The sequence below is a fragment of the Chelon labrosus genome, assembly GCF_963514085.1.
Source record: "Chelon labrosus genome assembly, chromosome: 12".
Lineage (NCBI taxonomy): Eukaryota > Metazoa > Chordata > Actinopteri > Mugiliformes > Mugilidae > Chelon > Chelon labrosus.
Genome location: NC_140345.1, coordinates 25,025,592 through 25,313,949, shown reverse-complemented (window position 1 = coordinate 25,313,949; position 288,358 = coordinate 25,025,592). Strand labels below are relative to the sequence as shown.

At 42.7% G+C, this 288,358-nt stretch overlaps 1 protein-coding gene across 2 annotated transcripts; it reads left to right on the top strand.

The window, feature by feature from the left end:
* Window positions 1-45,360: 45,360 nt before the first annotated feature.
* Window positions 45,361-263,725, top strand: grik2 (glutamate receptor, ionotropic, kainate 2; the record flags this gene model as incomplete). Of its 2 annotated transcripts, XM_084557525.1 has the most annotated exons (17): window positions 45,361-45,478; window positions 114,577-114,744; window positions 116,133-116,390; window positions 129,554-129,735; window positions 135,357-135,410; window positions 140,494-140,667; window positions 179,132-179,275; window positions 182,675-182,782; window positions 188,620-188,733; window positions 201,961-202,167; window positions 205,123-205,346; window positions 211,918-212,036; window positions 217,561-217,778; window positions 233,924-234,149; window positions 242,927-243,177; window positions 243,441-243,468; window positions 262,970-263,725. In XM_084557525.1, the coding sequence occupies 17 exons, from the start codon at window positions 45,361-45,363 to the stop codon at window positions 263,221-263,223; spliced, it is 2,847 nt and encodes a 948-aa protein (XP_084413651.1). In that variant the 3' UTR covers window positions 263,224-263,725. The 2 variants fall into 2 exon arrangements, with proteins under 2 accessions (XP_084413651.1, XP_084413652.1); XM_084557526.1 differs by lacking the exon at window positions 243,441-243,468 and having other exon boundaries at window positions 262,970-263,168.
* Between the last annotated feature and the right edge of the window lie 24,633 nt (window positions 263,726-288,358).

Below are 288,358 nucleotides of genomic sequence, written 5' to 3'. Positions count from 1 at the left end.
GGGGGGTATCTGCCGCTTTGCGACGGTAAGACAGGCCCTGCAGCTGCCGGAGTCAGATGGCATGGAGACAACAGGAAGCGTCACTTCATTCCCCGGGCGCAGCGGCTCACCTGCCTGTGCACCCGGGGGCTGCAGCGAAAGAGAAATCTTTAACTGTAGTTTTTTGCGAGGCCCAAGCTGCCCCTGAGCCACGACAAACTGTGCACGCCCACTGTGGCTCGGAGCAATGTCACCTTTTCAACTTCGACGAGCCTCGTAACAGATGCCGATGCCGACCAGCCTGGCCCTGCAGACAACCACTGTAACTATCATATATCAATTGATAATAATAATAAGAATAATGAACATAATCTTGCACTTTTGTGGGCGGCACAACACTGATGCCTCACAGTAAGAAGGTTCTGGGTTCTAATCCATCGGTCGACTGGGGCCTTTCTGTGTGGAGTTTGCATGTTCTCCCTGTGTCTGCGTGGGTTCTCTCCAGGTTCTCCAGCTTCCTCCCACCGTCCAAAGACATGCTGGTTAGGTTCATTGGTGATTCTAAATTGGCTGTAGGTGTGAGTGTGAATGGTTGTCTGTCTCTCTGTGTTAGGCCTGTGATAGACTGGAGACCTGTCCAGGGTGTACCCCGCCTCTCGCCCGATGACAGCTGGGATAGGCTCCAGCCTCCCTTGCGACCCTTCACTGGACAAGCGGTTACAGAAGATGAATGAATGAATGGACGACCCCATGACCTTTCATCCAGCACCACCCTCATACATTTCAGCCACATTTATTTTGCACTCAAGGAACAGTAGAAACAATCAGTATATTGTTTCTACTGTGTTCTATCTCTTTTTTGATATACTGTAATCAACACTTGTATGTAGGTGTTATTAGGGATATATAATATGTAGGGGTAGGGGTATATAATATATATCTACTTCTCTATTTCTTGTACATTTGTTCATATGCAAATTTTGAACATTTCTTGCTTAAACTATTTTATTTTAATTTACTTTATTTTTAATTATATTTTAATTTACAATATTTTTAATTATATATTTATCTTATTATTTTTTATTATGTTTGTATTTTATTTTTGTATTATTATTTTTTATTTTTTTATTATTATTTTATTATTTTTATTTTTTTAACTATCTTCACCTATTTTTTTTTGTTACTTGTGGTTCTCAAGAGCAAGCAATTTCCCCTAGCGGATGAATAAAGTCTGTCTTAAGTCCAAGTCTATTAACAGAGCTCCAATCTTATTTTGTGTTATTGCCGTTTCTTTATTTTCAGCCATCTGAAAATGTCCAACAACAGATGCGACCCCCTGCTACATAACCTCCAGTGCTGTGTCTTTGCCACACAGCGATGTTAAAAGCAGCCTGCCATGTGGATTCAATCAGACAAGCTCGACTGTAATTCATAACTCACCTACTGTAGCTTCAGCCCGTAAAGCAGGTGTCTCATCCACTCATTTCATTTGCTCTGTTCCTCTGTGTGGTTTCTCCTCCTGGCCAGGCCAGACCCTCTCTTCCCCAACTTAACTGTATGCATGAGTGGAGTCCACTGAAATCTGGCTCTGCCTCGGAGAACAGAGAGAGTGAGAGTATGATTCACTCCCGTTTTCTCCCCCTTTCTCTCCCGCTCGCCCATACACAACTACAACACAACCCTGTTCCTGAGAGCACACTGAAGGCCATGGCTTGTAAAACACAATGCATCAGTTTGAGTGTTATTCATGTGAATTTCTCATGTTTTACTTGTCAGCCCTGATGTTGTCGTATCCAGCAAAACCCCGCATTTCTAGTGAATATTCTGCGGATGACATTACCGGAGGCAAAGTCAAAGTAATACAAACCAAACCAAAAAAGAAAACCACCAGATCTGGGTGGCACACAGATTTCATGTATATAGATTTACTGAACAACCTAATACAAAAGCCTACCTCTCGGCCACCATACAGCTGTCATTGGGTGAGAGGCGAGGCACACTCCTGGACGGGTCTGCATTCTATCACAGGGCTAACACAGAGAGACAGACAACCATTCACACTCACACCTACGGCCAATTTAGAAAAACCAATTAACCTTTGGACGGTGGGGGGAAGCCAGAGTACGTGGAGAGAACCCACGCAGACAGAGGGAGAACATGCAAACTCCACACAGAAAGGCCCCAGTCAGCCGATGGATTCGAACCGATGCTATGAGGCATCAGCGCTAATCACTGCACCGCTGCTCCGCCCGTCTCTGGGTTGTTTCAATACACAAACTGTATGTAATTCTTCGTTTGAATGTATTTTTAAAACTCCCTCTGATATGAAAAGATCCATCTAGAAATAACTGCATTTTCTTTTTTTAAATAATACCAAGAGGATGACACCAAGATTCTAACTCAGTGTGTAACAAAGGGCATGAAGCGCTATGAAGAGAGTGTTGGCAGCTGCAAGAAGGTGAACTGCCTCCCTAACAAAAAGCCCCGCATCAACAAAGGGCTGATAATCACTGCAGTCATAAAAAGTTACGCACCAACAAATTAACCATACACATACTCTTCTTGTCTAACTCTTACTACGAGACTGGGTCATGGAAGCCACCGGTCGTCTCCTGTCTCCCCTCTCTCATTCAGCATCCTGTTCAGCACTTTGATCAGCATTCATTGGTTTCAAATGTGATCTATAAACCAAATGGACACTGACATTCTTCAGTCCCTAAAGCACACCACCACCATCACCAATCAATCCTGCCCCTTTATTCCCCCTCCCTTTGTTCCTGCAGCATGAGCACATCCCAGAGCTGTCAACATTTTCACGCCTGTAGCCTTAACATCACATGTTATGGGCTCTGTTCAGACCTGGTACTGTTTCCTGAGTGAGTGCACGTGTGAACGCACCCAAGACGCATTGAAGATGCATTTGAGATCCAATCAGTCAAATCACATTTAGAGGTGGTCTGGGCCACTTGGGACCACTTCCCTTTAGTACTGTGAAGACACCTGTGTCCTAGCCACATTGATAGATTGTCTATTCAGCTGACATCCTTGTGCTTAAGCAAATTGTGGCCTCATTCATTCAGAAAAAAAAACACACACTTAAATTTTAGACACCCTAATTTCAAGATATTCTGTCATTGTATGTTTTAACTGGCTAAACTAATAAATAAAATCAAACATTTATTAACATATAAAATGGCTGTGTGTAATTTTGTCTAATTAATAACTTAATAAATAACTTAAAAAATAATAATAAATAACTTAATGTGTTTGCTTTCAGTTAGTGAATGAGACTTTGCAGCTTGTTCCAAAATTTGAAACACCTCTCCAAATTCCCACGTCCAGATGCACACACAAAAAAATGGAAATCAGTTAGACACAGCAGCTTTCTACTGCACCCTAAATGATATTGACGTCTGTTTGCACACGGGGCACGAAACTGTGATCGGATCTCAAGTACCGGCTCGAGACACATTTTAATGTCGGCTGTGAACACACGTGGTTTGTGCTGGATACTTGAGATCCGATCATTCAGGATGCATGATAATACTGGGCCAGAACAAGGACATCAAGAAACTGGTTTTATAGCCGCTCAAGCCCCTCAGGCACGTTGCTGTCTGAACCCGGTTTGCTTCCAGACACTGATGCGGAGGATTCAGTTCAGTATTATTTATATTGCCCCAACAAAACTGTCTCGAGGTGCTTTTGCAGAAGCCAGACTGCAGTATATCAGGCTCTGAGGCTCCTTGCCAGATGTGGTGACACGCAACATTGGCACACCCCTCAGAAACTGTACTGTACTGTAACCATTTTTGTTCACCCTTTACTCCTCTGACATCTGCTTCAACTTGAGAACGTGTCATTTACAGACGTTGTGAGTTGTTGGTTGCATTGCAAATGACAATTAGGAAAAAGTATCTTATGAAGAGGCTCTTAAGAAAGTGCCACAGCATTTGTCTTCAGTTCAATATTGGATAGACTAAGGACCTGGAGGTGGATTTAGTCCCATCACTGTCATCATAAGATGGTGGACTCCAACAACTTCCAAGGAGTGCAGCCTCATCAGCTTTACAGGAGAGGACAGTCTGTTCTGGACATGGGCCTTCTGAGGGTGTCCTGTGGTGTCTGGAAACAGAATGTTGTCAGTGGGGGGCCTTTGCGTCCTATGGGTTGAGGGGAGGGGCCTCTGTGGATCATCCCACAGATACTTGATCAGTTTTGGATCCAGTGAATTTGGAGGCCAGGTCAACACCTTGTGCTGTTCTTCATGTTTTTTTTTTTTTTAGTTGTTCCTAAAGTGTTTTTATGTGTGTGTCTGTGTCAGGCTGCATCCTGCTGGGGATGGCTGCTGCCATCAAGGAGTGTCATTGCTATGGGGTGGGGGGGCCTGGTCTGGTCTAGGTGGGTGCTACATGCCTAAGTAACATCCACATGAATAAATGCCAGGTCCAAAAGTTTCCCAGGAAGAACATTTAATTGTTACAAGATGGTCAGTATTATTTACTTCTCTTGACTGTGGTCATAATATTGTGGCTGATCACTGTACTATTCTTTGCTGAAGTGGTGTTGGTCCTTAGCAAACTAGGCGAGCTGGTGAGCAAGGCCAGGTATCTTATCCTACTTACTGTAAAAGTCCTAGTATTTTTCTCTATCCCACGGTCACAAAGCATTCCACGCAGGTTTTGTAGGTTAGCTAGGTGGGCACATTAGAGGAGACTCGATTCAACAGAGTCTAACCGAGGAACACTTCTGGCTCTCACCAGAAACGATGAAAAAGCTCCCTGGCATCTCCTGAGGCATACGGGGGCCATTTGTTTTTGTCAGAAGGCTTCTCAACACCCTGCTAATGTGCTTCCAGGATGCTACTACCGGCTTTTCCCTCAAGGCGAAAATCCATCCCAATTATTCACATTTTGAAGTGAGCTCCACGGTGAAGACCTTCTCCCGCGGTGCATCCGCCGTCACATTCATCTTAATAACTCACCTCCCTGAAAGCTGCGGCTAATCTGCTGCACGCTACCGATGGCTCTTTGTGTAGAAAGTACCGCATGTGCGCAGACTATGCGCGTGTGCATACATGCGTCCATGTGATCGTGTCTGGCCTCACAAATATGATGGGTTGCGTGAGTCGTAATTGATTCAGTACCTTCTGCTTCCACTTACTTGTACTATGTGCACCACTTTCATGTGTTTCTACCCTTACTTATTTGAAATGCTGTTTTTCTTTGTGAGCCCAACCCAAATGTTTTACCTAAACCTAAGCTGCAGGATTCTGAAACAGGTGAGTCGGGTGTGACTGGAAAAGTGACTGGAACCAGAAACCACAAATCTGAGGTCATCTGATGGGTAGATAGGTTAAGGCATGGGTGAAAAAGTAAAAGCTGATGTGCACTAACGAGACAAGAAAGTGCTCCAGCCTCTCATCCAAGCATAGCGTTATAAATCAAATCCACATAGCTCCACATTAACCCCGTAGAACATTTCCCTCTCATACTGCAGCCTCCTGGAGATTCCAAAAGCAAGATGGGAGGCGGAGCTTTGAGCTATCAAACGTATCACTTGTGGATTCAGCTCCGAGTTCGGGTTCAGGAGGCAGGCGACCTCTCTACTCTTAAGGTTGGGTTTAATTCGTTCGTTTTTGGTGAAACTTATAGTTGGGGACGGCTCAGCTGACCCCGAACCATCCCTTAGCTATGCTGCTCTACAGGCCCAGGGTGCCGGGGGACCTCCCACAATGCACTGAGCACCCATCCCATTTTCTCTCCCACTCTCCATAAATTCCTATGTTACTATGACATGTAATTAATCTTGCATCTCTCTCTCTCTACCTCTCTCTACCGCTCTCCCCTCCCCTTCCCTCCCCCACATTCATCTGTATGTGTCTATGACTTGGAGCTGGAGATGTTTCTGATCTGTGGCGCTGCATAGTTTGTGCGTTCTGCTTATAATAATTAACATATTCAGCCAACTCACTGTGATATAAATGAATACTAAAACCGAGTGTGTGCTGTTGTTTATTCTCATAACATTAACCTTACAGGCACACTGTATACCCATTAGGCTGTTCTATAATTAGTGCCTCCTTCCATCCAGAGTTTAATACACTGCGATATCATGCTATAATTCTCTTTCCCGTACATATACATGCTACTGCTTCGCCGGAAATTTCAAACTTTGATTAATATCTGTAACTTTCATCCACTGTGAAAGAGTATGTTTGAACTCGTTTCCCTCCTGTGATGTGCTTTAGAGATGCTACTTGCCCTTTGAGATACCACTAGATGACTTTCTTTTGACTGAACTTTCTGACTGGAGTCCTTTTTTTGTTTTTGTTTTTGACAAATTTTGTAGTTTGATGTATTGATCTTCTGCTCGACTCAGGACTCTTCAGGACTCAAGAAACTAAGATCGGGATTGGGCCTTTCTGCTTTGAAGGAATACTATTAAAACTTAATTGTGAATTGGACATGAAGAATGCAACTTTGGGTGTTTCTGGCTTCCATCACTCATCAATGAGGCCACTATAAAGACCCCCCGCCACATTGGAGGTGGGGCGATTCTCAAACTTCTTGGGACTGCGCTCCTTCGGACAGAGGAGCAATCTTATTATCTTATTATCACAAGATGGTCAGTGTTATTGACTTCTCCTGTCATTTGTTTTAATGTTGAGGCTGATCGGTGTATATATTCATTGTTAACACAGGCAGGGACACAAGGAGAGCCATTGCTATGGGATGGGGGGTGTCTGGTCTGGTCTAGGTGGGTGCTACATGTCTAAGTAACATCCACACCAATGAATGTCAGGTCCAAAAGTTTCCCAGCAGAACATTGAATTGTCACAAGATGGTCAATGTCATTTACTTCTCCTGTCAGTGGTCTTAATGTTGTACTCTTCTTTGCTGGAGTGGTGTTGGTCCTTGTGGTCGTAGCAAACTAGGCGAGCTGGTGAGCAAGGCCACTCTTGTTGGTCATGAGACTGGTCATCCATAAGTATTTCCATGAAGGGTTGTGATTTATCACTGCTGACGGTTCACAGCCTGTCTACACAGACATGTAATAAATATCTATTTTGTGTCACTAGCACAGATTTAAAGCTTTGGAGGTGATAAAGGAGGCATCAGGTATTGTTTAGATATTTACATATCTGTTCCATCAGCCTTCTCTTATACACCCTAAATCAGCTGCTTCGTCATCCTTCCCCACACTTCTTCATCTTCTTCATCAGTAACCTTCTCCTACTGGGCACCAGCTGATTCAGCTGAAGTGTAACCAGAGGCAGCTCTGTTAATAGCCGTGCTCATTTAATGTATTTGCAGTCCGGTGCTACATGACAAATAATCAACATATTAAAAATGTCTCCCTAAATACATTTGTCAGCATTTGCTGGATATTTGATCTTACAACGTACACACTGGTTTGCGTTCGTATTCACAATAGCATCAGGCCCAGCCATTTTCCAGTGAGGCAGGAACTAGTTCGGCGTGTTGAGCCAAATATGGAACGATTTGGGTATAATGACTGATCACATTAAATTTGACAATAAATAAAAACGTGTAATGTGTGATACGTAACAATGGTCTCATACCAGAAATTAGTGTGTTTAAATTGAAGCAAAAAGCATGAACATGTCCCTTGCCTCTTTGCAGAGTAGATCCTGCAAGAACTACCACGGTGGTGCTATCGTTGTTGGTGGCAATCATGTTAAAAGGACAATGTACAGAATTGGAATATTCTATAAGCTGTCTGCATGGAATTACATAGCATCATACTGTATGTCGTAATGCATGCAAAATATTAAAAATGTTGACACTAAAAATGTGTATATGTGTGTGTGAGTGACATGTCTGATGGTGGCATGTGAGTCTGAGTGGCCAGTGAGTGTGTGTGAATGCAGGTAGGCTCATTTACTTCTGGACTTCTGGCAATTTGTTGGCAGCTTGTTCAAAATAATGGGCCCTGAATTATTCACTTTTCCTCTGAGGAGGGATGTTATTTCTTTTTACCACTCCTGGCTTTCAGCTTCCAAATGGAATTTTCTGTCAGTGCACTTGCTTCGACTGTAGGATATTTTATAGTACTGAAAAATCCTTTATACTATATATGTGATGCTTAGTACTGCACGATTAAAATGAAGGAAATGCAGTGTGTCAGGGCTTTGTGTGCGAGACAGAAATACAGACTCTCTGTGCTCAGTCCTCATCAAAGACATGCAGGATGATAAAAGCATTCTTAATTTAGCCCAGGCTCAAATGATGGACATTTCAATTAAAAAAAAGATATATACCTCCAGTCTGTCAGGGTAAGTGCAGTGTGCAGAATGAAAATCTCTGCGTTTTGAGACAAAGAATATGTTTGAGACTGCTGGAATGACGTGCATTTCCGTTCAGTCTATTTGTATCCAGATAGAAGTCACCATATCATCACATCAGGACACAAACAAACAGCTGTGGTGGTTAAATACATGGACATGCATGGACAAAAGTATTTGGCCATCCCTAACATTTACACCAACAGGGACTATCCAACAAAGGTTCAAAAAAGGAAACTGGACTTGTAGTAGCTTCTTCAGTGAAACGTCTTCTCAAAAAACTCTACAAGTCCAGTTGCCTTTTTTGAACCTTTGTTGGATATACCATGACCTGGATGACTGAGAACCTTCACAGACACCAACAGGGACTGTAAAGACATACCTAACCCTAACCCTTTGAAATGAAATTTGTCCTCCTTTTGCAGCTACAACTGCTTTCCACTTTTCCTGGAAGGATTCCCACAAGATTTTGGAGTGTTTCTGTGGGAATTTGTGCCCATTCATTCTGTAGAACATAGATGAGAAGGCCTGACACACAATCTTCATTCCAATTCATCCCAAAGGTGCTCAATGGGGCTGAGGTCTGAGATCTGGGCTCTGTGCGGGACAGTCAAGTTCTCCCACACCGAACTCATCCAACTGTGTCCTAACAGTCCTTGCTTTGTGCACTGGGGCACAATCATGTTGGAATAGAATTCTCTTCAAAGTCTTCGAAGTCTTCAAAGGTATGATGAAGCATTAAGATTGTCCATCACTGGAGATAACTGGTCTAGCCCAAATCCTGAAAAACAACGCCATACCATTATCCCTCCTCCACCAAACTTCACAGTTGGCACAGTGCAGTCGGGCAGGTAACATCCGGGATCCGCCAAACCCAGACCTGCCAAACAGAGAAGTGTAATTCATCACTCCGCAGAACATATTTCCACTGCTCCACATTCCAGTGTCAGTGCGCTTTACACCATCCAGATTCAAAGCTTGGCATTGGACTTGATGATGTGAGTCTTGCGTGCAGCTCCTCGGCCATGGAAACCCGTTCCAAGAAGCTCCCGCCACACAGTTTTTGTGCTTACGCAAATGCTTGGGCTTTGTGGCTGAGTTGCTGTTGTTCCCAAATGCTTCCGCTGTCAAATAATACCACTTGGTAATAACAGCTAGATGTGTGGATATAAGTTCCTGCAAAACAGACTAAGATACGGGGAACAACCTAAACACAGTGATCAGATAGGAAGAATACATAATCCTGAGTTTTTTACGCTTGTAAGGGTCAAAACACAGGCCAAAACCATTGGGAATAACTGGACCGCTGACTGTGAGCCATCTAAATTCTTCGACTACACTAATGTGCTTGTGGTTGTATGGAATTTAAAACAATTTAAAACACTGCAGCCAAGTTCAAGACAAAATCAGATGGAAATCCTCAAACTGGAACATACTATAAGTTACGTCCTGGCAGTTAATGGGCGTCTTGCATGAGTGTTCTCATTGTCAAACGCTTTGGGCCAACCTCCACACCATCAAAAAAAAAATGTCCTGCTACTGCTTACACAAAGCCATCACAGCTGCAGCACAACTTCACATCAGCCAGCTTCATTAACTTTGCTACTGGCAAGGTCCGGCCGCAATAAGCTGCGTCTTACTGAGGACGGATGGAGCCTGAAGAATGTCGACACCTCTTTAGTCTGAACTTTGGACCTTGGTTGATGGTGCAGGTGCCCTGATAGCTTTTTAACCCGTTCACTCTCGGCTTTTCAAAGACAACAAGACGGTATTTTAATTCATTGGTACTATATTATGTGCATTCTTGAGAATTGGACACAGAATGTATCAGAAGACAACGTAAGGCAAATCCTTCATATACAAAAGAAATGTAGAGAAATTTATCAATCTTTCCAACACATAAAATGGTTCTTTGGCTATGGCTCAGAGAAGAAATCATTTGTTTTTTATACATGCCGTCGACACAAAGCCAAATTATTGTGGATTCATGTGGAGTTGTTTTTCTGACAACCTGATCCAAAATTAATGTTTTTATCTATTGTTTGGTCTCCACCAACTCCTATGTAAAATATATCTGAGGTGCAAAATGCTCTCCTATGTTCAGTATTTCACTGCTAACTTTGCCTGTCTGCTGATTGGTGATGAAAAAGTGAAGAGTACAGTGAGTTTATTTGATGTTTTTCACTGTAAACTAGACGTAAAGCAACGTTAACATGAGGAAATAGTGTAGTATTAAAGAAATGACTGAGAATTACACAATTTCTTGTACCTCCAAAATCAGTATGAGAATATTGACACTCTCATGTCTGTGTTAATTTAGAGATTAAAACAGAATTGAAAATATGCCAATACTTCTGAATCCACCATCTAGATGTCACAATCTGCAGGGTCCAAACCCAAAACCAAAAACCTCTGCTCAGCGATCATATCCGGCAACGATTGCTGCACAGAAGTAATCCAGAAACATCATGTTGAATACAGCAAAATCTTTCACCTGATAGTGGAGGCACATAAGAGACAAGAGGCTCACAGAATTATTGTAGAATATTCAATTCAATTCAAGCCCTCAATATTCCAATTTTATTGCAGCCTGGACAGAAAATTCTTAAGGTATTACTGAACTTGTGTGAACTTTCAGTGTCTAAACTGGATGCGTTCAAACCTCATTTTCCAAAGAATATTTGTGAAATCCTTATGGATACAACATACTGCCATTTGCAGTGTGTCCCTTGATGCTATTATTGTACTGTGCAGAAGATTGCAGGCCAGCCAAGAAAGTATGCTCCATGTGTACTGCATTATGGTAGCATATCCTGGTACCTTTGGCATACTGCATCAAACACACTATGTATTGGAACATGCTAATTATTTTTCTGGCATGGCAGCTCACATGCATTTACACCACCCTTTGTCTGTTAATCAAATCAGTGTGAATTGTTCTCCACTGGCTCCGCCATCCCTGCGCCACCAGCGGGCCATGCCAAGCCTACTGAACATGTCAGACACATTCAGTGCTAAGATTCAACAATAGTAACAATAGTGTTTTTATTTTATTTTTTATTTTTTCCTGATATTACAAAATGACTCTAGTGTAGATCTTGTTTATTAGCAGAGAAAATGTTGCCCACGTCAAAAAGCTCCATGTGAAACCTGAGGAAATGTCGACAACTAAGTCAATGCGGCCACAATCAGTTAATGTGCGGTATGTTCCACTGAAGACCTTTTACTGGTTTGACAGTAATCAATATTGAGTACTCTCCAGCCTTATTGGCCAGATCTAATCCTTTATCATAAATCCAAGTAATTTGAATCATTACATTTTTAACAGTCATTAAAGGAGAACTACTGTTTTTTACAACCTGGACCTTATTTCTGGCATAAAATACAATCGTTTACTCACCCATATAACTTTTGTGTAATTTTTATTCCTTCTGGAGATCATTACATCAGCGTATATCCATATAGTGGGAGTGACTGGGGCAGGAAACGCAGCCTCTAAATAACGCATTATCTGCCGCGAAACTCGTTCATTCGCTAGTGCTATTCCCAGTTGAGTCCAGAGTTAGCTGTTATCATCATCCGGGGTCTGTAGATTGACCTACAGACCCCGTAGGTCTGTAGGTCACCCCATATTCAGCAACATGGCTGAATATTGTTCCGATTCTGAGGTTGTGGACGAACCACGGCAGTAGCAAATTACAGGTAAACAAGCCGACTGCCGCAGGTGCGTGCGGTGTAGTAGAGATGACATCCTCCAGGTCAGAAGATATCATCCGGGGTCTGAAGGTCAATCTAACCCCAGATAATGCGTTATTTAGAGGCTGCGTTTCGGTGCCCCAGTCACTCCCACTATATGGATATACGCAGATCTAAATATCTCCCGAAGGAATACAAATTACACAGAAGTTATATGGGTGTAGTTCTCCTTTAACTAGTCATTTCTAAGTTGTTTTATTTAAACTATCTTGATTGATAGAGGCCCAAATGTAATCAAAAGATTTTTTTTAAATCACCATATATGTTATTGATTTACAACTATGACAAAAAGCAAACACCTGATGTTTTCTCTGCGCTTATCTTCTTGACAGTTCATCTAACATCTTCTTTACCCAGAATGCCCCCGAAGTAAGACGCAGCACTTAGACATTGCTGTGCTTTTGATTTGATAGTGAGCCACTTTCTCAGGAGAAATCTGTTTGCATTTTCAGATGATCAGTCTGACAGAGATGAAATGAACAGATTGATCTCAGCCAGTGAGCAGTCAGACACCACCTCGCCGATAAACTTCATCCATCAACAAGCACAAATGCTTTCTTTGGCAAGTCGCAGGTGAGACGTACTCCATCACGTTCCACAGAGAGAGCCGTCACACCTCGTACTGCAGACTCCAACATCGCACTGATTCATGCTGGCTGGGATTTGGATCGGGCCTCTTGTCAATAGCAATACCCTAGTTATAATAAACGACATTAGAATTTACGAAGATTAAGATATCGCTGGACAAGGTCTTGCTTTAACCTGTAAGGTATGGTTTGACGTGGGTTAAGCATTACACTTTTTCCTAATTCACTTGAACACATTTGGAGATACTCCGGCTTCCTCCCACCGTCCAAAGACATGCTCGTTAGGTTAACTGGTGATTCTAAATTGGCCGTAGGTGTGAATGTGAGTGTGAATGGTTGTCTGTCTCTCGGTGTTAGTCCTGCGATTGACTCGAGACCTGTCCAGGGTGTACCCCACCTCTCACCCCTTCACAGGATGAGCGTTTAGAGCAGATGAATGAATGAATGAATGCATGAATGAACGAACAGACTCTGTAGATTTTTGCTTCAAAATCACTTGCGACACATTAAAAACGTGCAACAAAAGCGAACATATCCATCAACAACACAACTTTGTGTATTCTTTTAATACAGAAAGGTCAAGACTCCAGAAATACATGTAGCAAATGAAACAACTTTATTAGACCGATGTGTTTCGACTCGTGGCCTTCATTGGCGTCATAGAGAAACACCCTGCAAAGGATAAATATGTGCATGTACATGATTGGTTGTTTTCATTTAAAATGAGACTTTTTTTTTTATTAATAATGTCTGAAGTAACACAAAATTTCATTTTAAATGGAAACAACCAATCATGTACATGCACATATAGGACCAAGCCCACCTGCAAGGTGTGTCATGTGGCATCAGGCCAACCAATTACATGCATCCACATATACCAGCCAGGGAACACCTAAAAATGTACAACGGGCATATAGCTTGGGTTGGGTTAAATTATCACGTGGTTTTCGGCCTATCATTGGACCAGACGACCAACGAGAAGAATGCCCAATATAATGGTAAAGACGAGTTTTGTAAATGCAATAAAAACAGTATGAACAGTATAAACAGAGCACTACTACTGCCAACAAGGCAATATAGTAGATATGAAATTCACAGTAGCATACAGTAACACTGTGACATCAGAAAGGGACCTGTTCTACCTTCTCCTCCTCCATCCTCTGCTTCGCATCCTTCTCACTATCTATATCATTGCACCTTATTTATGTATACAGTGTATATTTACTTCTGCTTCTATTTCTTGCACATTTGTGCATATGCAAATCTTGTATTTTTTTTTTTGCTTATACTATTTTATTTTATTTATTGCATTATTTTATTTTATTCTAGCTAATTTGTACTGTATTTTATTTCATTTTATTTTGAATAATAATTAATTTAAAATAAAATTAATTTTAATTTTAATTTTAATTTTAATTTTAATTTTAATTTTAATTTTTTTAAACTACCTTTCACTAGCTCTTTTTTTATGTGCAACTAAAAACTGTTTAATGCCCTGTGCAAACTTTGGTAATGCCACAATCATACTCATAAATAGACGAGGGCAACATACCTTTGTCTCTTACACGTTTTTCCTCTTTATTCTTTTCTCTTTTTTTCTAAACTTGGCAACTACTACATTCAAAAGAATTGTTTTCTTTCTAAGCAGGTTGTTCAGGAATTGAAGCTGCTGCACCTCTGCATACACATGCTGGAGTGCCCTCTCTTCCTCTTCCCTCCGCCGAGATTTCCTCCTCCGGCAGGTATGGCAGCACAAGCTCAGAGGTGAGCTGGTGAGAGTTTCTGGCTGGTGCCATTTTTTTGTGTCTTCTCGACTGAGCCGGCGGCAGCGATGTCTTATCCTGCTAAACCGAGGAAACACAAAAGACCTTTCCCTCTCAGTCAGTCTGCTTTTGTTACTGCTGAACATTTTATGGGTGTTTCCGTTCTGATACACTCATACACACAGCGGCTGCTCAGTCATGTCCTCACATTTTCATGATCGGTGAGAACATTTCTACCTCAAATGTGTATTAAACCCTTATCACCCATCTACAGGGACAAGTTAGTGGGGGTTCTCCTGTCGCGGCCCAAGTCATGAGCACCACTCACCGGAGACATTGCAATTACACTGGCTGGAAACCATGCCAACAGATGCTCCACGGACATGTGTTCTCCTGCTTCCGCAGCGCTGCTCAATGAGGCGAAGCCATTTATTCATGAACACATAGATGTCAAGATTAATCACAAAGGGTTACACGCTTTAGCTTGCAGGGCCTCGTCACCTCAGACAGAGGTGTCAGCGCCGTCGGCTGGAGGAGCCCTTTCTTCGTTCTGCTGTTTTGCATGCTGTCCATCAGATACGTGTTGGAGTCTGTGCGTTAAGGGGCTCATATCTGTAGACTTGAGATGCAAATGTACATGCAACAGTCATTTCCAGGCACAGAAAATCCCATTTTCAGTTTTCTTCCAAGCAGCACAGTGTCAGTGCAACTGATTAATCCAATGGATGATCTGATCGTTAAGGATACAGAGCTGCACTAAACACAGTGCCACTTCTGCAACTCCCGTCATGCTATATTTTTTTTTGTTTAACCATAATTTGACATGATATTAATTATTAATCTGTCTCAAAGGGAGCAAACTTTTCTCTAGCCCTCATGCATCGCGCTCCGTAACGTGGCTAGGACGCTTTTCGTGGTACAGTTGCTAGGGAATATGTCTGCAAATTATGTGGTTATCTCCCTGGGATTCCTTCACATTGGGGAAAATTCGTAGACGGTTAAATCACCTCCGCGCCGATCCCTTCAGTCAAACTTATCTCATTGGAAGAAAGCCGAAGTTCTCCCTCCGGTGATTGCGCCATCACAGCTAAACAGTGCAATCTCCCACCTCCTTAATGACACAGCAGGTCAATGACTTTGTGCCTGACCCCTGAACGGGAGCGCTCGAAGAATTTAGTTATGTCTGTTGCTGCAGCTCACAGATTTCAAGGGGCATTCTGCGATTCTGCGATGATCTGACAGGCAGGATAGTGGTCGGCTTTTCAGATTCGGTCTTTCTGGTCTCCGTGCTGACTTATCTTCAGACGCTGGCAGATAAGCAGTTAGCTCCATAACTTCTTAAGTTCTGGTTAAGAGGAAAACCTTCATGCCTCAAAAAAAAATGTGTCTTAAAAAAAGCCCTTACTCAAGCTAAGACAGTTGGCGACTCGCTGGTGTCTCGCTATCAGAGAAGACGGGAGCGCAGCTGTCTTACAACTAAATCCCTGTTTTATTCCTAAGAGCACGACTCGCTCTTTCAGGTCAAGCATTATCCGACCGTACGCTTTATTCCCCCTGCCTCATAGCAGTGAAACAGAAGAGACATCTCCTCGGCTCTGCCCTGTTCGCACTTTGTCCCATTAATGTTTTATGCATGGCAGACATCAGATGGATGCAACAGCAGCCGCTTGTCCACTGCAGAAGATGCTCACAAGGCAGGTCCCAGTCCAAACAGCATTTGTCTCACTGGCTGTGTGATGTCATTATACAGGCTTTAAGTGCAGTGGGAGCAGAGTCTCTGCAGGCGGTCTGTGCAGACTCCACAGCAGCGGCGTTGTAAATCATCTGCAGCCCTTCTCAAATAAATGATAGTGGCAGACATCCACACAGCGGTATTCTATCCCATCTCTCATCCTGTTTTAGTGGTCCGTGTAAGGGTGGTGTATTGTTCTACTCTCCTGCAACAACAGGGATGTTGTCTGGGGAGACAGACTGTCAGTTCCGTTCTTCTCTGGTTTAGTGCCTGAGGTTTTTCTGGTGGTATTGCAGTGCACTGTAAGGTAACTTCGGAATTAAAGCCAACAGTTGATTCACTCGGGCCTCGGCATCACATGTCGTGTGCTGGGGGAAGCCAGAAAACATCTCGGGTAATATTCACTAAGAAAGACCACTACTTAATTGATCCAAAGAAGTTTACTGGTAGACAGGAAGTGAGGGAAACGGATGGAGGGATGAAAATGGTTTAAATACTAAAGAAATCAACCCAGTGTAACATATATTTGGATTTTGGAGCTAAATGCCACCACCATTCTCCAAACTCTAATTGAAACGCTGGTCAGTCATAACATTATGACCACAGGAGAAGTGAATAACGTTGACCATCTTTTGACAATCCAAAGTTCTGCATGACATTCATGTCAATGTTACTTAAACATGCACCACCCACCTAGACCAGAGCAGAACGGGCACCCCCACCCCATAGCAATGACACTCCTTGATGGAAGCAGCCATCCCCAGCAGGATGCAGCCTGACACAGGAACACACACAAAAATGCTTTAGGAACAACTAAAAAAAAACCATGAAGAACAGCACAAGGTGTTGACCTGGCCTCCAAATTCACTAGATCCCAAACTGATCAAGTATCTGTGGGATGATCCAGTCATTTCCAGGCACAGAAAATCCCATTTTCGGATGATCTGATCGTTAAGGATACAGAGTTGCACTTAACACAGTGGCACTTCTGCAACTCCCGTCATGCTATATATTTTTTTGTTTAACAATGATTTGACATGATATGAATTATTAATCTGTCTCAAAGGGAGCAAACTTTTCTCTAGCCCTCATGCTAGGTAGATGTGGCACAGTACAGCCCACACCTATTGTGAAGACACCGACTCATGTCCCTGACTGTCTTACTTTCAGAATTTTGTCAGCAAATGTGAATAGAGGTTCAGAGGGCTACTAACACACGAAGGTTTGTTTGAATGTTTACTTTTTTGTCATTGATGTCACAGAAGAAGGACTGTTTTGTGTTTCCTCGGTTTTGAATCAAGCTGAGTTAGATAACTGCAGTGGTATCTCAAGGAGGGATGAAGAGCAGCACCTTCAAAGGATAATCACTGCATCAGGGGCAAAATAACTCTGCATCTTTTCCTTTGTACTCTTTCTTTACTCAGTGGAAACTGTTGCACTGTTATCTTGGCCTAACCATAAAATCAAGCGTGTGTTTGATAATTAAGTCATTGATTAAAAGGATTTGCCCGCCAAGGACCGGGCATCTCACGAAGCTACGTTAAAAGCAAAGCAACAGGGCTGAAGATGGTTGACAAGTAAATTATATGACACTGGATATATTTGCATAATAGGCTGACTTTATCCAGCTTCCAAGCAGACTGGCCAGATTTCATGTCAAATTAGAGTGAGCCATTGTTTTCTTTTCAATTACCAAGACGGGAAAAGAGAAAACTACATCCAGAGAAACAGTCATGACTGTCATTGTTCTTGCAGCGTGGACCGAGCAGATACCAGTGTGAGTTTCATACACAGTCCCTCTAGAAATTTAATAGAAATGCTGGGCTTTTATCAAGCTGTCTGATGAGACTGTGGAGAGTGAGGACTGGGCATTGTAACAGAAAAATGTGGTAAAATAGTTAGAAACAAGCACTCTCCTTAAAGTTTGGCGGCTGGGGAGGAGGGTGAGCAGAGTCCATGTTTGTGGGTGAAGACGGCAAGTCCTCACATGGATGGTACGCCCTGTTTTCCGTCGGGACGTCAGGATTACTGCAAGGCTTCTAGTGCACGTCTTGTTGCTTCGATATAGCCTTTGTTTTGTTATTTGCAAAAGGAATACATGGGGGATGCAGGAATTAAAACTGCTAAACCAATTAATTAACAACTGAAAAAGTCCTCCTTTGAATAGATGACTATGGTCACAAGATAAGCTAAAACTCCTTTTCTGGAGGACTCTTGATAAACACGTCCATGTTCAATAATCAACGGTGTGCTGAGCAAATCAAGAGAGTTTTGTTTCAGAACCATTTCCCTTCATTTCATGACATTGGTGCATTCGGCCACCATGACATGTTTCACAGTTGGATGTGTCAGAGACCGTATCTTAGAGGTGGTAGTGCGTTTTGCGGTCTTGTTCGTGAGCCTTTTATATTTTCGAGCCACCCTAATTCAGAGTTTGAGGCCATAAACTACGTTTTTTTCCCTGAATGCTTTCAAGTCAGGCTACTTTTCTTGCCGCGTCGAGATGAGATGAGAGATGAGGCTGCAGTAGCCTCCCAAATCTCATCCTCCCGTGTTTTAACAAATCATGAACCATCGGAAATGATTTTGGATTTGCACAAAGGGAGTTCCGTGGAGACTTTTACTTATAAATGCATTGCCTGCGAGGCAGCCCTCCTGTTTCTTGTGTTACCCAGGTGGTGTTAATTAGCTTTCTTGACCAGTTCATTAGACATTTATTCATTTTTTTTTTGCTAGTGCACCTGATCCCTGAAACAAGTCGGGAATGCTTTAATAATTTGAAATAAAAACAAAACGCAGTGAATTATTTACATTTTACAGAGCAGGGCAACTTTATTTATGTAAATTGGCTTATACAATCATCTGTCGTGTGAGCACATGCCACCTAACTGCTTTACGCTGCCGTATGTTGCAGCAACTACAACCACAACAGCTGTGGCTCATACACAACAATATGTTTCCTTATAATACTGCAGTCTCCAGCCTTAGTGCATGGATTTTTAATGTCATATAGGTGAACTATCTTTAATGAAGCCATATTGGATTGGCAATAAAGGAAATAGAGCTCCTAGTGACCACAGCTACTACTGTGTGACCTCTATTGCAGAACTCTGTTAGCGTACCTAGCACACGTGGGTTGTTTAATCCAGTCCAGTGTTGGCTTTCTGTACACTTCATGCAACTGTTTCGTGTCAGTCATGAAAGATATCAGTATCAACACACTCTTTCGTCTTCGCAGATGTGTACACTTGTCCTGCGACACATTTGCGGACAATGAGTGGCTGAACACAAGCCCGAAATTTATTTTAGATTAATAATGTTCCGTGTAGCAACTGTCACGCATCGGTTGCCGCAGCAAGCCTCCATCTGCATAAACAAAAAACCAGTGCCAATTAGATAGACTACTGGCTTTTCTCCCTGCAGCTATCAAAGTGAAACCACGCTCCTTTCCAAAACCAGAAAATATATGAATTTTTGCACAATGTGAATATTGTTTTTCATGTATCAGCTTAAAATCTAATCAATTATGAATCTGGAATCAACTTAAACTACTTTCTTGCTGTTTTTATTATTATTATTCTGTATATATTCTACATTAAACACATAAAATTCCAACAGTGTTTATTTGCAGTGCACAGAGCACATCTTCGATTTGAGAGTCATTATTAGAGTCATTATTATTACATTTAATAAACGATTTTCTTTGCTCTGAGTTCTATGAAGACGTACGACACAGGGCTCTATTCAGTGCCCTTAAGTCCGAGCCGAAGTGTTGAAAGATTGAAATGTACACCCGTGGGGCTGTTAGCTTTTACTGGCAGAAAGTATGACTCGCTTTGAAAACAATACTGTTCTCCCGATGACCAATTCTGGCATCATAAATGTTTAAGGGAGTAGAAAATGAACCAATTTATCGTTCTGTTGCCCGTACAGAGCTTATATTTGTAGGTAGGTGGTTGACCAAGGTGCCGGAGAGAGAGAGAGAACAGATGTGGCTGGAATTTTAAGCGACACAAAGGGATACAAAGTGTGCACGGTCACACACAAGGGTTGTAAAACTGCGGCACAAGCTGAAGGCAGGTACCCGCTGCTAAAAAGTGTTCATTAGATTGACGTGGGCCTTTGAAGGTTGATACAGGTGCCTGAATATGGATGACACTCAAGATCAGCGTAGTTAGTGCTAGGGAAAGGCTGCTTGATGCACAACGCTCTGCTATAACACCATAAAAATGACAATAGCCTCCTTCTGGAAACATAAAAAAATAAATAAATAAACTACCTGACTTTGACTTTCAAAATTTTGCCTGTTTTCTGTCAGTCAGCCTTGGTTTCTCCATTCTGCACTAGTGCCTCCGATTGCCATAGCAACCCTTTCTGCTCTAAGATCACCTGCAAGGTCACACAAGATGTGTGTTCGGTGTAATACACCACTGCAAAATTCTGCCGCTTTGGAACACATCAGGCCGATCGAAAACAGACTCAAAATGACCTCATCAAGAGGTGCCAGAAGATGGTCATAACGAAGCGATGATGGCAGTCGTTGAGGGGAAAGTGAGTGAGAAGAACATGAGGATGGGGAAACTAAAGAATGGAGGATGGGGGGGGACCACCTGCAATGTGCTACAGTAGCTCATATAGTGCTGCTCATTGCTGTCAGAAACCTCCATGAGCAGAAAAGGAGCTAAATGTTGACCTGGTATAAGACATGTCCTTGTTGGTCTATTGGTTGTGGTTTGTATCACAAAAGACTCAGGCATCGCGTCATCCTATTCCAATATACCTGGTTAACTATTAAATGATCTTCAGCACAATGTGTACTATTTACACAGATCGGGCATAACATTATGACCACCTTCCTAATATTGTGTAGGTCTCCCTTGTGCCTCCAAAACAGTTGTGACTCATCAGAGAATGGACATGGGCCTTCTGAGGGTGTCCTGTGGTGAGAGGAGGGGCCTCTGTGGATCATCCCACAGTTAGTAGATCAGTTTGGGATCTAGTGAATTTGGAGGCCAGGTCAACACCTTGTGCTGTTCTTCATGGGTTAGGTTTAGGGACAAAGAAGTAATCTTACTCATGAAGAGAAAGGTTACTATGCACAGACACAGGCTGTATCTTGTGTAAGTTAAAGCCAGGTTATTAAATGTGCTAGATTCTCTCACATCTAAAAAAAATAAAGAAGAGAAAGAAAAACAAAGTAAAATTAAAAGAATTTAGACAATATAAATCTGACAAAAAAAAAAAAGAAATCCCAAATCCTATCAAATATAGGGACCCTTGGGAAGAGGTCAAAGTTCAATGACTAAACACACTGAACATGTAATCATTTTAAACAAGTTACAGGATCCAATTTGATTCCAAAAAAGAGGGGAAGGCATCAACAATAAACAAAAAAGATGTAAATTTTGCCTTCCTATTAAAGGGTTACTTCTATCAGTTAAGGTCAAGCATAGGGGTTAGGGTTAGGGTTAGAGTTTTATGAGTTATTTCTAAAGCGTTTTTCCATCAAGGAGTGTCATTGCTATGTGGGTGTCTGGTCTGGTCTAGGTGGGTGCTACATGTCTAAGTAACATCCACACCAATGATGCCAGGTCTACAAGATTCCCATTAGAACGTTGTATTGTCGCAAGATGTTCAATGTCGTTGACGTCTCCTGTCATTGGTTTTAATGTTGTGGCTGATCCTTTTATATTTTCACTGTTAACACAGGCAAGTTGAATTTACTTAAGGAAATGAAGCAAAATAAGTAATGGAACCAGAAGAGTCGCAGTAAATCTCGGTTGTGTAAATAAATTAAGCTCTGAAAACCACACATACCAAACCTGAGCTCAAAGAGAACACCTCGAAATTCAGACGACTGAAAATAGATGCTGCAGCACTAAAAAAAATGAAGGGGCAGAGCCCAATTTTCTGTTTAATTCGCATATAATTTGACGAGAGATTATATTAAATCTGGATCAGATGCAGCAGGAAGTGGGTGTTTACGTGATTCTGTGTACTGACTGCAGCATGTTGTGTACTGTCCGGCTTGACGGCCATTGTTGACTCTGCCTCCTGATGCTGCTGGGTGATCTGGTCCAGTTTCTAGTTGTGTATAATTTTTGCAATGACTGGCACAACTTTAATAAGTGGAACTTTGGGACTGTAGTTTTTTTAAACAGAAGAGGAATTCTAATCATGTTTATGACACCTTGTGCAGCTGCATTAACAGTGGCCTCTAACTTCACCAAGGCTGGCCAGCTGACACAAATTAGTTAATTAATAGCTACAGGCTAGGATGGTGATAAAGGCTACGTGGCCTGTTGTTACCCAGATGCATTGCTATGTAATTGGAGCCGTTGTGTGTGTGTGTGTGTGTGTGTGTTATAATGAAGTTAAGACTATTGAAAGGGTGAGAAAGGCCACAGCAGTGCTGCCACACCACAGTGACAAGGAACTGCACACAAGAAGGGTTCCCCAGCTACTTTACAGTGCATGGCACTGAGCACACTGACTGCAGTCAGTGAAGGGATGACACGGGGAGAAAGACCACAACCTAATGACCACAACCATCCATGCCGAAGTCAGTGCCAGCCAGCCAACTGAAGGAAAATCCAAGGGTACTATGGCGTGACATAAGGACATCGAGCTCCTCACAACTGCACGAGTGACGTCTCTGTGTATAACACTCCAGCATATAGAGGATTGTGTGGGCTGTAGGCGGTCTAGGACCTGCCACTGGCACTTGCTCTGTGTCCCCTGGGTCTCCTCATGCACCAGGCCCCAGATAAGATGAAGGCTGCAGCAAATGCAAAGATGGCTGCTAATGGACACAAATGACGCCAACTGTTGATGTTACAAGTACTTGTTATTTAAAAGATGCTCTTTAAATTTCATTCTTGGCTACCTATAGACCCCCAAACTCTCCAATATAACTTCTTATTCTTTTTAATCCTCACACGCAGCCCTCAGCTTCTAACACTGGCATGCCAAGCATAACAAGCCTTGTGGTGAATGAGTGGACACTGCTCAGATTTCCTTCAAAAAGACAGTTGCTTCCTCTCAAATCCCATTTTTGATCAAACAAAAGTTGGCAATCAACAATTTTCACAACATATTCAGGATCAACAGACGTGGGAACAATGACAGAGAGGCATGGACTGAAATTGCTCCTGTCTATTGGAGATTTATTATCCGCTCATGTTTATGTCATCAAAAAAATGGCTGTAAATTTATTTTGGGCCAATTAAACTGACCTTCCTTCCTTTTGGCACGGCGTATTGTGTGGGAAATTTGGACCTTCTCAAATCCCTGTCAGTGAGTGAGGGCTACTAGGTACAGACCAGTCTACTACTCGATTTGTCGACTTCACTGCTGTGCCATGACGCCTTAAGCATCATGTCGACTGGTCACTGATCAAATGACAATAACAACATGGACGCCTCCGAGAAAACAGGTGAGGAGCCCAGTGGGTCGTTGCAGAAAAACTGGCAGCGGTTCATCAAGTGTGTGGAAACATTTCATTAAGTTGAAGCCCATACTACTGTGACATGTCAGTCCTGAAATACAACAAAACTACTACTGCAATGCATCTGAAAAGGCTAACGCTAACGCTAGCAGAGGAACGGTCCAAATCCTCTGGACAGCAGTCAGTTAACAACTTCACCAAACGTCCTGCGGTAACAGAGGGAAGGAGGCTGCACATCAACTATTTGATAAAGTTATTAGACATTTAGCTGCAGTACACCTAAATGCTATTGATGGTGCTGAGTTGCTGCATGTTTTTATACAGGCTATACATATCTGCAGCTCACAGTATGTAGCACATGAGCTGTCTGTTCTCAGCATATGTATGCAGGTCAAGAATATAGATTCCATTGTTGTGCAACATTGCTTTCTACTGTGTATTTATTAGTGACGGCATCAGTAACTAGTCAGTGTCGACTTTAAAAAAAAACTTAAGTCGTGCAACCCTTAGGGCTGTCTCTGGTGGAGACTTTGGAGAGCAGTTTGACGTCCTGTGTCCTGTGTTCCCACCACATTAAGACAATAAAGGCTGAGACGGTTACAGACCATCTTGACCTTACTGGTTAAATAATCTTTACTCCAACATACAGTTCACGTTGGCTTTCGGGAGTCTCTTGATCACCTGAAAACGTCAAAGTTTCTGATTTTCTCCACATATGTTTGTGATTTACTGATAATGTTGCCGGAGTGTTAACCGTCACTCTATGGCACCACAGCTCAGATCAAGTGCATGCTTTATTATCCCATTTGTTTATGTGACAGCAGCAGTTTACTGCGGTTGCGTGCTGTTTGTGCTGTGCAGCTGGGGCGCTCAAAGGAGGAGGCTGTAATGCGTCTAACCTTCACTTGACTGGAGGATTTTCTGCCCGCCAACGGCCTCATGAAAGGGTATTGTCGCCGACTGGTATTCATCGCCGTCTGGAACTGAGTCCATTGTTACGTCAGTGCAAGGGTATCTGCGAAGGACTGATCTGTGCTCTCACTCCTTCATCAAAGCAACATTTTTTGTGCGCCTTGAGGTTACTGCACAATAAGAAAAAAAAGAAAAGCAGGATACTGTAAGTTTTGTACCAGCAAACCTTCGGAGGGTTCGGGTTAGGCTTATTGTTACAGACGCACTGAGCTGGAGATATTTGTGGAAATTTCAAATAGTGGCTATTTCTAGAAAAAAAAAAACAACATTAAGCCCTGGTGGCCATAATCGTGGAAAGGATAATCACAGGGTGACATGCTGCGCTCTTGTCAGAGGGATTTCTGCAGCAGTATGTGGCTAAATCAGACTCTATTTACAGTAACATGAGAAAAATGAATAGGAAGAAAGGAAGAAAGAGAGAAGGGGGATGAGAGGAGGGGAGGGGGTTGACTTGATACAATATAGCCATCCGTTATTTATCATATTTCCTTGAGCTAAACGAAAATGCTCATAAATGTAATGTGAGTGCGCTACGATCTTGTAAATCATTTTCCCATGTCTTAAAGATGTCACCTACGCATGGAAGTTATTTTGAATATTAAGTACTCACTGAATTTGAAATAACAGTGAAAATGATTATCGCATTACAAGAGTCAAGTGGATGACAAGTCATCAGCTGCTTTATATTCTATTTTCCACTCATTCAATTTTAATATGAATTCTGTTATATCTCAATATACATTTCTTCAACAGAGTTACGTCTTTGACCTTGGGGAGAAGATATTTAAACCGCGTTTAGACTCTGATGTGTGTGTGCAGCTGGGATAGGATGCACATAATGGAAATAAACACTCTGACAATAAAATCAAAACGACCAGAAAATTAAATTCGTTTTTGGGCAGTAGTCCATAATTCCCTGGTGTGAGGTTGCGCCGGAGTACTTTGGTCGTACGGCCTATTTTCTTACAATCTGGCATCATCCCTGAAGGAGATGGGGCATTCTCCGCATCCCTGAGCCATGTCGTAAATGTGTGCAGATACATCTTTGTAGGCCTATTAGTAAATTCTTATGTTCTGGGCCATATATCTACACACACACACACACACATATATATATATTCGCTAGATGTGCAGACTGACCAGGACAATTCTCCCATTATCTTGCACCCCCACACCCGGCTATATCTCATCTCAGCCTGTCTACAGCGTAGGCTGGAATTAAACATGGCTTCATATAATGTAAGAGGCAATTGCACCGCCTGGTCGATAGGCTTTTAATCCCTTTCCTGCCGTCCTCTCATCTCCATTCTACAGTTTTAGTCTTCAGCTAAATACACTGTGGCTTTCATCTCGGTGTCCTTCAAGCCTTCCCTTTCAGGCCGTGCACCACTTGGGCTGGCTGAACACTTTCTTTCTTTCTTTCTTTCTCTCATTCTCCCTGGCTTTAGTCACTCTCTTTGCCACTGCTAGGTGTCATTCTGTTCTTCTTCCCGAGGCAGCTCCGTGGTCACTGTTAATTTGCCTTTGTGTGCGTGCTATCGGGTCCGCGAAGCATGTAGATAAAAGCGTTGGTGTGCTTGCTCTTGACCTGCACTTTGTTGGACTCCCAAACTACCATGTTTACTCACACACAGTTCGCTTCCCGACTGATTGCTTCAGCAAAGCAAACTCCCTTCGGCCTTTCTTTTCATATTAAACTTCGAATGAATACATCATAATTTTTTTTTTTTCTCCAGTTCTGGGAAACGATTGAAGCAACTTCTGTAAACTCCCGTCATAGCAAAGGCTAATAAATTCCTTCTAACAAGTAGGTCACTGAAAATGTCTCTTTCCACCCTTTTGTGACATGAAAATATTCCATGAAGCTGAATTTTTTTTTACACTTGTAAAGCCTGTATTGGCTTCTCACAGATAACCAGCTTGAAACACATACAGTGTCCTCCAAAAGTACATTTACAATACTTTGAATATACTGCTGGAGGCCATTAAAGCCAAAGCAAGTCTAGGCTTTTGTCCTACTGGTGTATTTTGATCTCATATTCCAGTGCCAATACATGGTACTGAATGTGTTCACGGACATACAGCAACTTCTTCTCTAAAACACTGAATCTTTAAGTATTATTTTTTTGACAGCGTCTGCACTGATGTGTTTTATGATGTGGATACTGGCCTCAAAAACAACATCCGTTCACTTGAAGGGGTGAAAACAATTTGCTCCATCAGCACTATGCCGCTGTGGGTTGTTTTGGGGGTGGTGGTAACATAATTGAGCCTCTGCACAGTTGTCATTGCCGTTTGATTCAAATACTGATAAACTCTGATTAGTACATGGAATTTTGTTTTCCCTACAGGGCAAAAAATACAGAAATCTGTCGTGTGAAATCAGCAAACCTGTTCTTACTTGAAGAGGAAATGTTGTGCTCATGTAGAACCCGGAGTCCATGCGGTGTTTCATTTTGTTTGGATGGCTCGTTGTAGACAGTTTCCTAATGAGGCCAGTGATTTGCGTTGGGCACTGTCTCTGATCTGCAGAGCTGCATACTATGGCTTACCACTCCTACCTGAATGTATAATTCTCCAACCTGCTTATACCTCTTTGCATTATAGCAACTGACTCACTTTTAACAGAACTGCTATTGCCACTGACAAGTCTATACAATAGAGTCTTTAGTATAGACTGTATAAAGATGGACTGCGGAACTGCTCCTCAAAAGTGAAGCCAAAGCAAGTAGCGCTCCCCCTGGTGGCTGGCTGCAGTATAGGTCAAAAGCTCCACCCCCTCCATGTTAGTGGGTGGGACTTGGGCCGAACTAAAATATTAAAATACACATCAAATCATTTTCTTTCAAGGATGGTTTCTGTCATTTCAGGTAGTTAATATAATGTTCAATCATGTTCAAGCGTCAAGTTTATTTTAGTTAGATATTTGACGCTATAGAAACAGGATGCGACATAATGGCAACTACTAGTTGCCAAGCCAACCGCTCTGTAAAGCGGTCCCGTACAGTGAACATTTCCTTGTAACTGGTGGAAGTAAAGCAGACCACAGTGTTAATTAAATGAAAACGCAAGTGAGTCTGGTGGAAGCTTGGTCGGGTCATCGATATCTGGCTCCAAACTTGCAAGATGGCGCCGCCCGTATCCCAAAGCCAATACAAGGACATGGTGATACATTGTCCATATTTATATACAGTCTATGTTTTATACCCATACCCATTATGGACATTAGCCACCCACCGAGACCAGACCAGGCACCACCACCCCATAGCAATGACACTCCTTGATGGCGTCAGCAGCCGTCCCCAGCAGGATGCAGGACACGTGCACAAACAGACCGAGTATGGAATGTTTCTCTGAAGGTGTTCCACCTCCAGGGCATATTTTTTATTCTTCAGACGAGTTCACCTGATGGAATTTTGATAAGCAGAGCTGCTCTTTTAAAACAGGCATCACTTATTGGCATGGTGACCACATTAGGTAAAATATTTAGTTCTCACTCGTCAGAATTGGCAGCACACAGAGCTTCTCTAATTAGTGTCGGGGTCAGCTAATTATAAATAAAAAGCCTTTGATTTCTCACAAATGAGAGGGAGGAGAAGGGGACAAATGAAGAGGTAACACTGGTAACAGCATCTGTCTCTTTATTCCTTCTGATTCACTCCATTCAACCTTTCCCCACCCCTCCTCTATTATTCCGTCTCTCTTTCTCTCTCTCTCTCTCCCTGTGTTGCATTTCACGGCATTGCTGCTTGGTATTGTCATTTGTGGACAAAGCGCAGGCTGTGTGGTTGATCTGCTCTGGTATTTAGAAAGCTGACGTCAGATGCGCAGCAGTGGCCCTCTGCCTCATTAAGATGGAACCGGCTGTTCGCCTTGAACCTCCAGTGGAGAGCAGAGCAGTAATTGGTAATCAGAGAGGGATGGGGCAAGGCATCCCTTGCTGACTGCGTGACTTCTCCCCCCGCTCCTTGATGCCAACGTACGTCGACTGCTGCACCTCGCTATGAAACCTGAATGAACATCGTTCTCGACAAGTGTCAGGCTGTGCGACTGAAGCTCCTCCAGTCTAGACAAGGTTTCACCAGTGTGTGCGCTGCGCATAGGCTGTACGTATTATCCGGGGTTGAGGAGAAATCACTCGAAATTCATCTGTTTTCATACCTGACACAATGATCCACCGTTTAATATAGAGTACAGCTATGGATCGTCTGTTTCTGCAGTTAAATTTTATGTTTTGCCGCCTCAGCTTAACTCGAGCTTGTGTTGGATACCGTCAAAATTAATCGTTAGACTACATAATTCCAGGAGGAAGTGCATTTTATTACATTTCAGGGAAAGGCAATAGAAGTTATTGGCTGTTTTTAAAAAAAAAAATAACCTACAGATGTGGCGTGACAGTGTTTTTCTGATTTTCTCTCGTCCCATCACCTCCTGTCTCTTTCAACTACCACCTTTTTAAATTAAAGACTTTTTTTCATAAACCTTTCATGGCAGTTACTGCAACTGCTTTACACAACGCTGATGAAAAAAAGAAGCTTGACATATACTGTAGTTGTATAAATAAAGGGTCAGACAGGAGAAAAGTAAAATCAAAACAGCTGAGTTTGTGACACAAAAATGTATAATTGTTCATATTTTATAGTGAACATTCAGAGGTGGAATTTTCACGCTACGTACACCGACCAGGCATAACATTATGACCACCTTCCTAACATTGTGACTCATCAGAGAATGGACATGGACCTTCTGAGGGTGTCCTGTGGTGTCTGGCAACAGAATGTTGTTAGTGGGGGGCCTTTGAGGGGAGGGGCCTCTGTGGATCATCCCACAGATACTTGATCAGTTTGGGATCTAGTGAATTTGGAGGCCAGGTCAACGCCTTGTGCTGTTCTTCATGTTTTTTTTTAGTTGTTCCTAAAGTGTTTTTGTGTGTGTGTCTGTGTCAGGCTGCATCCTGCTGGGGTTTGCTGCTGCTATCAAAGGAGTGTCATTGCTTTGGGGTGGGGGTGCCTGGTCTGGTCTATGTGGGTGCTACATGTCTAAGTAACATCCACATGAATGAATGCCAGGTCTAAAAGTTTCCCAGCAGAACACTGAACTGTCACAAGATGGTCAATTTTCTCATGTCAGTGGTTTTAATGTTGTGGCTGATCTGTGTACGTCACCTGACAAGTGAATCAGGTACTGGGATATAGATGTGATTCTAGGGTTGACAAATGACATCCTCAACCACCTTCATATATATATTTTTTTAATCTTCACAAAATTCCATTGTCAATTTTTGTTCAATCAGTAACATTCAGTATATTTACATAAAAATAAAATCCCTTGAACATTATCAGAGACCGCCAGGCGCACACCTTTTTAAATGCAGATCTGCGTTCAGTCTGAAACATTAAACAAAAAAATAAAGATTTGACACAGCGGAGAGAACTATTTGTATTCTCAGTGGCGGTGACTCATCAGGTGAAACCCAGCTCCCAAAGCGATGTCTATTTGCCTGTCCCCACTGATTTGCCTTTAATGAGAGTGTTGCGTGGCTGAAATGACATGAACCAATCCCCCCCCTGAAAATATATGTTGTCTGCAATCAACAACAAAAATGTGTGTTTCCACAACCTGCAATTTCACGTAATTATTTTGGCTAACAGGGCCGAGGTGTTGGTGTCACGAGGGTGACGGGCAGGGGGGGGGGCAGGGAAAGTCTTTCAAGCTGATTTTCTCTCGAGAAAATCTCGAGTTATATTTTTCTTTCTTTCTTTCTTTCTTTCTTTCTCGCTCTCTGTGTTCAGGCCCTTGTCTTTTAATCACCAGCGTTCTGGTTCTGGGCTCATTACCAACTATCATAAGAGGGGCGAGACCTACAGACAGCAGACTGTTGATTAAATTCCATTTGAAAACAACATTTAAGTATGATAAAAAACCAACGTATAAGAAAGACGAAGCCTAGGAACAGCCTCTGGACAACCGTCCCATCATTTGTGAATTTATGTGATATTGTGATAACTTTGACATGATGTTGGCATTAAAGGAAATGTCTGGGCATCTTACCAGCATCTCCTTCACGTTTGTAGCTTTGGCAGGATAGCATTGTGTGCCTTTATAATTAGATGTAAGGAATGCTTCGTCGTGACGATGCCTTCTAATAATGATAAAATAAAAGAGAAATTATTTGTTGACCCATTCATCCACCCAAGCTGCTTCCTATTGACGTCACCGTTGAGTTATAACATCTCCAGACGTCCTCCTGTATTCTGTCAGCTCAGTATTTCTGTGCTTGCTCGAGGACTAGAGTCAGCTGCGTGTAGTTTTTGGGGACAGTCCGAGTCAAAAGTCGTATTTTGTGCAACAAAGACTAACGCTCAAAGATACCCACAACTTTTGATGAGGCTAACGCTCTCCCCCCCGGGAGCGCTGCAGAAATCCTCGTATCTCGGCCGGCTGATGGGCCGGAGAGCCACAGCCATGTCTAAAATTCACAGACACTGAACTGGTAAATCAAAGTAAAAACAACTTGGGGCAGCTACAGTCACACAGGCCCGCCTGCATTTAACCTGATGGAACGATCTCTGCCTGACATCATATGCAATTGGTCACAGTGTGGAGACAGAACAGGCAGCAAAGCTTAAAGACAGAACAAGAGAAAGGAAGAGGGCTGAGGTGAGGGGGAGTGCATTAAAGAGAGAACGAAAACCCTGGAGGCTGAAGAAATGCTGTAAAATCACACACACACACACACAAGAGACTTAGTGTTTAAAGAAAAAGAAAATAAATCGTACAGTACCAGTATTGAAGTCATTATGTTGCAGCTGATTTTCCTAAGGTGACTCTACATACAACAAAAAAACAACATACTGCATAGCGTCAACACATGCCATGTATGAAAGCAGGATATATGCATGAAAAGATTTTTTATTTTTTTTTTATTGTTGCACCTCCATATATGTACAAGAGCTTTGTTGCTTTGTCATCAGTGTAAGATCTGTTGCCTTTATCAATCAAAATCAAATCAGAGTTTGCATCGTCCTTTATAAATGTGTGCAGGTTTGTCTGAGATTACATTAGATCCCTGAACTCTGCATTTATCTCTTTACTGAATGCATCAAGAGGGCCGCATGTAGCTCTGTATATGTTCATAATGGCATAATATAGACAACGTAACCTTCAGACTTTGCATTATATCATTAACATCCTTACTTTTCTATGTCTCTTTTCACTAAAGATTTATACCTTTGTGTCTTTTCCTTTGAGTTAATCTATAATTCATTCATCTTATACAGTTCACCTTTATTAATAATAATAATAATAATCGGAACTTATATGTGTGAGAAGAACGTCTGCTCAAATTGGTGTTAATGAATCCTCACAGTAAATATTAACACTTATTTACTATGGTAGGAAAATGGAAAATGATATATTCAGACATGCAGCAGATTTATTTTTGTTCATAGTATAAATATACTTCAGCATTTAAGAGTCATCACAGCTCTGACTCATTTATATTTTTTGACTGCTTTGTATGAATGAGCACATTTGTAGCATTTTGTTCAAAATTACACCAACTTTATTTTTGTATTAAAAAAAACACGTCTATGACTTTTATTAGGAAATCATTAACTGTCGCATCTTCAAATGGCATCCCGTTTGTACCATTGACTGTATAAATATGGACGGCGGAACTGCTCCTCAAAAGTGAAGCCAAAGCAAGTAGAGCTCCACCTGGTGGCTGGCTGCAGTATAGGTCATAAGCTCCACCCCCTCCATGTTAGTGGATGGGACTTGGGCCAAACTATTATCAAAAAATTGACACTTAAACATGCATCAACATTATATTAACTACCTGAAATGACAGAAACCATTATTTGACGTATATTTTAGTGTTTTAGTTCGGCCCAAGTCCCACCCACTAACATGGAGGGGGTGGAGCTTATGGCCTATACTGCAGCCAGACACCAGGGGGAGCTTTACTTGCTTTGAGTCCACTTTAGAGGAGCTGTTGTCATGTCGTCCATCTTTTATACAGTCTATGCTGCAGACTGGATTTTGTGGGAGGAAAACCCAACCAGGTACTGGGAGAACCTGTAAGCTCCACACATACAGGCCCTGGTCAGGAGGTGTGTTCAAACTCGTTCTTGCTGTGACATGACAGCGCTCACCACTGCACCACCCTGCCACTTTGTGCACATTTTTAATCTCGATTCTGTACCAAAAAAATCCCCCATACACTACCGGCAAGCCTCTAAAACCAGCACACTGATCGTTACTGATCATCGTCACTTCAGCTAAACTTTGATATTGCGGCAGGTAACAAATACTGTACTTTCAATGGGACACGTTTACCATTTTATTTTAGTTCCACTGGCAACTGACACACTTTCACACTATCAAACCTGTTTGGGAGGCTCTGAACAGATGATTTGGAGTGACACTGAGACTCCCCGGAGAGAAGGAAGACACAGTTGTTTACTTCAGGATTGAGTATTTATTTTCTTACTCACGCGGCTCCAAAAGCCTTTTGTCGGAGACGAGCGAATACACGAGTGTCATCAGGATTTTGCTACTATATCTGGACGGTCCCCAGGGGCCGAGTCCAAGGACGCGATGTGGATGTTTGTTTCTTTGTCGGATACGCCAGACATGGACATGGACACTTCACACGAGGGACAGGAAGAGGGAGAAGTTTCAGTTTTTGCTGAAATATTCCTTAGGTTCTCAAATTTCAGCAAAACGTGATTTGATGTTGATCTGTGATTGGCATCAGAGTCTCTGAATTGTGAAAAGCTGTTACACCTGTGTGAACACGGAAGGATGTTACAGCAAAAGGCATGACTGATTTACATACGCCCACGGTAAATTAGGTTGCATAGGTCACTGATCATGACTCATTTTGCTTTACTCAAGAAAACCCCAAGGACTTGGACTTGCTGTACATATTCATGTCTATCGTTGGTGGTTCTAAAGATCGGTTTAAGTGATACAATTCGACTGACCGTCTCTACTCACCAGGGAAATAATCGCTTTGCTTGTTTTCATAAGCAGTATCACTAGATGCAATTGTAATTGGAGTGATAGTTTAAGCTTTTGATATTATACTGCTGTTACAGAGCAGAAGATCCCCTGTGAGGTTGTTGCGCTTTTAAACATTACCCGGGATTGTGCTGATTTATGCAGTTTTTTCGCCAACCCTTGAACAGTTTATTGAGACATTATTTTCAAACCCCTGCAAATTCTAGCATAGAAACTACAGTGTTAACAATATACACCGATCAGCCACAACATTAAAACCCCTAACAGGAGAAGTGAATAACATTGACCATCTTGTGACAATTCAACGTGCTGCTGGGTAACTTTTGGACCTGGCATTCATCGGTGTGGATGTTACTTAGACATGTAGCACCCACCTAGACCAGACCAGGCACCCCCACCTCATAGTAATGACACTCCTTGATGGCAGAAGAACAGCACAAGGTGTTGACCTGGCCTCCAAATTCACTAGATCCCAAACTGATCAAGTATCTGTGGGATCTCCCCTCAACCCATAGGACCCCAAGGCCTATAGGCTGACAGAAGGCCCATGTCCATTCTCTGATGAGCTACAACTGTTTTGGAGGCACAAGGGAGACCTGCACAATCTTAAAGCTCCATGCATCCCAACATCTTAAATTTTAAGCTGTCTTAATGTCCTCTGAAATGTCTTAGAGAAAGTTAGAAATCACGAAAGCCATGTCAGAGAAGAAAAGAGTGTAAGAATTCAAGCTCCGATTAGTGGTCTGTTGTCTTCATTAGCTTTTTGGTTTGTTTGGGAAACAGTAAACCACTCAACACGAAGCAATTTGCTAGAATGAACTCTAATTGAACAGGCTTCAAACTAAACAATTCCACGGCATTTCCATATGTGAACATTTTCAAAGCACTTATAGGAGTACTCTGACAGGCCCGCGGAACAAATCCGTGCGCAGCAGAATATATTAAAAATGACCCCTTTTAAGTCTGACACATGGTGATTTTTTTCCGCGTCAGGGTGTCAGCCGGAGAGAGCTGCACTGGTGCTGAGAGCAGTGACATGGCTGGATCAGCGATGGGTGGAAAATGCATGCATTAAGAGCACTTGTCTGGGTGACTCCTCTCCGTAAATGCAACACATACCAGCATAATTTCTTTTTCCACCAGAGTGGGCTACCAGCTGACACAGAAACATAAAAAACTTCTAAAAAAGGACCGTTTGCTGCCGTTACGTGGCAGCTGTCTCGGCATAAGGCACGGAGGTCCATAAGGAACTGTTTTTCGCGAGATCTCAGCCTCACACTGTACCTTTGTGCCGAACCGCCTCATACTCAGACCTAATCATCCTTATCATCAGTGTTGGATCTTGTGAAGTGAGCAGTGCATTGTGCTTACTTTGCAGGGAATGGTGGATTTCTGTACGTTTGTGTGTCGTGCTACTGTTTGACAAAATGCACATGCCACCTCTGTTACTGGTAGACTGTGTGAAGCTTATGGTTTGGGCTGGAGTTAAAAAAAACAAAAAAAAAACAACCTCAACCACATCCCATTCACTCTGCTGCTTGCTTTGTGTGTAAATGTATTGCTGAGAGCTGCGTTTCAGCAGATGTTAGCAGTCTGCGTTGTGTACGAGCCACAGCTGTTGGATCGAACGCCCAACCTTATGGGCCCGCCTGCGCTTGTTCTGTGGCTTGGGGTTGTTCCATGAGAATGGTCTTGGGCGCACCACCCTGGACAAAGGGTTTATCATGGCAACAGCACTTGCCTTCCCAGGGAGGTCAAGGGCCAGAAATTAAAAACCATTGCACCAGTTTATCCCCATGAGATATCCAACAATACTGTATGGGTGTAATACCGTATTTTATTATTAGTTATATGTACACAGCTGTGGCAACAAGTACAAAACAGCACCCCCAACATAGGAACTGATAGTTGAAAGTGTAGAGAGAGGCAGCAAACACAGAGGAAGTGTAAAAGGCTCTTTTAAAGTACAGCGGGACATGGACGACGTAGCCTAGCACGTAGCCAATGGCATTGCGAGCCATTTATACGTCAGTCTGGCTCGACCTGTAACAACGCCACTCACAGTTCTAGTCGGCGCTGTGTCTTTTTTGCCAGTCGGGTTAATTTTTGTTTCCTGCTTCATTTTCAACAATGGCAACTGAAACTTATAAGTCCTACAAATGTTTGCATCTCCGGACCTCCTCAGTTAACCTTTCCTCAACGTCTTCCCTCTTTATTGATCCAAAACAATCAATTCGAAAACTGCAGAGCTGGAGAAGCAGCCGGAAATACGAAAGCGGAAATGCGCTACTAACAAGTGGACCAATCGCAGCTCTTGCAGTCTGCGTGGACGCTGCGCGAAGTGACATTTCTATGGTCTGCGTAAGGTCTGCGCTGTAGCTACGCCATCGGATTGAGGCAGAAGCGTAAACCACCTATAAGTGTACCTTATCTACATCTTCACTGACAGGTTGCTAAGGAGCCTATCTGGGTGCCTTTTAGATATTTAAAACACAATAATATATACGTACTATGCATAAGTCAGCATGCAGACTTTAAAACATTAAATTCTCTGTGTCCTGTGTGTGTACAGTACATAATTCTCCCAAAATGCAGCGTGCAAAGGAAAGGTAGGCGGCAGTCTCTGCAGCAAAACATTAAATCAAATTGCAGATGGTGGTGAAAGAAGCTACGTACCGTGGCTGCTGTGATAAAATTGCTGCAGTGCAGAATGACCTCTGTGGAAAGCATTTATCCTTCTGTCAAAAAAAAAATAAAAAAACACTTGTACATAGATCAGAATGGTAAAGTACAGAATAGTCAACAGAAAAATGTGCATAACGTATTAAAAGTAAAAGTAGTCATAAAGCAGACTGCAGCAATATACAGTAGTAGAAAACATGTCATAATGTTCCATATGTTTAATTTGCTAATTTTCTAGGTAACGTCGTTGTTATCGAGAACACATGACAAACAGATGCTGGCAAGTTATTTATATCTACCTGTGTTTATCTGCATTGTACTTGTCTTACAGTGCATGTACTTTTATACTTTTTTTTTTTTTAATTATTAATTAATTAATTATTAGCATCTGGGAGGCTCTTCTCAACATGACATTATTCAATATAATATGGCATCAGCAAAGTTCTCTTAAATGTTAAGTTCCCTTATGTCCTCATGTTTGTTTTAGAGACTCGTCAGACCGCTGACCTGTGAGTTACCTGAACCAGAAGTCCACAGTGTTATTGCACCTTGGAAAAAACTTATGAGCTGAACGGCTCTCAGCCCATCTGAAAGTGTAAGCCTTTTAAATTAATTATCAAATCACTCCCATCACCTGACAGCTCTCTGTGGAAGTGAACGGGCGTTCTAGACAGATCTTAAAGCTTTCCTTTCACCTCATCACTAATCGTGGAGTACGTGGAACTGTCACATCCCACTGAAGTTCTCCCTGTTTAAACTCAGGTTACAGTTTAATCTGGAGCATTTGCAGGAAAAATGAAATGGTTGCAGTAGATTCTGCTTTATTGTCATTGCAGAAGGAAACGAAAGGCAGTTGGCATCTAGAAGGAGTAAGTGCACATATGTACAGATATACACTGATCAGGCATAACATTATGACCACCTTCCTAATATTGTGTAGGTCTCTCTTGTTCCTCCAAAACAGTTCTGACTCATCAGAGAATGGACATGGGCCTCCTGAGGGTGTCCTGTGGTGTCTGGCAACAGAATATTATTAGTGTGTGTGTGTGGGTGTGTGTGTGTGTGTGTGTGTGTGGGGGGGGGGGGATCATCCCACAGATACTTAATCAGTTTGGGATTTAGTGAATTTGGAGGCCAGGTCCAAAGTTTCCCAGCAGAATATCACAAGATGGTCAATGTATTTATGTCTCCTGTCAGTGGTTTTAATGTTTTGGCTGATCAGTGTACATATAAATTTAAATTAAATTAAAACAGACAGTATTCCAGTGTACACAATGACTATTGACAGCAGGATATACACTATAAAACTATGTTTAATAGAAACTTTCCACAGTATATATACAGGAGGTTATGTGCAGTAGACTATATTAGTGGTAAAATGAACAGTTAGTAGTACTAGTGGTACTACTTGAGTACACATAATACTATCGACTGCTATTACAGTTACATGTTATATGTTAAACATCTCTGAAAACAACATTTTCTGAATAAACTCCAATTCGGTTCATAATATCAGTGATCTCGTGGCATGTATTAAAGCACACTTTGGATTTCTGAGCGTGTGGTACATGAAAATGTGATGCTGTGTAATTCTTCCTTTCAGTCGATTTGAGAATAAAAAAACTAGAATAAAGATCCTGTCAGTTCTGGGGTCAAATATCACTGTACAGTTGCTTACAACCTTTGGCATTAAGCACATGCCAGAGTGTCCTTGAGCAAGTGCTTATATGAATGTGAATGTACTTCCTTTCAATAGATAGAAAAGCACTATATAAATGCATGGCCATTTACCAAGTGTGGATCATGCCATGATTGAAATGGAAAAGTCGTGATGTAACAACTGAGCTTCTAAGGTGTGTTTCTATAGCAGATGCAGAGGACTAGATGAATGCTTTTGAGGATATACAAATACGTTGTCAGATTGCAGTTAGGTACCGGGCTTAACAGCATTTCTGGCAGAAACTCAGAGTCTGATGTCCTGGCTGTCTCTGATTAACTTGGAGGTCAAAATTCTTTGGGCAGATGTGCAGAGTTTTTTTATGCTGCTACCGACAGTGAAAACATGACATGATATGCTTTCTTGATTCTTATCTTAATCTTATTTTATCCTACTCTTATCGTATCTTATCGTATCTTATCTTGTCTTATCTTAATCGTATCATGGGATCATTGTATCGATCGTACCGTATCGTATCTTATATTATCTCTTCTTATCGTATCGTATTGTATCTTGTCATATCTTATCTTTTCTTGTCTTGTCGTATTTTATCTTATCTTATGGTATCTTGTCTTATCGTAACGAATATCGTATCGTATCGTATCGTGTCTTGTCTTGTCTTATTTTATCCTATCATATCATGTCTTATCGTATCTTACTTTATCTTATCTTACGTCATTTTATATTGTCACATCGTATCGTATTTAATTGTATTGTATCTTACCATATCGTATCGTATCATATCATATCGTATCTTACCATATCGTATCGTATCATATCGTATCGTATCTTACCATATCATATCGTATCATATCGTATCGTATCGTGTCTTATTGTATCGTATCATATGTTGTTTTGTCTTATCGTATCTTGTCTTATCGTATCTTGTCTTATTGTATCTTGTCTTGTTGTATCTTGTCACATCTTATCGTATCGTATCTTGTCTTATCGTATCGTATCTTGTCTTGTCGTATCTTATCGTATCGTATCGTGTCTCATCTTATCTTATTGTATCGTATCTTATTGTATCTTGTCTTGTCTTTTTGGATCTTATCTTGTCTCATCGTATCTCATCTTGTCTTATCGTATCATATCGTATCATATAGTATCGTATCTTGTCTCATCTTATCTTATCGTATCTCATCTTGTCTTATCGTATCTCATCGTATCTTATCTTGTCTTTTCGTATCTTATCTTGTCTTATCGTATCTCATCTTGTCTTATCGTATCTCATCTTGTCTTATCGTATCATATCTTGTCTTATCCTGATCTTATCGTATCTTGTTTTATCGTATTGTATCTTATCTTATCTTGCTTGTGGTGTTTCAGTCACCTTTTATGCCTCATGTGTGAGTGTAGTAGAGGCTGTCGGATCACAGGGCCGTCATTGACTATTTATTTGTAGCTACCACAATTCAACTGTTCATGCCGCAGACGGTGGAGGAGGGGCGGGAGGGTTAGGGGAGGGGAGCGGTCAAAGCTCCCTTTCATTTCAACTCCAGACTGCGTCCTCAGATCAGGCCTCCTTCACTGCAGGGATGTGCTCCTTCGCCACTAAATTGTGCATCTCGTCGCAGTTATTTCTCCGTGATGGCCTCACTTTGTTCCCTGTATTTTTGATCCTGCATTTTGATTGGGCCCATCTGAGAGATTGTTGATGTCAAGCAGTGAACTGAAACGAATAAGGACCTTGTTTCCTTACGAGTCCGTTCTTCGGGAATTGAATCTGAGGAAAAAACGACTTTGCAGAGCATTACAGAGAATTTCATGTGCAAAACAAGATGTATAAATAAAAAAGAAAGAAACATTTCTACAGTTTTGTTATTTGATTTTCAATATATGTTGCTTAACATGCATTGACAATGACTGTCCCCTTAATTTCTGTTAAGCAGCCCAAGCGTACATATTTAATGAATTGCATTATCTGAGGAAAGACAACTGAGTAGAAGGTTATCTCTCTGTAGTGGTCATATCTGGCAAAATCTTCTCATTATAGAGGTTAATTATACGTTCTTTGCTTTTTTTGAGGGAAAAAAACAAAAACAAATATGCAAACACACAAAACACACATGCAAGTGCAACAAATATAGTTTTCCAACATGCAAATTCGCGATATGTGGCTCTTATGTCAGCATTTGCCTCTGACACCCAGGGGTGCCTGACCACACTGAAACAAAATCACGTCCTTTCATTTTTTTATGCACATTTTTCCCAAGCCGTTTCAAACATAATTTCTGTCTATTTAACATTTAATTATCAGGTAGGAAATCTATTGGGAAGCGAGGGGCACCTGGCCGAAAAAAAAAAGCCGCAAGCATGCAGCCACGTGAAATTAGTCAGAAAACAAAACCACCGGGGACAGATGGCAGAAGTTTGTGTTTTTGAGACACAAACTGATGCAACAGAACTCCAACTGCAACATCTTAAATTAATGGTTTATTTCTTATTTCTCAATATCAAAAAAAGGGAAAACTGTCACCTTACAGTAATGACCAATGGGCATAAAAAACAAACAATCAAACAACAACAATAAAACATAATAATATGACATTAGTTGATCATTAATCCTGAATGGTATGCAGGTGGTCATGCCACATGACCAGACCCACCTTGCAGGTGCACTATTGGTTTATATATATATATATGCATGTACATGATTGGTTGTTTCCATTTGAATTGTCCTTTGCAGTATGTTCCTTGACGACCCTGATGGTCTAATGAAGTCGCTCCACACAATGCAAGTGCTGCTGGTGTCTTGACCTTTCTACAATTTCTTTTTCCCTCCTCCATGCTCCTTGGTAGCAGGTGAAGCAGGTGAAGTCGTGCCAGAAATACATTTTTTTATTTTCTTTTCCAAACTATGCCGCTTTCAGACGACGTGATACAGTAACATAAAGAAGCGGGACCATGGAGTGTTGCAGGTGGAAACTTTGGGCTGTGTTAATAATCTGTTAATCTGCAGGTTTGTTCATAATAAGACTAAAACAGTGATTGTTATGAGGAAAGGTATGGGTCTGAAAAGGTTTCCCATCAGTGTAACCCTAGGGAGAGAAACCGATTACGCATGTTTCATATAATTTAGTATCAAACCTCTAACCTCTTTTCCTTTTCCCTAATATAGTTTGACCAGGAATAAGGAAACTGCTAAACAAGTTAACTCAGCAAGCTGTGATTGAATTTCCTGTGTCTCACATGCAATAGTAATAGTGATGTCCTGTGTGCAGCTATTCATTCTATGTGAGGATCTTTACCAAAACAGATGATCACATAACCATCTTCGTAATACATGCTGATTCTCCAGCCCTGTTTAATTCATCTCATGACAATGTGTAAAGATATGTATCATTTTAAATACATCCATCTTGCATTGTTTTATTCCTGCAACATGTTTCTGATGTGTAAAATATCATTTTCATGTCCCTCACTGTTGCCACAAACTGAGAGAGGAATTTTTGTTTCTAAAAAATGAAACTTTGGTTAAGATTCTGCACTCACAAAGCACCTCTTGTTTTCTCTGCCTTTTAAAAATCAAGACTCTAAGCATGTGCCTAGCTGTGACCTGTTCATTCATTCATTCATTCATTCAGCAAACTACTGTTTTTCCTTCCAAACACATTTCCTAAACTGTATCTGAGCGTAAATCCACTTTGCCACCAACGCAAATGAAACGTTATCCCATGTAAAGACACTCAGTCGACACAACCAGATGAGGTCCACGCTCTAACAGCCAACTGGTGATCCTTTCTCCCAGTTCCTGACTGTCTGAGCCGCCACATTTGCTCGCAGCGCAGCTCGCTGACAGGGGTGTCGGCGCCGAGCCTCGAGCAGCGCAGGGATCGTAACGTTCTTGAGCCCGACCCGACACGCAGTCCTCTCCGCCGGGGGTAAAGCGCGGATTCGGTTTCGGAGAGCCCCCCCATTCGGTCCGGTGGGTGCCCCCTGTTGCTTTAAGCAGTGCGTCCTGCCGTCCAACAGGAGGCGTGTCTCCCCCTAGGGCCGGAGCGCAGCTTCCAGATGCAAGTGCGGGGGAAGCGGCTCGGCTCGTCCATAGAAGCAAATCAACTTCTTTGTGCTGCTCTGGTGACTCTCCTCTGCTCCAACACCACCTAGGGTAAGTCCATTACTTCAAACTTTACGTTTAGTTGCATGTTTAAGTTGCTGTCATTGGGATTTTCTTTTTTTTTTTTTTTTTGTCACACCTTGCAGGAACCGGTCATACCTTTGCAAAAGGACAAGTAGAAGGTTTTTCATATCATATCCAGCCGCGCACAAAAAAAAAAAAAAAAAAAAAAAAAAAACGCAGCTAAAACGTCTCACCGGTCAGGGTTGAACTTCGTCTGGGCAGTTTATCGGGGTAATTTCGCTTCCAATGCGCCCACAAAACGCAGCGGAACAATTTAAATCTTTCAGAAATAAGCCCTGACTTTCGCTTAAACAGCCTCGGAGAGAGGTGACCTCCCGCGTCTTTGGCCCGACCTCTATCTGGAGACGCTTGTCACCTTTTTCGGGTTCCTCCTCCTCGTCCTTCTCCTCTTCGGCCCGATACCTTTACCGGGGTGCAGTTGAAAGACATTACGGGGGGAGATCGTTAAACGCCTGCCGCGATCATTCGCGAACGATCCGCGCATAACACCCCCGGTTCAGTTCACGGGACTGGATGGAAACTCGCGGAGACGAGTCGCGCATTTAAATCCTACAGCTGACGAGCACATTAGCTTTAAATCAACTTCATCGTTACGCAGCAGCGCCCCGGCGAAAGGGGCTCCTCTCGGCCGATTTAAATCCACTTTTTAAACGAACAAAGAGGTGTTGAGCTGTGGCTCTGTCTATAAAAAAAACAACGAGAATATTATTAATAATAATAATAATAAGAAAAATCCACACGAGTTTATGCACTGGTGCCAGCCCCGGACACTTAATAAGCATCGTCTGTGGCCATTACGCACAAAAAGTGTGGCTTCGTGTTCTCAATATTAGTTCAGGGCTTTCATTTGAAACCTTGATTTAAACTACTCCCACGTCCTCACCGCACAGACAAACAAATACCTCTCCACCTTAGGCTCCTCGTGTCAGAAAACCTCCCAGCATTCTCCCAATTTTTTTTTGGCAAATCTTGAAAAGCAAATTCTAAAAAACAAGAAATCAGTTTGTCACCGCCACTGTGTGCTGGAGTGTGGACTGGACACGTTATGTCCTGACTACTTGAATATTATTTGTGGGGTTGACTTTAATTTTATGTATTATTTTTTGTTTTGTTTTATTGACACTCGTTTGAGATTAAAAGAAAAAGAAATAAGGAAATGCTGGCCTGGCAGTTACCAAACTGTTAGCCACAAAATTTAATTGATGCCAATACGGAAACAGATGGTCTACTGGGGACAGTAAATAACCTTTAGGCTTAAACAGAGTCGTCAGATAAATTCAAAATGTGCACTGCTAATTAAGGATGCAAACAGAAAGCTTTCAAATGAATAATAATAATAAATAAATTTAAAAAAGGAACAGATGTAGAGACACAGGATTTGCTGCTGAATCCTCATGAGTGCGAAGACTTGTTGGGAGGCTCTGTCCATGGTGCTGAAACACGCTCCCGGTCGCTGTCCAGGTGCTGAAAACATCCGCAGTGCAAAGAGTGAAGTGAAGGAGAGTCGCTGTCCGTGGTGCTGAAAAACTCATCAAAGCAGAGGCTGCGAATTCGAGCAGCCGTGGCCTCAATGTTAAGCAGGTTACTGGATTCTTATGTTACACAACAGGTTCTACCGCAACAAGGACGTGTGTTTTATAACTGCTTGATGTTTCCTTTGAATACTGTTCATTTTTATTCATAACGAGACCTCTTGCTACTCTTTATTATTATTATTATTATTATTATTATTATTTGCCCTATGCTTGCATCCACTTTAGTTCTATAGAGCATGCTGTCTGAGTGCTTAGAGAAGAGACTGAATGAATTTAAAGCCTGAGATTCAGATGAACTGATTAAAAACTCACATTGGGAAAGCCAAAAGAAACAAACTGTGCTTATATATGGAAGAAAAAACAACATACTTATAGGTTTTATTTGGAGATTTTATTTGGAAAAGACAGGTTAAAGGCCAAAGCTCTCCCTGTGGGAAAAACCCTGAATATCTTAGATTTACTTTCAGCCAGGTAAGCAGTGGTCAGTGATTCATCGATGCTACGAGGAGAGCACGAGAAGGCACGTCTTTCCAAGTCAGCCGACACACATGAAATTAAAATTTGATGTAGAGGGTTCTTATCTAACGGGATTTGAATTCAGCCTCGGTCTGAAGAAAAGTAGAGAGAGAGAGAGAGAAAAAAGTAATAATTCCAAAGACAGAGCGCGAGTGCTGAGATACGGCAAGGGGTGAGCAGAGGCTATTCATCATATTGAGTGTGCAATGACAGGTTTGCTTCACGGTACCCTCACACGAGTCCAAGGTTGAGTGACTCCGATCAAACCCGATCATTTCAAATTCATAGATCGGGTTTTTTTTTTTTTTCCTTTCCTTTTCTTCCACGGCTGTGCACGGCGGCGCTCCGCTGCCAGCGACGGGCGATTGAACCGAGCGGAGGGAGGAATCTGTGGGAGAGCGCGGCGCCTCGCTGGCCGGGGACACGACATCAGGGGTAGGGGAAGGGAGGGAGGAAGGAAGAGAAAGAGGGAGGGAGGGAGGCGACGAGAGAGAGAGAAAGAGAGAGAGAGGCATGACAGTTTCGGGAGGGCTCGGAGATCAAAGGGCGAAGTGTGACCTGCGGTAGCCGAGAAACGCGCTCCGTCCGTCCGTCCCGTGCGCTCCCACATTACCGGCGCTGGGCTCGACGTCAGATGCTGTGCGGCAGTGCAGCATCAGCAGGAGGAGCTCGGGCTGGAGAGGCTCGCTGAGACCGCCGCTCCGCTCACTCTTAACCCTCGCACGATCACGCTGGATCTCTCCCCCTCCCCTCCCACCACCGCCGCCACCACCGCCACCCCAACTTCTGTCTCCCCCCCTCATCAATTTCTGCCTTTGTCTTTCAGTAAATGGATGTCTTCAAGCCCTGCCCTGCCTAACATGGACGCCCCGCCACCACCACCACCACCACTACTTCCACCACCATCATCTTCCTCAGCTGAGTCCGAGGGTTGTTTCTTCTTGGCGCAGTGAGCTGGACACGCAGCGATATTTGTTTTTTGATTTTTTTTTTTTTTTAAATTTTTGATTTTCTTTTCTTTTTTCTTTTTTTTCTTCCCCTGGCCAAATGGATGTGAGAAAACCTTTGCTCAGCCCGCCAGTGAAGAAGATCATGCCGTGATCTCGCAGCTGCTTAAATTCACGTTAAAGAGAAAGAGATATTCCGGGGAATATACCGATTCAGGGAATAAAAGAATCCTGTGTACCACACAAGCACCATGAAGAGTACCTCCCTGCTGATATGTAAGGCGAGATTCAGGTGGACCGTCAGACTTCTACTGCTGCTACTACACTGTGTGGGATATTCTCATGGGATGCCACACGTCCTGAGATTTGGTGAGCTACTTATATATTTTTTTCCCCCACCCCTCTCCTCTCACGTAAAAGTTTGCCTGGTTTGTTGGCGACTCACTCCCCCCTCCACCCCTCCACCCCTCCCTTCCCACCCTCTCCCCACTTTCCCCACTTGTGGGAAACAGCTGGAGTTGCTGGGGTAATTTGTAGTGCAACAAGACTTCTCTGGAGTGACAGCATGAGGTTTGTGTATCCAGAGAGTTCGGAGGAGAATGGGGAAATAACACACGCCAGACAAGAGTGGGAAGGCAGCAGTAACTTGTTGCTTATCTGGAAAGTTTACAAATTCAAACACAGAGCGTTCAGAGGTGACAGCAGCTCTAACGTAGCACCCCGTGTGTGTGTGTGTGTGTGTGTGTGTGTGTGTGTGTGTGTGTGTATGGAAAATGCCTGCCAGTTGCTTTGCTCCAGTAAAAGATGTGATCATTTCAGGTGTGATGTTTAGGCGGCACACCGTATTTACATGAGGCGGCGTGAGCAGTGTTTGTGAGAAAAACAGAGGCAGCCGAGGGATTTCTATCACGGCGACGTGGTGCTTTGGAGAGAACAAGAGGCATGCGTTTCTATTTTAAGTCCACACAAGTCGTCCACGTTTCAGGGAAAAAAGACAAATGTTTGAAAACTATCTGTAAGTGGAATGTAAGATAAGATTATCCTTTCACTTATCCCACAAATTTGCAAATTCTGAGTCCACTGACTTGCATCACAAATGTGGCTGCCACCAATAGAAAGGAACAACAGAGAGAATGAAACACACTTCACAAAGTAAACCATTAAAATAAAGCTCAGCCGTGTGTCAGCAAGAAAAGCTGTATAGGCAAACAAGTAATAATAAAAAAGGCATTTTATTACAGCCATGAACAGCACACTCAAATATATTAACACAGACAAATTGACTTTTTGCTGAATGAGTACGTTGTTTTTGTATTGGGAAAGAATATATATATGTATATTTATAAAAGAGTACTTCTTTAATTCATTAATGCAAACTGATGAGGTGCAGATGGATTTTTTCTTTCGATGGAGTCGTATTGGATTTGCACGCGTCTGAAAGAAGTGTAGACAGATCGACTAGCGAAAGCCCTGTGAACCCCTTGTCTCTTTGCATCATGGTGACTGAGAGTCATTCAGTCCATTGTGTGAGTGTGTGTGTGTGTGTGTGTGTGTGTGTGGGGTGAACAGTGGGCTCAGGTAAATCACCCTGTGCCTCATTAGATCCCGTAATATATCATCATCGCAGTGCTTTCTTTCTTTCTTTCTTTGCTTAATCATGGCTTGTTTCTGACACGAATCAGAAGAACTGAACAGTTACAGTCTGAATCAAACGGTGCGCGTCGTGACAGATTAGTTCAGCAGACGGTTTTCTTCTTCAGGTATTCGGTGGTTGGGAGGCGACTGAAAGAGTTAAAACCTCAGAGCGAAGTCAGAAAGCTGTTGAGAGAGCTGCGATCAATATAAATAAATATAAACAGTATATGAAGGGGACACTCCATCAATTCAGAATTGCCTTTCTGTGCAGGTGGGGAAAATATTGAAAAACGGGCTAAACAACCATTTCTTTTTCTTTTTTTTAAAGTCAAACAGCAGAAGCATAGGCAACCTGACTTTTAAACGTCTGTATGGGTCAAAGTGGTCTTTCGCTAGACCACCCAGCCCCGGTAAACGTCTTCCCAACTCCACATCTACAGTTAGCCGATCAATCTTCTATTTCATATTTGAATTTTAAAGCAATTCAATTTGTTTTTATATTACAAATCCCGGCCCGAGGCCCCCACAGGAAGCACCAAGGCGACGGTGGGAAGCAAAAACTCCCTTTTAACAGGAAGAAACCTTGAGCAGAACCTTAAGCTCATATGTGGGGGGGGGCACAACTGCTTGAGGCCGACCGGGTAAAGACAGAAACTGAGAGTCTAGGTAGGAGGAACGAGTCAAACATGCGTCTGTCAGTCTGACTAAAGCGTGCATGTAGAATCTGACATCAGCGGGGTTGTTTTCAGGGACATGACAATGTTCCTGTTGAGCCACGGAGGAGGCAGACTGAGTAGTACCCTGATGTGGATATGTTGAAATGTTTATTTACTTGTATCTATGGCTTTCTTAGTGGCTGCAGGTCTGCAAGCTAATGTAAGTGCTGTATGTAGGCACTCACTGCACGTTTTAAATTCATACTAAAACATGGCCTACGTTGCCTTCAAATGTCCACATTTCATCTCTAGGAAGAAACTTGAGGATGCAGGTAGGAGAGGTGCCGGATTTCCATTTAGAAATCCAATTCAACATAAGAGTGCCACAGGTGTTATTATAATCAATCTGACCAGCTCCTGTGATAACAAAAACCTTTTTTTTTTCCCCCACACGAGTTCTTAAAAAGAACTCCAGAGCTCAGCCTCATACGGTTCCGATTATCATTTAACCAGCTGAGCAGGGAATAAGGATATTAAAGCAGGGTAGGAGTTCAGATGATGCGATTGCGCCTGTTGAAGACAGAGGCCGACACGCTGACAGCCGGCGATAATGGGAGCCGCGTAACTGAATTTTCCCGCGGCCCGTCGGAAGATAAAGCTCGATATGGATCGGCTGGTGAGCGGCGGTGGGGCTGAACCGCACTGACATGTGGCCCAGCAGCTCTGGAACTGTGACTTCAGCCTGCTGGGTGTATTGAAATGTCCCGGAGTTTCTGAAGGGTTTCGCTGCAGACAGGTGAGGTTGGGAAAGGGGATTAGTTGTCTGAAGGAGAAGGCATAATTAGGGCCTCTTCACAGGAATACAGTTGTATTTATACAGTACTTCTTGAGCTGGTGGTGGAATGCTCTCTCATTTGGACAAAAAAGTTCAGAGCTAGAAGTTGTCAGATTTAAATGCCGACTTTTTCCATCTGTGCCATAAACCCGAGAGAAAAGAAAGCATCTTATTTATAAATGCAACAGCTCATGCAGCCCGTTTCATGTCTCTGTGATCTCTGCGCAGGCTGGAAATTGAATTAGATGCATTGCTGCCGTCCGCCCTAGTCGGCATTAGTATGAAGGTCAGCGTCTAATGGGGCAGACAAGCTAAATGTTGCAGGTCGAAGCCAGAAAAACTCCCTCTTTAGAGAGAACTCGCTTCCCCGAGAAGCCTGTCTGTCAATAACTGAACCGAAAAGTTGACATTATCCTCCGGGCTCCTGCTCGCGCCTCACTCATGACTTGTAAATAAGGAGACTCGCCGAGGAGCTCCACTCGCTCGGGAACAATGGCCACGTGTGGCGTGGAACGGGAGGATGAACGCAGCGTCTTTCAGCAAACGAGCTAATTTTGCTGGTTTTTTCTAGTTTGGCGTTGGAGCCGTAGGCGGAGTTTGGCAAAGTAAATGTACAACTGAAAAGTTCTTGCCAAAAAATGCATTATTTCCTCCTGTTTGACTAATGCTCGCTCATTCACCAACACTGGATACGGTGCGTGAATGATGCCCAGTGTCAAAGTGGAGGAAAAGAATTACGGCAAGGAGGTAGCTTGTTATAATTTATAGAGACGCCATTGGAGGAGGAGCGTAGGATAACAAATAATTATAAACTGTAGTACCCCTCGTCTGAAAGCGTCCACTGGCAGATTAGAGTTGGAGGGAAATCTGCTGGTTTGCTTTATGGGTGAATGATGCTATTTGCTTCAATAAATAAAAAAATAAAGCTAAATCTGTCAGAGTCTGGCAGTGACAGATGGTAGAAGGAGAGAAAGTCTGATTGAAAAATCACTTCCAACTAGTTTATCCACTTCAGTAGAGACAAATAAAGCAGGAAGGCGAGAGAGAGAGAGAGAGAGAGAGAGAGAGAAAGGGGTCTGGGAAGAACCCGTCACACAGAGAGAGAGAACGCACATGCAGGAGAGTCGGGGGGAGGGAGGGTTGAATATCATTGTCATCGTTTATGCAAAGCGTCTATGCTTGGTTCTTGGTTCGACTCGTCCATCTGGGCCGATTGGGTCCTGTGTGGAGTTTGCATGTTCTCCCTGTGTCTGCGTGGGTTCTCTCCAGGTACTCCAGCTTCCTCCCACCGTCCAAAGACATGCTGGTTAGGTTCAGTGGTGATTCTAAATTGGTCGCAGTTGTGAGTGTGAATGGTTGTCTGTCTCTCTCTGTTAGCACTGCGATAGACTGGAGACTTGTCCAGGGTGTACCCCGCCTCTCGCCCAATGACGTCTGGGATAGGCTCCAGCCCACCCCGCGACCCTTCACAGGAACAAGCGGCTACAGAAAATTTATGAATGTTAAAATACCAAAAGCAACGACAAAACTCCTGCCTGTAGAGTTTAGATTACCTCCTATACTCTTACACAGACTCCCAGCTGATCAGCGAAGATCAAGGCAACATCCTCAGGTCAAATGTGATCTGCAAGGTCAACCCGTAGACTGTATATAAATATGGACAACGTGTCCCCACTTCCTTGCGTTGGCCAAACTGACGACATTTTAACGGGGATACGGGTGGCGCCATCTTGTGAGTTTGAAGCCAGAGTCTGCACAGTACGGTCCGAGAGTGGAGCCACGATATCGATGACCCGACCACACTTCCTCCAGACTCACTCACATTTTCGTTTAATTGATACTACGCTCTGCTCTACCTCCACCAGTTACAGGGAAATGTTGGATTATACGCTGTACCCATTTTTATAAAATAGTTTTTTGGTCCGCTTTACCCAAGTCCCATCCGCTAACATGGAGGGGGTGGAGCTTATGACCTATACTGCAGCCAGCCACCAGGGGGAGCTCTACTTGCTTTGGCTTCACTTTTGAGGAGCAGTTCCGCCGTCCATCTTTATACAATCCATGGGTCCACCTCTGCATGAACCCTGAGCATTAACTGCTTTATTAGATATCACTAAGAAGTGTCCTAATGTGATAATGTGAATGTTGACAAGTGTCTGAATCAGCACTTGTGTTCTAATGGTCTAAATGCATGTTTATATGTGTTAGTACTTAAGGACAAGGAACCATATATGGTAACTTAACTGATCTTGATTCTTCTTATGCCTTACAATAACACTCTACGGTTGAAATTTCTAAGTATTTCACTGAGTGCCCTATAAAGGGTTAATATAGCTTATTTCATCTTTAGCAGTCTAGTTAAAAACTCCATGATCTCTCCGTAACTTCCATTAGTCAGAGGCGCTGCTGTACGGTAGACTGTTCACACACACAGAGAGGGAGAGAGAGAACAGGGGAATAAGTGACAATAATCATTTTCACGTTTAACATTTTGGACTGCCTTGCTGGCTTGCCCGTTAAATTCACCGCCTGCGTTGTCACACTTCCTAAATTTGTGACGCCACACGGGAGGCAACAGCGCCGGGCCGAAAGCGTTGCAGCGTATGCTCCTTTTATGTCTGCGAGGATGATGAAATGAGCTTCCAGTCGGCAGGCCTCACGTGTTAGCCGGCTAGCTCAGAGTAAGTGTCCAACACTGGGAATATACGGCGGGTAGACGGCAGCTGGGTGCAAGCGTGGAGGTCCCGCTGCAGCGTGCGCGTGATATTGTGCTTAGTCTAAATTGTATTCTGGAATGTCTCCCCGGTGTGTGTGTGTGTGTTGAAGAGCAGCGTTTCAAGTCAACCGAAGCTACGGCGCGCTCGCTAGTGAAGTAAGAAATCAAATCTGGAACCCAATCAATAGTCACCATGAGAAGGGGGAAAAAAAAAAAAAAAAGGAGTTCACAGATTATGATTTGCAGCTTGAAGAAGGCTCACATCAAAGGAGATTGGATCATTTATATACAGCGTTTTAGGCTCTGCGGTTTGAGTGTGATTATAATATGAATCGAAGCAGTGTGTTAAAGATTCAGCAGGGGCTGGGATGAAAACACTCAGGGGTTACAAAACATAACCCAGCAGGCACGTACAGAGCTGCAAAAATTGTGCACATTTCACAAGGCAGAGGATGCCGCTGAAAGCTTTGAAATCGGTTGAACGTGTGGTAAAATGTGCCCGTTTGCTTTCTTTCGCATAGTGAAATGAAGGTCAATGAGAATAACGCGTGTCTGTGTGTTCAGCACGCCGCGGCGGGGAGACGTGGTTAGCTGGCTTAGCGTAAAGGCTCGGAGCGGGGGGACAGTTAACGCCGCCTTTCTATTTTTATCAACACATTTATTTGAATAAATCTTTATAAACCCACTGAGAGCTCTTTGTGCGCGCTCAGTGTAAGCACCCTTGTAGCAACACGATGTTGATAGCACCGTGCGAGGTCACGCGTTCTCGTTGTGCAAAGGCAAATTATTTAGTGTGAGCTAATAAGAAGGCGGTCTGCACAAGTCCAAAAAGGATCCGATAAGAAACAGATAAGAAACCACAGCCCAACAGGTATTGATTAGTTATTAGTAGCAGCAAATATGTAAGCCCTTTAAGACCTCTGCTCTGCTGTAGCTTCGGTTGCCAGAAACCCTCGGTGAGCACAGATTTTAGTTTTGGCCTCGGTCCCGGCAACGTGGTAATAACCTGGCAACCTCAAGCATGACAAGACTCCTAAAGATGCACACTGTTACCGCGCTCAGACGACCGGTGGCCGGCAAATATCCCACACCGCTCATTTCCTGTTTTGGCTTCATGTAGCAGTTGAACCAATTAGATGAAGGTTCAGAGGTGGCATGCAGGCTAGCTGTCTCCCTGCTTGCAGCTATATATACGGCTCCGGATACTGGATTCTGCCTTCAACACAAACAAAGAGCAGATGGAAGCTGCAGCTCTGCATGAAAAAAAATAAATAAAAATCCATCAGCAGCAGCAGCAACATGGATGACTATACAGTAAAAGTGGGAGCTGCCGCACTTTTGAAAGAGCCACTTATTGTCTTTGTTCGTGATCTTAAAAATCTCCAGTCACATTCAAGCTACTGAAGCGATTTCCCCGCGCGCCGGCACTCCATTCAGCGCGCGCTCGACGCGGCAGACACAGTCAGATCTGCGCGCTCAAATGGCAGATTTTCCGGTAATTTGTTTACCGGCTCTACATCCTTCCCTGCTTGACTTAGCGAGCTGAATTAGAAGAGCGAGGAGTCAAGGTTATCCGGATCTAGCATCGGAGCTATATCATTTCAATTAGAAGCGCGCCTGCTTGAACCACGTTTGACCTCAATCAGAGGAAAACTAATCCTATTTGATGGAACCGTGTTAAGGAGGATAGTTTTTAGAAAGGAAGATACCTTTAACAGATGAAATCAATTACCTGCCCTTGTCTTTTCTGCACGGGCAGCGGGGGTATTTGATGTGCGTTATCAGCGTTAGACTCAGACACAACAGAAAAAAAATGATAAAACGAAAAAAAAAACCACTCAAATTTAAGACAGAAATTAACAAACGACTGCAGATTGAGACATTTTAGCTTTTATTAAGATGTTGATTGATGTTTTTTTATCTCCAGAATCCCATATTGTTTCATCAAGCGGCCTTGACTGTCTGGCAAAAACAGACATGAGGTGACAGATATGAGGCTGGACAAATATCTGCTCATATCACGCTCTCAGTGCGAGAGGATGTGCACCTTTCCGGAGCCAATAAATGCTGAGCGCAGGGCTTTTGTATATTTAGACTGAAATTCACCGCTGCTCTCCTTCAAGTGTCTTTGTGTTCATTATACATCTCTGCAGCGCAAATGTAGTTTATATCCTCCGCCATCAGCACTTCTTCCGCCAGTAAGTGCTTTGCGGGAGAGGGCTCTCGCTCTCGAACGGAACGCGACCATTTCACGCGTTTTCCCTCTAACCCAATTAACAGCACGCGGCGTCGGACAAAAGGCGAAGGCGCCTTTCTGACATTGAGATGAGGACATCATTTCAGCCTTTATGTGTTGCCAAAACATACGGCTGACATCTTCGGGGGGGATAGACCTCGCCAAAGACAAGAAACATGTGCAGGGAATATTTAATGTGATTAAATCTTTTCCATTCGGAAAGATGTGGGCAGATTATGAGGATCTGTAACACTGTGTCCTTCCTTAAGTACTGCAAGAGTGCCCTTGGGCAAGACTCCACTGCTGTTTGTGCATCATTTCTCAGCAGCAACAAAAGACTGTGGTTATCTGCTCGACGCGATCATGTGAATGTGTTCTGCATCAGAGCAGAGCGGTGCCGCTGCAGGTTTCCTCCATGCACACACATATCAAAATGGAAACAAAATTTGCATTGAGGCTTCCAGATTAGATGCCAATAATTCAAATCTCCTCGAAATGTGTGTGGCCGAGATCTGAAAAGATCTACTTTTGGAGAAATGGGCCGTGAATACACACGTACGAGAATATATGTTTTGTATTTTAGATTCTTCTGTTTTCGTGACTCACTCTTGGCGTTCTCTCCGTCAGCCTCACAAGGCCGTCACCTTTTCCATTGACAGGTCGGCCTTGTCAAGGGTGAATGTGTGGGGTATATTCCTAATGAGTTTTGCGGGGTCAGTCGTATTGTGCAGAGGTGGGGTCGGTTCTTAATGAATAGCCCTGTTCCACTGGTGTTCTAATCCATATTATGGTGAGAACCACTCAAGTAAAGAGAAGCAACGTTTCGTTGTTATGGACTCGCAGGTCAGTGAATCTGGAAAACTTGAAGAATTTTGAATGCATCTAAAAGTGCGGTCCCAAAATAAAGAAAAAACACTGAATTAGAAGGTGTGTCCAAACTTTTGACTGGTACTCTAAAAGTATGACAAGAAGGAAAAAAAAGCGTAAAATAACCCCCAGATCTCATCACACGATCTGCAAGGAACTCTACGAACTAACGTGAAAGTGCATGCGTCTACAAACAAAAAAGAAACAGGGATTATTTAAAGAATGACACTTAACTGGTAAAACATGAGCAAAAGAGTAGTATGGGACAGGGGAGACTGGCTGATACACACTCACAAACAAGGGGGAGTATATGTCCCTTTTTGAAGCTAGAGACACAAGGTATGATCAAAATTATTACGGCAATATCTGGACCAACGGTTGGCTTGTTACCAAGGTGGAACAGACGCTACTCTATATGGAAATTACATAAATGTTTAATGCCTTTGGAGAGACGACAGAGTGAGGGCACATGCGTTAGAAAAACAGCCAAGAAATGGTCATTTTTACGTAGTTTCCAAGAACCCCCAGTTCTCATCACATGATCTGCAAGGAACTCCACGAGCGAACGTGAAAGTGCATGCATCTACAGTCAGAAAAAGATTTCACAAATTTGCTACGCACGGCGGCCGTGCCAAGAAAAGCCTTGCCGTCCAAAAAGTAAATTAGACGTAGAGTTGTTTGGCCGCAGTAACAGCAGACGTGTTTGGCGCAGAGTGAAGACAGCTTATGACGGGGGGAACCTCGCACCAGCTGTGAAGAATAGTGCTGGAAAGGTAACGGTTTGGAGTAGCCGCACAGCCTCAGAGGATGGGAAGCCTGCAGTCAATGATTTAGCAGTGAGCAATGAGATTCCTTGAAGATAATGTAAGGCCATCTGTGCAAAAGCTGGACAGGAAGTGGGAGGTTTAGCTCGATGGCAATTCTAAGCATGCAGGCAAATCTACCAAGAAATAGCTCAAAAAGTTCAGAAGTCTACATTTTCCATCGGATGTACCTGCTTTTTTACATGACTGCATGTACGATGCATGGAAATAGTTTGTTTGAGGTTGTTTTAGAGGATGCATATGGAGTTTGTCTGTTCTGTCAGAAGCACATATGACAGGCCACTGCAAGACTGAATGGCTTAAATTCCTTATATGTAAAAATAGTTTTAGAGTTTGACATTATTTCTCTTAAAATTTGGTTCACCAACTTGTCCAACTACCTACCGAACACAGTACACTCAGACAGGGTAAAGAACCAAAAGGTAAATCCTAGCAAAATAAATAAATAACCCTCTAACTGCGAGTTAAAAAGTAAGGCACAAAAAAACTCAGGAGTCCAATAAACACGTTGAAGCCAACAAAGCGGCAAGAACGAGTTGGGATAAATAGAAAAGGGAAACACAGACGATTCAACAGCTAACAGATAGAAAAACACAGCGACTAAAGATGCTATGCTAGGGAGGAAAGGACAACAGCAGCGGAGGCAGAACGATAATGGAAGAGCAGTCAAATGACAGGACCGGGGAAACACAAAAAGGCAGGAAGTGAAGTGACAGAAGCAAAAAAGAAACCGGAATCGCTTAAAGAATGACACTTAACTGGTGAAACATAAGCGAAAGAGTGGGACGGGACAGGTGAGACTGAATAATACACACTCGCAAACAAGGGGGAGACATATATGTCCCTTTTTGAAGCTAGAGACACAATGTACGGCCATGATTGTGACACCAATACGACCAAACTTATGGCGATATCTGGACCAACGGTTGGCTTTTTACCTAGATGGAAGAGACGCTACTCTGTATGGAAATGACGTAAATGTTTAATGCCTTTGGAGAGACGACAGAGTGAAGGCACATGCATTTCCACAGAGTCCTTGAGAACCTGTTTTCAGCCAGCAGGCATGTTTGTTGAGACGGAAAAAGTTGCCAACACTTATTGTATCATCCTTCATCGAGGGTAACTCGAGCGTATCATGTGTCAGCGACTCTTTTTATGGCAGCTTACCAGCAGAGCACACGTTCTTCCGCGGCGGCACTTCCGCTTCGCTTGTTCTCTCCCGTTTATGATTTCCCACCGAGGAGCGCACTTTTACTGGCCTTATTTAAACACGTGTAAAGAGCGGCGCTCATGTTTTATAAGGTTGAGCGTCCTAATTGCTCATTTCCTGCAAACCATTCGCGACAGGTCAAATACACTGAAGTAGTGATCCTGTGTTTTTAATAAACCTCTAATTTCACATGATCTCGCATAAGGATGTGATGCATTAAAGTTTGTGCAATGCTGTTAACAGGAAAAAAAATAAGCAGCCGGTATGGAAGAAGGAACTCTATCAAAAATCAGCAAGGGATAAAATGCAAGTAAAGTGGTTTCTAGTCTTGTTGGACTGGCACGGGTGCACATGGATGGACAACACAAAATAACTGTGTCCAACAGTAGCAAGGGGACAAAAGGCGCTGCAGGAAAGGCAGGCAAATAGGTAAAGACCAAAACTAAGACAGGAACACAAGGAAACACACAGCAGGATAAACAGCAGTAACATCACAGATGACTTCCTCCCGAACAAAGAGAAAGACAGGGCTATATATACACCTGGGCAGAGAGGCACAGGTGAAACTAATGAGGGCGGAGCAAACAAGGAGAAACCAATCCAACATTCAAAGAGGGGGGAAAACAGGAAGCAAAACAAGACAAGAAAGAACTTTGCAGAATTAAAATAGGAAACACAAGGGAAGCCAAACATCCGTTCATTCGTTTTTTGTAACTGCTTGTCCTCTGGAGGGTCGCAGGGGCGAGAGACGGGGTACACCCTGGACAGATCGCTGGACAACCATTCACACTCACACCTATCTAACGTCTAACTAACCTAACGAGCATGTCTTTGGACGGTGGGGGGAAGCCGGAGTACCCGGAGAGAATGCACGCAGACACAGGGAGAACATGCAAACTCCACACAGAGTGCTAACCACCACGCCACCGTGCCGCCAGAAAACCAAACAGAGTCACGGAAAATACTGAAAAGACCAAGCCGTGACACTGACAGACACAAATGTTGCTATAGTTTGCACAAAGTTTACCAAAGTCCCTACCACATGATCTCCATCAGCAAAACCCTGTGTCATGGTGGAATAACGATGGGTATTCATCTAGATTATCTGATCAAACTGTTGAACTGTTGTCTCACGGGAGAAAAGGACGATAAGGTGACAAACCTACACAGTTTGCGTCAATGAAACCTCAGGCAACAGTTCTCGTTACAACCCCAGTCACGTAACAGCTGACGAAACAGTAATGTCAAGGTACTTTTGAGCTTTTGACTGATAATGATCGTCACCATCCGTTTGGAATATGCACCGTCATCGTATAAATGTGGATATTCAGACTTTTCATTATGCTAAATGCATTTGAATAATAGTGTATTCAATCCAGGGCTGTCGATTAAACTTAGTATTACTCTTAGCAATAGCTTCCTCGGTTCATAACTCTGTGCGCTCAACATTGACAGTAAATGCACATAACTCCTTGTCAAGAGGACCCTCTGGCTCCGATATAAAGTTGAACGTACCTTTTTAAAGTTCCGTTTCTTCATCCATTTCCACTGCTTTGTTTCTGATTTCTTGTTCTTCTGCTGCTTTGGTGAATTTCGTCCGTTTCGTTCGACTCTGTGAGGCGTATTACTACCCTCCGCAGAGTAAAATTATTTCGTATGACTGCACTACAATTTTCGCCTACTTTAAGAATAAGAATAAGAGTAGAATAGAATAAGAAGTTTTATTGGCATTGTCTGGTGAAAAACAATACAGATTGGCAGCTCTTTGGTTCGGGAGCAATAAATATAGAAACTAAAGCAGCAGAAAGACAAAAGAAAAACTATAGCAGCTATACACAATAAAATACAATATATACAATAAACTGGTACAGGGAGGAAAAGCAGCATTTTAAGACAGTAAACATTAAACAATAGTGCAAATGGTATCCATGGTAGATGGCGCAGATGTGCCTATTGAGTGTAGGTGGACTGGGGAATAATTATGGGGGTTATTGCACAATTTAATTAACATCGATCAGCCATAACAATAAAACCACTGACAGGAGAAGTAAACAACATTGACCATCTTGTGACGATTCAGTTCTGCTGGGAAAGGACCTGGCATTCATTGGTGTGGATGTTACTTAGACATGTAGCACCCACCTAGACCAGACCAGACACCCCCACCCCATAGCAATGACACTCCAGCAGGATGCAGCCTGACACAGACACACACACAAAAACACTTTAGGAACAACTAAAAAACAAACATGAAGAACAGCACAAGGTGTTGACCTGGCCTCCAAATTCACTAGATCTCCAAACTGATCAAGTATCTGTGGGATGATCCACAGAGGCCCCTCCCCTCAACCCATAGGACCAACCACAGGACACCCTCAGAAGGCCCAGGTCCATTCTCTGTTGAGTCACAACTGTTTTGGAGGCACAAGGGAGACCCACACAATAATAGGAAGGTGGTCATAATCTTATGCCAGATCGATGTATAATAACAGAACTTGCAGGCATTAAAAAGCCTCAAAAGGAATTTGCGTTGATGGTTGTTGTTGATGGTGTCTCTTGGCAAAATCTATACAGAAGCCTTTAAAAAGGAAAATCCAAATCTGAGTTGTTCCAAATGAGCTTGTTTGTGTCTGCCTTCAGCAAAGACTAGTCCATGCTTCATGACTTTGCACGGAGCTCTGTAAAAATTTGCACTCACAAAACAAGAAATACAAATGGAAATGACTCATCATGGTGGACTAGTCATTTTTGTTTCCCCATCATCTTCTCCGCCGCATCCTCTCCATGTCTTCACGTATCCGTGTTATTCTCCCCGGTGTTTTCACAAAGAACGGGGGAAATGAAATATTTTAGTTAAATGACTTTATTTGCCTTAGCACCGTCAGCCTGAATTATCAGCTTCCTTAAATTGAGTTTAGCGGTGGTGGCTTTGTGAGGCCCTACACTGTGTCCTGGCCCTCAGCCAAGAGACAGCTGGTAAATATATTTAAATCGTTGCTAAGCTGCTTAAAATATTCATATTTCATTCGTAGCTACTTTATAGAAATTTGAAACTATCTCAAGCTCACAAAATCAGTTTACATGGATAAAGTATATATATCATTTCACATTTTGGAGGGACAAAGAATTTGGTGAGCGGAGGCAAGGCCTTAAGTCCCCGTTCACTGTGTGTGTGTTTTTCTGATACGGCTGCCTTTAGACTCCCAGATGAGAGAGGCGGGAAGACGCATGCCATGTTTCTTTCAGGCTCATGATACTGCCACGCATGAAGACGGTTAACATACCACGTGAAATGATTATTCTAAAAGCCGCTTCCCTGCGTCATCCCCTCGGCTTGAAAACGGGAAGACTCCTGCCTGCTGCTGGTTTTTGACAAATGAATCATGTATGTGGATGTAATTAGCCGAGTCTTAGATGCTGACGGGGCCTGAGCTGGAGGTGACCTGACGGGTGGACTAACATTGACACAGACACCCTGTCCCTGCTGTAGCGGGACACGCCGAGGACACAAGTGACCAGATCTTTTGCCCGTATCATTGTGATGGTAATATGAGCCGGGACTTCATGACACGCCGTCCTCTGCCTATTATATTCTTGGGGTTTGTCCTACACTCCAGTCACAGTGTGCTCAGATCTCTTTCCCGGTGCCATGATGACTTTGTGCCCTTGAGGGCTAGGACTGAAATAAATTATATTTTCCCAATGCTCTCTTTTGCCTAATTGAGGGCTGCCTTTTGCTAATTCCCATCCTAATTGTTGTAGACCTCCGAGGCCATCTCATATTGTACCTTCAGTCAGTCGTTTTCCCAAATAAGCATATAACAAATGTCACAATGTATAACTGAACTGCTCCTCAAAAGTGAAGCCAAAGCAAGTAGAGCTCCCCCTGGTGGCTGGCTGCAGTATAGATCATAAGCTCCACCCCCTTCATATTAGTGGATGGGACTTGGGCCAAACTAAAACACTAAAATACACATCAAATAATTATTTTTTAAGGATGGCTTCTGTCATTTTAGGTAGTTAATATAATGTTGATGCATGTTCGTGTCATGCATGTTTGGATAAGTTGCGTTTTAGTTGCGTTTGTAAGTACAGTGTATAATCCAACATTCCCTTGTAACTGGCGGCGGTAGAGCGGAGCGTAGTATTATTTAAACGAAAACGTGAGTGAGTCTGGAGGAAGTGTGGTCGGGTCATCAATATCGCGGCTCAGTGTGGTTCCACTCTCGGACTCAAGCTCCAACGCAAGGAAGTGGCGAAGCATTGTCCATATTTATATACAGTCTATGAAATCAACCCACATAACATTTACGGAAATGATTGTTTGATCAAAATGTTGGTGAGGTTTAGACATCTCCTTAACAACTGCATGATCTAGTTTGGCTGAAAAAAAATGTAAAACCAGGTTGTTTTAAGCTTTTAAATACAGAATAGAGGACGTTGCTTTTAACATAAGGACAAATCTTAATGGTAGCTTCACTTTAAAGGAAGTAATGGACCATGCTGGTATAAGTTTACCACAGCCAGTTCAGTTTCAAATAGATATATCCTATGAATCATACTCAGAAAAGTGTACAAATGAGATATTTTGTTGAATATGAAGCATGCATAAGACAACCACTGAAAAGAACGGGGACATTTCATTTACAATTGAATCCATGTGCATATCAGAGCTCAGCTCAGTGGAATAAAAGATGCTTCGTCTCACACATGGTCTTTAAATAAATCAAAATGAAAAAAAAAGAAGAAAAAAACCTGCCCACCCTGAGTTATATCCTTTATTTGTTTTCACTTCTCCCCTAAATTATTTTCTCATTCAGCGGGGAATGTCGCATCCCATCCTGACATTAGAAGCTATTCAGATGCATAATAAAATGTCACACACAGCCAGACTGACGTGACTGTGAATGTCTCATGCTGGTTCTGGGTCTAATGAATGGAAGGAATATATTTACTGGAAAATAAGCTCTTTTAGTTTGAAAAATGTTATGGTCTAATATCTAAAAAAGGTTTATTGTTTTTATTTTTTTTTCAATAGCTAGTGCATGGTGTTGTCTGTCTTAAAGAACGTGTTTTCTGTGAAGACAAGTGTATGCATATTGATATAAAAGAAACTCAGAGTTCTGCGGAGTTCTCTGGCATTAAAAGGAATAAAGTTTGGTGTTTTGGCCGCACTGCAAAAACTCAGCTTGAAGGGGAACTACCGTTTTTTTACAACCTGGACCTTATTTCTGGCATAAAATACGATTGTTTACTCACCCATATAACTTTGGTGTCATTTGTAGTCCATCGGGAGATATTTAGATCTGTGTATATCCATATAGTGGGAGTGACTGGGGCACCGAAACGCAGCCTCTAAATAACGCATTATCTGCCGCGAAACTCGTTCATTTCACCAATATTTTGTTATGATACGCTAGTGCTATTCCCCATTCAGTCCGGAGTTACCTGTTAGCTATTCGTGGACGTGCAGCAGTTTGTTGTTCTTTGGCCAGCTGTTCCTCTCTCTGCCTCCGCATCCTCCTTTCAACGAGCTCCTCATCCGTATACTCTGGCTCAAAATGGTAAGGATGTCCATCATAAACAAAGTCGTTGTCCACAACCTCAGAATCGAAAAAAAAATATTCAGCCATGTTGCAAAAAACTAGCAGTAGCAAATTACAGGTAAACAAGCCGACCATCGCGGGCGTGCGCGGTGCTCAGAGATGACATCATCCAGGTGAGAGGTTAGTAGGTCAATCTACAGACCCTGGATGATGATAACAGGTAACTCAACGGGGAATAGCACTAGCATATCATAACAAAATATTGGTGAAATGAACGAGTTTCGTGGCAGATAATGCGTTATTTAGAGGCTGCGCTTCGGTGCCCCAGTCACTCCCACTATATGTATATACGCAGATCTAAATATCTTCCGAACAACTCCGAATGACACCAAAGTTATATGGGTGAGTAAACGATCGTATTTTATGACAGAAATAAGGTCCAGGTTGTAAAAAACAGTAATTCCCCTTTAAAGAAACAAGACAAATGTTTGTTGAAATTAGGGATGTATTACTTAAAATAGGAAAGCTGATCAGTCAATAGAACAGGAATATTAGTACTGTCATTGCTATGCTATGCTGTGTTGTAAGACTGACAATAAAACAATGAATTTACATTTGGCCATTGTCTATTTGTAATATACTGAGAGGATGAAAAGGGCCAGTAAGAAAATCTCAATACGAATTTATAATAGCTTATTAAAAGAATCTAGGAACAGAATGCTCCAACATGAAAACTTCCGAGTAAGAAGACAAAAAACAAGCATTTTCTGTCTTTGAGATATTTTATCCTAGTTAGATTTCAGTTTTTGCAGTGCATGCTCGTTGTGTTGTTGGCAATATTGCATTGGTAATTGTCACATTGCTTCTAATGGCTCGCGACGCTTAGTATTGTTTGCAAAAGGTAGTTAGGAATCGTTTGTAAATTGCACCAAACATGCACCACAATCTGCTTCTTCAACATTAATCAGTCTGTTTTCATCCCTGCAGTAACACACAATGGTGCTGCTTAGGTTTTGCACTCAGGGATAATGCTACTGCAACTCCCAACCCTGTACTAAACCGAAAACATAATTCCACTGAATGACACAGTAGTCATGCTTACAGACTCCTTCACAACCAGCCGTGCATGAAGCAGAACCCGGGACCTATAGTACGAGTGCAAGAAAGAAGGGCGTTCCATCACCTGAAAGCAATCACTTTCCCTCTGAGCCTTCCAGATGTCTCTACTTTCCTCCCACTGCTCGGGAGACAGGTGTTTGGAGACCGGAGCTGTATATATTGTAAGTAAAAGCCTCTGATTGAGAATGGCAGAGGCCTCTCGCAGTCAATAACTCATTTAGAAGGGGGTTATGAATTAGAATGATCTTGCTGAGGGGAAGGTAGACTCCGGCCCACATCCTGCCTCGAGCCGGTGAAGGAACTGGAATAATAATCCTCCAGGAAAATCGATGGCGGAATGCAGTGCCACGGGGACAAATACCAGCGCAGGCCCCTTTCTCCTCCATACAAGTCTTATCTATCAATCGGCTGAATTTCTGCTGATACGCCATAAATCCAATTCTCTAAAATGTCGTATTAAAATTTCAGGCCGTTTAGAGTGGCCTGGGGAAGGAGAACGATGGCTTCCCTTTCCCAGGGGCTGGGATTATATGTCAATAATGTCCTCAGTGCAAGGGAGGTTCTTTCATTAGCTTGTATTTAGATTGAAGTGTCATCCATATTACTAGAGCCTGCTGCACTCTAAGTGTTTCAGCAGTGTGTGTGTGTGTGCGTGTGTGTGTGTTTGCTGTTTGTACAGCAGCCTGGCTCTGTCTCAGCTCTCAACTTTAATGGAGTCGTCAGTCAGATACGTCAGCAGCACGATCTGCTGGAAGATCCATTGTGTATGAATGACAGTCTAGCAGATACAACAAAGGCAACACCAATACCAATATACACCGATCAGCCACAGCATTATGACCACTGACAGGAGAAGTGAATAACATTACCCATCTTGTGATGATTCAGTGTTCTGCTGGGAAACTTTTGGAACTGGCATTCATTGGTGTGGATGTTACTAAGACATGTAGCACCCACCTAGACCAGACCAGGCACCCCCACCCCATGGCAATGACACTCCTTGATGGCAGCAGGATGCAGCTCCACAGGAAAAATTAGCAATAGCAATCAAGTTACAAACTCCAACGTTACAATCCTAGTTTTAACCCTTGCAGTATGTGTGCTTAGAAATCATATAAAAACTTGTAGAACTTCAGCTCTTATCTATGGTTTACCCATATTCATGATTTGATTATCAAAGCTGTACTTACAGTGTAGACTGTAACATTCAGCAAGGATCTCCTCAGCAACTTCTAATAAGACCATTATTTCATATCTGTTGTGCACTGCCGACTGGAAACCGAACCGGACTACAGCCTGCGAGTGTTTCTTGTGTCTTCATCATAATCTGGTTGTAAATCCTTTGTTCCTGCCTTTGGAGGTTGGGTAAAGAAATATAATTATAGAGCTGGTTGGTTTGCTTTAAAGCTGATCAACCCCAAAACGCAGGAAAACGATTCTTGGGATAGGGGACTGTAGTTATTGGTGGTAACAGCAAACGCAGATTAATACCACTGGTGTCGTAATTCTGAGATCAGGGTATAATCGGCCTTTTTAAATAAATGTGAGATATCGTGATCTGCTCTTATGCTGCATGTGTCACGAGTTTGTGAAGAGCAGGGCAGAGTGAAGATAGCTGGTTACCTTCCCTCTACAGCTCTGTATCTACCAACTCACTGTTGCTTCTTGCACTTGCACCAGTCTCTGAACCCATTAGCTATTATCCAGTGACAGTTTATCATTCTGTAATTATGTCCAGAAATTTGTTTGTTGTGATTACATTAGTAGTAACTTAATTCACCTTAATTCTCAATTCATTTCCTGGGAATGTTAACACAGACACAGAGACTTCTTTCATCAGTGTGCCAGAGCCTTAGTGACCGATGTGTTAACTCAGCAATATTTAGTGGAAGGTCTTATAAGTCATATGTTCTACGTGGCAAACATTGTCCAAAGCTAATAAAGCGGCAAGTTTCCGACAGTTCTACCCTTCCAGTGAGACACTGGTTTCAGTTTTTTTTTTTTTTTTATCAGAGACCTCTGAAAAGAAACTTGCTGTAGAAAGCAAATCCGTCCCAGGGAACATTTATTCACCTTTAAACTCTCAATTTGTGCATTCGAGAATGATCTGTTCCTCCGCCAGGACTTGGCTGCCGTACAGCTCTCACAGAGTGACCTTCAATGCACTAAGAAATGTTTTTAGTGTGCAAATACACACACGTGCTAGCACACACACACACACACAAGTGAAGATCTCAGCCCTTAACTCAGCGACAACGTCTACGTTAAACCATTAGTGTCAAAATCATTTTAGTTTGGAGGCTGTATGCAGCACAATTTAAATCCCAAGCGGGCCGGACCAGTAACATAATAGCATAACAACCTAGAAATAAGTACATTATGAAAATGTTTACATTTAATGAACTATTCTTTCATTTGAAATGTCTTAAGGAAAATAAGCGCAGTTTTGATGCATTGCTGCAATCTGTTGTTTAGTTCCTGGTCTCAGTGTTACGTTATTTCTACAACTCTTACTAAAACAGTGTGACCCCTAGTGGACAAATTAGGAACAGGTGCCAGATTTATTAAGTAAACTGCGGCAGAGAGAGGAACAGCTGGTCAAAGAACAACAAACCACTGCACGTCCGCGAATAGATATCAGGTAACTCTGGACTCAACGGGGAATAGCACTGGTATATGATAACAAAATATTGTTGAAATGAACGAGTTTTGCGGCAGATAATACGTTATTCAGAGGCTGTGTTTCGGTGCCCCATTCACTCCCACTATATGGATATACGCTGATCTAATTATCTTCCAAACGACTCCATTTGACACCAAAGTCATATGGATGGTGAGTAAATGATTGTATTTTATGCCAGAAATAAGGTCCTCTTTAATGTCGTCTACGTAATTTTCACAAATTTTCGCACACCAGGTTGAACCCTTTGGCGGTCCGGTTTTGGACTACGAGCCGTATATTTGACACCCCTGCCTTAAACCATGGACCAAGTTCATTCATTCATTCATTCATTCATTTTCGTATCCTGCTTGTTACATTGCACCAACAGTAGGTATGATGTTGAGTTTCTATTGGCCTAGTAACCACCAGCAGATAGATAGTGACCTTGCAGTCACAGGTTTTGATAACAGACACATTACCATTTATGCTTTCCTCCGTTTTGAGTAGTATTTACTGAAAATTATTGTAAAAGGTGCCTGCTTTTCGCATTGTCCATTGTTTGGCTTTGGATATATGGTCAGCAGCAGACATTAAGGCAATCTGGAGCTAACATTGACGCCAATAGCATCAAAGAATCCTTTTTTTTTTTTGCAAACTGGATCATTTTCACTAAGCGAGAGCCTGACCAGTACATGGCTGACTCTATTTTAGGTTTTACAGGAAGTCTCCTGTCTCCCAACACTTTATTCGCTGGCCTGTTTTTCCATTTCAGTTTTGCACCCTAGCTCAGTGATTTTACACCCAGTGAACGAGTGTCCTAAGTGTTGCATTCAGGTCAGGAGAGAAAGTTGCTCGCACTCTGCTGACTGGAGACTAAAGAAACTCTTCAGGCATTTCTTGGAATTGCTGCGACATCACAACCAACGGGATCACTGGTCGGGGGTGGATATTTCATCTGCACTTGTGTGTGTATGTGTGTGTGTGTGTGTGTCTGTGCAGATGCTATCCCCTGCTGTTATCTTGTTACCTTCAATATTTGAATCTTTGCATGAGGTTTTTTTTTCGTCTCCCACGTTTTGTGTCTTGTTGTCAGGTTTTGTCAGGGTCCCCCTCTTGAACTCTGATTCTCCTCGCGTGTCCTTCGTAACTCTGAGGGGAAATCTGCGTACCTCAAACAACCCTATCAGCTCACTGTAACTCCTGATTGTCTGATTTGGTTGGAGTTTTCTCTCAAAGTGCGTTGTTTGTGTGCTCTTGTGTGGGCTTTGCTACGGTACAGTGGGTGGGGAGCTGCTTTGATTTCCCAAGGCATCTCGGTCAGGCCTCATCGCTTTCAGACAGCAATCTCTACTTAAAGGGGAGGGAGAAATGTTGAGAGGAGGGAAAGTGCACAGAAAAGAGTTGTGTGCATCCTTTTGTGTGTGTGTGTGTGCGTGTGTGCCAGAGAGAGAGCGAGGGAGGGAGGCTGGACTGGACGAAGGTCAGCGGGGAGAAATTTCCAGAAAAATATGAAGACACTTTAGGGAGGGAGTAGATAAATAAAGGATGCTTTCTTTGAATTAAACATCACTATAAACGGTGGTGGGGATAGGGACCTCACACTTATTCATCTGAGCTGGTCAACTCGACGCTATGCCTCGTAAGCCTGCTGGGATGCTGAGACTGTGCCTGCCAGGCCCACACCCCTCTAATTTAAGCCTTCATACTTCATACTATATCACGTCTGCTGTTTGTAGTGCAGATTGCACATTATGGTCATTAAAATACTGTTTAGTTGGAGAACAAGGCTCTTGTTTTACGTGTTTTTTTTTCCCCCTTCCGCCGCTCTTATTGGTGATGATAACATTGTATTGATCAGGTTAATTACTGAGATCGTTGACTGTATATGAAGATAAATGTCCTGACAGCTTCCCACTAGGGATGCACATCTATACCGCCTTTGTTGAGATGTGAAGATGTCACAGAAACCACTACAAAGAGGCAAGAGGTCTCGACAGTCAGATGATGAACTTGTTTAAGAGAGAACATTTCCTATTTCCTAGGGCGGCACAGTGGTGTGGCGGTTTGCATGTTCTCCCTGTGTCTGCGTGGGTTCTCTCCGGGTACTCCGGCTTCCAATGCCAATGATTGCTGGGATAGGGTTGCCAGTGATAGCTGGGATAGGCTCCAGCCCCCCCGACCTTCCAGAGGACAAGCGACAAGCGACATGTTGATGTATGAATATATTTCCTAGCAAAATACAAAAGTTTATGGCCGTAGGAAAACTGAATGCAAGGACTTACTAGCTTTTTATAGACATTCATTTCCATAATATCCAGCTTTGCAGTAAAAAAAGATTTGGTAGCAACATAAACAAAATGCAGCATTACTGAAAGTCCGTACGACTATGTTTAGTATAGTTTTACCTGAGATGGGCTTGGCTAAATCTCTTCTTAAACCGTAGACAACTCATGCAGTTGCCTTGGAGAATCCATGAAAATGGGAGGCGCAAATACACTTTATCTTGTGCTCCTCGAGCGAAGAGATAATGGCCGCTTTCCAACAGAGTTAGCTATCCCTTTAATCTTTATTCAGACCACAGTGAATTTGGCATCAGAACGGCGGCTTCGGTGAAAAACTGTCTTAAACTGCATGGACTATTTCTAAGGTCAGATTTTGCAAATTCTAGAGACTGTGCGGTACTTCAAGAAGCTCAAGCACACGTAAGGTCCCTCCGTCGACTCATGTAGGAGGGAACTGCCGGTGAAACGGAGCCTTTACAGCTTTTACACTTTTATTTATCCAGATTAGGGTGGACACTTTCCTTCTTGCCCTGCCATACACTCACAAGTGTACATGTATTGATTCCAGGAAGCTGCGCAGTAGTACCTCTGATACGCTGGACACAGCTAGAGCCACAGCAAGGGTCAAGTACCTTGTTGAAGAGAACAGGGGCAAGAGATGATCCTTTAGTTTCCCTTCATGACGGGGACCGGCTTAAGAAAGTATGACATTTCAGTCTCAGAAAAAATAGGGAAGATGGGGAAGAAAATCCAAAGCTATCTTCTTTGGTCTAAGTCTACATATTTGCATCTTATTAGATTAACTTTACATCAACAGTGTGCTTCCGGGCTGAATGCTGCGCCCCGTGTTGACGGCTACACTGTACATTGTTCCGGCGCAGGTCTTTAGGGAAGCTACTCCACTTCTCCACCAGCATCACTTCAAAGGCTCTTCTCATAACTTTTAAGGAGCAAAAGAGGAAGTGCTGCAGGAAGTGCATGACAATGTCCCGAGCTGCAGATCTGCTCCCCGCTCCTCACTTTCAGTCGGGCTCTAGTTTGCCAGTTTGCCAGTTCTTTCTGCTGACGGATGTTGTTTGGGCGTACGTTAACGTTCAGCTGATCTCGCCGGATTCTCTAAAAGTCGGGGGGAGGCAGGGGATGTTTGTTAACCTGCACAAATAACATTCACACTAGGCTTGGCAAATTTAAGTATGTATCCAATGATTTGAATCAGGAATGGTTGTTCAACAGTAAAGTATAAGGAAAAGGTCTAATTTAACAGGCAGTTTCCCCGCGAGGGTCACAATTACCTTAATTGAAAAAGCCGGACATGGATTGAAACTGGCAGTCTAATTAATGGACTCTTTTACAAGCTTCCATGGAAACCCTTGTTCACTACAATACTTACACACATGGCTGAGTCTGCGGTATGTTTGTGCATTTATTTGCAATTTGCCTGGTTTCTTTGTATTTGTAATATACATATTTGTTTGACATATTCGGACTGGTTTATTTTTAATTTGTATGTATTGAGTTAAATTATGTTTAATATTAAATAATAAGACATTGCCCAGTTTTTTCTGCTTCTTTAACCTCAAAATTAAGGGCATGTGTTTGGCCGAAAGGTGAGGGAGCAATCAGTAAAAAAAAATGTTATAATTGACAATTTCTTTATAATTTCTGGGTAGGGATTGGAACACGTACCCTGAATAACCTTTTGAGCTTGAACTGTACTTTTACTTCCATCCTGGCATTTGATCTTTTGAGTTTTGAGTTAACAGATGACGCCAGAGGTAAAGCCAAACCGAATTCGTACATTATGATGATGATTCATTGTTGCTTAGGTGATATCTGCCGTGAGGTGTCGTGAGGAAATTACACCTTGGGGTGGTTTGCATTGTTTGCCAGCAAGTCCTCCAACCTGGATAAATGTATAGGTAATTTGCCCCTAAAATTCCTATGCAAATAAACTACTTGAGGAGGTTTAGCGAAAGACTGTTGGTTTGCAACTAGCACAGTTACTTCTCACTGCTAAAGATTATTGGTTCGAAACGGAAAAAAATTTTGTCAGATGTTTTGTTGACCCGTCCATCAACCTCAGCCACTGTGGTTGCATACAGTAACTATTTTACCTTACGAGCTGCTTGCACAATAGCCCTTGGGAGGACGGTCTTATTTGGTCAAATAGTCCATATTGTCGGGAACTGCACGAGAATAAACACTGATTGAAGTGTAAATGCTGAAAAAAGGGTTCTGAATCAAGGTTCTTGTAGCTTCAGTGGAGTGTTACTCAAAGCAGAACATTAATTCTAGGAGGTATTAGCTGATTGGCATCAGCCGTTGCAGCATTCATGCTTCCCTTTAGCCGCGTCATTCATCAACTCTTTGACTTGCAGCAAACTGCTATTATTCATTTATATTGCTATGGGTGTACATTATAGCCGGGTACTTAGTAATACCTTGAAAGCAACATAATTTTTTTGCAGCGTCCAAGTTCCTTCTGTTGGACTTTTGGTATTATTGATGAATGTTGGTTACTGACAAGGCGGCAGTCTCTCCTTGAATGCTTGTTTCTGTAACACATTGCTTAAAAAGGACCAAATTTTGATAGAAGTGTATAAAGTGAAAATATGAAGATTCACAAATGCTTAAATGCCAGCGTTTCCTCTTTCCTTTAAAAGGTGATGCACATGAATGTTGACTGAAATACTTAACGTTGGTTGGAATATTACCGTTTATGATCATAGTTGCTATTTTCAACTGCTACTATAATAAAATCACAGTTTGGTACCTGTTTAAGAAGAATAAAATGCAATATAATTTAAGCACAGTAATGTAAGAAAATGTGTTTGTGTTTGTACGGCCCGTTTATCCGTCTCAGCCTTTCCACGTCTTGCACATACGTCTGTTTGTCTGCCGAACAGCGAGCGTGTGAGCAAGGGTGAGTGAGCATTTACATATGTTTGTGACTAAGCTCATTGGCACAGTACAGTGTGATGCAGTGCTCTTTGCCTCGCTCCGCTTGTCTGCTGTGTGTTTTTTTTTCTTCTTTTCCCTCTGTCCTGGTTGTAATACTCGCTGCACTGTCCCCGGGGAAAAGCCGGGGATGTTAACAGCAGCCAAACTGCGAGTTGCTACTGGCGAGAACAACAGGTCAATCTGTCCTTCTGTCCCAGTGGCTACGACGACACTCCAGCATGGGGTTGTCGGAGATGTAGACTGGGGATTTGTGGAGAAGAACACGACCGGCATCTATTTAACCATGGAGGCTGAAGTGTTAAATATATATCTTAAATATGAATCAGAACTTCCCCTATTAAACTTCTATTGAAACACAATCATGACATATTTTAACATGATACAGTATATATGAATAAAGAACCCATTTCCAAATTTTAACTTTTATCTAATGATACCACTTTGAAAAAGAACAGAATTTTCAGTGAAGCGAATTAAGTGATTGTAATCGGAAATGCCGCTGTGTTATCCTGCAGAGGGTCACCATTCACACTCACATACACAGCTACTTCAAACTAGAACCCACTGACACGCATATCTTTGGAATGCAAGCAGCAGATACAGGAAAACACGAAAAGGCCACACAGAATCTGCATTACTTTTCTGCAAAAAGTTTGCTCCTTCTCCATATATCTCCATATGTGCAGAAACAAGCTGCTTGTGAACGCTCCGGAAAGCAGCGCTGCCATACTAGCTGTTAGCATCTGCTCGAGAGTCTTTGTTGTGTTATTATACGAAAAGACAACAGATGAGGATGCAACTGCGAGGACTCCCAGGCACTGAATGCCAACCAAGAACCAGATGAAGCTACCAGACAGTCCAAATACCGACGCTGCCGTATCGTTGTTTTTTGAGGTCGGGAAGCCGGCGGAGCTTGTCTGTTGATTTGCTTGTGCATAGCAGCTGTGCGACAGTGGTGGGCTGTTTCACTTTCAGTAGACATGCGATACACTCCGTGTTTAAATAGTTTCCGCATTTTTTTAAGTGAAGTACTGCTTTTGGTAATTTACCGACCTCTGGGTAGGATGATTCGATTCTAAAGAGGCTTTCTTTGAACTAAACTTACATACAAGGAAATTCTGACATTTTTATTATCCAGTGTCAACATGTGTTCCTTTATAATATACTTATTATACACATCTGTTCACCGCGAGTCAATGCGCTTACTGTGTGCTTCCCAAGAAACCGAACGGGATAATTATCCCAGTTCGAGAATCCTGAATTAATGGACATATCTCTAATTTGTTCAACAATTCAAATAGGTCTGCTGTGGAGGTCACTGAATGCAATTTGCCGTGGTCATGGCAACTGAAACCGCAGCTAAAGTGCAGAGTGAAAATGCCGTTAATGGACCCACTGCTGATTGGCAACGGCGAAGCAGCACGCGCCTCGTTACAAAGATGTTTTTTTTTTTAGAAGAAAATCTGACCTTTGTGTTGCCGTAGGGAGACGAGGTAGGAATTAAGAAATCGCGCGGAAATAATATATTGAAAATCCCCAATTTTGCATTGTTGGGGATGTTTTAAAACCCCTATCACTGAACTCTACTCTCGCTGTCTTTCCTCTGGCAGCGCTAACGCACAGATCCCTGCCCTCTTCGCTATGTCTTCCAATGAATCGGACAGGAAGGTACAACACAGGTCGCTACACACGGGATCTTATCTTATTCATTAAGAACACGGGACGGCAATTGGACACTAACTTATTCATTCAAAGTTGTCATGGTGTCACGCCCTTTTGATCTCCTCCACCGGTCTCGAGCCACCTAGTCCTATTAAGAACGGCCGATTAACGCCGGTGAGAAATAACACACGGTGACTCAGTGCCGCTTGCGCAAGTTCACTCTGAAAACAGCCTTGGGCAGACTGTGTGAGAGACGTGCATGTTCTCTCTACCTCATTCAGAGGTGTAAATAGGCAATGTGGATCCGCCGAGAGACGGGAGTGTTGGCAGGTGTCCCATCTCGAGGAGTGTGAGACAACCCCATGCTGCACGGAGGAGTTAAAGAAGTAACAGAAACACAAGCTGGACGAGCGTCCGCGTGGTTTAGGGACTAAAATATCACACGGAGGTCAGAGAAGCAGGTGGGAAGTCATTAGCTTTCGTCCCAGGGCCGAGAGAAAATGAAAAACAGGATGAAAAAACAACAGATTAACGCTTCAAAATCCACGTCTTTTCTTGAGAAAAGACTTCAATCCTTAGCTTAGTTCTCATCGGCAAAAGCCAGCGGTTGCGTTCTATCCTAACGTGGCTGTGTGATTTGGATTTCAAAAAACGGATTGAAGGAGTAAGATGTAATACCGCCGAGCATCACTTCCTGAGGCAAAGCAGAACACATCAAGCACAATGCGCTGCACGCACGAGGGACAATAAGGACGAGTCTACCGGCTGAGCAAATGTGCTCATGATTAGACAAAGCATCACAGTGACGCAGCCTCCGTCCTGTCTGTTTCCATGCTAACAACTCTGTCACAAGGGAAATGGTGGTCTCTAAGTGACTTGTTAAAAGGCAGAAAGGAGAGGAGCCAAAAACTGGAAGCTGCTTCTTTGTCTTCCTCAACGAACGTCGATAAAGAGGAAGACCTGAATGTGATTGTCCTAAAAATCACATGGGGACTCAGCTCAAGGTCACGTGTAAATAGTTATTGTTTTTTAATTTACAACGATCAGGCATAACATTATGACTACCTTCCTAATATTGCGTAGGTCTCCAAAACAGTTGTGACTCATCAGAGAATGGACATGGGCCTTCTGAGGTTGTCCTGTGGTGTCTGGCAACAGAATGTTGTTAGTGGGGGCCTTTGAGGGGAAGGGCCTCTGTGGATCATCCCACAGATACTTGATCAGTTTGGGATCTAGTGAATTTGGAGGCCAGGTCAACACCTTGTGCTGTTCTTCATGGTTTTTTTTTTTTTAGTTGTTCCTAAAGCGTTTTTGTGTGTGTGCCTGTGTCAGGCTGCATCCTGCTGGGGATGGCTGCTGATCACAGTGTCATTGCTATGGGGTGGGGGTGTCTGGTCTGGTCTGGTCTAGGTGGGTGTCTAAGCAACATCCACATGAATGAATGCCAGCTGCAAAAGTTTCCCAGCAGAACGTTGAATCGTCACAAGATGGTCAAGGTTATTTACTTCTCCTGTCGGTGGTTTTAATGTTCTGGCTGATCAGTGTACCTTCAAGCATTCAGTAAGAAACGTCTCTTAGCAAACATATTAACTGAACTGAAAGCTTCCCAAATAAATCCTTCAGCAGTCTGTTGACCATGTTATCTAAAAGGTCCCGTTCTCCGACCAGCTCTCCGTTTGGCTAACACAGACTTCACTGGGGAGAAAGACAAGACAACATGCCAAGGAAATTAAATCCTCCACAAACAACAGGATCCCAATACCAGCTCCGTCAGTGGCTGCCCGAACAAAATCTCAAACAAATTTTGAGCCGTTTCACATTACACAATCGGATCAAGGCAACAAACGGAGCAGCGCAGTTTAGAAATCAAAACAGTGTTTGTTCTTCTGCCTGTCACCACCTTCTTCAACATCCTCCCTCTCTCTCTTTCCCTCTCTCTCTCCTTGCTTCCTGCTTTGTAACGCGAACCTCTGGAGGGCGACGGGCTAAAAATGGAAACAGACGGTTTGGCCCTCGGCTCTTTTCTCTTTTAATAGGCCCGGTATTCCTGGTGGAGCAGGCAGGAGTTCACCTTGATGTCAAATATCAGTGGCAGGCTCAGGACTCACGGCTGGCTTTCCCCTCGCTGGCTCACAGTTGAAAAAGAATAGGGGATATGAGAGAGAGAGACAGAGAGAAGAGGGGAGGGACGCGGTAAATTCGTCGACCTTCTCTTATCCGCCTGATCTCCTGTGAAGTGGCAGTCAGAGCGGGTGATTTTATTTGATGCTATACTCTATGTGTGCTGTCAGCTTATTACTAAGACACGCTTAAATGTCTATTGTGCGCGTGTTTGTTTGCGTGGCGTCGTGCTCCTGGCGCACTACTGCAGGATGTTTTTGCAGGGTGTTTCTTTCAGAGATCAATGGCCACTCATCGGCTCTGACTGTCAGGGCTCGTGCCAGCCGCTCAGTTCTCATTCTTGTCGCTCTAGACGGGAAAGGAAACGCTGAATGACTTTATGGATCAGCGTTTTTCCTCGTAAAAAGGGACTATTAGTATTGTGCTACAACAATCTGTGATACGGAGTTGTGTTCACAGTTTATTACTATGATTGCAGGAACACTTAACCCTGGCGTAACAGCTCGATTCAAAGCAGCTGCCAGTTCTGTCCTGCTCTGCCAGTACTGGGCAGGGAGGATTTAAAAATAAATAAATAAAAAGAATAGAAAAAGTTGATTTTCAGTTACAGCGCAGCGTGTGGACGGGTCCACCGATCAGGCATAACATTATAACCACCTTCCTAATATGGAATAATTCTCCCTTGTGCCTCCAAAACAGTTGTCACGCATAAGAGAATGGACATGGACCTTGATCCGTTCGGGATCTAGTGAATTTGGAGGCCAGGTCAACACCTTGTACTGTTCTTCATGTTTTTTCTTTTTTAGTTGTTCCTAAAGCATTTTTGTGTGCGTGCCTGTGTCAGGCTGCATCCTGCTGGGGATGGCTGCTGCCATCAAGGAGTGTCATTGCTATGGGGTGGGGGTGCCTGGTCTGGTCTAGGTGGGTGCTACATGTCTAAGTAACATCCACACCAATGAATGCCAGGTTCCAAAAGTTTCCCAGCAGAACACTGCTTGGACACATTGTCACAAAGTGGTCATAATGTTGTGGCTGATCGCGTATAACAACAACTATCGAGTGCCGACATGCAACATTATGCGACTTCATATCTGAATCATGTTTTTATTGGAACATATTTATGGCAGTTTGGTTTTAAAGTGTGGAATTTACTACTTTAATCAATATATAATATTATATAATATAATATAATATAATATAATATGTGAATATATTACTAATAATTTCAGTAAATAATCTCTGCATCTCTTAAAACCTTTGAAACTGAAATCAGTCTGATGCAAATCATGTTATCAGGAAAATGTCTCTTTTAAAAACATTGTGATATTAATCAATGACGACTTGACAATTCAAAGCACAAAAGAGTCCGAATGTTCCTATTCATCCATGTGAAGTTTACTTCTAAGTCTATGACTGCTTTATTTTCTCTGCTTGTTGGATTGTCATTAATTGTGAGTAAAAGGCATCATTTACCTTGTGGATAGAAAAGAAAAACAGCTGTCCAAAAGATTTAAAAAGGTTTTAATCTCTTAAAAGTTGGCTTGGACAATTTAATCAGTCGTTTGAGTTGTCTTTTGGAAATATTGTCATGTCAAAGCTTAGATTCACTATCTAAATAATAATACATTTTATTTAAAAGCGCTTTTCAAGATACTCAAAGACACTTTACATAAAAGGAACTATCTCCTCCTAGTGAACCTGATAAAGATGATGATGCTGTTTTTAAGCAGTGCTTCGCCTCATAATTCATCAGAACTTTACTTCCGATTGTTACATTAAAGTAAAGTAAAGTTAAAGCTTTTTTTTTTTTTTTGTCATAACACCATACACAGAGCATTGTGTATTCATTTTCCTTGTGCTGAACTTGGCTGCCTGCTGCATGTCAAAGTCTGTCAAAAAAATTTAAAAGCACATGTCAGGGATCGTTGCTTCAAGGCCTTCTGAGGAAAAGCACGCAGAGTACAGTTTGTGACTTAATCTCAACACGCATTCACATACACTGGCAAACACACAGTGTGTCCTTCCTTCTCTCTCCCTCGCTCTCTCTCTTTGCTCGCTCTCTGTTATTCAGTCTCGCTGTTTGGACAAACACTTGACCGGAGCGTCCAGCAGGCCAGACAATCGATGGCAAACGCCCATGGCTAAATCAAATTACTTCTACCCGATTTGTGGCTGGGGACAATGGAAAGAAGAAGAAAATATAAAACAGTGTTATTTCCAGGGTCAGGGGCTGTCTGGTTTCTTTTCTCTGTCTGGAAGAACACACGCGCTGCTGAGTCAAACTTCGACAGAGTGGAGGGGAGTCTAGACTGAGCGCGAGACGGCACTGTGAACATTTTCTCTCATCTGATCCAGATTATTAATGGGCCTCAGATAATAGCTAGCAAATTAAGGACGGTGGGAAGCAAAGGCATCTGAATCATAGACTGTATATAAATATGGACAATGCGTCGCCACTTCCTTGCATTGTCTAATCTGACGCTAGCTTCCCAGGGATACAGGTGGCGCCATCTTGCGAGTTTAGAGCCAGAGTCTATGCAGTACGGTCCGAGAGTGGAACCACGTGGGGCCGTGATATCGATGACCCGACCACACTTCCTCCAGTCTCACTCGCGTTTTCGTTTAGTTAATCCTATGCTCCACTCTACCTCCAGCAGTTACAAAGAAATGTTGGATTATACACTGTACTTATTTCTAAATTATTTTTTTTTTTACAACTCTCACAGTCCCTGCTTTACGGAACGGCTGGCATGGCAACTGGTAGTCGCCATTAAGTCACATCCTGTTCCTCAAATAGCTAGCTAAAACGAAACTTAACCAAACTAACTACCTAAAATGACTGAAGCCATCCTTGATGTGTATCTTTGCCGCAAGTCTCATCCACTAACATGGAGGGGGCGGAGCTTCTGACCTATACTACAGCCAGTCACCAGGGGGAGCTCTACTTGCTTTAACTTCACTTTAGAGGAGCTGTTCCAGCATCCATGTTTATTTACAGTCTATGCTCTGAACACACTGACAGAGCTGGAATGTGCAGTGCATAATATTGCTTTGAAAATTCAGCATAATGATAAGACCCTAGGTTTAGTTTATGATAGTAACTCACTGGAATTTAATATATTTCATGTACTCGTGGACATACCAGAAAGAAAAACTCTTCCCTATCCTTAATATTATTTCGTATCATTATTATTCGAGTCCATATTCTGTCTGTTTGCCTTCCACTCCAGTCCTTTCCTTCCCGTCTGCGCCCCTCACCCCTGTCTCCAGGGCCACTTTGACAATACATGATGCAGGTGTCAGGCTGCAGACACTAAGCTATCCATTTCTCCGTCTAATGGAGTTACAGCTGGCCTCTGTTGACCCTTAAACAGTTTGTGGTGGAGGAGGCGGCCACCGCCGGCGACATTAGTGTGACATTCTCTCCTTCCCGCCTGTTTGTTCTCTGCCGGCAGATCTCATTTCAGGGGGTGAAAAGCTGGGTTTGACAAAGAAGGTCCTTAAATGCATGGGACCGATCGATTTGCGGGGAGATCTGGAGGTGAGCTCGTCTACACACGTCCTCAGACAGAGCAGGGGTTTCCATCCTGATTGTTGCCTCGGGCCTTAGCCTTCAAGCAACCAACCAGCTCTTTCCCCCTCCTTTTGATCTATGACTGCTTTATTTTCTGTGCTAGTTCTTCTTGGAAGGCTAAAGTTTGAATTTGCTGGATTCTCATTAATTTTGAGGAGAAAAAAAATGCATAATTTAACTTGGATAGAAATAAAAGTCGTCCAGTAAAACACCAGTTGGTTTGAGACGCTAGATTTTTAGAATTTGGTCGGTTTTAAGGAAAAACGTTTTACACTAATGATGTTTTCAAACCAGAGAAAGAGTGCAGTTATAACACCCTCTGAATCTTGTCTGAGACAGAGTCGGTAATATCTTCATGAGTGGACAAGGTCATCTTAAAAGGTTGAGACACACATCTGCATCATACAATTAAAAAACAGCTGTAACACCAGTAAAACACACACACACACCCATACACATGAACCAGGCTAACAGTGGACTGTCATTCTTCATTGACTAACAGGGGTCTTGGGTTTCTGGGCATTTTTAAACAAAAACAATTACACAGAAATTTTACTTTAAAGGTCTTTTACCATATTGTTACTTAAAATGTGCTTTTTAATCTTTTTTGAAGAAAAAGAAAAGAGGAGACTTGCATCTTTGAGCGATCTCTACCTATCAAGCAGGTCCCCTGTTCAACTGCGAGTCCCCTGTTTGTGAATGTGTAACGACGCCAAAGTCCTGTTATGCTGGTTGATAAGTGCACACACACACACACACACACACAAAAAAAATAATAAGATTTACACTTTACTCATCAGATATATTGAGATCTGGAGACATACACCAATCAGCCACAACATTATGACCACTGACAGGAGAAGTAAATAACATCGATGATCTTGTGACAATACAATGTTCTGCTGGGAAATTTTTGGACCTGGCATTCATTGGTATGGATGTTACTTAGACATGTAGCACCCACCTAGACCAGACCAGGCACCTCCACCCCATAGCAATGACATTCCTTGATGGCAGCAGCCATCCCCAGCAGGATGCAAAAAACATGAAGAACAGCACAAGTGTTGACCTCCAAATTCACTAGATCCCAAATTGATCAAGTATCTGTGGGATGATCCACAGAGGCCCCTCCCCTCAAAGGCCCCCCACTAACAACATCCTGTTGCCAGACACCACAGGACACCCTCAGAAGGCCCATGTCCATTCTCTGATGAGTCACAACTGTTTTGGGGGCACAAGGGAGACCTGCACAATATTAGGAAGGTAGTCACAATGTTATGTCGGATATGTGTATTATTTGGCAGTGAAGCAGAGAGTGAATGGCATCAGGTTAAAAAAAGAAGGTGTGACATTCAGATTTCATGTTTATTTCTAACCTGCGGAGTGAAGTCGGCATGGGGGTGCAGAGCAACCTGCTGCTAATTGTGTTATTTCTGGACTATTCCGGCTTTATACTTGCAGGACTCTTGCGGCTTCAATCTCAGGCACCTACACTTTCTCCCTCGCTCACCTCTTCTATAATAACCGTTACATGTTCTGTTAAAATGCCTTCCCTCCTCCAGCCTAATTATCACCAATCTCCTTTTCTCTCTCTCCATAATGGATGCCAAGAAACATTAAGAGCTTCAGTGCAGAAATTAGCGCTTGACCCGAAGCCTCCTAACTGAGATAATGTCTTTCCGCTTACAGTACAGGGAAAAAAAATATATATAAATAAAAAAATCAGGGAGTGGGCGGCCGTGCGGGTGAGGAAGACGGTTTGGGGTGGCAGACTCTGATCTCCTCCTTTGCCTTTTAACTGCTGTGGGAATAGAGAGAGATAAAGTCTAACTCAGAAAAGCTTGGCGTCTATAATCCAGACAGGGCGAGGAAGGCGACGCAGAGACACTGAGAAGGAAAAGGATCAAGAGAGAAGGCAAGAGGAGGAAAAAAAGCTGTCCTCATCGGCCCCCCTTCCTTTCTCTTACCCCGCTCGGCGGCCGTCGTTACTGCAAAATGCCTCCGTGTTCTTCCTCACAGCGTTGAAAAACAAGGCTCAGATAACTACTGCAGCTGAGATGAGTCTGTTTCATATGGAGAGGAGGCACTCAGAGAAGAGGCGAGGAGGCTTCTATCATGAATTAGAAAACAGTTAATGGGCAGCTTATACTATGCGCTTTTGAAGGTTGGTGTTAATACTGAAGTCAGAGATGTTGAATTTTTGATCACTTTCGTTTTACGCTAAAAAATAAAAATCATTTTGCAGCACGAAATTCGAAGCTCTGTGAAGGAAATGTTTTCATCACAGAGTCACTAATAAGACTTGTGTGAAATTGTTTTTTTACTTGTGCCATTAAGGTTTGAGTCCTTGAGCAAGACACTGAACTCAAATGTGCCTGTGTGAACGAACGTGCCTGTTTGCCATTTTCCCTTGAGAACCCAAAATCAAAATTTTTTCATATTTGTTTATTAAAGTTGACTCTTTAATAAGGTAAAATTTACACTGAATCACTGGTAAGGTTTCAGTTTAGTTTTTCATCCGAGAACCTAATTGTTTTAACATGAAAGCTGCGACTGATTTACCCAAGATGGCGCCTAATTTTGAGAATCTGCTCCTCAGTTTTTTAAGAGATGTGAGGTCTGCTATCGGGCTCTCTAAGGCTAGCAGCAGTCAGAGCTCATTGTGCCCTGCTGGGAACAGCCTTATCTTTTCAAGTCATTTTGAAATATGCTGCTGGCTCTGATTCTATTTCAATTCAATTTTGTTATGGTGTAAAATACAATACAATTTTGTCTAAAAACGCTTTATAGATCCCAGCGCCTGAAGCCCCCAGAGCAAGCACTAAGGCGACAGTGAAAAAATATCCCTTTTACCAGGAAGAAACCATGAGCAGAACCCAGCTGCAGTGGTTAAAAATGAGATATCATTTGTATTAGGTATATCTTACAGCTAATTGGTGGTATCAGAGTCTAACTCTATTATTCGATACCAGGCAAATATAAAGCTTTTTCATTTATCTGTAAGGTAGGTTTAGTGCATTCCCTTAGCATGCCTGAATATAATGTTTGCTGATGAAGTGGAACTTTGCATACTAGGTACTGAGAAATGCTGGAGCTGATCATCAAAAAGCAACACGCTTTCAGCTCACAAAAATCAGAAAATTAAACATCAAGATAAAACTCATCCATGGGCCTGGCTTTTAGATTATTATATTCTTGATCTGAGCTTAAAATCATAAACTAAAAATGCGAAACCATGTTTTTATTTTAATTTTCAATGAACTATCAAATTAATTCACAGACAACAATAAGAATACACAGAGCCATATATAGTAAAACACAAGGAAACCTGCAAATATTCACATTTTGAAGCTGTATTTGAGATTTCTTGATGAATACAGATGTTAAAATTAATGAAATAATTACTCGCATGAATAATAATTAATAATATTAATACCAGGATAGCTCTAGAAAGAAGTAAACCCGTAAATATTGGTAAAGAGGTCCCCCAAGGATCCGTATTAGGTCTCCTGCCTTTTACAGCATACAGAACTCCTATGGCTATTAATATGCTGATCATATATGCTCATCATCTCTACTGGAAATGAGGATTTCCCCAGGTGACGGCGAGCATTTTCAAACCTCCACAGCTTCCTTATTAATTAAAACTCCAAAAAGACAACAAAAATATATATATATACATTTCACAAAAATATTGTGTTCCTACTCCTGTTTAAATCATCAATGCGCCAAATGATTTAATCTCGGTGTAATGACAATGCCAGTTTCTCTATGGAGAAGAATAGGGCAGACGTTTGTGTGCATCTAAATTAGACTTAGATTTAGACAGACTTTATTCACCCACAAGGGAAACTGCTTGGTCACAGTAGCTTAGTTGCACATAAAAAAATACTCTCAAACACCACAAGTAAAAAGAAAAAAACAGGTGAAGTTAACAAATTAAAATAAAATAATAATAAAAAAATCTTATATAATAAAAAATAATAAATAAACAAAATAAGCAAAAATTTTCAAAATCTGCATATGAACAATTGTACAAGAAATAGAGACAGGCGTACATAATATTATTAACATAGGAAGGATTAATAAAGTGCAATAATATGCATTAACATAAATAACATCAGTTATCTATATGATGTTATGCAACTCTCTCAATCTCAATCTTGAGACTTCAGTACAAAAATCTCCTCTATAATAAAAAATGAAGTATGAACAACCAGCTCCGAACTAGTAATGCGCCCGCTTAGACGTAGTCCTCAACATCTTATTCAGCTCGAATCAAATGGCTCACCATGAATCGTCTCAGTGAATTCTCTCTTTTACTCATTACCGCATTTTTATGTTTCCCTTTATACGAGACTTCTGGCAGCCTTGGAGGAAAGGTCACAGGTTCACCGAAAACCGTTTCTGGGAATTAATATCATAGCAGTCTGACTTTGCTTCCCACTAGTAAAACTGTGTACATTTATACTTGAGTAAAATGTGCGAGTGAGTTTACTGACAGGGAATTATAATGTGGGTGTGGTAATGGTAATGGTGAGAGGGTCATAAAAAGAAAGTATATATCCCCTGAGATCTGGCTGTGGGGTACAAAGTACTTCCTTATCTTGCCGTAATGACACGGGGAGTCTGTGTGTCCATATGTTAGAGCTGAAGGCGCTGGATTCGGCAGGAAGCCTTATTAGCATAGGACTGGCTGCAGGACATTTGCTTCACACTTGTATAGAGGTAATGAAGAATCATCTGAGGGAGCGTGCGCTGTGATCAGGCTGCCATCTGTTACCTGCTGACACCACTCACCCCCACAATGAGGACAAAACTGGAAACACCACGCGGCCTCGCCGTGCGTGCTCTGTCTAATAAATGTGGACTTGTTTTGCGAATCATCTGTTATAGCTCTTAAGTATCGTACTATTCATTTCTCACTTTTTGACCTTCTTGTCTACCTGCGCCCTCGTCTCCTCCCTCTGATTTGTTGTTTGTGTTCTTCTTTCTAGACGTGACTTCGAGACAGATATCAAGGTTTAATTTGTAATGAAGACAAGGACATTACACTAATTCCCAGACTAATAGAGTTTAATTAAATTAGAAAGGACCTAAATAAACGTATTCTGAGTTACTCTCCTTGTCTGGTACCTCTTAGTGATGAGTGTGGTTGTGGTCAGAGGCGTATTCTTCCACCAGCAAAGATTCAAGAAAATAAAATAGCAGCGACGACTCACAGCAAGAAGGTTCTTGGTCAGGCTGGGGTCTTTCTGTGATTCTAAATTGTCAGTAGGTGTTGACCTCTGGCCTCCAAATTCACTAGATCCCAAACTGATCAAGTATCTGTAGGATGATCCACAGAGGCCCCTCCCCTCAAAGACACAACATTGTGTTGCCAGACACCACAGGACACCCCCAGAAGGCCCATGTCCATTCTCTGATGACTCACAACTGTTCTGGAGGCACAAGGGAGACCTACACGATATTAGGAAGGTGGTCATAATGTTATGCCTGAAGGAAATGACAGTGGCACACCAAAGTAATCTGGTTAGTCTTAAGGTAAGAAATGAATTACGAAGAAGAAAAATGTGCTAATTGTGGGTTACTGAGAGTTTTATACACTTGTATTGCTGTGTGAGACAGGTGCCAAACAGAGCTTTTTGAGCCAATTAAACTACTTGTTTGAGCTTGTTGTCCAAAGACTACACGGCACTGATCATCTCGGGCTGATTTCCATTGTTGCCTGCTCGGATGTTTGCAGATGAAAGAGCAAAGGGTGATTATTCTGTGTCACCGCCGCCTCCTGGTAATGCACCGTGAACTTGAACAGGGCATCCTCCTCAGTCTGTTTTTCCTGATATTTATTCATTGATTCAGCAATACTGCACACAAAGCTCTCATCTTGTGCATTTGTGGATGAAATTCTGTTTTGCTTTGAGACAGTCATTTTGGAAATTAGGTGATGCTGTAATTATTTGCTTCTCTATTACGAGAACTGTGCCAATTATCATTTTTGAATTGTCATAATATTTCAGGAAGGAAAACTTGCTATGTTATGAGATGTTATACCATGAGTCAGTCTCTAGGGCTATTAAGTGCCGTTTATACACTATATTACCAAAAGTATTCGCTCACCTGCCTTTACTCATTCCATGAACTGAAGTGCCATCCCATTCCTAACTCATAGAATTCAATATGATGTCGGTCCACCTTTTGCAGCTATTACAGCTTCAACTCTTCTGGGAAGACTGTCCACAAGGTTGAGGAGAGTGTTTATAGGAATTTTTGACCATTCTTCCAAAAGCGCATTGGTGAGGTCACACACTGATGTTGGTCGAGAAGGCCTGGCTCTCAGTCTCCGCTCTAATTCATCCCAAAGGTGTTCTATCGGGTTCAGGTCAGGACTCTGTGCAGGCCAGTCAAGTTCATCCACACCAGACTCTGTCATCCACGTCTTTATGGACCTTGCTTTGTGCACTGGTGCACAGTCATGTTGGAAGAGGAAGGGGCCCGCTCCAAACTGTTCCCACAAGGTTGGGAGCATGGAATTGTCCAAAATGTTTTGGTATCCTGAAGCATTCAATGTTCCTTTCACTGGAACTAAGGGGCCAAGCCCAGCTCCTGAAAAACAACCCCATACCATAATTCCTCCTCCACCAAATTTCACAGTTGGCACAATGCAATCTGAAATGTACCGTTCTCCTGGCAACCTCCAAACCCAGACTCGTCCATCAGATTGCCAGATGGTAAAGCGTGATTCATCACTCCAGAGAACGCGTCTCCACTGCTCTAGAGGCCAGTGGCGGCGTGCTTTACACCATTGCATCCGACGCCTTGCATTGCACTTGATGTGTGGCTTGGCTGCAGCTGCTCGGCCATGGAAACCCATTCCATGAAGCTCTCTGCGTACTGTACTTGGGCTAATCTGAAGGTCACATGAAGTTTGTAGCTCTGTAGCAATTGACTGTGCAGAAAGTCGGCGACCTCTTTGCACTATGCGCTTCAGCATCCGCTGACCCCTCTCCGTCACTTTACGTGGCCTACCACTTCGTGGCTGAGTTGCTGTTTTTCCCAAACGCTTCCATTTTGTTATAATAGAGCTGACAGTTGACTGTGGAATATTTAGGAGCGAGGAAATTTCACGACTGGATTTGTTGCACAAGTGGCATCCTATGACAGTTCCACGCTGGAATTCACTGAGCTCCTGAGAGCGGCCCATTCTTTCACAAATGTCTTGTTTCACAGTCTGCATGCCTGAGTGCTTGAATTTATACACCTGGGGCCAGGCCAAGTGATTAGGACACCTGATTCTGATCATTTGAATGGGTGAGCGAATACTTTTGGTAATATAGTGTAGCTCTGCAGAACGAGATGCCACAACTTACTTACAATAGCCGGCGCGAGTCATTTATACTCGTGCTCTCGTCAGCCTGGCTCGCTCTGTTAAAACGCCACCCAAACACTAGTCGGCGCTGTGTCTTTTTTGCCAGTCGGATTAATTTTTGTTTCTACTTCCTGCTTCACTTTCAACAATGGTGACTGAAACTTTTGAAAGACGAGTCATGCAAATGTTTGCATCTCCGAACCTCCTCAGTTAACCTTTCCTCAATGTGTTCCATCTTTATTGATCCAAATCCATTTGAAAATTGTGGAGATGGAGAAGCAGCCGGAAATACTAAAGGGGAAACACACTACTACCAAGTGGACCAATCACAGTGGCGTTAGGATCTAGCATGGGGTCTGGGCATAAACCGCCTATTAGAATCCTCCAGACAGCATTATATTGTTTTTATATTTCAGAGGAGGCATCAAATCTGCCGTGGAATGCACTAAGAGATGAAAGAATAGTTTCTTATATGTTAAGCTACGTTGGCTATAAAGAAAGCATGATGGAATTGTTTCCCAATTTTATGTTTCATTTGAGACTGGCATACCCCCAAAGACGATAGAGGAAATTGAACCATGTCAGATTTATTTATTTTTTTAGTGAACAGCAAGTTGGTTGGTAGTTTGAAATTTTGTTGCTGTTTGTGCTGTCCTCATCCTTGGCATGTCATTATGGCAGATCCAATTAAACTCGCTGCAGACATGAGAAATGAGCAAAAATGAAATCAATACCAGGCTGTGTGTAAATTCTCCCCTGCTCTATTTTGGTCTTGTTTTTCAAACATGGCTGCTCTCTCCTTCTCTCTCTCTCTCTCTCACACACACACACACACTCACACACACATGCATGTGCACACACACACAAATGCACAAACTGCTGGGAGTTGAGACTGTTAGTTAACAGGAGGTTGGTATCTGGGCAGTGAGGTGGTGAATATTGATGCCAGCAGTATTGATTGAGGACCTGTAGGGTTTGTCTTCTTTTATCCAGTGAGCTTTCTTCCTGTCCAGCAGACTTTATGGAGCATCCTGTCTATGCCTGGCTGCACATTATGAGAGGTGTGGAGGAGGCCCATTAAAAGAGTTGAGGGAGCACACTGTGTCTACTTCTATGCACTGCACAGTTCAATCATGACGGGGGCACTGGCGTTGCCGCATGTAATGAGCTGCAACTGGCGGACTCTTCACCATGCGGACCTCTATCTGAGACACAAAAAATGATACTAGCCACTTTGTAACTGCACAGTCTACAATTCAGACTCTGGGGAAGTGCTTGCACTTTACTTAGCAGCTCAGTTACTAAGGTACATGCTGCAGTAACCTAGGAATCATCTAGTAACCACCAAGGAAGGCCCTTCCTTCCAGTAGAGACAACAAATGAAGTAGTACTTATACATTTTGCTTTGTTTTCATCTGATTATCATTTATAATCATTTAAAATATATAATAATATTGTTATTTTTATGTATTTTGCTCATTTTGGCATGTCACGATGGATGGAAACTTGTAGGTGATGCCGCTCTTTGATCCGGTAGCGCTGTTGATGTCTCGTGATGGGTTTGGTAGTGCAGTAATTCCTCTAGGCTAAGAGGTTGTGTGCTTATCTCATATCGCCAAGAAAAGTTGTTTGCAGGACGAACTTGAAACTGCCTACGCACATTTGCACCCCCGACATGAGGACCTCGTTCTGGAGGGACTGTCGGGACTTGGCGGAACATCAGCAACCTTTCTCATGTGGCTCTGTGACGCAAAGCGTGGCACGTCTATGTGGATTTTTATTAAACTGGAACCATTCACAGCCATGTTTTGTTTCAACCATTCAAATATTCACCAGCAATTCATGTTATTAAACGACTAGTCTCCTTAAATGTAGGATGCTGCGTCAATGAATGCTTCCACGTGAGTGCCGAATGCCGGCTACAAAAGCTCAAGTGAAAGCGACAAAAATTTTAAAAAAGTAAAAGAAAAAGGTGAAATTTTTATGTCCATCTGTCCTTATTTGGAATTATATTAAAAAGAAAAAGGTTCAGTGTACAAAGAGACACAAAAACTGCTCTTCCTGTTCAACGCTGGGTGCACCACAGTCGTTTTTGTCCATGCCATTACGGTTTCCAGGATTTCAGAACTCTCCATTTTGAAGTGCTGTTTGCGGCCCTGTGGGCTGGAAGCCTCTGGATGTTTGAAGCCTTATATAACACCACCATTCACCATTAAGTGGCACTTATTCAGATTATTGCAGCGCTCAGCTGAATCACCTGTTTTCACAGCACTGGCACCCACAGACCGGAAAGCATCTGGGCTTCGCCAAACACGCTTTATATTATCAAGTAATTTGTGACTTAGATTAGCTGTGATCTTAATGGCCATACAAAAAAAAAACCAACCCTTTAGCTTGTGTGTATGAGTGTATGTTTATAAGGAAGAAGGTGTTTGTGTGTGCCAATTAAATACATAATGTTAATGCATATTCATCCAAGTATTCACTTGAATAAGTCTACTGGCAAATCGAGTTTAAAATGTCCATGAGAGAAACAAATTTACATTGCTCTAAGGCATTTCCTTTTGTTAGATAAGATCTGACATTGCTCCCTAACATTAAGTCTCAACCTACAGCAGTCAGCTGGTGAGGCTTCTTGTCTCGCCTTCTTTGAACAAAAACAAAAACAACAATATGAATTTCAATTCCATCTCCATACAGTGTGCTCCCAGTTTCTTGCAGTATTAAATCACTGCCTGAGCTACATTTACTCAGTGCACCTATGGTATGACTCATTAGCCTACACTCCAGATGCCCAGGGCCCAATTGCACTGAACTAAAAACACCTTTATTTTTAAGCTCTCATCTGAGCTGTTTCCGGGTCCAGCCTTTCTAAAAGTGTTCAGTCTCCGCTCCTGCTGCTGCCGAGGCTACATTCAGCCCCCATGTTGTGCCTCAGTCCTTGAGAGGAAAGCTTGTTACAGAGCCTTTAGGCAGCTAAAGCACAAAAGGGACTCAGGCCGAATGCTACTGCTGTGATTCGGTGACACTGTGTAACTGTGGTATGCTAAAAAGGCTCACCTGTCTTTAATCACTGTATTAATCTCTATTAAAAAAAAAAAATTGAAATCGCCGGGGTGGCCGGGTGCAAAACACCCACAGGAGCGATCCATCGTATTTTTAACGCCCACAAATGAGGAAAGACAAATTGTAGCAGATTTGATGCTTCATAAATAAGAGCTCAAGTAAAAGTCTACTGCTGTAATGAGACTGTCTTTTAGTGGTGGAGACTAATAGCAAAAGAATCATGATGAGTACTCACACTGGATGACTTGAGTCATCTGGCTGGTTGTCCTATATTTATTTATTTCCTCAAACATCCAAGTATGCTACACTATAGATAGATAGATAGATAGATAGATAGATAGATAGATAGATAGATAGATAGATAGATAGATTCTCTATCTGACTATGGTGTCGTGTAGAGGGTGGTGGACATTGTTCATGATGGACGGGAGTTTGTTCAAGGTCCTTACATCTGCCACCGATGTCATGGACTCCAGCTCTGCCCCTACCACAGAGCCCGTATTCTGTATCAGCTTGTCCATCCGCAAGGTGCCCTTCTTCTTAACACTGCCTCCCCAGTACACCACAGTGCAGAAGAGGGCACTGGCGACGATAGTCTGGTAGAACGTGTCCAGCAGCTTCCGGCAGTTTTAGAGGACCTTAGCCTCCTGAGGAAATAGAGCCGGCTCTGACCTTGAGTCTATGTCAGCCGACCAGTCCAGTTTGTGATCCAGATGTAGACTCAGGTACTTACAGGTCTGAACCACCTCTACACACTCCCCGTTGATGGTTACAGGCTGCAGGTGGGGCCTGGACCTCCGGAAATCCACTATTGGCACTACTTGGTTTTAGCTGTATTGATCAGAAGGTGGTTCTGTCCGCACCTTGAGACAAAGTTGTTCTCCAGATTCTTGTACTCCTGCTCCTGTCCATCCCTGATACAACCCACAACTGCAGCGTCATCTTTATTCAAAGCAAATACAGTATCTTTGGTGCCCATAAATAGATTTCCTCTACACTCATCAAAGAATGCTCGCTGCCTTCAGTGTAAGTTAAGTAGGCATCAGTCTCTGGAGGTGTTATTTACAAAGCCTCCTCAGTCAATAACATGCCTGACTTTATTCTCAGGTATCAAATGTGCTAGGGCATTGCAAAGGTGCACCATTAGGGCACACCAAGAAGCGGTCCTACCTCAGGGTCACAAGGTGGAATGCATCATCTTATCATTGGAGTTTTCATGCTTAGATAGTTCATTAAGCATTTTTTGAAAAGTTGACAGGGAAGATGTGCCTGTGTGTGACAGGGGGATGTAATTAGGATGATGAGTGGTTATTAGGGTGACAGATCTCTCTGTGATCCTAGCCCATCGTATGAGGGGGAGGCTGAAGAGAATGGAGCTAATTAGGGACCACGTTCAGACCCTCGTTTAGACCTTAAACCTCACGACCCGGCAGAAGAAGTGGTCTGAGGGCATTGGTGACAGGTGAGGCAATATAGTGCAATATTCATTTGCTTTATGGTTTACAATACATTTAGTAGGTTGAGTAATGAGGCAAAAGTTGCACAACTCCTCTCCTGGGAAAGGTCCTTTAGCAATTCATGCCAGGAGACACGCCGAAAATCTCCAGGACGATACTTTATCAGCTGTGTGCCCCAGCCTTTTATCACAAGACACCCTCGACTGAGGCAGGCCCATCAGATCAGATCTGGGTGTCTGTCTCCAAATGGTCATTTCACAGCGTTTTGCTTCGGCCACAGCCAGTGACTGCTTTTATCAGCGACACTGCCAAGTTCCATTACCACCTTCCACTTCGTCTGGCCTCTGATCCCCACTTCCTTCATGAGCCTTATTGTGGAACTGGCCACAAAAGCCCTGCACCCCACCTCCGCCGGCCAGTTTCACCTTACCACATCTGCTTCTATGCCTCAGCTGCCAGATTGTCACACCCCGGCCTCTTCCTTTCATAGTGTGCATCGATACCATCCTCCCGAGAGACTATCAGCTCTACAGCGAAGACAGAACCGTAGTATTAGGAGCAGAGGACTAGGAGTGGGATAATGTGTTGTAGGCTAGATGAAACAATTCCAATCATAAAGCTATGCTATTTGAGGACTATTTAAAGTGCAATGTCCAACAGCAATATTACAATATTATTGAAAAAATGAAAGTGTGTTGTTGCTGCTACACGGAACAGATTGTGGTTACTTTAATGGTTACTTTAATATACACAGATCAGGCATAACATTATGACCACCTTCCTAATATTGTGTAGATCTCCCTTGTGCCTCCAAAACAGTTGTGACTCATCAGAGAATGGACATGGGCCTTCTGAGGGTGTCCTACAGATACAGAGCGTAGGTAGAGGCCCATCAGCTGAATGGCCTCACACAAAGAAAGCAGACAAGAGCCAACCACACTCCCCTATAATCCATTTTCACTGCACGGCAGGGCTTTTAGCACATGTCAGTCGCCTCAACGACCAAAGCATATCCCTGGATCCATGCTACGTGTGAAGTAGTTAAACAGATCCTTACTATGACCTGAGCCAATACTGATGGTCCTTTTGCTGTTGGGGTGCAAAATGAATCCTCTCAAACCACCTAATATACACTGATCGGGCATATCATTATGACCACCTTCCTAATATTGTTTAGGTCTCCCTTGTGCCTCCAAAACTGTTGTGGCTCATCAGAGAATGGACATGGGCCTTCTGAGGGTGTCCTGTGGTGTCTGGCAACAGAATGTTGTTAGTGGGGGGGCTTTGAGGGGAGGGGCCTCTGTGATCATCCCACAGATACTTGATCGGTTTGGGATCTAGTGAATTTGGAGGCCAGGTCAACACCTTGTGCTGTTCTTCACGTTTTTTTTTAGTTGTTCCTAAACCGTTGGGATGGGGGTGGCTGCTGCCATCAAGGAGTGTCATTGCTATGGGGTGGGGGTGTCTGGTCTGGTCTGGTCTAGGTGGGTGCTACATGTCTAACTAACATCCCCACCAATGAATGCCAGGTCCAAAAGTTTCCCAGCAGAACACTGAACTGTCACAAGATGGTCAATGTTATTTACTACTCCTGTCAGTGGTCATAATGTTGTGGCTGATCAGTGAAGATATCAAGGTTTTGCTGTATTTCCCAAAGAATTCTGATGCCAGTGTGGACATGATATCATGATAGTTTTAATGGTACAACAACAGACAGTTATTTAGTCATCGTGTCCCTCAGGGCTTCTTTTGCATATGTATAAGCCAGTTTCTCCGAAGTGCGTCAACAAATTCACAATATGTGTGTTGTTGTTTTGTTCTTGTACACATTTCATAACTAAACCATGTCCAACTGTCTTCTGTTGTGTCCTTGTGTGTTTCTGTGTGTGTAACCTATATCTGATTGAGCAAGCAGAGGCTGAAACCTCAGTGTTCCACTAACCCCCAGCACCGAAAATCACTTAGACAAGCATGTTTTCTTGGATATTAAGTATTGAAGACGATTACATTCTTCACTCTACTTTCATCATTACCCTCCTCCTCCTCCTCCTCCTCCTCCCTCCTTCCTCACCAGATGCTCTTTGTTTTCCTCCCAGTTCCTTCTGTTGTGCTCCGCCAGAAAGGAAAGCACATGCCTGCTCCTCTGCTAAAGGGACTGTTTAACTCAACAAGAACAAAGAGCACAATACTTGTCTGCATTGTGTCACACAACTCGTGTCGATTATTTTTACCTCATCTATTTATAATCTCTCCTCTGTCCTACATATGTCTTAGACAGCTCTCCTGGGAGGTCTTTGTCACCAAAATGCCTGCTTGCTCTCTTTCTGTCTGCACCTTGTGATGAGGTCAAAGAATACAGCACCAGAGGGGAAAAAAAAAACTCTCATTCTTTTTACTGGTTTAAATGTAACATCCAAGCAAAAGCCGATTTGGTTAGTTAGTTTTGAGTGACTATTGTCTATTGTTAGACGAACATACATGATTATTTTGGCCTTTCTCTGACAGTATTTGATTTTATTTTTGACACCATTTTAATTTTCTGATTCCTTGACATGAACATCACTTTACACCGTTTGATGTAGTGTTTTGGACACTAATACACTGTGACCGATCCACACCGAATGTATCCATGACTGTCTTTCAAATAAAATCTGCATACAGTTACGTAGTATTTTATTTAAAATTGAGATTTTTTAGGACAGTGGAATAACTCCTATATTTTTTTTAAATCCAAGACTGGTTTGGTTTGACTCAAAAATGTCTATAATTTAAGGTATCCAAATTTGTTGAACTCTCCATCCACCTCAACACCTTGCGGTAGGGCAACACTTTTGCCTTTGGTTCTTATCAGGCAAGTGGGCTATACTAATCAATAATTAAGAGGTCTTTGTCATTAAAACTTTTTAGGAAGGTGCTTTTTTGGCATTTCAAAACCTTACACTGAGCGGCCACAACATTAAAACCACTGACAGGAGAAGTAAATAACATTGACCATCTTGTGACAATACAATGTTCTGCTGGGAAACTTTTGGACCTGGCATTCATTGGTGTGGATGTTACTTAGACATGTAGCACCCACCTAGACCAGACCAGGCACCCCCACCCCATAGCAATGACACTCCTTGATGGCAGCAGCCATCCCCAGCAGGATGCAGCCTCACACAGGCACACACTCAAAAACACTTTAGGAACAACTCCTAAAGCGACCTGGCCTCCAAATTCACCAGATCCCAAACCGATCAAGTATCTGTGGGATGATCCACAGATGGTCAATGTTGGGACCCAAAGGCCCTCACTAACAACATCCTGTTGCCAGACACCACATGACACCCTCATAGGCAGAGTTTATGCCTCTGCGGGACTACATCCCGTAACCTATGCACGTAGCCAATGCTGGTGCGAGCCATTTATACTTGTGCTCGCTCTGTAACAACTCCACCCAAACTCTAGTTGGTGCTGTGTACTTTTTGCCAGCCGGGTTCATTTTTGTTTCTACTTCCTGCTTCACTTTCAACAACGATGACTGAAACTTTTCCTGACATTTTGCGCAAGATAAGTCTTACTAATGTCTGTATCTTCTAAGTATGTTCCTCAATGTGTTCCGTCTTCATTGATCCAAAGCAATCAGTTTGAAAATTGCAGAGATGGGGAAGAAGCCGGAAATAGTGAAGGGGAAACCAAGCGGACCAATCACGGCTCTTGCAGTCTGCTTCACTGTGATGCGTAGTTCCATTTCTGGGGAGGTGCACGTCAGGCTACGGAGTTAGGGTCTGTGTAGGGTCTGGGGTGTCTTCATAGCTACGGCGTCAAATTGACGCAGAAGCCTAAACCCACCTTTCAGAAGGCTCATGTCCATTCTCTGATGATTCACAACTGTTTTGGAGGCACAAGGATTAATTTCTGACCCCAGAAAGCACAAGGACCATCTATATTATCTCAGATCATAGTTAGGATCTGTTTAACTAGTTCACACATAGCATGGATGCAGGGATATGTTTCGGTCGTTGAGGCGACTGACATGTGTTAAAAGCCCTGCCGTGCATGAAAATGGATTATAGGGGAGTGTGGTTGGCTCTTGTCTGCTTTCTTTGTGTGAGGCCATTCAGCCGATGGGCCTCTACCTACACTCTGTATCTCGCCATTGTTGAACCGCTTTCCCCCCTCATCCTGTAATCCTCCCTGCCCATAACTACCCCCAGAAGGAGCTGCTCCTCTGTGCGCCGGAGGGCTTGGTTGTCTCTGATTGTACTACCTGTAGAATCTTGCCACATTCTCCTCACACTCAGCCACGTGAGGCGCCTGTATCTCACGGAGAAAGCGAGAAACATCCCCACCGCTTTCTCATCTTTAGCGATAATAAAGCATTTGCACCTTGTCGTACGCGGGCGGCAGCTTTCGCACGTGTTCCGTTTGAGGAGGGTGTGCGCACGCAATGCGAGTGTTAATTTGGCTTTTAAGGACGAGTTTGTTTTCGTACACACCCCGCTGCGTGTGTGTAAATGGAAGCTGAGGCGCACGGAGCGTGGTAGGTCCGCGTGTGGGCGTGTGACGGAAAGCAGCGGTAGTGTTAGTGTGGAGTGTGCGTGGGAATACTGCGGTAGAGCCGGCAGGTGTTGTTGTTGTTGGCGGGCGGTGGCGGCTCACGTGGGAGGAAGAGCTGGTCCCGGGTCCCGTGCCTCGCTCAGGCTCAGTGCTGAACTGCACCGTCATGCCATCAAGACGGCTTCACTGGGACTTCTTTGAGAGGTGAACACAGTTTCTCATTAGCCAGGTGCAGGTATTGTAAATATTATATGCAAATCACTGCCTCAGCACTAATTAATTGTGCGGCATAGAGATTAAAACTAATGACTGCTCAAAACATAAATGTTAGGAACGGGTCATTTGCAGGTTTCTGGAGAATCAATAACAAACAATTCAAACAATCTACCCTTACCACAATATCTAGTTTTAGTGCAACGCAATTTCCTTAACGGCTGACTGGGGCACAGTTGTTGCCAAAATTGTCTGAGGAGAACATACGAACCTAAGCAGGCCATGGTGATTAAATGAATAGCGGGACGGTTCAGGGTTACTAAATATACACCAATCAGCCACAACATTATGGCCCCATGACTGGAGAAGTGAATAACATTGACCATCTTGTGACAATTCAGTGTTCTGCTGGGAAGCTTTTGGACCTGGCATTCATTGGTGTGGATGTTACTTAAACATGTAGCACCCACCTAGACCAGACCAGGCACCCCCACCCCATTGCAATGACACTCCTTGATGGCAGCAGCCATCCCCTGCAGCAGGATGCAGCCTGACACAGGAACACACACAAAAACGCTTTAGGAACAACTAAAAAAAAAAGATTCACTCCAACTTCACTAGGTCCCAAACTGATCAAGACACCACAGGACACCCTCAGAAGGCCCATGTCCATTCTCTGATGAGTATCAACTGTTTTGGAGGCCTACACAATATTAGGAAGGTAGTCATAATGTTATGCCTGATCAGTCTGTATTAAAGTAGGCAGTTTTTTTCAGTGTCTAAAACTAGTTGCTAGCAAAAGAAAACATTTCCTCACCAAAGAGTGTTTAAAAGGAAGGTAATAGCTCTTCACGATGTCTGTATATTTTTCTTTTCCTGCAAGAGACCTTGTTTTGTCCTAATCCTCGTACTTTAAAACATGGCAAAAAAAAAAAATGCGACAATGATTTATTCATGTAAAACGTTGCACACTGAACCTCTGAACCTGCTGCTCTGCTCTGAAATCACAAAAAAGAACGGAATTAGTGTGGATTTCCACAGATAGCGTCCGTATCCTTTCCTTCCTTTAGTTCTGGTTTTTGACCCTGAATGTGATTCTGGGGGAACATCAAGTAAACATTACAGTACATTTCCACGCGGCGATAGCTCTCGGTGCGCCTCGGGTCAATTACCTACAGTGTGACTAGTAAATACACCTGGAAGCCGCCGTGATCATTATAAGCTCTGGAAACCACACATATTCCTCTGTTGCTTGGCAGCTGGCTGGCTCCGCGTCCCAGCCGAAACGCAGCCAGAGATACAAGTTCCCTCAAATGGGGAACAATTTCCTCCAAATGGATGGTAGCGTTTGAAATAAATAAGCTACATTATGCATAAAAAGGAAAATGATTACCCGCTTTTAAAAGCCTTTTATGAATATTTATGAAGTGTTTCTATCTCGGCTTACTCTCCCTGCCTTGTGGGATAACCAATCAGGGCCGGCTAATGGAAAAGCCCATGTTCCTCCGCACCGTTTCAACATGACTCCGACGTGAACATCAACACTTTTAAAGCTTTGACTTTCCATAAAAGGAAAAAAAAAAAGGAAAAAAAAACATTACCTTTGATTGTGTATTGAATTTTTTTTGTTTCTCGTGGCCTTGTTTCAGCAGCTTTTATGCCTTTTGTGTGTTTTTTTATTTCATATTTGAGCCTGACTGCACGTCTGTGTGAGTGTCTTTTATGTTTTATAGCAGCCTGCAGGCAAAAGGCTGTGTCGGACAGCTTTTCTCTCCCAGTAGCTGTGATTGTCAGGGTTAGTTAAAGGCAGAGGGTCCAATGTTCCCGTGGCTTTGAGGACAGCGTGATCCGGCAGCAGAGAGATGAAAAGAGAGAGAGGTAACTCATCCAGCCATCCGAGGGGATTTTTTTTTTCCCTTCAAGGGCCTCATCACAATCTCTCCAAATGAAACCATTATCTCAACATTTCTGCCCCGGGCGCTCTCACTCTCTGACTATTTTACTCTTTCTTTCTTTTGCACATGCACATTTTCGCGCCGCATCCTCGCTGCTCCCCTGAACTTTTCCCTTTTCCCTTTTCCCTTCCCTTCGGAGCATTATTTTAGAGATGTGAGAGGGAGATGAAAGATGGGAGGTGACAGCGGCAGAGAGATGGCGAATTGTGGGAAGGGAGAAAGGTGGGGTAAAAGGAAGGAGGAAGGGGGTGTCACGGGAAGAAGAACCAGCGGGGAGTAAAAGTGTCAGAGACGGAGGAGGCATTGGCGGAGTGTGTGTGTGTGCAACTGGAGGTGACTCCTAATTCATCCAGGGAAAGCTGAGATTTGGTTTGCTTGTCATAACAGATGCCTCAACCTGCCCAGAGGGAAAGCTGTTCTCCACCTGTCACGATTCAGTTTGAAATGTCTCTTAATGTATTATTTGGCTGTAATGGATCCCATGGCTCATACCTGCAGACATGCCTGCCTTTTATCTCCACACACACACACACACACACACACTGCAGCCACCCACCAAGCCCCAAAGGAGGGAAAGGGGTAAAAGAGAAGGAGGGAAAAGGGGGAGGAAAGAAAAAAAAATAACCCGACAGAGTCAATGAGAGGGGCCAGCGATCATTGTGTTAACGGGGAATAATGGCATAGCCGCAGGACTGAAACAAATCACCTGTAGATGATTCTATTACACGCGGGCACGGAGGAGCTGTTCACACAGCCTGCAGCTCGGCAACCTGCTCGGAGAGATGTTCGCTCAGGACAGAAGAAATGAAATGAGGGTTTAATTACGTTTATGATAGCGGCATAGACATCGATTCAGATTCAGATTCAGATTTCTGCGGCGGTTTGAATCCCGCTGAGAAAATAATCGTGATATATAGGTGTGCTGTGCTTTTTGAATAGCTGCAACATGAGTTACATGTCATTGGCATTTGTTATCGGCGCTCAATATCGCAAACTTGTTCAAATCAGGAGAATTAAAGTAAATGAAAGCAACACTTCATGTGATTCTGTCCCTGTTATATATTTTAATGTATATTATTTTTATTAAGTGTGTAATGTATAATAGTAGCGCATAATAGTTTCATTTATTATACATTAAAATGTATAAAAGTGTCACATACACTTATCAGGCATAACATTATGACCGCCTTCCTAATATTGTGTAGGTCTCCCTTGTGCCTCCAAAACAGTTGTGACTCATCAGAGAATGGACATGGGCCTTCTGAGGGTGTCCTGTGGTGTCTGGCACTGGATGTTGTTAGTGGGGGGGCCTTTGAGGGGAGGGGCCTCTGTGGATCATCCCACAGATACTTGAGTATCTTCAGTTTGGGATCTGGTGAATTTGGAGGCCAGGTCAACACCTTGTGCTGTTCTTCATATTTTCTTGAGTTGTTTTTGCATCCTGCTGGGGATGGCTGCTGCCATCAAGGAGTGTCATCGCTATGGGGTGGGGCTGCCTGGTCTGGTCTGGTCTAGGTGGGTGCTACATGTCTAAGTAACATGAATCCACACGAATGAATGCCAGGTCCAAAAGTTTCCCAGCAGAACACTGGATTGCCACAAGATGGTCAATGTTATTCACTTCTCCTGTCAGTGGTTTTAATGTTGCGGATGATCGGTGTAATTTATTGATTTAATGCATCAACTTACAGGCCACAGAGGTTGCAGTAACGGAGGGGTTAAGTCCCCTCCCACCCCTCCCCCAGCTGGTTCCTTATGGTGGATCAAAAGGAACAAGTTCATTAGAGAGATCGAGGCAGATTGCTCCGCTGCACCCGTCACTCATCCATCAGCCGCTCCGTTTCCCAGATTCCCAGAGATCCTGCTGGGATCTCGGAGACAAAGCCGCCAGCCCGCCCTATAACCTTGATGGAGAATCTGAGAATTCCACGGAGCTAACCGGGTTGTGACCTTAAGCCTGCTCCGGGATTTCATTACAGCGTATGTTGACACAATAGAGGCAAGGAGCCGGAGCAACACGGAGAGCTCACTTGCTAAATGGGAGGTGCGCTGAAACATGATGATTTCATTGTGCCGGCACTTAGCAGGAACGCGTACATCAGAGGGAAACACAATATGTGCACGTGGCAGACATAAAGAGGTGTCAGGGTTTAGAAAGACTTTCCGACAACTGATAAGATCACCCGTACAATAGACACAATAACAGTTTCGTCAGTTGACTTGTGACTTCCAGCTTTCAAGCCATTCCAGTTTGCTCTCAACAAAGCCCCTTTCAGACATGGAGACGTCGGCGGCTAAAGCAACAGCTGCAACGGCTGTTTCCCAGTAGCTTTTTTTAATCCATGCTGGGATACTTTCCTTTATTTGAGCAGAAGCTGAATTGGATCTTTTTTTTATTTGTTTTCTTTAGTATCAAAGTGAGCCGGTGATAGTTGTTCTCACACACAATTAATTCTAATGAACTAATTTGGCGAACTTCAATTATAGTCTACAGCGCAACTCACTGAGCGCTACTTTTAACGGATCGGGGCAGGTTCTAGCATCTTTTCGTCGGCCAGATCTTGCAAAACTAGAAAGTTAGGTTCGCTGGTGATTCTAAACTGGCCGTAGGTGTGATTGTGAATGGTTGTCTGTCTCTCTGTGTTAGCCCTGCGATAGACTGGAGACCTGTCCAGGATGCACCCCGCCTCTCTCCCAATGACAGCTGGGACAGGATGAATGAATGTTGCCTCATTGGGTTAAAATGACAAGGTCTTTTCGGTCTGCTTATTTGGTCTCGTGCATAAACTGTGCACAGATTTGATCTTGAGTTGTCCGTATGCAGAATACCACACTTATGCCAGCGTGCAAAAAAAAAAAAAGAGGAAATCTGTGCTGTGAAATATTAATAATGATGCTGAGAAACCAATTTATTTCACCAAGACACAGAAGAAAGCCCCATACACATGCATTTATTTGCTTCGTAGCTGTAGCTTATTACACTTATTAAATCTGATATTGGTGCACATTTCTTTGAGACTGTCAAATTGTTAAAGAGTGGATTATACATGCTAAAGAGTCTCTGATATCTTACTTTAGGAAAGATGATCACAGGTGGAGACTTTTTTTACTTGCACAGGCGCACTCTGCTGGATGACGCACTGGAGCCGGATGCAAATGAAGCACAACATAAAGGCCGCTGATGCATTGGACTTTGTTTCATCCATTCATATATGTTTGATTTAAAATGGATAATATAAAATAAAAATGAGTATGTGGAAGTATAGTGGAAATGGAGGTGCTTTTTAAATTTGCTTAATGTGGAATCAAATTATGCAATAAATTAATTACATTCCCTTTGAACAGAAGGTCGGTGCTGACTGCATGTTTCCTGGTTGGGCTAGGACGCTGTGGTATATCTGACTGTGCCCCGGACAGGGCTCCATGCATTCAACCACGTCTGTAGTTTTGACAGTTGAAAGATAAATATATTGCACAGTCTAATTACTCTGTAGGCTGCAGAACCTCCGTCCAGAGGCCAGCAGAGAGAACAGTCCACGGTGGGGCTGGGAGGGGTCTGTGGTGATGTTTTGAGCCCTTGTCAGACAGCGTTTCTTTGCAATGTCCTGGATGGGAGGAAGTGAAGTCCCGATGATTTTCTCCGCTGTCCTCACCGTCCTCTGCAGTGGACTTGAAAATCATTCGTCGAGTAAAGTTTCCGCCCGTGCAGAAGGGATACTTCTCTTTGGGTTTTGCAGCTCCTATAGGAGGCGTTTGTCTTCTACGTCTCGCTTTATTTACCTCTTTATTTCTCTCTTCCTGTCCGGTTGCGGCGGTTTGTAGCCTGGGCGCAGAACACAAGTCTGCCACACGAATGGGTTGATCGGGATGTGAACTAATTTCGAAGTGCCTGACACGAGCAGCCAATTTAAAATTGTCGGCGTGCTCACGTGCTGCGCATTTGGCTGTCGGTGCTACATATTCTCTTGTCACCGCATTTAGTAAAAGCAAATGTGAGACAAACAAGAGGAAAATATAAGAGAAAACATCCCTACGGCAGCATATGCACAGTAAGGTAAGAGAGATAAGAGGTAAGATAGGTTTTATTTGTCACGTGCACAGTTATACATAGTACAATGCACAGCGAAATGTATTTTTGTACCTGCAGCCAATAGTATAAAAGTAATACATTAAACAGTAATAATTGCACATAAAAATAAAATAAAATGGTGGTATTTAGGTCCAATTAAGGCTCAGTTGAGCAGACAGATGGCATGTGGATAGAAACTCGTCTTCAGCCTCTCAGTCTTTGTCCTCAGACAGCAGAAACGCCGGCCTGATGGCAGTAGGGAGAACAAAGAGTGCCCGGGGCGGCTGGGCTGTTTCAGGATCTTCTTGGCCCCTAACCTGCAATGTTCAGCTCTGATGGTCTGCTCCGCTGAACGGACCACCCTTTTGAGGGCCACGAAGTCCTGCCTGGTGCAATTTCCCATCCAGGTCGTGATGCTCCCACACAAGATGCTCTCTATGGTGCAGTTCCTGAGCACCTTGAGAGGGAGCTTAAAGTCTGAGGCGTCTGAGGAGCTAGAGACGCTATCTGACCTTCTTCACAATGGTGTTCAGGTGCATGTCAATAAAACATAGCACCTCTTAGGGAAAAAAATAGATAAGAAGGCACAAAAACAACCCAAAACGATTTCATATACCGATCTACTGATCCTCCTGCCAACTTAACAACTGGCTCACTTACAGATTGTTAATTAAACTGACTTATTTTGTGTTATCGTAATGTGACATCAAGGCAAATGCATTTCATCCGCAATAAGCCGTGCACGGAATATCTCTTTAAGAGTTGAAACGCTGCTCCTGTTACAGGCTTTGTTGTATGGCAGCATAAAGTTCAGATGGCGGTGCTGGTAGGCCAGACATAATAAATTTACATTGTGTCTTTGTTGTAAAAGTCGCCCGAGCGTGAGATGAACAGGTGAAACTGCCGGCGCATTTACATAATAAAGCATGTGCCCAAGAGAGAGAGGAGGTTAGCTGGGCCAGCTAGACGTCTCAGTTTTCGCGTCCCACTCCTGCGTCAGGCCACAGACGCATTCTGACCGAATGTACTTGCAGCGTGACCCCGGGAGTGGCTCGAGAAGAGGGATGCGGCTGCCAAGAGATTTATTTAAAAAGCCCCGTCCTTTGCGTTATCGGCGCGCCGCGTCTGGCTCCCACACCCTCTGAATTATCTCCTTTTTGACATTATAATTCAGTGCACACTTGATAGTGCTGTTTCCCCCCTTTGCAGAAAATAGAATTTCTGTGCATTTGATTTGCTCCCATTTTTGTTTTCTCATTATCTGCGGAGCATGTTGTGTACCTCTCCACCCATTCCGAGCCCTCTATGATTTCAGAGAGGGAACAGAAAATGAAAAGTCATACTGCATATCTTCATGAAAGTGTCCAGGTTCAATTTTCCTCCTTCTCACTTAAAAAAATAAAAAAATAAAATAAAACGTCTGTAATAATAAATGGGCCTTGGCTGCAATGCACTGGAAAAAGTATCCACAGCACATGATAAATGTGCCTGGAATAATTCTATGTATGGTAAAAGGAGGGGACTTCCTTTTTAGTACTGTACAGGGAACTGCCGCATCCCGATATGTTTTTTTCCCCACGTACAATCTTCTTCTCCCGCCCAGCGGCTGAGCTAGTGGGGAGATCTGGAGATTTACGGCATATGAAACGGAAAGAGTTCCCGTTTTCTGTGTGTGCGTAGCTGCGAGGTGTGCAGACGCAGGAGGAGGCAGGGACATAAGTAAACATGTATAGAAGAAAAGGGTGCTGCAGTGATAAAGCAGTGTGGTACAGACCAACCAAAGTACAGGCAAAAACTGTAATCCGACAGGAGTAACAAGAAAATACAGAAAACGAAAGAAAAGCAAGAATTCCACAGAAAGCAGAAAGCAAAAACACAATGAGCAAAGAAACACGAGGAAGAGCAGGTACATCCTGGATAGATGGACACACAAACTGACAAGAAACAGGTTTTTTTGAGATGTTCCTTTTTGTGTGTGTGCCTATGTCAGGCTGCATCCTGCTGGGTGTCATTGCTATGGGGTGGGGGTGCTTGGTCTGGTCTAGGTGGGGGCTACACATCTAAGTAACAGCCACATGATTGAATGCCAGGTCTAAAAGTTTCCCAGCAGAACACTGAATCGTCACAAGATGGTCGATGTTATTCGCTTCTCCTGTCAGTGGTCACAATCTTGTGGCTGATCGGTGCGCATACGCATAGGCTGGGGAAGTAAAACTTAATTGCAAAGAGAAAACCAGTTGCAAAAAAAAGCAGGAAATTCAAGGAAACTAAATGTCTAACAAGGGTTCTTTCTTTATTTTTTGTTGCATTACCTTAAAAGAGACCTTCATTTCTTTAAGAAGATTCCTTGACACTCTGGTGCTAAATTTATACCCCCCCAACTTTGCCGTTGTCCAGTAGTTCAGCGTAGGCACAAGAGGCACTTGGGAGAATTTTGAATAACCCCCTCGCTCCTCATCCATCTCTGAGATGCCTAATTTAATCAAAACTACAGGGTAAACAACAGCCTTATAAGTCAGAAATGAACTTCAACAACATTAGTCATGATACCTCCAGCTGACCTATTCTGTGAATGTGCCTCTTCACACTGGGAAAAAAAATGCTGGCAGGTTACATTTTAATAAGATGTACAGCCTGGTCTCATTACCGGGTGGAAAAGGTTAAATGCAAAATCTGTTGTTCGCACTGTCCCGCGGTAGAGCGAAAGAAAATGTGAGGCTTAAAACGGCTGAGAGGGAAGAGGGCCGGACATACGGGGGAGGAAAGAAGGGGCATGTAAGAAGCAAGGCTCCGGTGACCCCGAGGAACCTCTATTCGGGGCATTAAAGATCCACTATTGATCCCATTACAGCTGGAAGACTTTATAGACAGCTCTGCATCGCGGCTATCAGGAAGCGTACACCTTAATTAATCTGAACCATCGACAGCGAAGGAAGGTTGTGTTTGTGTACATGTGCAATCACCCGCTGACGTTTCCTCCCGCGCTGAATCGATGAGCGGGTCGAGGCTTCATATCTTATCAGAGCCGCGCCTGATCCCTTAAACGGACTGGGATTACATCACAATGGAGGGGTTAGGGGGGGCATCGCGCTGGTGCACCGACAGAGAATCGCCTCTGGAGGAAAGTGCCCCCGACCAACCCCCCCTCGCCCCGACCCCTCATCTCCCTCATTTTTCCCCTTTACTCACGATAATATCACACACTCGTCTGAGCGCGGAAAATCAATAAGCCTCAGCTCAGTTCAAAACCAAAGCCACTCATTAAAAAGAGAGAGGGAGAAAACACGGCGCTCGGAGTATTGGTCCAATGAGGGCGAGTTAAGCTGCAGGGATTGTTATCATTGTTAAGCAAATAGATCCACAGAGAGGGAGAGAGAGAGAGAGAGAGAAAGGAGAGAAATAATAAGATTCACTCCCTGCACTATTAGCAAACTGTATTTTCTGCAGACTAATAGGGACGCCAGGCCTCTTGGAATGACTGGATGCCCGTCTCAGCACAAAGGGAGAGTCGACTGCACACATGGGGGAGATAGAATTGTAAAGCAGAACAAATCTGTGTCCTCTGACTGTCTGCAAAACACCTGGATAATGGTGTAACTGGAGCTTTATTAACACAATACAGAGCCTGGGTTATACTTCAGTAATTCATGACAACATTATCTTTACAACAATAAATCCTACAAATCTTTTATTTTGAGGTGGTACAAGTTTTTAAATTATTAACCTGATGCACCAACATTTTTATTTTTTATTTCAGGGTCATCAGTGGGATGATACACCAATCAGGCATAACATTATGACCACCTTCCTAATATTATGTACATCTCCCTTGTGCCTCCAAAACAGTGCGACTCATCAGAGAATGGACATGGGCCTTCTGAGGGTGTCCTGTGGTGTCTGGCAACAGAATGTTGTTAGTGGGGGGCCTTTGAGGGGAGGGGCCTCTGTGGATCATCCCACAGATACTTAATCAGTTTGGGATCTAGTGAAGTTGGAGGCCAGGTCAACACCTTGTGCTGTTCTTCATGTTTTGTTTTTTAGTTGTTCCTAAAGCGTTTTTCAGTCTGCATCCTGCTGGGGATGGCTGCTGCCATCAAGGAGTGTCATTGCTATGGGGTGTGGGTGCCTGGTCTGGTCTAGGCACCGCTACATGTCTAAGTAACATCCACATGAATGAATGCCAGGTCCAAACGTTTCCCAGCAGAACACTGAGTTGTCACAAGATGATCAGTGTTATTTATCTCTCCTGTCACTGGTTTTAATGTTGTGGCTGATTGGTGTAAGTTGTTTGTTGAAATACCCAGGTTTTAATGACAAAGACTGCTTAATTATGAGATTATTATAGCCCACTTGTCTGATAGAACCAAAGGTGAAAGTGTTGCCGTAACGCAAGTCAGGTGTTGAGGTGGATGAAGGGTTCAACAAACCAGGTGACTAAGACCTAAAAACATTGACCAAGATATTTTTTAGCCAAACCAAAACAGTCTTGGATGTAGCAAGGATATATGAGTATCATTGCTATGGGGTGGGGGTGCCTGGTCTGGTCTGCATGGGTGCTACATGTCTAAATAACATCCACACCAATGAATGCTAGGTCTAAAGACGATCAATGTTATTCACTTCTTCTGTCAGTGGTTTTAATGTTTTGCCTGATCGCTGTATACCCCAGCTATCCTTGCTCTCCTTGTATTCTAAGCATCTTTTTGAGGCTATGCAAATCGTACAGGCACTTGTGAATTTGTTTCCCAAAGTGGTGTCATTATTATTCAATGGTCTGTTTGTGCTGAACAGTTTGTACCTTTTTCATACAAGATCAACAGCAGAAGGCTGTCTATACTTCAGGGAGCTGTCTGCAGCAGTTGAGGGAAGTTTAGAAGCAAAAGACTGAAGACGCTTTCATACAGTGAATCACTTGAGGATTGCAACAAGGTTGTTGTGTTTATTTTATCGTTCATCCTTTATTCCACTCTCTCTCCTTTTCCTGTTGCGTTCTTCCTGTACTTTGAATCTTTCCCCACCACTCAGCTACGTCTGTGTTATGTTCCTCTGACATCCTACGAGCACAGATTACTGCAACAGCAACAGATATAAGTGCATAATGTGTAATTTATCTCCATTTCTCATAATAGAAAATCTTAGGAGTGCTCTACTCTGCACTTTCACAAATGTCAGTGCTTCCCAGCCATTGTCAAGCACTTGCAGAGACACAAAATGTCAGCCCCCACCCCCCTCCTCAGTCACAGTCTTTGTGAACTGCTCACATCTGGAAATGTCAATGAGCAAACCGCGACGTGAGGGAGCGGATTCTTGAAAGGCAGGAAGCGCTGCCGCACACTCCAGTCCACTAGAAAGATCTGTCGCAGAGTCTGAGAGGACTCATCTGCTCGGCTGTCGCTAAGCTGTGACCCCTACCATAAAAGATAAAACACATCCGTGAGACAAATCCACATGTTTAAGAAAACATGCACGGGAAAGCATAAAAGGTGATACGTGTTTATAGGGAAACGAGACGGGTTAGATTTATACACTGATCAGCCACAACATTAAAACCACTGACAGGAGAAGTGAATGACATTGAGTCTTGAGACGATTCAGTGTCCTGCTAGGAAACTTTTGGACCTGGCATTCATTCGTGTGGATGACCTAGACCAGATCAGGCACCCCCACCCCATTGCACCCCCCTTGATGGCAGCAGCCATCCCCAGCAGGATGCAGCCTGACACAGACACACACACACAAAAACGCTTTAGGAACAACTAAAAAAAAACATGAAGAACAGCACAAGGTGTTGACCTAGCCTCCAAATTCACTAGATCCCAAACTGATCAAGTATCTGTGGGATGATCCACAGAGGACCCTCCTCTCAAAGCCCCCCCTACTAACAATATTCTGTTGCCAGACACCACAGGACACCCTCAGAAGGACCATGTCCATTCTCTGATGAGTCACAACTGTTTTGGAGGCACAAAGGAGACCTAAATAATATTAGGAAGGTGGTCATAATATTATGCCAGATCGGTATAAATCACATTAGTACAGTAGTGCATGTCAGAATTAAAAAATTTAATCTGTAAAGTAGGTTTTAAGCACATTTATGTTTATATCTCTATCACTCATGTGGCTTTCATTCCCGTGCAGAATTCCAACTGCCCACTTGAGACGTTCACAGGAACTGGTGCACGTAATCCAACATTATAGTTTGTAAATGAGACCATCCTCCCATAAAAAAACAACCCACAGAACAGTCTTACAGCCGTACTTTGCATAAGTGTCTAGTGATTTAGAGCTTCTATAGCCACAAGTCTTCCATTTTGCCCACGTTTCCTCACCATTCCCCGCATTACTTCCAGCATTTTGTTTCATATACAGTGCACCCCGTTGCCTTTGTATCTCTATTTTTCTTTTTTTCCCTCTCCTTATCGACTCCATCTGGCCTCTCCATCCCTCGGAGCAACCCTCCCCAAACCCCGTATACTGCAGCAGAGCCTCAGCTGTGATAAAGACGGAACATGCTTTTGGAGCTCGTCATGCTACGCTTCCCGTTCTGCAGCGCTGATATTCTGACACTAATCGCCATCAAACTGTCAGCAGCATACAGGGGCCGAGGTGCTGGAGGTGCTCGGGGAAAGCCAGCTTAGTTTGCCTCATAAATAATTTTCATTCAACAGAAACGATGAGCTGAGGAAGGATTTAGTATTAATTCATGTTTTTTTTTTGTTGTTGTTTTTTTTTTTGAGAGAGAGAAAATTGAGATGGATGATGTCTGGTGTTTGCAGTGGCCTGTGACAGAGAAAGTAGAGAAGGCCGTCCCATAGCTTTGCAGGGCCCTGAGTGGAGTCATAACCCAGTGGGGCAGAATTAGAAAGGGGCTGTATTCATTTCATGGAGAGTGATAGGGATGACATGTTGCTCGTGAACTCACTTAAAGGGTTCAGAGTCGTACGGAAGTCCTCTTTACATTCGACTCTGTCAAGGTAGCAAGGCGCCGGTCTGCACACATAGGTATCCATCCGCCCCCCTTCCCGTCTCTTCGTATTCAGCAGAAGATTTGTTTGCAGTTCGCCGTGACATCCTACGTATTGATCGGGGTTGCCAGCAGTGATTCAGCTCGGAAAACCGAAGCGTTCATGCGGGAACAAGTTTCTTATCTTTCGCAGGCAGATTTTTTATTTTTTTTCCTGAGCTATGGAAATCCACCGTTGCTCCTGTGATAAAATCAATTTTAATTGGGAACTGTGATATTTATATCCACATTTGCTGTAAATCTGTCTTTGAACTCCGCCGAGTTCGTCTGTCAGGCTCTTAGCTCGACGCGCACTTTTTTTCCCCAGCTCGTACGGGAGGAGCAGGGGTGCGACAAATATGCAGAGCTGGTTGGCAATTTATTAAAAAGACATTTTTTCTTTAAATGTTAGAAAACTTTAACTGTGCATATATGCAAAAAGAAAAACAACGAATAGGCCAGAAGGGTATTGGACGGTGATTTGTCCAACTTAGTTTCACAACAACCACTATGGCCTGTAGTTCCAAAGATTAAGAACAGCTGGATTATAACTCTCTAGTGAAGTAGCTTTGGTCCCCCACTTTAATATTACCAAGGGGTTTGACGGCTTGAACGCAGTTTCATGAATTCCTATCACAATTATTACACCCTGACTTTTTATCTAATGCTGCACATACCAAGTAATACCATGCCTCACCATGTTGTGAATATAGTCAGTAGATATTTATGGTTCTTTTGTGCCACTAGCAGGTTGACATTATGTGGCTGTTCTGCAATTTGGTGCATTATTTACAAAACTCATTGTTACTGCCAAGGAATGGGAGGTGAAGGGAGATGGGGCAGTGTGGGACAGAGTGGGCACATGCTAATGTGTGAGCGTTCCACATATTTGCTTTGTCAATAAGGAGACATGGCCGAGAAATATGCACAAAGGAGAAGGTCGGAGGTATCGGGTCATTTTATGTTAATATTATTGAGGCTTTTTATCAGAGTCGGCCTTCAAACCGAAGTTAGAATATATAAAAAGACATGTGGGCAAAACTATGTTTGTAGCTAAGCTAGTAGTAAGGAAGGGTTTGCTGGTTGTATGTGGCGCTGCCTTGGCAATGTGCATCCATGGATTTGGCGGGCAGAGCTTGTATTTGTTTGGTAGTCCTGTTCCAGGATCAGCAATCCTTCTCCAGAACCTAATTCTTAAGCAAAACAACGAGGCTTCCGCACCAGATGTGTTGCACCGTTGCGACTGACATGCTTCTGAAAGGGAAATACAGATTTCTGCTAATGCCAATACCCCCTGGCCAGCTCTGGCTCTTCGTTTGTGATTACACTGAATTAAGGGATAGCACTGCCGGTGTCATGTTTAACGATTGATTGTTTCTAGAGAGGTGTATGTGTGTGTGTGTGGGGAGGGTTTGATGCAGGCCCTGATTAAAACATGGCTCTGCGCTTACAGGACACATGTCCATGCAGGCAGGACAGTGATTTAATGGATTAGTCTCAGCAGTGTCCTACTGTGTCTTTGAGCCTTTAGGGACTCGGTATTCTGCAGCTCAGGACACTTGTCAATCAATGCCCTTCCTAGATACCAGGGTATGTCTTCAGAGTTTTCTTACCTCTTATCCTTCTTCAGGGCTAACTCACCGCTGGGGAGTTTGGGTTTAGCAATTTTGTTCATATTAACCTGGTATATCCTGTTCTTTCCAAATTAGTGGTACTTCAATGACCGATCAAACTCCAGACACAAGGTGTGAATGTTGGTCAAACATTTTGGGGAACTGTCTTGTAAGAGATGTCTCAGTTCTCCTCCCCTGTTCTGAAGGAGGAGCAGTTTTAAACAGATGGCTTCTTTTACTCTTCTTTTACCATCTACTCCTACTTCTCTGGCTAAAACGTATACGCTGCTGTACTCAAAAGAAGTGTCCCTTGTCCTTTGGGTGTAGGTGGACAGCTGAATCATGATCTGAAGAGCTGGCTTTCCTGCGCTGAGCCATGTGAAGGGCTTGTTTGGTTTCCCCAGTGGAGAGGTCTGCACTGAACCGCATAAATTGCTCTGATTTTGCCTCAGTGTGTTGCTGATCTTAAACTGCACAGGGATGCAGCGTAAACCGGATAACGGATGACAATCGGGATGAATGTTTCCAGTGTGCACGGTCCATAGTTTCTGATTAAAAAAAAAAAAAACACCAGCCGTCCACCACCAAGAAAATTTAAACTCAAGTTTAGCCGCTGTTCATGTGAAATTCCCCGACGCAATCATCAAACAACAGTTGGATCAAAGCGAAACACAAATATGATGAAACAACCGAGCAAACATGAAGCCGTCAGTGACAACAGCAACTCACGGGACTGCCTTGCAACACATCTGCTTTGCATCCAGCCAGCGTAACGGCGCAACACTGTGATGGAAAATTGATACGAAATGAATAATAATTGCAGAATGAGCGGTACATTATGGCGTACATTATGCACACGTGTAACAAGGATCTAAAAAGAGTAAAGCACACATGCTGATCACAGCTGACATCTTTACATATAGTGTATCCAGTCATATGGGACCATATGTCCACTCATTTTTTGTGTCTTTGTCCTTTATTGCAAAAGATTACCATATTAGATACCGTAAATCGTGTCTATTTCTGAATGTTGCTGGGATCGCCACATCCATCAGTTCTCAGCGACGTGTACTCAGCACAGATGTTCCTGTCAACTATCGCAGCCACATTGTTATACTTCTGCATGTATGCTGTCCCAACTGGAATCTTACACAATGCTATTATGTGTTGGGCTGTCTCGGGGAGGGGGGCATATTTGCACAGTTTGACTTCTACAGTATCTCCTCTATGGGTCTGGTGAGTAGGACCTCTCCTTGCGCCCCTTGCCACGAGTCTCTAACATCCTTATAAGATTCTATTCATCTTGAGGGAAATCTTCCTGACATGTACACGAACGCTCCTTCCTCACTAATTTTCGTTCTCCCGCTTTTTATTGCTTAAGTTGAACTCTCTAAGCATCTCTTGCATGTCTTGACATCAGCGGCATCTCTTTCCTCATGTGACCATTGAGCGGAGTACTGGATTTGGCTTTGGCTGACCCCCTTTCATCCTTATCACGTCTCCCAATGGACTTTACGACACTCGTGTGCTCTGTGCTGCACTGTAAGCTATTATTCATTTTGGTAATCGCACCCTTTCAGTCCTGGTCCATTCCTTTATTTGTTACCATGTCACCACACTCACGCAGTCCAAACGACATCCCGCTGTTCCTACTATGGATCCTGTTGAGGTGGATCACTGAGTTGATCTCTCATCCACCGTGGAAAACTCAAAGCGGAGATAGCCGAGAAATATCTGCAAATAACTAAGCTAAATTAAGTAACTAAAGAAGTGAACACTCTGAATATAGTTCCTCAGTACACATTAGTGGTGCTCATCTGCTTTTAAATCAGCCATTAGTTACTTGGGGTGTCATTCATAGCGATTTCTGGGCAGCTAAGTACGTTTCGTTCATTTGGCATTCGGCCTAACAACATCTCTTTGCATTTTTTAAATCACTGAGACACTCCTCACTAAGTGGCTTATTACTTAAGTACTCACTCTGATCAATGGTGGAGGCAATATTTTGACCATACACTCCACCTGCTGGGATTGCTGTATGCCTTAACAAATCCATGGGATCAGTAAAGAAGGTGGTGGTGGTGGTGGTTTGGAGTGCTGCAGTCGCTGTCATTGATCAGGTTGATGTAGAGCTGATGGATTTCTCTCTTCACTGGTCACTGCTCTCTAGTTGTGGGTATCGTGCCTTTAAAGGACTATTACCAGAGAGGGAGGGAAAACACACACACAAGCCACTCAGAAAAAAAACAAAACACCACCCTTTCAGACAAGTTTTTGATGTTTTTGTGTGTGTGTCTGTGTCAGGCTGCATCCTGCTGGGGATGGCTGCTGCCATCAAGGTGTGTCATTGCTATGGGGTGGAGGTGCCTGGTCTGGTCTAGGTGGGTGCTACAACATCCACATGAACGAATGCAGGTCCAAAAGTTTACCAGCAGAACACTGAATTGTCACAAGATGGTCAATATTATCTATTTCTCCTGTCAGTGGTTTTAATGTTATGGCTGTTCTGTGTACTTTGCTGTGGTTTATCATACCCCTGGTATCTACAATGTCTCCCCGTATACCCACATACCACCTATATCTAGTTTAACCCAGTCCGGGAGCTAATAAGCCCGTCTCCCTGGCAAATTAATAAATGTCTATTCTTAAAAGGAAGATGAGAAGAACATTTCTACAAAGAGTCTGAAACTCCCTAATTTGGATTAAAAAAAAAAAAAAGAATCAAAATTCTAAACCCGGACTATCTCTCATTAAGAAGAGAGCAAGCAAAATATCCTCACTGGAGGATTTTCTTTCTCTTTTGTTCCATCCTCATCTCACTTATTCTGCTTCATTTCCATATCTGTGTCCAAGCAGACAAGCAAGCAACTTTCTCATTAGACTCTGTGTGCACTCCCGTTCAGACTCACCTCCTTAAACAGTTTCCACTCAAACACAGATTCATCTTTCAGGCATCTCAACATTTACAAGTTAGATTCCTTTCAGCGGAGCTGTTCATATTCTTAGCAGGAAAGCTGAGCGTTTGGAATGGCGGCATTCACCAACGCGTCGTTGGTGAATGCCGCCATTCCAAACGCTCAGCTTTCCAATTATAGTACATCCCGTTTAACTGATGCTTATTAATTCCTTCAAACTCATTATGGCATGCAAAATAGGGCTCTCCCGTGAGATGAATACTAATGAAAGTAGAAACTTCTCGATGGTTCCGCTGCCGTCAGAGGCCTTTCTGTTTGGATGCTTGCTTTAAGCTCTCACACGGGCTAAATAAATCTCCCCGGATAGACGGTATTTCTAAAGATTTCACTGGTGAAATCACTGCGAGGAAGCATTGATCAGAGCCGGTCTGTTCTGTGGAGGAACCCGCAGTACGTATGCACTTGTGTGTATAGATTACGCCTGAGCTGCTGCGGAGCGCTTGTAGTTGGAGTAAATAAAGCACAGGGTCCGGGTTACTTCTGACTGACAGTGAGCCAGCAGGGCCGGGCCATGAGGCTAACCCAAACAAAACACTTCAATCTACCACCATTGCTTTCCACGGCTCCCCAAGGGCTTGACTGATTGATTGGCCGGCCAATCAGAGTACATTGATCACAGAATCCCCCCGACCCCCACCTCTCTAGTCATCCTCTTAGTCCATTCATCTGCTGCCTGTCAAACCTATTCACTTGAAAGGCTGTAGCAGTGAATACTCACACTTTCTCAAACATTTGCAGGGCTTCATACCGGAAACATTACAGCAGCCTAGAGTTTTAGGATCTCGCCTGGATCTGGTTACAAATGGATCATTGACTTTAAGGATATTAAAAGTGTATTGCTTTATGTTTGAACACTTTTCTTCATAGACAACGTTGGCTGTCGGAGGCTTGAGTGTCTGATCTCTGATGCTCAAAAAGAGTTTTATATTCATTTATTTCATAGAACTTCACGTGTGAAATCCCTATTAGAGCAGCCATTTAGAGTTCCCAAACACGTTGGTAATAATCACTCAGTCATTAGGATTACCTTCTGAGCCTGGTTGATTCATTTGGACTTCTTCTTCTACCTTAAGCACGTCAAACGGGAACACAGCCATGACACACCTGTACTGCAGAGCTCAGTATGTCCTATCCAAACATCCTCTAAGCATATACATCTATAAGTATGCTCAGAAACCTAACTTATCTGGTCTCAACACCATTAATTATGCCATAAAATTCATACCCACATCATGGTATATGATATACCTTACTAAACCCTTATCAAAGTTTATATTGTTCTGATGTGACGTTCTTTGTTGACCACTGATTGAACATTTTACAGCCTAATCAGTCTTGAATCAGTGATAATATCAGTTTAAAGAAAACTTTATAATGTGCAAGTATACTTACAGAGCCAGGACCTCCCCCCTCATCACAGACCTACTGACAATTAATTCTCCCCAAGGTATTTAGGTATTTAAGTGTTCTGTTATTGGTTCAGATGGTCATAGTACAACCAATCCATTGCCTGCAGTCCTACGGGCCACGTGGATCCATGTTGAAGGCTTAACTACCGAAGCAAGAGTTTCAGTTTCAGACTTTAATACCACTAGGATTATTGATCGGAAGGCGAGATCTTTGCATCTTTCCCAGACCAGTAAACATCGCTTACTTCACAAGAAGCGGCACTCAGAAAAGTGGTGGAAACCACTCATGAATGGCGATCAATGGATCAATAAGGGAGTAGTACATCTTCCTAGGTGAACATCTTCAAGTTTACTGAAGAGGGCAAGCAGATGAAGGGCAGATATAGAATGATAGGATGCAATATATGCCAGTTATATCATTATTATTAGAATTATTATCATCTTTGACTTGATGTTTATTCATTGTGTGTTAATAACTTAAGTGAGGGAGCTGGGTATTACTGCAAGGATATAGAGATACAACACATACAATGACATTTTGGGTGGTTTTCTTGTGTCCTGGGGTGCATCACTGAACAAACCGGGCTGGAATGTGTTTGAGTTAGCATTGAGTTGCTAGCTTCTACCAAATGAGGAAACGTGCCACTATGCTTTTTTACTTGGAATTGGACGGTAGACTGCAGAAACTCTAATGTTGTGTCTCCACTGTTGGCTTTACCCATTGCTAATCAAACATTCAGCAATCGCCTGGTTTAGTTCAGAGCTTGGTGACGTACGCACAGTGTTGCCCTGTCCCCATCTATGTAAGTGTCTTGTTTTTAATCATCCTGTCACTGTGGGGAGAACTGGAAATTTCAGTCACTAATCAGATGTGTCTCTTCTTTTGGCAGGGGGGATATTTGAGTCCATTGAGAGCGGCCCATCAGGTGCTGAGGAACTAGCCTTTAAATTTGCTTTAAACACAATCAACAGGAACAGAACCCTACTGCCAAACACCACGCTCACCTACGACATCCAAAGGATAAACATCTATGACAGCTTCGAAGCCTCCAGGAAAGGTATTTATGACTTTTTGATTAGACGACCTGCGCCTGATGTGGTATATACCATACATATATAATTTTGCATGCGAATGTGTGCGCGTACATACACTCTGCCGTATGCCACGACTGTTTTGCATTGTAAATGTAGTCCTCGTTTAAGGCCTGCGAGCCGCAGTGGCTTAGATTGTGACAATTATAATCAGGCGAGGGAGAAATGGCTGAGCACTTCAAATGCAAACAGAGAGAATTGATTGGTTCCAGGTAATGACTCAGCGGCAGTAATTCAAAGACCTGCTTGGCCTCCAGAGACAGCCAATAAAGTGCTATAATCTATCAGTTTTGTGTGTGCATCAGGCTGACATTTCAAGTCTCTTATCAATTACTGGCCATTATATCCTGTCTCAGTGATTTACCCAACTCCCTTATATCAAATAAGGTAATTAGAGTGCACAGTCGAGCTAATACAAAGCTGTGCAGTTGTTTGTTTAGCATCAGAACGGAACTTCAAGAAAGCAACCTCAACCTGGTGTGATTTTTACCGAAATGAACACGCAAGAGTTTTTGTATAATGCACACCAGTAAGAAGTATTTACAGTGGGTAATATATACTTTTTATGTGTTACAAAATATGATGACATTTTATTCCAAAGCACCATTAGTACGAATGCTCAGTTATTTGCTCCCATTTCTGCACAAGAGTTATTAGAGAGGTTGGGTGACAAGGCCTTCCGGATCATTCCAGCTGTGTTGAAGAGGGTTGAGGTCAGGGCTCTGTGCAGCCCACTTGACTTCTTCCTCACCAAACTGGGAAACCATTCTTTGCACACAGTGGCATAAAAGTTTTTAAAGGACCGAGTGAAAGATAACACAATATTTTTCACTGCATGTTTACATTTGATTGTATTGGCGGTCAATCTCGATGAAAGAACTCGTCTTGTTCTACTATTAATGGAGTTATAAATCTTTGAAAACTAACTTCAAACACATGCATTTGTTAGGAATTCAGTGCAAGATTCTGTCCGGGCCTAGCAAGTTTAATTACTACATCGTCTTACTCTGCCACTGCGTTTTCTAGATGCTATTATTGCCAACAAAAGTGAACCAAGGTGAGCTAGACGCACTTCTAGTCGTTGCTCCACTTGTCTCCTGCAGTCCCCTGCAGTTTTGACTCTACTTCATAGAGATACTGGATTTCAGCAAAAAGGAACTCTCCTCTGGCTTCTTCCTGCATTCAAGCACAACGCATGGAAGGTTAATTGGTGATTCTAAATTGTTATTTGTCATTCTGTGCAAGTCCTGTGTCTAGGGTATACCCCACGTCCCGCCCAATGTCAGCTATGGTGGTAATTGGTAATTGATAATGGATGGATGGAACTAACTCATCGAATGTTTCCCCTCTCTAGCCTGCGACCAACTTTCTCTTGGGGTGGCAGCCATCTTCGGCCCCTCTCACAGTTCCTCAGCCAATGCGGTCCAGTCCATTTGCAATGCCCTGGGGGTCCCACACATCCAGACCAAGTGGAAGCACCAGGTGTCGGACAACAGAGATGTCTTCTATGTAAGCCTCTTTCCAGACTTCTCCTCCCTCAGCCGGGCCATCCTGGATCTCGTGCACTTCTTCAAGTGGAAGACGGTCACCGTGGTTTATGATGACAGTACTGGTAAGTACCACAAACTATTCTTGAACTTTTAACATCTCCTCCTTTTGTTTCTTAACAGCTGTAGAGCCGTTACCCCAAGGGTAATTTTTTTTTAGTGTTCTGGAAACTGTTCCCACTCTGTTTAGTTTTTAATGAGATCAGTAGGATTTATCCTGACCATGAGTTTCAGTACTAAATACTGTTCCAAACCATGGTTGCTGACCCTCCAGACCAAGAGTGTCAAATATATGGCACAAGGGCAAAAACAGTCCACCAGAGGGTCCAATCTGGCCCGCAAGATGAATTGGGGAAGTGGACAAACTGCTATTTCTAATTTGTCCACTAGGGAGGCCGTATTTTAGTAAGAGTTGCGGACATAACACAAAACACAATTTTAATTGCTCAAAATAGTGCAAATATAGCTTAGATTAAGGCAGGGTTGCTTGACTTGACTACTTGTTGCTTTCTGTACTGATATGCAAATCCATAGTAATAATATATAAGAGCAGAGCTGCCACCATTTGCAGTCTGTGAGGTGAGAATTAGTGAGGCTGCCCTTTTGACTGGTTACCTTGTTAATCAGGGAAGACGATCTTCTCTACACCTTGCCATTACTGCAGTCCAGGTTGCTGGTTGACAAATAAGCCAGCAGGCTGAGTACAAGTGCCATATGCCAGAGGTCAGGGTGTGTGCCAGCCTGAACACAGGCTGCCAGGCCACCCAGAGCTCCATCCAGCAACACACCGGGGCCACTGCACAGGGTCTTTTAACTTTATATATGCTATATTACGAGCAGGCAGTTGACCAAGTGATTAAAGGAAATATGCAAAGAGTAATGTTGAATGTTTTATTCATGAACTCGTTGATTCTCTCTGATACACATACAGTGCCGATTAAAAGTATTTGCACCACTCAGAATTTTTTACATTTCTGTAGAAAATAAAAATGACTTAAAACTTCAACTGATTTTCACACAATTCCTGAAAGTAGACATATAGAACCCAGTCAAACAAACGGAACAGAAATATCATGCTTTGGTGTTTGTTTATTTGGGAAAATTAGCCTATCTGTGAGGTGCAAAAGTAAGTGCACTTTGAGGATTATAAGTGGATTTTATGGCCAAATTAGAGTCCGTCTGCTGAGAAGTGTTTCCAATCAGTGTAATGAGACTACGGTGTTGTTCAGTGTCCCGTTTGGTTTTAAAAAAAAAAAGTGGCCCAGGAAGCGTATGATGGCACGGACAAATGAGCTTTCTGAGGAGCTCAGAGAACGAGTTGCTGTTGTCGATTGTCAGGGTCTGAAGAGTTTGGGAATCAAATCCACAGTCAGACAGATTGAAGACAAATAGAGGAGATCGTAATTTTGCATCGCTGTACTTGAACATTTCGGTTTTGGGTCAATCGTGTGCAGGACAGGGCACCCAAGAAGCAAACATGAGCACACACAGCAGACACAAATGCACATGCGAAAGGGTTTAACTGGTTACGATGTGTGTCAGATTTAAGCTGTAGGAATGCTCAGTGTGTGTGTGCATATGTGTGTGTGTGTGTGTATGTATATGGAGGGGCTCTGGGGGTGGTGCTGTAGGTCATGTAGAAACCTTCAGGGAGAAATTGATTGTCGCTGATCCCACCACCTCTGTTAATTAAGTTGTAAAGTGGACACAGCTAGTTCACCATGTGGTTAATAATGGCTTGATTTTCTGTCTAAGTGATCGGAAATGAGATCCTGGCCCAAACTGCGAAAAGCTTTCTCAGTGTCACCATTTACACAGGTGGCTTGATAGTGAGGGCGGATAGCATCAACAGTGGACACGGAGGAATCGGATCGGCTCGGAGCCCAGGAAGTGGCTCAGAAGGGATTTAGTTTCTTTTCCGCTGCTGCATTGCAAACCGCATCTCTTGCCTGATGTACCGAATCAAAGCCTGTGCACATTTCCATTCAACATATGCTCACGGGCTCTCCCTGTGACCACCCTCCCTCCCCCCGATCTGCTGCTCTCTACCATGTCTACTTTTCAGGAACGGCATATAAAGGAGGGTAGGAAACAATCTCTCACTTTGTGCTGTTTTTTCCACCAAGCGGGGAGCAAACAAGCAAATCAATAACCATAATGGGACTCCTTTAACGGCTCAACTTTATAATAGCAAAACTGGGATGGCAGCAGCATGTGTTATAGCTCTCCCAGCCAGCCATAACATCCATACCACTAGCTGGAACACTGCTGCTGCTGCTACTACTATTGCTGCTGCAAAGTTTGATTAGGCCATGAGGGAGAACAGGCTACTATACAATAAAACACTGTCCCCGGGAAAGAAATGTCTTTCTGCGGTTCAGAGTGCGGACTTCATTCTGCCCTTCATTGTGAATTTGCAGTAAGTTAACAACCCTGTCTCCCAGGTCCTGATTTGTTTTCTGTCTTGAGTTTGTGTTTTACCCCTCGTGTATTTTGTGTTCACGGTGTCTTGTTCTTAGCCTGCTATAGCCAAACGCAGTTCTTATCAAAATATGACTCTGGTGACACTCCATCTGGACTCCACTGAACTGATGCAGAGAAAAAAATATCTCCGCACACAATTGGATTGTCCAACAAGAAATCAGAGCCACAGCCACTTCTGTCCATTTCTGTATGAAGTCTGTCCACGGTACACGTATCAGTCATAACATTATGACCACTGACAGGAGAGGTAAATAACATTGACCATCTTGGGAAACTTCTGGACCTGGCATTCATCGGTGTGGATGTTACTTAGACATGTAGCACCCACCTAGACCAGACCAGGCACCCCCACCCCATAGCAATGACACTCCTTGATGGCAGCAGCCATCCCCAGCAGGATGCAGCCTGACACAGACACACACACACAAACACTTTAGGAACAACTAAAAAAAAACATGAAGAACAGCACAAGGTGTTGACCTGGCTTCCAAATTCACTAGATCCCAAACTGATCAAGATCCACAGAGGCCACAGGACACCCTGATGAGTCACAACTGTTTTGGAGGCACAAGGGAGACCTACACAATATTAGGAAGGTGGTCATAAGATCATGGAATTACTTGGCAGGTGACAACAATGTTAAACGAATTTAATTGATATTGCTTTGTTGTTATGGGAGTCTCCATTTCATTTGCCACTGTAGGTTGCTGCCTAGCTAGCCTTATACATAATTTGCATAAAAATGCCTACATTTCCTGAGAAGCCCGCCATAAACACAAAGAGGAGTTTTGTGGTAGCAAACACCATAATTTATTTTTAACACTACAAAATCCCTAGGATTTACTTGGTAAATGACTGATGGGAATCTATCTATCTGTTCCACAGAAGTCGCATCATTTTTAACAGTCTTTAAAATGGCCTAATAAATACAAGATATTTTTTTTCTTAAGAGCATAAATGTTTTCACTAAATTCAGTTTGAATTTCATTTTTAATTCTGGTATGTGTTGTGTACAGTTTTGTCCTGTTTTCCGCTCCAGTGGGGTGAACTCAATATTTAGAAGTCATCTCCCAGGCGGCAGCATGGATATCCACCAAATGCTGTATTTTACAGTACCGTTATAATATTTCACTCCAGATGATATGTTTGGAGGACAGAATGTTTTGGCCCCACCGCCAGCATTGCGAAAACATCAGGCTCAATATCAGCCTCGTCAACCCTTTTCTGTTTATAGCGTGATTTGAGCAGCATCCTGAGGCTGCCCTTGAGGTGGCAGAGGAAAGAGCAGAGATGCCGTATTACCGTTCAAATCACATCTACATTCGCTGTGATTCAGCTCACAGTCATTCTTCCTCCTGCGGTGTTTTGCTCCTCTCTGTTTGTCAGCCCTCGGAACATCTCGTGAAAAGCAGACAACAGCCAACACGAAACAATAATTTAACCATACATTTTGCTCAATTAGATCATCATTTAATGCATGTTCTTCTTTCTTTTTCCCCTGGGTGACCTGCTTGACGAAAGGTCAGCTTGACAGCATGTTCACTGCAAGTAACATGGGGGACTGCGTGTTGTAATTCCAAAGTGGTCATTTGTGGGATTCATGGAAATGATTGTGGGCAAAGTGTCCCAAACTAAATTGGCATTTAGAGAGTGGGCATGTTCACAACAAAGCAAACCACACCTTAACCGATCTAAGGAGGTTTATTGGTAGACGGGACCTGAGGGAAACGGATGGTCAACGGAAAAGGGTGAGACGGGGGGAATGCAGAGATGGATGATGGTCTTCGGATGCAGAGGAACACAGGGAGTTAGAGACTTAGGTCGGGGGCACGTCTCAGAAAGTTTCAACTCTTTGTCCTTCTTTTAATTTCTTTTTAATGGGAGAGGGAAGAGGAAGAGAAGGAAAAAGAGTTATGGGGAGGATGGTGTTTGTGATCAAAGACGAACAGAGAGAGGGGGGTGAGCATGGGAAATAGAGCGACGAGGTGTGGTCTTGTTCCTGCAGCAACAGATGGGAGAATATGTCATGAGTATGTGTGCTCATGGAATTAATACAGTTCTCAATGTGGTAGGACACCAGACTTAAGGTTTATGGACAGTAGCTTTCTGGAGTTGAAGCAGAAATGGAATTATCTTATTATTGTATAACAACATGTAACTATGAATCGTGTTTTAATTAGCTTAGCATAATTCCTTTTTTTCACAGGGCCTGTAAGCCAGACCAGAAAAGAAACAAACAGAGAGGATGCATATTTGCATTAAAGCAGCTGACACCATAGGTTGCTTGAAAAGAGAGCAGTGAGATAGGTGCATTCAACTGGTTGCAATCTGCAACCCCAACATTAGATGTCACTAAAATCGTACACACCGGACCTTTAATAGGAGTAAAAATGGGCTCAGACTGTAGGAGGTTTAAAGTTTAAAGTCCTACTGATTAACACACCACAAGATATTAGAGTTATTGTACCAGAAATTGTACCAGCTAAATGAGAGTGGAACAGAAAGTGGTTGGGAGCCAAAGATGGATGTCTATTCTTCAACAATAACTATAATATATACAGGTGTGCTAGCTAGCGCCAATCTCCATAGCTGCTCTGTGTCCTTATGGATTTGTATCTTTTGTCGCTTATTAAGAAAATACTGGTGCAGTCACCCAGATTTTAAATCCTAAAATCTGTGGATGGAATTAAAACCTACCGAGAAACAGTCATTGTTAGGATTAAACCCTCTTTCTACAATAAATGTGTTTTAATAAAGCTCCAGTCTTCTCTGCAGACTGATCTCAGTTTGGCAGTGTGAAACTCTCTGTATCTACAGCATCTAAAGACATGCGAGTGTACCTGTTCTTGTTAGACCAGGCAGTATATATGTATATTGCACCAGTGAGAGTCTTTCCAGTGTACTTCACATCGAGTCCCTGGACCTCCACAGTAATCTGTTTCAATTTTATGTGCGCGTAAGTCCCAGTTCCATCATACGCTCCACTACCACTCAACAGTGTAAAGAAGGGCTCGCTGACCCTTCACAGTTCACCATGCTAATTTCACTTGTGCCCTGGTGGAATGACAATGAAAGCCGCAATGTTTTCTGCGGTTTGATCTGATAGTATCGTCTTATGTTTTGTGGAAACTGGATTGTCAAACAAGCCAAACAAACTATGCACTAGTGCAGAGCATTTGCAACGTTGAGCGCGAGCAATGCATCTATTTCTGCGCGCCGAGTGAGGAAAATTTATGGCAGCCAAGTCCACGAAACCCTTTAAAGTGTGCAGCAACGTTTTTATTTCTTTTCTTTTTCTCGGTTGTTTCATATCCCCTTAAAAGAGGTTAGGACAGAACATATTGTGCCTTCGCTTTGCCTCTTAGCTGATCAGAGTGGAGCGCTGTCAAGGTGTGAAGACAACCCACATGGTACCAGATGCCACGCTAAAATCGACTGATGAATGGGGCTCATCTCCCTGCTCACGCTCATGGAGATACTGTAGGTAATATTGATAAAAGGATTTTTTTTTTTTAGCGAAACTGCTTCCCACCCACACACCTGGACCTGAAGTGTCAAAGCCAAATAAATAAGTAATTATGATCAATATAAGTTTCGTAAATTACTACAAACTGCAGAGGTCTGGACGTTTGTGAAGGAGGCGTTTTCTGATACTGAGAGTGCACATTTCCCATCCAAAACCCCATACTCCCCCATACTGGCTAGATTTTTTACTTCCTATTTCGTGCTAGAGCATGGTCTGGCTTCTGTTGTGCTTTCCAAAGCAACTTTTATGCTCATCTCACTTGCTGCTCACACAAATATGCCCATCAGGTAGTAGCAGTTCAGCAACCTTGTGCTACTATTCTCTACTGTCTCTGTCATGGAAAATAAACCTGGGGAATTAAATAAGAAGACAGCCACAAAACGGTCCCATATCTCCCGGCCAGTTTGAAGCACTTCTCTACAATACCATGGCCATTCAGATCAATTCAATGCAATTTTATATACACTGCCTGGCCAAAACAAAAGTTGCTGCCTGGATTTAACTAAGCACACAGGTACGACCCTCCTATTGGATAATTAATGCATGGACAAGTTTCTTTCAGCTGGCAACAAGTTATTTAACCCCAACTGATGCAACGAGGGGCGGCACAGCAAGAAGGTCACCGGTTCGAATCCATGGGCCGGTTGGCCTTTCCGTGTGGAGTTTGCATGTTCTCCCTGTGTCTGTGTGGGTTCTCTCCGGGTACTCCGGCTTCCTCCCACCATCCAAAGACATGCTCATTAGGTTAATTGGCGATTCTAAATTGACCGTAGGTGTGCGTGTGAGTGTGAATGGTTGTCTGTCTCTCTGTGTTAGCCCTGCGATGGACTGGCGACCTGTCCAGGGTCTCGCCCGATGACAGCTGGGATAGGCTCCAGCAGACCCCCGCAACAGGAATAAGCGGGAATAGAAGGTGAATGAATGAATGAATGATGCAACGAGTAGCTTCTCATTTCTTAAACAACCATGTCTAAAGACACATCCTGTGGTCGTGGAAAAGATTTTAGTCTGTTTGAGAAGGGTCAAATCATTGGCATGCATCAATCAGAGAAAAACATCTAAGGAGATTGACCCATTGAGAATCTTTGGGAAGTACTGGAGAAGGCTTTGTGCAGTGGTCAGACTCTCCCATCATCAATACAAGATCTTGGTGGAAAAATGAATGCAACACTGGACGGAAATAAATCTGGTGAAAATGCAGAAGCTTATTGAAACAATGCCACAATGAATGCTTGCTGTAATCAAAGCTAAAGGCGGTCCAACGAAATATTAGACAATACTCAACAGAACCCAGCCTGAAACAACCAGAGCAAGCACTGTGGCAGAAAAAGAGATGCAGGAGGAACGTAATAAACGTACATCTGTCATACATACATACATGCATCTAACTAAAGCATACACGTTGAATTTGACAGTGACTCAAGTCCTGAACAGTCAAAGTTGTATAAGGTAATAGCTAGGAGCCTTTTGGTAAGGTCTGACAAGCACCTGCTCTGCATCTGAGCCGTGTAACCCTCCCTCTTGCGTCACACGTTCATGTCTCATTTATGCTTTTAAATAAGAGATTCTGAGCTCCTCGGCTCGCCATGTATTTTATGCACGAGGAATAATAAAGACCTGAAAACATGTCTCTACGGCAAATGCGCTATTGTACTACTAATGACAAGGGCTGAGGTTTCAGATCTTGCAGCAAGCAACTTGTTCTTTTTTTTTTTTATTTTGTAGATACTCTTTTTGAGAATGTCTACAAAACAAAGACGCGTGTGATTAATAGTTGACTTTGTCGTACAGTGATTAAATGAGAAGGGAGTTATAAGAGACTGCTGTAAACCCAGTTTTTTTCCAGTGGGGCACTATTGTTCATGTGCATTTGATTTGTGTTAGGACTACATATAGTAACTTAAGACATTTGCCTCCCCCCTCAAATTAATTACTTTGCACTAATTCTAAGGCAGAATTTTTTACAGTGAGAAATGGAACGGTGGTTCACGGCATTGGACTCCTTTGAGCTCGTATGATTTAGAGCCTGTTGCACTACGGCACGTATGATAACAAAGACAATTTTTACTGTTTAGCGTGTCCCACATTTACGCTCGCAGGCTCGTTTTATTTATAGCGAGGGAAGAGCGTCGTGCGCGTTCTTGCCTCCACATTCCCGAGCAACTGCGAGGACCCTTGACCGCCGGCCCGCTTTAATCTTTCTCCAACGTGTTCCGCGCGTTTAATTGAACATAAATAAGCCAGCCGACGTAGCGGGGGTCACATTAACCTTGACCCCGCGAGTCTGCAGCTTAGCGATTCATCAGCTATTGCTTCCATCATGCGCCGCTGCGGATTGGCCGTCTGGGGGAATCGCTTTAACGTCTACATGGCCGATGATGATTGAGCAGCCCAGTAAAAGGAACTCTTCTTCCTTGTCGGTGGCAATGCACAGGGGGGAGTTGTGAAGGGAACGCTTGAGCGGCCGCTCCCTCGCAAGGATATTTATCACAGGCGGACTGATCTGTTTTACGCTCAGGAGACTCCCAGACGGCAGCATAATAAACGCTTAGAGAGGATGAAATATTCATGCAGAGTTAAATATGGATCCTGGAGTGGTTACTACGCATTAAACACAGTCAATACTGATCAGCGCTGACACCCCTCTTTTATCCCACTCCAGATTTTTTCCCCCGTTAGATTTCCTGCGGGGCGGCACGCGCAGATTTCGGGGAAATGTATGGAGGACGGTTCAGCCATGCAGAATGGAAAGGGGGAATCTTAGCGGCGAGCTGAGCAGCGAGAGAGAGGTGCTCTGACATGTGTTTATGACGAGCGAGTGCAGCAGTCAGATGTGTCAGGCAGCTTTTATCGATGTTAACTAACTAACCGTAAAACTGAGATTGCTGCCCAGCTGCGGAAGCGGTTTTTCTCCTCAGACAGCTCACGCAACATCAAGTGCTCACATGTGATTGGACACAAGTCAGACAGCTCACGCAACATCAAGTGCTCACATGTGATTGGACACAAGTCAAATAAAACACACACGCACGCACACACACACACTCCCTCGCTTTCTTTTACATGAATTTTACAAATGTGCAGGTCCGAACCAAGTGGCAGCCATGAATGAAGACCTTTCATATATTTGTAAAGAACATGGTCGGGACTAAACGGATCAGCTTGGGTCCGTCTGTCCATGTGTGTGTCCATCTGTCAGATACAGTATAAAAAAATAAAAATGAGGGAAGGTCTTTTTTAAAAAATAATTCTCAAAATGACATTTAGTGGTATAATTTTTTTAAGCTGTAAGGCTTGAGGTTTAGTTTGAGGCTGCAGTTATTCAATTCGTGTGCCCTACACCTCTGGCACTTAGCTTGGCTCAGTCAGAGAGTGAGAACTACTTGTGCATGGCGAGAAATAAGACATACACCGATCAGGGCATGACATTATGACCACCTTCTTAATATTGTGTAGACAAGACATCCCCCTTGTGCCTCCAAAACAGTTGTGACTCATCAGAGAATGGACACTGGTCTTCTGAGGGTGTCCTGTGGTGTCTGGAAACAAAATGTCTTTGTGGGGGGCCTTTGAGGGGAGGGACCTCTGTGCATCATCCCATAGATACTTGATCAGTTTGGGATCTAGTGAATTTGGAGGCCAGGTCAACAGCTTGTGCTGTTCTTCATGTTTTTTTTTAGTTGTTCCTAAACTGTTTGTGTGTGTGCATCCTGCTGGGGATGGCTGCTGCCATCAAGGAGTGTCATTGCTATGGGGTGGGGGTGCCTGGTCTGGTCTAGGTGGGTGCTACATGTCTAAGTAACGTCCACACCAATGAATGCCAGGTCCAAAAGTTCCCCAGCAGAACAGTGAATTATCATAAGATGGTCAATGTCATTTACTTCTCCTGTCAGTGGTTTTAATGTTATGGCAGATCACTAGAATCACATAGCTGGCAAAAGCATAAATTAACATAGTCAGCATAGTTATTTTCCCCAGCAGGCCACAGCTACTGTACTGTTGTGGTTTATGTGTTTATGGTTCATATATAGTAGCTACAGCCCCCGTAGCCTTTAAATGAGCTATTCATACTATTTTTACACTCTTGTTTTCACACACACATATTTATTCACATCCAGGTCTTACATGTCCACGGTTACTGGGCGTTGTGTGACACAACAGCAAACATCCACAGTCTGGCTTGTTTACATTTCATGCAGTAATGTTTCAGTGGCCAGCTGAGAATTCACTTTGCCCTGTGATGGTTAACTGGAACACTGCCAGTGTCTCACAGGTCAACACTCTGGGGATATCATCATCAGTGTGCGACAGAGTGTTTGATTTAATGAAAAACCAGCGACTGGCTGCTGAAGCTCCAGCAGTCTGCAGGCTGGTTTCCCACAGTGCAGTGCACTCATCTGGAAGCAGGAAGTAAACAAATAATGCCACAGGCCAAACAGCTGGGGACGGTGGACTGTGGGCTGAGACGCAGGAAGCTGCTGTGCCAGCCCAGGCCGATGTGTCTATTTGCAGATGTAATAACCACTACTGGCTTTGTATTGAAAATAGCATCTGGTGCAGGGACCGTCTCAAACTTGACATTGAATGTTTCTTGAAATGATCTTAAAATAAATAATTAAATGAATTTAAAAAACATTAGATTATACTAACAATCACATTTGAAGGGTTAGAATTTGAATTTGGTCTACCCTCCAAATGTCTTCAAGTAGTCCAAAATACACTGCATCATCATCGACAGACCACATCACCCTCAGCTCTTCGGCAGCTCCACCGGCTTCCAATAAAATCCAGTATTGAGCACAAGATCTTTACCATCAAGGCCCTTCACAACCAAGCACCATCATATCTGTCTGAACTTCTCCATTTATATTAACCCTCCCGTACGCTCACATCCTCCTCAGCATCCAACTCAGCTCATTGCCCCACCTGCCTGACTGCCCACTGTGCGTTAAATCTGCTTTTATTTTATTTTTATTGCATTTTATACTGTATTCCAATGGTATTTTTGCAGAGGAAAAGTAACGGCATAGTTCAAGCACCAAGAAACAATCACCTGTGTAGAGAAAGTCAGTTTAGTAGCGGTTTTTCGTTTTTAACAAGGCTTTAGCCACTATAGTGGACCATTTTAGAAAGTACATAACTGAACTAAATACAGCATCCATTGAGCTTTACCTACGATCCTCTGTAAGTGTACCATTATCTTGCACTGATTTTCAAATATTTTACAGAGTGACTAAAAATCCACGGGCTAACATTACACAGAGGTGTTTAAAGGAGAGTTGGGTTTGGATGGTAGAGTGAAAGAGATGCAACAAAAGGGCAAAGAATCAAAATATATATATAACACTGAACAACACTGTGAGGAAATATTAACATGTGATAAAAAAAAGTAATGGATACAGCCAGAACTAAGCATACAACATCCAGTTATTACAGTGTTCCCCCGTTTATCGCGGGGTTTACGCTCACCCCTGCAAAAAGTGAGAATCCGCGAAGTAGCGACCGCATATTTATTTTATTATTTATACTGTTGTATATTATTTTAAACCTTTATGAGCCCTTCCCACACTCTTATTAACCTTTTCCATATCTTCTATGCTCTTAAACACTTTCTACACTCAAAAAAACATACGTAATATTTTAGCAACAAAAAAAAATATATGTAATAACTTTAACATCAGTTTATTTTATTGCAAAAATACAATAATTAATGTGTAAAAATTCATATATGCCACAGAATTCGGCGTTTAAACAAGCTCAAACACAAGCGGCCATTACCCGTGCTTTCCATTGTCTCACCAGTCATTTTCTACTGGTACTACTTTTTATCTTTTAATATATGTTTTAATTGATTTTTTTTTTTTTTTTTTTTTTTAGGATAGAAAATGCTTATTTTACAGCAGAAATAGTTAAAATAATAAATACATTAAAATTTAAAAAATATATTTATTGTCTGTATTTTCCGCGATATAGCGAATTTTCCGTGATATAAAATTAGATATGTATGAATTAAAAACCTGCGAAGCAGCGAGGGACGACTGTACACCAAAGAAACACTTCTTTTGTCCAGTATGATTTTAACTGTGAGTCAATGTTCTAGAATAAATTCAAAATGATCCATATTTATGTTTTTTGATCAAGCTTCCCATCAGCAGGACAACACTTATCATCAGTATCGCCCAAAACGCCTACCACTCACTCTTTTCTGATGTTTTGGTTGCGGTCTGGTTATCACGGGTAACACTGCGGACAGGAAACAATCATAATTCATTCGCCACCTTTATGTTTATCAAGTGATGGCGCTGTATGAGCAGTCTCAAATGGTGAAAGCCAAAAATACAAACTATCATCAATTAGACACTTACACACGGCATTTGTCAAACTAGGAACAGAAAAAAAAAAACCTGACAGATCAAGCAAAGGCACAGCAAGAAATCACATTCTCGATTTCACTGAAAAGTAGCTCTAATTAAAGGAATAAAAAGAAAAAGAAAATTTCAAAACACAAAATATTCAATTGTAAATAAGCGTCTGTCATTTTGCTGCAATACAGAAATGATTGATCAGTTAGTTAGCAGCAGAAATACTTAAACTTATTGATTTTATCCGTCAAAATAAAGATGTTTCTGCTTCAGCTAAAGTCAATTTCCCCCGACAAGGTTGACTCCATACATATTCTATACACAACAATGAGTGGCCCACAGAAGAAGAGGGGAATCAATAGTGACTACATCTATGATGGATGATGGATGATGAATGATGCTAATATACAGCATTGTGATGATATGTGCATTTTGTTTCCTGTTGTATTTGTTGCATTGTGGGGGACAAAGGACAAAAAGGACAGAGAGAGAGATATGGGAAAATAAGAAATGAAAAGACACAGAGGGACAAATATTGTGTTTTGAATTGAAAACAGCAAGAGAGGGCAGGGGAGGGCGTTGAGGAGGAATGGATTTTGTTAGAAACGAACCGGTGACAGAACTATTTCTCTGCAGCTTCGTTATCCTCACTCTAATTATAACCGCCGCTGCCAAAAGAATCAGTAGCTGTTACCTCAGTTACTGCGGAAAGATACGTATATTTCAGATTTCCTTTCAGGAAATAGATTGTCCTCATGGGAGCAGGACTGCATCAGCTTCAGCTTCAACTAGAGGCAGAAGGAATCATTAAAATGTTTCTTCTCTTTTCTTTTTTTTGCTGTGGTTTTCTCTTCAGGTCTGATTCGGTTGCAAGAACTTATAAAGGCGCCATCGCGGTACAACATCCGTTTAAAGATCCGGCAGCTGCCCACAGAGACCAAGGATGCCAAGCCGCTGTTAAAGGAGATGAAAAGGGGAAAGGAGTTTCACATCATCTTCGACTGTGGCCACGAAATGGCTGCTGGGATCCTGAAGCAGGTGTGTGTGTACATTCGATATACCTTCCTACATCTTTGAGGATGTAAATCATTTGAGTCTTCAAGCGGGAAAGCAGAGAGACAGTTAGGGAACGTAGGAATGAATGTGAGAAAGCCTCTTCCTGTTCTTCCCGCGTCTCAGATAAATAGATAGATAGATACTTCATTTATCCTCCAGCCCTGCCCCTACCACAGAGCCCTCCTTCTGGATCAGCTTGTGAGGTGTCCTTCTTCTTAGTGCTGCCTCCCCAGCGCACCACAGCGTAGAAGAGGACACTGGCAACGATAGTCTGGTACTACAGCTTCCTGCTAAAGCACACTTCACTGAAACTGTAGCTGACACATAGGGACGTATTTTGTTTGCGATTTGCATAGTGAGGGGTTCATGGGTCGGAGTGGCGCTGAATCTTAATGACACCTCAACAGCAGTATCTCCATAGACTCAGGAGTCAACTTTAGGTTTTCCCAATACTGGAACTGCAATAGAGGCCTAGTATGTAACTGCTCTAACATTTTGCAGTGAAGTCCTAAACGCTTTAAGCACACTATAAACAATTCTGTTTGCACAGTACTATTAAGTAGCTACTGCTCATTGCTTATGCACTGCTTAATTGCTCACTTTATCTGCATTTTGTATCGTCTGATTTATCATCCACCCATCTCCTTTATTGTAAATTATGATATGTTATAGTTCCTGTTTACAGTCTACTCACATTTAACGCACAATGTATATGTTTATAGTACTTCATTCAACCACTGTGTACATTTAGCTCACTCACCTGCATATATGGTCTCACCTGTACATAGGTTTCAATCTGTAAATAGTGTCCATATGCTGTAAAAACAACCTGTACATTACTGCTTATACACCACACTATTTATGCCACGTGCACTTACTGCCTATTGCACTTCTGCTAGTTTAATCTAATCTAAACACAGTATTATAGTGTATGAATTACAACAATCATTATCCCAAAGTAACTAAATACTAAGTTTACTGGGATATAATATTTTTGACGATAGACTAAAACAATAAATAGACATTATTTACAATTATTTTTTTTAATCAAATGCGTTTAATCTGAATGGAATACAATTTTTGCTGGGCCCATTTTTGTCATGCGCTCCACCAATGAACACAAACATCTTGGTTTCTAATCCAAAATGAATCAGTTTAACAGCAAACTGGTCAAGGCATGTTTATTTATTAATATTTAATTTAATTTTTTTTTTTTTTCTTTTTTCAAATGACATGCATTCAGTCTACAGATTTAAGGGATCACTGAGTACAAACCGCCTCGAGGCAATGTACGGCAGGTTTCATTAGTGCGGGTCATAAATTAGTTTTTATCTCCCACGACGGTGTCTGAGACGTTTTGGATGAATAAAAAATGATACTTTGCATTTTCCCAAAGAATTTCAAAGAACCCGAGTACAGATTGCAGCGTTCTGGGATCAGGCTGTATCTTTTACTGAAGCACAACATGCCACCGTTTCTTTTGAAGGCTGTCAAGTGTGGCGCGTTCATCGAGCAGGCCACCTGGTACTGCTGTGATTAAAATGGATGTAGCATTGCTGTTTAGTTGTGCATCCTGGAATTCTTACCTGCGGGCTCAAGCAACTCCGTTAACAAGCGTTCGTAGTTTCTCCTGCTAATGGGATTTATGAAAAATGGAAGACAACATGATTCAAGCCAAAGCACCCTGTCACTCTCCCACAGTTTTAATCAATGCCTAAGAGGTAGATTGCTGGGGAAGGTCAAGGACATCTTTCATTAATAATGTCAAAGAGAAGCCCTGCTAATGGGAAGTCATGAAAGACTCAAGCATCCCGCTCTGATATGCCGGTCATGTCACACAACTTTATGTTGCCCCCACGGAAACAACAAAGACAACGAGACTGATATTAATTTAACACTGCCATTATTTGATTCCGGTGCAGAGAATGACTTAAGACGCGTAATACAAAATACAACAACTTGGTCTTAAATGCTGTATACTAAGGTATCACACATTACACAAAAGCAAAACTATTAAAAATACAAGTCAGAAGTGGTTCATGCCAATGGAGAATTCCTATTCTAAAACAAAAAGAAGTTTACCGCCTTCACAATAACTTAGCAAACCATAGTGTGAGGACAAAATAATTGAGATTTTGCACTATATACAGCTGTTGTTGGTAAAACATATAGTTCTAACGTTTTCTTAGCACAAACTCACAACTTTGTCGACCTGTTGCGGATACAATGTACTCGTAATTTTCTAATGTTTCATTTAACTTTAAAACGCAGAGACAGACATAAATACAGCGTTGGCATGCATAACTCCACCCGGCTTCCTTTCTGTCGTCCGAAATACAAACATTGCAGGTAAGTTTTTGCCATCGTGTTCGGTTGGCGTCTGATTACGACGTCTGCCGGTCAAGTTCAGTAGCTTGTAGTTTCTCCAAACGACATATTCTCTTGAATGACAATATGATGACTTGTCTGTGCTGAGTCTTTAGTTGTCACATTTATATTGTCACTATTGACCAGCGTCACTACACTAATGAAGACTGATTCTGCTTGCAGTGATAAAAAAAAAATAAAAATTATGCACTGGATTGCTGACTGGCTACATTTACATGGCTATATGCATGAGCCACAACCCGTGAGCCATCACACTGAAAAATCAAAAACCTGTGCAATATTTTACACACTTATTATGTCCTTTATTGTCTTTTTCAATATCTATTGAATTCTTTTATACAATTTATTGACATGTGGTCTGTCTCTTGAATATTTGGCATCTTAATTATCTAGATTCTCAGACAGCAAATGGCTAGTCAAAAACAGGAAGCAACTGCCTTATCTTCATCATTCCCCACAAACAAATAATTATATTTCATATGTCCAGCGGTTAGCATTGATGCCTCACAGCAAGAAGGTTCTGGGTTTGAATCCACAGGCCAACCATCGGCCCCACAGTCCTATACAGGACATGTTTTTACAGAAAATGAATGAATGAATATTACCATTGTTTTCAAGTATGTTGCATATTTTAGACAAAACAAAAATGAGCTTTTAAAAAAAAAAATAATAAATGAAACGAAACATGCCCCGAAAGGTTTCCAGCAGTCGACTCTCATCCCAAGGCTTGGAAATTTGTACCATGTGAGTCACCACTGAGTGGGCCGGTCCTCAGACAGAATGAAAGAGTCTTTTTTTTTTTCCTCAAGGTTTCTCACCCGATATCAGCAGCCATTGTCCCTTTCTGCCTGTTTAATCATCCTCTCCACACAGTCCTAATCTGTGATTCATATTGGTTTAGTGAGTCTCACAGCAGGCAGGACACCAATATAGAGCACAGTGCGGCTAGAACAGGGTGGCACGGAGCCAAGGCACATATGCACGGTCCGGATGATAACAGGATAATACCGAGCAGTGAGATTTTACTTCTCAGAAGTGCACTTTTAGACACAGACTGTCCTGGTAATGGGGCGCATGGGTACATATCCCCATCGGTGAACATGCTGCAGTCGATTAGTAAGACGAGTGGCTCTTTAGACCAAAGAGGAGAGTCATACTGAACTGGAAAAATTATTTTTTTATAAACATACAATTGAAAATTGAGCTGCAGCAAACCAGATCGCTTTTAATTAAGACTTCTCTTGTGTACTCAGACTTAGTTCTGGTTGTCATGTGAATCTGGTGTCTTCTCTAAGCTGTGAAAATTGAACCAGCAATGAGCATAATATCAATGCTTTGCTGCGGTGTGTCATATCAAACTGTTGAACTAATATTTTTATATAATAAAGACAGAACATAAAAAGATGCTCCTCTCCCCAGCCATACGTCCTGGCTTCTTTTAGGGGGATCCCACGCCAGACACTGCACAAAATCTGTCCAGTATGTCATGGGTCTTCCACAGGGTCTCCACGCAGTTGGGGAGCCAGGATTACCTCAACAGGGGGTGGAGGCATCCAGTGAGCATGAAAAATCATATGCCCCACCACCACTTCAGCTGTGCCTTTTAACATGGAGCATGCTCAGTTTTTGACTCTTTTTGTCTGCAAACGGCTCACAACTAAAGGCGATGGATGGAACAGTTTGACTGATTAGGACCAAGTGTCAGTGATGTCCATGCATAAAATACTGGCACCAAAATACTGATCAGATGGTTTCTTGTATATATATTGCCTGCCGTTCATGTTTCTTTGGTTTTTCATTTAATCTATTCTTATACAACCTCTTGTGCTTATAAATAATACACTTGTAAGATGCAATAATCTTCACTTCTTTCATTAAATAAAAGACAAAAAAATTATGGCTACCATTGAAATTCAGGTATTTATTAATATGTGACCAAACGGCCCGGTCCCTAGAATGTAAAACACAAATTTATGTTCCATTGTCTTACATTGAATCCCCTTACTTTCTATGCAGCTTTAAAGTCAAGCAGGCAATAAACACTGGATTCGAAATAAAAAAAAATGCACTTTATATATTACTCTATTATTGAGAAATGTTGATTTGGTCCTTGCGCCTTTTCCAGTTTGTACTAAACAGAGACACTTGAAGCATCACAGGACAAACCCTTTTGTATTTTCAGATTTAGCACAAGAGCATCAGAGAATCTATTCTTATACAACCTCTTGTGCTTATAAATAATACACTTCTTTTATTAAATAAAAGAGAAAAAATTATGGATACCATGGGAATTCAGGTATTCATTAATATGTCACCATATAGCCCGGTGCCTAGTGTGTAAAACACAAATTTAGGTTCCATTGTCTTACATTAAATCCCCTTACTTTCTATGCAGCTTTACAGTCAAACAGACAACAAACACTGGATGCAAAAAAACTTATATGCACTTTACATAGTACTCTGTTACAGCCTTTTGTATTTTCACAGATTTGGCACAAGGGCATTAGATAATCTATTCTTATACAACCAGTTGTGCTTGAGCTAAGATTCAATAATCTTCTTTTATTAAATAAAAGAGAAAAATGATGGATACCATGGAAATTCAGCTATTTATTAATATGTCACCAAATAACCCACCCCCTAGAATCTAAAACTCAAATTTAGTTTCCATTGTCTTACACTGAATTTCCTTACTTTCTATGCACCCTTTTGTATTTTCACAGATTTGACACAAGAGTATCAGACGTCATTAATTGTTTTTCTATTATTCATTTGGTGTGGTCAATTGAAATAAACAGCAGCTCCACGTGTAATTGCGAGGAGGCATCTTGCAGTGTTCCACATCTATGGAATTGTGCACAATTTTCAATCCTATATTCCCCCGTATGTGCCAAATGAGACTGAGCTCTGCCTCTTGTTTTATGTGCCTGATTGTCTTTTTTTTTTTTGTGGTGGTGGTGGTGGGTTTTTGTTTCTTATCTCTGAGCTCGTGGCTGCAGCGCTGTAGCAGAATATATGCCTCTTCACATTACATGGTAATACAGCCAGCGATACAGCCACACAGACAGACAAATGCATGTGTGTGTGTGCGTGCGTCTGTGAGGAATATGACAAAATATTGTATCTGCCTCCCTTTTCATTTGGAAATCTCTCCCTCTCCCAATCTCTCTCGCTCTCTCTCTCTGTCTGCCTCCTTCTGTCACTTTCCTTCTTAGGCTCTCGCCATGGGGATGATGACAGAGTATTATCACTATATCTTCACCACACTGGTAAGTAGAGAAGGAGGCTGTGCCTTGCAGATGCTTTGTCATCAGGTCTAATTCATAGTCCCACGTCCCCATGAGGATTTGTTGCATGCCCAAAAAAACGAGTTCAGTCTTCATTTTCTCTGCTGTTCTTTTTCAATTCATTTGCATGGATCATTCCTCTTTGTTCCCCTTTTAATGTGCTATCCAGAAGCCAAAGAAAATAACAGCACGGTATTTTGTGACATTGAAATAGCTGGAATCACAGTATTTTCTTGTACCCCTGCCTTGTTCGGCTGTCACTTTTTTTTCGTCTGAATTCCTTTTAACTTCTCTTCTCACCGTTTTATTCTTGTCTCTCTTTGCTCTTGTTCAGCTCATGTTCCTCCTCTGCATTTTTGTCTTGATCAATATTTTGTCTCCCTCGTGGGTATTCTGAGAGAGCTAGATATGTGACTTTGCGCCAACCGATCTGCAAATTTCCCCCGGTGGTCAACTCTGGTACTGCATTAAATGATTCCGTGTCTTGCGTAAGGAAACTTTGACGTCTGGACAAGAGAAAGCAATTAAATCAGCAATTGTAAAAGTAGTGCTTGATAGTGATTGAAATGGATCTTTTTGATTGCTTATTTGTCTAAATATGATGTTGATTTTGTGTTTGCAATTGGTGCAATGCCTTCCTTGATATGAGCGTTGTATGGCATTTGGGATGGTCAGGTCATTTCTCTGTCAAACTACGAAGAGGAGCTTTTCAAATCAGTGCTGTGGAATCAACAGTTGCTCTTCCCTTGTGAAAGAGAATACTGTACTTTAAAAGAAGCATCCATTTCTGATAACCATGATGGAGGTAGTGCTTGGCAAACGGCCACTGAAGTAGCAGTGGGGCAACGGGCAGTCTGCCCCACTTGGCAGGCGGCCTGTTGCCATTTGCCTTAGATGTTGCTGTCTGCTTTCATTGCCGAGGAATAATGGAACCAAAAACCACATTTTTCTGCTGCCTGCCGGTGGGACTATGCCCCACTTGTGTGTAGTAGTAGTATTCATGGTGTTTCTTTGTCACAAAATCATCCACAGACTGGTAGTTGACAGAGTTACATAAAAGTGATCTCAGGATCTACAAAGTCCACTTTAATGTCTACAAAAAATGCATACATAGATCTTCATATGTACTGTATGGACACAAATGAGCATTATTCTCAGCTTCCAGTCCATGTTTCAGGTTAAATATTAGACACAAATCAAACCGTTATTAAAACTCTCACACCGAGGAGGCTGCTTGTGTTTTTTGAGCCCAAAACGCTGCCACTCTCCGTCTGTTCTTCCTCCCCTCTTGTCACTCTCACTTTTTTTTCCATGTCAAGTTCCTTTGAAAATTGAATTCTTTTGCCTTTCGACTGTGCATGCTTTTCATCGCAGTAGCTAAAAGGGATCACGTTCACTTTGAAATGAAGCATCTACACGTACATGCTTTCGTTCCGGATCTATTTAGCAAGGCGCCGTTTATACAAGATAATTAAATGTCCCTCTGGTGTTTTCAGGGAGATGAAATATAAAATACAAACATCAATGAGGGAGGGATAGTCAGAGGAGTGTCTTGTCATTCCTCGCTGTTGTGTCTGGCAGAAAGACAGTTTATTGCTGACAGCCTCATTCTACCAGTAGAGTGAACATCCAAGCCATACTGTGGCCACATATGGCATCCTTTTGGCTTCCAGATTTCTTTTTACTCTTAACTCACCGGTCAGGCATAACATTATGACCACATTCTTAATATTGTGTGTGTAGGTGTTGCCTCCAAAACAGTTGCGACTCATCAGAGAATGGACATGGGTCTTCTTAGGGTGTCCTGTGGTGTCTGGCAACACAATGTTGTTACTGGGGGCCTTTGAGGGGAGGGGCCTCTGTGGATCATCCCACAGATACTCGATCAGTTTGGGATCTAGTGAATTTGGAGGCCAGGGGGGTATTCCAGAAAGCAGGTTTAACAAACACTGAGATAAAACTTAACCTCTGGGTTGTCTGAACCTGAGGCGACTAAACCCGAGCTGTCGGTTCCAAAACACCGGTTTGCAATCAGTTCAATCAACCCCGGATTGTTTAACCTAGAGTTGTGCGCGATCACGGCGAAGTTATAAAGGCATCATCTATTGAGAGTCGAAACCATGAGTAAAAATGGCAAAGCGCAGAGCAGCCTATTTTTCTGAAGCGGAGCAGCAAGTTCTGCTCGAGGCGTACGAGGAGGAAAGAGCGATAATCACGAAAAAAAGCAATACTTGCGCGTCTGCAAAGGAACGAGACCTTGCTTGGCAGAGAATTGCCGACCGCGTAAATGCGTAAGTTTAGTAGGCTATAGCACACTAATGTGTCAGAAGCACAATAATTCAGTAGATATTAGGCTACATATTAACTGCTTTGTATGAGACTTTCTTATACTATAGACTACCTTGTCATATATTGTATTATTTTTAATTAGATGTAACCCGACTGCCCTCAAGAGAACGTGGCCGCAGGTCAAAACAAAATATAAAAACATTGTCCAAGTTGGTAAGATATATCTGGGTGCATCATCTTAGACATCACTTATCCAGTATTATATTCTTGAATTGCCATATTGCAACAAGTTACATTCATTTCAAAGCCAATAGGAAGAAAGCAGAGGAGAGGAAGACCGGTTCTGGGCCAGCGGTGTCCCCCCTCACCCCTGTGGAGGAGTTGGCGATCAGTATCAATCGAGGGCGTCCGATGATGGAGGGGATTTCTGGGGGCACGTCATCGGAGCCCTCAACCTCCCAGGAGGAGCAAAATTAACAAGTGCAATGCATTTTCCCTAATAGGCCTACGCCTAAATCACTTATGTCTAATTTGTGTAGCCTTGCAAGTTCGAAAATGACCAATTTATGAACTTCTCAGTTGTAGGTGGAGGTGGAGTGGTGGAGCCCGCACGCGCAACAATTACGATGAGCGAATCCACGATGCGTAACGTTCGAAATGTGGGGATGGAGAATGTTGTTTAAATATATTAAAGATTCCGCAGAAAAACAGTAGCGCTCTGGCAAAAACTCATTAGGAAAAGAAAGGATATTAAGTCGTGGTCTTATCACCCTCTCACGGTGAATAGCCCGAATGATTTGTGCTTCAATGTCAATTGGATCTTCCTCAAAAGGAAACGTCATTGTGTGACAAGTGTGGAAACAGCGGTCTGGCTGAACGTGCACTTAAATACCCGAACATAACCTGAACAAAACCTACCCCTACCAGGTTAAGTTCAGAGCCTATGTTACTATAGTTACTTACATAGCCTGATCATTTTTGAGCGTTCTGGAACCGAAATCCCAGGTTTACCGCTAACTCTGGGTTTACATACCCAGTTAAGTTCAGAGCCTATGTTACCATAGTTACTTACATAGCCTGATCATATTTGAGCGTTCTGGAACCGAAATCCCAGGTTTACCGCTAACTCTGGGTTTACATATCCAGTTAAGCCAGTAAACCTGCTTTCTGGAATACCCCCCTGGTCAAAACCTTGTGATGTTCTTCGTGTTTTTTTGAGTTGTTGTCAGGCTGCATCCTGCTGGGGTGTCTGGTCTGGTTTAGGTGGGTGCTACATGTCTAAGTAACATCCACACAAATAAAGTCACTAGGGGTAAAGGAGTTCAACGTAAATAAGAACCAGGTGGAATCAAGCTTGAGAACTGGACAGTGATTCTTTAACTAGAGTTGATTTAAATGAAACAATCACATAAATAAGGAGGAGCAGAAACAGGCTGTGGGTGCTACTCAAAACAAATAAAACGTGTACACATGAAGAACTTCACTGAGGTTGAAATATAGCTGGTCTAAGCTAAAAGAAAGTTCCCTGTGAAAACTCTTCACAACTAAAAATAAAACAGGTGGGAGTAGCAGCCTTAGACCTAATGTTTCAAACATGAAACTTCTATCCACGTGAGTAAAACAAAAAAAAATCAACAACTTAAACCTTGGCCTAGCTCTAATACAAAGCAGAAAAATAACTGATCTCGACAAAAGGGGTTCAAATCCTCTATCAAAGAACATGCAACTAACAATGCGATTCCACTGACAAACTGACACAGAGGGAAGCTGCTCCCCACACTGCACAGGTGCCTCCAATGGAAGCAGAATGAGGCTTTTAAACAGCACACCTGATGAGGACGGCATTCGGATTGGTGGCACTTGGAACGAATGGTTGGAGATGAAGGCGGGTCAAGGGGGGAACCAGGAAGTTGAGAACCGGACGAATGGGTGGAGATGGAAGTTTTCCAGGCCCGATAAATTAAAGCAGAATATACATGCACAGAAATAATCTAGGCTGCAACACAGGCCAAAATACTGCTGGAAGCAGCAAGACCGGTTCTGTCCAAAGTTTAAAAATGCAGCTATACACAGCAACACATATAAACAGTGAGAACAACCTACTTCTAGTTTGCGTATTTGAATGCTCTCCTTTGCATCTTGTAATGCCTGGAGTGCTTTTCTGTCTCAGTCTTCTTGGGCTCTATAAATGTTCAGTGGGGTTGAGGACAAGTGACTGTGAAGGAAAGTCCATTAGAATCAACCTTGGGCTTCTTTGGTTTTCAAGTTCTGAGGTGTGTTTGTTCTTATTTTTCTACGGTATCTACGGTAATCTTTCAAAAAAAGTGCAGCATGTCTCCGAAGAAGGGAGTTGTACTTGTCCTTGGTCAGAGTGGAGTTGATTCTGTGCAAATGTCCACCTCCAGAGTAGCAAAACACCACCAAAGGTCTATTAGGTCTATCCCAACATCCACATTCACTGTGGGTTTGATATACTGTAGTTCTATTCTCTCTCCAGTTTGTCACTTTACATTTGACAAGTGTATGTCAAGCAGAAGTCACTGGTTGGTTGGTTAGTTAGGTAATACAGACTGAAAGATTGGAAATGACAGGGATCTACTATTGTTCTGTCAAAAGCTATGACGAGCCCAAAGCCTGTCCTATTGTAAAGGTGTCATTATGTTCGGCAGGTTGTTTGCAGCTGCATTCCAGTCACAAGATCAGAATCAGTCTTTCCTTCAAAGACTTTGATAAACCACCTGGTTGGGTTCCTCCTAATTTAAGTGTTTCTTTCCAGGACCTGTTCGCTCTGGATGTGGAACCTTATCGATACAGTGGGGTGAACATGACCGGCTTCAGGATCCTCAACACGGAGAACAGCCAGGTGGCCTCCATCATCGAGAAATGGTCCATGGAGCGACTGCAGGCACCACCGAAACCTGACTCTGGTCTACTGGACGGCTTCATGACCGTGAGTCTCATGGAAAAAAGGAATGAATGAAAGAATGAGTAGTGAATGAATGAATGAATTACGCTTTTATTAGGTCAAAGATGAGTTTTCTGAAGGTATCTCACATCTTCTCTGTGAAGCAGATGTGGTTTCCCTGTGGTCAGTTGGCTATTCATGTTTCTCAGACACTGTTGCTATGGACAAAAATCCATGGCATGAATCGAAATAGTTGGGAATTCAGTGTTATTTGTTGTTGCAGTTCTTGCACCAGAATTTTTGAATACTATCAAAAGTGAAACATCTGAAAAAGCTGTGTTCTCCATATCCTCACCACTGTAATCTAGAGTTCTTGCTGGCAGCCTGCAACCAAATTTTAAATGTGGTGATAGGATGTTTCTGGCAAAAGGCAACTTGAAATTTCCTTTACACAAGCTTGTGCAATTGACAGTGGTTAACTCTACAAACTGTTGAGTGGCCGTAATTTATGTTTTTGTTAGTCTAATGATGACTGAACCTGATGCAGCCCAGTTCAGAGGAGTTCAAATTCAATCTCATGCATAGAGTTCATCAAACTGTGAGTCACTTTGATGGAAAAATAAATTATTGTGACCTTTTGCTCCAGTCCCAACGCTTTAAGTGACAGCTGACCAATCTGGAAGTTAACCAAGTGTGAATTTACCTGGGATTCTTCATTTTCTTCTCTACTTTTACAGACATGAAGTGTTTGATGATAAATCATTGTTCTGGACACGATACACTTGTTCGGTAGGATGTGTAGTGGTGTCTCCTAGCCTCCAGTCGCCCTGGACGAGTCAAAGGCAAAACCTTTGCGTCCTGAGTTCCAGATGAGTCCAGGTACAACAAGAAGAGTCCCTGTCTCCGTGATACGAAACCTCTCTGATGAGAGCACGCTGCCTGTAATAAGTGTTCCTACACACCGCTTTCATGCCACTGTCTTACCCGGGAACTCTGCCAAAAAAAAAAAAAACATCAACCCACCAGAGACATGGAATGGGAAGGAAAACAGAGAACTGGAGGAGGGAAGAGAAATAAGATGGTAAGGGGGATGAATGAAAGTCCTTCTAGTTTATTCCCCCACCAACTGCTGAGATGTTAAATGTTAGGCAACTTGGTCTGATTGCAGTTGTAAAGCAGCAGCAGCGGCAGTAACATGTTGGCTGCTGATTGGAAACAGAGGCCTTTCTCCTTTCCTCGCTTTACTTTTTTTTTTTTGTTCTGAAAGAGCAAGATTTTGCCGAGTCATGTTTCTGGATTGATATCGGAGAGTGGGTGTTTCTCAGTTTAAGCCGCCTTTGTTAGATTTGTGGCTCAATCGATAGGCTCCCACTTGAGAACTGCAACGGACCGTGTGTGTAATAACTGGACATTTTCAAAACACAGAAAGCAGGGTGCCTTTTGTTGCCGCTAGCTCCGGCCCAAGTCGCGACACTGAGTCCTCGACTCAATTTGATGTCTTAAGTACACAAAGAGAAGAAGAAAGTGCAAGGCAAGAAAAAAGAAATCTCTCCCGCCATCTTGGTCTTTATTCGCTCTATAACGCGCTGCTGAGAGTCATCAGGCGAGCCAGCCCGGTAGTTATTTTTTATCAGCGACAGGCGAAGATTTATGTGCGTGAGGACTGTGCTCTGACCCTTCTCATCGGTGAATTCATGGCATATGACTTTGAAGGTGGAGATTGATGAATTAGACAAATGGCCATCAGTCAGCTGCTAATGCATATTGACATGGTGAAAGGATCCGTAAATGTTTGATTAACAGCTTCATTTGTGCGCTGTATTTACGGCTTAGTCGACTTAAGCAGTGAACTGCTGACGTGCGGTAACTTATGGGCATGGACATCACTAAGTGAGCTGTCAAGAGACTTCTCCTCTGTCTGCCTAATTTTTAGTGGTTTAGTGGTTGAATTTGTAGTTTGAACGGCATGACTTATTACAGAACAATAATAGTGTGTTTGGAATTTAAGATGCTGTTATCTTTAGATTTGATTAGAATTGATTAAACTTGATTAAGTTGTCATTGCACATAGAACAGGTACATACACAATGAAAGTTTGGCATCTAACCATAAGCGCAAATTGCAAAAAGTGCAAATTTAACCCAATAATAAGGAACAAGCTACGACAATTATACAGGCTATGAGTATTGTATAAAGTAAGTAAGTATTTTACAATATTATATAAAAAAAAAACTGTAAATATCCACAGAAATGTACACATATACTGTACGTACATGTAAATATGTGCCTACACATACACATAATATAAGACATAATACTATATATGTGTTTGTTTGTTACGTGGTTCAGTCCGCATCAACGGGGCGAACCATGGTAGATTTGTTTGTTTGGCTCGTGGTTCATAAAAGGACTAGGCTAATGATTGAAATATTAGTTGTTGATAGACACTGAATGGTGAGGAAAACGGGGTTGTGTAGTGGCAGCATGGAGGGGGGTGACTCCAGGACGCTGGAAGTCACTGTTAAGCCTTCTCGAGGTGTCGTGGGCCTAACTTAACGAAACATCGGTGAAGGGAGGTGCCCACTTGAAAACCCCAATGAAATGCTGCATACTGCTGTTGTTTAGGCCAGGTTCCTGATGTCTTCATGTTGCTTGGTAGCTATGGTTAGCTGCTGAGCGGGCCGTACAAGCCAGCAGCGTTTGGTTAGCTTATGCTTCACAATGTTTGAATTATCCTCTGCTGCTCTGTGGGCCTACAAGCCAGCAGCATTTACTTTAGTTCATGTAGATTGTAGGTTAATCGTCATATCATATGACCGTAGGTTTAGTAGGGTTTCTTAGTTGAACAGGGCCTCTAAATGTGTTTTGCCTGGGATCTTGGCACAAGGGATTGTAACATCTTATCCTGTGTATTACTGAATGTGCATGCAATATATAATGACATTAGTTAGAGTACTAAATAGTTTTCTTGGCAGTTGATAAACCCCTCTGACATATTATTTAGCTCAGCAATGAATGGCCTCAATCATTTGATCTACTTCACCAGAGATGGATGAGGACACTTAACTCCGAGCGCTTGATCGCACCAACTTGCATATCAGCAAGATTTCGCAACGAAAACAATCATTTCAGTGGAGCCGAAGTCGAGCTGTTGACTGATTGCACATTGTCTCGCCATTGATGACCCTTTCCGTCGTAACGAAACGCTCCTCGTGCATGAGCGTAAACCGCTGCACGACAAAAAGTAGCGTCACTGTTTGTTGATCACAATGCTGCAAATAGATTAAATGCGACCTACTCTGTGAACGTACCAGGCCTGTGTCTGAAATCTTTCCCGTCTTGACTCAGTTCTCTCTTTAAACTCTAAATAAAGCCCAGTATTTTATCTCCAGTGAGCGGTTAACACACTGACAGATGATAAGTTGTGTTTTAGTCTAACGCTCTTTTGCTGAGTGTAAGAATTCACCTTCACCACATTTGTAGCTCAAAGATTCTCAAAATGAAGACATCTACCCTTTTTTTAATATGCTGTCTGTTTTAATTTGTTAAATTTCAACCAAACATTTCTGTACTTTAAAATTTCCATTGATGACATCTTCCCAAAAGTCTAATTTCATTTATTCACGTGCTTTCACCGCTTAATTTTCACCTCGATTACATGACGAACAGTGTTTTCCACAACTATCCGGCTCAGCCTGAAGCTCCGCGCCCCGTGTTGCCGCATCAGCTCATGTAGACGGTTAATAAACCCACGAAGCTGTTTTCTCCACCCGGCATATGTCTGTGTGTGACAAATCAGGTAAACTAATTCTGCCTCTCATTCCTTCATGCTGCCTTCAATTAATCGGGTGGCGGAGAATCCCTGCCCTGAGTCGTGGCTTAACATGCGCAACGAGAGTGACCTTACAAGCTCCACGCTCTCATTACCATAATGTCTGTCCTTGTTAATTGCCTTAGCTGCTGTCTGATTCATTGTGCGCCCTGTGTAAAAGTGAAACAGGTTAAAAACAAAAAAACAAAACAGAAAAAACACTTGAGCATGACTGCAATTTCCGCATTTTATCTCTTTGTCATGAGATGGGAGGCTGAAACGGTAACGTCTACCCGCGTCCGAGCAAACGGGACGACCCTTCAGTCATCAAGGTCGTCTCTTTGTTTGTTCCGGCTCCAAAACACAGTTGGTATTCAGAGCCACGGCGTTTGCCGCCGAAACACTTCTCTTCCCGTATTACCATAAATATGCTATACCTGTGGGTACATTTAAATGGGGGGCAGTGATGGAAAGCGATTTCCTTTTTTTGACAGATATCATTTAAAGTCGGATCCAAACAGAGTTATAAAAATGTCACGCGGGCATCAGACATATTCCAGGATTCGTATTATCCGAGCATCACTCAGACATGCATATGGTGGACCAGGAAAAGATAGGACGAGTCGTATGAGAAATATGTTATTAAATGCCAAGGAACTTCGCCGGAGACTTATCAGCCGAAGATTTGTCAGCACTTGGCTGCTGCTGCTGCCAATAAACCCACTTATATTTATGTATGTGACCATTATTAATTCAGATTAACCCAACACCGAGGAACATTTCTTCTGCTGTGTGCGGCCTTCTTCTTCTCCAGTTTTCATTTCTGTTTTATTGCTGCAATATGTCCTGCCGTAATTATACTATTATTTTCTCTATTAGGGAATAAACAGGAGAGCTGGGACAGTAAAAGGAAAAACAATAGTTTAACGAAATAATAGTGTCACAGTGTTTACTTAACAGGTGTTTGGTTTCTTGGGGCTTTTAGTCACATCTCAAGACCATAATCACCTTTTTGACTTTGCTCAGCTGACTAATGAAGCAAGTGTGTAATTTCAGTCTTGAGATCACTGAGAAAAAGTGTCTTCCATATATTTCCATAATATTTATTTAATCATTGATTAGAACAGAAATAATGCAACATCCTGAATAATAGTTCATCCCATAGAACAGTTATGTAGACAACACTCTGAACTTCTCATACTCCATGCATCAATGATACTGTCTTTGGACTAGTGTGGTGTGTAAAGTACATCAATCAGGCATGACATTATGACCACCTTCCTAATATTGTGTAGGTCTCCCTTGTGCCTCCAAGTTAGTAAGGGGGCTTTGAGGGGAAGGGCCTCTGTGGATCATCCCACTTGATGATACTTGATCACTTTGAGATCTTGTGAATTTAAAGGCCAGGTCAACACCTTGTGCTTGTTCCTGAAGCGTTTTTTTATATGTGTGTGCCTGTGTCAGGTTGCATCCTGCTGGGGATGGCAGCTGCCATCAAAGAGTGTCATTGCTATGGGCTGGGGGTGCCTGGTCTGGTCTAGGTGGGTGCTACATGTCTAAGTAACATCCAGGTCCAAACGTTTCCCAGCAGAACATTGCATTGTCGCAAGATGGTCCATGTTATTTACTTCCCCTCTCAGTGGTCATAATGTTACGGCTGATCAGTACACACATATTGCGGCTTCAAAAATCACTGAAACAAATGAGCTTACGTGTTTATGTAAATACTACACAGACACTCTGATACATTTAAGCTACGATTAGGATGCAGCAAGGTGTAGCAGTAATACTGAAGAATGGTAAAACCTGTATTTATTCAAACAGTAGAACTTGCATTTATCATAAGTTTAATTAACAGCAAGTGCCTTTATGCTGCATATGTGAACCGTGAATGTGTTCACAAGATGTGTTTTTTTTTTAATGAGCTTGCGTTTTATTATTTTTTGTCTTCTATATTTTAGTCAGTTTTCACAGGTTGCAGTGCACACAGATCTTTGTAGTTCAATAAAAAGATTACACTTGCCTCGCGAGACCGCTTCCTCATTATAATGGAAAGCTGCCTTTCATGGAAGAATATTTGAGCGGCGCATCATCTTAATTCAAAACTAATACTTCTGCGTTCATGAGAATGAAAACTAGTCGCGTTCATCTTATTTTAAAGATAATTAGATTCCCGCTCTGTGAGAGTTTGCCCGTGCAAGTGTCTCCTGTGGAAGCGCATTGTGTTTTGTTCTGGCAGCCTTTATGAAGAGATAAATTGTTAAAGAGCAATTTATGTCTCCACTAACGTTGGCTGTCTGTCTCTGTGTGTGTGTAAGTGTGTGTGTGTTTGAGAGGTTGTTGGCTTGGCAGAAAAACAGATGAGCGAGCTGGAATAGGACAAGACTGGTGGACGGATCGAGAGATGGGTTTTTCGTCTCTATCCTGCCTGTTTCTGTTCCAACCTGTCAGTCAAGCTGTCTCGATGGAGACCTCCCTGAGTGGCAGAACAGCCTGGGAAACATGGTCGGGGCTGATTTAAAGGGCGAGCGAGTCCGAGGGTGCGCTGGTTGTTTGGGGGGATGGGTGGGGTTGTGGGAGCTGACCCCGGAGCAGAGTTCAGGTCACGAGCAGCGGGGATTTTTTATTTTTTTTGATCTGTCAAAGCTCAGAGTCGAATATCAGCTAGCATGGAGGAGGAACCCGTCTGTGCTGGCTGTTTGATAACTAGATCATGCTCCGATCTACTGTTTTCCAAGATGCAGTTTTTCTGCTGCATTGTGGAGCATGCCCTGAGAAAGCCGCTTCCTTTGAGATGCTTCCAACGCCTGCGTCTAGAGTCTGAGCTGTTTGAATGAGTTCTCATTAGGAGAGGCTAATATTTGGTTATTCTGCATTTTGGCTGCCGCCCTACACTCTGTGCTTGGATGATGCCGTTGGACTGTGCCCTTCTCCGCCTCTCAGATGAGGCTTCTCTCAGCTTAGTTCATTCCATCTGCTTCTCTGTGTGCATCAAGCCGTCTCTCCGTCTCTCTCTCTGGCTCACAGACTTGGACCTGGCTCTGGTATTGTTGGGATTTGGCTGTGACACGTTGCTGGGACACTATTCCGGCAGCTGGCATTACTAGGGCAGACGCAGGGGGTGCTTGGCACCACTGGTTAGGACGAGGAAGAGTGACTCCAGTAACACAGGGTTCACCCAGAGGGCCACTTAGAGTCTGCTGAGGTTTCTGTGTATCCAGACTGTGGGGGACATGTATTGTTCTGCAGCGCTTACTGCAGGGGGTTGAAGTTTTGCCATCTCTGTTACGCCATCTCCTACTTCATGATCCCTAAGTCACTCGACTCCAGTTTGATGTTTTCCTTCTGAATCAATATATCCAAGGCACTGATAGCCAGTCCATATTCTTATATATGGTATCAGTCAAGTTGGCCAAAGTGCGGTACACAGATATGAGAATAGATAAGTAGTGACTCAGTCTGCCTGATGTGCAAAGGCAGGTCGATCCTCAGTTTGGATGCAGCGACTGAAAAAGGTTGATAGATAGATAGATAGATGGATAGATAGATCGATAGATAGACCCATAACATTTCATTTGGCAATTGTTCTGTAGTTTTGCATAACACCAAAGGGTTTTGCAGTTAATATAACTTCCACAAAGTAAAAAGTAAAAACGACTGCGTAAGTAGACCAGATAATGAGCGCTTCAATTTATTTTTTGTTTGTTCAAAGACAGTAGTTGACTTGTACCCTCATGAGAAATCCCCCTCGACACCGTGTCATTAACTGAGCTGAGTCAACTGACACTGGTGTCACTCTATTAAGCAATGGAAACTTTCACCAACACATCCGGAACTATCGTCAGCAGCACTGGAGTGCCACAGGGGACTGTCCTCTCCCCTGTCCTATTGATTGACTGATTGAAGTGTTTATTTCGAATATGCAAACCAAAAGAAAAAAGAAAAGTAAGGCAAACATTTAAACATAGAAATACATGTTCGAAAAGGAGTGAGAAGAAGAATAACTTATAAACTCCTACCCCTTCTCTTTAAATAATAAATGACAATACCAGCTTCATTGCAACTAGTATTCTCTCTGTACACCTCAGACTTCAACTACAACACAGAGTCACGTCACCTACAGAAGTTCTCAGAACTGATTGCACTTCATCTCATGGTGTGAAATGAACCACTTTCTGATCAGTACAGCTTAAACCAAGGAGATGGTAGTTGATTTCTGGAGGTCCAGGCCCCACCTGCAGCCTGTAACCATCAACGGGGAGTGTGTAGAGCTGGTTCAGACCTATAAGTACCTGTGTCTACATCTGGATCACAAAATGGACTGGACTCGGTGTACAAAAAAGGTCAGAGCCATTGCTATTTCCTCAGGAGGCTAAGGTCCTTTAATATCTGCTGGAAGGTTCTGGACATGTTCTACCAGACTTTTGTTGTCAGTGTCCTCTTCTACGCTGTGTGCTGGGAAGGCAACATTAAGAAGAAGGTTTACCTCACAGATGGACAAACTGATCCAGAAGGAGGACTCTGGTAGGGGAAGAGCTGGAGTTCCTGTATTTCCCCTGAAAGAAACTTGATCTATTTAAACAATGTCTACTCTAGTTTCAGTTTCAGGACCTTTTAGGGATACATTTTGGTGTCAAATGTACAAACGCAGTGTTGATTATCATGTAGTTTGTAGCCGACGACAACCGAGTCCGTATTTGTAGAGGATGGCATTCAAAGGGAGAGCTTCAAGATTTGCTTTACTTTCCTGAAGCTCTGATCCTGCTGTCGAATGGCACACATTTCCAGGTGAAATCTGAAACATGCAACAAAGAAACTGACATCATGTGACGGGGGAATGCATTGAAATGGGGACTATTGATGTTACGTTGAGTACTGTAAATGAGACACGAGACATAACACAAGGCGTCAGATGTGCCGCTGTGTTAGAAGCTAACATGTCAAGCAGATGTTGCAGCAGAAGCACGGACAAATTACCGAACAAGCAAAAGCATATGCGGTCCGTGGGGTGTTTGAAGTACAATAACAGCAAGGTGACGTGCATGTAAGTACACGAGGCAGGAGCAAGATAGCAAGAGCAGAAGAGACGAACTGAAGACAGTAAGGTGTAACTGGTTTTTAGTGCTGATAGATCAGAGCCATAAATGAAAATATACACTTAAAATGCAAACAGGAATTACTATCATATCGTATTCTCTATGGGATCCCACAATTCTGTCCTGCTGCAGCTATCGTAAACTCAAATGCAGTCTGACTCTACATACAGAAATTTGTATTTTGTAAGGCAACACTATTAACAAAATAACAAAAAACAAAAATATCACAGCCATGAATATAGAGGACTTATATTTATTTAAATGACACCTTAAAGTTGAATACTTTGTGAGAAAATGAAATATTCGAAGCGGTAAACTGAAATATTTATGCGTGTTTGTTTATTTTCCGTCGAAGTGTTTTACGCGGCCGCCATGTTCCGTTCATTTTGTTTCAGCGTGTAATGCGTTTTTATCTCGGTGAAATGTGCTCTCGTGTTATTGATGTGCAGCGGCTCTGTGAGGCTGAGTGCTGCTGTCACCGGCGGTCTGCAGCAGCAGCAGCAGCAGCAGTGGCAGCGGCGGCAGCAGAGGCAGCGGCGCCCACAGCCGGATTAATGACTCCCAGCCCCGCGGTGTCACCATCGGGTGCCTGCCTCAACGCGCGTCCCCAGAGATTGGTTACTGCAAAAATACAGCCATAATCTAGATTTTGGAAACATATCAGGCAACACTGACTCATAACCCACCCCCCCTCCTGCAATACACCACCCCAAAATTGCTGCTGTAATGCGTCCCCCTTCTCCTCCATTTGCTGCTGCCACATCTAAATCCCTGCTCCCCAGAGAGAACTGTGGTCTCGATGTTCTACTCTGAATAACATGTAAGTATAACAAAGCACAAAGACCCCTTTTACACAGCTTCACAATGAGACTTGTGGAAGCGTTGAACATCTAAAAAAATTCTTTGTTATTATTTCATTTAAAATTCTAATAATTTCTGATAAGCTCGTTGTTTGCCTGGAGGCTGGCCTAAACGTTCTCCACGCACAAAATGCTTGTAGCTGAAAGTTGGTCTTTGGTCGCTTTGTTGGGAGCTGATTGAAGTTTGTCAACTTCACTGATGTGCTGTGACGCTTTAATCGTCGTGTCGACTAGTCACTGATCACGTGACAATAACAACATGGACGCCTCCTAGAAGACAGGTGAGGAGCCCAGTGGGTCGTTGCAGAAAAACTAGCAGCGGTTCATCAAGTGTGTGGAAATACTTCACTAAAGATGAAGCCCACACTACCGTGACATGTCAGTCCTGAAACACAACAAAAGTACTACTGCAATGCATCTGAAAAGGCTAACGCTAACGCTAGCAGAGGAACGGTCCAAATCCTTTCAATGACAATTAACAACTTCACCAAACGTCCTGTGATAACAGAGAGAAGGAGGCTGCACATCAACTAATTACTGGTGAATTTCATTGTCAAAGTTATTAGACCTTTAGGTGCAGTACATGGAGAAGGCTTCAGAGAAATACTGCATTTTTATTTTTTTTTTAAGCTGGCTACACTATCCCACCTTCCAACACGCTGTGAAGTACTATTAAATCCTATTGATGGTGCTGAGGTGCTGCCTGTTTTTATACAGGCTATACATATCTGCAGCTCACAGTATGTAGCACATGAGCTGTCTGTTCTCAGCATATGTATTCAGGTCAAGAATATAGATTTCATTGATGCAGAGCATTACTTTCTACTGTGTTTTTATCAGTGGCGTCATCAGAGACTAGTCGGTGTCAACTTGACTTTCATCACTTAACAGTTGAAAAAAATCTGAAGTCGTGCAACTCCTAGCGTGGAGTTGAGTTATTATCTCCGTGTCGATTAAAACACACCCCATTATGAATTCTAAAAGCTGTGCTACCAGACTAGTTCATTCATATTGTGTGAAAATATCACAGTCAATGTTGGAAAAGGCTTTTAAAACAATAGAAATTCATTTTAAGATGTACATGTCGTCAGTTCTAGTCACAGCCTCATTTTAAAATCTAAAAGATCTTGATTTTTATATCAAGAGTGAGCTGAGCGTAAAACATTTGAATGTTCTGTCTACTAATAAAGCAAGATCAGGGAGTGTGTTATGACTTCACTATTATCTCCTCAGTAGGAGTGTTGGACCAGAAATAAAGACTACGACCTCTATGTTAAAGGGTTTCTATTTTTACACAAACACTGTGTGCATATATTTTGTGTCTCAGTTCCTCTGGATAAATTACCACGTTCTCATTTTATCCGTATTGAGAGCGTCTCTTTAAATATACTTTTAATAGAGTATCTGATATCTGTCCCGTGAAATGGCCAGTGGTCTTTTAAATGGATGCTACGTGAGTGCCATATTATAATGCTATTATGAGCTAGTTTCGGCTTGTTCATTGCCATGAGCCATCATCACATCTGTTACCCACGGTGCAATGTGTGTGCAGCAGCAGCCTCATGATGCGACATGCAGTGGATCAGAGGTTAGTGACTCACACGGGTGGAGGAGGAGTGCTGATGATGTCTCATGATTGGAAGGAAGAGAAATACATTCCAGGACTAGGCAGCGAGATGCGCTAACCTACGTCCTGCTTGGTCGCAGCCTCAGAGGTTTGGACGCTGATGAATAACTGCTCTGCACCACGGCACAAGGTTTACCTTTGCTTGAGATCACTGCTGGCAGCATATCAAATGCTCACCTCCACAAACTGCAGTATATCGTTGCACTCGTTTAGATTCCAACATGTTCTTCACATAGAAGCCCGCAGCTTATCCTAAACTCCACCCGTCATACAGTGAAACACTGACTGGCATGATCCCACCGCAGCACCAGCACCAAGCAGAGAAAGTTTGCAGAAGTACAAAGTAATGCTCTGAGGATCCTTACAGCAGATTCCTTTCTCTGCTCATTATCTGCTTGCTGGGAAAAACTCATCAGATTCACTTGAGTGTTAAGACTATTAGTCCTCCTGACAGTGTGTCTTAGTCACGGGACAGTGGGTTCTGCTACTAAAGCAATATGGCAGAGCTCCGCTCGTAGCCATGTCTACAGTCCATTCAAGGCCCGGGCATTAGTATTCCTGACGGAGTGGGAGTTTTTAATTAGGAAAGCTCTGCTTAAAGACTTAAAACTCATTTGTGTTGCTTTGAGCGAGATCAAATACAACAATGGGCGCTTTTCTCCGTTTCTCAACTCTTCCGGCGGGGCACTCATAACCCTCATCCGAGTTATTGATATTCATGACACTGCGCGCAACGTAATCAGATGGGGTGTGGCAAACCAGCATAACACACACACACACACACACACACAGCATTGCCTTACAGGAATGCCGCAGATGAGACGTTATGGAGTATCTGAAGATTGCTCTCCATGATCAGAATACAAAAGGAGATTATTACAGAACGGAAGAATCAAATGTCTGATATGTTGAGGATGTGATTTAGAACACAGTCTGTATAACTTGGATGACAATCTAGACTGCAGCTCACATGAGGACAAAATTTAGGCAAGCCTTGTTTTTTAGGGATTTTTTGCCATTTAAAAAACAATAACATCCATAATAGTCACACTTATCACCTACAGTATATTAAGTTTAATAATTTTCAACCTCATATTACTAAACTCGTTCAGTCTTGTTTCTTTGAGTTGATAAAAACAGTAACCTATACTAAAAGGAACGTCTATAGATTCACATGGAACATCTATAGATTCCTTAATCTTTTCTCATAGCTGCGTCCTCGCTAACAAGCCTTCAGTTGGTCCAAAATGCAGAGACTAAGCTATTGACAAAAAACAGATCATCTGTTTCACATCTGCCTAATAACTGCCGCTCTTCACTGGCCTCCTTTCTGTATATAAGGCCTTGCATGCCCTGCCCCGTGCACGTGCATATGTATGGCTTGTTGTTGAGCCTTTATTCCAGCATTGGTCAGCCCCTTTAGTCAGTTATCTGCTCCCAGTTTTGGCTTTAAATCAACTTAGCGCCAACCCTCCCTGATTCCGTCAGATCTACTGAATCCACCGTCAGTGTCGAACTGCTGAAAGCCTTTTTATGAACACTTTCACTTTCTTTGCTTGTGTGTTTTAACATTTCTTTGTATTAAAAGTATGTATGTGCATGTGTGTGTGTAAGTATGTTGTATACATGGATTTGTATTGGGAATATTAGTCCATCGTATCATATTATTGACTCTAATGTTTGTTTGTGTGAACTCGCAGCGTCAGGTAGGTCTGCACCAATTTACAATCCACTTATCTGGCTTTGCTTATTGTGTTGTCCTTAGCAACACCTACACTGAATTAAAAACTGGAAAATACTGGTCTGACATACAGTTAAACACAGAAACAAAGAGTGCAGTCGTTTACAGCAGCGTAGCATAATTTACAGTAAGAACAATCAGTTGGCAAAATTACAGTAGGCTGTGAATATACACTATATGAAGAGTAGATCTGGAAGGGTTTTGAGTTGCAGATCTGAGCCACACGACCTCAGAGTACACTGAAGAAACACAACCGGTATTATTCACTGGGTATTTATATTTTTGCATATATACCTCTGTATATGTGGATTTATTGAATATGCATGCATACAGTGGTGTATTCCCTTTCGATGCCTGATTCTGCAAACAACATCAATCTGAAAAGAAAATGAATTTTTGTGAGAGGCAAAAAAAAAAAAACCTTGTAGTTTCTCGTAGTCTTTTTCTTATTATGACCCTAGGTGGTAGAGTCCAGTGCAGTACCCGTTACGCTGAAAACAACTCAAAACAATGGAAAAGGACCCAGGCGCTGGACTCAGGTGTTCAGGCGCAAAAACAAGAGTTTAATGAACAAAAAAAGTCCACAAAGTTCCTCAAAGAGACAAAGGAGTCCACAGAAGAAAAATACTAGAGCCTGGGCCGCACCTGTAGCAAAGAGAAAAGGGACTGTACGTATGTCCAGAGATGGCAAAAAGTCAAGGGATGGTTCATAGGTAACTAACGCAGAGGCAGCTGGGAGAAGAGCGGCAGAGTTGAAAGTCCTTACGGCTGCGTTCAGACTGCAGACGGATCTGATTCAAATCTGATTCCTTCTCATATCCGATTTTTAGGGCTGACTGTTCACACTGCCTTTAGCAAGTGTCCAAATCGGATATGGTTCTGTTCAGACTGGGCCACATTCTTCACCGGTCTGATAGGTTGCTGTAGCAACGAGCGGAAGCGTCATTCAGCACGTGTATTTGTCAGACGTCATATAATTGCGACAGCGACAAGCAAAACAACAACAAACAACACGATGGATGTACGTCACGTCAGTGTAAAGATTTATAAGGCATGCAGTTTCTTCCTCTGTCCAAGGCGAATTGTTTTCAAAGTCCTCCTCCATTGTGATAGCTGTAATATCACTGTCCGTGGCCGTAATGTGGCTCCTCCACAACAGAAATAGGCACGCGGTCTGGCGCATTGGTTCTGGCCTGGCGTCGCGTAAGTGACGTCACGGACAGTCAAAACCCATCTGAGTGTTGGGAGCTGTTCAGGCTGAGACGCATCTGTCCATATCCGATACGAATGCGATATGAAACTACCTCTGGATGTGGTTTGCAACCGTTTGGCAAAAATCGGATTTCATGTGATCTGTCACTGTTCAGACTTCAAAATCGAGATCCGATTCAAATCTGAATGGGCTAAAAATCGGATTTTGGCTGGCAGTCTGAACGCAGCCTAAGTGTAGTTTCAGGCTTGATTGAACGATGAGAAGCAGGTGAGTTAGCAGCTCAGCCTCGGGGTAACGCCCAGCAGCAGCTCTAATCGCCTCTTGACAAGTCCTGTTCTAGCTGGATAGTCTCTGACTTTATCAAGAAAACAAAGTTCAGCTCGCAGCCTGATGCTGTTAATAGCATAACTGCCACTGACACATCTGGATCCACAAAGCCCACGCTCTTCATGAGTTGTGGTACGCTGCCAGGGGTCATATCAAACAGTACGTTGAGTCTGACTCTGGCCTGAAGCTACTTTAACGCAAAGAAACTCAAACTCATCGCCCTGGGGCTGCTGCTTTCTCACCTTAAAATCAAAAAAATCTTCAAGCAACCCCAGTATTCTGCTGGCATGTTCCACTTTTTTATGCTATCCACCCTCCTCCACTGTGAGAGAATCCTATCAAAGGATTTACAGAGGCTGTTTGAACAGATAAATAGCTGCTTTCAGTCCATGGCCTCTGGGATTGTGGCTGGACCGGGAGGACCTTCTATCTGCTGCGTGTACAGTAAATAAGGTCACGATGAAGTTTTAACACAGGTTAGAGATGGCTTTAGGGTCTGTCTTCAAATACTCTTGAATAAGTTTTTCCAGCAATGTTGAATAGTACTGAAGCTGATTTCTGTGTGAAGACAATGCAGCCATTACGGTGACAGCAAAGTCGATTTGAATGTGGGTTCAGCGACAGTGAAAGCATGGAAAGGCAGACTGGTGGCTTGGTAAACTTGCAGTTTATGATGTCTTGCATTACAATAAGTTGTAATATACACCGATCAGCCACAACATTATGACCACTGACAGCAGAAGTAAATAACATCGAACATCTTGTGACAATTCAGTTTTCTGCTGGGAAACTTTTGGACCTGGCATTCATTGGTGTGGATGTTACTTAGACATGTAGCACCCACCTAGACCAGACCAGGCACCTCCACCCCATAGAAATGACACTCCTTGATGGCAGCAGCCATCCCCAGCAGGATGCAGCCTGACACAGCTTTAGGAACAACTAAAAAAAAAAACATGAGGAACAGCACAAGGTGGCCTCCAAATTCACTAGATCCCAAACTGATCAAGTATCTGTTGGCCCCTCCCATCAACCCATAGGACCCAAAGGCCCCCCACTAACAACATTGTGTTTCCAGACACCACAGGACACCCTCAGAAGGCCCATGTCCATTCTCTGATGAGTCACAACTGATTTGGAGGCACAAGGGAGACCTACACAATATTAGGAAGGTGGTCATAATGTTATGCCTGAGCAGTGTATCTATTTTGAAGAATATAAAATGCACAACTGGAGATATCTCAAGATTTAAGCATGTTATATTGTAGTAGTCTATTGTGCATTTGGATTATGTTCAAGTCTAATATTTAGTTTAGAAGCTTCACCAAGGTCAGATGTAGAGTATTCAGATTCTAAAGTAATGGATCTGGTCTTCCATAGTTGTGAACTGGTGAATTAATGAAGGGTGTGAAGGCTACCGGACAAAGGTACTCTTTAGGTGCTGCACTGAGACAGCCCGTCAAAACAACACATTTGCTAAGCAAGTACTATTAAAGCAAAGCAAGTGTAGAGGTCACAGATGTCCAGTGCTCTCCAAGAACTATCAAAAATACGCCAGAGAACCACACTGTGGCGCTGAGTGACATGATTCTTTCATTATCACGCGTTGTACTTTTATTTTTTGGCTTGATCTTACTGCTGCATGTGATCCAGTGGCGCGTGAGACTTTGATCTCCCTTCCTGAGTAGCGCGTCAGAATCCGTGTCACCACCGTAAATTGGTTTAAGTCTTATCGGGCCGATAGATCCTTCTCCATCAGCCCCGACTGATGCTCTGTTAACTGCTTGTTTGCTGTTTGTTAAAAAAAAATAAAGCCGAGATCTGGGTACGTCATCTTTCTGTCATCAATTATTTCCATTGTATCTTAGGTCGGCAGCACCTATTGCGAGCAACATGTAAAACACCTTGGCGCTATTTTAAATTCCTTTTTTCAATTAGTCTTGCAGGTTATATCAGTAGCCAAGAATAAGGTTGCAGTTGATTCAAAATACTGCAGCTCAGCTTCTTCTTGCTTCTTCTTTTTCTTTTCTAGCATTCTTACGTTGGCTTCTTGTGCAGTTTAGGATTGAAAACAGTGTTTATAAGTGCATGGTTGGATTTGTCAGACATCTTGCCCTCATTAGGTGAGTCCACCAGCATCTCTCACTGGTCCCAAGGTCTACAATTGCAATTAAGGCGGATTTCATCCTGCTTCGGTCGTCAGCTGTGTGCACAAATCTCAACCAGGGCATATTTTTACTGGCTTAAATAAAAAAAATAAATAAAAACTATGCTTACAGTACTGATTACTACCCGCTGACATACACTGTTTCGGTTTAATTTGTAGTTATGGCTTATATTAGTTTAGTTCTTATGGTGGAACTTGTTTTAATTAGTTTTTTTATGCCTTTATTTGTCTTTTAATTCGTTTTAATTACGGTTTTATGCATCTATTTATCCGTGCAGCACTTGTCCTTTAACTGTGCCTTATGAGTAAACTTCAAGTTTAATTTGTGCAACTCCAGTTTGGGGGAGGCTCATTACCACTCACGGAAGAGGCCCCTGCTCGCCGTGGCCTCTCTGATAGCAGGTGAGCAGTTAATATATAAGTAAAGAACTATGAAGACAGATATTTTTACTTTGTTGTACATGCAGAGACAAGATGATTAATCTGTACGCAAATTACCCACGCTTTGATTTCAGAAATTCCCCCTGTGCAGAGAAATGTGATCGCATTAATCACATCGCAGCCACGAAACTATTTAGAGCCCATATTGAAAATAAACACTGTAATGGGGGTTAGTTATTTAATATGTTAAAAATTAATCACTTTGCATAATAATTTCCATGCATCATGGACTACTTAAACATATAAATATATATTCCACAGCAGATTCCGTGACCGTGAGCCCATGTTAATACTCACTGACCTTTCTACTCCCGCTGCGGCTGTGACCTTTCTGTTTCCGATGCTAAATACTCACATAACTCACAATTATATTTTCTTTCTTTGCAAGTGATCTTCTAAAGCAGTTTTCCACTTTAGTTTTTAACAACACATTTGTTGTAGACTATTTACAGTGGTGTTTTTTTGTTTTTTTTTATGCTGTTTTGAGAAGACATGTACACCGATCAGGCATAACATTATGACCACTGACGGGAGAAGAATAACTTCAAAACCATCTTGTGACAATGCAATGTTCTGCTGGGAAACCTTTGGACCTGGCCTTCATCTGTGTGGATGAGACATGTAGCACCCACCTAGACCAGACCAGGCACCCCCACCTCATAGCAATGACACTCCTTGATGGCAGCAGCCATCCCCAGCAGGATGCAGCCTGACATAGGCACAGACAAAAAAAAAAAGCTTTAGGAACTCCAAATTCACTAGATCCCAAACTGATCAAGCATCTGTGGGATGATCCACAGAGGCCCCTCCCTTCAAAGACCCCCACTGACAGTATTCTGTTGCCAGACATCACAGGACACCCTCAGAAGATGTTCATTCTCTGATGAGTCACAACTGTTTTCGGGGCACAAGGGAGACCTACACAATATTAGGAAGGTGGTCATAATGTTATGCCTGATCGCTGACTATTTACAGCAACAAAGAGGTTCTTTTCCTCTGCGTCACATGGAGGTGAGTATAGCAGTGATCATTTAGTTCTTATGAAATGATAAGTGGTGCTGCCAGCAACAGCTGAAAGAACGTATTAACGTGCTTTGTGCAGGAGGGGGTTCGTTTTAGCGTCTCCAAAAATAACCCAACAACAACAGCGAGTAAACAAGAGAAATCAATCACGAATCGGATTGTTTTTTCAATCAGCTCGCCCTCTTTTAAAGTCACTTTTAAAGCCATAACACTTGATGACTTTCCTCATGAGTTAAGCCATTAACCGAGGCTGTAAATGGATGAGTTAATCTGGGCAGCGAGACGGAGGAGGAGTGGGTCTGCGCGAGGGCGAAGGGGGGAGTAGAGGGGGAAGGGGGGAGGGTGATGTGATGGAAATGGTTGCGGGGGTCTTTGCAAAGTTGGAACGTTCTCTCCAGTCATCTCGTCAAGTTGCTAATGGAGATGTCCTGCTGGGAGACGCTACGAGTGTTTCGCACAAAAAAAAAAAAGAAAAAGAAAAAAGAAAAGATGATGTGAGGGCACGCGGACTGGCATTGAAAACCCAAATGGCCCATTGTGAAGATGAGGCGGAAAACTGCCCCCGGTATGTGAGATAACCTGAGGGCCTGCAGGGGCCGTGATGAGACAAGAAGGCGAGATGAAGGGATGGTTAAGAGAGAAAAGAAAAGACATCTAAAGTAGACAGACTGCAAAGAGAAGGAAGTGTGAAATTTGGGGCATGCAGAGTTTTGAGGAGAGTGTTTGTGTGTGTGCGGCGGCGGTGGTGTGGCGGGCGGGGGGGTCGGACAATAACAAAAAAAAAAACGGAGTAAAGAGACTCGGGAAGGGGAGAGCGGCAAGCATAGCAGAGTGGGAGCAGCAATGACATTAAATCTGTGGCTGAAACAGATGATTTCCCATTTAACACTCCATTGGGTTCGCCGTTATCCCGGGTCCTGCCTGGCACTGTGACGGCGCCACTGCTTTCCTTCTGTTTCACAATAACAACCCCTCAAACCATCAAACCTCCGCGCACAACAACACCCGCGAAGACACGCCGTCCTCTACACACCCCACCCATTGTTCACCTACTGTACGGCTCAATATACCCACCGCAGAGGCTTCCAGGAAAATATTAGACAGCCTGCAGGAGGCTGGGTGGGGGGAGGCTGGAAATGGGGTTTGGCGCTGGGGGTGGATAGTGTCCAAATAACAACAATCTACCACCCACACCTCTCGCTATAGGTAGAGTAATGGACCACAATGGACTCGATAGGAGGTATTGTCAACAGATGTTTTTTCTTCTTTTTTTTTTTCGTCGGGGAAATGATCAGGCAGCGGGGTGGTGAGGATGTTCTCACTTCTACTGAGAGAATTACAAACAAGATCACAGGGACAGAGAACGTGGGAGGAAATTGTGTCTCTTCAGCTTCAAACCCTCTGCAAGGATTCTTAACTGTGTTCTAACTAAAAGGACATGGGAGGATTGTCCGGGATCGCTTTCCTCGGTGTTTGAGTCCCTTTCCCTAAAGGGATTTTTATGAGTTAATCTTAATTTCAGCGCCTCCATAACTCATTTAAATCACCACTATAATTAACCATTTATGCATAATATAAATGTAATGCTGTTTCACTTGATGTAATTCGGGTTTTCATTCAAAAATTTGGATTTAATCCGTTCTTCAAGGCCAACATTGGTGTCGTTTTACATTTATTATCATCAAATCACCTGAGGAGACTACAACCAACACCTCCAGATGTGGTCAGAAATCGGATCTCTCAAATTCGGCCTCAGTGCGTCCTGGCGGGTCTTCTAACCTGTCTTTTACGTGATCGGATCGCCCCGATCGGATCTTAATGCAAGTTCTGATCCGTGCCATTAAACTCTTTGACAACTACTTCTTTAAACACAACAATATTCAGGTTGTCTACCTCATTGGTCCAGACAGAAATACAAAAACACAATCCCAGCTGTCATTAGGCGAGAGGCGGGGTACAACCTGGACAGGTCACCAGTCTATCGCAGGACAACCATTCACACTCACACCTACGGCCACTTTAGAATCACCAATGAACCTAACCAGCATGTCTTTGGACGGTGGGAGGAAGCTGGAGTACCTGGAGAGAACCCAGGCAGAAACAGGGAGAACATGGAAACTCCACACAGAAAGGAACCAGTCGGCCCATGGAGTAGAACCCAGAACCTTCTTGCTGTGTGCTGGTCTAATATTTCCTTGTGTAATTAATATTTCAAAAGCGACCAGTCTGATTATCAACTTTTGCAAAATAGTTTATTCGACGACTGTCGTATAGCAAAACAGTTATTAACTGATTTAGTTTTTTCACCTTGGTGGCAGACTAGTGTTTTTCTTGGTTCATGAGTATCATGTTTTTTTCTTACAGAACAGGTTTTTAGAACATTAAAGCTGTGACAGGGCCACCGTCCAAAAGTAGCTAGCGCGTGGGCGTGCGGGATGAGGAAATTAAAGGATGTGGAGGAAGGCAGCAGGCCAGACGGAGAGATGGTGGGAGATGGTTGGGCACTGACACCAGTTCTGGGTGTTGGTAATGAGACGCAGTGGCAGTCTTGGCCTGCTTCAGGAATGTTTGCCAAACAAAAAGTGTTAACTCAATTAAAGGCCACATTTCCCCTAGGAAGAACGGGAAAAGTGAAATTATCCCTGCTTGTTAAACCTGCCACTTAATTTCACTCAAATTATTACTTATGATCCCAAGGAACCCCTTTGGCTAATTGTTTCTCCTTGTGCCTTCACCTCCCTCCTTCTGCCTTCTGCTTAGTCTGCGGTGACAGAAAGAAGCTGTTCCATCGGCTCTGGTAAATGGCTTCATCAGGGAGATGCTGTGAGCTCCCTCTGCTCTGGAGTCTGCTGCCGTAGTCATCCAAGAGGCATCGTGGCACTTTGTGATATTAGCTCTCCATTATATTACATGTTGAGGACACGCAGTGTTCATTTGGCAGTTTATTTGGTGGTTAAATATATTTTAATAGACTGCATTTAAGCAGTTATGGAGCAATTATCACTGATGTATGTAGGGATTGGAGGTCAATGGGTCCTTTTCTTTTTTTTTTGCGGAGTATTTCAGAACATTAGGCTGTGAAAAGGTCAGCGCGAATGACAGCGTGACAGACCGAGCTTTTAAACATCCGTGTTCAAAATTATTTGCACTTTTAAGTGAGATGGGAAACTCAGGACCTAACACGGGGGCGTCAAACTCATTTTAACATAGTGCCCACTTTGACTTCAAAGTATCTGGCAACAGAACGTTGTTAGTGGGGGCCTTTTGAGGGGAAGGGGCCTCTGTGGATCATCCCACAGATACTTGATCAGTTTGGGATCTAGTGAATTTGGAGGCCAGGTCATCACCTTGTGCTGTTCTTCATGATTTATTTATTTTTTTTGGTTGTTCCTAAAGCATCAGGCTGCATCCTGCTGGGGATGGCTGCTGCCGTCAAGGACTGTCATTGCTATGGGGTGTGGGTGCTACATATCTAAGTAGCATCCACATTAATGAATGCTGGGTTCAAAAGGTTTCCCAGCAGAACATTGAATTCTCACAAGATGGTTATTTACTTCTCCTGTCAGTGGTTTTAATGTTGTGGCTGATCTGTGTACATCAGGTCACATACAACCAGGCCCTATTAGCAAAGACAGCCATTTCCTGGTTTCATATTCTCATACTATGTACAGGTTCCTCCATTTGCTCTCTTCCTCTTTGCACAAGTGCAGCGAGTTCTGTGCCGTTAATGTACGGCTGCGCGGAGGTGGCTGGCTACAGACATGATGGACAACGAGCAATCATTCAGCTGCGCTCTAATTAAAAGGCTCTCTAATTACATGCGGAGGAAGTGGATATCGGTTAGCGTGATGAAATGCAGCTTTGACTTTGGAAGAAAGACTCTTCCTGATGAAACGCCGCTCTGACATTGAAAGAAAGGCCCTTCCTGAATGTCACCCGCAGATACGCCTTCTCAATAAATCACCATTTCAAGGAAATGGAAAATGAAAAATTGAGTTGGTTAGATCTTCACGAGCGTGTGCAGTCGCACTTACCACGTGGCGCGCACTGGCATCTTCCTTAATTTACCCTTTTCCTTACACATACTTTCAGTTTTTTCTTTTAAAAAAAAAAAAACTATTGTTTTGAGCACAGACATATCCACACACACACACACACACATGCACACACCCATGTTGATCTGACCTAGATCACTGGAACACATGCCTCTATGCGCCTGCAGAAAATGTGACCACAGTTTTTCCACAGACTCCCTCGGCAGAGTCTTCAATCTTGCCGCCCTTAGGAAATCTCAAGCAGAGGATTATTTTTTTTTCTTCCAATTTGTGTATTGAAGCTTGCATCATTGTTTCGATGCAATCAGACACTTGTTTCAAACTGACAATAATAATAAAAAGAAAATGCTTGAGGAGGGGGGAGTGGGAAATTTGCACTGTGTGCTTAACAAAACATGGATTTAATTAATAAGGACATGTCATTAGCTGTTTTTTTTTGGAGATTGAGCAGACACTTTGCTGAGTAGAGGAACTATTTGAAAATCTATTAGGCTTTGCTAATGAATTTAAGCTGTGAGAGATCTGAGCCAAAGAGTCTGACCAAGAAAACGTAATATAGTAAACAAACACACTATCTTGTCACGATTCAGTGTTCTGCCGGGAAGCTTTTGGACCTGGCATTCATTGGTGTGGATGTTGCTTAGACATGTAGCACCCACCTAGACCAGACCAGGCACCCCCACCCCATAGCAATGACACTCCTTGATGGCAGCAGCCATCCCCAGCAGGATGCAGCCTGACACAGGCACACACACAAAAACACTTTTGGAACAACTAAAAAAAAAACCTGAAGAACAGCACAAGGTGTTGACCTGGCCTCCAGGTCTGATCAAGTATCTGAGGGATGATCCTCAAAGGCCCCCCCACTAACAACATTCTGTTGCCAGACACCACAGGAAACCCTCAGAAGGCCCACGTCCATACTCTGATGAGTCCAAAACTGTTTTGGACGCACAAGTGAGATCTACACAATATTAGGAAGGTGGTTGTAATGTTATGCCTGATCAGTATAATTATATCTATACACTTGTGTTCACCCATTGCTCACAATAATTAATGTATCCTCCTTTTAATCCTAACCACAATATTCCCATTTTCCGCCGGACTAGAACTGTAGATGTTATGGTCCACTATCAGAGCCTTCATGAAACCACATCACACCTTACATTTAATGTACTGTAGAAAGTGTAACATAGAATATGCTGACATTCTTTTCTAGTCTCTAGTGCTGTGCTTCCACACTGCTCTGTATCGTGCACCCAGGGCATGCTGGGACAGACAGCAGTGTGATCTCAACAAGACTAGTTCCTTGGAAACAAGATGAATATACTCCAGCCTGTTTGACAGACCTGAGGTCCATTCTCCGTCTCTAACTATTGATGTTTCCACTTGTTCAATAGTAATCTGCTCAGGCAGTGGACTGATATGATCTCGTTGTTTGCCATTTTCACCGCCATGTCTTAAATCCCACGAGCCCTTGCCTTTTGTGTCCTGTCAAGCATCCCGACACAATGCTCACACTCAGCCTTGCTCTGTGTGTTAATGGCTTGTAGCAATCCTCTCGTTGTCATCTCTATCACTCTCATTGGCAGCCAGCAGTCATCTTCAGGACTCATTTCCTGGCATCATTTTAGGGGCATGTACGCTGATGGGATGTGGAGAGACACATATTGTCATTACAAAGGAAAGTCAGCCATAGTAATGATTTGGTTTTGCACAGTCAATTTCCTCTCCTATTGAGAGACATTACTGAGACACAGTTCTATGTACTAAATGGTGGCACTCCTCCCCCTTCTCCCATTGTAGGCTCCTGCTCCTTTTTTGACTCGCATCTTATCTCCCCGATGCAATATTACTTTTAATTTAACAGAGCTTTTTTGTGTAAGAATTGAGTGGTCACCGGAGCCACTGTCGAAGGGGAAGGCGGTTGCCATGGGAAAGATTTTGGAAAAACATTAGATTTCTGTGAAGTGAAGGGCCCATCTGGAATCCTAGCCGCGGGCAGAGTTGCAGAAATAAACAAGAGCCTGGAGGCAGTTATCGCTGCTCGTATCTCTCAGTCTGCTCCTTTATTTCTAAAAGGCTTTATGTTTTCTTTGCAAGTTGATAGTCTGTGAAATTTATAAAGACTTTGACTGATGCAAGACCTGAAAGGCAATATCTATGTCATGTTTTTGTGCAAAGCTGCCAAGAACCACTATTACTGAATTGGACCACTTTCATCTATCCCTCCATTAGCTGTGTCTGTTTGTCCTGGACAAGAGGTGGGGGGTACCCTGACCCCTTAGACAGCCCGCTAGTCCATCAGAGGACTGATGACTACATGCTCACATTCACACCAATTGACAGTTTTGAATAATGCATGTCTTTGGACTATGGGAGGAAGGATGAGCAAACAGAGCAAACTCAAGCAGGCACGGAGAGAACCTGCAGACTCTACACAGAAAGGCCTGGTCCAACTAGTAGGCTCTGTGGATCATCCCACAGATACTTGATCAGTTTGGGATCTAGTGAATTTGGAGGCCAGGTCAACACCTTGTACTGTTCTTCATGTTTTTTTGAGTTGTTCCTAAGGCTGCATCCTGCTGGGGATGGCTGCTGCCATCAAGGAGTGTCATTGCTATGGGGTGGGAGGGTCTGGTCTGGTCTAGGTGGGTGCTACATGTCAAAGTAACATCCAAATGAATGCCAGGTCCAAAAGTTTCCCGGCAGAACATTGAATTGTCACAAGATGGTCAATGTTATTTACTTATCTTGGTCGGTGGTTTTAATTTTGTGGCTGTGAGGGGCAGTATACAGTAGTAAAACATGAATGCATTGCTTTACCTCCATGGAACATTCACTGTGTTTGTTCCATAATACTGCAGGATTGTTCTGTTATTCATCAGTTTCTGCTTTTGGCTGAGATATCCTGCGCATGTGCTTGTACCAGTCTTTCTGTTGTCCTCTGACCTCTGTCAAGATGACTGGGTTGTACCGACGGACAGGCAGACAGGATCCCACGAGGCCTGAGCTTCGTAGCACACACCCCAGCCCCTCAAATCATCGCCTGGTCCGTTCCAGAGTGGAGCTGAACAGCCAGTGAACCCCTCATCCCTGCCCTCAAGCTTTAACACATCAGCTTTATTTATAGGGAACCTGCAGAAGTGAGCTCTTTGAACAAAATGTCTGTACCGAGTCAAGCAGATTATAATTATCTGGATTCGTGAGAAAAGAAATTTTGTGAGGATCAGCACACGCATCTGTTCGTGTCAGAAAGCTGCCACAAATAGATCCTTCACCGAGTCAAAGATGAGGAGGTACAGTAAAGGCAGGAAACCTGTCTGCCACTGCTGTTTTGCTGTGTTGAATCTTAACTTCATGTTACTTGACATCATCATACACAGGGCAACTCTTTGTGTGCTCATTGCATCTTGCATTAATAGCATTAATTAAAAGCATACATGCCTGAGGAGGAGCACAGTCAACACTTCAAAAAGACGTGAGGGATAGCTGTGCGCACACACACACATAGATTCACTGTGAAAGGAAAACTCATAGACATATTGGGAAATAGCCTATTAGCTTTCTTGTGGGGAGCAAGATCAATGCCACTCTCATGTCTGTACCTCAAGAATGAATCTATTAATCCATGACAGCAACTTAGAGCAGAAGCCGGGAGAAAGCAACTAGCCTGGGTCCGTCTGATAGAAAGAAAGCCAATGAGGTCGTTTCCCAAAATGTCAGAACTTCTTGTTTAAAAGCAAGTGTGAAACGAAGTAAGCACCTTGCCAGCAGTGGTTCTGTAGCAAAGACAGCACATTGTCCTGCAGCAGCAACTCTACAGCTCCATCAGTGTCATCGCTGGATGCACAGAGTACCGCCGTGGGCTCAAATGTGTTTTGGAAGAGCCAGTAAACTGCAAAACACTGCACATGCATGTATCTGCCAGAATATAGACTTGTGACCTGTATCAGATATAAATTGCATGCCATTACCATGAAGGTGTGATTAATTTAATTAATTTTAATTAGTTAAAACTTGTATGTATAAGATAGATTACTGGACAAGGAACGGCACACAATTCACTGCTGCCATCATACATGTGCGAAGGTCCATGCAAATTCAACACTTTAAGGGCTAAATATAAGGTTAAATAGCCGAATATGTGCTTTCATGTTGATGCAAACATGTACAACATTTATTTTGCACACGCCAGGAGAAGTAGCTACACGGAGCCACTGTGTGATGATTTGAATTTGCAAATAAAGAAAAAATATGATTTTGTAACTCCATCACATGATATGAATGATACACAGATTTAGGTGTGTACACGACATTGTGTCACAGTATAGAAGCACAGGTTAAAGGCTCATTTAAGATACTGCAGGACGTCGTAATCTACGCACGTAGCCGAGGCCGGTGAAAGCCATTTATACTTGTGCTCTCGTCAGTCTGTAACAACTCCACCTAAAGGCTAGTCGGTGCTGTGTATTTTTTGCCAGTCGGGTTAATTTTTGTTCCTACTTCCTGCTTCACTTTCAACAGTGGCGACTTAAACTTTTGCCAAAATTTTGCCGAAGACGAGTCAAACAAACGTTCGTATCTCCAAACCTCCTCAGTTAACCTGTGTTCCATCTTTATTGATCCAAAACAATCAATTTGAAAATTGCGGAGATGGAGAAGCAGCGGGAAATACTAAAGCGGAACACGTTACCACCAAGCGGACCAATCACAGCTCTCGTGGTCTGCTTCGCCGTGGCACGTAGGTACATTTCTGGTGGGCATCAACTACGGCGCTAGGGTCTGCATATGCTCCAGATTGTCACCAAAGCTATCACCATAGACATCATCAAGGATCAGTCATTTAACACTCCCACTCCAGGCATCCATTTAATTTTCATACTGGATAATTATAGTCATTTTGCTACTCAAAGTGCTGTAATTTTACACAAGGTTTATATTAAATTTTGAGCTTTCTGGAGCACAGTATTATTCTATTTTTACTTTACCTTCACCTTTTTTTATTGCATCCCCCCCTGTGATACTGTGTAGTGTGCAGGTGTGGGCGCGCAAAGTCTCTAGCCTGAATTTGTCTCTTAAACTCCATGGCACTGTACTGACACATCATGTGCGATGGGAAGTGAAAGTTGGATGGAAATGAGAGGGGAGTGTGAGGGCATCCAGACTGAGGCTGGCTGGTAGGAGCAGATTTTAATCAGAGAGGCTGGTAGCAACAGCAGTGCAGCCCCTGAGGGGCCCGGGCATCACATCACATTATAACCCAGCCCAAACAGAGGCGCCAAAATGGCCGGGCCTGAAATAACAGATAACCCTGCCAAATCGCATCATCATCCAACCCGCTGCGGTCTTAATCTGCCTTATCCTCCCGCACTAATGAAGTTAATGGAGGGAATAAGTGACATGCTCTTTCTTCTCTCTCTCTCTCTCATAGTCAATGTCATCTCTTTAATGACGTTGCCGCATCTGAATCTGCCTTTCGCAGCCTGCGCATATTTCAGAATATGAGCATGAGCAGATTTGCAGGTCATGGTTGAACATACTGACACATGTCTCGGTTGCACATACATGTAATGATATTCAGAGTTATTTATTACAAAATTACAAAATAGAGATATACGTTGTCCATGCCTTCTAGTGGATAATGATCGGATGCCTCCCTCCGTCAGCAGGAGAGCATCATTTATTGGTGCTTTCCATAATATTCATTGTTAAAAAAAAATACAATATTACTGTCATCACTCGAAACTGCTGATGCTGTTGTCGCCCCTTGTGCCAAGTCTTTGCTGCCCCTTGTTCCAGGGGCTGGCTGCACAAACACTGACAAAAGATCTAGCTAAAAGTCAGACATCAGACATCTACATTCATTTGTTATTACCTAACAAATATAGTATAGCAAATTTTCCATGCATTCTGAATGAATTAAGAGTAATAGATAAACGGATGAACACATCAAATTAGTTATCGAGCACATGGTTGACGAAGCAACTTCAGATACTGAATACTTTAATTTTTTGTAGCCTAATAGTACTCAAAAAATAAATAATAAATAAATAAATAAATAAAAAACAATTAAAATTAATTAAAGGCATTAGCATCTATACCATAGACTGTATGAAGATGGACGGTGGAACTGCTTCTCAAAAATGAAGCCAAAGCAAGTAGAGCTCCCCCTGGTGGTTAGCTGCAGTATATGTCGTAAGCTCCACCCCCTCCATGTTAGCGGATGGGATTTGGGTTGAACTGAAGCACTAAAATACAAGTCAAATAAATTGCTTTCAAGGATGCTTTCTGTTATATTAGGTAGTTAATATAATGTTGATGCATGTTCAAGTGTCAATTATTTGGATAAATTTTGTTTTAGCTAGTTATTTGACACTATAGATACGCTAGAAACAGGATGTGACATAATGGAGACTACCAGTTGCCATACCAACCGCTCTGTAAAGCAATCCTGTAGGAATGTGAGAGTTGTAAAAAAAAAAAAAGAAAAGAAAGAAAAAATAAATACAGTGTATAATCCAACATTTCCTTGTAGCTGGTGGAGGTAGAGCAGAGAGTAGTATTAGTATTAAACGTAAACGTGAGTGAGTCTGGAGGAAGTGTGGTCGGGTCATCGATATTGCGGCTCTGCTAGTTCCACTCTCAGACCGTACTGTGCAGACTCTGGCTCCAAACTCGTAAGATGGCACCGCCCGTATCCCAGGGAAAATGGCGTCAGCTTAGCCAATGCAAGGACGTGACGATGCATTGTCCATATTTATATACAGTCTGTGATCTATACTGTGTGCATGACTATGGCTATACAAATTAATAAATATAGTTGGACATGTCCTCAGTGTCCTAAATGGTCACTGTGCACCTAATTTTATTGGTACTGATCTTCTCATCTCCAAGAAAACGTACTTTAAAACGTTGAACTAATTTTTTATTATCCCCTGATTCTGATAGTTTAGTTTAGTCTTCTGTTGTTGCATCACATTTTTACTCACTCACACTGACTTATTGTTGCAGCGGAAGTAAGGAGAATAATGGCTTTTGTCCCAATTTTTATTTATTTTCTCTGTTGAAGTGGCGCTGCTAATGTTGCGTGTGAAGCAGCTGCTCCTCGTGTGGCTCGTACACAAACAGCTAAAATCCACTGATCAATACGCTATTCAAAAAAAAAAAAAAAAAAAACAGCAGCGACAAAAATAGAAAAAAAAAGACTAACTCTCGAAGCAAGACAAGTTCCTGAGAAGGAAAGTGACCTCTCTCTCTCTCTCTCTCTCTCTCTCTCTCTCTCTCTCTCTCTCTCTCTCTCTCGCTCTCTCTCTCTTTCTCTCTGTTTGGTATAAAAATAGAAATCACATTTGCATTGCCTTTCAAAGTTGAAAAGCACTCTAAGATGAGAAAGGACAAGGAGAAATGATGTGACGGGCTCGTTTCTCTGCTGCATATCATCTTTCAGGTGGATTTTATCCAGTAGTGATTTTATTCACTATTGAAATCAATAGTGTTTTAGTGCAGTACGCCCACAAAGGGTTGCAAATTATAACACAGACATACTGTAGATTGAAACTGAAAAGGAAGTCTTTGTTAAACCTAATCTCCTTTTGGAGTGTCACCAAAAGAAGACATCCTTTTTTTTTTTTTGTATGTTTGGATCTGATAGCTGATCCATTTAGGATTCGGCATGGTCTAATCGTTAGCATAACATAGCCTCAGTGAGCCTGGGCCTGGTCAGCTGCCAAGTTGCCCCAGAAGAACATCCTATTGTGAGTGGCAACAACAGCTAATCCAGTGGGAGTAAGTATTTACACTTGATTGGACTCAAAGGAGGTAAAGGCCTCTGAAGTCAAACATTTGAACTCTGTATTTTCCGAATCTTCACAAAGGAGGCGTAGAGTGTAAAGTTAGCAAGACCTGTAGACAGAATGTCCCAAATGATTCTAATCTGTAAAATGGTTAGGGTTAGCTGGAGTCTGTGCACATTGAAATTAATTTTCTCCAGTCATCATTCTTCTTTTGCAGCCAACAAAATTAACACCTTTCAAGTGAATCTGACTTTGTTTTACATTGCTTTTAAATTCACACGTGTAATTATTTTGTTGTGACACATTATATGGAATACATATTTTCGCTGCACTGAAAATATTGCATCCATTGCTCATGTTGGTATTTTTGTCAAGGCAGTTCGGCTCTTGTGAAACTTTAACTATGAAACTTTACACCTGAGCCGTGAAGTTTCACACGACGTCCACGCTGCTCCAAAACACATAACAAATAGCATTCATTATTATTTAGAGGTGTTGTTATTTGTTTTTTTAATTTAGAAACAGATCGTTGGCATGTCCCTGTACTTGTAGCGATGATTGATTGTTGATGGTGGAGGTCAGAGGTCAACATTTCGGTTCAGTCACTGCTGGCTGATTAAAGGTGCACTGGAGACTCGGTGCATTGTGCAGAAAGAAAGACAGTTTATGTTCAAAAGTGAGGACTTTACAGGTTGGATTTACTAACCGCTGTGTGCACACTTTCCAAGACAGACAGAAAACAGTTCTGAAATATAATTCCACAAATTCATTTGATATCTTAAAGTAATAGGAAACTGTTTAACACCTATCGTCTTTGGTTTCTGTATAGATCACATTCTTGTCTCACATTTGTTTTACATTATGGTGTGAAATCAAAAAACAGTTTGGATGAAAGAGACCAAGAATTATTTCATTTGAAGGAATCTGGGAAGTTTATTGTCTACAGTCTTAGTGTGCTGCTATGTACACCGATCAGGCATTACATTATGACCACTGACAGGAGAAGTAAATAACATTGACCGTCTTATGACAATTCAGTGTTCTGCTGGGAAACATTTAGACCTGGCATTCATTCATGTGGATGTTACTTAGACATGTAGCACCCACCTAGACCAGACCAGACACCCCCACCCAATGACACTCCTTGATGGCACCAGCCATCCCCAGCAGATGAGCCCAAGATGTTGACCTGGCCTCCAAATTCACTAGATCCCAAACTGATCAAGTATATGTGGGATGATCCACAGAGGCCCCTCCCCTCAAAGGCCCCACTAACAACATCCTGTTGCCAGACACCACAGGACACCCTCAGAAGGCCCATGTCCATTCTCTGATGAGTCGCCACAAGGGAGACCTACACAATATTAGGAAGGTGGTCATAATGTTACGCCTGATCGGTGTATATCATAATCGGTATTTCGTAAAAGGAAAATTTTAAGTTTCTCCAATGGAAAATAGTTTTTTTTTTATGCCCAGGAAGTATCAGACTATTCCATTGAGAGGTTCCCTTTGTTAATTTGCCCAGCAAATGTTTGTGATAATTACAGTCATTCTCTGATGAGTCACAACTGTTTTGGAGGCACAAGCGAGACCTTCAAATTTAGGAAGGTGGTCATAATCTTATGCCGATTGGTGCAAATCAGAAACAGATATGCGAACAAGTGACTGGCTAATTTCTTCTCTCCTCGGTTCCTCCTGACACCAGAGAATATGAAAGCATGCTCCGGATAAAATAATTTATGACGAATCAGAACAGCATGTGTGTACACTGCTGAGAATAGCAGAAGTAGCTGATGGCAGTAAGTGACCTAGTCATGACTAAGGCCTCTGAGAGATTCCAAAGGAGTACAAAACATGCTCAATTTTTAATCCCTTCAAGTAGCTGGGGGGAGGAGGGGCCTGACTAGCCACAGAGCCATGAGGGAAGGAGGATACTGCTTTGGGTAGCCGCTCGCGCATTAAACCTCCCTCCCCCCCCAATGCGCGCACACACACAGTCCTCCTATACCTACTTTTCCCGGCCACTTCCTGAGTGTTCCCTCATCTCTCAAGGTGTTTATGTTTCAATCAAAAGAGCCAGAGCAGCGTGACCACGGCTTTCTGCGTGACTAGCAGAGCTGCGGCTGCAGCCACTATCCTTCACTGCTTTAGGAATCAACAATAAAAACGCCACTTCACCAATCCCCTTTCCTCCCCCCTTTTTTTTTTTTTTCCTGCTACGACTGTAGGCTAGACTCCGGAGCTCAGCTACTGGCCCTTTTCTCATTTTTCTGAAAAGGATCTCCAAAATAAATCCATCACCGCCCCCCATGGAGAGACGTTAAGAAGGGCTGGGATCGACCTCTCCCGTCTTTGTTCCTTTTGTTTGCACGTCCGCCGCCGATACAGTTTGATAGGACGCGGACGGCAGCGCGTCTCATCACTGTGCTCTGGTGCTGCTCGAGTGAGTCAGCGGACGGTAATACCAGTAACTCCCAAACAAGTTTGTTTATTTGTGCACGGTGTTGAATTAATCCTTTAATTATAGTTTTTGTAATTGGCTTCTCTCTGGATGACGGCAACGGCTTAATACCTAAATTGTAATCATGGCCAACAATTTTTTTTGGGTGCCATGGGGAACCTTAGATGAAATTGTAAATACATAACTCTTATTCTTATTTTTATTCTTATTCTGAAAGCCACTTGTAAAGTATAGAGATTGGACTGTAGTATCACACCGACCAGATCATACAAAAAGATGAATGGAAGGCCTTCACAAATTTAGCAGTTGGGGTAATTCATATCATATTTCATATCAGAAAACAGTAATTATCCATAGTGAGGTATTGATTGACTGATTATTGAGACTTGCTAGAGGCTTCTGACCTGTAACTTTTTACTATTTCGGAATTCTACATAAAATAATTTCTCTAAACATGGTATTACAGAAGAATGTTGGCATCTTTTCAAGCTACCTAAGATGATGTGGGATTCCTATCGCCTATAAATTTGCAGTTCACATTTGTATTATATCATTCTTCCATAACTTGTTTGTGAACCCTTAATTCTCAATTTGCCAGGCTCTGCTCTCTCTCACTGTGTAGGGAGCATGTGCAAAGAGCATGCTGAGAACCAGCGTCAGGAAAAGATCACCCAGCCCCAGACTATTTCTTGCCATTTTGTTTCCATGGCAATGTTGATGAGCTTGTTGGCTGGGGAAGGGGTGTGAGTTAGGGAAGGGAAGGGAAGGGAAGGAAAGGGGAGGGAAGGGGGACCTTTGCAGCCTCCAAGTCAAGCCTGGGCATTTTAACAATTCATAAAACTGCTGAAATCAATCTGCGCTTAGGAGATTTAATAAATCTCCCCCACTTTCTCCGCGAGAGTGAGAGGGAGAGAATGAGCTGGAAAAATAGACAGCGTCAGGGGTAATGCTCATATTGGCTGACACAAGGGAAAAGCAGCTTTTAAAGCGTTTAGCTTTAATTTCATTCAGGAGTGACATAATTGATTTTAATGAGATGTTTATAGAGTGAAGTGCCGGTGTTGCTAAATCATTTGCGAGTCTGCCTGACGGGTACTTGTGAGGCTCGCACCGGGGGAAGCAGAAAGGCACACAAACCTCTGCTGCCAGATCTCCTCCAGCAAGTCTCTGCTCATTTTTACTCACTCCTGCATACTGAATATGTTTGGCTGCTTATTTTAATTAAGAGCATACTTAATTCACGAGATACCTTTTAAAGCTTTGACACCGCGTTGATTGAAATGCTTCAACTGGAATATCTTTGTTGGTTTAGCCTTTTATTAATCCCCCCATAAATACACATCATGATCTAGTTCACTCCTGATCCTGCTGACTTCTCCTGTTCACCGTGTCAGTGCTGTGATTGACTGACAGGGTGTCACATTGCTATTATGAGGTCCCCCTGGGGGCTGTGTGGTTTATATGAGGGGGTGGGGGGTTGGATGACAGTGTGAACATCAGAGGTGCAGCTCCTGCCCTTGCATTGCATTGAAAGAAAGACTTCCTGCCATGGAGCTGGCAATCACAATAAACTCTTTCGCATTCAAACACATAAAGTAGCGTAAGACTGAAGCAGGTTCATAGGAGGAGGTAGAGCCTTCTTGTCATGGCCATAGACTGTAAAAAAGATGGATGACATGGCAGCTCCTTAAAAGCGAAGCCAAATCAAGAAGTGCTCCCTCTGGTGGCTGGTTGCAGTATAGATCATAAGCTACGCCCCCTCCATGTTACTGGATGGGATACACGTATGTTCAAAGGTCCATTTTTTCTGAGAAGTTTTGTTGTAAAAACCGGATGTGGTATCACAATGATTAACAGTTGACAATGACACCTGCTCAAATAGGAAAAGAAATTGGAAAGTAATCACAGTGTGCAGTAGAATCCAACATTTCTTTATAACAGGTAGAGCAGAGTGCAGTATTAACCAAACGCAAACACCAGTGAGTCTATAGGAAGCACGGACGGGTCATCAATAACGTGGCTCCACTCCAGACAGTACTGCTCAGACTCTGGCTCCAAACTCACAAGATGGCTGCCCATATCCCTGGGATACTACCATCAGTTTGACCTATGGGAGGAAGGAGTTTAACTCTGCAAACAAAATATGTTTTAAATATAGACTCATTAGTCACATTGTATAAAATGTTGTGTACTGATGACCCTTTTGAAAATAATTCCATAGGTGGCTTGATTGTCATCTGTCACTCAGATCTGTCAAAGATGACAATGGCAGGTTTTCGAATTCAAGGCTTTATTAAGAGTAAGGGTGGCCAGTAGAGACTACATTTATGCTAGCTACAACCCAGCTATGAATTTATCATTGTCATTTGCTGTTATCTCAAAGTCAGCACCATGAAAATGGTTGCATTTTTTAATGCTGAAAATTTGTGAAAGGACCACAGAACACAAACGCACCATGCAAATTTACTTATCCTCTGTGAGAAAATACAATCACTGCATCAATTCTGCTGGGACAATCTACACACAACAAGAGACAATAGGCAAGAGAAAAGGTCTTGAGCACATTACTATATGGTGCTCATGAATGTCTTGGCCTTTAAAAGCTGACATCAGTCTGATGATCAATATAATGTGGGTAATAAGATTATATATGAAATCTCATGGTTCATTTGTTGTTGACTTGTTGACTCTTCAGCCAAAAATGTGTCTTTGCACCCAAAAAAAAAAAAAAATGAAATTAAACAACTACACTGCTGGTGCTTTAAATGAATCAATCTACTCCCTCATTCTGGACAGTTCACAGTACAGGCTTCACTCTTTAATAACCCAGTTGAATCAACTACATCCATTACATATGTTATGCAATAAGCAATGGCGGGATTTAAATGTAGCATGGCCAATTTTACATCCAGCACGCCACTGGTTAGTGTTATAAAACAATTAGGTCAGTCAAAGTAGATTATATAAATCCTGTCGCGGCTGGTTGACGTCCTCATCTGCAAAACAATAGCGTACATCGGTCTAACCCCCAACACATGAGCTCAACAGCCTCCATTTGACACCCACACTGCAGTAAATTCACACTCCCTCTGCTTCAACACCTTCTTCTAACACAGATTATTAATACCTCACACTCCTGCGGGGACACACTCAAGCCAGTTTGAATTTCTGGAGGGCATGCTCGATGATTATGATTGATTTTGAAACATCTGTGAACATCTCCTTTGCATATGAATACAGCTACATACACACGCATATTGTAGCGCTATCTTTGTGAGGACATTCCTTGGCATAATGCGTTCACTGGCCTGTTACTTTAACCATTTCAACTAAGTGCCTAACCCTAAACCTGGCCCTCATTCTACCCATAACCTAATTGTAACCTTTACACTAAAATCAAGTTTTAACCCTCAAAGAGTCTTGTAAAGAAGTGAGGACCGGCCAAAATGTCCTCACTTTGCAAAAATTTCCTCACTTGGGAGGTATAAAAGTAGTCCTCGGAAAGATGGATGCACAAGCACATGCACACACACACACACAAATACAGGCATGCCTTTCTTACAGTTCTTGTGGGGACATCAACACTAACTATCAGAAATTAATGTCATGTACATTGTGAGTCTAACATTTTGGTACCTACAGAGAAATTCAAAGGGAACATGGAAAAAACAGGAGCACATGCACACACACTAAGACCAAAGCCAAACTAGTATCTTTAGCCACAACCTTCCGATGCTCAATCTGGGCTCAAATGGCGAAAAAATGACAGGTTTGGGATTGTTTCTTTTTCACTAGGACAATGCTTTCCCAAGCACCCTAGGGCATGATTTCCATGCAACAACTGTGGAGAGCTGTTTTGATTGCTTTTCAATCAAGCGAGACAAACACTAATTCGATTTTTTTCTCTTTTTTTTCTTTTGGAGGAACTGCAGAATTATAGGCTTCTTTTGTGAAGCATGGATGACTGACACTTTTCTGATAGATTCAGCATTACTCCTCTGTTTGGACCCACCGTTTACTGTCAAGACTTTAGTGTATAAATATACAGACAGATACGGCAGTGTCTGGCAACACACAGAGATTAGACACGCTCTTCTCGGGGGAATGTGTGTCTGCACGAATCAAGTCTGAGAGCCCTTTTTCGGGTGTGCGTATCTAATTTGCCATAGTTTGCTACTGTATTGAATAAGAATGTAATTGACAGCATATTTCAACTCATTGCCTTCACTTACTGGATCAGCAGGTTTGCAGACATGCCCACATCCATCCTCACAACAGAACCATAACCCATTTTGTGGTCGAAAACCCGCCTTCAGGATTACAGACATCAATTTATCAAGCATGGCGTTACCACTAGTGCACCTATTTACAAACACATAATGCATGTAAAGTATGTGTGCACAGTGCAGGAAAAAAATATGTGTTTTTCAAAGGCTTTTAAAGGTTGTCTCATGTCTTGTTCTCCTAAGGATCTGCAGCTGGACATGTACATTGTAAATCACTACTTTGCTGAGAATGGGAAGAACATTTGCATCTGTAATGTGCTCGCTTGTCATTAAGGAACCTAAAATAGTAATAGGCTTGGGGTTAAAATTGAAAAAATTAACTAGTTCCTCCAATGCACTTGAAGAGTGGCTCAACTATACTGTATGTTCTACTGGATGTTCTGTGATTTCTCTCCAGCCATCATCCATAAGATGTCTGCACTCTAAGCTGACTATTAGATATGAACAAAAATGAACTTAAATAGTGGTTACTGAAGGGTTATTGTTGTACTCTGAATCGAGACCAAACTGTGTGATATCAGTCTACATCAATCAGGCATAACATGACCACCTTCCTGACATGGTGTAGGTCTCCCTTGTGCTTCCAAAACATTTGTAACTCACCAGAAAATGGACATGGGCCTTCTGAGGGTGTCCTGTGGTGTTTGGCAACAGGATTTTGTTAGTGGGGGCCTTTGAGGGGAGGGGCCTCTGTGGATCATCCCACAGATACTTGGTCAGTTTGGGATCTAGTGAATTTGGAGACCAGGTCAACACCTTGTGCTGTTCTTCACGTTTTTGTGTGTGTGCCTGTGTCAGGCTGCATCCTGCTGGGGATGGCTGCTGCCATCAAGGAGTGTTATTGCTATGGGGCATGGGGAGCCTGGTCTGGTCTAGGTGGATGCTACATGTCTGAGTAACATCCACACAAATGCCAGGTCCAAACGTTGCCCAGCAGAACATTGCAGGGTCACAAGATGGTTTACTTCACCTGTCAGTGGTTTTAATGATGATTTTGATTGGTGTATATTGGTAGTGGTATTCATTTCTAAGAATACAGTAAAATTCTTGATAGTTTCTTGGAAACGCATTATTTGACTTCTCTGTTCAGACAAATTTTCCATTAACTGTTTTATTTAGATCAAAGTAAAGGATCACCAGCATTCATATAACAGTGGAACCTTTATTCTTTGTATTCCTAGAACTGTATGCCTCATGGTAGATGTGATGTTTGTCCATGTCCAGCCGACCAGTTGTGCGTGACCGTCTAACACTGAAAATGAAAGCTACTTATTAACTTTTGTCAGTGCCACGTTTAGATAAGGCTGCAACTGTTTTATTGTGTTTTAATCAGACGTTTTCAGATGTATTTTCTCACTATTCATATTTTCACTTTAATGTTTTAACAGGGCATAATACATTGACAGTAAACACATCAAATATTCATGATCGCGTTCATAGTGTGAAGATCCATACATCTGAGTTCCGCTGTGAGGCTTTGATTGCGCCATCATGATATCGATGTTTCTCTGATTGTGAATAAATCCTTGCTGTCAGGCTGTGCTGATCTGCTGCGTGCTGTACTCCATGTTAATGGTGTTCCTCTCCCTCTGTCTTCATTTCTAGACGGACGCTGCGCTGATGTACGATGCCGTGCACGTGGTGGCCGTGGCTGTGCAGCAGTCTCAGCAGATCACTGTCAGCTCATTACAGTGCAACCGACACAAGCCCTGGCGCTTTGGGAACCGCTTCATGGCCCTCATCAAAGAGGTAGATGCTTGTCTACCTCCCCATTCTGTCTTCCCCCTCAACATACCCACACACGGCAAAACACAGGCTCTCAGGGAAGCAGCTGGGGACGGAATAAAAATGAGGCCGTGGCCGTCAAGAAGAAGGGGAATACGAATAAGTAGAAATGATTTATCTGTGTATTTATTTATATGGAAATGATTTTTCCAGCGTGTGTACCTGCATTCTCCCCCCGAGGAGGGCAGCCATCTTGAGTCGGCTGTCTGAGTTTCAGTATTAATCACCCGTACAGGAACAAAAACACAACATTATGAACATTTTAGTAGTTTCCCCACAATGTGAGGCATTTGTGAAGATATAATGTCTAATCCAAAAGTCTCTGTTTGAGGAAAGGCCAGGGATTAGGCAACCGAAATTTAGGGCTTTCTAACCCTCTAGTCTCCTTTAGCTTGCAAAGATCATGGGAAGAATGTTAAGAATCCATCTGTATGGGCAGAGCATTGACAAGCACAGAGGAACCAAGCAGAGTTGGATGTGTACCTATATTGAGCGCACTTTTTTTTTCACCGTGGAAATCTAATTTTCCTGCCCTCCCCCCGTTTCTTTTTCTTTCCATCTGCTGCTTGGGGGCGGTTTGGGCTCTGACTTGATGCTTTCAAAGCCTAAAGAGCCATTCTTAGGAACACAACAACAACAACAACAACAAAAAAGATGAAATGGGGTTGAGGAAAATATGAAATCAAAACTGGATAATGAACACAGCATATCCTTTAGATGCTCCCAATAGTTTGCAACTAATAAACTCCATGGAAAGGCATATTTATATCATAAAACAATAAGCCTGATTTTAAAAGCTATTTTAGATTTCCATGAAATTCTGTACATTTATTCAAACTCCATAAAGGATGGAGCCCCCCAGGCAATCCCCTAATGACCTAGTTAATGTTCATCAACCGCTGCTGTTTGAAAAAGTGTCTTATATCTTTAATTTCACTGTCTGCAAATCTCTAATAAACATCAACAACTAAAAAAATAGTTGAATACATAAATTAATTATACTGTATGTCTATTTAATAAAATTCCCCTGACACACATGATTTTCTTTGCTGAATTATTGTTGTATGTTAGGACTGCTCGTATACACCAAGTGCAAGATTAATAAATATGAAAGCCGAAAACCAAAACTCACATCGCATATAAAAAAAGAATAATTCTTCAGTGGATACAAATGATTCAAACAGAGAATATTGCAAAAGAGTATTCAGCTCTTCTGTGGGCTCTTTTAGAATATTTGGTTTAACCAAAATTTCCGCAGAAGCCCCTGCCTCGCCGTTTTTCTGCAGCTGAACCACAGAATCACTGAGCTGTGATTATATTGAACAATTGGTTTTTGAGGTTATGCTCGGGGGCACAGGAAGGAAAAAGTCGGCGCAGAAGAATCCAGTGGAAGCTCTCTTTCACGAGTCAAGTCAGCCCCTCTAAATCTAAGGTCATCCTGTGCTTTTGATAACACCTTATTCTCCTCTTGAGTTTAAACTGTTTGTTTTTAATGGTCTAACGTGGTCTAACATGAGTTTTTATGCTCGGTTTTTTATTTCTTACACACAAAATGGCCTCGTGCAAAGACGAACTATGGCATCAGAACCGAACAAATACGTGGAGATACTAAAGTGCGGTTTATGCCTCTGCAGGACTAGACACCGTAACCTACGCGTGTAGCCAATGCCGGTGCAGGCCATTTATACTTGTGCGCTTATCAGTCTGGCTTGCTCTGTAAAAATACCACCCAAACGCTAGTCTGCACTTTTTTGCCAATTGGGTTAATTTTTGTTTCTTCTTCCTGCTTCACATTAAACAATAGTGACTGAAGCTTTTGCCGAATTTAGCCGAAGACGAGTTGTTCAAATGGTCGTAACTTCAAACCTCCTCAGTCAACCTGTCGTGGTGTGTTTTATCATTTTTGATCCAAAACAATGAATTTGAAAATTGTGGGGATGAAGAACCAGCCCTGATGTGTAGTCACATTTCTGGGAAGGTGAACATGAGGCGTAGGGTCCGGGCTGACGGAGGTAGCTATGGCGTCAAATTGACGCAGAAGCATACATTGCGCATAATGATATAGATTTGATTCAAAACAGTCAAAACTACGAAAAAAAAAAAAAAAAAAAAAAACCTGAAAGGCAGCAGTGCTAGTCTGTGCTTCAAAAAATGAACAAACAACACACTGATGGTACGACATATTTAGTGTTACAGGTTTTTTTTCAACATTAGTCAGTTTGGACTGTCATTAACTGTAATTAATATAGATATAAAAAAATGTCGTTTTTCACTGTATTGTATTGTGCTCCTTGGTTGTAGTTGTGATCTTTTTACAGTAGGACATCTGTGATTCTGTTTGTTTTTGAGGTGTAAATCAGTGACTTTTTAATGTGTAGTGCGATTAACATGACTATTGCAGTCAAAATGTAAATAATCATAAAAAAATAATAATCATGTGAATATTTTGATCTAATCAAAACCCTCAGCTTTTGTGCAGGGGGCAAATAATTTGATTGTAAGGCTAGATTTGACCTCTGCTGTTTGGCTCCTGCTATCATACACTTTCCATGGGTAAACAAGAGCTGCCTGATGAAATAAAAATCTATTCCCTGCCCCCTCTCAAAATTCATTCATTCATTCAGAGGCGGGGTACTCCCTGGACAGGTTGCCAGTCTATCGTAGGGCTAACACAGAATCACCTATTAACCTAACATGCACGTCTTTGGACTGTGGGAGGAAGCCAGAGCATTCGAGTAAACCCCACGCAGGCATAGAACCTTCTTGGTGTCAACCATCAAGGATAACCACGGCACCACTGTGCCGCCTTTTACAATAAATAACATAAATGATCATAAATAGTCTAATCTAATAGTCTAGATTTTGTCCGAAGATTTAAAGCGCTGTATCAATGGAGAGGTACTCGAAGTAGTAAGAAAAAGGCTTCCTCACAGCTGAGTGAGTAACTTCCCGATCTGTAACTCCCACTCACTGAAATAAAGATAGGCCTTGAAGTCCCCAGCTTCTAGTCGGAATAGCGCTGTGATGATTTGCTGTGCCTGAGCACAAGCCTCCGCTGCTACGAGCCACTTTCATGCTACATTGTATTCCATCACACCCCTAAAGATCTGTAAAGATTGGGTAATTGCCTCCCCACTGTTACAAATGCAGTCTTGGAGTCTGTGTAGGCACCTTGATGCCTGGGAAGGCTGCTGTACAAACAGAACGACTGTGCGAATAGGGGAGAAACGTAAAGTCTGTGTTCTCACTTTTTTTGACGGCCTTGCCTGGAAAACCAACATCAAAAAGGTATTTGAAAGCGAACACGCTCTCGGTTGAATGTCTCCACTGATATTCTCTGTTTCTCTGCCTCTTTCTCTTTAGGCTCACTGGGATGGCCTCACTGGGAGAATCACTTTTAACCGGACCAATGGCCTGAGAACAGACTTTGACCTTGACGTGATCAGTCTGAAGGAGGAAGGGCTTGAGAAGGTTCTGTGTTTTTACTTTGTATGTCTTTTTGCACTTATGGGTCCACCTGGTATGAATACAACCAGCCGTTACATTAAAGTCAATGACAGGGTCACAGCAAACGGCGAGTCTTGTGAGATGGTAGTATGTAGTGGGTAAGACCTACCTAAGGTGGCCCAAGGAAGGACAGCCGGTGACCCCCGTCATGTGTAGAATTTGAAAAGCTTTGAGGAAAGCACACCAATACCAAAGTTTAGACTGTTGACATTAGGACACACTAAGATATGATAGAATTCCATAATAGCTGGTTTAAAATGACCAGTAGCTTCCAGTTGTAAATACTGTTGTAGTTGCCTTTTACTCTCGGATTCTGGTGTCATTTAACAGCGCATGAATAATATATTTTGTGGTGTTGGATTGTCATTTTTATGCATTATAGTTTGGATGATGGACCTCCTACCCCGTCCCTTAGTCCTAAACCAGATCTTCTTGTGAGCTAAGACAATATATAGAAAATAGAAGACAAAAGAAAACACATCTGTGATACAATATACACTGATCAGGCATAACATTATGACCACCTTCCTAATATTGTGTAGGTCTCCCTCGTGTGTCGAAAACAGATGTCTGGCAACACTATGTTGTTAGTGGGGGCCTTTGAGGAGAGGGGCCTCTGTGGACCATCCCACAGATCAGTTTAGGATCTAGTGAATTTGGAGGCTAGGTCAGCACCTTGTGCTGTTCTTCATGTTTTTTTTTAGTTGTTCCTAAAGAGTTTTTGTGTGTGCCTGTGTCAGGCTGCATCCTGCTGGGGATGGCTGCTGCTATCAAGGAGTGTCATTGCTATGGGGTAGGGGTGCCTGGTCTGGACTGGTCTAGGTGGGTGCTACATGTCTACATCCACACCAATGAATGCCAGGTCCAAAAGTTTCCCAGCAGAACATTGAATCGTCACAAGATGGTCAATGTTATTCACTTCTCCTGTCGGTGGTTTTAATGTTGTGACTGATCGGTACAGGTGAGATCAGTTCTGATGCTGGTCAGATATTGGTAATGGCATGTGGAAAGAACTGCTCTTGGGTCTGGTAGTTTTGTATTTTTGTTATCAGAGATCTGTGCCGCCTGCTGCAGGGTGGGAGTTGGAAAGGTTTTCCAGTGCGTGAATGATCTGTGTGTGTTTCCTGGTACTTGATGCGTAAAAGTCCTGATGATGATGCCGTTAAATGCAAAGATGAGGTCCACTAATAGGTTTCTTGCATAGGTCCCTGGGTGGTCATGGTGTTGCTGGATGTAATGCAGTCCCATATTGACTGCCTCATTCCCTGGCATGTATTGCCCAGAAGGAAAACTGCAGGAGGTCAAGTAGGGGACATTACAGGTTGGCTCACTTGTGATTATCTTTGAGTGGGCCAACTCTAGTTTCTCATCACGACAGACATCAGAGCATCAGGCGTGTAGTCGTTCAGTTTTCTGATGGGGTTTTGGGGACTGGGATGATAAAGCAGGAGGAAACCTCACATAGCAACAATAATTTGTTGAAAATCAGAGTGACCACTGGAGCTGGTTGTTTGGTTGGTTGCACTGCATGCTTTGAGACAGAAGGGGAAAACACTTTCTGGAGTGGGCGCCTTCTTGGTTTTCTGACTCTTGAAGAGTCTGCTCACATCCTTTTCAAATATGAGTGCACCTTGAGTATCAGAGTGTGAGGAGGTGGCTTGCCATAGGTGTCCCAGAGGTGTGAGTTAGTCCCTCTCAAACCTGCAGAAGCAGACTTTTAGAGCATCAACCAGGACATGTCTTCTGCTTTTAAGTATCGTTCCTCTCAGCAACACTGATTTGCTTTGTCATTGAGTTCAGGGACTGCATGTACTTGACTGCATTGCCTCATCTTTATGCAAGCGCCTCCGCTTCACAAAGTTCTCTTTCTCTGGTCATGAACCACGGCTTTTACTTGGTTGCATGTGAAAATATTCTTGGTTGACACACACATCTTCAAATGTCAGAGTCAGTTAGTCCAGGTTGCAAGTTGCAGCAGTGAACTGTCAACCTGAAAGAACGTGTTGGATGCTACTACCCCACTCTAGAAAGTAAATACATTAAAGATTGTACAGTATACACCGATTCACCACAACATTCTATTATTTCAGACACAGCCACAACATTAAGACCACTGACAGGATAAGTAAATAATAACATTGGCCATTTTGTGACAATTGAGTGTTCTGCTGGGAAACTTTTGGGCCTGGCATTCATGTGGATTTACTTAGACATGTAGCACCCACCTAGAACAGACCAGGCAACCCAGCTCTATTTTTACCTGCAACATAAAATTCAAAACTGCCCTACTGGGCATGAAATATTCCAATCTGGCAACATTGCCCGGGAAATGATGATGAATAGCATTTGGTCTTAGACTGAAGCGTGTGCCAGGCACTTTGCAATTAGCATAAGGAAACGCCCCAGTAAACTCAAGTGCTGCAGACCTACAGTATACAGTGAACATTAGCCACAACATTATGGCCACTGACAGGAGAAGTAAATAACATTGACCATCTTGTGACAATACAATGTTCTGCTGGGAAACTTTTGGAGCTGGCATTCATGTGGATGTGGATGTTTTGGAGGCACAAGGCACAAACATGCACAATATTAGGCAGGTGGTCATAATGTTATGCCTGATTGGTGTATTTAGCCTTTAAGGGGTTGGAGATTTTTTCTATATGAAGTTAAAAGTGCTGTTCACTGAGATTGGATCGTCTAATGAGACAATCTGCTTTAACGCCTTCCTTTGCTCATTTTGCATACTGCTTTGTCAGCTGGAGACAGTAAACAGTAAAAACAACAAATAATAACCTAAAACACAGCAGCTGGGTTATGAAAAATACTCCATAACCGTCATGATAAGGTACACAGCACTGGCCTCAAGTTCCCAGATCAATATTTTCAAATTTAGTGGAGTCCACAGTTGGGTTTCAAACAAATGTCACAGTGCACCACAACATCTTTTTAGTGTTTTTTTTTTGTTCGTTATGTATATAGCCCTTGCTTTCCGCACAGCTATTCCTCCAAAGGACCTCTCCGGGCCCAGTTGCTAGGAGATTTGTGATGCAAGTACAAAGGCTTGTTAAGAGCTCTATACTGTAAATGAAAATAAATTGGATCCATCCATCCAAGGAGTACAGGGGGATCAAACTGGCCTCTGATGGCACGGAGTAATTTACTGAGTGGAGTGACGTTTACGATCAATTAAAAAAAAAAAAAAAAAAGTTAAGGGTGTTTTTCACTCTGTGTTATAAAGTTCAGACCAGAGAGAAGTTTAGATGAGGGAGGGATGGCATCCAAGAAAGGTCCCGATTGAAATACAGGACTTCATCTTGGTGCACTGCACTGCACTTCACCGAGCCTCTGGGACAGCTAAAATGTCAGATTGTAATCAGTTTTTCTTTTTATATAATATATATATTTTAAAAAGAATTGTACCTTTTCACCATTTCTACAAAGAAAATAGGAGTATACATTTAAATTAAACTCAATTCAAGCCTCGATCTGAATATGGCACACATTTCAGACAAATCTGACCAAGGCTGTCCTAATACGGTGTGTACATTGGAAGAGTTATTCATGGCTACAAGTACTCAGGCAAATAAAGGAGAAGAATCAACCGTTAAAGTAGAATCACATCGGAGATATGCATATTTTTAAAAGTCATTGTTAAGTACTTTGACAGTGCATCCATCCTGACTGTAGCAGAGGGTACAGATACTTCCTACTTGCTGCTATATCCAGCATGTTACTCAGAGTAGCGCTCAGGCCGAGTGTGTTTCATGAGTGAACTTGTTATTTGTATTCCACACATATAGTCTACAACAGCTAAGACATTAGATCCAGCCAGCCAACAACAAAGAGACTGAATACAAAGCTTTATTTTCTTTTATCTCACTCAAAGTCCTCAAAAGACAGCATGGATTTGGAATGAACCAATGAAGATGTGTAAAATATCGCACAAAATGGATAAAATAATTACAATGCATCTTCCGTAGAAAAGGCATGGACACTATTGTGGCGATCAGCTGTTGGGAGCTTATTTGGGTCTTTGGGCAGCAGTTAAGCTGGCGTTCAACCGGCATCCTGTTGATCATTTGCACTTTGCAACCCGGCAACCTGCAACCCAATTCAGCCAGATAGGGAAATAGGGAAATAGTATATAGTGTGTGTGTGTAGATAATGTTTCGTACATTGGTTTGCAATTTGGGTGACGTAAAAACGAAGCTACCTCACTTCAGAAATTGCCCGACACTATCTATACCTATAACACCGTCTATAATCACAAGTTGTTGCCTATATACTTTAATTGTGTGTGTGCTCATATCAGTGTTGCCAGATATCCGATAATTATCGTATTTATACGGTAGTTTCAGGGCCTATGTGATAAAAATGGACAAATATACGATAGTTTGCCGTTTAACTTACAATGAATAAAGCAGTCGTTTCATTCAAACGGCCAAGCCTCTGTGTTTATTCTTTATTCTTTTATTCAAAGGTAGAATAGCTTTGATTTTAAATGCACTGTCCTAGCGTGTGAAGTTGTTTTAGTACATAAGATGGTTTGGGTAAAAATACGACAATTTTAAAGCGACAGTGCGATATTTTTTCATTTCCCATTGACTCATATGAACAGGTAGCCCTCTTTTAGTGCAATAGCTTCTCTCCAGTGCTCAGCAGTTGATTTATGATTTATGACATTAGCAGCGGGAAGAGAAGCCGCTAACGCCGTCGATACAAATAATAATCTTGCCCGCAACTGAAAACACTTCACACTTCAGCATCCTCACCGGCGCTTGGCTCTCAGCAGCTCCTGACCTCTGGTCCGTGTGCTGTGTGCGCCTGCACCTCCATGAATAATTTACTCCATTAATAAAACCCCTTCAGAAGCCCTCCAGCCTCATGAAGCCTGAATTAAAGAGTTGATTTGCAATTACAAAGCCTATCTCGGGCTCTTGCGTCGGGCACCGAGGTGCCCCGAGGAGCGTGTGGCTGGTGTGGGTTGGAGTGTTTGCGGCCCCTTCTAGTGATGCTCAGGGGCGGAGAGGTTTGTCGGAGTGTGGGGGACGCGGCTTTCGGAGGCTTTGGGCGCGTCGACTTGAGGGAGAGCTGAGAGAGGACAAGAGGAGCCGTGAGGCATAATCTGTTAGCATCACCATCCTCTTCTTCCTCATTGCTTCTTCAGCACGGCCCCCCTTCTTCCTTTCGGCCGTCCTCCGTGTTGTCCTCCACTAACCCTCAAAAAAGGCCACAGGGCCGATCTTGAGCCCAGATCATCTCTAACATTGCGTCCTGTGGGACTCTAAAAGAAAGCGCTGATAGTGCTGAGAGTTCACATGACTGTCAACTGTGTCCTCGGGGTGCTGCATATTATTCTTTGTACGTAACCAGAATTGAAATAGGGTGATATCTGATACTGAAGTAGCGTATGAAAGGAACAACAGTGACAACACCAGGGTCTTTCTGAGAAGTTTTCAAGTACTAAGAGTGGTCACACCAAAAAAGGAGGTGCACTACGTTGGCGGTGCGTTTTCTCTTGGTGGCGCCATGCACACTCAGTTCTTGGGAACAATTTAAAAAAAAACAAGATGCGGTCACTTCTTTACGGTTAATTTAAATAGGTTTCCTCTCACAGCAAATATGTTTCAAAGGGAAATTGTCAGCTAACTGGGTCTGAGTAGATGTATTCCACAGAAATTTCAGATGAATCCAACACTAGCTGCATTATGTCTACATGCATTTGTTATTTTATGTTTGTTGTCTGTACATCTGGATTTTACACATAATCTTTAACAAAAATCTACTCTGCTTTACAGATTGGTACCTGGGACCCTCCAAGTGGACTCAACATGACGGACAACCAGAAGGGCAAGACGACTAATGTCTCCGATTCCTTGTCCAACCGCTCTCTCGTCGTCTCCACCATACTGGTACCTTATTTTCCCTAATAAATGTGTGTGTGTTTCTTTTCTCGCTGGTGTAGTCTTTGCACCACAGCTCGCATATTTTTCCATGTCTTTTTTTTTCTTGGTTCTTGAACTGAAAACCTCAGTGGGCAAATTAACTCAGAGGTCCCCTCACCAATTATGTGGTTCTTTAAAATTGCATTTCACGGTGTGTTTAAGTATTAAATGTTCATTCATTCATTCGTTCATTTTCCGTAACCGGGAGGGTCGCTGCGGGGCTGGAGCCTGTCCCAGCTGTCATTGGGTGAGAGGCGGGGTTACACCCTGGACAGGTCGCCAGTCTATCATATTAAACCTTAGTATATGATTTAAAAAGGGTGTTAGAAGAATTATTTGTTAGCATATTAAACCTCACACTGCACTATTGGTATCAATTCCCTTCTTTAGTCCAGTGGAATTCTGGTTGTGTTAGATCACCAGCACTGGCGTCTCTACCCTCAAGAATGGGTTACCCAGTGGACAAAGCAGACAACCGCCCCAAGGCTCCTGAATCATATTTTCTTGAGCAACGACAAAGGATCTCACAAACAGGTTTTGGGTTCTGGACAACATATAATGAAGTCATCTACTCTGTAGTTTCTCTTTAGCCGATGCCCACTGGGTGCACCATCAAATCAACAATCATGTAGCATGACAAGTACTTTGTGAGAGTTTAAAAGTCTGCTGTGAGTTTTGTTGCTGCATATAACATAAGCACCAAAACAGCAAGGGTTCAGTAATGTAGCTTCAGGAGATATACTAGTAATAGATAGCTGATGGTCATGGTCTGGGTATACACTGATCAACATTATGACCACTGACAGGTGAAGTAAATCATTTAGACACAGTCACAGTAGCTCAGTTGCACATGAAAAAAAATAAATAAAAAAACCACAAATAAAAAGAAAAAGGTGAAGATAGTTCAAAAATAAAAATAATAAGAGGTGAGTTGTTGTACAGGCTTGAGTAGGGTAACAATGACACTGACCAGCTTGTGACAATACAGTGTTCTGCTGGGAAACTTTTAGACCTGGCATTCATTGGTGTGGATGTTACTTAGACATGTAGCACTCACCTAGACCAGACCAGGCACCCCCACCCCATAGCAATGACACTCCTTAATGGCAGCAGCCATCCCCAGCAGGATGCAGCCTGACACAGACACACACACAAAAACACTTTAGGAACAACTCAAAAAAAAAAAAACATGAAGAACAGCACAAGGTGTTGACCTGGCCTCCAAATTCTCTAGATCCCAAACTGATCAAGTATCCGTGGGATGATCCACAGAGGCCCCTCCCCTCATAGGCCCTACACTAACAACATTGTGTTGCCAGACACCACAGGACACCCTCAGAAGGCCCATGTCCATTCTCTGATAAGAACCAACTGTTTTGGAGGCACAAGGGAGAACTACACAATATTAGGAACAGTGTTGGGTATACTTACTTTGGAAAGTAGTTAGTTAGGTTACAACGTTACCATCAATTAAAAGTAATCCGTTACGTTACAGCGTTACCTATGAATAAAAGTAACGTGTTAGAGTACTCATGCGTTACCAAAAATGAAAAGCCGTTTGCAGCGCCTCGCACATGCTGCAACTCAGCGACACACAGCCTCCTTTAAATGCACCAAGAAGTCCTGACAATGATTAACGTCATTCATCCAACCAAATTAACTCTGCAGGATAACAATACCAGGGTGATAGAGTGGTGCTTCTTGGACACAAGATGTTTTTTTAAATTGGAAGTGGAATTTTACGCGGTCGACAGAAGCCTTTTCACCAACGCAGAGTGTGCATTTTACCGTTATGTTGTTCTTGTCCCTTTCACTGGCGAATTGAAAATAATGTGCGTACTTCCACGATTCAAAAGCTGTCCTCTCTGCCATCTTGCCGGCGGTTCGAAAACACACACACACATACAGGTAACGTAGGTCAGCAGGGGACATACGCATCATCACAGCGCTGCGCCTCCGCTGACACATCCGCAGGTGGCACAGTACTGTCTGACAAAAAGCAGGCTGTAGTCGGAATTTTTCTTTCCTTATCCGGAGAAATTCTTAAAGTAACGGATTACTTTTTTAAAAAAATAACGAAGTTACTGATTACTTAACACACGAAACTAACGCGTTACGTTACAAGTTACACGGAAAAAGTAATTAGAGTACTCTAACGCGTTACTTTGTAACTTTGTAACGCGTTACCCACAACACTGATTAGGAAGGTGGTCATAATGTTACGCCTGATCACTGCATTTTACTCACTACAGTTATATAACTGTGGCAGGGTTTGCAGGAGGAAACAAATATCTCTATCTATCACCTAACTCAGAGGGGTATTTGATCAAGTACGATATTGACCCAGCTGTTAAACATAAAACTGCTCTGTGCAGTTCAGCAACATTATCGAACAGGATTTCAGAGTGATCAAGTCTGTAAAGTTCAAACAGCTACCCCTCGCTGCCATACTGGCCCGACAATGTGCACATTAAATAGTGCAGCTTTAAATGTCTGTTTACGGCCAAATCAAATTGTAATGGTGCTTTATGTGGGGCCAATTACAGACGGCTAGAACAGCTCTCAGCCATAACACACTCCCTCCAAAGATGTCATTATTTTTAAGCTTTTCCTCTTGAAAAATCCTTCAGTGCTTTGCCTGAGCTGCCCTTTTCTCTTTCCGAGCGCTTTCTTTGGATGCTGCTCTCCGACTCAATTGAAGTAGAGTACCCCAAAGCACTGCTCTCTAAATTGCCAGTTGACTTCAACACTGTGGAGGAGGCCAATTTGGTGGGAGCGGGCTCAGGCAGGGAAAATTGACTGATTGATTGTCCAATAAGCTTCCGTGGTTTGCGGCTCCCGCGCCCTCCTGTCACGCAATTTGTCAGACGCGTTCGGTCACTTGGTATCGGAACCAAAGATTTCACACAGAACTTGAGAAGATGTACAACGTTTCTGACCTTGCATTATTGAGATTTAATCAACCTAAATGCTGACTACTTCCTTCTACTTCCTAAACTATCCTTGGAAGGTTCCAGACGGCAGAGAGAGACGCAAACCTGACAGCGGATCGGTTTAATTCTGGCCTGTCACCAAGTTAATCATGCAACTGCTGTTAATTAGTGACAGCTGATATGAACCGCCACAGGTGCCATTTGTCCCTGATCCTCACTAATCGTAAAGAGACGGGAACTGATTCAGTGTTCCATGGCAAATTCTGCAAAATATCTCCCCGTCAGTACAGTTTTGTTTCCATACCTTCCATCCATCCTCACAAACTACCTTATAGAGTTACCTGTGTGTGTGTGTGTGTGTGATCATACAATATACACCCTTTTAGACCTATAGATACTAGGCGCAACCTCATGTGAGAGCGGCGGCGACGGATGAGGAAAACTTGTGGAAGCGGGCCAAATTAAAGCCGCTCATGATTCTGTTATGATCCTGAGGAGGCAAGCGTAAAAATAACAATATCAAGCAAATTGCGGGTTGTCATTATTTATCGCGGGCCTTCTTTCCTTCCGCGCACGCTGGGAAGTGATTGGATTGCAGTTATTAGCGAAGACTCTCCGCAGCTGTAATTGCCGTATCAGGACTGAGTCATGGGGAGACGTGTGATGGCTGTGAGCAGCGAGGAAATGGAGGGAGGGCTGACAATAATTGGGTTTGTTACGTTTGATTGATGCACACTTTCATCCAGCTTCTCGTCGTTTTCTCAGGGATTATGTACTATAAAACATGATGTAATTACCGTTGAGATCTTGGCCTATCAACAGTTTATCTACTTTGGAAATCGCTCCTGTAATGCTGCGGTGGAAATTGAGTACCTTTAGGCTAATGGCTGGAGCTGCGGATAATATACTGTGTAATGTCTTATGGAGAGCAAGGAGCAGGCCTGCTTCCACCTCCGCGCCTTCATTAATCACAATAGAGGAAAGGAGACCTGCAGACTGCTTTAAAATATAACACCATTTACAAACCCTTGTTGTTTTTATAATATTATATACTGTGTATTGGATTGGCATTCTTCTCTGCTGTACACTGAAAAGACCCAAAAATGGCAGCACGGTCATTTGACAGCAAGTGCGTGTTCCTAGGATTGCTCCCTTCTCGATAGAAAGTCTTGGATGTTGTTCATGGCCGCTCTCCCAGTTTGGAGGGGTCCTAGTCCCAAGTGTTCTGATTACTATGATTACTACTGTTTTGTTGATCCCTCCTTCTGATGTTGCTATCACATGGAATTGCTACATCAGGAACTATGACCCCAGTCGTCCACCACTGCTATCTGGATCTCCCTTCACCACCTTTTGGAGGTATCTCCCATTTTGTCATTGTGACCTCCAGCCCAAATTTGGCACGGACGTTTCTGCACACCGTGCCAGCCACTCGGTTTTGGCGTTCTGCGTGCGCCTTGCCTGCCAGCATCTTAAACATTCCACTGCTGTGTGCTGGATTGGATTGTCTCAGGGGGCATCTTTGCACAGCCATCGCCGGGAGTTCTGTCCGCTGTGGAAAACCTCGGCTTCTATTGATTTTGCACCTGTGCTGCCATGATTATTGACTCTGTCTTTCATTCCAGCAACAGGTATAGGATTTTTTTTTTGGTGGTGCAAACCGAGCAGGGTCCCCAGGTTTCTGCTGCCAGAGGTATTCATTAAGCAGGGAAACTTCCTGATGTAACCTTGAGCAGGATGGGAGGACATGTTCTCGCGCGCCTGCACTGTGCAACTTCATTCATTCTTTCATTTTCTGTAGCTGACTGTCACTGGGCGAGAGCCGGGGTACACCCTGGACAGGTCGCCAGTCGGTGTGTCAGATCAGGTCTCATTTCCATTTGGCTTTTAGCAATCAGGGCAACAGCTCTTGGATGAGGAAACGCAAATAAGCTGGTGCCAGAGCTCGCAGACCTCCAAAAATGCCACATGCAGGAAAGAGACAGATGTGTGAAAGCGGTTAATAAATGGGACCAGTTATTATTATTAGCAGATAGTGACAAATAAGTCCTGCAATGGGTCATTAAGCTAAATGCCTGCGCCATCAAACATATGTTGTTAGCGTAACGTATCCTTGTGATTATCTACTGTGTGACGCATCTCATTTTTCTAACATGTGTCCAAGAGAAAGTGCTGATCAGTGGGGTATTGACCAGAGTGTAAATTAATTATAATAACAGAAAAATCATGGAAAAGACACAGATAGTATTCATGTTTGCTAACATCTTACATAATACCGCAAGAGTGCCAGTATTATCAGCTTCAGTTTCAAGTATCTTATTTGCATTTTAATGACTGCTTTAAATTGTGCTACTATTATTGTGTCTAGTCCCAAAGCAGAACCTGGGACCACATGGAGAAGGTAAAGGTGCAGTGTACACTCTAAATTAGACATAATCATTACTAAAATCATATAAACACCGGTTCAAGCAAATTACACAGGTTAGAAATGGTTTAGGTTAATTTAGCTGTTGTGAAATCTTATAAAACACGCCTACAGAGTTTAATGCCACAATAAAAGCATATTCTTCTTGTTTTTCCAGTTGTGATAGGAGCACTCTCAGAAGGCCCATGTCCTTTCTCTGACGAGTCACAACTGTTTTGGAGGCACAAGGGAGACCTACACAATATTAAGAACATGGTCATAATCTTATGCCCGATCGGTGTATATCACAATTTCTTCAGAGTCTTCAGTTTGAGGCCATTGGCCAGTCTTCCATTGCACCACTGCATCCTGAGAACAGGAGGATTGGCTTTTTGCTCCTCTGCTACAGCCGCACTGCATGGAAGGGAGTCAATAATACTAAAGTAAATGTTTTAAAATGGCTCAAATAAGGCAGTATCATTTGTTTTGGCCGAGGCACTAAATCCATTGTTTCTAATCTGTAGGAGAAGAATGGGCTTGCTTTTGTGTTTAAGAGAGTCTGCAGAGAGGCACGGGACGTGGCGCGGCTTTAATTAGGTTTGCTTTGCGGAGATACCCGGCTTCTCCTTCAGTCTCTTTTTAATTAAAAATGCACCATCCTCCGTCTGCAGCCAGCCACACCGCGGGAGACGTGCGGGAGGATGTGTCTATGTGTCTATGTGTCTGCGCGGAGTATATGTGTATTTAGGATGACGTGGAGAGCAGCTGCTCCTGGAACAGCTTCCCTTGACTGTGGAAAGCTTGATGTCCTGGTGACCTGATGTGCGCCGTTGGTTATGATACAATCTTAACCACCTGAAGAAGAAGATGAAGAAACACCAGATAGAGGGATGATGAAAGAGGAGCAAGGCATTACATATCTCAGAATTATCTATTTTTGACTTGTTGCCACGTTTATTAAGGAATCTGACCGACACTTCAGACAACGAGCACTTCATTAAAATTCACGTGGCCGTGTGGCCGTGACGAGCAACATGATGCAAATGTGGTAGAGACTGAGTAAATTGTGGATCATATGTATTTACGTTGGATCTTTGGTCACCAGCTTTTAAATTCCCAGATTGCCAGCAATTATATTTTCTGTGTAGGTCAATCAAAACTATCTCAGTGAAATCTCAGACCTCAACAAACCCAACAAGTCCATTTGGGACATCATGATGGGCAGACGAATGTGTATCCCAAGCAAAACATTTGACAGTTTTATAACGCGTTACAATATTTCCATTTGTTCTTTATGCATTAAAAATTCTCCATATTAGGAACATTTCAAATGTCTTACTACTGACTAATAACTGTGGTAAGCAAATAAAAGTATAATAAGTAGTAAGTACATTTTGGCTCAAGACCGTTAGATGCTGTTGAAAGCTCTGGAGGAGTTACTAAGTGTACAACTAGTACATTGGAAGTTATACATAGATATGCAAAAAACATAGAAATTTAACCACTTTAATGGGTTATATAATACAAATTGAGATATAAAACAAGTTTTACCATTTTTACCAACTCCAGTGATAATAATATTTTATTTATTGTTCTGTGTCATTCAGTCCAACGGTCAACACAGACAAAAGTGGAATTTCAAAGTTACCAGAGGCAAAAAATCTGAAATATTTATCTGAAACTGTGCCGATTGCACTCGCAGTGCATCAGCAAAACATGTAGCGTATTCGGTCTTACTGGGCAATGCGCGCCTGTGTGAGATCACGTACCTCAGTAAGCCTGTGTTTATGAGATGAAATAGGCCTAAAGCTGGAGAACCACAACGGAAGAATCCTTTGAACAGTGTTGCTATGGAAGCTTTGATTCTTAGAAAACCAAAACTAAAACAGTAATTACCAAATCTCCGTTGGTCAGCGTTGGCCTAAATCTAAATGGAATAAGCAGAGTGGCTGAATTACTGTATGATTAAAAAAAACTCTAGCAACACAAGTAGATGACGATTGATTGGTCTAATGCATAAGCAAAGCTTGGTAAAAAGGTTCAGCTGCAAACAACAGATCATACAAAACGGAGAAAACGGACTGACTGTGAAGCCCACTTTTTTTCTAACATATATGAAACTTAGTTGTATGTTGCATGTAGCAGCCACCATTGAGGTATTACATCCACTTACTGAGCGTTCCTACTGCTGACTGTTATATTTCTGTTTCCATTTGCAAATAAACCTTCAAAGGATTTAGTCCTCTACAGTCAGAGTCCCCAGAAATCATGGAAATTCCCAAATTACAAGTAAAATGCATACACCGATCATCCCCAACATTATGACCACTGACAGGAGAAGTGAATAACATTGACCATCTTGTGACGATTCAATGTTCTGCTGGGAAACTTTTGGACCTGGCATTCATTGGTGTGGATGTTACTCAGGCATGTAGCACCCACGTAGACCAGACCAGGCACCCCCACCTCATAGCAATGACACTCCTTGATGGCAGCAGCCATCCCCAGCAGGATGCAGCCTGACACAGGCACACACACATAAACAGTTTAGGAACAACTAAAAAAAAAAAACATGAAGACCAGCACAAGGTGTTGACCTGGCCTCCAAATTCACTAGATCCCAAACTGATCAAGTATCTGTGGGATGATCCACAGAGGCCCCTCCCCTCAAAGGCCCCCACTAACAACATCCTGTTCCCAGACACCACAGGACACCCTCAGAAGGCCCATGTCCATTCTCTGATGAGTCACCACAAGGGAGACTTACACAATATAAGGCAGGTGGTCATAATGTTATACCTGATCAGTGTAAATCATAATCAGTATTTTGCAAAAAGAAAAAAACGATGGAAGAAAAATAGCATTTCAAGAACCCCAAATGAAAGAAATTAGCGTTTTTTCTTTCCAGAAAGAATCAGACTATCCCATTGAGAGGTTCTCTTTGTTAATATGCCCAGCAAATGTTTATGATAATTACAATCTTTCCCAGCTGACAGAAGGTGAGAGGTCGCACGTTGCTAATGGGCTCACAAAAGGCTTCTCTGTGCTTGACATGCTAGAACAGTTATTGCGCTGATTAACATGGCAGCAAACAGAAACTGGGAGCAAATGGTAAAATAATACGGAGGGCAAAGTGAATTATAAAGTGACTGAGCAGGAATAAAACATTTTTTTAAAGAGAGAAGAATGACACTAATCTGAAAATCATCTATCAATCCAAATATAAGTCCTTCATATCATCTACAGCATGTACAGTATACAGTATGTATGTATTTTAACTTACTATACAGGATGTGCGCAGTGCAAGGCTGGATTCAGCGGGTGTTGTAGCAGTAAAGCATCCAGTTAAAGATATCCAGATATATCAGTAACAGAAGGGTCTATAAAGATGTTTTTGTCTTTTTTACCCATCACTAGTATCTCTACGATAGAATAATGGACAACTACTATCTCACTGGTTTCGAGGGTCGGCGAACAATAGGGTCGAAGCAGAAACACTGGTGAGGCAGAAAATTCCATGCAACATCACGGTGTTGAGATGAGAACCATGTCAGTTCCACCAGTTTCAGTGGTCAGGCCGAGTGAACAGCTGTCAGGCGGCCACTGTCACACGCTGGAAGCTGGCAGAAGTCAGCCGGTCCTGTCAGGCTGTGCTCGTTTAATTTATATTGTGACAACAGAGTGATGGCGATCCGCAACCTTTCAGTTTCAGCGGAAAAGGAACTTCGTCTCGTGACAGAATGTGAGACTCCTGCCGTGTCAGGGAGCAGAAGTCATAATGAACGCCAGTTGTCTCCGATTTATTTGTGTAACGGAGATTACCGAGCGTTTCGTCAGCTTGCTTCGTGATGCCTTCGCTGTCGACAGTCTCTGCCAGCATACATGTCGGAAAAAACGCAAGCAGTCCACATGGTCTTCGTGTTGTATATCGGTATTCTCAGTATGTGGCTTTCTTGACGAAAAAAAAAAAAAAACACTTTTCAACTCTAAAAGATCTCGGGAAATTAACTGGATGTGTTAGAGCTGAGAAAATTAAACCTGTAATACAAAATCAATTTCAGCTTCAAAGCAACACAATCAAAGAAAACCTTGTGCAGGCAATATTTTGGCGATGAATCTGTTTTACGAAGTTTAATGTCCTCTCAACACAGGACTCAATGTGAACACACAATATCTGAGGCAGTGCGTGACAAACAACCAGAAAGATCATAGACTGTATATACGTATGGACTATGTGTCGCCACGTCCTTGCATTGGCCAAACTGACGCTATTTACCCGGGGTTGCGGGCTGCGCCATCTTGCGACTTTGGAGACAGAGTCTGCACAATACGGTCCAAAAGTGGAGCCCCGTGGCGCCACAATATCGATGATCCGACCACACTTCCTCCAGACTCACTCGCTTTTTCCTTTAATCAACACTACGCTCTGCTCTACCTCCACCAGTTACAAGAAAATGTTGGATTATACACTGTACTTATTCTTTTACAACTCCCATGGCCCCACTGGACTAGCTTTATGGAGCGGTTGGCATGGCAGTCTAATAGTCACCACCACAGATCCTGTTTCTGTGGCATCAAATAACGAACTACAACAAAACTTATCGAAAGAAAACTGAAATTTGCATCAGCTTTAGATTAATTCCCTAAAATGACAGAAACCATCCTTGAAAAAAATTTATTTGACGTGTATTTTAGTGTTTTAGTTTGGCCCAAGTCCCGCCCACTAACATGGAGGGGGTGGAGCTTACGACCTATACTGCAGCCAGCCACCAGGGGGAGCTGTACTTGCTTTGGCTTCACTTTTGAGGAGCGGTTCCGCCGTCCATCTTTATACTGTGTATGGTGCAGATAGGGGCATCTGTTACCATGGTGATGCCCCTACTATGTGACATATGTTGCGTTGTACTGAAAAACAAACAAACAAGACTTATGGAAGCATACACATCACCTGCACAACAACCCGCTGTCCCATTTCTGGCTTGGTGTCATCAGCCTCCCATGTCATGTAATTGATGACTGGGCCTGGTGTGTGTGCCTATTTAAAGCACCGGCGTGCAAAGGTTGTCGAGCTCTCCGTTCAATTTTTTTCTTTCTCACCTTCAACAACACGCCTGTACAAAGAAAGTAACTAGTAAGTCTTGACATTGCAGGCCCTCTGGTATTGATCCTAATGTGGACAGTGCTTTCTACACTTTCATCAAGATTACATCAGTATCCTTCCAGTCCTGCAGCTGCCGAGGTATGCTGTAGTAGTAGTAGATATAAAAAGGTGCGTACTGAGCGGTGTCAGCACTGATAAAACTGACGGCTGACGTGTCGTCAAGGAGTGGCCACACTTTCTTATCGAAACCACTTTTTACTTTTGATTAGAAGGTACAAGCAGCCACGCTAAAATCAAGAGGCAGAGACATCATTACGAGAACATTTCTGGTTCCAGTTGTATAATTGATGATACATCAATGGTTGTGTGGGTGTAAAGGAAGTACTTGCCTGTCCAAAAATGTTAATGAAAGGCAACTGGACCTGTAGAGTTTCTTGAAGACGTTTCATCCAAGCTGCTTCTTCGGTTCAGGCACAATTGGAGGGTGTTGCCCATCAGAAACTAGCTTGCCTAGTGTCTGTTTCTGATGGTTAACGCTCACAGTCCTCTAGAACTGAAGAAGCTACTTGGATGCAGTGTTGCCAGATGGGAGACGAAGAAATATCGTACTGTCGCTTTAAAATAATCGTATTTTGACCCAAACTATCGTATGTACTAAAACATCTACACACGCTAGGACAGTGCATTTAAAATCAAAGCTATTCTATGTGCATTGAACTGCAGTAACCTAAGGAATAAACACGGAGGGTGGGCCATTTGAATGAAACAACTGCTTTAGTCATTGTCAGTCAAATGGCAAACTTTCGTATGTTTGCCCTTTTACATCGTACAGGCCCTGAAACTATCGTATAAATACGATAATTAACATAAATCTGGCAATGCTGCTTGGATGAAATGTCTTCATGTCCAGTTCTTTTTTGTATATAACATGACTCTGGATGACTGAACCTTAACAGACAATCATTTTTAGTTTACATAAGAAATGCTTAAATCATCAATTACACTTTTTTACACATATTATATACCAAAACGTGGTTTTCAGATATTTCACGTTTATGTAAGTTACCATATATTTCTGACTGACACGTATGTGGCTTATTCAGTATTTTGAATGGGAAAGCATTGATTTCATACGTCCCTCCCCTCTGTGAATTTTTGAATTTGTCATTACGGCGTAACTGCATTTACGTGCTCTGCTGAACAACATCGTGAGGCAGGTGACAAATTTATCCGGCTGCATGACAAGAAATTAAGACCCCAAGTTGGCCTCAGGAAGAGGGCAGTCACATAAAACTAGATGAAGAGAATAAACTAATCTAAAAAGAGGGGACAGTCCTGACCCTATCTTTATTAACCAAAAGAGAAAAAAAAGGGAATAGAGCCAAGGTGGCAGCTCCCTTGCGGTGCTTCCTGATAAGACGTAGCGGCAGTTAACATGTCAATAAGAGAGGAATGGCTGCTTGGATGAGAAAACACTTAAAGGATTAACTTATTTCATTTGTTGCTTTCTTACCTTGACAACAACAGACATGAGTCTTAAATAAGCAGCTCAGAACTCTTTGTATAAAGTGGCAAAGAGGCTTAGAAGTGTAGTTTTTTAGCCTTAATATACTAGCCGATAGCAGGGGGGAAGAGGAACGACTAGAGCTGAGACCCGGGACGCTTTTACGCCTAAACCTTTTGACCAGCACTGCAGGTTTTGATAACACCGTGCATGAATTTAACACTTTATGTGTGAGATATAAAAATTAAGGGGTCAAAAATGTGGGATTTTATGTTCAGGTTTTAATCACTAAAACTGTTTTATATGCAGCAAAATCATTACACTCAACATCTATCCACTAGAACTGAGGCAAATGTGTGACACGGTGCAAAAACGTCTTTTTTCTTTGGCCTGCTACCACTGTTTTATTTCTCTTTTCATGCAAACTTCTCGCGCGCGCCGTCGTAACTCCAGCCAGCGAAAAATGTGTCAAAGCCGTTAGCTGGCTTTAATGATTTCTCTGTTTCATTTGTGGCACCGTTATATCATAAACAACACCTGCTTGGTGATATATTTTGGAATTTATTTGTCTGGGAGAGACAAGGGAGTCATAGAAATGAGGGACGCGCTTCGAGAATGAGCATCTAAGGCTAACAAAGACAGATGGTGCATGTAGCGGTGGTATAGAGAGGGAGGGAGGGAGGCAGGGGGAGGCAGGCAGAGGAGGAAACGGGGAGCGAAGCGAGGAGGGAAGAGAGGAGGACGTGGCGGAGGAGATGCTCAGTAGGCGGGAAGCAGAAAGGAAACTGTATGAAAAAAAGACATTAGTAATCTCCCCAGCTGCTCGTGTGAACAGAGGGGATGTGCCAGCTCTTACTCTCTCTTTTTGTGTCCCTCTATCAGCATCTCTTATCATATTGACAAAGCGCGTGGTGTCCTGAAAGCTGGGCCCGGGCCCAAAGCCAGCCCGCTGCGCCTGAGAGGAGCATCGAGTCATTTATATGTGGGATTATCTCTTATTATGGTCATGCCTCACTTTCCACCAGCCCGTACCTCACATCCCATCACGGCCCTGCGACTACCGGCCAGCACAGACAAACACGGGCAGCTTTACACATGCCCTAGCAGCTGAGCCGGTTCGTGTTTGGTCTTGCACGCCTCAAAAGCCTATCTCCCATATCGCACACCTTTTCAGATGGGCCTTATCGGCGGGTGAAAGATGCCGAGGGCCGTCGAGACTCATGCCTCTTCCGCTATTTTCACCCCCTGACAGGAAGAGCCGTATGTGATGTTCAAGAAGTCTGACAAGCCGCTGTACGGGAACGATCGCTTCGAGGGCTACTGCATAGATCTGCTGAGGGAGCTGGCCAACATCCTGGGCTTCACATACGAGGTGCGCCTGGTGGAAGACGGGAAGTATGGCTGCCAGGATGAGAACACAGGCCAGTGGAACGGCATGATCAAGGAGCTAATGGACCACGTGAGTCTCTGCAGCATTATCAAATCATAATGTGCGCATATGTTATGTGTGTATATCATGTGGAGCTCTTTAAGTCCAATACTTTGTACAAGGAATGTATAAAAAATGCTCTTTTGGTTGAGACAAATCTACTACAGAAATGTGGGATCACAGTGAATACGTCCCCAGGAAGAAACACAAGTCAGAACTCTAGCTGTGCCTTTACCACGTCATAATTCTTGTAATAGTACTATATAGAAAAGAAATCAAACTGTTTAATCTACGATGCGTAGAGGAAATAGAAGAGCTGCAAACTCCTGAAAAGCATTTGCAAGTAACTCAAACGCGGTGGTGAGAGAACTGCAAATCAGAAAGGAAGGGAAAAATAATCCTTTGAACCGTTTTACCTTCATCTTCGATTGAATCTGGCAGCCTAACGTGGCAGTTTATTCGCTCTCAGACGCCGCGTATTTAAAAGATTCTCTGGTATAAATGAGAGTAAAAAGCAAACAAACAAAAAAACTGGAGAGCATATATAATTTTAGGATGTATATGCACGCACGGTGGCTCAGTTCAGTGAGCTGACGGTTGAAGTAAGAGTCTTTCAAGTGAGTTTAACTAATGCAGGGGTTTCTCTACAACCTGTTCTATCAGCTGAGTGGACGTGTTTCTTTCCTCATGGATGTTTCATTCTTCCAATTCTAACTTATTGGTCGGACAAAAAGAAGCGATTCGCAGGCAAGATTGCAGACATACGCCGATCAGGCATAACATTATGACCACTGACAGGTGAAGTAAATAACACTGACCATCTTGTGACAATGCAGTGTTCCTTGATGGCAGCAGCCATCCCCAGCAGGATGCAGCCTGACACTGGAAGAACTCAAATGAAAAACATGAAGAACAGCACAAGGTGTTGACCTGGCCTCCAAATTCACTAGATCCCAAACTGATCAAGTATCTGTGGGATGATCCACAGAGGCCCCTCCCCTCAAAGGCCCCCCATTAACAACATTCTGTTACCAGACACCACAGGACACCCTCAGAAGGCCCATGTCCAATCTCTGATGAGTCACATCTGGTTTGGAGGCATAAGGAGACCTGCACAATATTAGGAAGGTCGTCATAATGTTATGCCTGATAAGTGTATAATGTATCCTAATGTATCCTAGCCTAAAATACTACATATGTACAACCCTGATTCAAAACAAAAAAAGCTAGGGTGCTGTGTATAAAATGTGAATAAAATAATTATTTTATCATTTTAACCACATATTTAATTGGAAATAGTACAAAGAGAAGAGGTAATGTGTTCAATTTGGATAAATAAATGGCAACCAATTTTGTGTTTGATGGTAAGGGGCGTGTATTCCACTTTCCCATTCTTCCTTCATAAGGGATTTTAAGATTTTAGCTTCAGTTAAGGACCTTCCATGGCTGTATTTATGTGTCACAATGGGTCAGATGTGTCCTCCTGTTGTATGGAGTGCATCATCACATATTCCTAGTGCTTTATAATTATTTTCTTTCATAATTTTTAGGATATTACCAGCCATTGGTTGGGTTGTAAATGAAAAAAATGAGATGTAACGATGAAGAGTCTGATACAGAGACATACACTAAAACGCAAAGAAAAGAAAGAACCAGCACAATTCGAGAGAACAGTGAGCTGAGGAGAGCATAGATCCTTTGGTGACTTGTTTCCCCCACAGAGCTTATTAAAACACACACACAATCAGCTCACAGTGTCGATCATTACACCCAACACAGTCCTGGTTAGGATAAACTGCACGGGCAGAAGAATAGCAGCCACTGCAGCGGCCAATAGTCGATATCTGACCTCATTAGAGGCGGCGCCCACAGGGGGTCAAGTTTCCGTCACGTCCTGCGCTTCTGCTCTTGATCAGCGCAGCGATTGGACACCGTGACAGATAGTCCGGGCTTTTCACGGGTGAAAGGCCCGATCCCCTGCGAGACGCTGTTCACCGTGGGTTTGCCCCGCTTCTTACACAGGGCCTGACTTAGACGGATGGTGATTGCTGTAGACAGGGCCTCAGAAGACGGGAGGACTTAGAGAAGTCTTTAGTTGAGGAGTGAAACGCCGAATTGATCTGAACGAGTTAGAAAGATCCTGTCAGAGGAACTTAGAAAAATTATCCTCAGCCCGTCTAACGCTCAGTGTTCGCATTTGCACCGCTCCGTGGTGCTTCGGATAGATCCAGTGTTGCCTGCTATCAGCTAGATATCTCATGTATCGCCACTGCGAGCAGCGAGCTCAGTCAATTCATCCTCAAGTGATATACGGCAACCTTCATGAGACAAAAAAGGATACATCTTTGAGGAATGAACCACTTGACCTTGCTGTGAATGTTTAGCATTTATAGTCACAATGCAGCCTGAGATTTATTAACTGTCAACCATGCAACGTGGTTTTTACCTCAGATATGGTAACATGAATTTCCTGGGCAGGCGCCATGCGTTGCTTCTCCATATCTACAGCATGTGTTTCCCATGTAATGGTGAGCTATTTGCTCGCCAAACGACGGATTTTACCATATAATGCAGATGTCATACGTACGTACAATAAATATCAACATGCATGGCGCAAATAGCTGCACCGGGTCAAAGTTATAATCATTTTTTCAATAAAACCCATTCCCACTTGATCATGTGGAGTACGACAATGTGTTAGCCTACAGTTACCAACCTTTATAACGAAAGGAGAAAGGAGGCAAGGAAAATAAATGAATGCTTTGATTCAGGCTCCAGAGACCAAAAAAAAAAAGTAAATTTAATAGTGAAAGTATTCTTGATGGGCAGAAAGAGAAAGAGGGCATTAAATTTCTTGCTAAGTGCCTTGGGACAGACTCTGTAGTGTGTAAAGACCCTGTTTTCTTAATTTGATTGCCTCTAAACGCTTCCTTTGCCCGTAACTTACAGCCTATCCCTCTTCCCTTTTATGTTTGCTGTTGACAGAGAGCTGATCTTGCAGTGGCTCCGCTCGCCATCACGTACGCCCGCGAGAAGGTTATCGACTTCTCCAAGCCCTTCATGACGCTGGGTATAAGTATACTGTACCGCAAGCCCAACGGGACCAACCCTGGGGTCTTCTCCTTCCTCAACCCCCTCTCGCCCGATATCTGGATGTATATTCTGCTGGCTTACTTGGGTGTCAGTTGTGTGCTGTTTGTCATAGCCAGGTAACATGCCACTTCAAGTGATCACAGCTCCACACACGGTCAGACAAATGCTTAGCTGTCATCACTCAGCCTCACCCATCTGACTAACAGCAGGCTAAACTGTGCAATTGCAGGATCCTGAGCGCTGGGGCTTGTATATAGTGAGAGCGTACCACTCGGTGACAGCGCTGACACCAAAATACACCAAAGCTCAGCCTCAGCGTCATTGCCATGTAATGTGTTTAATGCAGTTTAACCACACAAGATCACTTACGATGAATGCATTGTCAAGACTGGCACTTGGCACACTTGCTAGCTTAGTCCCGGGCTGCTTCTGCTCTCACACGGGTGCCAGAATAGAAAAAAGCCCCGAAGGAAACGCAGACATACGCAGGAACATAGGCCGCAGAGAAAGAGATGTTGGCCTATCAGCCGTGTCAGGGTTGTGTGTGTGTGTCGGAAAGCAGTGGCAGAAAAGCTTGTGCACTCAAATGATATGTGTGCGTAAGTGAGTGTGGTTTGTGTCAAGCTTGATGTGAGCGGCTGCTGCCCCTCTCCCATCTTTCCCTCACTGTCCCCAATGTCTCAGAGTTCATGTTGTCTTTTCTCTTATTTCCTTCACCTTGCTTCAAATTCAAATACAAGTCAGAGTCGTGTGGAGTACGGTCTTCTTTTTTCTTCCCCCCACCTTCTTGGTTTCGCAGGGTCCAATTACTATCCATATTAGTTTGCCGAGGATAATGCTGGTATATGTTTCTCCTGACAGACCTCTCAGGTGACCATATCTAAGAATCCACACAGCCCATTAAAACTAAAATGTTTGTTTCAATTGTAGGACTGCTCCAAATTTCTCTTTTAAGGGCTATTCCCGGCAATTTCTGCTCTCTCACTGCAGGTAATTAGTGCCCGTCCAAGTTCAAACGGCGGCTCGTTTATTCAAGGAGACGCAAGCCAAGGATGGAGAGCTGTCTGCCGAGGTTAAATAGAACATGCCCGCGGTGAAATTTTGTCAAAAATTCGTCTTTTCTCGGCCAGACTTCATGATCACCATCACAGCCGAACGTCATTTTCTGAAGTAAAAGACAAGGCAACTGGACACGGGTGGTGAACTTTCTTAAAGAAAACTCAAACTAGTCCAGAAGCCTTTGTTTTAGCCGTGATTTAAATATACCATAACCTGGGTCACTGAGAATCTTCACAGACATTTGTTTGACATGGAGTTTAGGGCGGTACAGAAAAGAGCTTTGTACTTATTTGCCACAGAATAGCCCATGACAAAACGTAGGGAATACTGTTATTACAATCTTGCATAGACTGCAGAGTGCTGAATATGTATATAGACACCAATCAGGCATAACATTATGACCACTGACAGGAGAAGTGAATAACATTGACCATCTTGTGACAATCCAGTGTTCTGCTGGGAAACTTTTGGACCTGGCATTCATTCATGCACCACCCACCTAGACCTGAATAGGCACCCCCATCACATAGCAATGACACTCCTTGATGGCAGCAGACATCCCCAACAGGATGCAGCCTGACACAGGAACACACACACAAAAACACTTTAGGAACAACTAAAAAAAAACAGCACAAGGTGTTGACCTGGCCTCCAAATTCACTAGATCCGGTGCTAGATCGGTGTCTGTGTTGTGTAATGAACATGAGCAGCTCTGGCTTGTCTTTGCTCATCCACTCAGCTTGTCTGGAGACGCATCGAGAATGCTCGGGCGAAACGATACAACACATCATTTTGTACGGGTTGTCTTTCCCGCTGCAGACAAATCCTCTCGGTGATGAAACTAGGCCACTGTTTTTTCAAGGCTCACTCACTTGATCCAGTGGCTCGGGCCAGCGGCGCCGTTTGAAGCAGGGTGAAGCGAAAAGGGAAACAAAAGTTCAAGTTAACTCTAAAACTTTTGGGAGACCATCGGCTCAATTGCAAGCCGTGGACCCGGGAGTTTTACCGTTAACGCCCGCGTGTTTTTTTCCGATGTTACTGGCAATATGATCACACAAGAGAGTAAAAAGCAGCAACTGTCATCTAAGTTGGCTCAGAATATGCACCTATCTGTATTTAATATCACGCTAAGTAAGTGTTTGGGTAAGTGTACAAATTTCCCCCTCACTTTATTCCTTCTTTTCTCCTGTACGCACAAACGCATGCTGAGCTACAGTTGCATGTCTTTTTTTGCTGTAGATTATAGGACACAAATGAGAAGTTTAAAAGGCAGATTATGGACTGTGACAAGACCGTGTGGACATTATGTCCCTCCACCATGAAAGAATTAAGTGACAGAACATTGTTTATATTATATTGTCAGGCAATAAATCAATCCATCATAGTAGTGCACATGCAAAACAATTGCTAACTCTCCTCTGCTACAGCGAGGTAGCCATACAGCCATACAATTAAAACATTTTGTTTTAATTGTCCAAGTTATTTGTCTCTCAGATTTGTGCCTTTAGTCTAATACCATAAACCATCATCAAAGAACACATAAAAGGCTTAATATCATTAGGTTTTCATCAGCTCTACATAGAGCTTTGGAAAGCATTTAAAGCTTTGTTGTCTTTACTGACACCAAAAAACTACTGGCAGTGAAGGCTGACTGAGACGTTGCCTCATGCCACCTGTATTTGGACCAAAACATCGGACTACGGCCAACTAGCACGTGATGAAACATCATCGCTTGACACCCAGGTTCAACTGAAGAACGTGTCCGAACAAATGCAGTCCAGATACTGGGATATGTACTTGCCCCGCCTGTTTAACAAAGGGTGCACTGGGAGGCAGCTTGTGTGGACTTGGTACGACCACGCTCCCCAGAATGACCATCCAATGGTTTTCCATTGACTTCCTAAATGACCGTCTTGCATCCTCCCATCCTCCAGTGGCTGTACTTTAGAGTCGAATTGGTCAACCCCGATCCACCAAGTACACAAGTCCTGAGTTTGCATATTTGGTATGAAACAAATCCCCACTATTAACTAGGAGGAGCTCCAAACCTGAATCGTGCTGATCAGTTGGTCTACAGTTTATTCATTCTAGATGATCATGTTTTTGTGGAAAGATGTATTTAAATGTGAGATAAAGATGAAAAACAAGAATAGACTTTACTTTCCTCACTTCTATTTCTGTTCTCGCGCATGGGTGCAAGCTGAACCACCAGTCAAACCTGGCAAACATTTCAGACCAGAAACAAGGAAATGCAATAACTGGAAAAAGTGCTTCCAAACCTTTACACATAGTTAACACAAGAACTACTTGCTTACTTAACTAAAATAGCTTCTTAGATAAAATTTGAGGACGGTCATGGAGTTCATTTCAATCATCAATAACCACCAGATGTGGACAGTTGAGATGAAGCCTGTTGATGGGTTAATGCATCTCACATGGCATCATCCTCCCCTACGCTGTCCACAGGTTACCGTTTTCAAATTCTACGAGAAACAGCAGGAACAACCCCTAAGCGATCAGCCTACACACTGAAAATGGCAGCTTTGATGAAAATCTGGATCGTGGATTGAACATTTGCCGCCTAACTGGATGCATAATCCATTTTTAGCCAACTGATGTTTAATTGCCGCGTCTTTTATTGACTCGAGCAACGTACCGATCCATTCCACTCCACAAAATCCTCTGTGCTATCTATACATTTCTGGAAACGCTGCACACATCCAGCAGATCATCTGTTGTTTTAATTAGTCTAATTAAGAACAACGGAACATGTGAGAACTAATCCAGGCTTTACTGCTAGGGCACTGATTACCAAATCTTACCTGTTTTTATGGTATTTTATATTGCGGGGAATTCGCCATGATAGAGCTCGCCCCACAACCTGCAAATGTTCCACACAAGTTTCCTCCCAGATCCTTAAAATGCCTTTGCTTAATTCTTTTATGGTGGGCAAATGTATTTACCTTACCTCCTGTTCTCATATGTTATTTCTAGGACAGAAAACCACACTCATTTCACAATGACTTTGTAAGCCCAGGCAGTTAAAATGGCAGACAGGCGAGATCTACAGTTTAGTTTCACTGTGCATATAAATACTGTATATATTTATATATATATATATACATATATATGTGTATGTATGTGTGCACATTACACATTTTATCTATGTATGCTTGTGTTCGTGCCGTACCGTGTGACTGACTGGTCTGAGTGAGGATGGACGTGTGCGGTGCCTGAGTTAGAGAAGCTTTTCTTTTCCATCTGTAGGCCTATTCCACATGGGTACACAGCTGTCCCGACGTCTCCAGCTAGAGACGTCAGCGCTACCGGTTGTTATTGCTTGTATTTTTCTCCTAATAACAGCACGGCCGCCGGCTTCTAGGGCGTTTGATAAAAACACGCTGAACATTGCAGCTCTAAAGCCCGCGCACCGTGAAGGAGAATCAAATCCTTCACCTCGAGCGAATGTTGTGGTTTGTGACATAACTGATGAGACTATCTATGCAGACATCCCCCGTCTTGCTTTCTAAGTTCTGTTATTATTACTCATGGTATTGAATTTTGAGTGTTTCCTCTGCGTGCAAAATCTTCCTACCTTAACATCATGTCTGTCCTCAGCCTTTCAGTGACAAGCCATTGCAGAGACCAATCTTTAAACATGTTCTTTTCTGAATTAAGTTACTGGACAGCTCTGAGCTTAATTAATCCCCTCTTTAATGACAACACTGGGAGCCATCAAAACAACATCGATCAGAAGCTCAGGTGTAGACACGTAAAGTCCATCATCCTGTGACGGAGCCGCTCTGACTGTTGATTCATCTCCCTTGACATTGGCGGTATCGGGTGTATTATCACTGGAGCTTTCTGCAGGATGACCCTTCCCCCCTATAGAAAGATAAAAGCCCCTCATTGTTTCTGTGCTGTTGGGAAATTCCTTTTTTTTTTTCTTTTTTTTTTGTCCGGCTTATCTCCGCATCGACCTTGTTCAAAGTTTCCCCCTCTCTAGCGCAGATGACCTGAGATAATGTAAGGGCAGTGTAATTGGATCAAAATGACAGCAAACAGGCCGAGCGGAGCTATAGTGAGAGACAGGTTAAGCCGTGTTGTCTCCTGCAAACAGCGTCGCTTTAGCGTCCCCTGATCCAACCGGCAGCAGTCGAGCAGCAGCAGCAGCCACTACCTGCAGCACCGCGCTGATGACAACTTTGCTCATCCACGTTCTTGGTGGTGAGCGGTAATTGGCTTCTCACGACGCGCGGCTTGGAGGAAACGCACTCGGAGACCTCTGCACGAGGGACTGCGACGCGTAAGCCGCGTGCACCACGGCAAGGTCGCAGTTCAGCTGAACTCAATTTGGCATTGCAAATTGACAAGCAAGCAAATCTGGGACAAATTGAGTGAGCGGACAGATTGATTTAAGTCCAAGGATTCTCCTGAAGCAGAAATCAGGGGGACATTCAAAAGGTCCTTGAGCTACACTACACAATATCCTCCCAACTGTTGTAGGGGTGAAAAGGGACACCACCGCTAACCACATTATAATGGCAATGCCCATTAGTCAATGACAGGGTACAGTTACGATCCTGTCATTTTATCAATACAGCCATACGTCTTCATATAGAGTCTTGTATTACAGTATTCAATTTCAGTACTACAGTATTTTTCCCAGAGGACAATGGATTAAAACCTTGACACGTGGCGGTGTGCAAATTTCATCTGCACCATCCTCCATGCAGATGTTACATCAACTCGGGGTTATTACTCCTGACTTCCGCCGCAGCAGAAAAGGCCCACACTGAGACAAGTCCGTATTATACACTGCAATTTGATTAGTCAAACCCTAGTGTGTGTTAAACAGCTTGAGTCAAGATAGGGCCCCAGCTCTCCCCTCTACTCCAGCACAAATCAAATCAGGTCAGGATGCTTAATTGTAGACCAATCAACCTTTACTAATGTAATGTCACTTTTATTTAACATGAATAAATGAGAAATCTCTCTGCTTGAGGAGCGCGTTGAGTGAGAGGGAGCGCCAGGGCCGGCGTGGGCATGACGGGAATGAACCGTTTGATCTGCTGAATATTAATGCTCCTCCAAGATTATAAGGATTATTAGTTCCTTTCTCGACTGACAATGGAGTTATTTTCAGAAGCCATCGATTAAATTACTGAGGGAATTGCCTTTGATATGAGCACGCCCACATGAGGAGCCACTTTTGGATTATGAGTGGTGTTAATTCAAACCCCATCCCCAACCACCGTATGTTATTAAAATTGAAAAACACACAAGAGAAATTCAGACGAGCAGCCATTTTAAGCTCTATTTTGACTAATAGACTATTCAGTGAAGACATCCCAATCAAAATCTGGAAGTAATTAATGTAATAAACTTTTAATTCACTAATCCAATTAACTGTCTCGCACGTATGTACATGAAGGCGTAGGAATGCATACTGATACTGGAACTGTCTCTGAACATTAATGACTGACCTTTGTTTTCTCTCCCTTGTCTCCCCAGGTAGGATGACCACTCTTGGTCTTTCTTATTGCATGATCATGTGTCTTTATGCAACTGCAGTAAACATGTATATACATATATATATGTGTGTGTGTTCTCTGTTAACTGTCACAGGTTTAGTCCCTACGAGTGGTATAACCCCCACCCTTGCAACCCTGACTCGGATGTAGTGGAAAACAATTTCACCCTGCTAAATAGTTTCTGGTTCGGAGTTGGAGCTCTCATGCAGCAAGGTAGACGCCTCTGCCTGCCCTCCCCCTTTCTCTAGCACAAGTCCCACTTTTTTGCTGGGGGTCAACCTTGCTCTTTAACCAGGCCCATGACCATGCATGGGGGCCTCTGTGCATGTAGCTAGCGGCTTCACAGAGTCCAGCAGGATGGATTGAGTGGATTTTGACTGAACTGACCGGTGAATGAGGATGGTGCTTCTGCATGCTTCCCGTATGTACGTATCCCTCCCTCCCCTCTACTCATTTCCCCCCACTTATTCACAGCCATCTGAACAGGTAAGTGTATCCACCCGGAATATCTGAGTTGGACCCAGTAGGGTGAGATTGAATGAGAATGTGAACTCAGCAGCGTAACATCCCTGACTTGTTTCCTTCTGCCAAACCGATGCCATATCTTCTCAACTAGTTGAATCCTTACACTGGAAAAGGAAAAAAATAAAAAATAGAGACAGATTTAACAGAAAGTGGAATGTTGTCACTTTCAGTGCATGGCACAAAGGGAAATACGGTATGTTGCATTTTTTAAATTAGTATTTTCTCTTTCAGAGCAATTGACAATGCGGCATATTTACAATATTCAGCCACGGTTGCGGGGGCCTGGAAAGCATGCAAATATGTATGTCTTGCATCTGAACAGCGGAATGGTGCGCGCAAGAAACTAGCTGCTTGAAGGGTAAAAGTAAAAAAAAAAAAAAAGGACTTTTAATGTTATCTAGCCATGCAGATGATTTGATTTTATGTGTCCAGGTTTTAAATTTGTCCGTTGGTCGACACCAGTGCAGCAGACGACAAAAGAATAATTTAATGTGTTGTGCTCACAGCGTTGAAAGAATGAAGCTACGGAGTAAGTGTAATCATTTGAAATGTGCAATTAACTGAGCGTCTTATTGCTCACCGCACATTCTTGGATGACTCTTACAATATTGTCATGATATATATCCTTTTTTGGCTATATGAACCTACTGGGATTCTTAAAAATTCCAGTATGGGAAATAAATACTGATTCTGGAGCAGGCCTCGTCAAACAATTGCTTAAATTCCAACCCTAAAGTTCGAGATCAAGAGTTTTTGTTTGAAGTACTTGGACAAAAACATACGTGAGCATTCATTTTGATCTTTTTCTAAGGCTTTCAACCGTTATCCCATGACCATCCCCCGCAAACGCACTCTCTACAGCACGACCTGTGTTTTTAATGTCTTTATCTTTGTGCGTGCGCCTCAATCTCCACTACTAGTATTACGCGGCAGAGGTTGGCAGGCATGCACAGATTTTTGAAACCTGGACAATTAAAATCAAAGGTGTCTGCCCGACTAGATGCCAATAGAGGTGAGTCCACGGACAAGTCAGCCTTTCCTAGGATTAAGGAGCTGATAACCTATTTCTTGTTGGCTGGTTGCATGCTGTGACTAACTTCTAATGCATGCGTACTAATATCCCCACATTGGCTACTATCATTTTCCACTAATGCTCATTCGTTTGACTCATAACGTGTAAATATGATTTAAGATTATTTGAAAGTAAAAAATGACCACTGGTTTGATTGTAACCTTTCCCCCAACAAAACTCCCCCAAGATATTCCATAACGATACAGCGTAAAACAGGTTTATAAATGCAGAGGATAGAGATAGACAGTTAGAGATTTATGAAAATGTAATGCAATTTAGGCGCAAATGTGTAGTGTGGTGTTCTTTGAAAAGCCAGCCGAACAGATTCGAAGCGGGAGACCAAGTTGAGAAGATGTGGTTGAGGGCCAGAAGGCTGTTGGGGACGAGGCTGGATGAACACACTGTGTCTGCATGGTGCCCTGCTGGTCTTACACTGTAGAGAGGCTCCCGTGCCCGGTGGCTTGGCCCGCCCCCCAGAAAACTGTGGGAAGTGCTGTTTGGTCATGACGTTACCTTGGGTACATGACAGTCAGCCCCAACCAGGCTCTGTTTGGGTTCGACTCGAGACTCTCTGAGAGGGTTGTTCAGGTGTTTTCTGTTCAGTTCAGGCCGTGGGGGCAACACAGAACGAGCAGAGTCAATCGTTATTGCAGTACTGATGAAAATGTGGTTCTTTTTATGCTGTTTGTTCTTTTGTTTTTTTCTTGTTTGTGGTTTGATGAGTGGGCAAAGTGGGTGGCTGTTGGCTGTAGATTGGATGAGCAGACTGCTAACAAATGAGAGGCTAGACAGACAATGAGTTTTTAGTAGAAACTAAAAAACTAAACTAGTTCAACTGCGTGAAGCTTTTTGAAGGACCTTTCTGAGATTACCGCTTAAAGGGAAACTCCTCCGTGCGCACAATACTGACAGTCTTAACTTTTCTAAAAGAGAAAACTTTCCAGCGTTATTACATTACCTTGTGAAACTCTTTTAAACCCATCGTAACCGGGCAGTCCTGTGTCCAAAAAGGCAATTGAAATAACTCCCTGACTAAAACACAGACGCCACCAGCATCGTCCTGCAAGGCTAATGCAGCTAATGCAGCTGCAGCCTTTGCTTCTCTCCCCCGGATTGGCTCCCGCTCTCTGCACTGCAAAAACATAAATAGGCTGGCTGTCCTCTTGCTTTATCGTTAGTGCAGGCAAGCAAAAAAAGTCTTGAAATCAACACTTTCTAACAAGTATAATATTATATATTATAAATTAAAGCGCAATACGTGTTTATTTAAATTTAATTTAGTGAAAAGGGACAAAATAAAAATGATAATTTTACACCATGATAGAAAACACTTAGAGCAGACCTCCAGTTTCCTAACCTCGTTATACTACAGAATTATATTTCTACATAAATAATCACAATTCATCATATAAGTTGGGACCATTCACGAATTCCAGGTGTCATTTTGAGTGTTTGAAAAGTGTTTTAGTAGGTGCTTTTTAGTATATATGTGTGTGTATATAACCAACGAAATCAGCATAGGCATTGTGCATCCAATTCCTTAGCTTTTATGACTTAACAGATTTATTAATAATGGTGCTTTCACACAGAAGCTGGGAGCATTTATCCCGCTCAGTGTTGCCAGATGGGAGATGAAGAAATATCGTACTGTCGCTTTAAAATTGTCGTATTTTGACCCAAACTATCGTACGTACTAAAACAACTGCACACACTAGGACAGTGCATTTAAAATCAAAGCTATTCTATGTGCATTGAACTGCAATGGCCTAAGGAATAAGCACAGAGGCTTGGCCATTTGCCATTTGACTGACAATGAATAAAGCAGTTGTTTCATTCAAACTATCATATATTTGCCCTTTCGTACCACATAGGCCCTGAAACTATCGTATAAATACGATAATTATCGTATATCTGGCAACCTCAGGTCAACCCTGATCCCTCAGGTCTTTTGGTTTGAAATAGTGTGAAAACAGCAATTGCACTCCGCTTAGTGAACTGAGCTGAGCGTGGTTAGAGAGAGGGTGATCTCAGCCCGGATGCAATCACTCCCTGGAGCGGTTCCTTTGCAGTGTGAACACATGTTACCCATGGACCAATACGATAACATAATAACAATATAACCAGTAATTTACTTGACACATCCCTAGAGCACCCGACAGTGTGCACATTTGTGATTCTTCATTTGATTCATTTCATATTTAATATTTAAGCTTTCCTGCAGAATTATGACCAATCACAAAACAGTTTGCAAGCATGTCAGAACTTTGTCTTGCCCGCTCTGTGAACATGAACCACACCAGGGTTAAAAGCAGCATAGAAATAATATTGTATCAACTGATCCCTGAATCAGAAGGAAGTGTAGACGTGAAAGGACCCAAAGAATCACTCAAATGCGTTATGTGTGAAACAGCGAGCCTGCCGTTCCTTCTCCGTTGCAGCATCAATAGCAGTGGGCTCGTGAAACAGTCGGCTGTCATGTCTTCCCCTGCACGCTCCCTCTCTACTCGACAGCTCACTCAAGGGACCGTGAGAAAGAAAGAAAGTTTGATGAAAAGTGAGAGTGCAGATTGAGGCTCTCTCTCAAAGGGAGAGGAGTACAGAGTTCTTAACCTCCTATCTCGCCGACTCTTTATCAGCTTTCCCTCTGAGTGAATGTGCAAAATCCCGGATTTCAAATGCTTAAGCCTCTTGAGCAGAATAGTCCTGACATAACCCAGGCCCACCTTCTTTCACCCAGACAACAAACCTCCCTCCCTCCCACCCCTACCCGAGCAAATAGCTACAATCCCCTAGCACCTTCATGCTCTGCACAGATTCTGCATAAAACTCTGACACTCTACTAAAAGACAAAACAAATACAAAGGACCCAGTATAGAGCCAATATATATGAAGGCAAAATAAAATCTGTTTACGTCTGCAATGAGTTAGTCCAAGATGCACTTTACATGGAGTTTAGCTTTTATGAACTTTTAATATAAAATTTGACATTGGTGAGTAGTTTCAAATTAATTTTACAGAGAGATACAGAGATAAGTAGCTCGGTACAGCCAGACTCAATTCTAATCAGATTGTCTGTCTGGTAACACACCATTGGAATTTCATTAGGCTTGTTTGAACCATAGACTGTATATAAATATGGACAATACGACCCCACTTTCTGGCATTGGCCAAACTGACGCTACTTTCCTGTCAATTTGCGCGGTGCCATCTTTCTGGAGCCAGAGTATATACACACTGTACTTATTTATTTTTTCCAATTCTCAAGATCCTACGGGACCGCTTTACGGCCGATTAGCATGGCAACTTGCAGTGGATCATGATGTCACATCCCGTTTCTATACCGTCAAATAACTAACTAAAATGAAACTTTTCAGAAAAGTGGACACTTGAACATGCATCGGTTTTATATTAACTACCTAAATGATATAAATCATCCTTGACATGTACTTTAGTGTTTTAATTTAGCCCAAACCCCATCCACTAACATGGAGGGGGTGGAGCTTATGAGCTATACTGCAGCCAGCCACCAGGGGGAGCTCTACTTGCTTTGGCTTCACTTTTGAGGAGCAGTTCCGCCCTCTATCGTTATACTGTCTATGGTTTGAACTGATACTGATTAATAAAAATAAATGCAACTGGATAGCCCTACAACCAATCAGAGCCATTTTGTTGTGAACAAACTAGAGGACTATGTTGCTATAACTCTTTTGTCCATCACCCCATGAAGCCAAACAAAACAGGGAAAGGTTTGCCATTTTATTTCCTTAAACCCCTATTTATCTAACCGACTATTCACATCACAAATGACTCTAGCTGAAATCCAGCTGACTCAATCTCAGCGGTTCCACTGGTTCCCCACATTCTGACAGGGCTGACCTGCTTTTGTATTCCTTTTTCATTTATTTGGATTTAAAGACAGCAAATCAGGGAAATATGTTGGAAATATTAGTTGTAGAGACAGGACAGTGAAAAGGCTGAGGCGTCAGTGTAAGGCTAAATATCAACCACTGTCACGCTGCCCACTCTGTCCACTCTGTGCGTTTTGTGTCTGAGCGTGTTAGCAGGGCCTGGGTGCTGCCCCCTTTCCGAGCACTTATCCCGCACCAGGCCTCACCACCCTCCTCTGCTCCTCTCGTCCAGGATCTGAGCTTATGCCGAAAGCCCTCTCCACCAGAATTGTAGGAGGAATCTGGTGGTTTTTCACGCTCATCATCATCTCCTCCTACACTGCAAACCTGGCGGCCTTCCTCACCGTGGAGAGGATGGAGTCGCCCATCGACTCTGCTGACGATCTGGCCAAGCAGACAAAGATAGAATACGGAGTGGTAGAGGACGGCTCCACCATGACCTTCTTCAAGGTCAGTTACAGCTGGATATTATTAAACTCGCTACAGTTCTTTTTTTTTTCCCCATGTAAAGTTCCACTGCTCTGTACCACCTAGGGATTTACAGGAAACCAATACGTCTTTGTCAAGGCTTCTAAGATGGTTAACTCTTGCAGCGATCAGCATCATGTTACCAGTGAATTAATACAAAAGTGTACATAATATCTGATATTAAATAAGGTACCGATATCAAGCTCAAACCGGCATAAAAGATCTTTCTTGGTTTGCCGTGTTTAACCACAAAACTGAAATATCTTGGGGAATAACATTTGGTCTTTCAAAACAGGAAATAAAAGCGTACTTTTTACTCTCTTACAAGTTACCTTGCAGGCTCAGCTTATTAATACGGAACATAAACAAGCATCACAGTCTGTTCAACATTAAAGTGATGCATAAATAATTAGAATTAGTTGTATTTCTGGCGCTACTTCACCTGCTACCACGGGGCATGGAGCAGGAAATGACACAGTAGAAAGGTAAAGACTCCAGTGGACTCCAATGGAACGACTTCATTAGACCGACGTATTTTGGCTCGTGGCCTTCATCGGGGTCATCAAATGGAAACAACAAATCGTATACGTGCACATACGAGCCAATGGGGGACCTGCAAGGTGGGCTTGGTCATGTGACATATATCCACGTTCACATACCTGCTGTATATACCAGCAAGGGAACATGGTTGGGTAAATTATCAAGCGGTTTCCGGCCTCATCATTCAACCAGACTGCCAAGAGATAAAATCGCTGGTAAAGATAATATATATATCAACACAATAAAAACAATAAAATCTGTATAAACAGGGCACATGAGAGGCACAAAGGTGTAAAGAAGGTACAAAAAGATGTTGTATAAAAAAACATAAAATGTTTCATAGTTGACATTAGCACCACTTTGGCTGGTCTTAATAGCTTCTATGCATGTAAAATATGTCAATAATTCGAATTAGAGTAATACAAATCTGAAACGGGCTGTCTGCATTTTCAGTACTTTTGGGTACATTTTGATGCTTTACTACTTTTTCTTAACCAATTGAGACTGGATGCATATACTGTATGACCCTTTAACATGATATTGTGTGATTTTCTTGCACCATGTGCATGTTGCATATGCATGACACAAGGTTGCTTTGAAACACGGCCCAGGGTTTTCTGAGGGTGACGTAGGTCTTAATGCGTTAAATCAAATTTTGAATGCACATTATTTTTACTTGTGTTGAAGACTTGAGTGCATCTTCTACTGCTGTGATTTAGCATTGCACTTTAATAATATCAGTGGTAGTAAGCAGTGCCTCTCAGTATTGTCTTTCGTCTTTCAGGCCTGTTCTCCAGACCAAGCTTTCATGTGAGGGCGGTCTAATTCCCAGAACTGGCACAGCTCTTTCTGAGCCAGTTTTCACAGGAAGCACACTGTTTTTATGCAAGGCGACTGTCATTTTTCATGGTAACTACATGCGAGAAAGAGCTCAGTTCTAACAAGCTTCCCCGATCGAACCCAACTTCAAGCAAGCCACAGTGGAGTTGAACCACGCTGGTTCAACCAATCAGCATCCTCAGAGAAACCACTGGCAGCCTTTGGGTGCACTCTAGGTGTGAAAACAATGTATGGTGACCACAGCAAAACTTAACCTGATTGGTTGATGTTAGTCTGTGATAAATGATGAGAGACACACGCTCAATACAGAAAGGTAAGAACTGCTTTAATGGCAGTTGGGGGTGGGGGGGCATCTGCAGACTTGAGGTCCTGCATTTCACACTCCTGTATCTCCGATTTGAGGGTAGAAGTGTGAACAGTCCATGTTGGGGTTTAGGTGGGGTTCTTGGTGATGGAGGCAGCTCTCCTGTGGACTCAACGCTGGTCGATGCTCTGCAGAGAGGGCAGTAGAGTCCTGGTGATCTTCTCGGCAGTCTTCACCACTCTCTGCAGACGTACAGGCGTACAGTCCAGATGCATGGGTATTTGTGAATTAGCCACGTTGTTAAATATAGCTTTTGACACAGGGACCTCTTACAAGATAGGTGTATGTCTGGGGCCAGGAGTCAAGGGCTGTACTTAAGAATTCAGATTTACAACTCCCTACACTGCCTGGCCAAAAAAAAAGGTCACCGCCTGTATTTAACTAAGCAAAAACGTAGGCGCCTCCTATTGGATAATTACTGCATGGGCGATTATCTTTCAGCTGGCAACAAGTTATTTAACCCCAACTGATACAATGAGTAGCCTTCTCATTTCTTAAAATCTTCTTGGAAAAGATATTAGTCTGTTTGAGATGGGTCAAATCATTGGCATGCATCAAGCAGAGAAAACATCTGAGGAGATTGTAGAAACTGCCAGTGCCAGTGACAATGCCAGGATTCATGGGGCTCAAACTGTGAAAGAGTGGTTCAGGGAGCATGAAACATCATTTTCACACATGGATTGGCCACCACAGAGTCCAGACCTTAACCCCATCGAGAATCTTTGGGATGTGCTGGAGAAGGCTTTGCTCAGTGGTCAATACAAGATCTTGGTGAAGAATTAATGCAACACTGGATGGAAATAAATCTGGTGACACTGCAGAAGCTTACCGAAACAATACCACAGTGGCGACTTTTTTTTGGCCAGGCAGTGTGTAAAGCTGTCCAAGAGCATGTTCCCAACCCAGGACCGTCTTGCTGTGAGGTACTGTGACAGTGCTTCATATCCTGGTGTACCTTTTGCCAGTGACACAGCCTGGAAGCATTCAGAAGAGTTCTGCCTGTGCAAAGTCACTGCTTGGTAATCCTCTCAGTGTTGGATCATATAGAATATGTGCCGCATATCAAGGACGTTGTGTTAATCCAGGCAAGTTTGAAAAAAAAACAGTTCTATTTGGACGGATTCGAGATTTTATTTCTTCTTTTTCGCACCTTATTGTCATCAATCTGTGCAAGAGGCACATATGCGTTCCCATGTACTGCTCACGCACACAGGGCCACAGTTTGCGTGTTTAATACCACGGTGACTAATAAACGTGTGAGTATGTGCTCACACCAATTCATTAGAAAGCTGCTAGAGAGATGGTTCCACCGTCTTTTTTTTCTTCTATCATTTCACCGTACAAATCAATGAAAACAACAGTTGGTGTAAATTAGCAGCATATGTGCTTGTTAATCATCCTACCTATGCTGAGCTCCATCTGCAGCCGTAATTCACAGCCTCGGGTCAGACGCTGTTAGTCCGACTGCTGCAGTGCATCGTTTGCTAGTTTGTTGCGTGTGCACGGGACAATACCAGATCTCAAAAGTGCCTTGAGTACCAATGCGTAGAAAAAGTACTTTATACATACATACATAGAAGACTGTTTACCATTTACATTCATAAAGCAGCTTTTCTCAGATGTTTGGATGCACAGGCGTCAATTTTTAGAATTAGTTTTATTTGACAAAGCAGGGTTACATAACATACATGTCTAAAAATAAGCCTTTGCACATTTTGCACATCTGTCTATCAATTTTTAACAAATAATTACACCTCAAATGATGTCAAGGTAAGTGAATTGTGGAAAGTCTGATCTTTAAACTGCAACTAAATTCTAAAATATTCAAATTACTCCACTTACGGCATTGTTGCTTGTGAAATACACTGGTCCTTAAGCTTAAAGTTTTTGTCATTTATTTACTGATATCTTGATCTAACTTTTCTCTTTTTTTTTTTATCTTGAAACCTTGTGTAACGTCTCCTTAATGCAGTCAATACCACACATAAAGGATAGTGCAGATCATTCAAAGTGACTGAGTGGAATTACCTAACTCACACAAATATTTAAACATTTAGGAGTAAACCTGCTCAGTGAACCAGATATATTTGATCATTTTTGACAGTGAGGGTGGCGGACATCTAACCTGCCACCACTCTCCCAACTTGCATCTTACTCCCTTCTGTTATGCGTTTGCCTCAGCGAGGGATCGGGGGGGCCGTCTTTGCACAGCCTCCACCTCAGGTCCTGTCCTGCTGTGGTGCAACATCTGTGTCTATTGATCTGGCGCTTGTCCTAGTGCTGCCACGACCAGAGACTTTGTGCTGTCCTTTCTAGCCACTGGCAGGATTTCTTGATGTCAACCACTCTCTCTTAGTATTTCCAGAATTGCTTTCCAGCTGGCCGAGGCTGTAGACTTTGCTGTGTGTTTAAGTGCAACCTTTTATGTCCAGACACAGGGCGCGGCGTGCCCAGGCCCATATGCCGTCTGGAGTTCCATGTTGTTGCTGTGGCCACCATCAAGCGCTCGTCCATGTCTGGAGTTTTAACAGTTTTCTGGTCTCCTGCTGTATCTGTAATAGTTTACCTGCTGCACATCTCTTCATTCTGTCCTAATTGCATTGAAAATGTGTCTAGCTCAGTGCTGCTCTGGACAGTGGCACCACTGCTCACATTTTAAAACCATTATTTGTTTGTTTCTACCTCCGCAGAAAGCAGGGTTATTTTCTTTTTGGTGCTCTTAGGTGCCATTTTCTAAACACCTGTCCAATTGCACTAGCTTGTGGTTTGTGCACAACATTATGACCACCTTCCTAATATTGTGTAGGTCTCCTTTGTGCCTCCAAAATAGTTGTGACTCATCAGAGAATGGACATGGGCCTTCTAAGGGTGTCCTGTGGTGTCTGGCAACACAATGTTGTTAGTGGGTGGCCTTTGAGGGGAGGGGCCTCTGTGGATCATCCCACAGATACTTGATCAGTTTGGGATCTAGTGAAGTTGGAGGCCAGGTCAACACCTTGTACTCCTTGAGTTGTTCCTAAAGCATTTTTGTGTGTGTGCCTGTGTCAGGCTGCATCCTGCTGGGGATGGCTGCTGCCATCAAGGAGTGTCATTGCTATGGGGTGGGGGTGCCTGGTCTGGTCTAGGTGGGTGCTACATGTCTAAGGGTGTATTCACACCTGCCTTGTTTAGTTCGATTAAAACGAACTCAAGTTCGTTTCCTTGCTTGGTTCGGACCTTTTTGACTGGTGTGAATACAATCACTCGAACTCTGGTGCGGACCAAACAAGCGGACCGAGACCCAGCTGAGGAGGTGGTCTCGGAGCGGTTCCTACCGAACCCTGGTGCGGTTCCTTTATGGTGTGAAAGCAGCCCGACCTCGATCCGACCCAAGTTGCAAAAATCTACCTTTTTGGATTTGACGAGCTCCCGTAGTTTTCGCGCATCTATCAAGAAGCGTCTGTGTGTCTGTCTGTCTGTGGCACGCATATGTCGCGAACCGTTGGCCCGATTGATTTGAAACTGGGCAGGTGTCTCGCTACGGGCACGAAGATGTGCACTGCTAAGTTTGACGTTGTTTGGATAAGAAATGTAAAATATATCGGTAAAATAGGTTTTCTCCGCTCTAATATTTCTAGTTGCCTGATGACAGTTCTAAATTATTGCGCTGGCTCAAACGCTAGATGGTAACCATGGCAACGGAGACTCAACGTTATTTTACAGTTTACAGACAAAACATGAGTGATTTGATCATCTATCTATAAATCAAGAATTTCTTTTAACTTATTTGGTGAGTTTGTGTCTGTCTGTCTGTCTGTGGCACGCTGATTTGAAACTGGGCAGGTGTCTTTGTGGGGAGGAGACATGGGTCACGACAATGGTCACAACTGAAAAATCTTCTTCAGCTCCCACTATAGGAATACATACTTCCGACGGGCACTGCACTAGTTATGGGAAATGTAGGATAGCCCAGTGACACACACAACAGAGAGAGACACGTGAAGCAAACAAACGCAGGTAGGTTAGGTAGAGATGAGCCGTGGCTTAACCTGGAGCTCTGAGGAGACACGCTGCCTCCTAGATATCTGGGCAGATGTCCAGATATCTCAAATGCTGGAGAAAACACATAAAAATGCAGAAGTATATAAGATTTTTAGTAAACAAATGAGAGAGAGGGGATTCCAGCGCTCAGTTTATGAACCATATTGCTAGCATAATAACAAGTAGAGTACGCAAAGTCTCCATTGTAGCCTATTTACGTGGGACATTTGGCTTCCTTCTTTACCCCGCCTATACGTTTACCAACCAATGGCTGAACGACCTTAGCACATGTGTTTTTGTTTATAAATTCTGGTCCGGTACCAATTAATCACAGTGTGAAAGCGAACCGCACTAAAAAAAAAAAAGAAAAAAAAAATTGGTCCGGACCAAAGCAAGTGAACTAACGGACCTTCCTGGTGTGAATACGCCCTAAGTAACATCCACACCAATGAATGCCAGGTCCAAAAGGTTCCCAGCAGAACATTGAAGTGTCTCAAGATGGTTAATGCTATTTACTTCTCCTGTCAGTGGTTGTAATGTTGTGGCTGATTGGAAGACACCAGACTCTGAGTAAATTCAGGACGATCGCCCTGGGATTTCTTGAATGACTAATTGTTTCATCAGTAAACAAGACAATCTGACCTTGAAATGTCCTGTTAAAATGAAAAAAGATAAATCACAGTCTGAACAACTTTAAAGCTGAGCTGTTTTAAAACCATGCATGTAAGTTGCTTTTGCTCAGAATCAGGTTTTGTCTTTTTCTCAAATTGTCAAATTAGAAATTAGAAAAAGAACGGCCTCCATCCATTCGTAAGCTAAAAACAGGCCTCCGTGTACGTGCCCATCGAAGACGAGCCTAATCATCCACTTCAGTGAAGAGTGGAGAGTGAAATGACAGGCCGCGCTGAATGTAGAGTAAGACACATCGACGTAATAGCTACATGTCTAAGTAACATCCAATACCAGGTCCAAAAGTTTCCCTGCAGAACATTGAATTCTCACAAGATGGTCAATGTTATTTATGTCTTCACCTGTCAGTGGTCATAATGTTATGCCTGACCGGTGTATACTGTAGGTCTGCAGCACATACTGTATGTGAGTTTACTGGGTTGTGTCCTTATGCTAATTGCAAAGTGCCTGGCACACACGTCCAAATTAAGATCAAATGCAATCCATCATCATGCCCCGGCAATGTTGCCAGATTGGAATATTTCATGCCCAGTAGGGTAGTTTGGAATTTTATGTTGCAGGTAAAAATAGAGTTGGAGCAGGCGAACCAAATTTGGACAGTTTTTTTTTTTCTCTAATTACTTTTTAATGCCGATTTGAAACAAACACATTTACATTAGTACGTTTAATCCTTGAGCCACTCAGTCACTCTGCCCGCTGCAGACTGCACCGCCTGCTCTGCGAAGGTAAATATATTCTGTCCACACATCCCCGTATAATGTGTTTAAAAGACATTGCTGTGATGATGGATGTGTTTGGATCAGGCTTATCATCGGCTTCATTTTGACTCCGTGCAGCACGCTCGCGGATGACGTGCACATGCATCGAACTCCCTGCTCCAACCGTGGAAAAATGACTAAATACTTACTGTTTGGGCAATTATTGTCTTCTGCTGTAAAATACATGTCTAATGGGCTAATTATGTTAATGCCTGCGCGGGATAGTCTCTGAAGCACTGATGCGTCTCACTCGTCTTCCAAGCAGGGACATTCCCTATGGACCGTTGCTACAATAACACTGAATAATTTAATAAGCAAACACACACTACTGCTGCTGCTGCTGCCGCCGCTGCTGTGTCTCGCTTGTTAGCTGATAAAATAACGTCTTATAAAAAAGCAGCGGTGGTTTTTCACCTTGTGTGTGTAACGGGGTCGATGGCTGGCAGAGTCTGTGCCAGAGACGGCAGTCCCTTACATCGGCGTGGCACGGAGCTCCATGTCCCCGGGCTATACAAGCCTGAATTGTTTTGCATTAGCCATAAGACAGATGGGAGGGACACCTCCAGCGCGGTGATTAAATCAAGCAGATAAAGCTTATTGAGATGATGTGCTTGAGGAGAGAGGAGGATGGAGGAGGAGGAGAGGGAGGAAGACTATAAATTTTTTTTAGACTATAAATTCCCATTTCAACATTTTCTATTCTCTCTCTCTCTCTTTTTAACCTTTTTAACCTTTAATTTTGACCTGTAAACAATATTAGGGTGGAAAGAATAAGTCAGGGGTGTAGCCTGGGCATAAACAATTGTTTCATTGGTTGTCAAAAATGTTTTTTAGCTTAAAGTGGCTGCAATCGATTTATTTTTCTATTACCAAGTCAGCTCACTGTTTTAGTTTCATTGCCCTTCACATCATTCAGTGCAATAGCTCTTGGATGTATATGTCTGAGTGTTTATGCACAATTATTCTTTGCTTCCTCTCATTATATTATAATTCATATTCTACACCGATCAGGCATAACATTATGACCACTGATAGGAGAAGAAGAAGAGTAACACTGACCATCTTGTGAGAATCCAGTGTTCTGCTGGGAAACTTTTGGACCTGGCATTCATTGGTGTGGATGTTACTTAGACATGTAGCACCCACCTAGACCAGACCAGGGACCCCCCCCCCCCCCAACACCATGGGAATGACACTCAGTCTGCAGCGGTCTGAGTGGCTCAAGAATTAAATATACTTATGTAAATGTTTTTCCTTTACGTCAGCATTAAAAAGTAATAAATAGTAAAAAAAACAGTCCAAATTTGGTTCGCCTGCTCCAACTCTATTTTTACCTGCAACATAAAATTCCAAACTGCCCCACTGAGCATGAAATATTCCAATCTGGCAACATTGCCGGGGCATGATGATGAATTGCATTTGATCTTAATTTGGACGTGTGTGCCAGGCACTTTGCAATTAGCATAAGGAAACAACCCAGTAAACCCACACATAGTACGTGCTGCAGACCTACAGTATACACCGATCATCCACAACATTATGACAGTAGAAGTGAAAAACATTGACCGTCTTGTGACAATTCAGTGTTCTGGTGGGGAAACTTTTGGACCTGGCATTCATTGGTGTGGATGTTACTTAGACATGTAGCACCCACCTAGACCAGACCAGGCACCCCCACCCCATAGCAATGACACTCCTTGATGGCAGCAGCCATCCCCAGCAGGATGCAGCCTGACACAGGCACACACACAAAAACGCTTTAGGAACAACTAAAACAAAAACATGAAGAACAGCACAAGGTGTTGACCTGGCCTCCAAATTCACCAGATTCCAAACTGATCAAGTATCTGTGGGATGATCCACAGAGGCCCCTCCCCTAAAGGCCCCCACTAACAACATTCTGTTGTCAGATACCACAGGACACCCTCAGAAGGCCCATGTCCATTCTCTGATGAGTCACAACTGTTTTGGAGGCACAAGGGAAACCTACACAATATTAGGAAGGTGGTCATAATGTTATGTCTGATCGGTGTATATTATATATTATTCATATTATATCTATTAGCATATTTAATATAATGCATCCTTATACTTACACTGTTGCCCATAAAGTTGGAATAAAAGGGGGAATGTGTCTGAAAACACTTTTCTCTGCATATCTTTCTCCAAATATCCCCACAAGGGTTTTTAATATTTTATTCCATTTCAACTCGAATCAAATCAAATGCAAACTGTTGTAGGCAAAGAATGACAAACAAAACAATCTTTTTTTTTCTCTCCGTACTACATTCTGCAATTTGATCAGCTGCCGTTAGTGCGAGTCCCTTGCAGGTTGAGCCGACAATGCGTCAAACGCGAACACGAGCGCCGAATTTGTTTTCTTCTTCTTACATAGCCACTTGTGTTCAGTGTCAACAGTGTATAATAAACAGTACGTGTAAATTTCTGGTGTTAGAGAATGTTTCATTAAAAAAAAAAAAAAAAAAAAAAAGAAAGAAGCCACCCGGCTGTTTGCGGTGACAAAAACTGTGCGCCGTCCCCTCCGCTTTCTGGATTCTTTTGATTAGGGCCCTTTGAAAAATATGCAAAATACTTTGGCAAGCAGCGAGTTCTGATTCTTGACAAGGACCAACAGAGAGTGCGTTGTTGATGGCAATCAGTGCTACACACACATACACACACTAAACACTGTGTGCACAAAATCTAAACCAGGTTGTGTGTACTCACTCAGTTTTCAAACGCTAAAGAAATCCATAAACCAAGACACAGTTATATCTGCATTATAGATACAGACAGTTTCAAAGACACAGCCTAATAGTAGTTCATTCAATTGTTTTAATATGAAGATAAAACATTAATATACACCTATCAGGCATAACATTATGACCACCTTCCTAATATTGTGTAGGCCTCCAAAACAGTTGTGACTCATCAGAGAATGGACATGGGCCTTCTGAGTGTGTGCTGTGGTGTCTGGATGTTGTTAGTGGGTTAGTGGGTATGTCCTATGGGTTGAGGGGAGGGGCCTCTGTGGATCATCTCACAGATACTTAATCAGTTTGGGATCTAGTGAATTTGGAGGCCAGGTCAACACCTTGTGCTGTTCTTCATGTTTTTTGAGTTTGGCCACAAGATGGCCAGTGTTATTCACTTCTCCTGTCAGTGGTCGTAATGTTGTGGCTGATCGGTGTACATAGCTTCTTGTAGCAGCAGATATTTTTCTCATGCAGAAAATCAGTGGACAACTAGAACATGTATTCTATTAACAGATTAAATATTACATTACTGTTGTGTTTGTGCAGGACAGTCTGCATCTATCTCTAATACAATGTGTGGCCTTGAAGCATCATTTTTATCCCAATAAAAACAGTCTATTTGTTGTGTCTTTCTCATGCTGCTGCAGGGTCTTCTTTGATTAGCTAGACACAACATGGACTGGAAACTAATGCCTAAATGCACGGGTCACATACAATACATCAGCAGTGGTTTGAGGCAGGTTAAAATGGTACTGGTGGTATCCTCTCAGAACTGAACATTAACAAACAAACAAAAAAAATTATTTATAGAAGGATTTCCTTTAATCACAAACCTTAGACACCAACGTTCTGAGGCTTAAAAATGAAGCCTGTTTCTACCGTCTGACAGATACAAGAGAAAGGTTTTGCCAAACTTTTTGAGGCCCTGACAAGATGTCAGAGCCAGAGCGCAGTCAGTCGTGTAGCACGGCCAGAATACCACAAGGTCCGACTCCTAGTTTCGTAGCATTGTGCTTCACTTTGATGAAAGAAATATCTAAGTTGGCACTTGTGGTTACATAACTAATTAATTATGTAATCCACATCTCTCTTCTTCTTGCATTTCATGTTTATCTCTGCTGCTGCAAAGATATATTAAAGCGACAGTAACTGAAATTCATGTTAATGTGCGTTTGATTTAAGCAGGAAAACCTTCAACTATATTAAATTATATTACTCTATTCAAAATAGCCTGTCCTAGCCGTCATTGGGAGAGGCAGGGTACCCTGGACAGGTCTCCAGTCTATCACAGGGCTAACACAGAGAGACAGACAACCATTCACACTCACACCTACGGCCAATTTAGAATCACCAATGAACCTAACCAGCATGTCTTTGGACAGTGGGTGGAAGCTGGAGTACCCGGCTTCAAAGTGGTGAGCATAGTTGACATGTGACCTGGGAGTAGTGGTACATGACAGTTCGCAGATATCCAAAGACAGAATTGTTCTGGAAGGAGTAAAAATAAGAACAGAGAGTAGAAATATTCACTGTAGATAGAGCTAAAAGAGGAGCTCAGGCAGTCACGAAAGTCTTTGCGAATAATCCTCCGGTGGCCGTGCAAGTTTCATAGCAATCTGTCTGGAAGTATCGTGCGAGGTGCATAAACTGATTATCAACATCCGACGTCAGCCTTCGTCGTTTAGATTCACACAGCTCCATCTTGCCAGCGTGTCGTCCTAAACAACGTGTCTTCTCTTCATCTCGAGCAAGAATGTGAAGCCTGCGTGATCTGCCAACACTGTTGTAATATCGTTCACAAAAAAAGAATGGGACTGTCCCAAATGGAGGAGGACACACTCTGGGCAGGAGGCAGGATAAAATAATAAAAGTCATTTTGATGAAAACTGGGGCTACTGTCACTGGGCAGGAAAAAAAACCAAAGATGAAATCCCCAAAAAAAGATGACCCAACAGAAAGAAATCCCAGGAGAAATAACCCGACTCTCTTGTGCCTCCAAAGGAGCTGCGACTCATCGGGGACTGTACATGGGCCTTCTGAGGGTAGATACAGATTTCACCTTAATGTCAGCAACCAAAACAAATATGTTTCCATGCAATGACTGTAGAAAGAGGTAAAAAATTACCAGGAAATAAGCTTACGTTTTTATTAAATGCTGTTTGTCTGCTGCCTTTCTGGTAAATGTAGTTTTTAAAGCCCCACAAACGTTGCACGTTGTATTTAAAGCTAATTTACATCTAGACCTAATTACTAGATGCGTATCTTCTCCCTCATAAATGTGTCTTTGTGTAAGTGAATACATGTCCAAGCCTCAATCAGACCCCTCCCCCCCATATGAGCTTGGTTCTGCTCAAGGTTTCTTCCTGCTAAAAGGGAGTTTATTCCTCGCCATTGTTGCCTTTTAAGCACGGTTTACACCTCTACGGGACATAGACTCCGTAACCTACGTAGCCAACGTAGCCAACGCCAGTGTGAGCCATTTATACTTGTGCTTCTTCAGTCTGGCTCGCTCTGTAAAAACATCACCCAAAAACTAGTCAGCACTGGGTCTTTTTTGCCAGTTGGGTTAATTTTTGTTCCTACTTCCTGATTCACTTTCAACAGTGGAGACTAAAACCTTCGCCAAAATTTCGCCGAAGCCGAGTTGTACAATGTTTGTATCTCCGAACCTCCTCAGTTAACCTTTCCTCGATGTGTTCCATCTTTATTGATCCAAAACAATCAATTTGAAAATTGCGGAGATGGAGAAACAGCCGGAAATACAAAAGCAGAAACATGCTACTACAAAGCGGACCAATCCCAGCTCTTGCGGTCCACGTTGCCGTGACGCGTACTTACATTTCTGGGGAGGTGCACAGGTCTGTGTAGATATATAGCTACGACGTCAAACTGATGCAGAAGTATAAACCGTGCAGTGTTCGTTTTGGGTGTTTCAGGCTCTGGGTTCTGTAAAGCGCCTTTAAAACAATTTGTGTTGTTATTGAGGCAATATACATATTTAATTGAAATAAACCACTTAAACACAGTGTAAGGATTCACTTAACACATCACTGTTGTGTAACATAACCGGTGGTCCTTTCAGGTCTTGTTGCTGATAAAATAAAAAAAATCTAAAATCTGTCTCAACAGTGATTTTGTTTTAAGGGCTTGCAGTGCAAAATTGTCAAATCTTACTAAAGTGTGCAGCAAAGATCTGCAAACTTCCATACGGTGGTTTATGCAGATATACAAGAAGGGGAAAGCATTCATCAACGGAGACGCACAGTTTTCTGACGTGTTATTTTATAATTATTGAACATCCCAGCATGTTCTGACTGAGTTTCCCTAAGCTAAAACTGGCAAAGTGACATATTCTGCAATGCTATAGATGGATATTTTGTGCTTGTTTGCTATTTCAGTTTGGCAGCCGTTCATTTTGTACGCCAGTTGTGTTTTTTTGTTTTTTTTTCAGGATCTCTTGGACACAAACCCCGTGTGCAGGCTCTGGGAAGCCCACCTCAGCGTTCTGCCTGTCTTAGAGTGTAGGCGCTTATCTGACTCGCCGTGTATTCACAGCCACTGCTCTCACCTTATCAGCAGTCTGAAGCTTGCATGCTCAATCGCCTGATTTGTCAAGGGTGACTCCAAAAGATTCTGATAGGCACTCTGCAAATCACCTAGTTGATCTAAAATATCGACCAGCCACAAAAAGTCATTACACACAATAATGGCGGGCAGGACCTTGAAGATGTGACTTAATTAGGTTTCAAATGGCTTCAAAAATGCCTTCAAATCTGCTCCCCTGGAGAGTAATGTGCTCTCTGATTTTTCTCAGTAATTACAGGTGTAGAAAGTGAGGCACACAGCGACTGACAGTGCCACCACTGCTTCTACCTATAGGTGGTGATCGCAGCAACTTGGACATCAGAGATATACATTACGGCCAAAGCTTATGTTAACCTCATAAGCAAAACTGGCAGAGGCAGGCAGGGAGCATAAAGAGCTGCTGGAGCTGCAAAATGTTCTGCTGAAATGATATGACTCAATAATGAAATTTGTGAAGTCGTTGGATGTAAATGGTTCTGAGGGCCTTGACAGAGCTGCAGTCACATGGATGCTCTTCCTGTCATGGCTTCTTTTAGTCGCCAAGAACATTAAAAATCTTCATTTAATCTCCAACTTCACAATGATTGAAATGTATATCAATTTTACAGTGATTGCATGTGGTACACCGATCAGGCATAACATTATGACCACCTCCCTAATATTGTGTAGATCTTCCGTGTGCCTCCAAGACAGTTGTGACTCATCAGAGAATGGACATGGACCTTCTGAGGGTGTCCTGTGGTGTCTTGAAACAGAATGTTGTTAGTGGAGGGTCTTTGGGTCCTATGGGTTGAGGGGAGGGACCTCTATGGATCATCCCACAAATACTTGATCAGTTTGGGATCTAGTGAATTTGGAGGCCAGGCTAACACCTTGTGCTGTTCTTCATGTTATTTTGAGTTGTTCCTAAAGCGTTGTTGTGTGTGTCCCTGTGTCAAGCTGCATCCTGCTGGGGATGCCTGCTGCCATCAAGGAGTGTCATTGCTATGGGGTGGGGGTGCCTGGTCTGGTCTAGGTGGGTGCTACATGTCTAAGTAACATCCACACCAATGAATGCCAGGTCCAAAAGTTTCCCAGCAGAACATTGGATTGTTTCAAGATGGTCAATGTCATTTACTTCTCCTGTCAGTGGTCATAATGTTGTGGCTGATTGGTGAATAATTCAGTTTCAGATTGTTCAGTTTCTAAAAGTAGTTAAGATTTCTTTTATTAAGCCCTATTATTTGCACAGTGACAGTATAACCTAGGGAACCCATGTGACTTGTAATAATTGTGGAGTCTCTGATCTCAAACTTGTGTGAAACGGCCATCTATAATCTGGCAGGATAAAATACACAGAAAACTTTTTTCGTTCACCTTCCATATTTTCTCTAATCACAGAGCTCCTGTGATAACACTAGCCACGTGCGAATTTCCACCCCTGCGATTTGCAGTTTTTAGTATTTTCTAAGGTGGAGGTTTTCATTTCCTCCGGCGTCTTTCTCCTTCCCGCTCCTCGCTCATCAATTATCGTGGGTGTATTGACGGTGATAAATGAACGTTTGGACGGCAGTTTGGGTGCAAATTCAGGAAGATCTCGCTACACGGCACGGAGAGCCACGCAGCCTTGAAGAAAAAGAAATAAGCTCAAAACCATCAGAGGAGTGAGACCTTGAAGGATGATGAGATGGATGAGGTGCACGGCAGCATTTTTTGGATGTATTTGAGTGCATTTATTGATGCATTAACGTCTTCATCACATCAATAAAGGAGAAGCTGATACTGGTAGTTTGGGAATTATTTCCAGGGATAAATACAGCCTTACCACATTATGTTGTTTTGTTTGTTTTTTAATATATACAGTATAATAACTAATAATCCTCCCTTTCACCCCAAATGGATGGTCTTTGTTTCCTCCTTCAAGTTCAGGTCCTCCACCAGAAGCCTGGCAGCTTGCACTCTTTTGGACAGATCTCAGATGCTGTGCCTGCAATCTGTTTGAGCCCCTCTTCCAGTTTGGGGATAACTACCCCAAGTGTTCCCATCACCACTGGGATCATTGTTGCCTTCACCTTCCAGATCTCATCTAGTTCCTCTTTCAGCCCTTGGTATTTCTCAAGCTTCTCGTGTTCCTTCTTCCTGATGTTGCTATCACTGGGGGTTGCTACATCCATCGCTACGGCCCCCTTCTGCTGTTTGTCCACCACTAACTGATGCTGGTTAGCCATCACCAACTTGTCAGTCTGTATCTGGAAGTTCCACAGGATCTTGTGACCTTGGGACTTAAAGTCACATATATACAGTATAATTTATATATTATTAACCTAAATATGCAAGGTAACTAAAGCTGTTAAGTGTAGTGGTGTAAAAGGGATAATATTTACCTGTCACACCTAGGGGAGAGGAGCAGAAAGTAGCAGAGCCCTGACATCATATTTGGGAATGTCAGTAGATTCCAGTAAAACACCGTTTGCTAATCCCAGGCTAATACGCTAATACAGGAGGGCAAGTTCTGAGTCACGCAACTATCTCAAGTAGCACTAGTACTGTACGAACAGGGCTCAACTCACGATTCTGTCCTGTGTCTTCTCACAGAAAACCAAGATCTCCACGTACGACAAGATGTGGGAGTTCATGAGCAGCCGGCGGCACTCGGTGATGGTGAAGAATATTGAGGAAGGCATTCACCGGGTCCTCACCTCGGACTACGCATTCCTCATGGAGTCCACCACCATCGAGTTCGTCACACAGCGCAACTGCAACCTCACACAGATTGGAGGCCTCATTGACTCCAAAGCCTATGGGGTTGGCACGCCGATGGGTATGTGTGATATAAATATATGTACATTTTGTCAAGGTAAAACAACAAGTTTTTGAGCCATGCCATACAAATCCATAAAACCCACACTAGTAGGATGAAACAAAAATATGATCATGCCTTGATGTCTAGAGATCTCGTGAAAGTAGGCCATGGACAAAATGTATTATACCGTACTCTATTGTTGTAAATTAAAAGCTGTGCGAACGCTATCTTGGCACATTTACACTACACCACATCCCTGAGGGTAACCCATGTGGAGGAATACTTAGTGGGGAAATCCTGGGGCTATCTCCAGCAGGCAGAAGGAGTAGTGTTACACAAACATGGCGATGAATAAAGGGGGTGGCGTGTAACACATTGCGCCGAGGTGCAACATTTGATTACGAGGCTCAGCGGTAGATTGTCATAATCTCGTTACAAACGCAGCGAGACGAAAACCTCTGTTAAGTACCTGCAAAAAAATGGGGAGACAAATTAAAATGATGGCCCCGTACAAAGGGCTGCATCACGGAGAGGGGATGGTAAAATAGTTCCGACAGTAAATTCGCCTCTTGTAGATACGGTTTTGCAACAATATGCCGTCTTAAAAAATGAATGCGAGTCTATGGAACCTGAATCTTGGAAGCACCGGCTGAAACCAAACATACAGTAGAGTCATTGTTAATAAGTCCATCCATTATCCGTAGAGGCTGGATGCTATCCCAGCTGACATTGGGAGACAGGTTGGGTATGCCCTGATCGGGTCGCCAAGTCGCACCATCATCTGTTAGTTTGATCTGGTCCTGCTTAGTGAATGAGTAACCCCCAACCCTCTCTTGGTGAACAAACACAATAAATTGACCAAAACCAATGACCAAACCAAGCAATAAGCTAGTCCATCCTTCAATGCTTTCCAAATTCTCTGCCCTCCCTGTAGCGCTTACTATTGATTTGGGTCTCCTCATAGCATTTGTTGACAACAACAGTGGTTAATTGGACAATTTTACAGTTGATACTTCCCTAAAGAATAAATTGTCAGCACTAGCTTTGCCCAGTTTCATATATATCCTGTATCAGCTCTTCCTTGTGGCATTATGTCTAAAAATGACCATATATCGACGACATTCTGCATGGTCTCTATTAAAGACCAGTCCAAAAGTTATCAGAATCTGTCATCAAACACTTCGCTCTGTAGAGGATAGATGATATACAGCGGCTATATCCTCTAGACGAATCGGGGGAAATGTCCTCCGGGACAGTGAGTGTTGGCAAGGTCGTTTGCTGCTTGTGTATGCTCTGCTGGTCAGCCACAGAAAATAATTTGAGTGACTGTTTAGCTGTGTGCGAAAACAGTGGAGGTAGGCTATATTTGCTTTGGGTGATTGCATTTCCTGACTGATGTGCTGCATTTGAAGCTTTGCAACAGTGTGTATGTGTGTGTGTGGGTGACTGTGTGCATTTGCCTATAAGACAGTATACTTTGCTTTGTTATGAAATGACTTGCCTTTCTGGGAATGTTTATATAACGGCAGATAAATGTATTCATGTTATGTGTGTCACTAAAAGAAAGAAAGGGGGCGCGGAGAATGAGGGGGAAGAGAGAGACTGCCAGTGTCCGTACTAGAGGAAGGAGTACTGTTAGTATCATTACTCCCTGGCGACACATTCGCATGCAGTGTGTACAAGGTATTTAAATTGCTAATCCTACCCTTTACCACATGTTGCCTATATTCCCATCTAGCCATCCCATTTAGCATATATCTCATTGACTTAAACCTAGAGAGTGTGTCGGCCTGCATTACAGCCTGGGCCCAGATTGAGCCACAGCACTCAGCGTTCGGGCCCTTTGCCGCTCTTGCAGCTGTGTAATGGACATACGTAGACTTGGACCTCATTGTACCATCCATACATCGTCAATAACCATTTGTCCTGGAGATGGTCTCTGGGGGCTGGAGCCTGTTCCCGCTGGCACTGCGCAAGTGGTGGGTACACCCTTGGGCAGGTCATCGGTCCACCACAAGGCCAACACAGAAAGACAAATGCACACCTACGATCAATTTAAACTCAGCTAACCTAACATGCTTGCCTCTGGACTGTGGGAGGAAACAGGAGCATCTGGAGAAAACCGGTATACAGCTCAGTGGGTATACATCCTGTGTTCATGAAGGTACTGAATAAATGAACAAGAACACAGGGCAAAAAGCAATAAATGGCCAGTGACGATAGTGGTTATATTTTAGATGATTCAGCTGGATGAATAATAAGCAAGGTGGGAAGTGATGCTGAACAGGAATTGACCACTGTAAGCAATGGGCACTTGCCTCGTTGGTAGGGTCCGGACCCCCAGCAGCAGCCTAGACCTACAGCAGCCAAATTAAGGGTTGGTTCAGGGTTTCCTGAGCCGGCCATTGCTAGGGTTAGGGTTACCTTAAAGGTAGAAAAGGTGTCTGCTTCATTGATGCTTGTCATAAATTACACTTTTTGTGCTATGGTTGGGTACGAGGACATTTACCAGCCCAAACAAAGAATACTGCAACACAACCCTGGGAATTTTATCTAAGGATCATTATAGATTATAAACTGATACCAACGACAGTTCAAGATTCCATCCATCAAATAATTTTGTTGCGTAAAATTATTAATTGACCTGCACAGACTTTACGCTATTGTCCATTCTGATCAATCCAATTGCAACTGTCCATCTTGTAGTACAACTGTGAACACACCTAGGACACACTTAAGATCCAATCACTCTGACCACATTTAAAAGTGGACTGCCCAGATTCTTTCAACAGTATAAACACACAACACTTCTTGGGTCACATTAAGGACCGCCTACTCAACAAGAGTAAACGTAGTTTTTCCTCATTCATTCTGAATAATACATTAATAAAAATAAGAGAATATGTTGATGTGCTGTATGCATAGTTGACAAGAGGAAATAAGAGAGGTATTTTCTCAATATGGCGGCAAAATTGTGACTGGATCTCCAGAGCTGGCTTGAGACGCATTTTAAGCCAATGTGTGACTTAAAGCTGGTCAGTTGTGATCAGATCTGCACAGGGTCTTTGCTCTCCAGCTCCTTGGTGTGTGGTGAAGCTGTGGATTAGTGGTAATAGATGCACACTTCCATTTTGGAAGAGTTAGGTCACCAGTTTGATCCCTGCTATGTCCATTTCTGAGGTGCCTTAAGAAGCCCCGAAAAAACTGTTCACTGGGCACCTTGCGTGGCTACGGGTTAAATGCAGAGAACAAATTCATTGCAAGTGTGTACTATCTGCCAGTTTTGTGTAGCAACCGTCTCCCCCTCTGTCCTGACTGTAGTCTCATGAGCCTCTACATTATTCCTCATCCTCCCTTTTCTCTTCGTCTCTTTCCCTGATGACTATCAATCGTCATTTAGCTTCATTAGGCTGCATTAATCAAGCAGGGGAAGCAGGGAAATGTTGGAGCGGCTTGTCAGCAGGCTGCTGTCCTTGCAGACATCTTTGCCCGTTGCCCAGGGGGCTTCTTTTCTTTTTCTTTTTTGTTTTAACTCATCAACAGGAAATGGCCTAAATTTAATGCAGTCTGAATGCATTTTTCTGAGATAGAAGATCTCCGACCTTGCGGCATCTTACCCCTCCCCCAGCTAACCCTAAACTACATTTTCACCTCCTCCTGAGATACAGAAAGAAAGGATATTAGACAAAGAATGCTCGCTGAATGAAATTAATTTCAAAACTTAGCGTATTGCTTATATTTATGGGAACAGACGTCCAAAGAGAGAGAAGAGAGGAATATTTACTTTATCCATGTTGTGTAATGTCCCCTGCAATTATCACAAGGAACAGGAGACAATGGGAAACCCCAAATATAGAAAAATGTAACAAGCAAATTAAATGTATGACAAAATCCCTAATTAAATCCAATTCAACACTTGAATACTACTAAATAGATTAAAAGAATTTGGAGTTCCACAAGGAATAGATTAAACTAATGTGTGCAGAACCGTGTAAATGAAGGGATGTGTATTTATGCACATGCATGCTTAAGCAATATGTATAAGTGTACAATTATTACTCCTGTCTCGTCTCATTAGGGTTCTCTGTATTGATTTTTCTTTTCTCTCTCTCTGGCTTTTGAACCAAAATAGATCATGTTTCACTCTTTACAGTGAATCAATAAACAACTCCTATGCCCATCCTATGTAAGATTTATTGAATTATGATGTTAAGGTAAGAAGAAGAAACACAAATCTGCGTCTATTTTATTTATATTCTGCAGTTTATTAGTATTCCTCGAATATAAATCACATTGAGCATTTGAAATGCAAAACAAATATTACGAAAAAAGAGCAGAATTGCACTCGGCGGGCTGAAAGTACACATTAGGCATTAAGACCACATTTGAATTTCTGGTGCTCTTCGCTGGAAGACAATGCATTAGTGATCAGTCAGCTATTACGCCGCTTTGATCAGGCAGATAACGTCGATGTGTCTTACTCTACATTCAGCGCGGCCTGTCATTTCACTCTCCACTCTTCACTGAATTGGAGGATTAGGCTCGTCTTCGACGGGCACGTACGCGGAGGCCTGTTTTTAGCTTACGAATGGATGGAGGCCGTCTGCAGCACCACCTATGCGGCTAACCAGACTCAGGAGAAATCCCACAACATTTTCAGATTTGATCAACGTCACAGGAATGCAGTCGTTCATTTTTTATGCTCACACAAAGCAGTTTCTTTTTCCAATTTCCATCGACATGCATGGTTTTAAAACTGCTAAATTTTAAAGTGGTTCAAACTATGATTTATCTTTTTTAATTTTAACAGGACATTGCAAGGTCAAATTGTCTTGTTTACTGATGAAACTTTTAGTCACTCAAGAAATCCCAGGGCGACCGTCCTCAATTTACTCAGTCTTAGAATGAACTTAATGTGTGGACATACACTGATCAGCCACAACATTAAAACCACTGACAGGAGAAGTGAATAACATTGACCATCTTGTGACAATTCAATGTTCTGCTGGGAAACTTTTGGACCTGGCATTCATTGGTGTGGATGTTACTTAGACATAGGCCCCTCCCCTCAAAGGCCCCCCACTAACAACATTCTGTTGCCAGACACCACAGGACACCCTCAGAAGGCCCATGACCTAGGGAGACCTACACAATATTAGGAAGGTGGTCATAATGTTATGCCTGATCGGTGTGTATTGTTCTGAAACCACAATTTCCTGAAAACCATCTCTGGCATGTTGAGATATCCGGAAGGATCTGGAAAGGGGTCAGTGTGTCCCAGCGTCCCCGAGATAAGATCACAAGTGAAGACTGCAAGACTTTTTCACCACCACATCTATAGGTATAAAAATGTTCCATGACAAAGAGTAAAGTAACAAGGTTATAGGCATCTAAAATTAGGTGCAGTCTGAAAATTTTATTCTCTCTAAAATTTCGCCAGAGAAGGCAGCGGGGGTCTTTAGCACAGGAGTGAAGTGGCTACAAGAGCAGCTGTGAGTAGCTGAGTTCTGGACATACTCAGATTCAGAAAACTGTATTTTTTGCTGGGTGCAATTTAAGGCACATGTGAGCAGCATGACGTGCAAGAAGACTTTGAGGAACAAAATCGCAAATGAAAAATTACCTAGTATTTACAACAAACTATGCCATAAATGTTTGAGAGCCAGAGACGGGACGGGATAGGCCCCTCTTATAGGGAGTAGGAGGGATTTTGGATGACGACACAGGTGTTTCAGCAGAATTATCTTCATGAACAGTTTTTCCATAAATCATACGAACGTTCATGTAGCTCATTTAATCACAATATGGCAAGCAGCTGTGGTGATTTCTTGCTCTGGAACTAAGCACAAGCCTGGTCATTTAACACTGTCATCCATGGTCATTGTAACTGGACGGTCTTGAGTAGTCACTTGCAGCCGTGTCTGTGGTCCTGATAGAGTTTTGAAGCCTTGCTGCCAAGGCCAAACTAAGAATGCCATCTGGTGCTCTGTTTGAAAACAGAGGCACTTCCGATGACGCGCGGTATGTTTTACAACTCTAATATAAAACCTTTTGGAGCCGTTGCTCTGTTTTCAGCTCAGCGGGTCAGGAAGCTTCACCCATTTCATGGGAATGTGAATTTGGGTTACACCACTTGCCAGAAAACAAGCTGGCACGGCGCATCACTGGACTTGACTGTGCGACACTGTGCCCGTGTTCATCCTGCCCGCGATATCACAGCTGAGGTCGTCCCATTTGTTTCGATCAGGCGGCGCTGGCCCGCTTTCAAGGATCTTTGTGGTAGCAAGTGATTTATCTGACACCCGACGGCTCGTTGTTCCACTCCAGAGCCGAGGGGAAGGCGTCTACTGTAGACGGCAATGAGCAGCAAGGTCCAGAATTCACTTTTGCCGTCACCATGGAGATAGATGCTTTTGAAACACGCCGCCTGCTCTAAGATAGAGACACCAGAAGCCCTTGGGCAGCCGATGAAGGACAGAAGAGATGTTCAAGGGTGTGAAGGTGGCCTCGCTCCGACTACAGCCGCGCCACCTCGAGGTGGAGAGCTGCATCTCAAGGCTCTGCGCTGCCACGGGACCGCGGCTTCTTCCATCGCTGCGATTTGCTGAACTAGCTCTGCATACCAACTACTAATCACAGCCACTTTCTTCTCCAACGAAAGCCAGCGGAAATGTTTTCAAATCTAAACATGTTTTCTTTCCCCTCTGTGCTCCAGGGAGATTGTTTAAGATAATAGGTGTTATTAGTTTTTTTAAAAATAATAATTCAAGCTGTATTCAGATCCTGATTTCTGCATACAGGCTGTACCGCAGGGAGGTTTGGAGAGTTGTTTTTTATTTTACGTGGTTTCACCCTTCAGATTTAACCAAAGATCCCAATGTGGGGCCGTTCTTGATAAGCAAAGCTGAGGAAGAGGGTGGAGAGTTCGCAAGGGCCTGCTGGGAAAACTGAAAAGACGGTGGAACTGATTCGGAGCGAGCATTTTAAAAGACTCGCTTTGGGGATGTTACCTTATGGCAAGGCAAACAGCTCTCAGTGAAAATATTAGCACAGATTAACCATGGCAACTGGTTTTTAATTAGGCAGCTATACAGGTAGGCTGAGCGAGAATATGAGCCCCACAGATGTATTTTAGGTCTATTAGTTTAGCGTTGTTGCGCCCGTGGGGATGGTGAGAGGGTAAGACATGAGCATAAATAATTCACAGCAAATATTGTGTGCATTTAACACCGGAACATACCAAAATCTCACTGACATACTCTATAATTGGAATGATGATGATTAAAGTAATGGTGTTATATAGAATTAGAGCTGAAAGTTTAGCTTACAAGAAGAGTGTAATGTCAATGCCCACAGGCAGACCGTACAGGCAGATTGAAATGAAGGATCTGTAGGGTTAGGTCAGAATTTTAATTTTAAATCAAGAGCCACAAAATCATCAATAAGTTGACGCGGGTAAAATGCCAAACCTGGTAAGACATTGTGAATGAGCAAAACGGCTTAAATGTTACATGTAGAATGTAAGGAATGGACTGCGCCGTCTGTTTTTACGTTCACGTGTAATCCTCTTTTGCTTCATTCTGCTGGGAGAAAATGCCTCATAAATTGTTTATTTCAGAGAGGAAAACACATTCTGAAAGTCTGGCTTGTGTTAGTCTACCTAAAATACACCGATCAGGCACAACATTATGACCACTGACAGGAGAAGTGAATAGCATTGACCATCTTTTGAAAATACAGTGTTCTGCTTGGAAACATCTGGACCTGGCATTCATTCATGTGGATGTTACTTAGACATGTAGCACCCACGACATGTAGCACCCACCTAGACCAGACCAGGCACCCCCACCTCATAGCAATGACACTCCTTGAGCAGGATGCAGCCTGACACAGGTGCACACACAAAATACGGTTTAGGAACATGAAGAACAGCACAAGGTGTTGACCTGGCCTCCAAATTCACTAGATCCCAAACTGATCAAGTATCTGTGGGATGATCCACAGAGGCCCCTCCCCTCAAAGGTCCCCCCACTAACAATATTCTGTTACCAGACACCACAGGATGAGTCACAACTGTTTTGGAGGCACAAGGGAGACCTACACAATATTAGAAAGGTGGTCATAATGTTAGGCCTGATCTAAATACTAGTGGTGCAGTATTACATGGGATCAATACCAGCTCTTAACTGAGTAATTTGCAAGTATTTTCTGTCACTACAACCCAGCTCTGAGAGGACAACAAAAACACCAATCATGCTCGCACTTTAAAGAAAGCAAAATCATTTTGCACATTATCGATCTATGCACCAAATTGACTTTTTTTTCTCATTATACCGGTTTGGCTGAGCGGTGAAACAAGGAACTGCTAGAGGAGGACTCAATCGCATGACCCAAGGCAACAGACAAAATCCCAGAAATCCCAAGGAGCAGATCTAAATAACTAAATACACAAGAAACAGGCCGGTGAATCTCTGCTGCAGAGACCAAAGGCGAACTGGCAAAGGAGGAAGGAAACACAGAGGCTAAATACAAATGGAGCAATTAGACACAGGTGAAATACATCGGGGCGGGGCAAACAATCAGGAGCAGCAACCACAAGGCTGAAGGGAAGACATCTGGTAGGACAGATAGTTAAGTTCAACATTCAAAGTAAAACAGGAAGCGCCCAAAATACAGAGAAATATTTAACTGGATGCAGTAGAGCTTGATGTGACAATCAGGCTGGTGTGAGGTTTAAGAAACTCTCAATGTCCAACAATATCCTTACGCTGATCTCCTGTGCTTTGGTCCTTCAGGCTCTCCATACAGAGATAGGATCACTATTGCCATCCTGCAGCTTCAGGAGGAAGGGAAGCTGCACATGATGAAGGAGAAGTGGTGGAGAGGAAACGGCTGTCCCGAGGAGGAGAGCAAGGAGGCCAGCGCCCTCGGGGTGCAGAACATCGGCGGGATCTTCATCGTCCTCGCCGCCGGGCTCGTCCTGTCCGTGTTCGTGGCCGTGGGAGAGTTCCTCTACAAGTCCAAACAGAACGCGCAGCTTGAAAAGGTAAGACACGGCCCCTGACACAACAACAACAACGATAAGCAGAACTTCTTACCGTAGCCACCAGTGCCACGAAAGTCAGTGTCGTGGCAAAGACGTCATGCATCTATAAATGCTAAAAATGAAACAAAATATATGCTAACTATATTAGTTTATTTTATAGTTTCTAGTAAATCATTTCAATTTGCGGAAACACACACTATGATGACAGTGCTGTATCCTATACAGTGAGATAAGGGTTGGTTTTTTTGCATTTATTCACTTAGGCCCAATGGCGACAACGAGATAAGAAACGTGAGGAATTCTGCTGTCACCATGGATCCAAGCTAGACTTTAACCACCATCTCAAATGACCTCAAGAACAAACTCCAGAAACATTTTCTTTCCCCCCCCTCCCCCCAATTGTAATCTAACACAATCTAAAACTTCCCAAAACTACTGTTCATTTTTTTTTTCTAAAACCACAGAGAATGGGAAAACCAGATTAATAAACTTTTTTTTTGCAGTGCTAGCATTAATACAGCACACAGTTGCAATGGTTTGCTCTGCTGCATGAAACGGCATCGTGAACAGCCACATCCACTAGCGCACACCTCACCACCACCACCACCACCACTACTGCTGTTCATTTCCACTTTGCATACACTGTAGCTACCCTCACTTCTACGCTGTTCACGTCTGGTGCATACGTACTTGCACGCACAGACTATATCCTAGATCAGTTTCATGCCATTACCTGCTGATGGCCCACAACATCAGAGAATTACATACAGTAAGTACATGAAACATCAACGATATGAATGCTCACTATAAACATCTGGGATGGCAGGGTATCTACTAAGCTGTAGGGCTCACAAAACAGTGACAAGACAGTGGACACTTAATCAACCAGCAAACATATCTAAACTGGTTTACTACTAGTGCTTTAGGCTAGTTGCAGGTACAACTGTATTAAATGAATTCTAATAAATCAGTATATATATATATACTGTGAAAATAATAATAAATATGTATATAACTTAGTACACATTATATTTGTAACAGTATACATGTAATTACAATGAAGGATATATTTATTTGGGAATTTTGTATGACTTCACATATTTGCATTAGAAGACAAAATAGCATTTTTTAATAATAACGTAGCATTGTATGCTAGAGTTGAGATGTTGGCAAATGGTCACAAATTGTATGTAATAGATCTTACTAACCTCCTTTGTTGGTTACATTAAGATAATTATATGTTTAACACATTTTTTGATAAGAAAAGAACAGAAACGTGAACACTGGATGACACCAAGTTCAATTTTTTTGTTTCATTTTCTTGAAACATAGAGGCGCAGTCACACCAAACCAACATGAAAACACAGTAAAGCAAACACCCAAATGTGAATTTTGCATAGTTTCTCTCCACTAGCTGGAAAAAAAAGAAACATATGAAGGCAAATACAACAAAGAAACATATGAAGGCAAATACAACAAAGCAAAGATGTCTGAGTTTTACCGCAGTTATCAATATTATATACCCATAAATATGACAACAAACTGTAACTAAAACAGCTGCGGAAGATCTCTATTTAGATTGCAGTTATGAAGAGCTAATGAAAATATATATATATATACATACATACACACAGGAAGGGGCAGAAACTTATTAAACTTATTAAAAAAAGATTTCATGTTTGAGGTATTTTGTAGTATGTTTCGATACTGAAATACAAAGTTGTACATTGCCGTCAGACATTACAAAGGTATTGCACTCTGACGCGCCAATTCTCACTTTTCACATATTTTGTGGAACCTGTCCAGCAGTTGTCAGAGTTATCTCTCGTGGAGATCTGTAGTGGAGAATACATTTTAAAATCAGAAGGCACCTGAAAAATTATTAAATATTTCAAATGCAGAGAAATGGCATAAATGCCTTAACTTGGTTCTCATGCTATTTTGCTGTAAAGTAGTAGGCTTATCGTGGAAGGAGTTTGTGAAGCCGTAGGTACTTGGCCTGCCTTCAACATTCATTATTTTTCTGTAACCGCTTGTCCTGTGAAGGGTTGCGCAGGGGGGCTGGAGCCTGGGCGAGAGTTGGGGTACACCCTTGACAGGTCTCCAGTCTATCGCAGGGCAAACACAGAGAGACAGACAACCATTCACACTCACACCTACAGCCAATTTAGAATCACCAATGAACCTAAGCAGCATGTCTTTGGACGGTGGGAGGAAGCTGGAGTACCTGGAGAGAACCCACGCAGACACAGGGAGAACATGCAAACTCCACACAGAAAGGCCCCAGTGCTGCTGGAAATATCGTACTGTGGCTTTAAAATGTAAAGTAAATGAGCACACACACATACACGTGAAAACACACAATTATGCACATAGATATGATATAAACATGCACACAAAGCTAAGGTTGTAACCACGGTTAAAACACTTCTTTTATCACTGAAATGTTTACTGGCTCTCTCAACAAAAAATAAAAAATAAAAAAAGACCATGAGCGGGCAAACATCTTGCCGGAGAAAAACATAATCTAAAGCAGCTTCCATTTGGCTGTTTATACGAGTACAAGCATTTGTCTACGCACACTGAAGCTGGCAAACATCAAATTCATTAACAAGTCAGTGGTGAGTGGCTGACCAGATTTAATATCAGCTTGTGGAGAAAGCTGTTTCTCAGTTAGAAGTTAAAAAACAAAACAAAACAAAACAAAAAACTAACATGCAGTATCAGTACTTAAATTATTAAGTTAAAAAGAAACTGATTTAAATGTAAAGGACAGAATTTATAGATGATTCTGTCAATGATTCTCAACAGGGCAGAGTTGACTTGTTATTACAGCAGCCAAATACGCTTGTTATATAAGTTTGGTTAAAAATAAGGAACTAAAAAATATGTTTTAGTTTGGGGATTTGATTGAACTTATTATTTAACTATCATTAGCAAATCCCATTAAAAAAAATAAAGAACAATTAAGACATTGCGAATAGAATCAGTGGTTAGCTGTTATAACATTTTGGGATGTGCTATAAACGAAAAGTGCATCTTTAAGAAAAATAATTTGAATCAGTTGTGTTATAGTTGGTGGACAGCTCAAAAAAAGCTTCACCTAAAAATCTAAATTTCATTTGCTCTAAATATCTCCTTGCTAAGAAATCTAAATACGTTTCTTGGAGTGAGAGATTTCACACAATGAAGATTTGCAAGATCTCCAGGGTCACTGGAGGTACTAATTACAGTATTGTGCACTCTCATAGAGCAAACCCATGTCTAAATGTGCCAAAGGTATCGTAATGGACTGCACAATAAAATAGATTAAGAACGAAGCGCGTAACACGATTAAAGTATTTTTACAAAACTGTCCACAGACGACAATAATTATCAATTAGCATCCTCATGAGTTCCATCTGCTGTTATGTTGCTGCAAGCTGCATAAATGTAACGTACCCTTGGCACTAGAACTGTCTTTATTGGCCCACTGTATCAGCGTATATAATCACGTCAACCACAACATTAGATGGTTGTCCAGCTTGGATGATACGACCATGATAACCTTTGTGAGCACCTTGGATTGTGGATAACCGTTCCCACTGGATTGGTTGTGCCTTGCCACTACTACTACCAGGATACACTGAATGGTGCTGCAGGATCTGCGTGATATAACGTACCCTTGACGGTAAGGCAGCTAGGCGTCGCTCGGCCTTATTGTCAGAACTAAAAGTGGAGCTGTTTCTGAGAAACACTGCTATTTGAACTCGGCACCCAAACAAACACACCCCGTCCTCCGGTGCTCTGTCAGAAACTCAGCCCCCTCCAAATTTGTGGACGTGACATATAAAGTGAACGCAATTTCTCAGAGCCACAAACACCGGCTCTGGAGAGCAATAGATTTGTCCTGCGTCCAGTTGGCCTGAATAGTGTTGTGTGGATCGGTCATCTTTCAGCTACAGTTTTTTTTTCTCCTTCCCATATACAGATTCAGATCTTTGTATAAAATACTGTTGTTGTTTTTTTTTGTTTGTATTTTTTGTTATTATCCAGTGCACACACATCATGGAAAGCTAGTGGACGTACAGGGATCTTGATACCAATCTTTAATATACCCTTAGTACTCCACGGGTATATAACAAGGTGCTCCAGGGTTGCCAGTGGTACCGCTCTGCCTTATTTTTCAGAGGTAACATGCATTGTACCTAGTAATGCTTACTTCTAGTATTTTGATTTATGTGCTTTTGTTGCACCACATCATTAATGCATAAGCAAACCAATTCATCTATACCTCACAGGCAAAGAACAAAGTTTTCACAGGCTCGAGTTTCTATTTAGATTACGACATACCACCCCACTTTAAGCTTTGTTTTGACAATGAACTGCCTGCACTCTTGTACGAATGCCAGCACTGTCATATGTTATGCACTGTGTTAGGGGGATTGCCATGGCATTTACCGGATGGGGCACTTGATTTGCTTGAGATGGCACACGATACCTTATTTTTTTTTTTATCGTTTACACAGTGTAGCACCAGTGAACTCGAACAAAATAGGGCTTGACTAATATTGGTGTTTGAAGGGACGCAGTGAAGTTGCCTATAGTGCATCTCGCGTTCGCTATGTCACCATTGGCTGGAATAGTGTCAAAAACAGCATCACGTCAGACCAAAGCTGTCCTGAAACCGGTCGAATAATAGAATCATTTCAGAGAGTGTAGTTTCCTCCCACAGTTCTTCCGTCCACTACGATGCAGCATAGCCTCGGACCTCAATGTCGAAAATCTCAAGACTTGCCTAGAAAAAGAAAACAACAACCCAAAAACTTCTTTAAAAACACCTAGAATTGGTCTAATTGGTTACAGCCACTGAAATCTGCGGTTTGGAAGCTCCTGATTTCTTAAATTTTCATTATCTGTAAAGTTTTGAAGAAGGGTCCGTATATGGGGACCAGCAGATTAGAATGGATAGCGACTAAATTTGCAGATGTGTTCGGGCTATATAGGTGGAACGCCACCGTGCCAACAGCTACGTTAGCCAGCTATTTCAACTGACATACCCATTGCATCAGGCTGTGGGGTTACCAGGTGGCACTGACAGATGGGTTTGAAATTGTCTGTAGTTGTTGCAGTGTGAGTAGAATGAAAAGCAGAATCTACCAGATAGATCAGGGTTGTCAAACATACGGCCCAGGGGGCAAAAATGGCCCGTTGGAGGGTCCAATCGGGCCCGTGGGATGAATTCGCAAAATGCATCCCACGGCATCCCGACATTAACTGCATTTTTTCAATAAACTGCTATTCCTTGTTTGTCCTCTAGGGGTCACACTTTTTTAGTCAGAGTTGTGGACAAAGACCAAACAGCAGACGGCAGAAATTTACCAAGATGTTTGAGGTTGTTCATGAATTGTTTTGTTAAAGGCTAGTTCATTAAACATCTCCATAATCTTTGCTCTACAACAAAGGGAAACTTCTGGAGTTGTCATTATCTGTAGGTTGTTATGCTGTTACGTTACTGATCCGGCCCCTTGAATGCAAACAGGGATATAAGTGGCCCCTGAGCTAAAATGAGTTTGACACCCCTGAGACAGATGATCTGGCAAATTTGGTAAGTGACGTATCCATGCATGGGGATCGCTGAGGGTCACGCAAGTTTCGGTTTACGATTACAATCAAAGAAGAAACAGCAAAACTGGAGAGTGCAAAGGAGATGGCCTTGATATACGGAAGAGAGCCGGGAAATACGGGAATGTTGGCAGGTATGGATATTTTTACTAATCCGTCTGGCCTCCCAGTAGTTAATAAGTCTAACGCTTATTAAATAACCATGCGACATCTGAGAATCTGTACCTGACACTATGTGGACATAAATTATTTTAATACAGAGAGGATGCCGACCCCTAAATAGCTGTTGTTGATGTATTTTTTGTTAGATTTAGATTTGTCTTTAGAGGATTAGGGGGTCATTAACGGATCAATTTTGAGTGAGCTGGTTTCCAATCCAACCTCACATAAAAGTAAGTAATTTTGACATTTTATTTTGTTTTTTTCTCTTACTTTGGTCAGATAGAAACCTCAAATAATACCGGCAGCTTGTGAGATCAGATGTCCAGCTCTTGGAAACCAATACGAAGGTTTAACTTTAACCTTAGATTCATTATTTGTTTTAGTCCAAACATTGATTTAAAAAAAAAAAAAAAAAAAAAAAAAAAAATGGAAGCGCCTGTGGAACCCATCAGTCCAGAGTTAATTGCTTTCAGGATTATTTAGTCCTCACTTCGGTGTGAAAATCCACCATACAGTTTATTTTCATAGTATCTTCTGCTTTTACCACACGGGGTTGTTCTCACACCACGACGCTGAAAGTGTCAGTTTGAAATATGCGGTGCTAAGCATCTCCCTTTGTTGTGTTTCACGTGCTTGACAGTGCGCACCCTGCAATTTGCATTTTATAATTACTTGTGTTCTGTAACATTAAATGAGCAAGAACAGCAGCTACAGTCACTGATATAATGGGATCAGCCAAACGCCCTTTAATACAACAGAGGGACTTTTTATAGTGTTTTTAAAGGTTAAAGAGACAAATGTTAAAGACCTATACACGTGTGTGTTTTTGAGATTCCTCCGTTTGCTAAGCGGATTGTAATCCCACAAGATGAGAGTACTGTTAGAAATCTATACTTGTATTAATAAACGTTTGCTAACTTTACGTTAGACCTCTGTAGGCAATTCATTTGGATTCATCTCACTAGATTTCTCCATCATAACTGATTATAGAAACTAGGGGGTGAGGGGGTCTAAAACCTCACTAACTCCAAATCTGCCTGAAGAAGTATTTGTTCTAGGCAGGTGATGAAATATTTGCCATATCCCTGAAGAACTTGGGACGTATGTGATTAAATAATAACAGGAAAATGCTGCACAAAAAAATAACATTAAATACATTACAATTGAATTTATTGGACTTAAGTTTGAAAATTAAATGAAATGTTACCATACACATTAGTATACACTGACCAGCCATAACATTATGACCCCTGACAGGAGAAGTGAATAACTTTGACCATCCTGTGACAATTCAGTGTTCTTCTGGGAAACTTTTGGACCTGGCATTCATTGGTGTGGATGTTATTTAGACATGTAGCACCCACCTAGACCAGACCAGATACCCTGGTACCCCACCCCATAGCAATGACACTCCTTGATGGCAGCAGCCATCCCCAGTAGGATGCAGCCTGACACAGACACACACACAAAAACACTTTAGGAACAATAAAAAAAAAACAAAAAAAATAAAACATGAAGAACAGCACAAGGTGTTGACTTGTCCTCCAAATTCACTAGATCCCAAACTGATCAAGTATCTGCGGGATGATCCACAGAGGCCCCTCCCCTCAAATGCCCCCCTCTAATAACTTTCAGTTCCCAGACACCACAGGACACCCTCAGAAGGCCCATGTCCATTCTCTGATGAGTCACAACTGTTTTGGAGGCACAAGGGAGACCTACACAATATTAGGAAGGTGGTCATAATGTTATGCCTGATCTGTGTATGTAAAGGGTACGCTCAACTTAAAAAGGGTTAGGGTTGCATCTATTTTACTCAGCAGCTACTAAATACTTGTAAAACCAGCTTTGGAGTTGCCACAATAAGTACTTCAGCATCTTTTTTCTCCCGCTAGCCTTTGTGTTAGCTAGCCATCACAAACACAACCTGGGCTAACGTGAGTGTGGGTAATACAGCAAACAAGGTAGAGTCAAAGACCCTTTTCTATTACATCTTTGGTCTAGCGTGCAATAAATCCCTAATGTTTTTTTTTTTTGTGTTTTGACTATGCTATTTGGAGAAATGGGAAAAATTGACCTCATAAATGCTGCTTCATAAGAAACGGTTAGACTTTTACCTCACAGGAGATAACACTTTGCTAAAATAGGCTTCAGAAAATTATGCCTGCTAATTTAAGCAAGGTTAAATCTTTCAGAAATCAGATTTTGGTCATATAATTTTACACTAAATCACACGCCTCATAGGCTTTCAGTGGAGCATTTCTTTGTCATCTCCATGATAGTCTGTCAGATTTCCATAATTACCATGGTTGTTCCCTTCCTTCCTCTCCTCCTCCTCCTCCTCCTTCTCCTCTGCCTCCTGCTCCTTTTTTCCCCCCGACCTATCCCTCCCCCTCCTTCAGCTTCTCCTCCACTTCCTCCTCCCGCTCCTTCTCCTCCCGCTCCTCCTCCTGCTGCTTTTTCCTCTCTTCCTGCCTGCTGCTGAGGCTGCTGCAGACTAACCTGGCTCTTGGCGTGCAGGGACCACCAACTTTGTGTGAGAAACCCATCTCATTAACCCAACACACGGTTACACACTTGCATGCATATGGTTGCACACACACACACGAGGGCACATAAAGGAGCAGAGCAGAAGCAGAGCTGCTTTTTAGGCAGAAACAGATTTAGAGATAGTAGTGTGGAAATGAAACACAATTTTTATTGGTTAGTTGAAAAGTGGCAAAGCACATGTTAAGCTAACCACACCTGATTCAACTATCACTGTCATGAATACATATATACAGTAAATGTGTGTATGTATTGATGACAGTGATAGTTAGCTATTATTTGTATATATATCTGTATATGATGTCTGTGTGACAGAGTTTGCAACTCAGCACAACAAAGGTTAATTGTGAATTGTGATTCTCCTGTACATGCATGTTGTCCATTTTTCAACAAGAATCAAATTACTCAAAATTGAATAATACAAATCTGTATAAAGCTTAAACAGATATCAGATTCCAAAATTAGCACTTCTGGAAAAGGCCTTTAGTGTGGACACGGTCTATATCACTCAGGGGTTTGTGAGCAGTTAAATTCTTCAATTGAACATGCAAAAAAAAAATAAATAAATATATATATATATATATATGTGTATATATATATATATATATATATATGGACATGCATACAGAGCAGTCAATGAAAATCCTAAGGACAACAACCTGAACACAGTTCCTCAGTGCAGACTGCATTGTACCCAATATGGATGCCGGCTCAGAGGAGCCCACACTCAAAACAGCTAATCATTTACTGCCCACGGAGGACAGTCAGGCTGAGTAAACCGAGCGAGCCCAGCACAGCCGTGCCCCCATCCCATCTGCATCGCGGCTTCACAGCTGTTCCTCTTCCATTCAAGCTAAATGAAGTCCATTAGATCACTGTCACAGGTGAGGTTGTGTTTTCATGTTGGACTAACAGAGAACTGAAGAATAGACTACTTTTTTATTTTTATTTTTTGATATATAGAGATGGGAGTTTGGGCTCTTTGAATGGAGCCGAATCTTGTGGATTCATTCACTTCAAAGAGATGTTCAAAAGATTGGCTCATTTTGGTATTTCTTTATTTTTAAGATCCCAGCCTGGGGGTAACTTATTTTATCCTCGAAATAAGCACTGTGATAGGGTAAGATTTGGATCAGAATCATTCAAACTTGGACATCCCAACAGTATATATTCTCTAGATGGGATATCTGAGTCTATCTATATCTAAAATATCGATTCTAGATAGACAGATGCTTTATTTATCGCGTGAGAAATTTGGCAAACACCTTTGCGCTGACTGGGAATTCAAACCTGGGTCCACTGCTATCCCCGCCACTGTACCATCTCCGTCACCAACACTGTATTAAAGAAAAGCAGGAGCTTCTGTGTGCATCTGTGTAAAAAACTAAAAAACAACTGCGATTCCGTTCCCATCGTTCATTTTAAAGAGCCGCTCAAAAGATTTGGTTCGTTCATGAACGTCACATCTCTAATAGCTTACCTTCAGTTAGACAAGCTTATTCTTCATTGTTTTGCCAGTGGAGGCTGTAGCTTACCCCAGCTGACATTTGGAAAAAAGGATCTATCCTAGACAGATTGTCAGGTTAAGCCAACATTCAATAATACATTATATATTGCATGAATGTCTTGTGATTGTGGGAGAAGCCAGAGCGTCCAGTGAAAACCCACTCTGGCACAAGAAGAACGTCCAAACTCAACGCAGGAAGGACCCACCAGCAGGTTCAATCCCAGAATGACAGTGCTAACCACTGTGCTGCCTCGCCCCGCTAAACATAAATAATCTTCCTCTGATTACTTTTAGACAAGTGCATCTAGAAATTCAACACAGAACGAGATTAAACCAATAACGTCCCCCTCGAAATGTGTTCTTGATATACAGCTTTATTGAACATTATTCATTTGAATGACCAGGACTCCTTAAATGATCTCTGACTAAATGTAGCTTTTTGCTTTCGATATCTGCTCTCAGCATTGAATTTACCACCTACCCATTCCTCTGAAAGCAGGCGGGCTTCCTCTGAGCTTTTCCACTGCGCTGTGCGGCGGTACAGCCGTGGCTGATTGTTAAGCGTCATAAAAACTCTGTAATCCAATGACCCTAAGCAGCCGCCATCAATTCAACATGCCACCAGCAGGCAGCCATGATCACAATGTGTCCCCCGAGAGCGAGCAGAGTAGGCCCACTGTTTCCCAGCGCCTGGAGCTATGTGGCTGTTACTGTTGAAAACACCACCATGCCATTTAATTTTACAGGGGAGAAAAATCAATAGCTATGAAAGGGCTGTTTCAGAGAGGCTTAGACAGCCAGCCTCTACAGTGTGAAACCTGAATACAAAAAAAAAAACATTTGCTGGCACTCGTGTGTTTGCTGCACGTGTCGTATAAGTGCAGCAGTGTTAGCATTATGCAGCAGAAAGGGCGATTAAGTGTGATATACAAAAATATGCAAACTTGTCAACTTAAAGCTTAATATAGCCAGAGGGGGAGTTGTGGATTAGTGGTTAGAGGAGCAGCTTCGGTTTGATTCCCACTATGTCCATGGCTGATGCCTTTAGCAAGCACCTAAACCCCTCAAACTGCTCCCAGAAATCAAATTCCTTGTTTGTGTGTACATACTGTTTATACATGGCAACTAAATCATAATCGTATAGTCATAGTCAAACTTCATGTGATGCCTCTAGAATGATCTGGGCGGCTTTGGCTCAGTAGGTAGGTAGAAAGTTGATCCAGAAACCAGAGAGTTGGCAGACAACATGTATACACTGATCAGGCATAACATTATGACCACAGAGAGGTGAAGTGAATAACTCCAAAACCATCTTGTGACAATACAGTGTCCTGCTGGGAAACATTTGGACCTGGCATTCATTGGTGTGATGGTGCTTAGACATGTAGCACCCACCTAGACCAGACCAGGCACCCCCACCCCATAGCAATGACACTCCTTGATGGCAGCAGCCATCCCCAGCAGGATGCAGCCTGACGCAGGAACACACACAAAAACGCTTTAGGAACAACTAAAAAATAAAAACATGAAGAAAAGCACAAGGTGTTGACCTGGCCTCCAAATTCACTAGATCCCAAACTGATCAACTATCTGTGGGATGATCCACAGATCCAACTATCTGTGGGATGATCCACAGAGGCCCCTCCCCTCAAAGGCTAACAACAGCTAACAACATCTTGTTGCCAGACACCACAGGACACCCTCAGAAGGCCCATGTCCATTCTCTGATGAGTCACAACTGTTATGGAGGCACAAGGGAGACCTAGACAATATTAGGAAGGTGGTCATAATGTTATGCCTGACCAGTGTACAAATCATACAGCAGCCCCTACGTTGGACCAGTGAAAGTTCCACTAACCAGTCTTTATTCATCATCGAATGACTGATTATGTTAGACCCACAAACATCAACCTTTATTTCAGCAGCAGAATACTGCTCTTTTTCAAGAGGGGATATTTTTGTCCTGTGCCAGGTCATTGCTGTGTCACAACAGCTGTGTGAGGACCAGGTGCAGGGTAGGTAAATAATAACTCTGAGCAGCAAGTTCAGGGTCTGAGCATGCCAACATCACACAACCAACAACATTAAGATTTTAAGTTTTATTCAAATGTAACTATTTGAAGTCATTTAAAAGTCTGAAGTGGTACTAAAAGGTGCTATATTTCATTTAAAAATATTTCTAACCCCATTCTGTTCAGGACATTGTTTGTTTGTTGGTTGGCTGGCTGCTCATTTTGCATTGCTACACTCTGCTGCCTTCTGGGTTACACGCTGAGGTGCGTTGGGTTTTTACGCTGGCATCTGTAGGTGGGACTAAACACCACAACACACACACGTGAGTCTTTTTTTATGGCTCTGAGTCACAGACGGGGCAGAAAACAACACTGTCTACTGTGCCCTGTCAGTGCCCAATGACCTGCTGCGAAGCGAGAAAAGAAATGTTCAAGCTCCCTTCGCTATGAAAAAGCTGATAAACTGACTGTACTTGCTCCCAAACACAACTACCTGCTAATTTTGCTCTGCTTCTGCTCAAACTGCACCAAACCACTGCTTTTTAACACATCTGTCCATCCATCCATTAACTTTACATGCGTATCCATTAAAGCAGATGAGGAAGGGGGTGGCCTGTCCCAGCTGAGGGACACACATGCAGAGGACAGGCATCCAATGAGGCTGGGCGCGGGGCTGATGTATGCTTTCTAGTTCTAAATTGCCAAAACAAGACCAATGTGAATGAAAAATAATCAAGGTTATCACAGCTAGCGACCTCACTGCAGGGCCAGCGCAAATATTACTACCGTTATGTATTCCTAAACTAAAATCGCTTTGATTTAACATCCTCATAGCCATTATTATGTGTGAAATATTCAAACTAAATGCTTCAAATACAATAAACTGAAACATGAATTCAGCTTTGGCCATTAGAGACTTCTCTGCCGCTAATGCAATGCTGTTTTTATGTCCTTTTGAATTAGCCCTAACATTTTAATTCACTTAAAAGCTCCTATCATAAAAGTAAATAAGTCGAATAACAACCAGCGTTTAAAAGTTAATCAAAGATGGTGATGATTTTTCTGTTGCTTTTTTATTTTTGGTTCAGTTTAACGCAGTAGCCATGAAAAATAACGGCATAACGTTCACTCAGCTGAAACTTTAATATCAACTCTGAAGCATAACTTCTCTACAAACATGTTGCCAGGCTTTATCCTTCAATGCCACTGTCAGTGGTCAAAGAGCAACATGAATAGTGAAGGTAAGGCTGTCCGATGGATATTAAAACACACTGGAGGCCCTCACACCCGTTCGTCGTCGCCGTTTGATTCCCACCTGTACGTAATATAGTATAAGGATAAGTATATACAGGCTCACAGTGCTAATGGTTGCTTTCGATTACTACTGAACATTTTGTTTATAACAATAAACCCCCATTAGCTCAGAGAACACACCCGCGTGGCTTTCTTTGGTAGCGTCTCGCGGAGCAAGCTGCTGGCCTTGTTTCACACGCCATGAGCTGATGCCACATGAGAAAGGAAGACAAAATGTGAAGGAGCAGCAGTTTAATTGGGCGTGCGGTGGCACAGAATCCCAGTCTGACGAGATACAGTGTGCATCAATAAGTGATGATGTTCCACTGACCTGTAAAACGCACCGTGCTCAGGGGTGGTGTTCATGCACACGTTGAGATGCCGGTCAGGTTTGTGTTTGTGCTCATGTTTCCGTATTACTAAGATTTCAGCTAGAATCGTATGTTTGTGAGACAGTTTTACCCCAAAAGCTCAAAATTTATTCTCCACCATTAATCTGCTTAACTGACTACTCACTAATCACCACCCACTGAACACTGTTTTTGGTACAGGTGTACGTGAACGGGAGCCTTAAGTGCGTTTTTTACCTCTGCCAGACATAAACGGCGTAACCTACGCACTTGTGCGCTCGTCAGTCTATCTTGCTGTGCAACAACGCCGTCCAAGCGCTAGTCTGGGCTGTGTCTTTTTTGCCATTTGGGTTAATTTTTGTTTCTACTTCCTGCTTTACTTTCGACTTCCTGCTTCATTTCAACAATCGCGACTGAAACCTTCGCAGAACTTTCGACGAAGACGAGTCATACAAATGTTTGTATCTCCGAACTTCCTCAGTTAACGTTTCCTCGATGTGTTCCATCTTTATTGATTGCAAAACAATCAATTAAAAAATTGCAGAGTTGAGCGGGTCTCACCAGTCTATCGCAGGACTAACACAGAGAGACATAATCACCAATTACAGTGGGTGGGAGGAAGTCAGAATACCTGGAGAGAACCCACACAGACACAGAGAGAACATGCAAACTCCACACAGAGTTGGCCAATGGATTCAAACCCAGAACCTTCTTGCTGTGAGGCATCAGTACTAACCACCACACCACTGTGCCACTATCTATTTCAACACATTACTTCCAAGTGAAAATATGGATAAGGTGTTGTTTGGATTTTGCGTAGCTTGGAAGTAATGTGATAAAATACTGATGTCACCAAAAATATGAAAAAAGCGTTGAACAAACCAGAATATAATGCCAGCTTTGCACACTTTTGGCTCAGAACTAAGAATCTAAATATAAATAATTCTGATTTCTTTAACACTGCAGCAAGTGCCTCCAATGGAGGCAATGCTTTGTGCCATCTAGTAGTAGTAGCATAACAAGAAGAGTACACTGGCTTTTTTTTATTTAACTTAAATATGTAACTTAAAGGGTCTATTTAACTTATTTAAACCAATTAAGCAATGAACTGTGCTTCAAATGTCATTATGACATTTTTAATCTCTCTATCTTTATTCACGTTTTATGTAACATTTTGACCCTTAAAACTAACACAGGACCACAGGAGCAGAGGTCCACTGCCCCCTGCTCTGAGGCAGTAGGGCAGCGGTGTCAAACTCAATTTAGTCCAATTTGATCTCAAGCTGCCCGAACAAGTAACATAATAACCTATATTTAACAACAACTCCAAAATTTCCCCTTGTTTTAGTGAAAAAAGTATAAGTATATTATGATGATGTCCTCTTACAAGCTGAAATTTCTTAAGTAAAATGAGTGTAATTTCAGAGCGTTGGTGCCATTTGCTGTTTAGTTCTGGGTCTCAGTGTTGTGTCCCCAACTTTTACTAAAAGAATGAAAGCCTCAGTGGACAAATTAAGAATAGCAGTTAATTTGATCTATAATTTGCAATTAATGTCTTCTATGCAATTTCCACACTTTGCAAATTCATCGCACCGGCCAGATTGGACCCTATGGTGGACCGATTTTGTCCCGCGGGCCGTAGGTTTGTCATGTAACCCTACTCAGGCTAATGGAAGAACCCGATATTTAGAACCCATATTTAGTCAGTAAAAACTATTTCCCAAATGCTGGACACAGCAATGAAGCGGGATGGGGAAACAAAAGTCAATTCAATGAAACTTAATGTAATAATAACAAAAGGTGCTGCAGTGATGAGCAGGTAATCACAATTGAGTCCAAACAAAAGGTAGTGCAACAGCAGTAAATTAAAACCACAGAAAAATGCTAAACCCAGCTGAGTAAATAAATAAATACAACAAAAGAAAAAAAGTGTGTAGGAAGTAAAGCAAAAAAACAAAAAGACAAAGGGTAAGGGGGTCATTTCGAAATAAAACAGGAAGCAAAAGGCCATGAATGATTATGATGAAGGGAATTATGATGTAGAGTGGCATGAGAAATTAATAAGAATGAAGAAATCCAGCAGCATCTGTCCACTGTCTCCATCCATCCACCCCCCCGCTGTGAAGCTTGCCTCTGCGTCGGGCTACCTGCCTCGTCTGCCTGCGGAGGGGCTGCAACGCTGAGCCAATGAGCGGACGCTTTCATGGCACTCCCTTTTGATGAAGGGGACGCCGGCAGCTGGGCGAGCTGCGGGGGATCCCTCTGAGGGCACGGAGCTGGACCTCTTCATCTTCGAGTTTCCCGAGACGCTGGAGGAGGACAACATCTTGCCGCCGTCTTCCACTGTCTACACAATGACCGCGAAGGCTGGGCAGAGAAAGACACGGACATCATAGGGTGACAACTTCTTCCAGGAAACAGTGATGGAAACAATACTCAAGAGGGGCATCGAGAGCTTTTATTCATTTTTTTTTTTTTTAACTTGGACATTCTGATCTTATTGCCCGTTTTGGGAGAGAGCTGCTCTCTCCACAAATTGGCCACAACGGTTTATCTGGGTGTGCATTTGGCTGTTCCCAACTAGGGTGGAGGAACCAAAGTCTCGGTTGGTTGTGTGATGCGGTTGCTGGACATGATGCCTGTCGTCATGTGGTCTCCCTGGAATACTTCCATAGCCCAATCATTCTGGTCGCCCAAGAGCCCACATCGTAGTTCCCAATTATGGTGCACTTGCAAGGAAGGAAGCCACGGCTAACTCCCATGGCATAGTGATACACTGTCACAGCTGGATGGTGCAGTTCTTCACCTCATGCTAATAGGCGCACAGCTATGGAGCAGCTATGGAGCGCCTGGAGTGATTAGGTCTTCCCTTAGCAGTGGTTAGTTCTACTGAGGGAGAAAGGTCTTCTCCAACAATGACCTGTTGCTTTTAAGTGATGGTGCATGAAGAGAGGCTCAGACATGTCTTCTTCTTCTTCTTCTCTTGTCACAAAGGTGTCAGGGAGAGATTTTTTTTTTTTTGCACATTGTTTCGGTTAAGCACTTTTAGAAAGGACTCAGGCAACAGAGACTTGTCGTGCCTTAGCAGGATTCACCACTGGTGTGTAGTGGGATACTGGAACCCTGTTAAATACTTAGATATTATCTCTAAAAACTACTTGTAGGCCTAGCTTCAGCAAAGAAAGTTAGTGAGGTAGTGTGCTGCTGGCTTCTCTATCTTGTCACACTATCAGAGAACAAAGGAGCATTACTATGTTACAGCTAAATCATCGTTTTACTTGTAAGAGCATGACTAGGTCTTTTAGGTTGAAGGTTATCTCTCTAGGGGCCTTTCTCCCACACCTTACTGCAGTGAGGAGGGGGAGGAGGGCTTGTCGTGCACTCTTCACGGGAGCTTTAGCCTCGTGCAAGGCCCTCCTCAGAAGGTGTGCAGATGCATCTTGGGCTTGTATTTGCCCTTACATCCCCCTCTATGAGTACAGTTTATCCAGTTGACCCAATCTGTTTTAAGCAACCAGACAGACACCAACATGTTGCGTACGCCCTAAGAGGGTTTTTTCTTTTCATCCCATTGTGTATTAGTGATCTGAGGGTCAACATGGTACGTGATTTTCCAGGTTTGTTGTAGCAACTTCATCTTCATTATTTACTTGATAAATGTCCATAGTTTCTTCTCCCAGCCTCATTGAGCTTCGTATTTATTGAACCCAATAGGAGTCCGGGCTGGGCACAGGGCAGGAAAGAACGGAAAAGGCAGACGCTCCAGTACTTTTAGAAACTGGGGTGCGGTTATTATTTAAGCAAGTTTCAATAATCCAGTTACAAAAATCAATTAGTTATCAGTCACAGGAGAATGATTACAGTTATACCAACCATTGCTGTTGAACAGAATGTCTGCTGTTACATGCAAACATTCACATTCTCATATCTCCGTCTGCATAACTGATAAACATCCCATAAAGGTAATTTTGGGCATATCATCAAGCTTAATTTTAACTGCACCGTAAAGATTTACCTATAGTAAAAAGGACTAGCGCATTTCATTTCCGTTTCCTGCATATTCATGTCGAATGCATTTTGATTATTATTTTTGTGACTCAGCACTCAAGGTGCAAATCCCAATATGTGTCCCAGTCTGTTTATTTTTTTGTATGTCTCCACCACATAGAACCTCTGTGAGATCTAAGAACTTAGCACTTCATGGATAAGAAAAATGAATCAAAATTTAATCTTTCTACAATCAGTGTCTGCACATCACAAATAAAAACATTTTGAGGCTTAGTTTCCCTTTGTTAAATAACATAGTATTTGGACGGATGGAATTTATTTGTTATGCATGAATCTTTGCATTAATAATGTTTTCATGTAATTCTGTTTCGAATCATACACAGGTGTTCAGTTTCTACAGTTTGATGATCACATTGTGTGCATAAAGTTGCACTACGCAATATTGATCTACGTAATATATAATATATAGATAAAATAAAATATATTGATCTGTAGGAATTCAGCTGTCTGACCGAGTTACAAAGTTGGGCTGGAGAACCCTCTTATCGGCACTGAAGAATAACTTGTGTTTCAAAGGTGTTTGTTTTTTCACCTGTTACATAAAAATGTCACCACTAACATAACCATAAACCAAATAAGTTAACAGACAGACGAGGTCGGGGTGGAGGGATGGGCCAACAAAACGTTGCTGTTCACTGCCCCTTTTAAATCAAGTTGACATTTTTTGAAGCCACACTCATTCCATAAACTTAACCACATGGTTTATACGCCGCTACAGTATCACATGGCGCACTAACAACTATGAAAACAAGCCAACACTTACCTCAGTATTGTAATCTCTTGAATCAATATGTTTCTTGAACGTAAGTCAGTTTAACCCCAAATAATACTTTAAACCTAACTTGTTACTGACAGTAAATTTCCAGCCATTTCCATTTCAAATGAACCCATGTGTACTGAGAATAACATAACCATGCAGCAGAGACAAACCCTTTGAAACTCATCAAACCTCATGTCGCTTGACAATTGACATTCAAAGCATACTGGAATACACTAAGAGCACTGCATCATAAACATGCAAAAAACAAACATCTAACCACTGACACACATGAACATCACTAAGTAGACTTCCTCAGGAAACCCATTCTTACCCAAGCATGACGTAATGATTAATACACAAAGAGACTGACTGACACACTGAAAAATGGAGAGGAATGATGCTCCCTACCACTCATTGATTAGCAAAGTAATGTCTTGTAGTTAAATACACACAGTGACACAAGTTGTATCACTCCAACCCAAAATGATGTGGTATCGGGGTTCAACCATACATGGCACAACTGGGATAATAATGGGATAAGTAACCCCAAGAATTGAAATTGTCTGAGCTGGCTGCAACTTTTAAATGGAGAATCCAAATTCATACAATGGAAGAATGCACTCCAGCAACGCAACAATCTGAATAGCTCTGCAACCGGTGCTGTCAGTGTCTGTGCCTAATGGAAAAACCAACCAGTGTCATTAGGAATCACATTTACATTGGACTATCCTGCACATCATGACTCAGCGTGTAGCAGTTGTATGCCTCCATGAGTATGAGTCATATTTGCCATGTGCTGAAAGTGAGGCCACACTTTGATGGTTCACAAAGACAAATGCTAACATGTTGATTCTCGGCAAGTTGGTTTTTGCTTGTCAACATGCTAACAAGCTTCTGCTTTGTAGGTATATAGTCCAAAGCAAAGCTGAAAATGAGGCCAACTGGAGGTAAAAGTCCAGTTCTAGTTTTTGTTTTTTGGATATACCATGACACAGACATAGGTATATAGTCATAAACCAATGCATTGGGTGAAGAAAAACATGACTGGCATATGATGATGGCACTGCATAAAAAAGGAGGATCCCAAACACATTTTAGGATGCACTATTGGAGCATCGAGGATGTACGGCAATCCATTCAGTGGTTTCTGTGCAGCAGTTTGAGAATATACAAGTGAGAACATGTTGGAAGGAGAAAAAAAACCTTGCTATGCATCACAAAGGGTATGCATACAACGCTTTGCATGAGCAGCTACAGCCACAAGTCCCCCACAGACTTTTTCTGAGAGTGTGTTAGGAAATTCTATGTGTTCAGGTCCGTTTGTTGCACTGCATATTTCATAATTCTCCCTTGTGTCAACTATGGGACAACGTGGTTCAGGGATGCATTAAAATGAAGCTGCCCACAACAGTGGCAATCTTCCTCTGTTGTCTGTAACGTTTGGACTCTTGAAACCCATTCCGTCCTTGTTTTTCTCTTTCCCTTGCAGCGGTCCTTCTGCAGTGCCATGGTGGAGGAGCTGCGGGTTTCCCTCAAGTGCCAGCGCCGGCTCAAACACAAGCCCCAGCCGCCTGTCATGGTGAAAACCGAGGAGGTCATCAACATGCACACCTTCAACGACCGAAGACTGCCAGGGAAAGAGACTATGGCCTAAAGTGGAAATCCCAATCACTTTCTCACCCTCTCTCCTGTACTGGGGTGGTGTGCAAAGACACTGGGGAAAACGGTGCGGGAAAATGGTAGGGGAGGGGGGGGGCGGTAGTGGGTTGTAATGGTTGGAAGTCGGGTTAATGTGAAGATAGAGCAGAATTGCTTTGCAGTATATTGATGAAGTGTCATTCTTGTTTCTTTATAATTAGCTAGGGATAAGAGATTCAACAATATTTCCTGTGGAAATAACTTGAACCTGGGTGAAATTTCAGCGAGTTACCTCATTACTCTTACCACCTTGGCAAGGCAGCAAACTACAAGTGCCAGGATTTTCGAAACCCAGAAACTGAAGAGCCTAGGCAGTAAATAAATTAAAATAATAATAATAATAATAATAATTGGACCCTTCATTTTTGGCTGCTGCTCCTTCAGTCTTTCAGCGCACGGCTCATAAGAGGCTGGTCGAGCAGCAACGAGCATCTCGGAGTTAAGAGAAGGACCACGCGGGCTCTTGACGAAATTGTATCCAAACGCGGGAAAACCGTGTCGAGCTCGGTGCTCTGAAAAATGTAAAGAGAGGAATTGCTTAGTCACATTATACTGATTGACATAAAAAAATAAAATAATGGATATACTGTAAATCATCCATCAGGCAATAAGTGACATTATCTGTTTGTGTTTCAGAGTACTAACACTTTTAGCCTTTAATATGGGTTGTTGGGGGTGGGGTGGGGGGTTGCAGTAGGGGCAGGGGTAGACGCTACACGGGGGGAAATTCAAGCATAGAATGCAGAAGTCGGGGCAATATCGCGAGCTGGTATGCATGGATAGCATCAGCCAGTAGTCACCAAGGGTTCTGTGGAGGTACACGGCGTTCAGGTGCTTTCAAACATCGAGTGGTTGCCATCGTGGCTGGCTGCGACATCCGTCTTCTCTGTTTTGAGTTGTCGCAGCAGCTGCTGTGGGCGACTCGCATCTGCCAGATATTTCACAGAATCACAGCTAAACGAGAATGGACTGTAGCTTAAAGCAAAGGGAAAGTAATAGTAAAGGCCGGTCATGATAATATAGTAGATTTTTCTAATTAGTCTCATAAATATTAGCCTACCAACACATTATCAGACTTTGAGTTTGATCTGTCTGTTCTCTGCTGGTGAATGGGTCTGTCATCACGACGAGTCAGTACTTGTAAAGCCCCCCCCAAATGTATTGTTTCCTTCTCTGTAGTGTCTGTGGTTGCCATGGCCACGCAGCATTAAGCAATGGCATTATCGCAGAGCGGCGTGCGTCCATAAGAGCAGCGGGCGCCGTGTTTACGTTGAAAAACATTGGAGGCATCCGCTCGCCGCCTGAAAACACCTCCGTCCACGACGAGGAACTCTTGGAACGGCACGGGCACGACTCTCCACATCTAAATTCACAGCAATCACACGACACACAAACTATTTATTCAAAGTATTTATTGTTTTATTTATGAACTCTTTATTTATAACTCAATGGACTGGATTTTCACGACTGCAGTGAACGCACCTCACTTCAACTCCGTAAGGGTACACGCGTTTCTTTCTTTTCTTTCTACATTTGCTCAGTGTCAAGTCTCGGTCTCACTTTGTACTTCTGTGGCTTTTTTTCCTTTCCTTATTTAGCAGCAAATCTCCACATTTACTTGTGCAATTGCAATTTCTATGATAAAGTGTTTTTGTACGAAGATAATCAAAAATTTTGTAATGATTTTTATCGACACGAAAAACACAATGAGGAGTGTCATCCTTGGTAGAGCGGGGTGGTACTCTAGGTTTGGTAGTTCAGGACGCTTTCCTAGACACCAGATAGAGCTGACACGAATACGCACACACACACACACACACACACACAGACACGCACACCCAAACACTCAACACACCCGAGAGTGCACAATGCACCCATCGTCCATGGAGCAGATTCATATCAATTAGTATTCTGCTCTCCGACAGAGACACAGTGCATTCTGGAGACGCATCATAACGTTTTGGAAGAGGAAAAAATAAACTATTTTTATCATGTAAAAGAATCATATTTAAAGAAAGATATTTTTACTTCACATGGGAGAAGAATAACAATAATACTGGTTAGAGCAAATATGCTATATAGTGTACACACAGGTAGGGAGGGAAGGTTATTGATGATGCTTATCATTGTACACCCCTGATAACTGACCGACTGCTAGAATCCAGTGCTGAGCAATTGTGTGTAAATGGTTTTAAAAAGGAAAAAGAGTATGTAAAAAAAAAAATGAAATAAAAAATATTAATAATAAAGAACACTTAACTAATTTTGAACTTGTCGTGAAAACAAAATGCAGTGCACACAGTTTACCCTTTGAAGTTGATGCACAAGTTTAAAGAAAATAAAACGTATTCACAAACTTTACTGTCCGCCTCTTTACTGGATATTACAACGTTAATAAAATGTGAAAAAGGTTCATTTGAATTTTCAGGAAAGTCACAGTAATACGTACATCAAAACTACCAAGTAGAATGGACATGGGGCATTCTCAGATGAATTTGGGTCCTATGGGTTGAGGGGAGGGGTCCCTGTGGATCATCCGTCCATGAATTTGGAGGCCAGGTCAAAACCTTGTGCTGTTCTTCATGTTTTTTTTTTTTAGTTGTTCCTAAAGCGTTTTTTTGTGTGTGTCCGGCTGCATCCTGCTGAGGATGGCTGCTGTCATCAAGGAGTGTCATTGCTATGGGGTGGGGGTGCCTGGTCTGGTCTAGGTGGGTGCTACATGTCGAAGTAACATCCACGCAAATGAACTCCAGGTCCAAAAGTTTCACAGCAGAATATCGTAAGATGGTCAATGTTATTCACCTCTTCGGTCATAATGTTCTGGCTGATCAGTGCATATTACCAGTCAAAAGTTTGGACATTGTAGATAAATACTGAACACATTAAAACTATGAAGGAACACATATGGATTAATGTGTTTTCTATTTAAACCAGCCTATGTTTCATATTTGAGATTCTTAAAGGTATAGCCACCTTCTGCTTCTGCTTTGATGACAGCTTGGCACACTCTTCCCATTCCCACAGATAACCCTGACCCAAATTAACAGCACTTAAGATCAGAGCCGACATAAATGCTTCAGAGAGTTCCAGTGGCAGACACATCTCACCATCAGCTGCTTAGAGGAGACGGTATTAATCAGGCCGTCGTGGTAGAACTACTGCAAGGTAGCCACCACTGAAGAAGAAGAGAATTGAGAGTTTTGGTTCCACCCCCCGTGTCTTTGTGAGACACGGCAAAGATTACCAGATAGTTTCTACATGTGTGGTTCCTACTGTGAAGAGTGGAGGAAGAGGAGGAGGTGTGGTGGTGGTGACACTGTTGGTGATTTATTCAAAACACAAGGCATGGCTAACCACAGCATTCTGCAGCAACACGCCAACCCATCTGGTTTGTGCTTAGTGGGACCATGATTAGTTTTTCAACAGGACAATGACCACAAATGCACCTCCAGGCTATGTAAGTGCTATTAGACCAAGAACGAGAGTGATGGAGGGATGGAGTGCTGAATCAAATGACCTGGCCTCCACAATCACCCAACCTAGACCCAGCTGAAGCAGGGTTTATACTTCTGCAGGAGGTAGACGGCGTAACCTACGCACTGCCAGTCAGGTTAATTTTTGTTTCTACTTCCTGCTTCGCTTTCAACAGTGGCGACTGAAACCTTTGCCAAAATTTTGCAGAAGACAAATCTCCGAACCTCCTCAGGTAACCTTTGCTCGATGTGTTCCATCTTTATTGATCCAAAACAATCAATTAGAAAATTGCGGAGATGGAGAAGCACCAGGAAATACCAAAGTGGAAATATGCTACTACCAAGTGCACCAATCACAGCTCTTGTGGTCTATTTTGCCGTAACGTGTAGTTTCATTTCTGGGGAGGTGCGCATCAGGCTATGGCATTTAGGGTCTGCATTGGGTAAATGAGATGAGTTGGGATGAGTTGGACCACAGAGTGCAGGCAAAGCAGCCAAGAAATGCTCAACATGTCTGGGAACTCCTTCAAGACTGATGAAAAACCATTCCAGGTGACAAGATTTTTCAGCGGATTTAGGATTTCTTGTGTTCTCTTACCTTCTATTAGTGTTAAAAGCATCTTTTCAGCATTGTAAACTGGTTACATGGTTGGGAGCTCGGTCATAAGAACCACCACACTCAGCAGAAACCACTTAACAAGGTCACTGCATAACCAATCCCCGACCTCTGTCAGCCGAAGCTAGGCGTAACGACTCAGCAGAATGGCCGCCAATCAGATTAAAGCGCCCATCCTCCTTGCCCTGACCCTGAGGACAGGAAGCTCTGGGAGATGCAGGAAACGATTATATCAAACACATCTATACAGAGTTGTCTTCCCTTGCTCGTTTAGGGGTGACTGGAGGCTTATCTGCTAGACCTCGGCCTTTGACTTCATGTGCGTCCGGCAGCGGCGTGACCCCAGAATTTATCCGTGTGTCTTTGAGCTGTTTGCATCTTAAAGTGCTTACTGACCTCTAGGATAAAGCTAAAAGACCGTTGGTGAGGGAGGAGGGCCGCTTCATTAGCCAAGACATACAGGAGCTGCAAGATTTCAAGTTCACGTCCCACTGGACTGAAATACCATTTCACTTGTTTACTCATTTCCCTTAGAAGTGGATATTTAAATCAAAATGTGATTATGGTAACCTTTATATTTCAAGTGACTTATTGTCTAACATCAGTTATACCATCACAAATAAATGTACAGATGGGTTAGGGACACATTTTTGATTTGAACAGAGCCGGATGCAAACTTCAGACACAGGACTGGATCATTTTTCACCCCAGTGAGTAAGTTACTTGGCAGGGTGGCATCAGCCCTAGCCAGAAGTGCGACTCAGACTGCAAGAGCTGTGATTGGTCCGCTTGGTAGTAGCGTGTTTCCTCTTTAGTATTTCCGGCAGCTTCTCCATCTCTGAGATTTTTGAATTGATTGAATCTATGACTCATCGTCTGTGAAATTTCTGCAAAACTTCGGCAAAAGTTTCAGTCGCCATTGTTGAAAGTGAAGCAGAAACAAAAATTAATTAACCACAATGGCAAAAAAGACGCAGCGCTGACTAGTGTTTGGGTGGCGTTTTTACAGACTGAGCCAGACTGATGAGTGCACAAGTATAAATGGCCCACACCGGCGTAGGCTACGTGCGAAGGTTACGGCTAATAGGTTACTTTAAATGAGCCTTACGACTAAAGCAAAAATGGCTGCCAAAATTAGCACAGGTCTGAGCTGCGTGGAGGACATTCATTTCAGCTGCTGCTTCCAATGCCATTTTTTCACCCACTATACAATCACCACCATGTGTGAGGGTTGGATAGTAGACTGACTGACAATTCAGCTGCTCCCCTTTTCACTCTAGATCACAGTTTGTTTTGTGGGCAGCTGCCTCTAAGAGCTGCCCAGACTTGCAGAGTGGTCACTCTCCATTGACCTATGACCTCAGACTCCAGAGTTGTGCATTACAGTTATATCCTCAGCTTTTACTGCCTTTTTTCATCAAATCACTTCCAAAATCACTGTGTGACATGAGACACTTTGGTAGAGCCATTTCTTCTGTCTATACCTGTAGGATTTCAACCCATCAATCCCAAAAGTAAACTCTTTTATAGTGAGTCCTGCAATGGCAGAAGTACACTCATGAGCCACCTAATGTGAATGTCTGCCCCACTAGACATGGCCAATGTATGTCTTGCACAGAATTAAAGTATTACTATTAAGTTGAATTTAAATAATTCAAGCATAGCTTTTAGTCTCTGCTAAAGGCATTAAGGTTTTGTGCTTTTTGTCCACGCTTTGGTGCCTCACTTTGTCAGTTAATCCGGGGTGACCTGTGTGTCCACTCCATTTCCAGGTTATATCTGGTCTCACTGAGTCAGACTTGAATCTTGCAGAATTCCAGTCCGTCTGCATTTTACGCTTTCCCTTTGCATATTATGGGGCTTGTACGCTGCATTGCTGCTTCGTTGAGTGTTTTGAAATCTGCTTAATTTAAATGTATTCATTATTCTATTTCATTTCTGTGCACAGTATCACTAGTAGTGCCATGCGCACGCTTCAGTGACTTTTACCGGATTTTTAGACTTTTCAATTTTGGAACTTTGAGATGCCAGCGATCTCAGCCTCTGTTTCACCTGCTGTTGCAGCCTTTAAAGAGTGATGGGGAAGAAGAGTGCATGTGACTGGTCATTACAGAAACTTGCCCCATCTCCACCGGCTTATTTTACAGTACTTGCTTTGTCATTCCTGCAGACCTGCAGTCTGACACTGGCTTATTTCTGGTTGACCCCCATTTTCTGTCTTTTGAGGGCAAAATACACAGCTCATACGTTTATTAAAACATATATGATGCACTCAAATATCCATGTTTAAAACAACTATAAGAATGCCAGTGTTAGACAGCAGCCTGTAGCTATATACTCCGCTATATGCAGTGGATCAAGCAATGAAAAATAAATCAAATGTGTCTATCTGCTGCACAGTGGGAATACATACTACATACACTTACACATGCATCACATTCACGAAGCGCTCGTCTGTATTTTTTTGTAGATCATTTCAGTGTGGCCTGTGGTGTTTATCTTCTGTGCGTGTAGGTGTCAGCATCTCCATTTTCACATTGACATTTCCTCATAGGTGCACCCAGGTGGGATGTTGTATTTTGTCTCATTCTCAGCTGGGTCAGGGGACAGGTAACCAACACACAAACACCATCTACTGAGAAATGATTGTGGCTGGTGGGGACTGTTTTTATCTGCACATGGGAGGCTATTATTCTAACTTTATTGGCTTCTTCAACAAAGCCTTTAACAGAGCTGCAGCAGGGTGAGAATGTCAACACATACTTCTGATCTGATGTCTGCCGTCTGTGTATTTCTCTGATAAAGTAGCATTAAAGCTCAGTAATGTTTTTAAAACATGGGCTATGACTTTAAGTCTTATTTCATATTGTTTCTGTAACACAGATCACATTGTGTATCTGTTACTGCAGCTCTCTGTAATCTGAAATGCTAATTTTAGATTCACATGAAAAGATCATAGTGACATTGCTGACATATCCTGCAAAGGCTCTTGTTTAGTCTTGTTGAGCTAAGCTCTGGAAGACATGGAAGATTTGGGACACCAAATGCGATGGCTGCCATTACTTACATCAAGGGTACCCGATACGTTGATCGCCATTGACCTGTAGCTGGCAAAGGTAGTGCAAGTTGATCGTGTGCCGTTCAAAAAGTTTTAGATGTTAGTCAGTCATCTTTTCTCACGCTGGCATTTGACACTTGATTGACGCACAATACAGTGACTGACTGATGGGCAGCCAGTCTGAGTTCTAAAAAGCTGCAAAACTCTAGAGAGCTAAATAGTTAGCTTTCCAAATGAGTGGGAGTGCTGGGCCAAGTAAGAAAGTCCGCTTGAGGCTGGCAACCAGCAGTTACTGTCTAGTCTATGCAACCTTGGCTGACTCCATGCAGGGCAAGCCATCAGAGTATAACGTAAATAACCATAAATGTACTGAATTGTATTCTGCCATAAGGGTTCATTCAAGGTGTGGCAACGTACATATATAAATAGCATTTTCTTAATGTAGGTAGATCATTTTGACGTGGTGGGCCCCCTCACTAACAGTACTGATTGTATAATATTGCATGATTACACTGTGGACATCACTAGCATGTAAAATGATTCAAATTCAATTCTTGGTTATTAAGTATGACCTCGGTTCTCCCGAAAATGAGTTCACCTGTGCAGTTCATGTGTAACTATCAGAAGCTTATCGCATGAAAAAGGAATGTTCTTAACATTAGCCTGAGTTTTGTCCAAGGCTACAGACTAAGGAGTTGATTGAACAAGTAAGAAACCAAATCTTGAGCCCTAATAAGATACGAGAGTGTATAAGATCATCAGTAGCTCCTGAACACAGGCCAAAACAGAGCTGAAGCGGTGGTTAGGAAGTACAGATATATCCATAACACCATTCAGAGGCAATACTAGAGTCTGTTGGGCACTAGTTTCATACTTAAGTTAACAAGTCGACTGGCGGCAATGTCTCAATAACAACTCCTAACTATCAAAGAACGAGCACATTAATGTGGGGTTAGAAATGTCCTCTGTAGCTCCGGCTAGGCTAGCAGCATTCAGTTAGCCGTTTATTATTACTATTATTCATCCTCATCATCTGCTTCACTTTCCACTGTCTTCCTTTCTTTTCTCCTCTTCCTCTCTCTTTCTCTTTTCACACCCGGAGGGATTACTTTATCATACTTAACTATGATAAAGAAGCACAGACTTGTGTCTGGTATGGGGCCCTTTAGGCAGGTCTCCAACTTGGCTCATTGTCACTGCTGTAATTTAAAGTGTGTCAGCCCTCAGGGGCCCCTCTACTGGCTTGGGACCCGAAGCGATCGACTGCTTTGCCTGTTGACAAGCTGCACCTCTGTTACCAATAATAGAAAGAGTGGAAAAAAAATTGGATACGCATGTTTATTTTAACGACTTTGCACCAAAAAAGAGCGACTTGTCATGCAGGGACACCTACCAAACTCTAGTTAGTAAGCACTGTAATCACAGTAACTCTCAAGCATGACAGATGTGGTATATTTAGCATTTTTGCAGGGTTTTATTTCCAGCACATGTTGGATCAAGAACAAAATACTTTTAGAGGAACTATCAGCCTTGGTCTCCAGCAGTGGCTAATGCCGCTGAAAACATATATAATATATTCAGAGCATCTGATTTGTGCTCTGCATTGCTATGTCATAATCATGCTGTTATTTATTTATTTATTTGTATTTGTATTTATCTAAACTAGGCTGTCATTATCAACGGCTGCAGTAACATTTTCATTTGCAGACTGCTCATTAAAATTTTCCAGCATCAAAGAAAACGCTGCTCCAAATGAAACCTGGAAACCTGTAACCAGCACGAGCCACCTTTGGTACACGACTGCTATTTACAATACCCACATGGAACTGCGGAGTAGTTGTTAGAGAAGTAGATTGGGGACCAGCAGGTGACAGGTTCACATCACCCCGTGTCCATGGCTGAAGTGCCTTGAGCAAGCTCCTAACCCTCATACTGCTACCCAGGCTACAGGTGCATACACACTGCTGTGTGAACGAATGGATGGGTTAAATGCGGAGAAAGAATTTCCTCATGGGGGAAAATTACAGGAAAATAATTGTTATGACTTTATGGCTTTGTTATTAGGAGTCCTGCTGCCAGTTTTGTTTAGAATAAAGATATCATATACACACTGCAAGATCAGACAATGGCTGCAAATGCAAGTTGTGTGCCTCATCTGTCTGTGGAGGATCACTGTCTTCACACAGTTGCAGAGAGGACATTAAGCAGACTGATGGGCTTTCACTTCTTAGTGTGGCAAAGTCTGTTATCCAGTATTAATCACCAAGGGTTACGTGGTTCAGTTCGTCAGTCATTCACCCCATTTTTTAGTGTGTCAGAGATGGAGATGTCATCACGGAAAGCAGAGGTGGCAAAAGTATTCACATTCTGTACTTAAGTAAAAGTATGGATACTTGTGTAAAAAAATACTCTGGTAAAAGTAAAAGTACTGATTCAACTGCTTTACTCAAGTAAAAGTAAGAAAGTACAGGCTCTGAAATGTACTTAAGAAAAAGTAAAAAATTATTTTGCCGTAAATGAAACAATTCATCCGTTGATAATTTTGCTAAATGAAAAAGTTCTATCAGAATAATCTAGACTTAATTGACCAGATGTCCTGCATAAGCATCTGGATAATTTTTAATAATAAATTGAGGGTTATTGGGTTGTTGTTTTTAAACTGCTAGCTAGTGTTAGCTATACTATCAAAACGGTGTGTTTCCATAGCATTCCTAACGTTGTAAACTAGCTTCCAAAAAATCCTCAAAAAGCTAATGATAGCAACAAAAACCACACCATACCTGAATTAGTTATTTTTTTTCACATTAGACCAGTAGTTCTCAAATATTGGGGTCAGGTGGACTTTCAGTATTAATGTCTCTATTGATGCTTGAACGATGTACAAGCCTCCAGTCACTAGGTGGCAGCAGAGCTCAAACTAACCAACAGGCTGCCAGTTTAAAACAGTAGAAGAAGAACACAGGAAGCACATCATCGACTTTCCTTCTCTAGTCCGATGCTCTAATCATGTCCCATCATGTCACATCTTTTACGTCTTGTCATCCGTGGAGGTTAAGAAAGTAACGAGCCTGTTTTTCCAATGTAAGGAGTAGAAAGTACAGATACTTGTGTACAAATGTAGGAAGTAAAAGTAAAACGTCATCAGAAAAAGAAATACTCAAGTAAAGTACAGATACCTGAAAAATCTACTTAAGTACAGTAACGAAGTATTTGCACTTCGTTACTTGCCACCTCTGACGGAAAGACATGACGGTCCTGACTCTAGAAGTTGGCAGAGCTCCTGGAGAACGACGCTGGGTCACTCCAGTGAAGAAGGATTTTATGTCCGCAGACCATTTTCGGACCTGAACATCCAATTTCACACACTGACCATCAGATATGTGTTGGAGCCCATGCATCCAGGTGGTTTACTGACATCCACTTACTATGTATTAGTACATATTTTCACGTTCTAATAATTTCCAGGCACGGGAAGTTCTTGTGTTTCTTATTCCAGTGAGCACATTATCAGTACAGCTGCTTAGTCTATTAGAGTCTTGCACAGACTCCATACATGTGGTAAAAGCACTGGAGCCATTATGCAGAGAGAGTATTAGGGTGCTATTTGATCTGGACAATCAGAACACTTTGGCCCCCTCCAGGGGGAGAGAGCTGCTCTCCACACGGTAGCGCTCAAGCATCGCAGTCAATACAAGGCATTGCCATAAATTAGCAGAAGGCTTCTCCTCTTCTCAACCAGTCAATTACTTATCTGGTGTGTTGCGTTTGGGGATGCTGTCGCACATTTCACCCCGCAAGGTAGTCCTTTGACGCCTTTGCTCGGCAGTATGTTTGCAAGCCATGTAAGTCACCTCCCTTTGTCTTCACTGAATTCAGTGATGGTTTAACTGTCTACGCGTCAAGTCAATACAGCACATAAGGTCTGCTGACTGCCCCTCAGTCTCTTCAGTCAGAGCTGGCGTACTAGAGGACAAGCCGTCTTCTGTTTCTGTTTGTACGTCACGCAAAACAGTGTTCATTAAAGCTTCCCTTTCTAGCCGGGGGGCTGGGGGGGGAAGGGAGATCTCTTCACATAAGCTGCCTGAAGGTGATATCAGTGCCAAAAGAGTGGAAATACTTTCAGTCATGTTACTTTAAGAACAGACAGCAGACTGAATACATCAACCATCAGGGTGGCATACCCTCGTGACTACAAGAAATTGCCAGGAAACTCGTGTTGTGTTGTCACAGGCACCTGATCTCCATCAAAGAGGAAACCATTTTGGGATACAGAGCACTGCAGAAGATCAGATGCCAGTTCATATGCTGTGGGACTGATGCAGGAAGGCAAAGTGCCTCTCCATCAACTCATGAATGACCCTCCGCTGGGAGCGAAAGCTTTCTTTTCCGGAGCTCTCCTTTGTGCATTCCCCTGGATTCACTGATTGTTGCTTATTAGCACACAATCACATTGCATTAACAGTCATTCTAAGAGGTTTCATTATCTACTTGTGGACCTTTTAGGTCGCAGTGGGGCATTGACTACATTTGGCAATGCCGATACCCCTACATTGTCAGCTCTTAGAGGGTATAGAGTATACAAAATAAAATGTTAGAAAGTAAAAACTTCAGGACTGTGCAGACACAAAGGGATAAAGCCAAAATGACCCAAAAAGCTGGAAAAACCCAACAAGGAAAAGGTGTATAATATAGCTTGAAGTTTGCTTGCCTCAGCTATTACCTACTCCATTACCGGTACTGGCTAATTCATCAACTGCTTGGCTAGAAGCTATTCCCACCGTCCCATAAGTACACACCGGACTTGCTGATGTTTTATTGCCTTCCAGTTCATCCCAAACCTGTTGGAAAGGATTTTGTGAAGTCCAGTTCTGTGAAGTCCAGTCAAGTGCACGGGGGCCAAAATACAACTTGAAGTACAGCATTACTTAAATATCATCAACACCGATCGGGCATAACATTACAACCACCTGCCTATTGTGTAGGTCTCCCTTGTGCCTCCAAAACAGTTGTGACTCATCAGAGAATGGACATGGGTCTTCTGAGGGTGTCCTGTGGTGTCTGGCAACAGAATGTTAGTGGGGGACATCTTGACAAACTACAAAGAAGAGCCTGTTTGACTGTCATTTCTGGAGCATTTTCCAAAGACTGTGGCCCCCAGATCCCACCTTCTGAAATGGGTTTGCTCATATTTAAGACGTTGTTAACTATCTGACAACAAAATCAGAGTTTTTAGGGATGTGATGTTTGAGGTACTAGTGAGACAGTGGCACAGATTAATACATTTAAAGTCTTCCCCTTCTCAAAAATACTGCAAAACTGTTTTTATTACGTTGATTTTGTTTTGTTTTTCCATTCGAATCTTGAGCTATACATAAGAAATACAGCATTCATTTACAAAGTAGTTGCCTGGCAAGGGTGCAGGCTTTGGTAGGAATGCTAGGGCCAACTGTCACAGTGAGGTAAAATTCACAAGGTGTTCACAAGGCCAAACCTAATACGTACCTGTTATAAATCTTTGTGAAACACACAGTAACATTGCAAGAAGGGATGAAAAAAAAAAAAGGTGTGATCAGAAGAGATGAAAAATGTCACCACGTGGAAGATAATGCCTAATCAGATGACAATACATTTCTTCCGTGCGCTATTTCGGTGGAAGTCTAGTGTTGAAGAATAAAAGCGGTTAGGCTGTTTTTTTGCAGCCGGTGTCATACAAAGATTATTGGCCCAGTAAACACGGGGATGAACGGTCCAGGGGAGAGAGGGGGTGAAAAGGGAAAGTCACAGGCGTTTATCCGCTCCTGATCCTCACTACGGGAGCTTTACAGGCATAATCCCAAATTACACTGAAGGAGAACCACCCGGACTTTACAAGCCATGACCAGATTACAAAGAGTGAGACCCACGCAGGACTAATGGAGCATGACCAGATTAGAGTGTCTGGCGACCACCTGTGGGGAAGATATATAGTCCCTCACAGAGACAGACTGTCCAGATAGGCAAGGACTTTATTTGTTTTGTTTTTTTAAACTTTGGACAGAGCAAGGCTAGCTATATAACACTGTTTCCATTTTCCATGCAAGGTTATAGAGGTTGCACGACTTCAGATATTATGTGATGGAAGACTATTTTGTGATGGAAGTCGAGTCAGCACCGACTAGTCACTGATGAAGTCACTAATACTTTGCATCAATAAAATCTATATTCATGACCTGAATACATATGCTGAGAACAGACAGCTCATGTGCTACATACTGTGAGCTACAGATACGTACAGTCTGTATAAAAACATGCAGCACCTCAGCATCATCAATAGCATTTAGTGGTACTCACAATGCGGTATTTCTCTGAAGCCTTCTCTGTGTACTGCAGCTAAAAGTCTAATAACTTTGACAATGAAAATTCGGTGTGCAGCCTCCTTCTCTCTGTTACCGCAGGACGTTTGGTGAAGCTGTTAACCGACTGCTGTCCAGAGGACTTGGACCGTTCCTCTGCTAGCATTAGCAGGTTTCTTTTCACATGAGTGAGCATTGCAGTAGTATTTTTGTTTTATTTCAGGACTGACATGTCACAGTAGGATGGGCTTCATCTTTAGTGAAGTATTTCCACACACTTGATGAAACGCTGCTAGTTTGCTGCAACGACCCACTCGGCTCCTCACCTGTCTACTCGGACGAGTCCATGTTGTTGTCACGTGATCAGTGACTAGTCAACATGATGCTTAAAGTGTCATGGAACATGGAACAGCAGTGAAGTTAACAAACTGACTGGTTGACTAGTCTGTACAATCCCTGCTAGGCCAGACTAGTTGCTCCCCTGAGTTTGAACGTTTTTTTTTTATATCTCACACTTGCAGAGAAACTTAGTGTAGAATAAGTTAAGACTTTGCTACATGTTTACCACTCTATTTTGCTTCATTAGAAGTGTTTTGCAGGTGCAGACCCACTTCTACACTTCTAACGCGGCACCATTGTTCCAGGATTCAGCTACGGGAACAGCAGCCCAGTAGCAGCAGCCTCGCATTGATCATTCTGTTAGCCGGCGGCGGCACTACAAGCGAAGCTGTTAAAATTGGAAATTCATGTGTAAATCACTTCTTCATAATCAGTTACTGCAACAACAAGCTCAGCGTGCCATGGGCTGTGGGCTACATGAAAACGAGCCAAAGCCATCAAGGCGCCTCATCCATAATCCTGCCCCCAGATACAGAAAAGAAAAAAAGAAAATAAATCAACACAACACCAAAAAATAAACTCTTTCATTGTTACATTTAAACCAATAAAATCAACCAGTGGAATGGAATACTTCGGGGTACAGTGTTACTGAAAATAAAACAAGTCCACAAGCTAACAAGTCTATGGTTGAAGCATGTGGCAAGATTACCAAGAATAGTATTTCATTACAAAACATACAAACAAGAAAAATTACACTGAAAGGACGTGTGTGGGAACACTGCACAAACACGTGCAACATCCAGCATCATGCAGGCGTCAGTGTTTAATGTAGTCGACTGACATTTTTTGAAACAGGACGAACACGTTGCAGCTGGGGTAAGACTATGCCAACCAATCACAGTGCAGCTTCCCTTAATTGAATCAGGAATATTATGGAATAGTGTGCAAATGCCTCGTAACATATTCACGAGAGGAAGAACTACCCAGAACTGTGACCCCGAAGGTCTCGTGTAAGTAATGCACATTTTTCACGAGCCTTGTCTAGACAGAATGTGAGATCAGTGCATAATATCTTGCAGAGTGATGACCGCCGTGATCATGACAAGTACCACAGGTAGGTGAGGTTGGCTAGAAGCGGTAATAATGACTGTACTGTAATGAATAAACACCCTGACTTTGCTTGTTGCTTTGTGCATACAGTGTCTGGCTGGAAGTTCTTTATGTAAAACATAAATTAAAGGTGTATGTCGTGTTTATTGTCACCTCCACAATATGTTAATAAGACATACAGAGGTGTGAAATGCTCTTTCTCCTGCTCCCACTGTGCTTCACATATACTGCAACTGCTGCTGCACTATTTCTCTGTACATAAAAACTGTGCAGCGTTATTGATATTCAACCACACAGGATAGCTGGAGGTATATGGGTGTTCTTGGACTGTAACAGAGCCATCAGCAAGTATTGTAATTGAACAATGTTTAAGCCCTCAAGCCTTTTTTTTTTATTTTTTTCATTTTTGCTCTAAAAATAAGAGACAACTGGAAGAATTTTGCAACGAGGCTCCTTGTCCTCAATGCCAGGTCAAAACTGCAATCACAATTTGTAGTAAATAACAGGCTTGTATCAGGGAATCGGTAAACACTGACTTCAACAACAGAAAGTGTTAAAATCCTGCACATACGGATTATGTTCGATTTGTTTCTTTTATTTTGTCACGGGTGTGAAGTTTTCAGTTGATAGTGAAGTATTTTATCGTCGGTACCCTGGACAGGTCGCCAGTCTATCACAGGGCTAACACAGAGAGACAGACAACCACCCACACTCACACTCACACCTACGGGCAATTTAGAATCACCATTTAACCTAACCAGCATGTCTCTGGACGGTGGGAGGAAGCTGGAGTACCTGGAGAGAACCCACGCAGACACAGGGAGAACATGCAAACTCCACACAGAAACACCCAGTCGGCCCATGGATTCGATTCATTTAAAATTGTAATTGGCTAAGTTGTAACTTTTTTCGTGTTGATATTAAATAAAAACTGAATAAGGAAAGAATAGCTTGCCTTTTTACTCCATTTGTATCTGACTCTGTCACCTCGCAACCGTCACTATATGGGAGCAACAGCGACAAAACAATTTCCTTGAAGGATTAATACTTGTGATTCATACACAGTATTCTCAAATAAACTGAGTGGCAGGATCCTAAAGCACTGCTAAGTGATTTCTTAGCAGTGAGTCATTAGTCACTAAAACCATGAGTCAGATGCCTGGAGATGCACAATGTTGCTTTTTAAATGAATAAAATAATTTATCAATTTCACCCAAATGCTACGAAATAAGAAAGGCAAACATAGGTGTTAATCAAAAACTGTTTTAAATTCACTTAAAATGTCTGCTCTGCTAGTATACAACAGTATATAAGTATAATACTAATAATAACACTAATAATACTAGTGATGTGCTTTGATGCTGTTGTATTGTCAGTACAAATTGGGTTGGGGGCTTTGCAAAGCCCAAACCATGCAACACCTTAAAGTACAGTGTTTCTTGACCTTGGCGTTCCATATGTATAAAAACACAATCTACAGCCGCACACCTGAGCCAGTAAAGCATACAAACTGAGATGAGGAGCGAAGAGGCTCGCCGCGTCTTCGCCCAACCAGATAAATAAAAGTAAGGAGCGGTGACAGGTAGGATAACTCTCATAACTTTGATCATGCATTATGAATTCTGGATGTTTTATTCATATGGGCGGAGGAGCACAGCTCAAGGATGTGGCCTTTTTCCGCCTTTCCCTGGTGCTCGCCTCCTACATGAGGTAATCCAGCCTTGTTTTCTTCCCGCTGCCTCGTCTCAATGAGTCCTCAGCCTCTCCGCCAGTTTACAGTCTGGGGTTCTGCGTCGCTTGAGCACGGATGCAGACCTGTGCAGAAACTACTGGTTCGGCAGCTGAACCGTCCCGGAGGCCTCATTTGAGTCAGCTGGCAAAATTAGGAAAGAAAAGAGGAAAGAAAAGGTGTCTTTGCATCTTTAATCCTCCTTAATCATTGTGTTAAATACTCATCTATGCATCTATATAACACTTTTTTGCTTTAGGTCTACACAAAGCACTTCACGAAGTTTCCTATTCAATCATACGCACACACTTACTCCCATCAGTGATGGGAAAAATGCGATGCAAGGCACTCCCATGCCATCAGGAAAGAAATGCCGGGTTCAGTGTCTTGCCCAAGGACACTTAGTCATACGGAGGGGTCAGGGTTCAAACTGACATCCTGCTCTACCACCTGAGCCTCAGCGGTCGTGAGTGTTTCTGGTGTTGTGTGTACATGCCATGTCTCTAGGTGATGCCTTTTGCCTCATTGTGCTGCATGTTCGCCTAATTCCATTTGCACATCAAGGGAAGAAGGTGCAAAGGCAGAGAGAGGACGATGCAACCCGTGCCGGTGTGTCGTTTGGCAAAGTCTAAGGTTATTTTTTGTGTCAGAGTATTTTGTGTCTCTCTGCTTAATAATTTTTTCTGTATATTTTTTCTTTATATTTTTCTAACCCTTTTTTTCAATAGGGCATATAGGAAGCAGGGTTGCACAGACACTTTAATCTGTTTCCCTGGTCCCTTCCCCTCCAAATACACAAATACAACATAAATGATAATGCCAAACACCTTAGGCAAGAAATTCCACCTGTTAATGGAAAACCATTCCACAGAAAGAGTGTGCAAATCTGTCATTAAAGCACCTTTGCACAAGCACTTTGCCTTCGCTGCAGCTGCCTTAAGTTGTTGTTTGTATGGGGGTTATTCTGCCTTCAGTTTCTCTACAGCAAGTGAAATGCATGCTTGGGTTTAGATGAGAATGTTCCATTTCGTCACTTTCAAAAGCTCCTGGGTTGCTTCCACAGTATGTATTGGGTCACTGTGCACCTTTACCCCGAAGCATTGTCCTAACAAATCTGCTTAATTTGGCTGAATCTTAGCAACATCTCATCCTTATATAGTTCATTTGGCTGCTTCTGTCACATCATAGGTTGCACCATAGACTGTATAAATATGGGCAACATGTTGCATTGGACAAAATAATTACCCGGGGAAATGGGCAGCACCATTATCCAACTTTGGAGCTAGAGTCTGCACAGTACAGTCCAAGAGTGGAACCACGCAGAGCCGCAATATCGATGACCCGACACACTTCCTCCAGACTCACTTGCATTTTTGTTTAATTAATACTGCGCTCTGCTCTACCTCCACCATTTACAGGGAAATGTTGGATTATACACTGTACATATTTTTACGGAGCGATTGGCATGGCAACTGGTGGTCTGCATTATGTCACATGCTGTTTATATAGCATCAAATAACTAACTAAAATGAAACTTATCCAAAAAACAAACACTTGAAAATGCATCAACATTATACTATATACAGTACCTAAAATGACAGAAAACATCCTTGAAAAATAAATTATTTAAAGTGTATTTTAGTGTTTTAGTTTGGCCCAAGTGCCATCTACTAACATGGAGGGGGTGGAGCTTATGACCTATACTGCAGCCAGCCACCAGGGGGAGCTCTACTTGCTTTGGCTTCACTTTTGAGGAGCAGTTCTGACGTCCATATTTATACAGTCTATGGGTTGAACACTTTGGACCATGAGCAGTTCCGAGGCTTCTCCATATTTTTTTTCTTTCCATCTTTCTGGTATAGGTTCTTACAATGAATACATTAGAAGGGCAGCTCATGTGAGATGTTTCAGAGATAAGGTTGGAGAAGCCAGGTTGAGATGGTTTAGACTTGTTCAGAGGAGAGAGAGTGAATATATTGGTGGAAGGATGCTGAGGATAAAGCTCCCAGGCAGGAGGCCTAGAGGAAGATCAAAGAGGAGATTTCTGGATGTAGTGAAGGAGAACATGAAGGTAGTTGATCTGAGAGAAGAGGATACAGAGGATAGGGTGAGATGGAAGCTGAAGGACCAAACAACCAAAAGGAAAAGAAGAAGATTCTGGTATAGGTTCATACATTTATCTCTCCAAAGAATATGGAATATCAGAAGTGGTGTGGCTTTTTACTTTTTGTTTTTCCTCACTTGACATTTTAATGTCTAATCTGGTATTTCTGAAAGTTGCTGAGGTGCATGAATTGTTTGCAGCGTGCGGTGGTATCAGATCACTCATTCGGTCACTCATCCTAGACTTAATAATAACTGTAATTTGGAGCCACAACAAGCGTTTGGACTAATTTGTTATGCACTGTAGTGGCACTTCCCTGCAATCCATCTTAGAGAAGGATGAGGCTGTCTGGGAATCAAAGAGCAGAAAATGTCATTTGTGTTTTTATTTTGTTTTTTCTAAGAATGAAATCAATCCAAACTAATTAGAAGGAGCGTTCTGGCTTTACTTATGTCTGCAGCCTCTATAATTATACTACCAACCTCAAAGAGAAGATGAATTGACGGGTTGTTTTATTTTTTTCCCTCCAGATTAAATTCTACAATAAAGGTGTCAGTCAAGAACTGACAGTAAATAATCTAAAATGGACATGAAAAGTATCATCAAATATCCACTGGCTAAACAAGGTTATTGTATAAACCGCATACTGAGGGGAGAACCGTGAAGACAACAGTCCTCCCAGCATGTGTTGAGGTATTCAATCCATGACAGACTTCAAGAGAAGCTTCTCACTGACTAGCCACGGGAGTGTACTCCCTGACACTCTGAACCACTTCTTTGTACACTTTGACACGCAGCGCATCAAAAGTGAAGGCTCAAGAGATCGAGCCCGTGGAGGAGCAGACACCTATCCTACAGCACCACAAGGTGAAATTCATTCTAAATAAAACAGACATCACGAAAGCAGCAGGACCAGATAAGGAGTCTGTCTGGTCCATAAGGACTTGCACTGGAAAACTGTCAAGTGTGACGCTTTGGGTCCTATGAGTTGAGGGGAGGGGGCTCTGTGGACCATCCCACAGATACTGGAACAGTTTGGGATCTAGTGAATTTGGAGGCCAGGTCAACACTTGAGTTGTCCCAAAAGCGTTGTTGTGTGTGTGTGTGTCTGTGTCAGGCTGCTGCCCTCAAGGAGTGTCATTGCTATGGGGTGGGGGTGCCTGGTCTGGTCTAGATGGGTGCATCCACACGAATGAATGCCAGGTCTAAAAGTTTCCCAGCAGAACACTGAAATGTCACAAGATGGTCAATGTTATTTACTTCTCCTGTCAGTGGTTTTATTGTTGTGGCTGATACAGTAGGTGTATATAACCTCTACCTCCAGAAGACCTGTAGTCCCCACCTGACTAAAACTCACTAGCAAGGTACTTGTGCCCAAGTTTTGAAGAGCTTTGAAAGGATTATATTATCTCACATCAGCAACATCACGCTCACTGATCTGGACAGACACCAGTTTGCATATCGAGGCGACACATCTACAGAGGATGCACTCTCAGTGGCACTTCACACAGTCCTGTCCCATCTGGAGCATAAAAAGCACTTATATCAGAGCGCCGTTTGTTGACTTTATCTCTGCTTTCAAGACGTAATCCTTCACAAACTGGCGCAGAAATTCAGCAATCACCTCACGGTTTGTGGATTATGGACTTTCTGAATGGGTAGCTACACATCCTAAAACTTCGTCTGAGCCATGGTGCTCCACAGGGCACTCACTCCAGCCCTCTTCACCCATTACTGCTCCCCGACTCATTCCTTTAACACCAGAGTGAAGTTCATTCATGGCACCGTCACAGTGGGGCTCATATCTGACAGCGAGGAGACCTAGAGGAGGCCCAGCATCTTGTAGATTGGTGTTCAGACGACAAACTTGAACTTCACTTTACATGGACGAGGAAGAGGTGGAAAGGCTCGGCAACAACACATTTCTGGGTATCCACATAACCCCTGATCTCACATGGATCCTGAACACAACACACCTGGTGTAAAAAGCCCAACAGAGGCTTTTCTTCCTCAGGAAGCTCAAGCTTTTTTGCCACTCTGTGTGGTATTCATGCTACACAGAAGAGATCAGGAAGAACTTAGGCCGGGTGGTTAAAGCAGCAACAGAGGATAGAAGAATGGGGCTTTCAGATCTGGACACTGTAAAGACCCAAGCCTACACAAGTCATAGTCTGTTTGTTCCCTTGCCGTCAGGAAAATCACAAACAAACTAAGCTTTTTTTCCCCAGAGCTGCAGCCTCCATCACACAAACCCCTCACACAGACACACACACCTTATAATGCTGCTGCTGTGAAATAAATACCGTGCAATAACTTTTATATTGTTCAGCAATAACTGAACTTTAGATCCCTGTTTTATATTTTCCTAGTTTTTGCAGTATATAGTCGCAGCTGCCTTTATTATTACTACCTCACTTTCTGTTAGGGCTACTCCACTTTGTGTTACTATAATATTTTACCACCTTGTTCTACGGCCTTCGGTGGCGTGGTCTATGCCTTGTGTCAGGCTCACTGGTTATACGAGTCAGTAATATTTTATTGACCTGATTTGAGGTGATCCCAGCTGAGCTCGAAAGTTGTAGCCCTGATCTTTTATTGGCCGTTTACTGTAACATTCACTTATTTCATAGATCAATTTGGAGACATTGGAATCCACCAGTAAATGCGCTAACTTTGGACGTCGGAACACAAACTGTAATACAATGACGCAAGTCTACACAGCTACGCACACCCTCTCTCTGCACCCAGATACTGTCGGCCACTACCAAGGATTCGGTAAACGTATGTCCGACGCTGCAAAGTGGCATAAACCTTGCAAGTGGATATGGACGGCAAACAGTGATACTGCCATGCATTTCAATTGTCTTTGTTGACCGCCGGTGATGCCAACCCAGATGAAGTTTGTCTATGTCAAGGGTAAAACAGTTTTTATTGTCATTTCAACCATATATAGCAGGTGCAGTGCATAGTGAGGTGAGGAGATGTTCCTCCAGGAACTTGGAGCTACATGAAGACATAGGACTCAAGGCTGTTTCTGCAAGAACAGAAAAATTGGTTCGTTTTCTCGAGGTGAGCAAGAAGAACAAAGTTCGTTCTGACCAGTTCATCTAGAGTTCACAAGAAACTCAAGAGCAGAACTCCTAGAAAGTCCTCATAGGGCCCCTCCACTGCAGCATACGTCACTAAGCTTTGTGGGCATCTGACAGAAACAATACAGCAACAATACACAAACAGCACGGTGACGATGGCAGAGGAGGAGGAGGAGGAGAACAACAAGAGAGAAAAAAGAGAGAAAGCAGGAATGGGACAAAATCCCTACCAGCCGCTGTAGACGACAGATCAGCAGTTACCGGAAACACTGAGTTGCCATTATTGCTGCACGAGGGGGTTGCAGGGTTTTAATGTTGCGGTTGATCGGTGTATACTGATGTAGAGTGCCTTTGGAGCACTTCTCTGCTGTTTAGAAAGAAACAACTGCACAAAAACACTGCTTGTCATGTGAAGACAGGTTAATGTTAATGCAACAGGGAACTAAGGAACTGGAAATTCTGCAAACGGTGCAAAGACGAGTGACAGTGCAAAGGTAAACGGTACGACACGGACAGTACAAAAACACTTGGGAGACAATACTGTTGCTAACATATACTACACAACTGCCCTACAATGTACAAACATTTTACTCCTCACTTGGACGGAAGCGTGCTAGAGACCTTCTTCTAGATCTGAATGATAAAAATGGAAAAGACAACAAAGATGTTTGGGACCAAAAGGTCATGTATCCCCTTAGAAATTAACAGCTGCAGGATGGCGACACACAGTCGTATTTGTGTATTAGTTCTGTATTTTTTATTCCGCAAAGAGGGCCTCGGTGGAAACACAATAAAATGACCTTTGTGAAAATGTAAGCACGGATATTGGCAGTGGTGCATATTTAAAGACAGGCTCTCTGGAGTAATGTTGTGTGCAGTCATTGCAAATAAGGGATCGTAATATACACGGGGGCATTTTTAACATTGTTTTGATGCGCTTGCTGCAGATGTCTGAATGCATTAGAAACTGTTTATGCATTTTCCTGCAGGTGATAATAGCACGTGATCTTAATATGCTCATGTGAAAGCAGTAAAACACTACAGACACTCATTCTTCCTGATTCCCTCTGAGAAAGATGGTGAAAGCAAGGGTTTTCCAAAGCTTGTTGTGTATTTCTCTACCCTACCCCCTAATCAAGAGGCTCTCCACAGCCAGGGGTGCAAATCCACTCGAAGCAGCCCTGTGACTGAGTGGGATGTTAGTTAGGGGTCAGAATGAAATTGGGCCGGCTTCTTTTTAAGATGCTGAAGCGGCTGCTGTTCGCTCATGTGAGTCAGAACTTATTTGGAAATGTGTTTCCATCTCCCTCGAAGTGCACCGAGTCAAAAAAAAGGCAGAAACCACCTGAAGAGAGAGAGCGTAAAAGTTTTTTTTTTTTTTTTGTGCAAATGAGGAGAATTTTCTCATTTCCATCAACCTTTTCTAATAAGATATTTCAAAAAGCGCATAGAAATACATTTATCGAACCAGTGCCTGAGATAGGAGTTCCACCCGAGCGGCTCCTTTTTCTTCCCCGGTTCAAACTGGCAGCTGCTGCTCAGTCATGACAGAAGTAGTTGCTATCAAGTCTTATTTAGACTCAAATCTAGAGGTACTGTCTTTACTTTCTACTGTGTCATCTATTCATGACGAACCACTTTACCCAACATTTACCCCAAATTAGACTATAGATATTTTTATGTAATAATTCCTAGAGTAAAAGCTAGGAATATATATTTAGTATTGATCCTGGTACTACTATTTGTTTATCATTATCCTCCCTATGTATGTAGTATATATCTACTTCCATTTCTTGTAGATTTGCACATATGCTTATACTGTTGAATTTTTAAAAATTATTATTATATTAGCTTTTCTTTTAACCATCGTATACCCATATTTTGTCTTACTAGTGTTTTCAAGTCTATTCTATCTAAGAACTGTGTACAAGAAGGGTCAGACTTGACTCTACTTCCCGAGGAAGCTCAGGTCTTTCAATGTATGCAGCAAGTTGCTGGAGACTTTCCCCCAGATTGATGTTGAGAGCGCCTTGTACTTTGCAGGAGCAGTACTAGCAACCAGTGGAGACATCTGTGTCAGCAAGGGACATCAGGACTCTGGACAAACTGCTCTCCATCACGGACAATCCGTTTCACCCACTTCACCGGACTATAGAGGGGCAGCGGAGCTCATTCTCCAACAGATTGATCCGGCTCAGCTCCCACGGTGAACGCTACAGGACTTCTCTCATAACATACTCAGTCCAGCTGTACAACAGCTCACCTTTCTGTAACAGATAACTCCATGTTGTTCATGTTAATGCACATTACTGCACCTTTTTAATCCTTCCTATGTATATAATATATATTTACTTCTCTCTTTAGTTCTTGTACATTTTTTGCTTATATAGTATTTTATTTTATTATTTTATTATTTTTGAACTCTCTTCACCTATTTTTCTTGTGGTTCTCAAGTGTTTATGTGCTACTGTAACCAAGCAATTTCCACTGTGGATCAATAAAGTCTATTAGATCTTGCAAATGTCAGGGCATATATATAGTAACAACATCAAAACTGTAGAGTATAAACCCAGCAAGCTGAGCGCAATTGCTAATTTTTGAAAGCTGTTACTCTCTGAGACCGGCAGCATTTGGCTTGATCAGTTTATTTATTTTTTCTTTTTGTTTCACTGGTTGCTATGACCACATGACTTCAGCTGCAAATAAATATGTGCTCATACTATTGTTTTGTGTAATCCTGATTTGGGTCGTATTTATGATATTGTCGTTTTTTATATTTATAGGCTTCCTATACCTGTTCCTTTTATGGGTCAATGAACTGAAGGGTCACAAATTAAGCATTATTATAAACTATCGACTGTATATAAATATGGACTACGTGTCACCACTTTCTTGCAATGGCCAAACTGACACTATTTTCCCGGGTATACGGGCAGCAGCATTTTACGACTTTGGAGCCAGAGTCTGATCAGTACGGTCCAAGAGCGGAGCCACGTGGAGCCGCGATATCGATGACCAGACCACACCTCCTCCATTTTTGTTTTCGTTTAATTAATACCACGCTCTGCTCTACCTCCACCAGTTACAAGGAAATGTTGGATTATACACTGTACTTGGCAACTGGTGGTCGCCGTTATGTCACATCCTGTTTCTATAGCATCAAATAACTAAATTAAACAAACCTTATCCAAACAATTGACACTTAAACATGCATCAGCATTATATTAACTACCTTAAATTACAGAAACCATCCTTGAAAAAAAATTATTTGACATGTATTTTAGTGTTTTAGTTTGGCCCAAGTCCCATCCACAAACATGGAGGAGGTGG